Genomic DNA, 281,156 nt, shown 5'->3' on the forward strand with positions numbered 1-281,156 from the left:
ATACTGCATCATGGGTGGCTGCGATCAAAACGAGAGGCAGAATGGTATGAAGCGGCACAGGTTCTTGGGTTTGGGTGTATTCAGGTTTGCAACACAATGCATCGGCTTGTTTGTTGTCCCACTTGGAAATGTAGGTAATGCGGAAGTTGAATCTGGCAAAGAAAAAGGACCCTCGGATTTTTTCTCTGGCTCAGCTTCCTGGCAGTTTGGAGAAATTCCAAGTTTTTCTGGTCAGTTCTGACCTGTAATTGGTGACGGGCTCCTTCCAGGTGATGTCGCCAGGTTTCAAAAGCAGTCTTGATGGCTAAAAGTTATTTTTCCCAAATGTTACAGTTATGTTCTGCAGGTTTTAATTTCCTAGAATAATAGACACAGGGAAATAAAGGTCCACCATCTTGGGGTTGTTGGAAAAGTACAGCTCCTACTCCAACATTGGAGGCGTCGGCTTCGATGATACATGGATGGCGGGGATCAGGGTATTGGAGAATAGGTTCTTGCATGAAAGCTTTTTTGAGGTTGAGAAAAGCTTGTTGTTCTTCGATGCCCCATTGAATTGGAACTTCTTTCTGGAGAAGGCGGGTGAGGGGAGCAGGTAAGGTGGCGAAGTTGGGAATAAAGGTTCAGTAGTAGTTGACAAATTCCAAAAATCGTTGGACATCTTTGGCTCAAGCTGGAGGTTGCCAAGTTTGCAAAGCATCGGGTTTTCCAGTGTCCATGGTGATGCCTTAGGAGGAAATGACATGGCCTAAGAAGTTGATGGAAGTTTGAAAAAATTGGCATTTTTCTAACTTGGCGTAAAGGTGATGTTGTCAGAGGCGCTGGAGTACTTGACATAAGTGGTGTAGGTGGGTTTCTTTAGAAGAAGACTATATCAAAATGTCATCAATGTAGACGACCATGAAGTGGTCAATAAAATCTTTAAAAATCTCATTCATAAAATGTTGGAATACTGCTGATTCATTGATCAGTCCAAAAGATATGATGGTGAATTCAAAGTGGTTGTAGCGGTTGCCGAAGGCGGTCTTCCATTCATCGCCTTGACGAATGCAAATGAGGTTGTAGGCGCCTCGTAAGTCGATTTTGGTGAAAATGGTTGCTGTACAGAGGCGGTCCATGTGTTCAGAGATTAAAGGTAGAAGGTAGCAGTTACGAATAGTAATGGAATTGAGTTTACGATAGTCACAGCAGAATCTAAGGTCTCTGGTTTTCTTTTTGACAAAAAGTACTGGGGCGGAGAGTGGTAAAGAGGAGGTTTGGATGAAACCTCTAGCGAGGTTCTTGTCAATAAAGTATTTTAAGGTGGTTGATTCGGATTTAGACATTGAATAGAGGCATCCAGCAGGAAGTTTGGCATTGGGTAAAAGATCAATGGCACAGTCATAAGGTCGGGGGTGGTGGTAACTGGTCTGCTCCCTGCTGATCGAAAACATCGGCGAAGTCAGAAAGATCTGGTGGTAGGGTGCCGGCAAGTTGGGCAGGAAGTCGAGTAGTAAACGGTGGACGGATGTGGTCGACACATTGTGGACTTGGAAAGGAAATACAGTTTTGGGACCACATTATGTGGGGATTGTGAGTTCTGAGCCATGCTAAGCCAAGGACCATAGGAAATTGGAGGCCTTTAGTGACATAAAATTGAATAGGTTCTTCATGGTATTTGATGGTTAAGGTACAGAAAAGTAAAGGGAATATATATAATGTACATTCTAGCAATTATAATTTACTTATATTGTACGCCTAAGTGGGGAAGGAGAAAAGAAGAAGGGGATTGGGGAAGAAGGGGATTGGGGAAGAAGGGGAAGAGATACGAGAGAAGGAAGGATAGAAAATTAGAGCAAAAAAGAGTAGTAAGAAGAGTGTAGAGGGTCAGCGTTAGAGCTGGGGCTTCAATGCTTTGCAGCCTGTGGTTTAAACATATAGGTGGTGTAGATTTCCCTAAAGTTTTATCCATATGTGTTTGACATTGTTGCTAGTGCCAACACGTATCAGTGGTTTAAGGGTTTGTTCATTCAGTTTTTTGGTAGTTCAAAATTTGTGTCGATCGATGTTTACAGTTTGTCGTTTCAATTTGATATTATGATTCGTGCCATAGATTGCTGTTTTTACACATTGCTTTTGTTGGATATTTTTCTTAGTGAATAATTTTTAAGTAATTTCTTTTTTTTAACCAATGGTACCATTTGTCCCAGGCCTTGTAGAAATCTGTCTCATCCCTATTTTGCAGTTCCATTGTTAACTTGGACATTTCTGCACATTCCATTATTTTAATCAAGAGATAAAACGGTTCGGTTTTTTTCCTGTTTCCAGTATTGTGCATATAGAATCCTCGCAGCTGTAATAATGTGAATTTTAATATATCTGTTTTTTTTACCACCGACCTGGCATTGAGCAGCAGCAACCTGTTTGATATTTGGTTTTTTTGTGGGCCAAAAATGATCTTATCAAAGAGATTGTATTTTTGAAAGCCGAATTTGTTCTTATCTTCATTATATTTTGATTTAATTTGTAGGTAGTGTAGCCAATCCACTTTAATACCTTTTTCCACAAGTTTTTGTTTAGAGATTAGATCATTATTTTCATTTAACAGTTGATCATATGTTATGATTTTGTCAAGGGTTAATGCCTTTGGGTATATAATTGCTTCTGTTGGGGATATCCATTTTGGGATACAGAGATAATGGTTTTTTTTAATGAAGTGCCAGGTGTTTAAGTTTTTCGTATGTAATGTGACCTAAAATATGTTGGCATTTTACTTATGTCTGCCATCAAAAAGGCATGCCACCCGAATTGAAGGTTGTAGCCTTCAATTGTTAATATTCTAGAATTTTTAAATGTTATCCATTCTTTGAGGCATGGTAAAATAATTCCATGTTTGGTAACCCAAATCCACCTCTTGATCTATGGTTTTTGAGTTTTATTCTGGCCTGTCTTTTTTGGTTCATATAAATTTGCGATTTTTTTGGTGAAGGTTATTGAAAAAGGTTCTGTTTAATTTAATGGGTGCCATTTGAAAAAGGTATAGAAATCTGGGAAGTATGTTACTTTTAATTACGGCAATTTTCCCCATTATAGAAAGTGGGAACTTTGACTATCTGGAGAAATCTTTGTCCATTTCGTTAATTAATTTGTCATAGTTGTCTTTCTTAATAGTGCTGCAGTTAGCGGTAATCCATAGTCCTAGGTATTTAACTTTTTTGGCGGTTTTTATTTTAATAGATTCCTCTAGTTTCGATATCTGCTGTTGTGTCATATTTTTTGTTATCATCTTAGTTTTTTCCCTGTTGATTTTTAGTCCAGCAATCTCTCCAAATTTATTTATTTCATTAATCAGAATAGGTGCAGATTCTAAGGGGTCTTGTACAATGAACCATGTCATCAGCAAATGCTTGAAGTTTATAGTGTTCACTTTTAATTTTTACTCCTTGGATTTCCAGTACAAACTATCAAATGCTTTCTGTAAGTCTACGAATAGGAATGCTGTTGGTTTGTCTATGTTTTTATTATAATATTTTAGAGAGTCCAAAATAATCCTTGTATTTGTTGCTATATTTCTTGCTGGAAGGAAACCATTTTGGTCTGTATGTATTCTAACAGTAAGTATTTTTTAAAATCTTTCAGCTATGATTGATGCAAAGATTTTGTAATCTGAATTAAGAAGGGATATTGGGCGATAATTTTGGATGTAGGCTCTATTTTGAGGTCTTTAGGTATTAATGTTATATAGGCCTCATTCCAAGAGGAAGGAAGTTTTGAACCTTCAAAAATTTCATTAAAGAGAGGTAACATTATAGGCTCCAATATTTCTTGAAATTGTAGAATTCAGCGGGTATATCATCTGTGCCCGGGGTTTTATTGTTTTTTTTTTGTTTCATAATTGCATTAATTAATTCTATTGAGGTTATTTTGTCATTTAGCATATCCTGATCTTCCTTTATTTTTTTTGTATTTTCTAAACTCTCGAATAGTTTCTTTATTAATTGTTCATTTACGTCATCTTTTTAATACAATTCCTCAAAGAAGGATTTAATTTTTTTTTATCACTAATTGTTGTTTTTAAGACACCTGTGTGATTATATATTGCCTCTATGGTTTTGTCTGCTTTTTGATGAGCAAGTTTTGAGGCTAACCATCGCCCAGGGTTTGTTTGCAAATTCGAAATGCTTTTGTTTGGCAATCCTTAGTTTGTGTGACAGTTCTTCTTGGGTTTGTAAGTTTATGTAATATTCAGTTCTCCTAAAATTTCAGTGTTGTTTGGTTTGGTTTGTAAGGTTTTTTCAAGGTTCTGAAGTTTTATTTTTACTGTACATAGGCTGTTTTGTTTCTGTTTTTTCTTTTTACTTTGGTATGCAATATAAATTCCTCGCACATATGCTTTCATTGTGTCCCATAAGTTTTGTATAGAAGTATTACCATCATTGTTAATTTGGAGAAATTCACACATCTCTTGTTTTAAAGTTTTTTTGAAAAATTTCTTCTTTAATTTGGTTCATAGTCCATCGCCTTGCATAATTATTGGTTGAATCTCTCCATTTCAACAATATGGGGTTATGGTCTGCCCAGGAATTCAGAAGTATTTGTATGTCTGTTACTTCATTGATAAATTCTAAGTCAGCCCAGGCCATATCAATGCGGGACCATGACTTATGGGAAAAGGAGAAGAAAGTATATTGTCTATTGTTTGGATTGAAGTAACGCCATGTCTTTTAGAGCTAATTCAGTTGCGAGTTGTTCAAAGGTTGTCGGTAGTTGTTTTCTATTTTTCATTTGTTTAGTGCTTTTATGATCCTGGTTGGTTTCTCATGTCTGTTGGCATCTGGAAGGGACGTCTTGGCACAGAGTTCAAACCATTGTTTTGAAATCTTTGGCGTGGAGCTGGCACTGGTCTGGTTCTCTCCCCAAACTGGTTTTTGTATCTGGAGACACGGTTCTGGGCAGATGACAAATTAGTTTCGATGGTCAAACAGGTCTGGTAGAGTTCATTTAACGTGTTGGGGGTTGGATGGCGTGTCATCTCATTCACAATTTTAAGTTTTCATGCCATCGTGGAACAGTTCCATAAGGGCTTACTCATTCCAATTCAGGGGTGTGACTATTTTCCGGAATAGTCTGCCCCGAGTCTACGGAGAGGGGCGGCATACAAAATAAATAAATAAATAAATAAATAAATAAATAAATACTCAGAGATGGTCTTGTTGCCCATGTGCAATTGGCGTAACTGAATAGCGTTTTGTGCGCGCATGTGATCTTGAAATTCTTGTTCAAACCTCTGGCGAAAAGCAGCATAATTTTGCAGGATTGGGTCCTGACATGCTAAAAAAGGCATTGCCCACTCAAATGCAGCTCCTTTACACAGGCTTATAATGAGACTTTCATAGCATCTCTAGCAAAATCCCCTGGAGATGAGTTGAAGAAATTCTGAGATTGTTGAATGAATACATCGAGTTGATCTCTTGCCCCTGTAAAAACGAATGGCTTAGCTAAATAAATATTTGGCCTTGGTTGAACGATGACCTGTGGTTAAACGGGGACTGTGGCTTGATTCTGTAAGGCAATGATCTGTGCCTGCAATGCAGCCACTGTTTGTGTTAAGGCATGCACGTCATTTATTAAATGGGCCATCCTGAGCTGGTGGTTGAATTTCTTTTCTAATTCCTGGGGAGTTTTCAACACTGTTCTGGTTCCTGGTTAATTGGATTAATTGGAAATAAGCCTTGATTAATTGGAAATAAGGCTTACTGAATGCAGAGATTTATAAAGCAAAACACATCATATTTATTCCTTCTCCCTCCTGTTACAAAACTACATCATTTGCAGGCAAACACTTTTATCTCATTCTTTAGTGATAAAAAACCCCCATTCCTCACCTTAATATTTCTTCCCTGATACTTTTCTCTTCGCCTTTGTAATTGTCTGAAATGAGGATTTAACCATCTATTATCTGGAGTCTTGACTCATAGAAATGTCCTGCAGTTGGTCTCCCCCTGGTTCTGCTGCCTATAAATCAGGACCTGTCACTAATTCATACACACTATCTGAATCAGAATCTTCAAAATCCTCAAACTGAACAGGAGTATACACAACAGGGGGAGATTAATTATAAAGAATGTACTAACTCGATACTGTTTTTATCATAATATGAAAATGTTTCCAAATGTTTTGAAGGGGTCTGTATGGAGAAATTTGTTTTTTACTGCCCCACCCAAAAAACCCTATTACTATAAAATGATAAAGTCCATAAAGTCTATTGCTCCCTTTCCTATTCCAATTCCCTATTCCCTATTCCATTCCATTCTTCTAATTATTCTTAATAATTCTCTCCAGCACAGCTAGGAATATTAATAACAGGCCAGCTCCAACCTTCAGAATTAGTCAACCTAGTTTTCGTTATGTAAACATTCCTCCCAAGCCCAACAATTTTTACTTATGACTTGTTTCATTAACTACAGCAGAGTTTGTGGGGGTGGTGGTGGTGGTAGGTACAGCTACTAGAGAACCACTGTGGATTCTCTTGTGCATGTCTTTTAAACTTACAGGAAAGGCCTTCCAGAGAGACTTTTTGTCAACCCTTGCATTCCATGTACTGGTAAAAAACAAGAGATCCCAGCAAACTTTTTTTTAAAAAAACTCCATTTCCTGGGATCAGCAAACTAGAAACAAAGTTATTGAAAGAGTTCCTCATCTGCCACTGCTAATGTGTGCATTGGTCTGACAAAGTTTGACTGTTACACAAACCAGATGCAGATTAACACAGTGGACTTTACTAAAAAACAAAAAGCAGACCTAGAATAGAGGGGGATGGGACTTTTTGCCTCTGGCAGTTGGATGAAGCTCTATCCTCCGCAGCAGCTGATCGGCCGCTGCCTTCAATCCCTCGCCCAAAGGCCCCTAGCTCTTCGCCCAGCCCTTTGGTCACAAAAATCCAAATTCAGCCACAGCCTTTTGGCCACATGGGACACTTTGCCACCATCCAATCAGAACAGTTGTTACAAAATGCTACTTTTGGAAGGAAAGAATGGGACAGTTTGCTCTTTCATACACAAACACACACATTGAATGATAGAGAGGGAAGGGACCTCGGTGGCCATCTAGTCTGACCCCCCTTCTCATCCAGACTTACAGAATGATAGAGGGGGAAAGGAACTTGGTGGCCATCTAGTCTGACCCACCTTCTCATTCAGGAGACTTACAGAATGATAGAGAGGGAAGGGACCTTGGTGGCCATCTAGTCTAACCCCCCTTCTCATTCAGGAGACTTACAGAATGATAGAGAGGGAAGGGAACTCGGTGGCCATCTAGTCCGACTCACCTTCTCATTCAGGAGACTTACAGAATGATAGAGAGGGAAGGGATCTCGGTGGCCATCTAGTTTGATCCCCAGCTCAAGCAGAATGGAGGGGTCCGCAGAGACCATCTAGTCTGACCCCCAGCTCAAGCAGGAGAATGAAACAGAATGAGAGGGAGGAGACCTCAGAGACCATCTAGTCCAACCCTCTTCGCAAGCAGAATTGGTCTTCCGGTCAAATTCTTGGGCTGCTAAATTGGCTGGTGGAACTCCTTGCCTCACAACAAGCTAATCCTTTAAAAGCTAATTTGGGAACCCAATCAGAGCAATCCTCTCAAAAGAGGGTTGGGAGAGACTGCTAGGTAGCAAAGGACAGAAGTGAAGGCTGGTTGCTGTCTGGGGCCCCTTTATGACCTGCTCCTCCTGGTAATCTTTGGAATTTTTACGATGGGTGGAGCATTTATGACAAGAGTCAAGAGAGGCAAAAATTTGCAGGCTCCAGATATGGGGGTAGGGGGCCACCCCCGCCCTCCACCCATACACATTTAACAAGAGTTGGAAGGGACCTTGGTGGTCATCCAGTCCCACCCTCTCCTTCCACCCAGATTTGACAAGTTCTGACCTGCTAAATTGGCCGGGGAACACACTGCAACATGGTCCTCTCTCAAACTCCCTTTGCATTTCTCTCTCTCTCTCTCTCCCTCTCTCCAGGGTCCCTTCCAACACTTGTTAATTTGTTTGGGAATCTGTATATGTCACTGACTTGAGAAGGGGGTTGGACTAGATGACCTCTGTTGTCCCATCTCTCTGATTCTTTAGAAATCTGCTTGAGAAGGGGGTTGGACTAGATGATCTCTATGATTTTAGATGACCTCCTTAAGGTCCCATCCAATTCTTTAAAGGTCAGCGGCTTGAGAAGGGGGTTGGACTAGATGCACTCTAGTTTGTTTTGTCATAATCGCTTGTTCCCTTTGTATCTGCCTCGAGGCATCGCAAAAATTCCACAGATAATCATGACGAGCAGGTCATAAAAGGTCCCCAGACAGCAACCAGCCTTCACTTCTGTCCATTGCTGCTGATAATATGTGTTTGTGTGTGTGTGTGTCTGTGAAAGAGCTCCCAAAGTCCCCACACACTTTGGGGACTCTCCACATGAACGCAGAAGAAGACATGGGATCATCTAGATGCATCCCTGGGTTCATAACATCCTCTGAAAATACCACCACCACCACCACCCCAAAAAAATTTTTAACTTATTTTTAAAGTAACTATAATGGCTGGAGATGAAGTGAAAAACCAGACAGTTGCCATCATTATTCCCTAAAGGCATTGAGAGTTATTCTGAAGGATTCCCCCTTTTTATGCACCCCCAAAAAAGTATTTCTATTGTTCTATCCTAATAAGGAAGTTGCAAGGCAGCAAAGTATGAGCCGGTAGTGCTGCAAAGTTAGGTAACAAGGAAATGAGGTATAAAAATGAGATTGGGTTTACCCATTAGCCAATGGATTGACCTACGTTTCTTTAGCACCAACCTCAAAAATATAATTCCATAGGATTTGGGCAGATTCTGAAGCATTTTGGCAAGTCTAAACCTGGCAAAGCAGAACCTGCTCTGGATTAGGATCAGCTGATGAGCTGAGTTGAGAAAGACACAGAATATAGAATATTATAGAAAAAAAAGTTTATTGCATTTCATGCATTTAAAAAAAAAAACATGCATTGGCTGAATTTTATACCATTACCCAATAAATTGCATTTGCATGTCCAAACCCCCTTAAGTCATTCCAAAATGGTTTGAGGTCAAATTTAATGCCTTTAGAAAATAGGTTCATAAGGGAAAAGCTGTGTTTTTCTTGTTTATTTTCATACTTGCGAGTTGCAGATAGCAGCACCTGGATTTGGGACATTTAAAAAAAGATATTCCTCTGCCCATTCTCTCTTACACACACACATACAGAAAGAGAGAGAGAGAGTGTGTGTGTGTGTATATACACATTAACACATTAACATACTTTCAGATTTAATGATAATGCAATATGCTCAATCAGGGGTGAAACAGAATAAAGATTTTTTGAAATCTTTGAAATTTGAATGTTTGAATTTGTTTGAATGTTTGAATTTTCAAATGTAAAGGACAGGAGAAAAGAAAGGGCAAAGGGCAAAGAAAAGATTACAGACAACGGAGAAATGAGAAAGCCTTGCATTGCCTGCAGAGCCTTCTATAAAATGGTCAAAGTGGAACTACTGAAGAACACAAATTTTGTGTGTGTGTGTGTGTGTATGAAATACATATATTGCATTGTAGTCAGTTCTCATGGCATCCTCTCCTCCCAGTCAACCTAAGCAGTTGATGTAACGCTTGGCATCTTTCTATCAATGAAGACATATGGTGGGGAGGGAATGGACTAGTTAAAGGCTGCTTCTGGACTTGATCAGTGGAAACATCAATCAAGTTGCTATGAATTCTGCCACATCAGGAAAGCTTCTGCCTGGAGCTGATCAGTCTCCTGTGACCTGTGGCGCCTGTCCATCTGTCGTCTGATTAGTGGACTGGATAAACATGGGTTGGGTGATATCTTGACCAGCTGGCATAGTCACTTGTTGGATCTGGTAGAGTTGCTGGGAAGGAAGAAGCAAAGCAAAGCTTATGAAACTGTTTCTGGTGGATTCTTTCAAGGCATGACATGCACTCTACCCTCTTAGAGAGACAGCAGTTCAATTGATTTACACACTGCTAATGATACCTACGAACACCTTCCTTGACTGGGGAAAACTCACAGATCTAATCGGAGTCTCCTGAACAGCGGGGAGCATCTGAAGCATGAAACTCCTAGCTATTTCTCTCTTAAAATAATAATAATTTAAAATATAAAATGCAAAAGAAAACAGGAGATAGGGCAGAAAGGGGAAGAAAAAATTGTAGGAAAAAGGGGAAAAGAAAGAAAAGGCGTTGACTTCCAACTCCCTTCGGTGCATCAAACCTCAAATTGTTATTTTTACATAAACCAGCCATTTGTAAAACAACAAACCTATCTAATCAATAAAACCCCCAATCGAGGTTTCATTTTCCCCCCTCCTCAAGCACAAAGTCCAAAAGCCTTTTCCAAGTAGAAACAAAAGTAATTGTGTTTTTTCTTTAATCAAAGCAATCAGTTTAGCTATCTCTATTCCAAGATAGTTCTCAATTAGCAGAAATAATTAATAGGGTAAATATCATATAATCCGCAGAACAATGTGTCTGGTAGGATCAACAACCCTCCTAAGAAACTGGCTTCCTTCAGGAAAAATTTACCATGCCAAGGTGCTCCGGAAACCACCCCTTTACCCAGCCCCAAATGTGATATACCTGTCCATCGGTAAACTGGCTGAACTGTTGCTGCCCCTGTTGAACGTCTGTCTGCGCAATCTGTAAAAGACATGCATGGATGACATTTGCAATTCTCTGATCAAGAGGGAATTAGTGTTTGAAATAAATGCAAAAGAGGAACTGCAAAACATAAGGAACCCCTTGAACCTCTGGCCTGCTCAAGACCCTGTCAAAAGAAATATTCTCCACATAATTGAAGACAAAAGGATACAAAGTGTGTGTGTGTGTGTGTACCACTAGTGTTCTTTTTCCTGGTGCAATTGGACACAATACACAAGCCATTTGGACAGTCTGTTGAGCAACAAGCCTATTTGCAGATATAGCTGTGACCTTATCCTAATAAATGGTGTTCAATAAATCTAAAATTCCATGACTGTAGAAACTAGGTATCCGGGACAGAGAGATAATTGAAAGCACACGCTTTTTGAGAAAAGAGATTGTAAGTACAGGGGGGGGGGAGAGTATTTAGTCAGCCACCAATTGTGCAAGTTCTCTCATTTAAAAAGATGAGAGGCCTGTAATTGACATCATAGGTAGACCCCAACTATGAGAGTCAAAATGAGAAAACAAATCCAGAAAATCACATTGTCTGATTTGGAAAGAATTTATTTGCAAATTATGGCGGAATTTGGTCACCTACAAACAAGCAAGATTTCTGACTCTCAAAAACCTGTAACTTCTTCTTTAAGGGGCTCGTTTGTAGACCACTCATTACCTGTAGTAATGGCGCCTGTTTGAACTTGTTATCAGTATAAAAGACACCTGTCCACAACCTCAAACAGTCATACTCTAAACTCCACTATGGTGAAGACCAAAGAGCTGTTGAAGGACACCAGAAACAGAATTGTAGCCCTACACCAGGCTGGGAAGACTGAATCTGCAATAGACAAGCAGCTTGATGTGAAGAAATCAACTCTGGGAGCAATAATTAGAAAATAAAAGACATACAAAACCTCTGATAATCTCCCTCAATCTGGTGCTCCATGCAAAATCTCATCCCGTGGGGTCAAAATGATCACAAGAACGGTGAGGAAAAATCTCAGAACCATACTGGGGAACCTAGTGAATGACCTGCAGAGAGCTGGGACCAACATAACAAAGGCTACCATCAGTAACACACTCCGCTGCCAGGGACTCAGATCCTGCAGTGCCAGATGTGTCCCCCTGCTTAAGCCAGTATATGTCTGGACCTGTCTGAAGTTTGCTAGAGAGCATTTGGATGATCCAGAAGAGTACTGGGAGAATGTCATATGGTCAGATGAAACCAAAGTAGAACTGTTTGGTAGAAACACAACTCGTCATATTTGGAGGAGAAAGAATGCTGAGTTACATCCACAAATCATACCTACTGTGAAGCATGGGGGGTGGTGACATCATGCTTTGGGGCTGTTTCTCTGCAAAGGGACCAGGACGACTGATCCATGTACATGAAAGAATGAATGGGGCCATATATCGTGAGATTTTGAGTGCAAACCTCCTTCCATCAGCAAGGGCACTGAAGATGAAACGTGGCTCGGTCTTTCAGCATGATGATCCCAAGCACACTGCCAGGGCAATGAAGGAATGGCTTTGTAAGAAGCATGTCAAGGTCCTGGAGTGGCCTAGCCAGTCTCCAGATCTCCACCCTATAGAAAAGCTTTGGTGGGAATTGAAAGTCCATGTTGCCCAGTGACAGCCCGAAAACAACACTGCTCGAGAGGAGATATGCATGGAGGAATGGGCCAACATACCAGCAACAGTGTGGGCCAACCTTGTGAAGACTTAATAGAAAACGTTTTTACCTCTATCATTGCCAACAAAGGATATATAACAAAGTATTGAGATGAACTTTTGTTATTGACCAAATACTTATTTTCCACCATAATTTGCAAATAAATTCTTTTCAAATCAGACAATATGATTGTCTGGATTTGTTTTCTCATTTTGTCTCTCATGGTTGAGGTCTACCTATGATATCAATTACAGGCCTCTCTCATCTTTTTAAGAGGGAGAATAGAAAGAAAGACAGCAGACATCTTTACGGGAGAATAAATGCTGAATAATTCGTGAGACGTGAGGAAACTCGACCCTTTTATTTCTTCTTTTTATTTCTATAAAATTATTTATTTATTTATTTATTAGATTTGTATGCCGCCCCTTTCCGTAGACTCGAATCCAAGATACTTTGATATCCATTCAATATCATTGACATTACTGCATATTTAAGACCATTATAAATTGCTATAAAACTTAAGTGACTGTAAAGAGGACATTTGACATATGTTAGATTTAAAAAAAAAAACCCAAATGTAAGGAACTCCAGTCCACCTGCTGATCTAACTGTTACTTTATAACTGATTGCCTATTTACAGATACCTAGATATTTGCTATAGTACATTGTAACCACAATATTATCTTAACTTAATATTGATTTAGCATTGATTTTATATACTCATATATATCTTTTCCTTGAGTTTCTTTCTCTTTGCTTTTTCCTATACACATTCTCTATTTACTCTATAAATTTATCTTATATTCTTCTTTTTCTTCTTTCCTCTCCCCATATCTTCTATTTTAAGCTTAATATTCTGTTATATTATTTACTGAATACTTACTGAATATATTTACTGTGTGTAATTTAAATATATAGTTTATATATATATACTTTATATAGTTCAAGAATATTGTTTATAGTTTATTATTAGATATTTAGATATATTTAACAGATTTAATAGAATAGAGTTGATATATTTATAAAGGTGTTTAACTTTAAGAATTTATAAGAATTTATAACCTACAATCTAAATTCTATTCTCTAAATTTCTAACCTTCCAACTGAGTATATACCTACAGATATAATTATATGCTTATTATACGCTTATTAGTTATTAGATTGAAGCAAGTATTACTGCTTATAGAATATTAATAGAATAAAAATAAGAATAAGTAAGAATCATTATTATAAATTGTTCGGTTAAGTATCGACAGATTTTAGTATATAAAGTTACTGATTGTAATAACCCTAGAAAAATAATAGAATATTGAAATAGAAAGATTACTTTAAAAAAACTGTGAATGGTGATTTGGGACAGAATTTTCGATATATTGGAAAAAAAAGTAAGACATTAAAAGAAATATCGAATACCAGTACAACCACAATGACCATAAAGGGAGGTAAAAAACAACATGTAACGGGGGCAACTGGGGGTGCTTCCCCAGCAAGCCAACGATCTATTGAAGATCTATTTACATTAGAGAAAGCAGGGAAATCAGAGAATACAACATTGTTACAAACTATGAAATTAACATTAAATACGGTTCAAGAAACGATGGTCAAATTACCGGAAATGATGATGCAGAATCATGCTGAGTAAAGTCTAACATTTTAAAATTAAATAATAGTATGGAGTTGATGAGAGGAGATATCAAGAAACATGAAGAACAAATTAAAACAGTAGAATATAAGACAACGCAATGAGAGAAAAATAGAAAAAGTAGAACAAAAGACTGACAAATCCCATAAAGAACTCGAACACCAATTAATAAATTTGGAAATGGACAGGACACCTTATTTCTTAAGGTTTCAAAATATTGTAGAAATGAAAGAGGAAGATATAGAAGATAGAATGGCGGAGCTGATAGGAGAAGTACTCCAAAAAGATAAAAACGAAATTAAAAGTGAAATTGATGAAGCATACCTTTCTCCTTTTCTCCGGGGTATTTAATCCTTTAATATTTATCGAAATTAATTTAATTTCTTTATTCATTCATTTGATTTGTTGTTTCTTTTACTTGTTTCCCTTCTTTGTCTTTTAAAAGATTGATAGATCCTCCCTTCCCCAGAATTTGCGAATCTGGAGACTTAGGCTCGAAAGGTGGTGGCTCCAATGATGCTCTACTTTCTTATTAGTAAAAGACCAGATTAAAAGGTATAACCATAGTTATAAGAAAGTTAGGGAGGGAGGTGACTGCTGTACCTGCTCAGTGTATGAGAAGTGATGTTCAGGTAAGTGATCAATGCCTATTATCCGTACTGAAAGAGTGGGACATACCCAATAGATGTGTCCCTAGGGAGGGATTAGTTTGCTATCATGAGAGATAGCGTATTGGAGGACTCTTCTGCCAAAGGCAGCATCCGCCGAAGCGTAAGAGTCAATTTTGTAGTGCCTTATAAAAAAATTTGGAGAGGCCCAAGTGGCTGCTTTGCAGACTTCTTCCAATGGAGCTTGAGTCGCCCATGCGGCTGATGTGGCTGCGCTTCTTGTGGAATGCACTGTGATACCTCTTGGTATGCTGAGGGAAGCTGACTCGTATGCCTTTGAGGCTTCGGACCTGCGGAAAGGTCTCATTCGTTGGATGTAGATCCACAGGGCTCTGGTGAGATCCAGTGTGTGCCATCTGATGGATAGATGATGGTTCTGATTGGAGCAGAATGAAGGCAGCATAATGTCCTGGGATCTGTGAAACATGGAGCTGACTTTTGGAAGAAAGGTAGGGTCTAGACGGAGGACTACTTTGTCCATATGAAACTGGCACAGGTACTCTGAAATGCATTACGCCGGCGTAATTGCCACCAAGGTTACCTTATAGGATAGGTACCTGAAATATGATGACATTAAAGGTTCGTATGGCACTTGAGTGAGAGAGTGCAGCACTTGAGGTAATGGATATCTCTGAACAGTGTGAGGCCTGATGTTTGAGATGCCTCTTAGTAATTTTTGTATCTCAGGAAAGGACTGCGTGGTCCTGCCAGGACTGAAGATAAAGCCTCTGGATGCCGACAAATGGTGCTGGTTGAAAGCCTTTCATGAGGAAGGAGACGATTCTGTGAATGGGGATACACAGAGGTGAGAGACCTTCCTATGTACACTATTGGTGAAATTTGGACCAGGTATGGTCATAGATCCTGTTGGTAGAGTTCCTTCTGGATTTGAGGATCACTTCCAAGGCGTCCGGGTCGTAACCTTGAAGGTCTAGGTCGCGCCGGATAACAGCCAAGCGGTGAGGTGGAACCACTCGGGGTCTGGATGGTGAGAGACCCCCTGCTGCAACATATCCTCCGAAATGGGGAGTCGCCAGGGTTCCTGGACGGATAGCTGCTGCAGGTCTGCGAACCAGGGACGGCGAGGCCAGTGAGGGGCTATCAGAATTACCTGGGCCCCCTCTAGGATAATCTTGTGGATTACGTCTGGAAGAATTGGTATTGGGGGAAATGCGTAAAGCAGACCCCGAGGCCAAGGAGTTCTGAGTGCATTTGTTGCCTCCACTCCTTGGGATGGGAATCTGGAATAGAATCGAGGGAGCTGAGCATTGGTCGTGGTCGCAAATAGGTCTAGCGATGGGTGACTGAATCCAAGGCAGATCTGATGGAATAGATCCGGATGGAGGCTCCATTCTCCTGGGTCCAGCGTTGACCAGGAGAGCCAGTCTACCTGCACGTTGAGGACCCCCGAAATGTGGTCGGCCAGTAGGGACTGTAGATGTTTCTCTGCCAAGACACCCAGCTTCAGGGCTTCCTGCATCAGAGCCCTGGACCGGGTGTCCCCTTGCCTGCAGATATGGATCTTTGAAGCCATATTGTCCGTGAGAATCAGTACATGTTGATTGATGATTTGTGGTTTGAATTGTTTGAAGGCTAACGACACTGCTCTCAATTCCAGCCAATTGATGGGTCTGGATGACTCCTCCGCTGACCACGTGTCTTGAGCTATCAGACCCAGAACATGGGTCCCCCAGCCCGTCAGACTGGCGTCCGTGGTGATGGTAAACTGGTCTGGAATCCTGAAGGAGGTCCACCAAGAGAGTGATCCCAATATGGTGGCTGGTATGGAGATGAGACGTGCCGAGTTGCTGTTCCCCAATCTCTGGAACGGCAACAGAAGCCATTGGAGATCCCTGGCGTGGAGATGAGCCCATGGGATAATGCCAATGCAGGACACCATCTTTCCCAGTAGGGAGGAAAAGGTGACGATGGTGGTCCTTCTTTGAGATTTAATCTGAGAGATAAGGTCTTTGATACTGATCTTCCTCTCAGTAGAAAGGAAGACGTGGGAGCGGGCAGAATCTATGATTGCTCCCAGATGTTGAATAGTAGTGGAAGGCTGAAGCTGACTTTTGTTAAAGTTGATTGAGAAACCATGATCCTGTAGGATAGACATGGAAATCCGGAGATCTGAATGGGTGCCCTCTTTAGAGGGGCCGTGAATGAATATGTCATCCAAATAGCACAAAAAAGTGGATGGGGGTGGGCCGAATATGGGTGCCCAAGAGCTTAGTAAAGACTTGAGGACAGGCGAAAGGGCATGGCTCTATACTGATAATGCTTGCCCTGGAAGGCGAAGAGAAGAAATTGTCTGTGGCCTTTTACGATAGGAATGTGAAGATTAGCATCTGTAAGATCCAAGGAAGACATGAAGTCTCCAGGATGAATGGAGGCTAGGATGGATGGCAAAGAATGCATCTTAAATTTTCTATATTGATTTAATTTCTTAAGGTCTAAAAAGGCCCAGATGTCTTAGGGACCATGAAGAGGATGGAGTAGAAGCCAACGCCTCTTTGGGAAGAAGGAACAGGTTGAATAGCCCTAATGGCTAACAGGTGCTGAATTGCTTCTTGCATCCTAAGACGAGAAGAAAGAGTTCTAGGGGATGGTTAGGATATGAAGTGTTTAGGAGGCATGGAGATGAACTCTAACTGAAGTCCCTATTCCACTGTGGAGATAACCCAGGGGTCCTTACAGGAACGGCGCCAGCTGGAAGCAAACCAGGCCAGATGCCCCCCAATGGGAATAAGATGGGAATTACCATCTGGACTTTCTAGAGGCTCTGGAAGAGGAGGAGCCTCTCTGAAAGCGAGATTCTCTACCCCTGGTGTTCCTGTCTGCTTGGGAGCGAAAACGGGAGGAATACTGACCTGAATTCCTCTGGAACGCGAACCCTTGATCTTGTTGACGATTGGGACATCGAAAAGGTTGCTGTGTCTTGAGGGCCTTCTTGGTAGTGGGCCCCAGAACCTTCTTTTTATCAGCAGTCTCTGTAAGTAGGGGATCCAAGAGGTCACCGAATAAAAGATCACTCTTCAACAGGCCCATGGCTCACTCCCGCCTGCCAGGGACGAAGCCATGAGTCTTCTGGCAGTTGTTGAGGCAGCCACTGACTTTGCTGCAAAACTTGATGATTGCAAGGTGGCGTCTGCTACATATTGGTCCGCTGCAAATACCTTATTGAAGTCCTGTTGGCCCCATAGGTCGTCAGGAGGTATGTGCTGTTGAAGCTGTTGGAGCCACAAAAGAATGGCTCTGGAAAAGAATGATGCTGCTGCTGCTCTTCTAGTAGCGAAGAAACTTCCCTTGAGCATTTGCTCTAAGCGTTTATCTTCGGGTTTTAACACTTCCTCTGCTTCACCAGGCACAGCCGCAGCACAGTGCAGAATCTTTACTGGTTCATCCGCCTTGGGACAGACAGGAAGGTCCTCATAAGATGGAGAAAGCTTATATAATTTCTTGTCTTTAGAAGAGGGGTTAAATCCGTAAGATGGATGGTCCCACTGTTTGAGCAGAACATCCTTGAACAGTTTAGGCATGGGAATGACCTCAGTATTTTCTTGCTCCTCCATGAAATATGGAAGGTTCTCCTCTGGTTTCAATTTCAACACCAGTAGGCCTACTATCCATGGGACCCTTAGAAGAGGTGCCTCTCTTGGGAAAGGAAGTCATGGCCTGAACAAATTACAGATACAAGACTTGAGCCAAGAAGGTGGGAGAAGCTATAATTAGTCAAAAAAATTCTCAAGAGGAAGAGGGCCCAAGCTCCTAGGCCCAGGAGCGTCTGCAGTTCAAAGGCAATCTGGACGAAACCAGAGTTCGTGCCAATGAGTACAGAAGGGGCCAGGCCTCACTATTTAAAATTTAATAAACCAAGTCACATTGGTTTTGAGGCCTAGCCAGGGAGAAATAGCCTGAGGGTCTCACAGCCTACTCCAGGCCACAAGGTGGACTTAATGGCGTTAAGCGTCTTGAGCGTGGGTGAGCTGCAAGTGCCGAAAGATCCGTTGTACATACCTGAACGGTCTTCTCGATGCACTGGAAGGAGAGTCCAACATGGGTAATTTACCAATCCTATTGGTAGAGACTGAGTTAGAAATTTAAATATTAAATAGGCACCGCCCCCTTGCTGCTCCCATGAGCCCAGTTTTAAAAACGAAGACAATGTAAGAGGATAACCAAATTTTATTGATACAACCTATAACTAAAGAAACTCCCCATCTCCGGCGTCCCTGGACTTCAACATGCCGGGTGGGTTTGGGCTCTCCTTCCAGTGCATCGAGAAGACCGTTCAGGTATGTACAACGGGTCTTCTCCACTGCATCTGGAAGTAGAGTCCAACGTGGGATATACCAAAGATTTAAGGCCCATGGAAGGGAGAAGGTCTTGTTAGGGACGTTGGAGATGAACATACTTTCTGTAGAACACGTCTACCAAATGCAGCCTCCGCTGAAGCGAAGGAATCTAACTTGTAATGCTTAATAAATGTCGAAGGTGCTGCCCAGGTGGCAGCTCTGCAAATATCTTCTATAGATGCTTGTGTTGCCCAAGCAGCTGACGTGGCCGCACTCCTGGTTGAGTGAGCAGTTAAGCCTATCGGTGGGGTATTCCTCCTGCTCTATAGGCTTCAGTAATACAGTCCTTCAGCCAACGACTGATAGACTTAGAAGATAATCCAAGTCCCATTTTGTGTTGTGAAAAAGAAATAAGTTCTCAGACTTCCGGAATGTTTTAGTCCTTCTGATATAAATCTTCAGAGCGCGTCTGACATCGATCTTATGCCATCTTAGCTCCGATGGATGGTTACCATGTGTGCAGAAATCAGGTAGTATTAGTTCCTGTTTCCTATGGAAATGCGTATTCACCTTTGGTGTGAAGGTGGGGTCTAAACGGAGTACCACTCTATCCGGATAGAAGATACAAAGGTCTGGTCTCACGGAGAGGGCTGATAGTTCCGACAATCTGTGGGCAGAAGTGATTGCCACCAAGAAGGCTGTCTTCAGGGAAAGCAGTCTAAGCGAAATCGATCTTAGAGGCTCAAAAGGCGGTTTTGTCAATGCCTTAAGAACTATCATAAGATCCCACGACGGAAACCTTCGGACTGGTGGGGAATGTTTGTTCGAGGCTCCTCATATGAAGTCTCTTACCCAAGGATGTTGGGCTAACGAACGAGTCTCTGATGTCTGTATCATGGTAGAAAGGGCCGCCACCTGTCTTCTTAGGGTATTAGGGGCCAAACCCCGTTCTATCCCTATTTGTAAAAACTCTAACATGGTAATCACCGATGCATCCCTAGGATTTTTGCTATCCTTGTCACAAAATTTACAAAAGGCTGCCCATGTGGCCTGGTATATTCTAGAGGTTGAAGGACATCGTGCGGCCTGCATTGTAACAATGACCTTCTCCGGTAGTTCTAGGTGTCTTAATCTGTGCCTCTCAAGTGCCATACGGTCAGTTGTAGCCATTGGGGATCCAGGTGTTGCGGGTTCCCCTGGCTGAGAGAAATGACTTGGTCTGGAATTCTCCACGGAGGGGATACCGATAGTGCCATCAGATCGGCGAACCACGGACGGCGTGGCCAGTGTGGTGCCACCATCAGTACCTCCGCTTTCTCCCAAAGGATCTTCTCCACAACCCTTGGTATGAGGTTCACTAGAGGGAATGCATACAGTAGTCTGGGGGGCCAAGTTGACAGTAGGGCATTGACCCCCTCTGCTCCTGGTTCTGGGAAGCATGAGTAGAACCTCGGGGTCTGAGCATTCTGATGATTTGCGAATAGATCTACTGAAGGGGTCCTGAATTTGTGGGACATTTGTTGGAACAATGCTGGATCTAGCATCCACTCTGACGGATCTAGTGTCGTCCTGCTGAGCCAATCTGCCTGGGTGTTGTTGGTTCCGGCAATATGCTCCGCAGACAATGATGCTAGATGGAGTTCAGCCCAATCGAATAGACTGGCTGTCTCCTCCATAAGGCGTTGCGACCTTGTACCCCCTTGATGGTTTAAGTGAGCTCTGGTCGCCACATTGTCCATCAACAGCAGGACATGTCTGTTCTGTACAATTGGAAAGAAAATCTGTAGAGCTAGGAAAACCGCTCTGAGTTCGAGGAAATTTATGTTTATTGGTGTTAGGTCTTTTGCAGACCGTATGCCCTGTGCCATGTGGTGGCCAATGTGGGCTCCCCAACCATAGAGACTGGCATCTGTGGTAAGGATGATCCTGTCTTGTATTTGGAAGGGAGAGCCCTTGTGTATTGCCTGAGATGTCCACCACCTCAAGGACTCTCTGACCTTCCTTGGTATCTGGACCCGCCGGTAGGAGTGGCTTACCTTGGATCTTTGCGCTGGGAGCAAGAACCACTGCAGGGTCCGGATGTGGTGTCTGGCCCAGGGTATGATACCTATAGCCGAAACCAGAGTTCCCAGTATCTTTGATAGTAGCGACAGCGGTGTTTGTCTGTGTTGGTTGAGGCTGGCTATTAAACGGTGAATATTTTCTTGTCTCTCTGGGGAGAGTGATACTGTGCTTGACAAAGTGTCTATAATGGCCCCCAGGTGTAGAAGCCTGGTCCTGGGGGACAACTGGTTTTTCTCTACATTGATGGTGAAGCCATGAGCTTCTAATGTTCGTATAGTCTGGTTTAAATTGTGCCTTGCTTGTGTTGGAGACCTGGACAGTATAATTATGTCGTCCAGGTATGCCATCAGCCTGATGGATTGAGAGTGCAGGTAGGCCGTCAAGGCATCCAGAAGCTTTGTAAAGGTTCGTGGAGCTGAGGAAAGGCCAAATGGCATGGCTCTGTATTGGTAATGTGTTCCCTCGGAGCAAAAGCGGAGGTATTTCCGATGTGATGGGTGTATGGGAACGTGTAAGTATGCTTCCTTTAAGTCGATGGAGGTTAACAGATCTCGAGACCAGATTGAAGCTAGAATAGTTTGTAGGGACTGCATGCGGAATCTTCTGTATTTTATGAAGATGTTTAGCTGCTTTAGGTTGAGTATTAACCTGCAGCCTCCTGAGGCCTTGGGAACAATGAAGATCATCGAATAAAACCTCTTGCCCTCCTCCTGTGGTGGGACTGGTTCTATGGCCTGGATTTCTATTAAATGCATAATTTCTCTGTGTAATTGTTGCTTCTTTTGGGGGGGGGTCTCGGACTATTGGACATTGTACGAACCGATGGGGGGGTGACCTACAAACTCCAGGCGGAGCCCTCTCGACACCGTAGCTAGGACCCACTTGTCGGAGGATGTGGATTGTCAGGAGGTGCTGAAGTGTTGAAGCTTCCCTCCAATCAGCTGTAGGTTGGCCGAGTCACTTGGTGCGACAAAATCCTCTTTGGTTGTTCCCCCGAAAGGGCCTCCTCGATTGTTGGTAGCCCCTTGGTCTGTCCTGGAACGACCCTCTATCGCTTCTGAAGGGTTGTTGAGTGAATTGGCCTTGCGTGAATGGTCTTTGGTTCTGACCCATTCCTGCGGAGGTTGCCCAGCGAGAAGGTTGTCGTCTCGTGTATGGAGTTGATCTTCGGTCTTGGCGTCTACCGGCCTTGGGAAGCACTTTTCTTTTGTCCTAGTCCTCTATGAGGACCTTATCTAGTATGTCTCCAAAAAGCATAGAGCCCTGGAATGGAGCCGATGCCAGCCGCCACTTAGATTTCAAGTCTGCTGGCCAGTTTCTTAACCACAGGAGATGGCATGCGGATAATGTGGTTGCCATACTCCTGCTTGAAAATTTCGCCGCGTGTAGGGTGGCGTCTGCGGAAAATTCCGCTGCTGCCAGCAGCTTGCTTAGGTCTTGACGCAACCTGCCATCCTCTGGTCCCAGTCGGGATTGCATCTCCTGCAGCCACAATATAGAGGGTCTGTTAAGGAATGATGCCGCAGCTGCTGCCCTGAATCCCCAGCTTGACATCTGGTGCGCCTTCCTCAGGAGCGTCTCCACTTTCCTATCTTCCGGTTTCAGGCTTTCCCCTGTTTCCGAAGGTACCAGGGTGCTGGAGACTAGTGTCACAACTGGTTGGTCTATGGGCGGAAACTCGAAGAGTTTTTCCAACTCCTCATCGAACGTGTAAAATTTCCTTTCCAGGTTTGACGGGCCTTGCGCCGCTGCCGGGTGTTGCCAAGGCCGCTTGACCCCTTCCACGAATATTTCAGATGATGGAATATGGTCGGACTCGGGTTGGGGTTCCTTGAGCAGGGTAGCCGATGTTTTGCCGGTATCATCGACCGTCTTAGTTGTTCCAGGTAGGTTCATTACCTGTTTCGCCTTAAAAAGCAAAGTCCTGAACAGTATTGGCTTAAACAGGCCTACAGCTGGCGGTTGTTCTGGAGTTGTCTCGTCCTCTGATAGGTCATACTCTCTATCGCTGTCCTCTCCTGGAATTGGTTCCTCTGATAGGGACCCCAAACCCGAGGGGGGCGGTACCGACCAAAGGTTCCTTGCTGGTGCTTGCGGGGGCTGTTGAGCATACCGGTGCATCCCGGCCGCCATGACTTGTGAGTAAGTGTTTGCAATAATGTCCTGTAAGTCAGGTGGCATGTTTTGCCATGTGTTCGCCTGTGCCCTTAGCCCTGCCGCTGTGGGGGTGAATGTGGCTGAAGGGCCCTGGGAACTTCGTCTGGGAGGGCCTGCTGATCCAGGCCTGGTGCAAGATGTGCCTGGCGAAGGCATGACCTGAGGCAATGCCGGAAATTGTCTGTCCGGTGACCAGTCCCCTTCATTAATAGCCCCAGATAGTCCAAAAAGAGATTGTGGGGTCATCAGTTCGGGGGTTGATGCTTGCCTCTGTGTTAGCGGTACTGCTGAGGGGGAAGCATGTAGAGCTGCCTCCAGCCTCTTTTCCAGGGCCTTAATGCGTTTCTCGGCCTCCTTAAGGGAGGAGGCCGAAGCAGGGAATTGTGAGGCCCTTGATTTCTCTTTGGCTTTCCCCTTGGGCTTGTCTTTAGGCATGGCAGGGGAGGCCGCTTTTTCATTTCCCTGGTGCTCCTCCATCATTACTCACTCTTTAGAATCTCTGGTGATCTAGAGGAATCCCTGGCAATAAGGCACCTTGATTAGCCTTGTCAACCCCACAAAAATGGCGCACGGTCTCGGTGTGCCGTTGGGCCTGTGCACTAAGGCTTGTTGGCCCCTTCGCGCCTACCAGCTGCAGGAAGTACATCCGTTTGGCGCCTTCGGGTATCGTGAAGACAGCAACCCAAAATGGTGTCGCCCATGCCGTTCGCGGCTTTTATTGGTCTCCCTGCTGTTTCCCGCCGATTCCTGCCCGCTGGTAGTCTCCTGCCACTTCCTCACCAATGTGCCTGCGGCCCCTGTAACTTGCCGAGTTGTTGGTGTTTTCAGCGGCGGCAGCGGCGTGTCCGGCGGCCGCCAAACAGCTGAGAGGCACTGCTCCATTTCCTTCCCGGAGCCTTGGGCGATAGCGCCTTCGAGCCTCCCAGTGGGGGGGGGGGTGTGGAACCCCCCACATTCGGTTGGCAGCCCTAGTTTGGCCACGGAGGCCAGGGACTGCGGGCTGAGGTGCTCCTTTTCGGGGAAGTTCCCTCGGAGGGAAGCGAACCCCTGAGAAGCGTCGGGGGTGGTGTCCGCGGAGGACAGAGACCCCATCGTCCTCTTCAGTAACCTGTAGGGAGACAAAAAGTAAAAACATTAAACAGGTACTTTTACTCATATATTTTACTTAGAGTAAAACTCAGTATGTCTCTACACTGGGACTGAGTTTTTAAAACTGGGCTCATGGGAGCAGCAAGGGGGCGGTGCCTAATTAATATTTAAATTTCTAACTCAGTCTCTACTAATAGGATTGGTAAATTACCCATGTTGGACTCTCCTTCCAGATGCAGTGGAGAATAGCTGGGCGCTGAGGGCCTTCGCGCCAAGAATAAACACCGATCCAGGAGATGAACAAGAGAGCTTGCTAAAGTGTCCCACACCGCTGGAGGAAAAAGCCATTTTTCTCTTATTTAACTTGCCAGTAAAACCTCCGAGCCGATTAGATTTCCAAGGAAATACAATCTGGCAGCGGCGCAAGCAGGGCGCTTGTGGAAATTGCGGTAGTAGCCGCACCGCGGCTTCTCCCCTTGGCGCCAAGCCCAGTAAAGCTGGCGCGAAAAGGCAAGCTTCTAAATAAAGGCAATTGAAAAATTTACTTATCTGCTGATTGAAGAAGAACAAGGAGGGAAGGTATTATCGAGAGGAGCGAGCCACCACATGTCCCGCCGGATGAAGGACCGAGCGAATTCTGGGGAAGGGCAGATCCAGCAATCTTTTAAAAGACAAGGCTCGGTCCTATGCGGATTGAACAGTGAGCAACTCATGTGACTGCTGGACCCGCTCTTTCAGTATGGAGAAAGAAGGGAAACAAGTAAAAGAAACAACAAATCAAACAAATGAATAAAGAAATTAAATTAATTTCGATAAATATTAAAGGATTAAATACCCTGGAGAAAAGGAAAAAGGTATATACAAAACTAATTAAAGAAAAAGCAGATATCATATGTCTCCAGGAGACACATATAAAAGAAACAGAAAAGAAATATTTAGAAAATCCAAAATTAGGGATATTATATACATCATTAGGAAAGAAAAAAAAGGAGTAGCAACGTATATCAAAAAGGAAATAACGGCAAAAGAAACTTACTCAGATTCGAAAGGAAGATTCTTGATTACAAAAATTAAGTTAAATGGAAAAAAAATAAATCCAGTAAATGTATACGCCCCAAACAAAAAGAATTCTATAAGAAATTACATGATAAAATTAACATTGGAAAACAAAAATATTTGTATTATAGGAGATTACAATGGAATTATAGATAAAGGATTACATTACAGGTAAAAACAAAAACACCAATACAACTATACTACCAAATACATTTAAAGATATGGTTGAAGAACTAAATTTGGCAGACCTATGGAGACTAACCCCCCCCCCCCAAAAAAAAGCAATATACATTCTACTCAGCACCACATGGATCTTATTCAAGGATAGAGATGGTCTGCGCAAGTAGTGAAACGTTACAAGATATTGAAACAGTTGAAATAGATATGAATATCTGGGCAGCCCATAATCCATTAGTGGTGATCTGGAAAAGGATTAAAAATACTAATAAATGATGGAAATTAAACCCACACATACTATTAGAAGAAGAATATACTACAAGAATGACAAGAGATTAAATACTTTTTGGAAGAAAACCAGAAACAACCGACAACTATTCAAAATTTGTGGGACACTCTCAAAGCCTACATAAGAGTTATAACCATAGCATATAATATAGGGAGGAATAAAAAGCGAAGACAGAAACATAACACATTAACAGAGAATATCAAAAAATTAGAAAAACAGCATCAGGAATTACCAGAAAAAAGGGAAATATATGAATCTCTAATGGGTTATAAACATGAGCTAAACTTACTAGATCAACAAGAGTAAAGCCAGAATATCAATCTTGCTAGGCAAACATTCTTCAAGAACGCAAATAAACTGGGCAGATGGCTGGCATACAAAATTAAAAAGGAAAAGGAAAACAGAATGATACATCAACTAATCGATACAGAAGGAAAATTACAACATGATGAACGAAAATTAAAAGAAATTATTTCAGAATACTATGAAAAATTATATGCACAAGAGGAAATTGATACAACTAAAATAGATAAATACATCTTACAGAAAAATGTGATGGAAATAAAGGAAGAAAATAGGGAAATGTTAAATAGAGAAATCACTATAATAGAACTTCAAAATGCAATTAAATGACAAAAAAATAATAAAGCGCCAGGTCCAGATGGTTACCCGGGGGAATATTATAAATGTTTTGGAGAATCCCTAGAACAATTACAACTAGAAATTTACAATGAAGCATTATTGAATGCTAAAATACCTGAAACATGGAAAGAGACATATATCATTATGATTCCAAAAGAAGGTGCCAATACAAACCAAGTCAACGATTATAGACCAATTGCTCTCCTAAATACAGACTACAAAAATTTTATTTCAATAATAGCGGAAAGGCTAAAAAAATACTAAATAAAATTATACATATTGATCAGAATGGTTTTCTACTGACAAAATCAGGAATAGCACAAGAATTGTTCTGGATATCATTGAGTATTACGAAGCACACCCTGAAAAACAAATAGCATTGATTTTTTTGGGCCCACAGAAAGCCTTCGATAACGTGAATTGGCAATATATGAGGAAACTAATAAAACAAATGAGATTTGGCCCCAAAATTTGAACAAGTAATAGATAGTATATATACCACCCCAAAAGCCCAAGTAATTGTCAACAATGAAACGACTAAAGCATTCCAAATAAACAAAGGAGTTAGACAAGGATGCCCGCTATCCCTTTGCTCTTCATATTAGTACTAGAAACTTCGTTAAATGAAATTCGCAAAGATAGTAATATTAAGGGAACAAAAGTTAAAAAGGAGGACTACAAATTACAAGCTTTTGCAGACAATCTAGTATTTTTTTTGGAAGAACCGTTAGACACAGGACAATATCTAATAGGAAAAATAGAAGAATATGGGGAGGTAGCAGGCCCAAAAATTAACAAACAGAAAACAAAATTTATGACTAAAATATGACGAATAAACAAAATAAGGAATTGGAAATTAATCTAGGATTTACTAACACAAAGAAAATTAAATACTTAGGAATAAACTTAACTAACAGATGCTCATCAATAAAAGAAGACAACTACACAAAATTAGTAAAACTAAAGAAAAATTAGAAAAATGGGGGAAATTACAGCTATCATCGATGGGAAGAATTGGATCTATTAAAATGAGTATAATTCCTGTTCTGCTGGCTCTTGGCACGAGCCTCTAATTAAATGCAAAAGTAGCCAAAACAGACACACACACGGGAAAAGTCAACATTATTTTCTTTATCCACAGAAAAATAGAAGCAAAACCCTCTTTTTGTAGTCAAAGGGCTCATGTGTAAAACAAACATACTTGAAGACAGTGAAATAACAAAAAACAAACAAACTCAAAGCAATTAACAAGTAGCTGTGAAGTCGTCACAGCTATACTCCTTCAGACTTTGTTTAACTCACACAGTTAACTATGATTTACATTCAGAGTCCAGATATCAAAGCACAGGGTCCTTGGAGAATCCAAAGAGTCAAGGAAAATCCACAATCACGAACAGATAATCTTCCACACTAATTAGGGCTGCCCATTTAACAGCAGCCTTAATTAGTTGGACCACACCCAACCACAGGTGAACTCTCTTATCTTTTTTAATACTTACGTAGCTGTTCTTTCCTATTCAAGGCTCTTCGTCTACGTACGTCAATAAATGTTTCTTCATCAGAGTCCAGTGAAGATAAAGAGGATGATGCATTGCTTCCTAATGGGCTGCCTGCCAGGTCCCCCTCTGAGGGTCCCATTTCACAGTCACTTCCTGTTTCCGACGATACTTCGCTGCCCGAAGCAGTTGGCAGTAAAACAGGTCTCTGACACTGGGAGGATTCACCCACATCCACCCCCACAGTCCTTGGGGCAGGAGCTCGCCCAGAGCCAACCACAACACCTTCCTAAATTTTTATATCTATTCCAAACCATTCCAATAAAACTGAACTCCAAATTTTTTGCTGATTTAAACAAAATAATATCCAAATTTATATGGCAAGGCAAAAAGCCAAGAATAAAGATAATAGACTTACAAGATATTAAAAGTAGAGGAGAATTTGGAATGCCAGATTGGAGAATGTATTATAAAGCAGCTTCATTTATGTGGATAAAAGAATGGATTAATCTAGACAATAAATGAATTTTACAATTTGAAGGCCATGATTTAGAGAAAGGCTAGCACGCCTATCTGTGGGACACAGGAGATAAAATATTAAAATATTTTAATAGACATTTAATTAGACAATTTCTATTGAAAACATGGAAAGAAATTAGACAAAAACATTACACTAAAATACCAAATTGGATATTCACAATGGAAACCCTTATATATCCAAACACAATAGAAATGACAAAAAAAAATCAAGTATAAAGAAATATTAGACGCAACTGGTAAACTAAAAAGCAGAGAAGAACTAATCACACAAAATATAAATATGGGTTGGTGGATTTATCTTCAAATCCAATCAAGATATAAAAAAGACATGGAACAATCAGGTATAGAAAAAGCCATCCAACCACTAGATAAGTTATTGACAGGCCCGGAAGAAAAAGCAATATCCAAGATCTATAAATACTTAATGGAATATGAGAGACCAGAGGAGATAGTTAAAGGAACTATGATAGCCTGGATGAAAAATTTTGGCCATAATATAAAACTAGAGGAATGGGAACAAATATGGAAAAGAAATATTAAATTGACTAAATCCATAAATTATAAAGAAAATCAATATAAAATGTTATATCAATGGCACTTACCACCCAAAAGATTAGCCAAAATTTATAAAAATAACATCTCAATGTGTTGGAAATGCAAACAAACACAAGGCACCTTCTTTCATTTATGGTGGCTATGTCCAGAGACAAAAAAATACTTGAAAAAAGTAAGCAATTGGTTACAGCAAATAACAAAGTACAAAAATAGAATACACACCAGAACTTTTTAAATTGGGTATTATGAGAAGGTCTTACAATAAAAATGTTAAATACTTCACATATTAACGGCGGCAAGGATCGTATTCGCACAAAATTGGAAAAAGCCACAACTACCTGAAGATAAAGAGATTATCAGCAAAATTTATGAATGCACAGAGATGGACAAATTGACTATGGAATTAAATAATCAGAAAGATACGGACTATTATGAAATCTGGACAAAATGGTACACATGGACTAAGAAAAGAAGCTCAAAAAAACACCAAAACAAAACAGCAAGATGTTCAAAGACAACTAAAAGAAAATGTAGATAAAAATGTAGATAAAAATATAAGATATGGATTCACCTGTAAATATGTATTGTATTGTTTTCTTTTTTTTTAATTGAAAAACTCAATAAAATTATTTTAAAAAAAGAGGGAGAACTTGCACAATTGATGGCTGACTAAATACTCCTCCCCCACCACCCACTGTATCTGTTAGGAAAGGGAAAAGAGGCAGAAAAAAGCAATCCCATTTGATACTAATCAAGGCACATCCCAGGTTGCAGACAATGAAGCATCCAGATCCAAAAGAGGTGAAGGCATAGGCAAGACCTAAACAAAAGTACTGCTTTTAATGAATGCATTTAGCAGTTACTAAAAAAGGTTTTGTAAAGCAGGGGAAATTAGACACGGCGCCTGAACACAAAGAATGGCAACATGAAGGCTGGCAGGTGGCTCAAACAGAAAAGCTGACCGATAACAAAGGCCTGTGTGGGGGCAAAAAAAGAACAGAGTTTAACTAAATTTGCTGAAAGCTTCATAAAGTTTTGAAGTAGGAAAAAAAATTTGGATTTCAGCTTCCAAACACCAGGCCTTTTAGCATACTACATTATTATTTCATTTTTAACCTACTTGAAGCATTTGTTGAGAATAGTGATGTGCAAGCAGAGATGGGGTGTTGAAAGAGTCAAGATGTAGTTCAACCACCTTCTTTGACAACCCATAATAGATGCCCCTGAAACAGGATGTTTACCAAACAAAACATGATTTATATCTTTCACAGCTAAGCAAACAGAAAAAAACCTTGTGTCTGGGCAGATTTATGACAATAGCTCTGAGCCATAGATTTTGTCCTATTCCATATGCAAAAGAGCGGGGTTAGTACAACTTCTCCAAATGGTTGAGGTTTTCTTTTTAAAAAAGCAATAGGGGGGGGGGGGAGGGAAGATGGCAGTATTCGGCAGAAATTGAAGATCAGAACTCCTCTCACGACCCCTGGTTCCGGTGGTCGTATCTGGAGAAATCAATTCCTTTCTCAAAGGGTCAGGCTATTTTAACATATCTTCTTAAGCAACCCAGGAGGGGGGGGGGTCAGCTGATACCTGCTGCGTGTTGGCTGCAAGCGTCTGGATCTGACCCTGGACCACCTGAGTTCCAGACACAGGCTGAGCTAAGCGGATATACTGCAGCTGGCCGGCATTAAGTTGGACCTAAAAACAGCAGGAGGGAGAAAGAGGACACAGAATTGGTCATCTGAAAACAGAACTAGCCTCTAGTTTCCCAGAGATGCCTGATGAGATTATACAGGAAGATGACATAAGACCAAAGATGAAACTATAAACACATGTGCTTGGGCTAGAAAAGTGGCTTCTTTGCTATCTTAATTTCCTATTTTTCTTTACAGCAGCTATAAGCAAAAAATCTAAATTCACCTAATGTTCTACAATCACAACTTTTGTTTTTATTTATTTCTATGGTCTTCTGTACATTTTTTCGGTTCATCAACACCATAAATCAACAAAGACTTTGAGATGAAATTAAATGGAAACTTGAAAGACAAACCATCTTTGGTGCAGATAGCTATACTTCTTTTTCAAACCTGAAAGAACCCAAATTGATTACTAATTTTCTGATTAATGCAGACCCTGCCCCACTGTGACACTCCCCCAAAATTGTGCCACCAAAATATGGTATCTAATCATTGATTTTCAGCAGCATGATATTTTTTTAAAAAAATGAAACAATGGCATTTTAAAAAGTGAAGATGAACGCATTAAATCAGGTGTATGTTTAATGCAATGATTTTGATGCCAGGAATCTCAATCTATCCTCTCTGGTGATGTCCTAGTGTCACTGCTGGATTTCTCAGATTCTTCCTTTTGTGTTTTAAAAAGTGCAGCATCAAAAATGAAACAAAACAAATCTTGCTCAGCTGTGTTTTAGAACAACCTCACTACATTTAGAAATAGTTAACCTCCTGCCCACCCTGCTGTATATGTACAAAACACAATTACATTGTGCTCAGGGCAGCATCTTTTAATCAAGGAACAGGTGGAGAATATCTTTAGACAATCTGTCATTGATGCTCCAAATCTCCTCGAGCAGAAATTAACAGCGCTTGGACCTTGTCCCTCTACTGACTTCTCTAACATCTGGGATTTTTCTTCTCCCCAAATAACCAGTCCCTAAAGGCAAAGGGCAGCTCCCCTATTACAAATGCATATTTTCTGCAAGCAAAGGCTTCTTTACAGCTCTTCCTTCTGAAGGCACTGAAATATGCCTGCAGGGAAGCTGTTTGCAAGCAGAGGCCCTGGTTAGACTTTAACTAGAATAACTAACTTAAAATGGACAATGCAGACCTTAAGGGCTTTGACTTACTGCTCTGGTGCACATCACTATGGAGCTTCTGTCTGGGAAACCACTTGTTAAAGATAAGAGTGGAAGAGCTGGAACAGGCAGTTTAGAGAAACCAGTCTGATTATGAAATTAAGCATGGAATGTTTTGCAAATGTCGTGTGTGGCTCTGGTGATTGTATGACTTTTAAATATTAACTCAGAATATAATGTAAAACTGTTTCATAAGATGAGAATGAAGGAAGGGGAGAAAGAAAGTAAGTCAAGAAGCTGAGCTAATGAGTGTGGAGGGGAGAAGTGGCTTCAGCAAAGGTTTGAATGAGCTGCTTTTTAGAATGAGCTGTCTCTCTAGAAAGGAGGTGTCCAACCTTGGCAACTTTAGGACCTGTAGCCTTCAACTCTTCAGAATAGGCTAGCTGGGGAATTCTGGGAATTGAAGTCCACAAGTCTTAAAGTTGCCAAGGCTAGACACCCCTGCTCTAGAACTTTGCAGTCAAGATGCAGATCCCACACATGCAGTTGAATCTGAACCCAGTTCAGCCAGCAAAAAAGGACTAGTGTTGGTCATCCAGGGTTTCTGCACGAGAGGATACCACTATACTTTTGCCATTCCCTTGAAATGCAAATCAAGTCCAGGTTTTCTGTAACTTTTAGACCCATTTTGACTCTGACCGGTATCTGTTGGATTTCGCCCGTGTTGGTGATGATTTGCTGCATGACCTGCATAGTTGGCCCGGTCCCACTTTGCGCCGGCTGAGTTTGCCCCTGTGGCTGGGCCTGAACAATCTGCACCTGTTGCCCTTCTCCCACCTGCATGGTCACAGGAGTGGTCTGAAAGAAGAGAGGCACACAAGAGAAGATGGAGGACATCTCAGATATATTGATCAGCTACACTTGTGTGTTGCAACATGGGACTAGACAACCAATCTCGAGACAGCCAGCAAGTGGAAATGCTCCCTCTTTTCAGTGTCACAATCTTTGAGACATAAAAGGTCAAAGATAGCAGAAAGGGCATTTATCAAAAAAAACCCAGATGTTAATACTTCAAAAGCAAAAGATTGTCTATATTTCATTCTTTTAAAATTCAAACTACATCCTGTCCTTCCGTCAGTGTTTCAAGGTGGCATCCAAGATACTGCTCCAATTTTTCCTCTTAAAAACAACCTTGGCAAACAATAATTTATTTATTTTTTCATTGGCTTTATATGCCGCCCTTCTCCGGGGACTCAGGGTGGTTTACAACATATAAAAAAACAATAATAACAATAATAAAAATAATAAGTGGCCAAACATCATCTACGGAACTTCCACAGCCAAAGATGGACTTGAATGAAATGAAAATTAAGCTCCAGTCTGACCTGGACCTGACCAGGAGCAGTAGCAGCCAGGATTGTCCCTTCCAAAATGACTGTCAGCATTAATGAAGAGAGCACTGGTTTCTCCTCACTGGGTATACGATAGGTACATCCTATGAATCTACTCCAATAACTAAACTACAGGAGACATGGACAACATACTGCCAGACAGATGTTGCTGGAACTCTAATTCTATGTAGTCCCAGCCAATATGACCAGGGAAGGAGACAGGGTCTGCAGCAAATGCAGACTTCTTTCTTTGCTTCTCACTTAGGAAGGCGGTGAGAAACCTGGTCATACTTCCATTCCAGCCCCACTCACATTGGGTAGTTTTTCCACCTGCAAGTCTAAGCAGTTGACCAAAGACTTGCAGTTTTGACAACATCATCAGATTGGTCCTTATAACACACCAAGGGCTAGCCTAAAACAAGGCTGGGTATTTTGCGATTCAGCACATTGTAGGAATGCAACCACAGCAATGTTGGAAGAACCTGGTCTATATTTTAAGCTTGGGGAGTTTTTTGTTTGTTTAAATGTTGCAAGATATCCCAATGTAGCATACTGCATTTTATTAACTTTAACATGCTGCCTTGATCTTGTCTCTTTCACAAACCAGAGGGCACCCGATAATACCATTTTCCACCTGCTCTCCAAATTCAGTGTGCAAGAGCCATGAAAGGCCTGCATACCAACCTGCCCTTGCTGAGGCTGAGCGATGATAATCTGCCCTGGCTGGATTGTAGTGGTGGACGTGGTTGTCTGCTGGCCCGTCTGCTGGCCCTGGACCTGGACAGCTGCTGGCTGCTGGGCCAGAGTGAAGTAATACTGGACGGGTTCTGCAGGAGTCACAGCCTGGCGGACCTCCTCCTATCCCAATAGAGAATAAGGTGTTCAGTTACAGTAAACAAAGCCTGGAACACAGGATTCCAGCAGAAATGTAAACAGGTAAGGAAAAATTCATATTGGAGATATACAAATGTTAAGATTTGCTTCCTCTATGATTAGTACTTTTCTCTGGACACTGTACATCAACCCTCTGCCCCGCTCTGTTCTGCCTGTTTTACTTTCTCCCATTTTGAGAAAATCTTCGAGTCTGGTGGCTGAATTTCCATTTCTTCCTTGAAAGACAAGCAGCATTCAAAAATGAACAGACCTACCACTTTGCAGGAAAAGCTTTGCAGATCGATGAAAGGAAAGGGGTATTATTAGCAGTGAGGCCAACAAGCTGATGAAGAATGCCATTTGCTTATTTAAGTGAGATTTGAAATTACAGGTAGTACTCAATTTACACCCATTCATTTAGTGTCTGTTTCAATAACGGCACTGGAAAAAGTGATTTCTGAGGAGTTTTTGTATTTACAACTATTCCCCACAATCACAATGATCAAAATTCGGACACTTGGCAACCAGCATTTATTTATGATGGCTATAGCATCCCAGGGGCATACCATCACCATTGGTGGCCTTCCCAGCCAGTTCCTCATAAGCAAAGTCAATGGGGGAAGCTGATTTGTTTAATGACCATATGATTCATTTAACAACTGCAGTGATTCATTAACAGCAAATATAAAGGTTGCAAGATCAATTGTGACTGACTTAACAACTGCCTTGCTTTGCAGTGGAAATTCTGGTCCCAATTATCATAAAGTCAAGGACTTCCTGTATTTGGGGTTCTTGGAGCAGGTTATGAACATAAACAATAAAATGTACTCATAGCGCAGAAACAGGAAAGAATAAGACCTTAGTACAATGACTACTGCAGCACAACTGGAGCACTTTATATCTTAAGTGAATGCCCGACATGTGGCTGCCCAAACTCTCCCATCAAGACCTCTCCCCATCTACCTTTCCTGGGTCTCTGCCACCCTCCAAACAATGAGCTGGTTAACAGAGTTGTGAGAGGATAAGCTTGGAATCATGCGCAGTCAAAATGAGGAGTTACAATTTCTGAGAGGACCAGTCCATGCCAGCAGGCGTAAACAACCTTCTCCCAGCCACCACAAAATCACAGCTGAGAGTGTAGGATGTTTACACACACTGCCACATAGCTAGGGTTAAATTGGCAAAACATACATGCATGCTACTGGCTAGTTAACTTCCACCACCTTCTATGCAAAATGGCTGAGGCAAAGAAAAAGCGGGTGGGTGGGTTACCAAGGATGCTCACCTCAACTGAGGCTCAATTAAATCCAAGTGACTCATTGTTCAAAGGTGATGCTAAGATCTACTTAAAAAAATATTTCTCATCTTCTAAGATTTTAAATAGCAAATCCAGTCGGCTATTTTCTTCTTGAATTTTTTGAAAGAAGAGGCATGATTTTTAGCATGTCCCTAAACTCAAGTACAATTCTTAACAATTTTAAAATCATAACAGCAGAGGTGGCACAGCAGGTAGAGTGCAGTACTGCAGGCCACTAAAGCTGACTGTAGATCTGCAGATCCAACAGTTCAAATCTCATCACCAACTCAAGGTTGACTCAGCTTTCCATCCTTCCGAGGGGGGTAAAATGAGGACCCAGATTGTGGGGGCAATATACTGGTTCTGTTAAAAAGTGCTATTGCTAACATGTTGTAAGCCTGAGTCTAAGGAGAAGGGCAGCATTAAAAAAAAATCAAATAATCAAATAAATAATCAAATAAATAAATAAATATTTTTAAAAATGGCATTTGATGGAATTCATTGACTACCAAGTTTGAATGAATCACAAGTTCAAAATCACTACACAACTGTTGTCTGGCCCACTTGCCACCAATGATGTCAGTGGGCACAGCCAACAGATGCTGCTGCCAAGAATGAATTCCATCAATAACACATAAGGACCTCTTGTGCAAAGTCACTGGCCTGCGTCAAAGCAGCTGACCCTTGACCTAACAGGGTGGGAGAAAAATCTTTCTGGGAAAGAAAATCCCTTGCTGACTTCAGAAGAGTTGGAAGCCGTTGTCCAGACAGAATGGAAGCTGACGAGCTTCGCTCTTCTTCCCTTTTATCTAAAATCAGATTCATGTCACTACAAGACATGAGTACTGGACAAATTCCTGTTTGGTCAGTGAACTGGAAAAGAGAGAAGCCGACATAATTGGCTTACTGCATTTTTCAGCGCACCTTTAGACATGGGGGTTAGGGCTCTGTTCACTCTGAAAGAGGCAACTATGATGGGAAAGATCTAGCAGGAAAAACATCAGGGCTCTCAGATTTTTAAGGTCACTGCATGCAAATATGGGTGGTTGTGTTTCACAAATCATTGCATTTAGCATAATATGGAAAATATAGCTCGACGCCACCTGGAGGACACCAAGCTGAAGGAAGATTCTTTACATAATGACTGAAAGGGGGTTATTTAGAAAAAAAATATCTCCAAAATACAGGAAAAGCGATCCCACCAATCTTGACTGCTCCCTTCAAGCAATCCCAGTGCTCTTTTCATCCCCCCAATTTCTCTTGCAATAATGCAAGATTGGTCTCAACATCTTTAAAAAATCACAGATCCATGAGAAACTGGTTTTAACTTTTCCCCAAGCTTCCACTGTGGATATCTGATATGTTTTTGCACAATAAGGAGCCAACTGGTATGTGGAAGCTCCTTATTTTAATTTTAAGCAGCTCTATTTTGTTTCCAAATTAAAACTTTACTAGCGGAGTGCCTATTAAAGGAATGACTGGCTGAAAACAAGAAGCAGCAGAAGCAGCCCAGGGCTGCCAAAATGGGAATCCAAACGCAAATATCTGATTGGAATATGATTTTTAACCAGAATTCTGCAATGTATGACTCAGGAACCTGATAAGGAATTGCCATAATGGTCCAATATATTTGTAGAACTCAGTGCAATAAAAAGAAAAGAAGCAAGGCATCCACAGGCATCCAAAGTTGGCCTCATTAAATCTGTTTTTTCAATCTAACCAATTGCAGAGATACAAAACTCTTCATTACTCTCTTTATGCAGCTTTAATTGTGATTGCTGGATTCTCCAAATGGCTACAAAGGATTGTCTCAAAAACACAGAATAATAACAAAACATAAAGATTAACTTAAAAGTGTTACTATGGGCCAACTTAGTGGTCTGTGGTAGTTTAATAAGGTGTATAAACATCCACAAAGAAAAAGGAACATGGATACCTAAAGCTTCCTGGAAGATTTGGGAATAAGGACGTGCCTTTCTGTTCCTCTTATCAAGGTCTCAAGTCAGCCTGCATGCAGACCTAAAGTTAATGAATATCTACTCCTTTTTTCTTTCATTTTATACGTTCATTTTATATTTCATCTTTCTCCTTTTGTTAATGCCATATGGATACCTTATTTTCTTTCATTTTATACGTTCATTTTATATTTCATCTTTCTCCTTTTGTTAATGCCATATGGATACCTTATTTAATACTGTGCCGTAAGGACTCATATTTGTTGTATCAATAATGATGCATGGTATTTTTTAAAAAATGAGCAAAGAATGTCATCTATTTCAAAGCCAGAGAGAATTACTTGAATCTATTCATGAAATCTGGAGTCTGGTAACCCTTGAAACTGAAGTCATTCCCACATATGGCCTCAAGGGACAACAGGAGGAGGACAGATATAAAACAGCACCTTGCTTGTTCTACATTTGTCATCAAGGCTTCTCTGAAACCAAAGCAAGCCTATCTGGGCATTTACCAAGGAGAGAAAGTGGAACAGACGTCAGAGCCCCGCTATTCATCCCACTGCTGGGAACGTTCATGCAGGGTACCGTATATACTCGAGTATAAGCCGAGTTTTTTAGCCCCAAAAATGGGCTGAAAAACACAGCCTCGGCTTATACTCGCGTCATTGACAAAGTCACCACACGAGGGCGCCATTGCTTGAGCCAGAGCGAGGAGGCACCAGCTTTTGTCCCCTCTGGCACGCCGTAGTTCCTCTCCCTAGCTCAAGCAAAGAAGGCAGCCATTTGCAATGGTGAGTCGGATTAAAAAGGCCCCCTGCTGTCAGATTCTCCTCCCCCTCCTTTGAAAGGATTTAAACTGTTTAAAAAATGGTATTTTGTGGTAGTTGCTGTCCTTGCTTGGATAGGATCTAATAATGTGTTATGAGGCAGAGCTAGACAGGAATTCTTTTTCTATCTGTCTATCTTTCTATCTATCTATTTTTCTATCTATCTATTTTTCTATCTATCTATTTTTCTATCTATCTATCTATCTATCTATCTGTATCTATTTCTTTCTATCTATCTATCTATCTATTTTTCTATCTCTGTCTATCTTTATATCTATCTGTCTATCTATCTATCTATCTATCTATCTATCTATCTATCATCTATCTATCTATCTGTATCTATTTCTATCTATCTATTTTTCTATCTAACTATTTTTCTTTCTATCTATCTATCTATCTATCTATCTATCTGTATCTATTTCTATCTATCTATCTATCTATCTATCTATCTATCTATTTTTCTATCTGTCTGTCTGTCTGTCTATCTATCTATCTTTCTATCTATATCTATCTATCTATCTATTTTTCTATCTGTCTGTCTGTCTGTCTATCTATCTTTCTATCTATATCTATCTATCTATCTATCTATCTATCTATTTTTCTATCTGTCTGTCTGTCTGTCTATCTTTCTATCTATATCTATCTATCTTTCTATCTATATCTATCTATCTATCTATCTGTCTGTCTGTCTGTCTGTCTGTCTGTCTGTCTATCTATCTATCTTTCTATCTATATCTATCTATCTATTTCTATCTATCTATCTATCTATCTATCTATCTATCTATCTATCTATCTATCTATTTTTCTGTCTGTCTGTCTGTCTGTCTGTCTATCTTTCTATCTATCTATATCTATCTATCTATCTATCTATCTATCTATCTATTTCTATCTATCTATCTATCTATCTATCTATCTATCTATTTTTCTGTCTGTCTGTCTGTCTATCTTTCTATCTATATCTATCTATCTATCTATCTATCTATCTATCTATCTATCTATCTATCTATCTATCTATCTATCTATCTATTTGGTTTTCTATGCTGATAACCTCACAGCAGCTAATGCTGAAGCTCTTCTTTGGATACACTTATTTGTTTGTTTGTTTGTTTGTTTATTTATTTATTTGGATTTGTATGCAATCCCTCTCCAAGGACTCAGGGTGGCTCACAGCATATATAAAAACAGAACAATAATGTAAATCCAATTAATGATGAGAAGGAATCCAGTTTTGAAGGATTTTAACTCTTAGGTTTTAGCTTTGTTCCTGATCGAGCTACTTTTTTTACTTTTTAATTTATTGTTAATATTGTTAATTTGTTTACCCTCTTTTAAATTTACAGAGCTAGTTTACTGGTTTTCTTTAAAATAAATATTCTAAAACATGTCTCAATTAATGTAATTTTATTGTTTTCCATTTTTATAAGTTACCAGTAGCCACTGCATTTTCTAACCTCGGCTTATACTCGGGTCAATACGTTTTCCCAGTTTTTGTGGCAAAAAATTGGTGCCTCGGCTTATACTCGGGTCGGCTTATACTCGAGTATATACGGTAGTTTTGAAGAAATTTGCTCCCCACCCTCTTTGTTGCATACCTGGCAAACACGATGCCACTGAGCTTGCCAAGGAGACAGAAGCCTTAATCTATATTACCTGTACAGCACTGTTATTCTGCTATGGCATAAGGAGATTTGCAATGTTTTTGATGTACAGGTAGTCCTCAATGTACAACCACAGCTGAGCACAAAATTTATGTTAAGTAAGAAATTTGTTAAGTGAGTCTTGCCCCATTTTATAATTTTACTTGCCCCATATGTTAAATGAATCCCTGCAGTTGTTAAATTAGTAACACAGATGTTAAGTGACTCTTGTCTCCTAATTGACTTTGCTTTTCAGAAGGTTGCAGGACACTGGGCACTGAAACCATCATAAATGAGGATCAGTTGTCAAGCATCCAAATCTAAATTGTGTGACCATGGGGATGCTGCAATGGTCATAAGTGTGCAAAATGGTCATGTCACTTTTTTCAGTGCCATTATAACTTTGAATAGACACTAAGTGAACTGCTGTAAGTCGAGGACTACCTGTATACTGTTGTCAATGTTCAGAAATGAGGGCTTGCATGCAGCCCTTTTCATTACAGGGTGCTTTAAAACATCAGTGTGACTCCTGATTTTATTTTTATGGAAGGAACAGTATAATCCGCAGACTGCATTGGTCGCCGATTGGTTTCCGGACACAATTCAAAGTGTGGGTAATGACCTATAAAGCTCTACATGGCATGAACCCAGATTACTTGCATGACTGCCTTCTGCCGTATGAGTCCCAGCGACCAATTAGGTCCACAGAGTCGGCCTTCTCCAGGTCCTGTCAGCCAGACAATGTCGCTTGGCGGGCCTAGGGGAAGAGCTGGCCCTCTGGAATCAGCTCCCCCTGGACATTCACACTGTCTGCACTCTCCTTGCCTTTTCTAAGAGTCTTAAGACTCACCTATGTGTCCAGGCTTGGGGCAATTAGGTCTTGGCCCCCTGGCCAGCAAAATGAGATATATGTTGTATGATTGAACTGGTATGATTGTTTTTAAATATTGGATTTTTAGATTGTAATTTTAAATTTAATTAGAATTTGCTGTTGTACTGTATTGTTATATTATATTCAAATGTATTTGTTATGTAGGTATTTCTGCAAAGCCATATATCTCTTCTATACTACTCCAACTGGAAAAGAGATTTAAAACCATGGAGAAGGAGAGTGGGGTGGGGTCAAATGGCTGTGGCAGCACGGAACCTCCTCAGTGCCTTGGGGGGGCTCCAAATCCCCATTGTCCGGGGGTTCTTGTTCTTCTGAACATGACCTCATCCTCCCTGGAGGGGAGGTGAAGCAGGGGACGCCACCAGGGGTCTGGTTAGGGATCGGCAAACCCCACCAGACAAACTGGCCTAGTCTCATGCCGGTGGTGGTGCAAAGCCGGCCAGGCAGCCATGCCTAAGTCAGCACCAGCCACAGAGACAACACAATGCAGGGATGGAAGGCAAGCAGTAACACCTGGAAAGAGGATGATTCAAAGCACTGGCAAGGTGAAGAAATGATCGAACGATATGCTGGTGAGTGAGGACAGCCGAAGGGATTCCAAATTTATTTTTTTTCTGATTTTTATTTTATTTTATTTATTTATTTATTCAATTTTTATGCCGCCCTTCTCCTTAGACTCAGTGTGGCTTACAACATGTTAGCAATAGCACTTTTTTAACAATCCGGGTCCTCATTTTACCCACCTCGGAAGGATGGAAGGCTGAGTCAGCCTTGAGCTGGTGATGAAATTTGAACCGCTGACCTTCAGATCTACAAGTCAGCTTCATTGGCCTGCAGTACAGCACTCTACCTGCTGCGTCACCCCGGCTCATTTTCAACGGAACTAAAGCTGCCAGAAATGAAAGCGGAAGCAGCTGTTTGGCGATGGGGCGAAGAGCGAGAAGCTTCTGAGCTCAGCAAATTGCCCAAAACTGGATTACTAAGAGGCTTAATGATTTTGAATCTGGACTGTCAAATTGGAGACTAAAATTATTTTCTTTTTCTTTTTATTATATTTTTATGTTTATGGAAGCTATTTTTTTCTTTCTTTTTTACATTAAATGAGGAGGAATATTTTACAATGGAAGATATGAAAGACTGCCATCCTTTGGTTGGAGGAGTCATTGCAAGGAGTTATTGTAAGGGTGTTTTAACAGCTGCTCGCCTTGGTGGAGGAGTATCTTATTTTTTTGGCTATCAAGATGGAATGTTCATGTTACATATTTACTTTTGAGAAGAAAGGATGTTATCAGCTTTGGCTTGGAAGGAAATAATTTTTGAGAGATGAGATAATTGAACTGACTGAGGACATATTGGATAATATTACTGGAAAAGAGGTCTAAGATACTATAGATTAAGGAATATGGATATGGAAAATACAGATGGCAGCAGTACTGTTAAAAAGAAGAAGACTGAGTCTTACCATAAACGTTTAAATCTACAAAAGAATTAGACTGCAAAATGATGAATTGGAATTATGGGAACTAAATGATGAATTTTAAATTTAATTGGAATTTATTACATACATGGGGAAAAATAAGCGAATATAGAATTGGTGATAGTATTGGGAAATTTTGAGGGAAATTACTGAGTAAGAACTATGTGTTATATTTAACAATGTCCAATTAAGATGTGGTTTTTTTAAAAAAAATATTTTAAAATTATTTTTAAGGGTAAACAATGTAAAAATGGAATGGTAGAATAAGGAAGTGAAAATTGAAAATGGCCATGATTATTCTTATTATTTTTAATATTAGCAGGAGAAAGGTGAAAAATTTTGAGAAGGAATTTCATATATGAGACGGTTTAACTATAAGATAACATAGCTGATAAGATAGGTAAAGTTTATAAGAATAATGTATTTGGATGAATTATGATATAATGGGATAATAAGCTTTTCCTCTAAGAAAGTTTATTAATACAAAATTTGGTTTAGGTTTAATGATAAGATAAGCAATTTTCATGAGAATTGTGTACATGGATGAATTACAGTGGTACCTCGGTTCTTGACCACAATTCGTTCCAGAAGTGTGGTCGAGAACCGATTTGGTCGAGTACCGAATTAATTTATCCCATAGGAAATAATGGAAATGGATTTAATTAGTTCCCAGCCCCTGTTGACTCGCTGGGAACCAATTAAATCTACTTTCTTTATTTCCTGTGGAATAAAAAATGTGAGGAGCTCTATAGTCTAAGCGCTCCAAGCTGCAGGAAGGGTAGCAACAGCGCCGGGAACGTCACATAATGAAGGGAAGCTGCTGGAGCGGCAGTAACTGCTGAGATGACTCCGGCGGCTTCCCTTCATCACGTGATGTTCCCGGTGCTGTTGCTTCTCGAAGGGAAGCCACCGTCATTGCCGCTACCGGGAAGGAGAAAGTTGGTGCAGCTGCCTACAGGTAACAAAACGAAGCATTGAGGAAAGGAACCCCCCGAAGCTGCCGGGATTTCAGCCGCCCCCAGTGGTAACATTTCTGATAATTAACAAAATTTTCTGTGGCTGTTCAGTATCTAAATTTTTGTTCGGATACCGAAGGAAATTTTTGCTGAAAATTTTGTTCGGTATCCAAAATGTGCGACAATCAAGGCATTCGAGAACCGAGATACCACTGTATAACATAATGGAATAATAGAATTATGAAAGTAAGAAATAATGATAATCGTAATGGATGATTTTTATCTTTTTTCCCTTTTGTTAAGAAAGTTTATTAATGATATGTAATATTGATTCTAGAAATTTTACAACTACAAAATTTAAGTAAGATTTTCAATCTTGGATTATAATGTGTAGTTTATGGCTTTCTGTAAATGTGCGCAAAGCTATAAATTATGCTGATATAAAATAGAGTGGGCATGATGTCTTAACTAGAGCTACAGTGATTTCTTTTGGATTAGGATATGAGGTTTTTACTGGGTTTACTGTCCCATAAAATAGACTAGGTTTTATTGATGATTCCACTGGGTTTACAGTGAATTTTTTGTTTTAGAAAAGGGCACTAGGATTTCACTGGGTTTACAGTGATACATTAGATTAGGGTATGAGGATTTCACTGGATTTATTTACAGTGATGTAATTAGAGTAGGACACAAGGATTCCGCTGGGTTTGCAATGATAAATGGGGTATGAGTGTTTGGGTTTTATAAGGGATACATTAAAGAAAAAGGAAAAAGGTTCACAATGACTTTTTTCTAGAACAGGGCATGATGATTCCACTGGGTTTACAGTGATACAGAGTAGGGTATGATGATTCCACTGGGCTTACAGTGATTTTTTTCTCTTAGAATAAGGCACAAAGATTTCACTGGGTTTGCAGTGATATAAATAAGAGTAGGGTTTGATGATTCCACTGAGCTTACAGTGATATATGGGATATGAAGATTTGGGTACTATATGGGATAGATGGAAGATTTCCCCTGTTCTTTCATTTTTTTGTTTTTCTTCCTTTTTTAAAAAACCTTTTTCTCTTTTTTTCCTATTTTTTCATTTTAAACTTTTTATTTTCTATTTTATCTTTTAAAAGGAATTATTAATTGGACTAAATTGGGATAAATTTTTGGACCTTTCTTTTTCCCCCTGGAATTAATATATTCTTGATCCATGTAAGATAGCTATTAGGATTTAGCTATCATTATGGGGAATATTTGTTTCTTTTTAAAGGGCAATTATTATAAAAGTAATGGTAATAAATATTATGAAATTGTTGTTAAGGATACATGGAGAAGATTGAACCCTACCACCTAACTGATTAGATTTAGATTTACAGTTTAAAAATTGTATTAGTTAATAGCATTTAAAAATACACATAAGAAATTTGAGTAATTATTCTTGTCCAGATGTCAATTGTATTGGAGGCAGCATTGGATGGATCATGAATACCAAAGTTAAAAGAAATAATTATTGTAATGTATTTCAAGATTGATGGTATGTTAATTTGCATATGTGATTGGAGTGAAAAACAAAAAAAAATCTTCCCTGAAAAAAAAAACCATTGAGAACAAATACTATAGTAGGATCTGTGTTCTTTTTACATCCTCCCTACAAAATTTCCAGGATTATAGAGTGGTACCTATACTTAAGAACTTTTCTAGATAAGAACCGTGTGTTCAAGATTTTTTTTTGCCTCTTCTTAAGAAATAAAAAAAAGAACTCAAGCCCGGGAGCCACATCGGGAGGCTGGTGACAGAGCTCTGTCCCTGGACTTCCGTTTTTGCCCTGGTGGTTGCGCTTTAGTGATCCGATTGGACCTGGAGAGTCCGATCCGAGAACAGGGGGTTTCCTGGCACCCGGGGGGTATTTCGCTGCTACCCCGAAGGGAAAGGATTGCCCCGCAGCATTAGGAGCAAAGATCCGGGTCCTGGCGATGTCTGATGCCCGGCCATAGCAGCACGTCCACAAAGAAGGGAGGAAAAACATCAAAAAGAAGTCGACCAGAGTAAATAGGTCATCGGAGAAGAAAGGAGGTAAAGAGATTAAGATATTCCTACAAGTTCAACTAATATGAGAAATATATAACTGAATTAAGGCGAAGAAGAAAGTTATAAGCAATTTGCCAGTGTGAGTGGATCTTAATAAGCTGGAACAGCCTTAGCTCACATGATTACCAAGACCATATTAGAAGAATAAGATCTAATTTGCCTTAAAACAATTAGTTGTGTGACTTTATTCCTGGAAGGTTTTATCAAATATATCAGAACCGAGGGGATAAGGATTGAACTGAACTTTATTTCTATATCTAAAGAGAAGTAAAGCAAATTTAAAATTACTGGCTTCCTTCTTTTTTTGGGGGGGGGGGAATTTACGTGGTGATTGTACTTAAAGTAACAACATAAAAATATTTTACAAGATGGAGGATTAATGCTTAATGAAGACAAAGGACTAGGCAAGACACTGTAGTACAGAAGTTTTTGCCCTGATACAAAGAATTGAGTGGTTAAGCTTTGAGAATTCATCTGGACATTACATTACAATACATTACATTACATCATATTTGGATTTACTAAAGAAAACAGGAGATTGTGATTGAAGTATTTTAAATTAGGTTTATCATGAACTGAGCTATATATACACTTGAAGAAATCCTTGATCCTGAACAGAACATTATTTGGACATTATCTGGACTTTACTTTTGGATTATAATTTGGATTATTTGGACTACAATTAATTGGATTACATTGTCCTACTTAATTGGACATTACAGGACTAATTAATTATTGCAACATTGATTTATTTCTGAACAACAACAGGACTGAATAGGTTTACTTTTAACTATTTTTAACTACTAGAAGAAGACAGGATCGCTCTGGACTTTACAAAAAAATTGACTTAAGTATTTTTAATCATTGTGGTAGAATTTTTTTTTTAATCAAATCAATTTAAAGCACTGAATGAATTGCTAGATTTTTCTTCCTCCCTCCCATTCTGGTATGCCCCTACTCCTCATTGCATTTAGGTTGTCATATTGTTTTTCTTTTATAATTTAGTATTATATAAATATTTGTCTAATTATTTCCTCTGGCTTTGTTTCACCCCTTTCCCTCACTTCCTTTTCTTTCTCTTTCTTTTAATTTTTCTCTCTGCCTTTCCCCCCCCTTGAACATATACTTGAGCAGATAAGTTTGATTGATTGTATAATATTTGATTAATTATATTGGATTAATACCAATTACATAAATAGTTTTAATATAGTAATTTTTATATTGAATAATAAGATGTATATTTTAAAAAAAGATTCTCATATATATAAGCTATTTTAAGGGTTTTTGTTATATTTTCTGCTTTCTTCTTGACTACACTTTCTCCAGGATGGGCTTCTAGCTAGGGACGGGTTACACCTCACTAAGACCGGGAAGAATGTCCTTGGAAACCATCTAGCCCAACTCATCAGAATGGCTTTAAACTAACAGTGTGTGGGGTGGGCATTCATATTCCAGAACCTAACGCCAATCAGGGCCCCTCAGCAAGCAGGGTCAACAACAAACCAAAAAGGGAAGGGAAGGGAGACACTCACAAACACCAACCAGAAATCACCCAGGGCCCTCCCAAAAACAGACACAAAGAACTCAAATGCCTCTATAACAATGCACAAAGCTTAGGGAACAAACAGGGTGAACTAGAAATACTAATCCACGAAGGCAAATATGACATAGTTGGAATCACCGAAACCTGGTGGGACGATACACACAACTGGAATATACAGATCAAAGGATACAAACTATTAAAAAAAACCAGATCACACAAAAAAGGAGGTGGAGTAGCACTGTACATAAAAGACCACTACAATGTCACTGAAATACAAACTACAAAAGAAGAAAACCTTCTAGAAAGCTTATGGGTCAACATCAAAGAAGAAAAAAAGTGCAACACAACAATTGGTGTGTACTACAGACCACCAAACCAAACAGAAACAATGGACAGCCTTTTCAACAACCAACTGACACACATATGCAAGAAAAACAACACAGTAATAATAGGAAACTTTAAATACCTGGACATAAATTGGAAAAATAATTCCGCAGCAAGCGAAAAATCAAACAAATTTCTGACATGCCTAGCAATCACCTTCATAGTCCAAAAAGTAGAGGAAGGAACTAGAGGGGCAGCCACACTGGACCTAATTCTCAGAAACAGAGAAGAAGTGATCGCTGGGGTCGAAACAGATGAAGAGCTGGGTGAAAGTGACCACAACATTCTCAAATTCAATATAATATCAACACAATCAACTAGACCCAACAACATCAAAATCCCAGATTTTAAAAAAGCAGACTTCAATAAACTAAGAGAAAACTTGAGAGTGATCCCTTGGACAACAGTCCTAAAAGGCAAAACCACCCAAGAAGCTTGGGAAATCTTAAAAACCACGATCACAAAAGCCCAAAGCAATGCTATCCCGATGAAAAAGAAACACCCAAAATCCAAAAGGAAACCGGCTTGGCTACACAAGGACCTAACAAACAAACTGAATGAAAAAAAGACAAATACAAAAAATGGAAAGAAGGGCACATAACCAAGGCAGAATACCAACAAACGGCCAGAATCTGCAAAGAAAAAATCAGGACAGCAAAAGCCCAGTATGAACTAAGCCTAGCAACAAAGGTCCAAGACAATAAAAAAAGCTTCTTCCAACACATAAACACCCCCCCAAAAATCAAGGAAGCAGTCGGTCCGCTAGAAAGAGGAGACAGCACAGGAGTAACGGACAATAAAGAGAAAGCAGAACTGCTCAACACCTTTTTTGCATCTGTTTTCACGCAAAGAAACAACAAAACAACGAGCTTGTATCACAGCTGCAGGTTCGCCTGGTGTGCCAGTTGCGGCCCTATCTGGACCGGGAGTCATTGCTCACAGTCACTCATGCCCTCATCACCTCGAGGCTCGACTACTGTAACGCTCTCTACATGGGGCTACCTTTGAAAAGTGTTCGGAAACTTCAGATCGTGCAGAATGCAGCTGCGAGAGCAATTATGGGCTTCTCCAAGTATGCCCATATCACTCCAACACTCCGCAGTCTGCATTGGCTGCCGATCAGTTTCCGGTCACAATTCAAAGTGTTGGTTATGACCTATAAAGCCCTTCATGGCACCGGACCAGAATATCTTCGGGACCGCCTCCTGCCGCACGAATCCCAGCGACCGGTTAGGTCCCACAGAGTTGGCCTTCTCCGGGTCCCGTCGACTAAACAATGTCGTCTGGCGGGACCCAGGGGAAGAGCCTTCTCTGTGGGGGCCCCGACCCTCTGGAACCAGCTCCCCCCTGAGATTAGGATTGCCCCCACCCTCCCTGCCTTTCGTAAACTCCTTAAGACCCACCTTTGCCGTCAGGCATGGGGGAACTAAAACACCTCCCCCTTGCCCATGTTGTTTTGTTGATTGATTGACTGTGTGCCTGTTTTTTGTTTTTTGTTTTTTTTATATATATACTGTTTTTATGAGATTATTAATTTAAATTGTAACTGGATGGGTGGGCATTGGATTTGGTATTGTGTACTGTACTGTTTTTTATTATTGTTGTGAGCCGCCCCGAGTTTGCGGAGGGGGGCGGCATATAAATCCAATAAACCTAACCTAACCTAAACCTAACCTAATACATTAAGAGACCACCTATTGGAACTGAATGAGTACAAATCACCAGGACCAGATGGCCTGCACCCCAGAGTCCTAAAGGAGCTAGCCGATGTCATCACTGAACCTCTATACCACATCTTTCAAAAATCCTGGACCCCAGGAGACCTACCAGATGATTGGAAATGAGCCGACATGGTCCCTATTTACAAAAAAGGCAAAAAAACAGACCCAGGAAACTATAGACTGATCAGCCTAACGTCTATTCCCGGGAAAATATTGGAAAAGATAATCAAGAAACAGATCTGCCACCACCTTGAATCGAACAACGTAATAACCACCAGCCAACACGGATTCGTCAGAAACAAATCATGCCAAACCAACCTCATTTCATTTTTCGACACTGTGACCAAATCAATTGACCAGAGAAATGCAGTGGACATAATATACTTAGACTTTAACAAAGCATTTGACAAGGTGGACCACAACCTTCTACTCTGCAAAGTAAAGAAGAGTGGAATCGACAGTAACACAACAAGATGGATTGAAAACTGGCTGACCAATCGCACCCAACGAGTAGCCCTCAATGGGACTAAATCCACATGGAAAGAGGTAGGCAGAGGGGTACCACAGGGTTCAGTTCTCGGCCCAGTACTCTTCAACATATTTATCAATGACCTAGATGAGGGAATAGAGGGGGAATTAATTAAATTCGCAGATGACATCAAGCTGGCAGGAGTGGCCAACACCCCAGAGGATAGACACAGAATTCAAAAAGATCTAGACAGACTTGTACAGTGGGCCGAAACGAACAAAATGAAGTTCAATGTAGAGAAGAGTAAAATCCTGCACCTAGGCAAAAAAACCCCAAAACATGCATACAAATTAGGCGAAACCACACTCCCCATGAATGACTGTGAAAGGGATCTTGGAGTCTTACTGGATAACCAGCTAAACATGGGCCAGCAATGTGCAGCAGCGGCTAAAAAAGCCAACGCAATTCTAAGCTGCATGAACAGGGGGATACACTCCAAGACCAGAGAGGTAATAATACCACTCTATAAGACCCTGGTCAGACCGCACCTGGAGTATTGCATCCAGTTATGGTCACCACACTTCAAAAAAGATATAGACTCTAGAGAGGGTGCAGAAAAGAGCAACTAAAATGACTTGTAAGAGCTCATATTAAGACTTACAAAGTGGCGCTCAAGGTGGCAAGATGCGCGTATCATGCTGCCTTGATTGCATCAGCGGAATCCCGCCCGGCCGCTCTGTTTATGGTGACCCGCTCCCTTCTTAACTAGGGGGAGTTGGGGAGCCCATGCAGAGTAGTGCCAAGGATTTTAACATGTTTTTCGCTGATAAAATTGCTCGGATCCGGGTGGACCTTGACTCCAATTGGGAAACAGAGTCGACTGACAATGAGTCAGTTGAGGTGACTGGGGCCCGTCCTTGTCCATCTGTCTGGGAAGAGTTTGATCTGGTGACACCTGATGAAGTGGACAAGGCCATTGGAGCTGTGAGTTCCGCCACCTGCTCACTGAATCCGTGTCCCTCCTGGCTGGTCTCGGCCAGCAGGGAGGTGACATGGAGCTGGGTCCAGGAGATTGTCAACGCTTCTTTGGGGACGGGGTCCTTCCCGGATCCCTACAAGGAGGCGCTTGTGCGCCCCCTCCTCAAGAAGCCTTCCCTGGACCCAGCCATTCTTAACAACTATCGCCCAGTCTCCAACCTTCCCTTCATGGGGAAGGTTGTTGAGAAGGTGGTGGCGCTCCAGCGGTCCTTGGAAGAAGCCGATTATCTAGGTCCTCAGCAGTCAGGATTCAGGCCCAGCTACAGCACGGAAACTGCTTTGGTCGCTCTGATGGATGATCTCTGGCGGACTTGGGACAGGGGTTTATCCTCTGTCCTGGTGCTTCTTGACCTCTCAGCGGCTTTCGATACCATTGACCATGGTATCCTTCAGCGCCGGCTGGAGAGGTTGGGAGTGGGAGGCACTGTTCTTCAGTGGTTCTCCTCCTACCTCTCCGGTCGGTCGCAGTCGGTGTTAGTAGGGGGCCAGATTTAGAGTGCATTTCAAAATTTATTGCCATAGTTTTCTCCTTATTACTTAACCCTAATCCTTTTTTATTCCTTTATCTTTATTCCTTTCTCTCTTTTTTTACATTTCTTTATTCTCTATTATTCTTAACATTCTCTACTGGATTGTTTTGTTGTTTGATTGCCAAATCCTCTTTTTTAAAATATTGCATAATTATTAAGTTTGATTATCAATAGTAAAAAGAAGTTAAATTAAAGTATTGTATAATATATAGCAAACTTCTGAGACATGAAAGGTTCTTTTAGAGCTCAAAGTGTCACTTCTGTAACAACAACAACCCGAAAACAAACATCCACTCCAACTCCAACTCCAAAGGTATCCCCTACATCATCTCCGTTACAACAAAGAACAATAACAACAATTTTATCAAGGAAAAAGAAAAAGAAAAGATGTCAACAGAATCAAATCTTCAGACCATTCAAGACACCTTAGTGACCCTCCAAGATTTTATGCAGAAAACACAAACACAAATACAAACTCAAATGGATACAAATAAAGAAGTGAAAAAAATATTTTGAAATGAAAGAAGTGAAAAATTAAATGGGAGCTCTGAAACCTGAGCTTAAGACAGAGATAGGTGATCTTAAAGCTGAAATCGGTGAAGTTAAAGGGAGCATGAAGGAGGTGGATGGAAATATGAAAGTTATACAACAGAATTTACAAGAAAACAAAAAAAAAATAGGACAAAAGGTGGAAGAATATGAAGAACATACTTATGCAATCAACAGAGGCTTCGACGAAGCAATAATCAACCTCGAACTCCAATCCGCATTACAAGGTTTGAGATTTCAAAACATAAATGAAGAGAAAGATGAAGATCTATCTGCAAAGATTGCAGAGATAATAGGAGAAATTTTACAAATGGACCCACAAGGGCTGATAAAAGAGATAGATGAAATTTATAGAGTACAAACTGGATATGCACGGCGAAATAATCTACCAAGAGAAGTCCACATCAAGTTCTCAAGAACAGTAATTAAAGATCTTAAAACAGGCGAGAAATCAGACCTGGAAACATAAAGGAAAAGATATTACAATTTTGAAACAAGTCCCAAAGAGGGTAAGAGAAAGTAGAAGAGAATATTATTTTCTCACAAGCGTTTTAATTAAAAAGAACATAATTTTTCGATGGTTAGTACCAGAAGGAATCTCTCTGACTTGGCAAGCAATGAAAATTAAGATAGAGAATGTGGATGAGGCAAGAGCTTTGTGGATTGAACAAAACAGACCAACCACAGAAAGTACTCAAAGATAAAGAAGAAGAAAAGGGGGCCGCCGGTAAAGAGAGGGGAGAAATGCAAGATGTTAAAAAGAAACAACCACAAACACAACAAGAATTGGTGTTAGACAGCATACTGCGTGAACCAAAAGAAATAAAAAAATATTATAAATAGAAATGTCACTTGACTTGAAATTTTTTTCAGTCAACGTTAATGGTCTGAACAACCACAGGAAAAGAAATCAAATATTGACTAAACTCAAGAAACAAAAAGCACAAATAAATATTCTACAGGAAGTTCATATTAAGAAATCACAGAGAAATTTACTCAATAAAGCAAAATTAAGGAAACTTTATACTAGCTTAGCAAATAAAAAATAAAGAGGCATAGCAATGTATATTGACGAAACAATAGAGGCAAAACAAATATAGTGATAGCGAAGGTAAAATTTTAATTGTACAATTAGATCTAGAAATAAAACCTCTCGTTATTATATCAATATAGGCACCAAACGATAAGCAAAAACAATTTTATAAAGAATTACATAATAAAATAATTGAGCTAGCAATAGAAAACATGATAATAATAGGTGATTTTAATGAGATCTCAGATAGTCAAATGGATTATACAGAGAAAAAGGAAAAAAAGGAAAAAAAGGTAATTTTACCTACAACATTTTGGAAAATGAGCACAGAATTATTATTAAAAGATATATGGCGCGAATGCTACACACAAAATAAACAATATACCTTTTATTCCAATCCTCATAAAATTTGGACTAGGATAGATATGGCTTGGGCACCAGCACACACGATGGAAAAGATCAGAGATATTGAGATAGAAACTAATAGCTGGGCAGACCACAACCCATTAGTTATATATTGAAAAGGTGAGAAAAATTTAATAATTGGTCTATGAACAGAAATATATTACGTCAGGGGTCGACAAAGTTGTTCAGAATCTAGGAGCCAGCCAAAAAATTTAGGAGCCAGAATTTTTTTTAAGCAAACTTGGTTTTTTGCCGAGTCTCCACCTGACATCGCTTTCACCCCCTCCCCCCCGGCGCAGGCCTGGCTCCGCCGAGCCGGCTCTGCTGTACTCCCGTCGGGATCCGAGGGGAGACCGTTAGTCAGAAACCAAAACAGAGAAGAAGGAAAGGGAGACCGGGCCGGGGACGCGGGTGAGGGGGGGAGGGGGGAGGAGGGGTTACTGGTCGGAAGTCACCGCGCACGCGGCCGGAGGAGGAATGAACAAAACCTCACGCCGGGAGGGGAGGGGCTTCCGCTTCTCTCCGAAGGCGGGTGAGCGGCCAAGATCGGAGCGTCTGTGTGCGGTGGGGGGGAGTGAAGGGGTTCGAGTAGGAGGCGGAATGGAGGCAAGGGGGGGAGGGAGAGACGCACGCAAGCGCAGGGGACGCTGGGAAAGCAGCTCGCTCTGAGGTTGATGGGCGGAGCTACGGAAGCCAAGATGTACCATTTCTGGGCGTAAACACAAGGCGGGAAAAATATACTGTATACCAGTGATTTTCAACCTTTTTTGAGCCGCGGCACATTTTTTACATTTACAAAATCCTGGGGCACACCACCAACCAAAATGACACAAATCTAATAAATAAATAAATAAATAAATAAATACATACATACATACATACATACATACATACATACATACATACATAAATAACCCCCTCATATATACAATCCCATGTAACATCCCCTTATAAATACAGTCAATCATCAATCATCCCTCCTGAAATTTATACCACTGTCTCATTTCTGGGTACTTCTCCTGTCTTTCCCCCTTTTCTCTCTCGTGTTTCTCATTTCTCTCTCTTCCTCCCTTTTTCCCTCATTCCTTCTCCCTCTCACTTCTCCTCTTTTTCCATCCCTGTCTCTCTCCCCCCCTTATGTGTGTGTATGTATACACACTCCAACCATTTCCAAAACCAGTTGAGGGCTGGGGTTTTTTTCTCTTTTATCCTTTTCAAAAACAGGTGTGGGCTGGGGGGGGTTTCTTATTATTTGGGTGCTTTTTACCATATGCTTCAAGAATCACCTCTCTCTCTCTTTTGTTTCACTCTCCTCTCATTCTCTGCCTCAATCATTTTCTCATTTCTCCTTTTTTCTCCCCTTTTTGTTCTCATTTCTCTCACTCTCCTTTCCTCTCCCTATCTGTCTTGCTTTCTCTCTCTCTTGCTATCTTTTTCTCTCTCTTGTTCTCTTATTTTCTCTCTCTCTCTTGTTCTTTCTCTCTCTCATGCTTTCTCTCTCTTGTTCTTTCTCTCTCTGTTGCTCTCTCTCTTATTTTCTCTCTCTCTCTCTCTTTCCTTTCTCTCATTCCCTCTTTCTCTCTATCCTTTCTATCTCTCACTCTTTCCTTCTCTCCCTCCCTTTCTCTCTCTTTCCATTCCCTCTTTCTCTCTATCCTTTCTATCTCTCACTCTTTCCTTCTCCCCCTCTCTTTCTCTCTCTTTCCTTTCTCTCATTCCCTTTCTCTCTATCCTTTCTATCTCTCACTTTTTCTTTCTCTCCCTCCCTTTCTCTCTCTTTCCTTTCTCTCATTCCATCTTTGTCTCCTGGGGCTGACTGCGCCTGCCCTGCACCCCCCACCGCGGAGGGAAAGCATTTGGCATCGGCACCGCCAACCCCCCCCCTGCACAAGCAGCAAAAGCCTCTGCGACTGAGCCGGAAGGCAAACGGCGCACCCCACCGCTTAGGCTTTTGCTGCTCCTAGGGGGGGGAGGATTTTCTCCTCCCCGCCCCCCCGGCAGCCAAACGTCGCTGGTGCAGGAAAGCAGCGTGTTAAAAGGCGCGCTGCTTTCACGGAAAACAAACCCGGCTTTCCTGGCAACGGAGGATGACAAGCAGGATGAAGCGGGGTGGAGCAACGCGAGGCTCAAGCAGGCAGCTTCCGCGCGTTTCTTTCAGCGGAAGAGGAGAGGGAGCGGATCGGGCGGGCGCTGCGCCTTCTACTGCCGGCGCCTCCCCGCCCCCGCCCCCCCCCCAGGCAGGCAGGGGAATGGGGACTGCGCGCCCATGGAAAAGGGCACACAGGGGGGGTATTTTGGGGTGCGCGGGTAGCGGCGGCGGCGGGCAATAGCCGGGGGGCGGCTTCTGCAAGTGGGAGCTCCAGGGCTGAAGCCTCAGCCCTGGAGCTCCCACTTGCAGGAGCCACCTCGCGGCACACCTGGCCATGTCTCGCGGCACACTGGTGTGCCGCGGCACACCGGTTGAAAAACACTGCTGTATACATACAGTACAGCAGGCAACATTTTCTAGGCGCCAGACAACATTTTCTAGGCGCCACTGGCGACCAGGCGCCTGGGTTTGTCGATCCTTGTATTACGTGACCCTGAATATAAAGAATGGATAGGGAAAGAATTGGAGTTTTTCTTTAAAATAAATAAAAACAATGATACAACCCCACAAAATCTTTGGGACACAACAAAGGCATATATACGTGGGTTAACAGTTTCTTACATGGCAAAAAAGAATAAAGAAAAGAAGTTGCAATATCAAGGGCTAGAGGATGAATTTTAAAAATTAGAATTAGAAATGCAACAAAATGAATATGATGATAAAGTTAAAAATCAGAGAGATGTATTAAAGCATAAAATAAGGTTGATACAACAAGAATCAATGGTAGTACAAATAAAAAGAGCAAAACAAGAATATTTCGAGCATGCAAATAAACCAGGAAGATGGCTGGCATATAAACTCAGGAAAGAAAGAGAAAATAAAATTATTAAAAAACTAATAGACAGTAAAGGCGTAACAAGACATAGAATAGATGAAAAGAAGGAAATAGCATTAGAATTTTACAGGAAATTATATGAAAAAGAAGAAATAAAAGATTTAATTTTTGATTATTTAAGCTCTATAGATTTACCTGTATTAACTGAAGATCAACAACAAAAATTAAACAAACCCTTTACAGGAATGGAATTACAGCAATCCATTAAGAACCAGAAAAACAACAAAGCCATTGGTCCAGACACGATACCAACAGAATATTATAAGTTAGATATTGAAATACTTTCTTCAAATATGTTAGAGATATTCAACCAAATAATAGTAGATGGCAAATTACCAAAAACATGGACAGAAAACTTAATAACATTAATACATAAACCCGGAACTGAGAAGGAAAACATTGAAAATTACAGATCAATTTCACTATTAAATGTAGACTATAAAATTTTTATATCAATATTTGCCACTAGGTTTAAAAACATTATAAATGGAATAATACATGAAGACCAGAATGGATTCTTACCTGGTAGACAAATTAAAAATAATCTAAGAACAATCATAAACACCCTAGAATATTATGAACAACATCCCGAAAAACAAATGTCACTTATATTCTTAGATGTCAAAAAAGCATTTGATAATGTAGATTGGACTTTTATGAAAAAACAATTAAGTAAGATGAATGTGGGAACTAAATTTTTCAATATAATTGATGCCATTTATTCTAATCAATCAGCAAAAATTATAATAAATAAAGAACAAACAGGAAAATTAGAAATACAAAGAGGAGTGAGACAAGGTTGCTCAATATCACCATTACTATTTATTTTAACATTAGAAGCTTTATTAATAAAAATAAGAGCAGAAAATGAAATAAAAGGGTTGAAGATTAAAAAAGAAACATATAAAGTTCAAGCTTTTGCTGATGACGTAGTTTTTATAATAGAGGATCCCCATCAATTCTAAAGTTAATAGACTTAATAGAAGAATATGGGAAAGTTGCGGGTTTGAAAATTAACAAGGAAAAGACACAAATACTTACAAAAAATATGACAGATTTACAGACAAAACATCTTGACAATTCAACAAAGATAAAAATAATAAAAAAGGTTAAATACTTAGGTATATGGATTACCTCCAAAGCTATATCTTTAAAAAATGATAATTATACAACAATAGGACAAATTAAAAATGATCTGGAAATATGGAGTAATTTACAGTTATCCTTAGTTGGAAGAATCTCCACAATTAAAATGAATATTCTCCCTAAAGTATTATTTTTATTCCAAGTTATCCCAATCAACCCTGGACTAAATTTCTTTAAAGAATTAAACAGAATTACCAAAAAATTTATATGGCAGGGTAAGAAACCAAGAATAAAACAAAGTTCGTTAGAAGACCGGAAAGAGAGAGGAGGGCTTGCCCTCCCTAATTGGAAGTTATATTACCAAGCGACAGCGCTAACATGTATAAAAGAATGGCTAACCCTGGAAAATCTAAGATTACTAAATCTAGAAGGTCATGACCTAATGCTAGGCTGGCATGCCTTCGTATGGCATGAAAAGTTTAAAACTCATTCATACTTTAAAACTAATATTATTAGGAAAGCACTAATAGATGTTTGGAACAAGATAAGGAAAAATCATTTTTTAGTAATGCCAGAATGGATTTCACCCATAGAAGCTATTTCACACCCAAATTTGTTAAAAGATAGTAAAATATGGAAATATAGAGACCTATTGGATAATCAATTAAAATTGAAAACAAAACAAGAACTACAGGAGATAGGCGTCAACATTGATTGGTGGCAGTATGCCCAGATTAATTCTAGATACCAAAAAGATGTCAGAACTTTTATTTTTTTAAAAGATAATATACTTGGGAAATTATTAATTCAAAATCAAGGGAAATTAATTGGGAAGTTATACAAATATTTAATAAACTATAAAATGATAGGTTGGATACTGAAGGACAACATGATTAGTTGGTGTAAAAATTTTGGAAAAGAAATAAATTTAGATACATGGGAAAGGGTATGGGTCTACAATTGGAAAATAACTAAATCAATTCCTTTCAAAGAAAACCAAATTAAGATGTTTTATAGATGACACCTTCCACCATATAGGATTTCAAAGATGTTCCCAAATACCTCTCCTATTTGTTGGAAATGTAAAAAAGAAATTGGTACATATTTTCATACATGGTGGACCTGCCCCAAAGCCAAGATCTATTGGAATAAGGTAGAAAAATGTTTAAAGGAAATAACAAATAAGGAGATTAAAAAGACCCCGGAATTCTTCCTACTAGGTATCACTGATATCAAATACAAAAAAGAAATATATTATTTAATAATTCATATATTAGTAGCAACAAGAATTACATTTGCACAAAAATGGAACGAAAAGGAAATTCCAAAAGACGAAGATGTTTTTAAGAAAATTATGGAATGTGCAGAATTAGATATGATGATGAGACGGTTAAATAATCAAATGGAAACATATTATAAAACTTGGGAGAAAGTATATAATTGGTGGAATGTAAAAAAGGATTATTAACAATATACAAACAAATCCTAGAATTGAAATCTTATGGATAGGTCTTTAGTTCTATAAATTGATTATAATTATCTTAACCACAATGTTATAATGGAAATGTTGAAGTAGATCTTATATTATAACAGTATATTAAGAAACTATATGGATAAGTTTTTAGTTTTATTAATTGATTCTAATCATCTTAACTACAACGTCAAAATGGAAATACTGAAGTAGATGTTATATTATACAGTGGAACCCCGACATAAGAGCTGCTCTACTTAAGAGCAACTCGAGATAAGAGCTGGGAGGGGAGAGATATTTTTGTTCTACTTACAAGCCCAAATTCGAGATACAAGCGCCAAGGAGCTGTCTCCTGAAGCCAAACGCTAACTTCCGCGTTCGGCTTCAGGAGACAGCTGCGAAGCGGCGCGCGTGTTTTAAAAGGTTGCAGCCGGCCTGGGGGGCTCGGGGGGGTGCTTGCAGCTTTCTTTCTTGCTCTTTTTCTTTCTCTCTTTTACCTTCCCTTCCTCTATTTCTTCTTTTCTTTCTCCTTCCCACCTTCTTCCCTCCCTCCCTCCCTTCACTCATTCCTCTCTTACTCTCCCCTTTCATAAGTTTCCTTGCTTCCTTCCTCTGTTCCTGTCCCTTCCCCCTTTCTTTCTTTCTTTCTTGCTCTTTTTCTTTCTCTCTTTTACCTTCCCTTCCTCTATTTCTTCTTTTCTTTCTCCTTCCCACCTTCTTCCCCCCCTCCCTCCCTTCACTCATTCCTCTCTTACTCTCCCCTTTCATAAGTTTCCTTGCTTCCTTCCTCTGTTCCTGTCCCTTCCCTCTTTCCTTCCTTCCTTCCCACCCTCCGTCCATTCATTCACCCATTCCTCTCTTGATCGCTTAAAGCCGGTCCCTGGTGCAAAAAGGGTTGGGGACCTCTGTCCTACAGGATTGGGTGGCAGAGAAGTTGAACATATGTAAATTTAAAAGTTTAAGAAAGTTTACAAGTTAAGTGAAAGAAACTTCATTATTCATTTATATGTACATGTACATTTCTTCATTAAAAACATGTCTTTCTGCATAATTTAGACTAACTTTGTGAGTTTTTTGAGTGCTGGAACCAATTAAAATTATTTACATTAATTCCTATGGGGAAAAGTCGTTCGAGATAAGAGCTGCTCGACTTAAGAGCCCAGGTCCGGAACGAATTAAACTCGTATCTCGAGTTACCACTGTAGTAGTATATTAAGAATTATGTTTAAAAAAACTTTTTTGATATATCTTTCTGTACTGATCTAGACTATACTTAGTCTTCTTTTTTTGTATTAGCAAGACGTCTATGCTTAGTGGAGCAATGGTAGCTCCTTTAAATGTTGTTTGTCTTGTTTGTCTTAAAGAAAAACCAATAAAAATATATTTTTTAAAAATAACAAGTATGTTGGGCAAAGAGAAAGAAAAGGAAAAGGAGGAAACTTTGACACAACCAACTCTTCAGACTATTGAAGATTCTTTAGCTGTCATCCAAGATTTTATGCAGAAAACTCAGATCTTAATTGATACAAATAGAGAAGAAGCGCGAGAAGAAGCTAAAAAGCATTATGAAGATATAAAAGCAGAAATGGGAGATATGAAAGTTGAAATGAGAGACGTGAAAGGAAGCGTGAAAGCAATGGATGGGAAAATAGAAGTTGTACAACAAACCTTAAAAGAAAATGAAAAAAGGATTAAAATGGTGGAAGACAAAATAGAGAAAGCAGAGCAGAAAATGGAAGAATTTGAAGATCATAGTAGCATAATTAATAGAGGGTTTGACGAACCAATTACACATTTAGAATTACAACATGCTTCTTACGGATTGAGATTTCAAAACATGATAGAAGAAAAAGATGAAGATCTTTATTTAAAAATGGCAGAGATAATAGGAGAGATCCTACAGACAGATCCAAAAGAATTAATAAAAGAAATTGATGAAATCTATAGAGTACAGACCAGTTTTGCCAGGAAACATAATCTACCGAGAGGTCCACATTAAATTCATTAGGAAGAGTATAAGAGATGATATTTTGAAATGGAGAAGAAATCAAAATTTGAACTCCAAAGGAAAAGACATCATAATATTAAAACAAGTTCCAAAAAGCGTACGGGAAAGCCGGGAGGAATATTATTTTTTAACCAGAATTTTAATTAGAGAAAATATAACCTTCCATTGGCTTATCCCAGAAGGTATCTCCTTATACTGGCAAGGATCCAGAATAAAATTGGAGAATGTGGATGAAGCTAGGGCCTTTTTTGAAGACACTGGTCTGAATAGGTCAGAACAACCTCACAAAGAAATTAAAGGAAGAGAAGAGGAACAGGGGGCTGCCTGTAAAGAGAGGGGGGAGGCCCAAGGTGCTAAGAAAAAACAACCTCAAATACAACAACTTTTCCGGTTCCGACGTGGGTACAAGGAGGGTGGAAGTTGCAGCTCCGCTGGACTATGGTTGAACATCTGGAATATGGAGGTGTTTAGTTCAAGTTGATAAAATTGTGTTAGTTGTTCAGGGAGGTGAACTGTTCCTGCTTCTAATTTCCCCCCCCCCGTTTCAGCAGCTTTTCGCAGTGGATAGAACTGTGCTAGCCACTTGATCTGTAGTCAGCTGTGATGCGGAAAATGGCACCTGCCATTTGGCGCTCACTCATGCTGATGGAAGGAAGGACTGGGAAACCCAGCCAAAGTGGCAATCTGAGGCGGGATGAGAGCAAACAAGCTGAGCGGATTGAATTGCATGGGCCTGAAGGAAAGGGGTGAAAGGAGATCGCCGCCAAAATATTCTGGCCCACCGAATGGACCCAGGATGCTGAAAAGCTTCATGGTGGGCGTGCTCGGTGTTGGAAGGTCTTGCGGATGGAGGAAGGGGGATCCTCGCAGAAAGGACGGACCGACGAACGTTGCAGTGAGGGGAGGAGGCCGAGAGAAACATAAAAAGATTTGCAGACTACAGTCTGACGGTATGAAACTCTTGTGGTGGTTGTGTGCGATTATTGGGGCCTGGAGAACCGGAGATGCCCCCTAATATCAACGGAGACACCGGAAGGCAACCAGGGTGATTGATGAGAGCCAGGGGATGCTGTGGTGGTGGGGGAGCAGAGAATATCGTTTGAGGCAGAGGGAAAGAGCTGGCCGAAGACGGAGGTCGGCACTAAAGAGCCTGGGAGGACAGAGTTAATTATGCCCAGGACTTAGACTGTCTCTTTCACCAACAAACTGGCTGCCTCCTTTGCTTACAGGCTTTTCCCCTTCTTGCGCACAAACCAAGGAGCCAGCCAACAACTCCAACACCGCGCGAGAGGGAAAAAAAGCCGGTGAGGTGGGTGGGGGTGTCTAGAAGACCAAAGCAAGAATCCACATACACACCCCACCTCACCAGCTTTTTTCCCCTCTAGCGCGGCATTGGAGTTGTTGGCTGGCTCCTTTGCTTGCGCGCGAGAGGAGAAAAAAGCCGGTGAGGTGGGGTGTGTATGTGGATTCTTGCTTCGGTCTTCTAGACACCCACCCCCACCTCACCAGCTTCCCCCCCCTTCTAGCGCTGTGTTGGAATTGTTGGCTGGCTCCTTTGCTTGCGTGCGAGGAGAAAAAAGTTGGTGAAGTGGGGGGGGGTGTCTAGAAGACAGAAGCAAGAATCCACACACACCCAGCTCACCAGCTTTTTTCCCCTCTAGTGCGGCATTGGAGCTGTTGGCTGGCTCCTTTGCTTGAGCGCGAGAGGAGAAAAAATCCGGTGAGGTGGGGTGGGGGGTGGATTCTTGCTTGTTTTCTCAACACCCCCACCCCACCGGCTCCCCCACCTCTAGTGTGGCGTTGGAGTCATTGGCTGCCTTCTTTGCTTACAGGCTTTTCCCCCTCTTGCGCGCAAGCCAAGGAGCCAGCCAACAACCCCAACGCCGCGCGAGAGGAGAAAAAAGCCGGTGAGGTGGGGAGATGTATAGAAGCAAGAATCCACACACACACCCCACCTCACCAGCTTTTTCCCCCTCTAGCGCAGCGTTGGAGTTGTTGGCTGGCTTCTTTGCTTGCGCGTGAGAGGAGAAAAAAGCCGGTGGGGTTGTGGTGGATTCTTGCTTCTGTCTTCTTGACACCCCCCCCACCCCACCGGCTTTCCCCCCCTCTAGCGCGGCGTTGGAGTTGTTGGCTGCCTCCTTTGCTTACAGGCTTTTTCCCCTCTCGCGCGCAAGCAAAGGAGCCAGCCAACAACTCCAACGCCGCGAGAGAGAAAAAAGCCGGTGAGGTGGGGGTGGTGTCTAGAAGACAAAAGCAAGAATCCACACACATACCCCACCTCACCAGCTTTTCCCCCCTCTAGTGTGGCGTTGGAGTCGTTGGCTGCCTCCTTTGCTTGAGCGCGAGAGAAAAAATCCAGTGAGGTGGGGTGGGGGTGTATTCTTGCTTGTCTTCTCAACAACCCCCCCACCCCACCTCACCGGCTTTCCCCCCCTCTAGTGCAGCGTTGGAGTTGTTGGCTGGCTCCTTTGCTTACGCATGAGAGGAGAAAAAAGCTGGTGAGGTGGGGGGGGTCTAGAAGACCGAAGCAAGAATCCACCCCCCCACCTCACCAGCTTTTTCCCCCTCTAGCGTGGCGTTGGAGTTGTTGGCTGCCTCCTTTTCTTGCACGCGAGAGGGGAAAAAAACTGTAAGCAAAGGAGGCAGCCAAGAACTCCAACGCCGCGCTAGAGGGGGAAAAGCTGGTGAGGTGAGGTGGGGGGGGGTGTCAAGAAGACAGAAGCAAGAATCCAGCACCCCCACTTCACCGGCTTTTCCCCCCTCTCGTGCAGAAGCTACCTCACCCGGGAAGAGACGATAGCGCCTTCACCGCCGAAGCCAGCAATGCCTGCCAGGCTCTCATGGCCGCCCTCTTGTGGTGACTTTTCAGTCACCCGAGTATAACCAGAGGTCGGGTTTTTAGCCCATTTTTTGGGCTGAAAAACTCAACTTATATCCGAGTATATACGGTATATGGCAAGGTAAAAAACCTAGAATAAAATAATGTGCATTAGAACAGTGTTTCCCAACCTTTTTTGAGCCGCGGCACATTATTCATATTTTCAAAATTCTGGGGAACACTGAAGCGGGGGCGGGCTAAACAAAAGTTTGGACCAAAAAAAATCTCTTCCTCCATTTCACTCTATTTCTCCCTCCCTCTTTCTCTCTCTTCCTTCCTTTCTTTCTCTCCATCCCTCTTTCTTTCTTTCCTCTCTTTTTTGCTCTCTTTCTCTCTCCCTCCTTCCTTCCCTCTATGTCTTTCCCTCTCTCTCCTTCCCCCCTCTCTTTCTCTCTCTCTCTTGCTTTCTTTCCCTCTCTTTCTCTTTCTTTCTTTCTCTTATTCTCTCTCCCCTCCTTTTTCTCTCTCTCTCTTTCTCTCTTGTTCACTACGCCGGCAACAGAGAGAAAAAGAAAGAGAGAGAGAGAGCCGGAGCCCCTCGCCCTCCCAGACCTCCCCAGCGCCTGGCCACGCGCCGCCTCCCGTTAGCCCGCCCCGGCCGACTTTTCCCTGCTGCCGTTTTCTCTTCATGGCGCAAAGCCACACAGTCCCGGACTCCCGGATAGCTCGCTTCTCCGGCCAGCAAGTCGGCTGCCCGGAAAAGCATCGCGCTTTTTCAATGCATGGCGCTTTCTTGGGCAGATGGCTTTGCTGACCGGAGAAGCGAGCGATCTGGGAGTCTGGGACTGTGTGGCTTTGCGCCATGAAGAGAAAACGGCAGCAGGGAAAAGTCAGCCGTTTTCTCTTCATGGCGCAAAGCCACACAGTCCCGGACTCCCGGATTGCTCACCCCAAGGCAGGAGGCAGCGGCGGAGGAGAGGGGGCAGATTGCGCCCAAAGACAGGAGGCGACGGCGGCGGAGGAGAGTGGGCGGATCGGGCGGGCAATGGGGCAGGGCGGAGAAGCCAGGGGCGCATTTGGCCGGAGGCACCGTGGGGAGGCAGGGGCGGCCGCGGCTCCCTTTACTCCTACTGCCGCACCTCCCCGCCCCTGCCTCCTTTTCCTCGCCTTCTTTCTTTGGGGCCCAGCAGGAAAACACCGGATACGGCGGTCCGGCACCGGCAGCGCCCCGCCCAGCTGGAGCTTCTCTAGGTTCTAGCTTAGCGGCACACCTGACAGTGTCTCGCGGCACACTAGTGTGCCGCGGCACACCAGTTGGGAAACGCTGCATTAGAAGACATGAAGGAGAGAGGTGGCCTCGCTTTTCCAAATTGGAAATCATATTATCAAGCAGCAGCTTTATCTTGGATCAAAGAATGGCTTACTTTGGAAAATAGATGGTTATTAAATTTGGAAGGCCATGACTTAATGCCAGGCTGGCATGCTTTTATATGGTATGAGAAGTATAAAACGCATTACGAAAGGCTTTACTGGAGGTTTGGAATGACATTAAAAAAGACCACTTTTTAGTAATGTCAGAATGGATATCCCTGATTGAAGCTATATGTCCCCCTAATTTATTACAAGAAGGTAAAATATGGAAATACATAAGGATGTATTAAATAAACAATGGAATCTGAAAACAAGACAAGAATTACTGGAAACAGATATAGTAATAGATTGGTGGCAATACACACAGATTAAGTCCAGATTCCATAAAGGTGCAAGAACATATATATTTAGAAAAGATAACAACATTTTAGGGAAATTATTAATTACAAATCAAGGGAAATTAATTGGGAAAGTATATAAATATCTAATTAGTTGTAAGACTGTAGGTTGGATATTAAAAGATAATATGATTAGTTGGTGTAGAAACTTAGGTAAATAAATAGATTTAAATACATGGGGAAAGGTCTGGACATACAATTGGAAAATAACTAAATCAGCTTCTTTTAAAGAAAATCAAATTAAGATGTTTTATAGATGGCATTTGCCACCTAATAGAAAATCAAAAATGTTCCCAAGCAAATCACCTAATTGTTGGGAGTGTAAAGCAGAAATAGGTATTTATTATCATTCATGGTGGACTTGCTCAAAAGCAAAGAGCTATTGGAATGTGGTGAAAAGATGGTTAAGAGAAATTACGCAGCAAGAAATCAAGAAGACTCCAGAATTTTTTTTATTAGGTATCTCAAATAATAAATACAAAAAAGAAATATATTACTTAATAATTCATACATTAGTAGTAGCTAGGATTGTATTTGCACAAAGATGGAAAGAAATGGAAACACCGAAAGAAGAAGCACTTAGAAAAATTATAGAATGTGCAGAGCTAGATATGATGACGAGGCGGTTAAATAACCAAGAAGAATCTGAATTCTATAATATTTGGCAGATGGTATATGTCTGGCGGGATTTAAAAAAATGTATAAGGATGTTGAAATATAAAGTCAGAGTTAAACTTATTAGAAAGAACAAGCTATGTAGTGATGTTTTACATTAGAATTTATTTCTCTGATTTGAGCTAATTTATAATTAGTTTTTCCTTTTTGTATAAAGAAGATTTCTACTTTTGAGCGGAGCAACTATAGCTCTTTTTCATGTTATTTGTCTTGTTTTGTTTTTTAATGTTTGTTTGTAATGTCTTGTTTTCACAAAATAATAAAAATATTTTTTTTAAAAAAAGAACCCGAGCCCTGAAAAATTTCCCAGGAAATTTGAGAGCGGCACGAAGGCCCGGCCAGTTTCCTGCCATTTCCCCTTTAATCCCAGCCCTCTTGGACTTTTCTGGGCTGCCAGAGGAGCCTTTTGGTGGTGCTTAAAGAGGCTTTGGCAGTCCAGAGCGAACAAAGCATTTTCCTTTCTCTCTTGGAGAGGGAATAAACCACTGTCAGGGGCCACAGACAACAAACGCTCCCTTCGTTCTTGGCAGCCGACGAGTCACCACAGCGAAGGAAAGGCGCTGGCTGCAAAATGAAGGAGTGGAGAGGGGAGCCCTTCAACATGGGAAGAAGAGGCAGCAGGAAGAGCAGCAGCAGCCAGTGTATGGGAGGCAGCCTCGCGCCGGGTGTATTGGAGGCGCGTACTCCTCCACGCTGCCTAAGAGTCCCTTTTTTTTAAGCCTTAAAGTTTTGGATTTTTGTTATTCCCCTCCCCTCCCCTTCTTCCTTCAGCAGCGACTCTCCTTCTCCTCTTCCTCCTTCTCTTCTCACCTAAATTCTGAGCTTTTATTTCTTTCCTAACGGGTTTGCACACATTATTTGCTTTTACATTGATTCCTATGGGAAAAATTGCTTCTGCTTAAGAACGTTTCTACTTAAGAACCTGGTCACGGAACAAATTAAGTTCTTAAATAGAGGTACCACTGTACTTGCTATACCAGCAGGAATAACATTCGGGCAAGGCTTCTCTGTAGTCAATGAATGTCCCAAGTGGAAGCTGATGTAGAGACATGGGACTGTATGTCAATGGAAGTAAGCTCTTCTCCCTGCAATCCTGAAAAGTCAACTTCTACAACACAAGGGAAGGGGCTTCACCATGGAATGTCTTAGATCAGGGATGTGTGGCCTGCAGGCTGGATGCATCACCTGCTGACCCCACCCAGTTTAGCAAAGGGGGGAAATGTTGTAATACGTCATGTGACGCCACTGTGATGATGCAAGTTTGACATTCCTGTCTTAGATAACGATCAGGGGCAAACTTCAGGCTTAAAAGATCTTCCTGGTTTGCTGTATGAGCATCAAGACCCAGAATATAAAATAATGGCTGAAGAGCCAGACATATGATTAGGATTCCAGAACTGGGTATTTTCCAAGTACATTTAGCAGTGCAATAATTTGTTTTCAGTACAACAGTAAAGCTCACACGTTCCTTCCTCCCCCAACCTTCCCCCAACGCTCCCCCAACCACAACCCCACTCCTAGTTCCCCAATTTTCCCAGGCATTTTTTGTACATCAGTGACCTAATATAGGAAGAAGGTGTTTTATCTGTTGTTCTTGTGAATCAGAGTTCCTAGCCAAACTGCTCTCTGGAGGTCTTCCAAACATATCACCATTGCCATAAGAAAGCATGTTTTACTAAGAGGCTAAAGCAAGGGACCACATACATTATCTTGAGGTCTCTGGAGGTAGATTACAAGAGAACTAAATGTTATGACCATTACAGTTAAAAGAACATTTGCAGAGGTATTAACAGTCCAATATTCTTCTGTATTCTAAGTCTGGTTTAGCAGAAAGCAGCCACTGACTAGATTCCAAGTTCTCTATCCAGGTGTCAGCCAAGGGCAGCTTTTCAATTCAAACCCATTCTGTTTCAGGAAGATTGTGGCAGCCTGCCGCTGTAAACATCCGACTGAAAGCCTCTTTGAGCCTGCACAGCTTCCAGTCAAGGATGTTTACAGGGGCAATAACTGTCTGGTTAGATTCACAATGGGGCTCTCCCAGGATGATGGATTCCTTGGTACAAGAAAATCATGGCATTCGCACATGTTGGCTGATTCCATATCAAATGTGCTGGAAGACCTGGAGTTCTAAGGAAGACAGTGGCTCCCCATCAGCATAATTCTCAGTTTAAGCAGGCACGGTCTAAGTTACCTTTATAATTCTTTGTCTACCATCTGTCCAGTGAACTGGGCAAGGTTTTTTAATCAGGCACACTACAAAGGTTCCAAATGGCCAACTGGAAAATGTGTTCCGTTTCTATGCACAAGGCAGAAACCTATGACATCACGCACAGGTTATTACTTATGTAACGGAAACCTGCTTATTAGGCAATTAAGGACCTACCCAGTTGTGAGCCTAAGGCAGGCTCCAGCTGATAAATGCTTTACACGATTCCTAAAACATTCAATTATCTGAGTCAAAAGAAGCAGCAATACCACATTACATTAAGATGACAGCAAAATAAATAAATAAATGAAGGTTTCAGGAGAAGAAACTATATCAAATTCAAATGGCAGACTAAACATAATCATGCTTGCTATAAACAAACATCTGAAAAGAAGAGGATTGCCAAAGCTGGAGGAATAAGCTATTCCATTCCCAAGGCCGAATGTAAAATTTGGCAGGCATTTGGGCCAGTTGAAGTTCAAACTGTATTCAACAACTGAAGCCCAACTGAATCGTGCATTTAAATCTGGGCATTGTACAATCCTGACTAATGCTAGTAACACATTTGGCAGCTCCACAAGTGACTAGCCAAGTGCCCTCTAGACTCTACAAACCCTCACGGGGAATTAAGACTTTCATACAACAATGTTACAAGGAGCTTCCCATATACCCAGAAGCCTGCTTCACTAGTTTGCTGGAGCTGAACCCTAATCTAGTCTATCAGACTACAAAGCAACAGAGAAGGAACACAAGACTGCCTTCCTTCATACCTTCAGGGGAGCCTGGTTCAGTGGCTTTCAGAAGATGTATAACTGAAGAACAAGCAGGTTTATATCCCTGTGCAGCTGATGGCCCCAACATTTGGAGTTCTTCCTTTGTTTGAACTGCTTCCACTTCAGTTGGCCAGAAGACAATGGTCTATGGCCATCAATGTTAGTTTCACTACAAGGATCTTCTATTCGTAGTCACATCTTTTATCTCTTGTATGCTATCTTTTTAGATTGCAAATCTAAGACAAATCTAAGATTGATTGGATCTATGATTTGCTCCACTGGGCTTTTGTCTGGGGAATAACCGTTGGACCTAACTGAACGGTCTTTTCGATGCACTGGAAGGAGAGTCCAACATGGTAATTCTCAAGTCCTATTGGTAGAGACTGAGTTTAAATTAGTATATCAACAAGGTACCGCCCCCTACCTGCCCCCATGAGCTGTTTTAAAAAACGAAGACAATATAAGGATAACCTTATACAGTGGTACCTCATGATACGAACTTAATTGGTTCCAGGAGGAGGTTCGTAAGGTGAAAAGTTCGTAAGATGAAACAATGTTTCCCATAGGAATCAATGTAAAAGCCAATAATGCGTGCAAATCCTTCAGGAAAATCCCAAACTTTAGAAGGGAGGCGAACAGAGGGCAGGGAGGAGCAGCTAAAGGGGGCGGGTGGAAGAAGCAAGGCTAGGCTAAAGGGTGAGTGGAAAGGAAGAAAGGCAAGGGGGGCACCCCTCCCTTTTCTTTCTTAAAAAGACACTCCCCTCAGTGCTTGCAAAAACGCCGAGTCTTTTCCTTCCTTCAAGCCACCCCTCCCTTTTCTTTCTTAAAAAGACACTCCCCTCAGTGCTTGCAAAAACGCCGAGTCTTTTCCTCCCTTCAAGCCACCCCTCCCTTTTCTTTCTTAAAAAGACACCCCCCTCAGTGCTTGCAAAAACGCCGAGTCTTTTCCTCCCTTCAAGCCACCCCTCCCTTTTCTTTCTTAAAAAGACACCCCCCTCAGTGCTTGCAAAAACGCCGAGTCTTTTCCTCCCTCTAAGCCACCCCTCCCTTTTCTTTCTTCAAAAAAGTGGAAAAAAAGAAACCCCTTCATCTTAGCAGCAGCGGCTTGGGTTCGTAAGGTGAAAATAGTTCGGAAGAAGAGGCAAAAAAATCTTAAACACCGGGTTCGTATCTTGAAATGTTCGTAAGACGAGGGGTTCGTATCTTGAGGTATCACTGTATAAGGACAGTATAAGAATTTATTTCAGAACTGCAACAAAAACATCCAACACTAAGTGAACCCAAATACTCTGGCGTCCCTAGGCCAGAAACAATGCCGGGTGGATTTGGACTCTCCTTCCAGTGCATCAAGAACACTGCTCAGGTAGGTCCAATGGTTTTTCTCCACTGCACTAGGAAGGAGAGTCCACATGGGATATGCCCAAGTTCCATGGGGGGGGGGGAGAAGGCTGGATCAGGGGCGCTGGAGAAGACCATACTCTTTGCAAAACTCGCCTCCCGAATGACGTCTCTGCCGAGGTGAACATGGACGGGGCCGACCAGGTCGCTGCTCAGCAAATGTCCTCAATGGACACCTATGTTGTCCACGCCGCTGATGTGGCCGCACTTCATGTAGAGTGGGCTGTAATCCCTGCTGGAGGGGACCGAGAACTTGCTTTGTAAGCCTCAGTAATACAGTCCCGGAGCCAATGGCTGATGGACTGTGACGATACCTTGAGCCTGAGTACCGTATCTATAATGGAGCCCAGATGCAAAAGACTGGTTGGGGGAGACAGTTGGCTTTTTGGTAGATTGATGGTAAAACCATGTGTTTTCAGTGTCTGTACTGTGATGGCCAGGTCCTCCTTCGCTTTTGACGGGGACTTGGACAAAATAATTATATTGTCCAAGTAGGATAATCAAGCAAATGGACTAGGTTGGCTATCAGGACATCTAATAGCTTTGTGAAGGTCTGTGGGGCCGACGAAAGACCAAATGGCATCGCCCTGTATTGATAGTGCAATCCTTCTAGGCAGAAGTGAAGGAACCTTTGATGTGCCGGGTAGATCGGGACATGGAGGTAAGCCTCCTTCAAGTCTATGGATGTAAGAAAGTCCCGAGGGTGAATTGATGCCAGAATCGTCTGGAGGGAATGCATCCTGAACCTTCTGTAACGAATGAACATATTCAATTGTTTCAGACTGAGGATTAGTCTGCAGCCTCACAAAGCTTTGGGGATGATAAAGACTACCGAGTAGAACCCCGTGTCCTCCACATGGTGGGGTACCTTCTCTATAGCCTGGATGTCCAAGAGATGAGCAATTTCTTGAAGCAATTGTGCACTTTTCTGCAGGTTCCAGGGAACTGGGCAATGTAGGAAGCAGTTGGCTGGGGGCTGGACAAATTCCAACTGCAGCCCCTGGGACACCGTGGGCAATGCCAATTTGTCGGAGGATGTGAAGGTACTGAAGGTACTGAAGGTACCAATTTGTCGGAGGATGTGAAGGTACTGAAGGTACTGAAATGTTGAAGCTTGCCTCCCATGGGTTGTAGCCTGGCCAAATCACTTGGGGCGTTTGAAGCCCTTCTGATTGGTACCTCTGAATGGGCGTCTTGGTTCCTGGTAACCCCTTGATCTGTCCTGGAACGGTGCTCGGTCACTTCTGAACGAGGGCTGGTTGTATTGGCTCTGCAAGTACAACCTCGGAGGCTGGCCGGTGCCCGAGGAAGGTTCCCAACGAAATGGCTGCCTTCGGGCATAAGAAGTAGGCCAGTGATCCTGTCATTTGTAGGCCTTGGGGAGGACTTTCCTTTTGTCCTTGTCCTCTATGAGGACTGATTCCAATGCCTCCCCGAAAAGTTTAGAGCCCTGGAACGGAGATGAGGCAAGGCGCCACTTAGATTTAGAGTCTGCTGCAAATTCCGCAGCCACAGGAGGCAGCGCAAAGATAGTGTAGTCGCCATACCTCTTGCCGAAAATTTTGCCGCATGTAGGGTGGCATCGGCAGAGAACTCCGCTGTGGCCATCAATTTATTCAGGTCTTGTTGCAGGTGACCCTCGTCAGGACCAAATCTAGATTGCATCTCCTGTATCCATATTATTGATGCCCTATTGAAGAAGGATGCTGCTGCCGCTGCTCAAAAACCCCAACTGGACATCTGATGCGTCTTCTGCAGCAGTGTTTCCGCCTTCCTGTCCTCTGGTTTGAAACTGTCACTAGTCTCAGAGGGAACCAAGGCATTGGATACAAGAGTCAACATGCTCAAAACCCCCAACTGGACATCTGATGCGTCTTCCGCAGCAGTGTTTCCGCCTTTCTGTCCTCTGGTTTGAGACTGTCACCAGTCTCAAGGAACCAAGGAATTGGATACAAGAGTCACGACCGGTTGGTCAATAGGTGGAAACTGAAGCGGTGTCTCGATTTCATCATCGAAAGTATAAAATTTTCTCTCGATGGCAGAGGGACGTTGAGCCGCTGCTGCATGTTGCCACGGGCGTTTTACACTCTCCAGGAAGATCTCCAAGGATGAAATATGGTCTGGTTTGGGTTGAGGCTCCTTAAACAGGGAAGTCGATGGCCTAGCTGCTTCTGTAGAATCAGATGGTTTAGCGGGACTTGGCAAGTCCACAACCTGCTTCACCTTATGGAACAGAATTCTGAATAATGATGGCTTGAATAGCCTAGCAGCGGATGTTTGCTCAGGAGTTGTCTCGTCCTCCGACAAGTCGTACTCCCTGTTGCTGTCATCTACTAGGGCAGGATCTTCTGTTAAGGACCCCAAACCTGAAGGGGGCGGTGCTGGTGCAGACCAGAGATTCCTAGGTTGAGTTGGGTGGGGGATGTTGTTGGATGTATTGTTGCACCCCCGGCGCCATGCCCTGAGAATAGGTGCTCATTATGATGTCATGAAGTGCCGGGGGCATGCCTTGCCATGCGTCAGGCTGAGCCCGGAGTCCTGTGGCTATAGGTGTAAACGTAGCCAAAGGGACCTGCGTGCTCTGCATTGAGGAGGCAGAAAAAGGCATGGCATGGCTCACAGAACCTGGCCTATCCAATCTAGGTCCAGGTGATGGCATTACATGTGGCAAGGACAGTAGTTGTCGTTCTGGGGACCAATCCCTTTCTGTAGCTAGCCCTACAGGCCCAATTGTGGACTGTTGGAAAGATGGGCCCAGAGCCTGAAGCAGTTGTAATGGGACTGTAAGGGATGCTGCGTGAAGGGCCGATTCTAGCTTTTGTTCTAAGGCCTTTATATGTCTCTCTGCCTCATTGAGAGATGATGACGATGATGATGAGGCCTTGGCCCTGGATTTGCTCTATTGGGCCTTATCTTTGGGTTTGGGGGCAGCAGAAGGAGAGATCGCCATATCCCCCATGATAATTTGCTCTTCCATCGTACTCCCAGCTAACAAGTTGAGAGAGAGACAACTGTTTATGATGCAGACTCCACAAAAGGACTGCGTCAATCTTTGCTCTCGAATAAAATGGCGACTAGGCTCTCTATGGGAACTGCGCAGGCGCCCCAATGTCTCCTGACCCCTTTCGTGTCAGCCAGCTGGGCGAGGGGCAGGGTTCCCATCATCCGCCTTAAAATGGCAGGTGCGGCGTCTATTGGCCTCTTGCAGCGTTCTCCTCATTTCCACCAAGCAGATGAGCACCAGTCAGCTAGGAAACGGCACCGCCGCTTCCCAAGTCTTTGGAGCCATGTTATTGGCTCCCGATCTCGTTCAGTGGTCGGCGCTGGCGGCCATCAGCTGTGAGGCGCTGGCAGCCGCTTGCTTATGAATTCGTTGGGGAATTCCTGGCATTCCCTAAGCCTCCCAATGGGCGGAGTGGATCCCCCCAACTTCGCCTTGCAGCCGAGTTTGACCTCGGAGGCCAGTGACTCCAGGCTGGGAAGCTCCTCTGCCGGGCAGTTCCCTCTGAGGAAAGAGGCCTCATGAGGCGGAACGAAGGGGATGGTGTCCGTGGAGGGCAGAGACCACATCCAGGCATTTCCTTCAGGATCTGAAAAAGAAGAAAAAGGTTAATAAGGAATTAAAAGGATTAAAACAGTATTAAAAATTACACATTTATTATAGAGGGAAAACTCAATGGTCTCTACACAGGGACTGAGTGTTTTAAAACTAAGCTCATGGGGGCAGCTAGGGGGCGGGCCTTGTTGATATGCTAATTTAAACTCAGTCTCTACCAATAGGACTTGAGAATTACCATGCTGGACTCTACTTCCCAGTGCACTGGAGAATAAGATATAAATCCACTTAATGTCCCATAATATGGTGCTGAAATAAAATGGAACCTGTACTATCAGACAGGAATTTAGCTTAGTTTACTATCTATCTTATCTATCTATCCATCTATCCATCTATCTATCTATTTATTAGATTGGGATGCCGCCCCTCTCCATAGACTCGGGGCGGCTCACAACAGCAATAGAACAATTCATAACAAATCTAATAATTTAAAAACATTTAAAAAAACCCATTATTAATCAGACATACATACAAACATACCATACATAAATTGTATAGGCCCGGGGGAGATATCTCAATTCCCCCATGCCTGGCGGCAAAGGTCGGTTTTAAGGAGTTTACGTAAGGCAAGGAGGGTGGGGGCAGTTCTAATCTCCGGGGGAAGCTGGTTCCAGAGAGTCAGGACCGCCACAGAGAAGGCTCCTCCCCTGGGACCCGCCAAACGACATTGTTTAGTCGACGGGACCCGGAGAAGGCCAACTCTGTGGGACCTAACCAGTCGCTGGGATTCGTGCGGCAGAAGGCGGTCTCGGAGATATTCTGGTCCGATGCCATGAAGGGCTTTATAGGTCATAACCAACAATTTGAATTGTGACCGGAAATTGATCAGCAACCAATGCAGACTACGGAGTGTTGGTGTGACATGGGCATACCTGGGGAGGCCCATGATTGCTCTCGCAACTGCATTCTGCATGATCTGAAATTTCCGAATATTTTTCAAAGGTAGCCCCATGTAGAGAGTGTTTCAGTAATCGAATCTTGAGGTGATGAGGGCATGAGTGACTGTGAGCAGTGAATCCCGGTCCAGGTAGGGCCGCAACAGGTGCACCAGGCGAACCTGGGCAAATGTCCCCCTCACCACAGCTGAAAGATGGTTCTCTAATGTGAGCAGTGGATCGAAGAGGACGCCCAAGTTGCGGACCCTCTCTGAGGGGGTCAATAATTCCCCCCCCCCAGGGTTATGGACAGACAGATGGGATTGTCCTTGGGAGGCAGAACCCACAGCCACTCCATCTTATCCGGGTTGAGTTTGAGTTTGTTGTCACCCATTCAGACCCCAACAGCCTCCAGGCACCGGCACATCACTTCCACTGCTTCGTTGACTGGACATGGGGTGGAGGTGTACAGCTGGGTATCATCTGCATATTGATGATACCTCACCCCATGCCCTTGGATGATCTCACCCAGCGGTTTCATGTAGATATTGAATAGCAGGGTGGAGAGGACCAACCCCTGAGGCACCCCACAAGGGAGTGACCTTGAGGTCGATCTCTGACCCCCCACTAACACTGACTGCGACCGACCGGAGAGGTAGGAGGAGAACCACTGAAGAACAGTGCCTCCCACTCCCAACCCCTCCAGCCGGCGCAGAAGGATACCATGGTCGATGATATCGAAAGCCGCTGAGAGGTCAAGAAGCACCAGGACAGAGGACAAGCCCCTGTCCCGGGCCTGCCAGAGATCATCCATCAGAGCGACCAAAGCAGTTTCTGTGCTGTAGCTGGGCCTGAATCCTGACTGTTGGGGGCCTAGATAATCGGCTTCTTCCAAGGACCTTTGGAATTGGAGCGCCACCACCTTGTCAACAACCTTCCCCATAAAGGGAAGGTTGGAGACTGGCCGATAGTTATTAAGAATGGCTGGGTCCAGGGAAGGCTTCTTGAGGAGGGGGCGCACAAATGCCTCCTTGTAGGGATCCGGGAAGGACCCCCTCCCCAAAGAAGCATTGACAATCTCCTGGACCCAGCTCCGTGTCACCTCCCTGCTGGCCGAGACCAGCCAGGAGGGACACAGATTCAGTGGGCAGGTGGCGGAACTCACAGCCCCAATGGCCTTGTCCACTTCATCAGGTGTCACCGGATCAAACTCTTCCCAGACTGGTGAACAAGTACGAGCCCCAGTCACCTCGACTGACTCGTTGTCAGTCGACTCTGTTGTCCAATTGGAGTCGAGGTCCACCCGGATCCGAGCGACTTTATCAGCGAAAAACGTGTTAAAATCCTCGGCACTACTCTGCAAGGGCTCCTCAACTCCCCCTGGTTAAGAAGGCAGCGGGTCACCCTAAACAGAGCGGCCAGGCGGGATTCCGCTGATGCAATCAAGGCGGCATGATACGCCCATCTTGCCACCTTGAGCGCCACTTTATAAGTCTTAATAAAAGCTCTTACAAGTGTCCGATCGCATTCAGACTTATACTTCCTCCATCGCTTCTCTAGACGTCTCTTTTGGCGTTTCAACTCCCGGAGCTCCTCGTTGAACCATGGAGCTCAACAGGGTCTAGTGCCGCGGAGAGGTCGCAACGGCGCAATTCGGTCAAGAGCCTCTGCTGCAGCCTTGTTCCAGGCCTCAGCAAGAGACTCCGCCAAACTGTGGAGTGTCTCTGGAATAACCCCAAGCGCCCTCTGAAAGCCCTCTGGGTCCATCAGGCGTCTGGGGCAGAAGTGCTTAATCGGTTCCGCCTCCCTGCGGGGAAGGATTGGAGCCAGGAAATCAAGCTGCAGTAGAAAATGGTCTGACCATGACAAAGGCAACACTTCTAAGCCCCTTAATGTCAGACCATTACTCAATTGCTCAGAGAGGAATACCATGTCGGGTGCGTGCCCCCCCCCCTCGTGAGTCAGACCCTGTACTACTTGGGTCAGGTCCATGGCTGTCATGGTGGCCATGAACTACTGTGCTAATCCAGAGGTTTCGCCAAGTGACGGTAGGTTAAAATCCCCCAAGACAATGAGTCTGGGGAATCCCACCGCCAAACCGGCCACCTCCTCGAGCAGCAGAGGCAGGGCTGTTGACACGCAGCTGGGAGGAAAGTACGTGAGCAACAAGCCCACCTGAACCCCTAAGTCTAACTTCACTAGGAGGGACTCACAACAAGCAATCTCTGGAGCAATGAGTCTACGTAGGCAAAGGCTCTCCCTGGCTATAGCCACTATTCCCCCCCGTTCCTGAGGTCGAGGCTGGTGTCATATCTGAAACCCGGCTGGGCAAATTTCAGAGAGGAACTCCTCCCCCCGGGCCCAGCCAGATTTCAGTCACACATGCCAGGTCAGCCTCCTCATCCAGGATCAAATCCTGGATGAGGAGAGCTTTATTTACCACTGACCTGGCATTGAGCAGCAGCAGCCTGAGCCCAGGGCCAGAGATACATTCATCACTAGTACCTTGAGTAGAGCTCACAAATCCGGAACAAGGGATCGTTATTAAGCAACGATCTCTCATTCCCCTGGAACGGCTAGTTCTGTGGCTCCCGCCATATCTGCCTCTCCCCAGCAACACAGGAATATTCCGACCCTCTGCCACCCCAGAGATCGGTGCCTCCTCCCCTTCTGCCTCTCTCTCATCAGGTTGGCCATTTAAGTAATTCATATCATTCCCATTTACCCCATCCATACCATAATCCCACACACCCCACCCATCCCATTCATACCATTCACTCATTCCATACATATAATTAAACCCACCCCAATTATCCATAATTTAAAAATTAAAAATTAATTAATTAATTACTACTAATATTAATATTAATAATATTAATAATATTTACACATCTTGGGAGATCTTGTGAGGAGAAAGAATTTTCCGACAGCATAGAACAATCCCCACGTTCTTTTCCATTGATAAAATCACATTAAGGTCTGTGCTGATCCATTATCTCAAGTTTTAATCAAGAAGAAAATCTTTGTTTTCTCTCTCATTAATTTCCACTGACCACAATAACATCACAAAGTTACAGTTAATCTGATTTGGGCATGTTACATCAAGATGAAAGGCAAACAAATACATTCCTTCAGGGCTAATCAGGCCCAGGTTGCAGATATATAAAGAGAACACACATGCACGGATTCTCATTAGCCCTCACCTGCCGCTTTGGAGGTTTAAGTTCATCCCTTGGAACAATGTCAATGAGAAAGTCGAACTGATCAAACTTTGTGATGGCCATAGCAATATCATTTCTCTGTAATGAAAAAAGGAAGCGCAAGTAACATCTGGTTTCTGTAACTCTAGCTGAACAAATACTTTTGACACTGGCCTTAATCAACTTAACAGGAAAGGTAGAGAGAACAATAGGTAATGAAGAGGATGACATAAAATCTTAACAACCTGAAGATACACTAAAACATTGGACAGGAAAATTTTCCAGCTCCCTAATGCTTTTTATGTATTGCTCTACAAGATCAATCAATACAAATGCTTTGCATTATGCAAAGCTACTTAATCCCAAATATATGAAACGTTTTCAGTTGCATTCAGTACAAGTAGTCTTCAACTTACCACCAGTTGTTTAACCATTAAAATCATGACAGACCTCCCTCCCCAGAGGTATATAAAACAGAGTTCTGAAGGCTGCTCCCCCATGATCATGTGACCACATTTTGGGCACTTGACTCACATTTAAAGCTGTTTGCAGGGTCCCATTGTCCCATGACTGCTTTTTACAATGTTTCTGCTGAAAATTGACACTGACTTGCAGTTTTTGGCAAAATCAGCCATAGAGAAAAATCAGTTTATTTAACAACTGTAGTATTCTGTTAACTATTGCAACTATTGCCATCATAACCTACAGCTGTAATGGGCAGGGTTCATTACAGCTGTTGAGTCGAGGACTACTTGTTTCACATAGTTGTTGTTTGTTTCTTTGAAAAACCTATAGGCTGCCTACTTTACCTCAAAATGACTCTGGGTAATTTAAAAAACACCATCTCTTTTCAACAGCATGCTGGACCATACTACACTTGATTTAGAACTAGAGGGGTGAAGGCTCTCCCATGGCAAAGGGGAGATCAACCTGCCTTTAGGTCTCTGGAGATTCTCAGTCATCCAGGTTATAGTTGTCTTAAAGGTGCTCTTTCAAGAGGCAATTAGATTTTCTGGAAAGTCCAGTTGGCTTTTGAAAAAGCTTCTTTGAGACAACCTATCCTCATCCCACTAGCCAGAGCAGGAAATAACTACAGTTTGTAGAAAGTTGGCTTTAACCTTTCTAGTCAGAAACAACAACTATTTCAAAATTAAACAGGCTGACCATGTAATGGCCAGAGAAGGCATTTCTGTTCCAAAACTGCCTCTGTGTTGTGGCTGTTAGATTGTAATTCTTCCTGCTGCCTCTGCGTTGTGACTGTTAAGACTATGAGACTACAGCAGAGACTGTATTATTTTTTATAATCTGCATGACGTTTATTAAGCAGTTAAGGGTTTAGCAATAACATCACTAATAATTCCAAAATGAATGAATGCTGTAAAATACCTACTAAAGAAAAATGGCCATTATAGTTATTTCTCAGCTACTTTTAATTAAAGTTCTGAATGCTTCATTTTCCTTTATATGAAACATGGAGTTCAAGAAATTGAGTTTTCATTTTTCCCTTTATACGAGGAATTGGTGATGTTAGGGTGGCTAGCTAATATTTTGCAAGATGGCACGGACCACTTCAAGCATTGGAATTCTTTGCTCTCAAACTGTAATCAATTCATCTTCAAGCCTGTTAATACAATTTCTACGCAGTTCTCATTTCAAGCATGATAAACTATGCTGTCAATCTTCAACAAACAGCCTATTTTGCCACAAAAGGGGACCTAAGCTAGCCCACCCTTATTCTATTAAAAATACCAACATTATACAGTGGTACCTCGGTACTCGAACGCTTTGGTTCTCGTACATTTCGGATAACGAACAAAATTTTCGGCAAAAATTTGCTTCGGTATCTGATCAAAAATTCGGATACCGAACAGCCACAGAAAATTTTGTTCATTATCCGAAATGTTACCGCCAGGGGCTGCTGCAATCCCAGCAGCTTCAGGGGGCTGAGGAGCTCTATAAGAGCTCCAAGCTGCAGGAAGGGTGGGGGCGGCTGCAATCCCGGCAGCTTCAGGGGGCTCCTTTCCTCATTGCTTCCTCTTATTACCTGTAAGCAGCTGCAAAAACTTTCTCCTTCCCGGTGGCGGCAATGGCAGCGGCTTCCCTTCGAGTAGCAACAGCGCCGGGAATGTCACATGATGAAGGGAAGCCGCCGGAGCCATCTCAGCAGTTGCCGCCGCTCCAGCAGCTTCCCTTCATTACGTGACGTTCCCGGCGCTGTTGCTCCTCGAAGGGAAGCCGCCGCCGTTGCTGCCACCGGGAAGGAGAAAGTTTTTGCAGCTGCTTACAGGTAATAATACGAAGCATTGAGGAAAGGAGCCCCCCAAAGCTGCCGGGATTGCAGCCGCCCCCACCCTTCCTGCAGCTTGGAGTACCGAATTTATTTATCCCATAGGAAATAAAGAAAATAGATTTAATTGGTTCCCAGTGAGTTAACAGGGGCTGGGAACCAATTAAATCCATTTCCATTATTTCCTATGGGATAAATAAATTCGGTACTCGACCAAATCGGTTCTTGACCATACTTCTGGAACGAATTGTGGTCGAGTACCGAGATACCACTGTAGTTGCAAACACCTCTTGGGAAAAGCAAAAGATGGGAACAAGTGACATTTCAAATACCTGCTGCTGATGCCCATGGTCATGATAAAATATGAATCTTGCCCACTTTAGTGGCAGGGGAAAGCAAAGTCTTCCTAAATTTGTGGCATAGAACAGACCAGTATTCTTTAAATGTTTAAGAAATGTGAACTTCAACTCCCAGAATTTCCCATCCAGCATGCTGGGGAATTCTGGGAGTTGAAATTCACACAGCTTGAATTTGCCAAGGTTGAAAACCACTGTATTGAACACCACCCTATTCTGCAACGTGTTTCACAATTTAGCTCAAGAGAAGCTAATTTGAGTATGCTGGTTAAAAGAAAAAAGGGAGGAATGTCAACTTGCTGGCTTGCAAGATTTGCTGAGCTAAAATAGTACTAAAATAGGACTGCTGGAATGGTGACATATTGGAATGTAGACTTTTTCCTCTCCTCCTGTAATTGTTTACTGACTTGCAAAGGGCTACAAGTTTTTGTGGTAGGGGAGTGCTTCAGTGCTCCACTATCAATTAGATAAGACAAAAGAGGCACAGGCTAAGTGGAGAACATGTTTGGCAAGCACAAGGGGTGAGGAGAAAAAGTGGGAAGAGATACATTCATGAGGTGAGCAAGTGAATCAGTGTATAATGCAGCAAAATTTAACATGTATAAAAATCAGAAGACAGGAGGATGGACGAGTTTTCTAATAAAAACAAGAGGAGGGAGGGAGGAAGGAAGGAAGAAATCCTCCTTTTGGTACAAAAATGACATGGACATCTCTTCTAGAGCAATTCAGTGTTTGTTTCAAAAATGCCCCAAAATGAATATTGAAGCCAATGAGCAAAAAAGACATAGCTGGTCACCACTGCTTCACCTTTCCGCACAATGGAACATGTGTCTGCAGAAATATAGAAATAGAAACTGAAAGAAGAGTTAAGCTTCTGTTAGATGCTTCTTACTGTCAACTGGCTTTGGGAGATGCTATCATCAGGCATTTACATACCACGACTGACTAATAAAGATCTTGCTCCCACCTCTAAAGCAGGAATAGGCAAAAAAGGGAACAGCATAAAGTCAGGATGATAAGCAGTCCTTTACCTGCAAAGTTCTGCGTTTGTTGTCTTCTGTATGTATCCAAGCTCGTAGTGTCAACTCCGTGATGAATATTTGAGCAGCCTTTGCGAAAAGAACAGGAGCTTCTGCACTGATCATCTACAGAAATGAAAGTGCAGGTAACCTAATGACTGTATTAAAACAAACAATTACAGGGCCCTGTAATACCCCCACCCTACACTACTCCCAAAAAAGCAAAGTTTTCCTTGAGGTGAGTGAGAGCTATTACAACTTACTTATCTTGGAAAAGAGAAGTATAAATTATAAATGTATCTCCCAAGATCGGAATGATGCATATGGAAGTTATCCCTTTCGTCCTCACAGCAACCCCAAAATGTCGGATACACAGTTTGAGGCTATTTGCTGAGTATTTTGGATTAATTGAACGTTTTATTTGGAAATTCCCCGGGTTTTGCCATCTTGTCAAAGGTTGGCTTCCAGATAGGTTAGGGTTGAAATACGCCATTTTCCAGCAAGAGAATTCAAGATTTTCTTTCTTTCTTTACTTTGAAAGAAAATCTTGAATTCTCTTGCTGGAAAATGGCGTATTTCAACCCTAACCTCACAAAAATAATATGGGAACTAAGGAAGAAAGGGATACAGAGAACAGAACAGTTATATGAAAGGGACGGAAGAATTAATAGAAATGAAATAGAGAGGTGCCTGGGACAACAAAACTGGTTACAAACCAATGCGATAAGTACATATTTAAGTAAAAGGGAAAACAAAGAAATATTTATGAGACAAGAAACAAATTTAGAAAAGATACTAAGGGATAAGTGCAAGAATATAAAAGCACAAACAGGTAATATATAGAGAGAATTATTACAAGTGGAAGAACAAGTAGTAAAAGGATTGATGAGATATTGGCAGGACGAATTAGAAATTGATGAATGGGATATGGAGGGTATAATTGAAAATATTAAAAAAATTAAAAACACAAGAATAAGAGAGATGAGAAGAAAAATATTACATAAATGGTATTATACACCAGTACAATTAGCATGTTTTCAAACAACAAAGAAAGGAAATTGTTGGCATGGATGTAAGGAAAAAGGAGTATTTATGCATATGTTTTGGGAATGTAATAAAGTTCAAAAATTTTGGAACCAAATACAAATGGAAGTGAACAAAATTACGAATGGTAATTGGAAAATAACTAAGGAAGCAGCATTATTGATAAAAAATAGTGAGGTAAAAGAATATGAAGAAATCAAAATTGCAGCGATAGAAAGTGCCCAGGAAACTATAGTGCTTGGGTGGAAAGATTACAATAAATGGACGATAAAAAATTGGTGCAAATATATGGCGGATCACATTCACTATGAAATTATGGAAATTAGACTACATAATTATAATGAAGGGAAATTAGCAGCAACAATGAGGCGGTGGGAGATGGTTAAAAATTATATATTAACAACATCAGTAAGCGATGCAAATGCAAGAAATAAAATTCAATCACTCTATAAAGAATGAACAATGTAACCTAGAGACAAAGCAAATGAAGGACACAAAATTGATTCTTCCCTGGTGAAGGGTTTTTTTCTGTATGGTGATGGTACACATATGTTTTCTGTTTTGTTTTTTGTAAAATTCTTTAAAAATCAATAAAAAATTATATATATATATATATTTTTTTTTAAAAAAGAGAATTCAAGATTTTGAACTTCAAGGGATACAAATATGAAAGGGCTTCACCTCTGAAGCCTCACTCACCTTAATCCCAAGAAAATGAAAGAGAAGAACCGTTGTACCTACCTGAACGGTCTTCTCGATGCACTGGAAGGAGAGTCCAACATGGGTAATTCTCTAATCCTATTGGTAGAGACTGAGTTTAAATTAACATATTAGTTAGGCACCGCCCCTTGCCTGCCCCCATGAGCTCAGTTTTAAAAATGAAGGCAGTATATTCCAACACAATTTTATTAAACCAACACATAACTTATAGTAACTAGACTTTCAAACCCAGCGTCCCTGAATCAAATGAATGCTGGGTGGGTTTGGACTCTCCTTCCAGTGCATCGAGAAGACCGTTCAGGTAGGTACAACGGTTCTTCTCCACTGCATCTGGAAGGAGAGTCCAACATGGGATATACCCAAGTTCCATGGGTGGGAGAGTGCAGATTCAGGGTTAGACTGGAGAGGAACACACTCTCTGCAAAACATGTCTCCCAAATGATGCTTCAGGCGAAGCGTACGAGTCCAGTCTATAGTGTCGGATAAAGGTAGATGGTGCGGCCCAAGTCGCTGCTCGACATATATCGTCAATGGAAGCTTGTGTTATCCAAGCCGCTGATGTGGCTGCGCTGCGGGTAGAATGCACAGTGATCCCTTGGGGAGGAGTCTGAGCTTTTGCCCTGTAGGCCTCAGAGATACACTCCCGGATCCAGCGGCCGATGGACCTAGGGGATACTCCAAGTCCCAATTTTGGTTGTGAAAAAGAGATCAATAGTGTCTCTGACTTCCTGAACGCATCTATCCTTCTAATGTATATCTTTACAGCTCGCCTGATGTCCAGTTTGTGCCACCTGAGTTCCGCCGGGTTGTTTCCGTGAGAGCAAAAGTCAGGTAACACAAGTTCCTGTTTCCTATGGAAGAGTGAATTGACCTTGAGCATAAAGGTTGGGTCTAAACGTAGAACGAGTCTGTCCGGGTGAAAGATGCAAAGGTCTGGATGGATAGACAATGCTGATAAGTCTGAAACTTATCGAGCCGATGTTATCACGACAAGAAAGGCCATCTTGATGGAAAGAAATCTAACTGGGATCGTCATCAGGGGTTCAAATGGAGGACCCGTTAGCGCCTTTAGTACAAGCAATAGGTCCCAAGTCGGGAACCTATGAAGTGACGGAGAATGCTTATTCAAAGCACCCTTGAGGAAATCTCTTATTCAAGGATGAAAGGTTAAGGATCGATATTCCTCCAATCGAATGAGGGTCGCAAGCGCCGCCACCTGTCTCTTAAGGGTGTTCAGGGCTAGGCCCCGCTCAAGGCCAGCTTGTAGAAATTCAAGCACCGGAATCACCGAAGCTGTTTCTGTACTTATCTTTTTGTCCTTGCAGAATTTGCAGAAAGCTGGCCACGTCGCCTGATATATCCTTGACGTGGATGGACGACGAGCTGCTTGTATCGTGGAAATGATCTTGTCAGGCAACTGATGTTCCTTCAATCTGTTCCGTTCAAATGCCAAACGGCTAATTGAAACCACTGAGGGTCCGGGTGATTGATCAACCCTTGGCTGAGGGATATGTCCTTGTCTGGAATCCTCCATGGGGGAGAGATTGATAGTGCCACTAGGTCTGAGAACCACGGGCGACGTGGCCAGTGTGGTGCCACCAGTAGTACTTCCGCCTTCTCCTGTAGAATTTTGTTGATTACCTTCTGTAGAAGGTTCGTTGGTAGGAAGGCGTAAAGGAGGCTGCGAGGCCAGCTTGAGAGCAGGGCATTGATTTTCTCTGCTTTGGGCGACAGAAAGCGGGAGTAGAATCTGGGGAGCTGCGCATTGATGTGGGTTGCGAACAGGTCCACCAGTGGTGTGCCGAAATGTTGTGTAATCTCCTGGAACAGGTGCAGGTCCAACCTCCACTCTGTCGGATCCAAGGTGGTTCTGCTTAGCCAATCAGCTTGGATGTTGTTGACACCGGCGATTTTATTTATTTATTTATTTATTTTATTTATTACTTAGATTTGTATGCCGCCCCTCTCCGAAGACTCGATGTGTTCCGCAGACAAGGAGGCCAAGTTGTTCTCGGCCCAGTTGAAAAGAGCCATGGTCTCCTGCATGAGATGCCATGACCTCATGCCCCCTTGATGATTGAGATAGGCCTTGGTTGCAACATTGTCCGTTAGGACCAATACATGTTTGCCCTGAATGAATGTCACAAAATGCTGAAGTGCCAGGAACAACGACATCCCAAGGACAACTCCATCTGTCCATCCATTACCCTGGGGGGACAATCACTGGCCCCCTCAGAGAAGGTTCACAACTTGGGCGTCCTCCTCGATCCACAGCTGACATTAGAGAAACATCTTTCAGCTGTGGCGAGGGGGACGTTTGCCCAGGTTCGCCTTGTGCACCAGTTGCGACCCTACTTGGACCGGGAGTCACTGCTCACAGTCACTCATGCCCTCATCACCTCGAGGTTTGACTACTGTAACGCTCTCTACATGGGGCTACCTTTGAAAAATGTTCGGAAACTTCAGATCGTGCAGAATGCAGCTGCGAGAGCAATCATGGGCTTTCCCAAATATGCCCATGTTACACCAACACTCCGCAGTCTGCATTGGTTGCCGATCAGTTTCCGGTCACAATTCAAAGTGTTGGTTATGACCTATAAAGCCCTTCATGGCACCGGACCAGATTACCTCAGGGACCGCCTTCTGCTGCATGAATCCCAGCGACCAGTTAGGTCCCACAGAGTGGATCTTCTCCGGGTCCTGTCAACTAAGCAATGTCGCCTGGCGGGACCCAGGGGAAGAGCCTTCTCTGTGGCGGCCCCAGCCCTCTGGAACCAACTCCCCCCAGAGATTAGAACTGCCCCCACCCTCCTTGCCTTTCGTAAACAACTTAAAACCCACCTCTGCTGCCAGGCATGGGGGAATTGAGATCCTCTTTCCCCCTAGGCCTTTACAATTCTATGCATGGTATGTATGTATGTATGTTTGGTTTTTATATTAATTGATTTTTAATCATCAATACCAAATTACTATTGTACACTGTTTTATTGTCGCTGTTAGCCACCCCGAGTCTCTGGAGAGGGGCGGCATACAAATCCAATAAATAAATAAATAAATAAATAAACACCGCTCTGAGCTCTAGGAAATTGATGTTTACTGGATTGAGGTCCTCCTTGGACCAGAGGCCTTGTGCGACCTGAAGGCCAATATGCGCACCCCAACCCGACAGGCTGGCGTCTGTAGTCAGAGAGACATGGTCGTGAGCCCGAAACGACGACCCTCGTAGCAAGGCTGGGGACATCCAGCAGGCTAGGGAATCCTTGACCTCCCATGGCAAACACACTTGTTTGTTTGTTTGAGTGACTTACTTTTGCCCTCTGGACAGGGAGTAGGAACCACTGAAGAGTCCGAATGTGGTGCCTGGCCCACGGTACAATCCCTATGCAGGAAACTAAGGTCTCTAGGACCTTGGATAACAAGGCCAGGGGAACCCGCTGTCATCGTCGAAGAGAAGATATGAGGGATAAGATGTTGCTTTGTCTTTCTGATGAGAGAGACACTATACTTGATGTCGTGTTTATGACAGAACCCATGTGTAGAAGTGTTTTGGAAGGAGTCAGTTGACTCTTGGGCACGTTGATAGTAAAACCGTGTTCTTCCAGGGTTTTCATTGTCAGAGCGAGATCCTCCCACGCCTGTGTCTGAGATTTGGACAAAATTATTATATCGTCCAAGTAAGCCATCAGGGGGATCAACTGTGTGCAAAGACTCGCTGTAAGTACATCTAAAAGTTTTGTGAAGGTTCAAGGGGCCGACGAAAGGCCGAACGGCACTGCCCTGTACTGATAGTGTGCTCCTTCTATGCAGAATCGTAGGCACCTTCGATGTGGAGGATAGATTGGTACATGGAGGTAGGCCTCCTTCAAGTCCAGAGAGGTCAGGAAATCCTGGGACCGTATTGCCGTCAAGATTGTCTGCAGGGAATGCATCCTGAACCTTCTGTAGAGGATATACAGATTCAACTGTTTTAGGTTCAGGATCAACCTGCATCCTCCCGATGTCTTTGGAACGATGAAAACCATAGAATAAAACCCCGTTCCCTCGGATTCTGGGTTTTCGGGCATTGAAGGAAGTGGTTGGGTGGGGGCTGGATGAACTCCAACCGCAGCCCTTGGGCCACCGTGACTACCACCCATCTGTATAATGATTTGAGACACCAGGAGATACTGTAAAGGTGGAGCTTCCCTCCTGTAGGCTGTTCGGTAGTTGAGTCATTTGGGGCATTTGAAGCCCTTCTGGTTAGTGCCTCTGAATGGGCGTCTAGCTTGTTGGTAGCCCCTTGCCCTGTCCTGGAATGGCATACGGTCATTCCTGAATGACGAATTTTGATTGAAGCAGCCTTGTGAATACGACCTCGGGGGTTGGCCTGTCCCTGAGGAAGAATCCCACCGCGCTGCTGAGCCGTCTGCTGAGCAATTTGGCGCCGGCGGCAGCGGCTACATGGTTCCGCTGCTAATATGCGGCCGCCGAGCATATGGGAGGCGATTCCTTGCCATGCTGCTAAGATGGCTTCCGGGAAATTCAGCGGTAGTGGCGACGGTAGCGTGGTTCTGCCGCTAATACACGGCCGCCGAACATATGGGTGGCGCGGTTCCCCTTCCTACTGTTGGAATGGCCGTTGCCAGGTCCGGCTGCAGCCTCCATTGAGCCCGACAGACACCTTATCCTTCATGGTTTGTCTGTTTCGCCGCCTCCTGTAGCGCTCAGCTCTTCGGGTGGTTGAATTCCCCAAGCCTCCCAGTGGGAGGAGGCCAGTGACCCTAGGCTGTCTCCCCTTAATGAGACTGTACCCTCTGAGGGAAGAAGCCTCACAGGGGAAAAACGAGGGGAGAGTGCCCGCGGAGGGCAGAGACCCCTTCTTGACTGCAGCAGCATCTGAAAAACAAGAAAAAAGGAGAAACAGAAACATTAGTCAATAATTGCAATTATTTATTTTACTAGATTAAACTCATGAGTCTCTCTTCAAGGACTGAGTTTTTAAAACTGAGCTCATGGGGGCAGGCAAGGGGCAGTGCCTAACTAATATGTTAATTTAAACTCAGTCTCTACCAATAGGATTAGAGAATTACCCATGTTGGACTCTCCTTCCAGATGCAGTGGAGAATAGGCATTGGACACTTATCTGAACGCCTCTTTTTATACACAAGCAGGGACAGTAATCACATGAGGTATGCTCGCTGTCCTAATCAATCAGGACTGAGCCTTCAGTCTTTTAAAAGAGTGCTGAATCCGCCCCTTCCCCAGAATTTGCAAATCTGTAGACTTGGCTCGATAGTGGTGGCTCACGATAAAATCAACTCTTGGCCTGAGCGTAAGAATAGTCGCTGCTCTGCATATGAGAAGAAGCATTCAGGTAAGTGTCCAATGCCTATTCTCCATACTGTGAGCAGAGCCAGTAGTCACATGGGACATACCCAAGAGATGTTTCCCAATAGGGAGGGAGAAAGGTCATCATCATGAGAAATAACACTGGAGAACTCTCCGGCCAAAGGCCACATCAGCAGAGGCGTAGGAGTCTATCTTGTAGCGACAGATGAATGAACTGGGAGAGGACCAGGTGGCTATTTTACAGACTTCCTCCACTGGGGCTTGAGTAGCCCATGCTGCTGAAGTTGCTACACTTCAGGTTGAATGAGTGGTGATGCCTCTGGGAATTGGTATGGCAGCCTTAGCAATGGTACTTCGTATCCATCTACAATGGTAGAGGAAACCTTGGTGTCTAACGACCTGGGATGGTAGGCAACGAATATAGCCTCCGATTTGCGGAAGGCTTGGTGTGGGGGATGTAGATACCCAGGGCTCTGGTGACGTCTAGAGTGTGCCATCTAATGCTAAGGTGCTGATTTGGTTTTGCACAGAAGGATGGCGGTGCGATGTCCTGGGTTCTGTGATACATGGAACTCACCTCTGGGAGGAAGGTTGGATCTAGTCTGAGGACTACCTTGTCCTGATGAAAGAGACATAATAAGTCCTGGCAGATGGAGAGGGCTGCCAATTCTGATATCTGTCGGGCAGAAGTGAGTGCAACCAGAAAGGCCACTTTGCATGATAGGTGATGGAGGGGGGGCTGTATTGAAAGGTTCGTAGGGAGCACCGATGACAGAACTCAGGGTAAGTCTCAGGTGGGATATCTGTGGATGACTGGAGGTCTAAGGTTGGATATCCTTTTGAGTAATTCTTGAATTTCTGGAAGGCTGCAAAGAGGTTCTCTTCTAGGACCAGCAAGAACCGAGGACAAGGCAACGAAGAGTGCTGAGAGGTCTTGGTGAAATCCCTTCATGAGGAAGATGATCCTTGGGATAGGGATATAAATTGAAGAGGTGTCTTCCTGAAGGCACCATTCACAGAATTTGGTCCAGGTATGATTATATATATGATTAGTGAATGGTCTCTTGGAGGTTTGCATGATCTCTATGGCATCAGGGTCGTAACCCTGAAACGCTAGGTCTTGCCGGATAATTGCCAAATGGTCAGATGGAACCATTCTGGATCTATATGATAGGATGCGCCTTGCTGTAGCATATCCTCCGAAGTGGGAGCCGCCATGGGGACTCAATGGAGAGGGCTTGGAAGTCTATGAACCAGGTGAGTCTTGGCCAGTGAGGCACCATTACGATCACCTGGGCTTTCTCTGATAAAATCTTGTGGATGAAGTCTGAGATGATCCAGATTGGAGGAAAGGCAGTCCCTGAGGCCAAGGGATATCAAGGCGTTGACTGCTTCCGCCCCCAGGGAGTAGAATCCAGAGAAAAAAACAGGTTGTGTGTTATCGGCAGTCGCAAAGAGGTTGACCGATGGGAGACCGAATTTGAGACATATCTGGTGAAATAGAGATGGGAGAAGCATCCATTCTCCTGAGTCTAGGACTCTGTGGGATAGCCAATCCGTTTGAGATCTCCCGAGTTGTGATCTGCTGATAGAGATTAAAGGTGTCCCTCTGCCCAGAGACCGCGCTTCATGGGTTCCTGCATTAGGGCTCTGGAGCGAGTGCCCCCTTGACAACAGATGTGGCTCTTGGTAGCCATGTTGTCCATGAGGATTAGGACATGATGGTGTCTGATGTGGTGCAGGAACTGTTTGAGGGCTAAGAAGACTGCTCTCAGTTCCAGCCAGTTGATTGGGCGTCGGGATTCTTCCAGGAACCACCTGCCCTGGGCTATCATACCTGTTGAGTGAGCTCCCCTTCCCGAGAGGCTGGCGTCTGTTGTGATGACGGTCTGCGTCGGGATCCTGAAGAAGGTGTCCTTGGCCAGAGCTGAGGAGAGCCACCATGAGAGAGACCGTATGGCTGGGGGAATCGAAATGGTGCGGTGAGAGTTGCTGTGCCTGGATCTCTGAAATGGTAACAGGAGCCATTGAAGGCCCCTAGCATCTAGCCCTGGGGGTGATGCCTATGCAGGAGACCATTCATTCATTCATTCATTCATTCATTCATTCATTCATTCATTCAGCGAGCTAGCTTACAACATATTATTATTATTATTATTATTATTATTATTATTATTATTATTATTATTATTATTATTATTATTTATTAGATTTGTATGCCGCCCCTCTCCATAGACTTGTAGACTCCATAGACCATATTAGCAATAGCACTTTTTAACAGAGACAGCATATTGCCCCCACAATCTGGGTCATTTTACCCACCTCAGAAAGATGGAAGGCTGAGTCAACCTTGAGCCAGTGATGAGATTTGAACCGCTGACCTACAGATCTACAGTCAGCTTCAGCACTCTACCTGCTGTGCCACCCTGGTTTTTCCCTAAGAGGGAGGAGGATGGGAGGGCAATAGAAACCCTCTTCTTCTGTTTAACTTGGGGGGCTAATTCCAGAATGCTAGACTGCCTTTCTGTAGACAGGGTAACTGTGGTTTGGACAGAATCTATTAGAGCTCTCAGGCGTTGGATAATGGTAGAGGGTACAACCTGGCTTGTGGTTAAGTTGATTGAGAAGTCATGGCTTTGTAACAAGACCATGGTAGAGTGGAGATCTGAAAGGGTAGCCTCCTTTGAAGGAGTGTAGATTAGAATGTCATCAAGGTAACATTGAATGAGGATGGGAACTGAGCAGATGTGAGCGGCTAAGGTGCCTAATAGCACCTTAGTAAAAACCCTGGGAGCTGATGAGAGGCCAAAGGGCATGCCCTGTATTGGAAACGATGTGAGAGCCAATGAGGCCATGAAGTCCCCAGGATGCAGGGAGACCAGGATCTAGGAGAGGGAGTGCATTTTAAATTTCCTGTATTTGATAAACTGGTTTAGCCTTTTGAGGTCTAGGATAAACCTCCATCCCCCGATGCTTTAGTTTAGTTTAGTTTAGTTTAGTTTAACTGGACTTTAGGATGGAGTAAAACCCTAGGTCCCTCTGGGAAGAGGGAACTGGTTGGATAGCCCTGATAGATAATAGGTGATGAATGGCATCCTCCATTAGGAGTTTGGATTCTGGGGTTCTAGGAGTTGGACAGGAAATAAACTGTTTTAGAGGAAGGGAAAGAAATTCCAGTTGGAGCCCCCACTGGATGGTAGATAAAACCCAAGGGTCCTTAGAGGACTGGTGCCAGGCTGAAGAGAACCAGGCCATGTGCCCCCCCCCCCTATGGGAATGTGAAGGAAATTACCACCTGGACCTCTTGGAGGAGCTGCCACTCTGTCCTCGGGTGGATCTGCCTCTGGAGGCTCTATCTGGCTGGTTCCGGGATTGATGAGTGTACTGACCTGGAGATAGCTGAGAGGAGAAGCCGGGGTCTGTTTGATGAAAGGAGCACGAAAAGGAAGGTTGAAATTTGGTCATTTTCTTGATGGCTGGCCCTAGGATTTTTCTCTTGTCCGCAGTCTCCTTGAGAAGAGGTTCAAGAAGGTCCCCAAAAAGGTTTTTGTGTTTGAGCAGTCCAATGACTAGTTACCCCTTTGGCCTGACTCCAGCCTGCCATGGGCAAAGCCAAAGAAGTCTCCTAGCCACTGTGGAGGCTGCTATGGATTTTGTTGAAAATCTGGAGGTTTGGAGGGTGGCGTCCGCCACATATTGAGCAGAAGCGAAGATTTTATTGAGGTCTTGTTGGCCTCGAAGGTCATCTGGGAGAATGTGGTGTTGGATTTGCTGAAAACACGTAACATAGTTCTGGCAAAAAAAGACGTCGAAGCTGCAGTCTTGGTGGCCCAGCTGTCAGACAGGAAGCTTTTCTTTAGTATCTGTTCAACGTGGCGATCTTCAGGTTTCATAACCTCTTCAGCTTCCCCTGGCATAGCTGCTGCCGAGTGGAAAGACTTGATAGGCTCATCCACTTTGAGGAAGAGCAATTCTTTGTAGGAAGGAGTGACTTTGTAGAATTTGTTGTCTCTGGATGATGGATTTCGCCCCACTGCTGTGGAGGTCCAATGTTTCAGTAGAGCTGCTTTGAATAGTTTAGGCATTGGGATAACATCAGTATCCTCCCGTTCCTCTGTAAAGAAGGGACAGGTTTCCTATTGAGTGGTCAACGTGGATAGCATGGGTTGATCCTGGGAATCAAGGCCTGTGACCACTCAAGCTTTATGTAGAAGTAACTTGAATAAGTGAGGAGGAAAAATAGTGGAGGAGACAGGGGCCTTTGCTTGTGTCTCTTCTTCATCAGATAATCCCTGAAAAGGGTCATCTCTGGGGCCATCTTAGTCATCCTCCTCCTCATTGTCTTCCAAGGAGGAAAAATCAGGAGCAGCAGGAATTGGCCTTCTGCTGGGGACAGAGGACCCAGGAAGTCTTTGTTTGATAGAGGGAGAAGAAGTAGAGGGCGCATTGAGAGCCAGGATTCTGGAGTCAATGGCATAGCTTGAAAATCAAGAGGAATGTTTGCGAGAGACTGAAAGGTTAGAGGTTCTGCCCCAGTGCCTGTCTGGGCCTGGCTAGAGGGGAGAGCCTGGAGAGTCTCTATGTCATCTACACCTAAACCGCAGAGGTCAGGTTGGAATCTGTTTAGGTTGGGCTCATCTAAGGCTGAGCTGGAATCATCATAGATCTGGAGGATCTGATGGAACAGGGGCACTGACATGAACCTGGGTTTGCACCCCTGAGATACTTTGCAACTTGCTCATGTAAAGTCTGCAAAGCCTTGTCCCTGCGCTTTTATTTATTGGATTTGGATTTGTATGCCGCCCCTCTCCGTAGACTCGGGGCGGCTAACAACAATGATAAAAAACAACATGTAACAATCCCATTAATAAAACAACTAAAAACCCTTATTATAAACCAGACATACACACAAACATACCATACATAACTTGTAATGGCCTAGGGGGAAGGAATATCTTAATTCCCCCATGCCTGGCGGCATAAGTGAGTCTTGAGTAGTTTACAAAAGACAGGGAGGGTGGGGGCAGTTCTAATCTCCGGGGGGAGTTGGTTCCAGAGGGCCAGGGCCGCCACAGAGAAGGCTCTTTCCCTGGGGCCCGCCAAACGACATTGTTTAGTTGACGGGACCCGGAGAAGGCCAACTCTGAACTCTGTGGGACCTTATCAGTCGCTGGGATTCGTGCGGTAGCAGGCGGTTCCGGAGGTAATCTGGTCCAATGCCATGTAGGGCTTTAAAGGTCATGACCAACACTTTGAATTGTGACCGGAAACTGATCGGCAGCCAATGCAAGCCATGGAGTGTTGAAGAAACGTGGGTGAATCTTGGAAGCCCCACGATGGCTCTCACAGCTGCGTTCTGCACAATCTGATGTTTCCGAACACTTTTCAAAGGGAGCCCCATGTAGAGAGCATTGCAGTAATCGAACCTCGAAGTGATGAGGGCATGAGTGACTGTGAGCAATGACTCCCTGTCCAAATAGGACCGCAACTGGTGCACCAGGCGATCCTGGGCAAACACCCTCTTCTCCACAGCCGAAAGATGATGTTCCAATGTCAGCTGTGGATCGAGGAGGACGCCCAAGTTGCGAACCCTCTCTGAGGGGGTCAGTAGTTCCCTCCCCAGGGTAATGAACGGACAGATGGAATTGTCCTTGGGAGGCAAGACCCACAGCCACTCCGTCTTGTCTGGGTTGAGTTTGAGTCTGTTGACATCCATCCAGGCCCCAACAGCCTCCAGGCACTGGCACATCACTTCCACTGCTTCGTTAAAGGAAGGGAAAAATCAGATAAATTAGTTACAAATGGCGAGTGGCAATGGGCCTATGAGTCGAGAGGGACGGCAAAATCCAGAGGAGTCGCCATCTTGATTAATCAAAGAATATTATTTCAATTAATTAATATTAAAAGAGACAAAGACGGTAGAATGATATTTATCAAGGGGAAAATAAATAATAAGCTAGTAACCTTAGCAGTAATCTATGCCCCCAATCTAAATGCAAAACAATTCATAATGAATGTAAAGCGTAAATTAGATAATTTTGTGGAAGGCACAGTGATTTTAGCAGGCGATTTCAGCTTGGAATTAACAGCAGGGAGGGGAGAAAAGAAAAAGTTACATTTAAATAAAATTAATATGATGGACCTACATGAAAATATAGTAAACAGGGATACATTTTATTCAGCAAGACACAATAAATTTAGTTGCATTGATTATATATTAATTAATAAAACAGCCGAGGTACAGCTCAAGAAAGTAGAAGTTAAAAGCATTTGGTTATCAGACCATGCCCCACTGTTAGCAGTTATTGAGATAGACGTTGGTAGGCAACAAAGGATTTGGAGATATAACCCTGTGGTTTCAGCTAGTGAGAAAAATAGACTCAAATTACAAAAGGAATTGAATGAATTTTTTAGTATTAACGCAACAGGCGAAATTAAGCAAACAATAGTTTGGGATACACACAAGGCTGTCATGAGGGGTAATTGTATTAGCACTGAAGCTTTCATTAGGAAATCCTGGGAAGTTGAAAGAGAAAGTTAGATGTGTACAAAGCCTTTGATAAAGTTAACCATGTATCTTTAGGTATTAAAGTTATGTAGGCCTCGTTCCAGGAGGAAGGAAGTTTTGAACCCTCGAGAATTTCATTAACAAGGGGTAACATTATAGGCTCCAGAATTTCTTGAAATTGTTTATAGAATTCGGCAGGTATACCGTCTGTGCCCGGGGTTTTATTATTTTTTTGTTTTGTAATTGCACTAGTTAGTTCCATTGATGTTATTTTGTCATTTAGCATATCCTGATCTTCCTTATTTATTTTTTCTGTATTTTCTAAGTTCTTGAATAGATTATTTATTAATTGTTCATTTACGTCATCTTTTTTATATAATTCCTCAAAGAAAGATTTAATTATTTGTTTTTTATCGCTGAGTGTTGTTTTTAAAGCGTCTGTATGATCATATAATGCCTCTATAATTTTATCTGCTTTTTGGTGAGCGAGTTTTGAGGCGAACCATCGCCCAGGTTTGTTTGCAAATTCAAAGTGCTTTTGTTTGGCAATCCTTAGTTTATGTGAGAGTTCTTCTTGAGTTTGCAGGTTTATGTAATGTTTTGTAATATTCAATTCTCCTAAAATTTCGGCGTTGTCTGGTTTCATTTGTAGGGTTTTTTCAAGGTTCTGAAGTTTTATTTTTAGTGTGGATAGGCTGTTTTGTTTCTGTTTTTTCTTTTTATTTTGGTATGCAATATAGGTTCCTCGCACATAGGCTTTCATTGTGTCCCATAGGTTTTGTGTGGGAGTGTTACCATCATTGTTAATTTGGAGAAACTCACCCAATTGTTGTTTTAACATTTTTTGAAAGTTCTTCTTTAAATATTGTTTGGTTCATCGTCCATCGTCTTGAATGGTTATTAGTTGAATCTCTCCATTTCAACAATATGGGGTTATGATCTGCCCAGGAGTTTGGAAGTATTTGTATGTCTGTTACTTCATTGATAAATTCTAAATCAGCCCAGGCCATATCTATGCGGGACCATGACTTGTGAGGAAAAGAGAAAAAAGTATATTGTCTATTGTTTGGATTAAAGTGACGCCATATGTCTTTTAGTGCTAATTCAGTTGTAAGTTGTTCAAAAGTTGTCGGTAGTTGTTTTCTCTTTTTCATTTGCTTAGTGCTTTTATGATCCTTTTTCCTGTCTAATATTGCATTGAAGTCGCCTGTTATTATTATATTTGTTAAGTTTAATTCCGTGATTTTTTGATGTAGCTTTGCATAAAAAGTGGATTGATTTATTGTGGGAGCATAGATTGCGATTATATGTTTTCGCTTCTCTATCCCCCCCTCCTTCTTCTCCCTATCCTCCTTCCTTCTATAACTACTTCCCTCCCTTCACAACCCCCTTCTCCCACTCCCTAATTACTACATGAGTGTAAAAAATGTACAATATGCATATCTCTTTTGTCTTTCTGTATTTGGTTTTTATTGTATATATTTAATAAATTTATTTTCAACGATAAAGTTAACCATGATTACCTGTTTCAATTATGTAAAGATTTAAATATGGGAGATTCATTTTGTAGAATTATAGAAACAATTTATAAGGATAATATAGCCCATATTAGAGTAAATGGCAATAGAACAGAGACGATTAAAATTCAGAATGGAACTAAGCAAGGTTGTCCACTATCCCCAATGTTATTCGTACTGGCAATTGAGATGTTAGCAAATAAAATTAGAAATGATAAGGAATGGAGAGGTTATCAAATAGGAAAATTTGAATTGAAATTAAATTTGTTTGCAGATGATGCTATAGTGATGTCCGAAACCCCAATCGAAATGATGAAAAGAATAATGATATTGCTCCAGGAATTTAAAGACCAATCGGGACTTATGGTTAATATAGAGAAATCGGAGATAATTTGTTTAAATACAGGCCCTAAAGAGCAAATTGAGATACAAAAAATATCAGGATTGAAACTAGGATGTAAAAAAATGAAATATTTAGGAATTTGGTTGTTTAAGAATCCAATAAAAATTGTGACAGCCAACTATAATTTAATATGGAAAAAAATTCAGAAGCAGATAAAAAATTGGAGGGGGAAAAGGTTGGGAAGAATTGCCAAGATCAGAGCCCTTAAAATGATGATAATACCAAAAATGATGTATTTATTTCAGATTTTACCAGGTACCTTCCCCGGGGCAAAACTGAGAGAATGGAATAGTAAATTAAATTTTTGGATTGAAGGAAACAAAAGGCCCAGAATAAGAAAAAAATGGCAGTTTGCCCAAGAGAAAGAGGGGGGGTGGGGGAGCCCATGCTTAGAGAAGCATTTCAAATAGAAAGATTAATGGAATTATAGTTATGGGGGGGAAAGAAGTGGGTGAATTTAGAAAAGGAAATTAATAATATAAATAATAAAGAGCTATTATTTAAAAATTGGAGTAGAATAGAAATCAGTAATTTAATCGACCCTCTGAAAGCATGTTTAGAAATATGGTCTAAATGGCAGGGAAAATGTGGAACTAGAAATTCCAAGCTATCAACGTTACACGTATTGAATACAGGTGATGATGTTAACTTAAGCAGAATTATTAAAGTATTAAACAGCAAAGGGATAATGAGAATTGAACAATTATATGAGAAGGATGGAAGAGTTAGCAGAACTCGATTGGAATGGTGGATTGGTCAACAGAAATGGCTGCAGATTAATGCAATAAGTAAATATTTAAATAAAAGTGAGAATAAAGAAGCTTTCTTACGAGAAGAAAATTGTTTAGAAAAAATAATAAAAGAAAAGATTAATGAGATAAAAGCCCAAGCCGGTAATATATATAGAATGTTATTGCAGGTGGAAGAGGAAGTAACAAAAAGTTTGACAAGATGCTGGCAAAATGATTTACAAATAGATGAAAGTGAAATGAAAGAAATAGTAGAAAATATACATAAGATTAAAAATACAAGAGTTAAAGAGATGAGAAGGAAAATTTTACATAAATGGTACTATACACCGGCACAACTTGCACACTTCCAGGGGAAAGAGAAGGGTAGTTGTTGGCATGGTTGCCAAAAAAAGGGAATTTTTATGCATATGTTCTGGGAGTGTGCAGAAATTCAGACATTCTGGAAGGAAGTACAGAACGAAATTAACAAAATGTTAAATATTAACTGGATAATTACAAAAGAAATAGCGATTTTAATTAAACAAAGAAAATTAGGAGAATTCAAGGAAATAAAATCTGCAGCATTGGAAAGTGCTCAGGCAGTAGTGGTATTGGGTTGGAAAGACTCTACAAAATGGACAATACAGAATTGGTACTGGTACATGGTGGACCACACACATTTTGAAATTATAGAAATAAGATTAAACAATTTTGATGAAAACAAATTGGAGAAGCTGATGGTACGATGGAATAAGGTGAAAGATTATATGTTGAGTAGAATCTGTGATGTAAATGTGAAAAATAAACTGCAATCACTCTTTTAGTAATATCTAATGCAAGATAGAGCCAAGGAAATACAGATAAACAAAATCAAAAACTTTTGAATCCCCTTGTATGGGTGGTGGTGGTGAAGGGGGGTGTTTTGTTTGTTAGGTGATGGGCACACGCACTGTGCACTGTTACATGTTTGTTTTATGTAATCATTTTATAAAATCAATAAAAATTTATTTAAAAAAAACACAAAACCTTCCACTGCTTCGTTGACTGGACGTGGGGTGGAGATATATAACTGGGTATCATTGGCGTATTGATGATACCTCACCCCATGCCCTTGGATGATCTCGCCCAGCGGTTTCATGTAGATATTAAATAGCAGGAGGGAGAGGACCGACCCTTGAGGCACCCCACAAGGGAGAGACCTAGAGGTCGACCTCTAACCTCCCACTAACACTGACTGCGACTGACCGGAGAGGTAGGAGGAGAACCACTGAAGAACAGTTTCTCCCACTCCCAACCCCTCCAGCCGGCGCAGGATACCATGGTCGATGGTATCGAAAGCCGCTGAGAGGTCAAGAAGCACCAGGACAGAGGAAAAGCCCCTGTCCCAGGCCCGCAAGAGATCATCCATCAACATGACCAAAGCAGTTTCCGTGCTGTAGCCGGGCCTGAATCCAGACTGCTGAGGACCTAGATAATCGCTTTTCTGCTATAGTGGGTTTGGAAGCTGTAGTTTCCTTGGCTAGAGAGGTTGAGATTGAGGAATGGGTTCAATTTCATCCCCTGATGGCCTATTGCCTTTTTGGGTGCCTTTATTACTTGTGGGATTCCTTTTGGGGTTTTTGGCAGCCTTGGGGCTAGCTGGAGAAACCCAATGAGGCAGAACCAAAGAATAAAACCACAAGTCACTGAAGATTGCCCCAGCCTCTGGTCCTGGGGCTTCAACGACTCTCAGTTCCTCCGGAGGTACTCCAGAAGGATTGGTTGAGAGAGTACATGGATTAGGCCCTTGTGGAGATTAGGCAAAATTTATTTCTCTGTGTGATTGGAATCCCGGCAAGAGGGCCTAGGAGATAGAGTGTAACGTTGGAAGTGGAAGGCAACTAGCTCAGGGCCTGCGGCAGGGCTTTTGGCACCAATGGCTTTTGCGTGGGCGGGCAGATGGTGTGCAAATTGGACCGGTTAGTACTGAGAGAAATGCCTTAAGTAAAAATCAGTACAGAACAAAGTGACTTTGAACCAGTTGTCCCACGCCACACTCAAATAAACCAGGGAGTTTTGGAAACCAGAAAAAGCGGCCGGTAGCAGCAAGGCAGAGCTGGCTGCAATTAAAGGGGCCTTGCCGCAAAAAAAGCTTTCCCCCCCCCTTATCCAAGCCTGGGATTAAGGCTCTGTGATTTCAATGCCCTCAAAGGGGGGGGGGAGAGGAAAGGCTTGAAGGACTTATCTTGCAATTTAGCTTCTATTGTAGATCGGAAAAGGAGAGGAGCCACCTGGTGGAAGTTTGAAGAAGGAAATGGGAAGGATTACAAAGCCTGAAGAGAGTTGAGCCACCATACGTCCTGCTTTGCAGAGGACTGAGCAAATTCTGGGGAAGGGGCAGATACAGCACTCGGTCCTGATTGGTTAAGACAGTGAGCATCCCCGTGTGACTACTGGCAACTGACAACTGAAAACAAATGTCCATGACTTGCCATTTAAGAATAAGCATGCAGCATTATGTTAAGTCTAAATAAGAAAGAAAGAGACAACAGAGAGGGAGAGGGAAGGGAGGGAGGGAGAGAGGGAGGGAGGAAGGAGGGAGGGAGGGAGGGAAGAAAGAAAGACAGAAAGAAAGAAAGAAAGAAAGACGAAGAAAGAAAGAAAGAAAGAAAGAAAGAAAGAAAGAAAGAAAGAAAGAAAGAAAGAACAGGGCAGAGTTTTCCTGACAAATCTCTGGCCTTACCAAACTAGATAATATCTTCATAGGGTTTTGACCAGTGTCTTCTTTGTTTATATAGGTCCTGAGCACTGGCCCCGCTAAGGTGCGCGGCAGTGTGGCCACGCACACGATAATCAGCTGCTGCGCAGCATTTTCAACTGCAGTGCAGACACCCGACAGAGAAACTGCGGGAGCCCAAGGCTCGGTGGAGAGGACTCCACTCCGGCTTCTGACAGAGACAGGTGAGCCTGAATTCATGTTACCGGTCCTCCCACTGAGCAAATAACTCCAGGGGTCTGAGTGCCTTTTATCCTGGGGACATTTCCAGATTGCTGCTGCTACTCACTCACCTCTTCTTTCCCTAACACAAACCCCGCCTCTAACACTGAGATACTCTTTATCCCATTAATTCAGAGGGGCATGGAAGCTCTGCCCATATGATCACTTTTGGACTCCATATGGTCAACCTGCTCTGCCACTTAACTTTGGTCTCTCCTGAGTGCTTTCATTGGAGGATTATGAGAGAGAAAGTGGCCCCAGATTGGCAGTCAGACAGAGAAGGGGATGTTTGAATGAAGAGTTACGATTTATTATTAAAGTGACAAGAGACTCCTTAGACCAGGAGTTTAGTTTCACTTTCAACCCAGAAACAGAGTTTTTTATCATCTACTATATAACTTTACTCCTTGCAGTTAGACATTACTTAGACAGGCTCAAATTAAATATTTTTAACACAGTATGAGGGGGGAAAACAGGATGATTAGCAGCCAAATGGATGGACTCAGTTGCAGCAATGAAAGGTAAGTTGTTTGAAAATCTAAAGGAATAGGTTGAGAACATCATCCAGGAGAAAACATGTAGTCACTCCAATAAGAGACTTTCCTTTTCTTCATTTATTTCTTTTCTTACTTTTTACCCAATTGTAAAATTTTTCCCAATTTTTGTAAAATTTCGAATCTTCTTTATTTTTGAGTTTTTGCGTAAGCCTATCCATTTCTGCACAGTCATAGATTTTTTTGATGATTTCTCTTTCAGTTGGTATAGTATCTCTTTTCCAGTTTTGTGCTATTGTTATTCTAGTAGCTGTAATTATATGGTGTATCAGGTACGTGTCTTCTTTCTTGTTTTTCAAATCAATTATGCTCAAGAGGAATATTTCTGGTGTGAGTTTTAAGGAAACTGTTGTGATTTGTTGTATCCATGTTTGGATTTTTTTCCATAGCTTTTTGATAAGGGGGCAAGTCCACCATAAATGAAAAAATGTTCCAATTTTGCTATTGCACCTCCAACAATTTGGTTTTATGGTGGGATAGATCTTGGCCAGTCTCGTTGGTGATAGATGCCATCTATAAAACATCTTTTGTAGGTTCTCTTTGTATGGAATTGATTTAGTAATTTTCAGGTTTCTCCACATTTGTTCCCATTGTTCAATGTAAATGGCATGCCCTATGTTTTTAGCCCAGGTAATCATATTCTCTTTTACTAATTCAGTTTCCATAGAGTACCCCATTATATAATTATACATTTTGGTTATAAATTTTTTCGGATATCCTAATAGTATTTTATCAATTATGCTTTCTTTTTCTTGGATCCCTTCTTTTTTTTTGTCTCTATTCCATTTCGTCAAAATTTGAGCGTAGGACCACCAGTCAATATCGATATTTTGGTTTCTTAGTTGCTGTCTGGATTTTATATCTCCTTTCTCATCTAATATGTGGTTGTAGTTCAATATTTTTGGTGATTGAAATAAATTTGGGTGTCTGAGCGCTTCGAGACTGGAGTACCATTTTGGAATTTTGTAGTAGTGTTCTTTTTTAGTTTTTAACCACACATTTATTAAGGAGTCCCTGATCATGTGACATCTAAAGTATACTGGCGTTTTCCCTTTTTCGCTCCATAGGAAACTGTGCCATCCTTGGAGGATGTTATGGCCCTCCAAGGCCAAAAGTCTTTGATCTTGGAGAGTTATCCACTCTTTAAGCCATAGAAGGACCGATGCTTCGTAATAGGCTTGGAAGTTTGGTAATCCAAATCCGCCTTGTGTTACTCTGTCTTGTAAGGCTTTAAATCTCACCCTTGGTTTTTTCCCCGCCCAGATAAATTTTGAAATGGTTGTATTTATTTTGCTGAAAAATTTTTGGTTTAATTTTATTGGGATCGTCTGGAATAAATATAAAAATTTCGGTAGTATAGACATTTTAATTGTGGCTATCCTCCCTGATAATGAGATATGAATTTTGTTCCACCTAATTAACTGTTGTTCTGTTTTTTTAATGAGGGATTCGTAATTATCTTTTTGTATTGTACCACATCTGTTCGTTAGTGTTATGCCCAGGTATTTAACTTTTTTAACAGTTTGGATTCCTAATAATGTCTCTAATTCATGTTCTTGTTTAGTGTCCATATTTTTAGTTATAATTTTAGTTTTTTGTTTATTGATTTTTAAGCCGGCCACTTCTCCATACCGTTGTATCTCTCTCAGCAGGTGTTCCCCTGTTTCTATTGGATCCTCCAAGATGAATGCTAGGTCATCTGCATAAGCCTGAACTTTAAATTCGTGTTTTTTTGTTCTAAGACCTATAATTTCCATGTTGGATCTTATTTGATTAAGAAGTGTTTCTACTGCCAGGATGTATAGAAGTGGGGATAGAGGACATCCTTGTCTAACACCTTTTGCAATTTGAAAAGATCTTGTTAATTCCCCATTAAATATAATTTGAGCCGATTGCGTATTGTATATAGATTGGAACATGTTTACTATTTTTGGGCCAAATTGCATTTTTTTAATTACTTCAAGAATAAACTCCCACCTTAAATTGTCGAAAGCTTTTTGGGCGTCCAAGAATATTAATGCTAATTGTTTTCCGGAGTGTGTCTCATAGTATTCTAGAGTGTTAAGAATTATTCTTGTATTATTCCTTATGTATCTGCCTGGGAGAAAACCATTTTGATCTTCCTTTATTGTTTTGTTTAAAATTGGTTTAAATCTTTCCGCTATTATTGTCATGAATATTTTATAATCAACATTGAGGAGGGATATGGGCCGATAGTTTTGTATATGTTTTTTTTTTTCCGGGTCTTTCGGGATTAGACTTATCAAGGCTTGTGTCCAGGATATTGGTAGCAAGCCTTTTTCCAATACTTCATTAAATATTATTACTAGGATTTCTAATAAATAGTCTTTTAGTTCTTTGTAGAATTCGGCCGGTATCCCGTCTGTACCTGGGGTTTTACTGTTCTTTTGTTTGGTTATTGCGTATTCCACTTCTAGTTTGGTTATTTCTTTGTTTAGTATGATTTCATCTGATTCTGATATCTTTTGTATTTCCGCTTCCTCAAGATATTTATTTAATTGGGATTGGTTTGTTTCTTCCTTTTGGTATAAATGAGCATAATATTCAGTTGCTATATTCTTTTTTTCCCCCAGTGTATGTTGTAATTCCCCGTTCTTATCTTCTAATGTTTGTATGTATCGTTCTTCTTCTTGCTTTTTTAATTTATAAGCAAGCCATCTACCTATTTTATTCGCATTTTCAAATTGATATTGATTGGTCTTCCTTAGTTTTGTGACAATTTCATCTTGTATCATTAAATTGATATTGTGCTTTATTACATCTATCTCTTCTCTTATTTTTCCGTTTTGGAGATCTTTTTGGGCTTCTAATTCTGCGTGTTTTAATTTGGTCTTGAGTTCGTTTAGTTTCCTATCTTTCTGTTTCTTTTTTTTTGCTAAATAAGCTATTGTTATGCCTCTCATAAATGCTTTTGTTGTGTCCCAAATATTCTGAATAGTGGTATCAGTATTCCAATTATCTCTTAAAAATAATTTTAATTCTTGTTTGATATGTTTGATATAATCCTGATCTTGAAATAACAGTTGATTTATGGACCACCGGTGTTGACCTGGGGTCGGTATTTTAATTTTCATCAATATTGGTTGGTGGTCTGCCCAAATATTTGGACCTATTTCAATTTCATAGATTAACTTCCCAAAATTTTGGTCTGCCCAAATCATATCAATTCGTGACCATGACTTTTGCGGTGATGAGTAGAAGGTGTATTCCCGTGCAGATGGGTGCCTTTCTCTCCAGATATCTGCCAGTCTATATTCCCTTGCTATTTCCTGGAATTCTGATGGTAATATTTTCCTGTCTTTTAGTTTTTTCTTTACAGATTTAAAATCTTTTTTGGGATCGCTCACTGCATTATAGTCTCCAATAATACAGATGTCCCCTTTTTGTACCTGTGCTAATTGTTCAGCTAGTTTTTGATAGAATTGTTTCTGTTTTGTGTTTGTGGCATAGATCGCCACTATCGCTATTTCTCTATAACCTATTTTAATTTTTACAATTAGAATTCTGCCATCTTCATCTGAGTAAATTTTTTCCGGTTGGTAAAAGTCCTTAATGTACAAAGCAATCCCTCTCTTTTTTGAGTCTGATAGGGCTGTAAATAATTTACCTAATTTTTTATTTTCTAAAAGTTTACAATCTTGCTTCCTAATATGTACTTCCTGAAGACATGATATATCTGAATTTTGTTTTAATAATTTTGTCATTATCTGTTTTCTTTTTATCGGAGAATTCAATCCGTTGATGTTTACAGAGATCAACTCAAGTATCTTTCGCGTCATTTTCCTCCCTCTCCTCTCCGGTTACCTTCTCTTCCTTTATTGACGTTTAGCCGCCGCTCTTGTTGTTACCCTTTGTTCTTTTTGTTGTCTTTCCTCACCTTGTTCTTCCTCTCCTCTATCCTCCCTCCGTCTCTCCTCCTGTGATAGTTCCTCTATGGTCTGGCGAATCTCTGTGTCTTGCTCTAAATTGTTTTGAATAAAATAATCCGCTTTCTCGAACGAGTCTATTTTAATTTTTTTTCCATTCCATGTTACTAGAAGACCGTCCGGAATTAGCCATCGATATGGGATTCCCCTTCTCAGTAGTTTTGCCGTAAGAAAGTGGAATTCTCTTCTTTTCTCCCTTATTCTTTTCGGAATTTGTTTGAGTATTATAATTTCTTTTTCTTGGTACATAATTTTCCCGCTTCTTGTTGATTTATATATTTCATCCCTGATGGACTTTTTCGTAAATTTTACGTGGACCTCTCTGGGTAATCTATGGTTCTTGGCATAGTTTGTTTGTATTCTGTAGATTTCGTCAATGTGGTCCTTGACCTCCTCTAGTTCGATCTGTGTGTTGTCAGTAATCAGCTGGGCTAATTTGTTAAATAGATCTTCGTCTGTATTTTCCGGAATGTTTTGGAAGCGAAGAAAATAAGCTGCTTTTTCCATCTCCAGGATTGCTATTGAATTTCCGAGCTCATTATTGGCCGCAATTAATCTTCTTTCTGATTCAATTCTTCTTTCATCGATTCTTTTGGTGTCTGTTTCAATATTTTGTATCCTCTGCTCATGGATAGTTATGATTTCTTGTATACCTTCGAGTTGATTTTCCAGGCCTTCCATCTTTCCAGACATCTTTTCAAAGTTTTGTTTTGTTTCCTCGTGGTTTTGCCTAATGGTTTCTTGGGTAACTGTAGCTACCTCTTGGCTGCGGACCATAAACTCTTGAATCAAACTTAGTGAAGCCTGAATTGATTGCAGAGAAGTTTTGTCGGTGGTTGCCATTTCTGTGTTTGGTTTTACAGTTTGCATCGTCGGAGTTCCTGGTGTAGCTTTTTTTTGGTATTTAGAGAAATTAGTTGTCATACTCCCTAACCAGACGAGGATAGTTGACAGATTGTCCAAATTATCCCAAAGTAGTGACCTTTCCACGTGTTCAATTGAGTCGTAAAGGTAGGGATGTTATTTAAGTCACAGTTCAAGAATAGTTTTGTTTGGGAGGTTGAAATAGTTAGGCTCGTTCTAACACAGCTGAATTCTCCACTATTAGTAGAAAGAGGTTAAATACAGAGTGCAAAATTTCTGATTTCTACTTTCTAATTAATTATATCTATGTCTATCACTTAATTGTTCACTTATTGGCAGTTAGTCAATTACAACAGTGTTCAATCAGAATATGAGTAGAATTTAGATAGAAATAAGGTTTAAATACAGTTTAAGATAAATAGTTAATCCTTCATAAAAACTATACTCTAATATTAATGTTGATAGTAATCAAGATTGTATAAATTGATTTAGTAATAAAAGATAATAAATAGTATAGATATTATAAATATAAATATTATAAATATTATAAATAGTATAGGTGTACCTTAAGTTAATTCAAGCTTAGTCTTAAAAAACCTTACAACGTTCTATAAATACTGTTATAAACACTATATATAATAATTATTAATTAATCCTTCGTAGTATTGTTTAATATCAACTATCAAGTATCAATTAATTTAAGGTTCTTGGTATAACCCCTAAGCCAATAATCAGTTAATCACAATTAATCACAGTTAATCATTTTGGACTGTTAAACCGAGGGAAATCAAGACAGAGATAAAATTTCTTAATCTTAGTTAGAGGAGGAGGAGGGGAGGAGGGGGAGAGATTAAATTAGGGAAAGCACGTGGGCATAAGGAAAGACAAGAAAAGAAATGTAAAAAGAGAGGGAAGACAGGCAAAAATGAATCAGCAAAAAGGAAGAAGAAAAAAAAAACGAAAGAAAGAAAGAGTGGGAAAAGAAAACAACACAAAACTAACAGTTACAATGGTCAATATTGATAATAGTAAGAGTGGTAGTAATAATGTTAATAAAATATACTAATGTATTAAGAAAATAAGTGACTAATATAAGTAGCTAACATAAGTAACATAAGTGATTATAAATACGACACGTTTCACTCGGCTCCAAATTTGCAGCGTTGGTTTCAATTAGGCGTCAGCAGTTCAGTCAGTAACTTTCACCAGCGCACGATGTCGACAACGATTTCAATTCTCCCACTAGGCATACAGAAGAGAGGGACGTCTTCTCTTCTCTCTGTTCTTCTCCTTCTTTCAGACAGCTTGAATTTTACAACCCCCCACAGACCATACCGAAGCAACAAGCTTTTAGCTTTTAGCCCTCCTTCACCCTCTTCCGCCTCTTCTCTGTCGCCTCCCAGCCGAGTTTCTTTAATGGTGGTTGATTCTCTGGACTCGCTGGAGGGAGGAGGGGCAAATGGCGCAAACGGCGGTTGTCTCAGCTCTCAAACCTCTTGCAACTCACGCAACTCCTCTCGCCGTTCTTGCTTGTCTCTTGCTTGTTTCCTTCGGGGTGATAGATGGCTGTGGAGGAGTCTTCTTAATCCAGCAGCACAGCGTCCCCAACACTCCAAGTCTCCCTTCTCGTTCTCAGTCCAACTCGTTGCAGCGCTCCCGTCTCGCCGGCCTTACAGCTCCGGTCCTTCTAGGCTCTCCGTCCCGTTCTCCGCTCCCGGGCCTTCAATATAAGCTCCAGCCAGCTGCAACCACTTCCGCCCACCATCAACGACTTACTTTTCCCTCAAACAATAACGCGCTCCACTCTCTTCAATCGCCGCTTCTTGATTATAGGAGGCTATATCGTTGTTTTCCACCTCTGAATCTTCCTGGGTAGGTATTATTAATGTTGTTGTAGATATATATAAAAAGATTTTTTTTTTTTCTTCAAACCGCTGGTGCCGCCGCCGCTCAGTTTTTTTTGCTTCCTGATGACAGTTTAGCAAGCCAGGCCTTCGGGCTGGGGACAAAACCCCGGCTTTTTTCCCCGCCAAAACACGGGGGTTTTCCACCCGCTGGGGGGGGAGTTGCGGACCCCCCAATAGCTGGATGCTTCCCCTCACTGTAACTCTTCCCACCAAGAAGAATTAACACCACTAATTGGTTTTTTAACGGGAAATCTCGAGTACAAACCAGGAGCTTCTGACTTGCACGTCGCTTCAGCCTGGCTCCACCCCGGAAAATATAACGAAATACTACAAAAAGTAGATATATTAAAATGCTAAAATATTAAAATATAAGTGGAAAGTGTAGAAATGACTGTAGAAAAACTCTAGAATTCTGAAGGATAATATCGGACTACTAAGAATATTTTGATCAATCCAACACGATTCCTCCTCAAATGTAAATACATATTGATATAAATACTACACTAACGAAACCGCGGCTTCCATATGCCGCCCAAATAAACAACCTAGACCTTTTAGAACTATTACAGTTCAATGGGGGGGAGGGGTTGGGAGGAAGATCCAAAGACCCAAAAGATAACGAACTATAGAGAGATATTATGTTAACCACAATAAGTTATGATATGTAAATAATTGAATGGAGTGATTATGGCATAACTGCAAGTATGTTAGGTTATCACAATGTTAATCGATGTATCTTTCTCCCTTTGTACATAATTTCTTTTGTAAATCAATAAAAATTATTTTTCAAAAAAAAAAAAAAAAGAGACTTTCCTATTGATTGCTCTTTCTTCTGCCTCTTCTAAATAAGTAATTGTATTTTACCAGTTAGCTCTATAAGAGAGATTTGTTTAAAAGGAAAAATTATGTTTGAAATAAGCAAATATATTCTATATGCTATTTAATAGATTTAATAATGATACAATGGTTATAACATGATAACAGTATGAATTTTGATGCTAATGATCTGATTTATTTAATTAATATGGATATTTTTTGAGAGAGATTGGTTCTTTTGTGTACAAAGTGAATATTATTTTATAGAGGAAAGATTACATGATTAAGGATGGAGTAATTCCTGATTTGATATTTATTGAGTTAGTAATGATCCTAATTTATGAAATAATGTTTAAATGGAAAATGTGAAGATTTACCATATGAAAGTCTGAATTAATAAATTGGTTTGGAATGATGATTTTAATCTATGAGATAATCTTTAAATGGAAAATGTGAAGATTTATTATATGAAAGTTTGAACTAATTAATTGTTTTGGAATAATACATAAACACCTGATTATTAAGAAAATCTGATATTTATAATGAAAATTAATACAATGTAATATGCTTGACTATATATCTAAAGGCTGAGTAGAGATTTTTGGTTATGATAAATGAAGGAATCAGAAAAATAGACATTGAAATGATTGGGGGTGAGGGGGGAGCAGCAGGCCTAAAAGAGAAATAAACAACTCTTTTGGAATGATAAACTATAGTGATTAACCGTAGGAATTATTGCTGGATTAATTTGACAGTGAATCCAGAAGACAAAACTAGATATTTTTAACTGAATGTAGCTTTTTCTTGGTCATTATATACCTAGTATAATAGATTTATTTTAAGTTTTATGATTGAAATGTTATAAACAACAAGAATTCTCTTTTGGGGGGGGGAGTTAGGGATATTCCTTAAATTTGATTATGTAACACTAGTCTGTAAATATAAGATGGGAGACATTCCGGAAAGGTTAAAAGTAGTGGAAGAGGAAGTAGAAATGAAGGAAGAGAAGAAGAGAGAGGTAGAGGGGAAGTGAAAAAGTAGGTAGGAGGAGGAGATGAAGAAAGGAGGAGGGGAGTCTGAGAAAGAATGAAAGGAGCAGATTAGGTATAGATTGCTTACCTGAACGCCTCTTCTCGTACGCTGGGTGGGTACAGCAGTCACGTGGGTTGCTCGCTGTCCAATCCGCATAGGACCGAGCCTAGTCTTTTAAAAGATTGCTGGATCCGCCCCTTCCCCAGAATTTGTGAATCCGTAGATTTAGGCTGAAAGGTGGTGGCTCAAATAATGCTCTACTCTCTTAATAGGAAGAAACAGGTTAAACGGTATAACCATGGTTAGAAGGAAAATAGGGTGGGAAGTGACTGCTGTACCTGCTCAGCGTACAAGAAGAGGCATTCAGGTAAGCAATCAATGCCTATTCTCCGTACAGAAAGAGCGGGTCCAGCAGTCACGTGGGACATACCCAATAGATGAGTCCCTAGGGAGGGATTAGTTGGCTATCATGAGAGATAACGGATTGGAGGACTCTTCTGCCAAAGCCAGCATCTGCTGCAGTGTAAGAGTCAATTCTGTAGTGCCTTATTAAAGAATTCGGAGAGGCCCAAGTGGCTGCTTTGCAGACTTCCTCCAATGGAGCTTGAGTTGCCCATGCAGCAGATGTGGCTGCATTTCTTGTGGAATATGCCGTGATACCTCTTGGTACGCTGAGGGAAGCTGACTCATATGCCTTTGAGATTGTCCCTCGGATCCAACAACCTAATATGGTTGAGGATGCCCTGGATCCCAGGGATCTGAGATAGTAGGCTATCAATAAGGCTTCAGACCTCCGAACAGGTCTTGTTCGTTGGATATAGATTCGTAGAGCTCTGGTGAGGTCTAGGGTGTGCCATCTGACCACAAAACGATGGTTCTGATTGGAACAGAATGAAGGCAACACAATGTCCTGGCATCTGTGAAACGTGGAACTGACCTTTGGTAGAAAGGTGGGGTCCAGGCGGAGGACTACTTTGTCCGTATGGAATTGGCATAGATCCTGCCGGATGGAGAGGGCCGCCAGCTCTGAAATGCGTTGGGTAGATGTTATTGCCACCAGAAAGGCAACCTTGTAAGACAGGTACCTGAAGGATGCTGACCTTAGGGGTTCGTATGGCGCCTGAGTGAGGGAGTGCAGAACCCGTGGTAAGTCCCAGGATGGATATCTGTGAACAGTGGGAGGCCTGAAGTTTGAGATGCCTCTTAGAAATTCTTGAATTTCCAGGAAGGAACGGAGTGGTTGTCTGCGAGGCCCTGCCAGGACCGAAGATAAGGCCGCTAGATGACGACGAATGGTGCTTGTTGAAAGGCCCTGATGAAAACCTTTCATGAGGAAGGATACAATTCTGTGAATGGGAATACACAGAGGTGATAGATCTCCCTGTGTGCACCACTGGTGAAACCTGGACCAGGTATGGTAGATCCTGTTGGAAGAAACTCTTCTGGATTTGAGGATTACTTCTACCGCGTCTGGGTCGTAACCCCGAAGGTCTAGGTCACGCTGGATAACAGCCAAGCGGTGAGGTGGAACCACTCCAGGTCTGGATGGTGAGAGACCCCCTGCTGCAACATATCCTCTGAAATGGGGAGTCACCAGAGGTCCTGGACGGACAAACGTTGCAGGTTTGCGAACCAGGGCCGGCGAGACCAGTGAGGGGCTATCAGAATCACCTGGGCCTTCTCGAGGATGATCTTGTGGATTACATGTGGGAGAATTGATATTGGAGGAAAAGTGTAAAGCAGCACTCGAGGCCAAGGAGTCCTGAGTGCATTTGTTGGCTCTGCTCCCGGGGATGGAAACCTGGAATAGAACCAAGGGAGTTGAGTGTTGGTCGCGGTCAGAAATAGGTCTAGCGATGGGTGACCGAATCTGAGGCAGATCTGTTGGAATAGGACCGGATGGAGGCTCCACTCTCCTGGATCCAGAGTTGGCCGGGAGAGCCAATGTGCCTGCATATTGAGAACTCCCGAGATGTGGTTGGCCAATAAGGACTGAAGATGTCTCTCTGCCCAGAGACCCAGTTTCAGGGCTTCCTGCATCAGAGCCTTGGACCGGGTGCCCCCTTGTCTGCAGATATGGCTCTTTGAGGCCATATTGTCAGTGAGAATCAGAACATATTGATTGATGATTTGTGGTTTGAATTGTTTGAAGGCTAACGACACTGCTCTCAATTTCAGCCAATTGATGGGTCTGGATGACTCCTCCGCTGACCACGTGCCTTGGGCTATCAGACCTTGAGCATGGGACCCCCAGCCTATCAGGCTGGCATCCGTGGTGATGGTGAACTGTTCTGGACTCCTGAAGGGGCATCCCTTGTCCAGGGTGGAGGAAGTCCACCAAGTGAGGGACCTTAATACGGTAGTTGGGACAGTGATGAAATTTGCCGAGTTGCTGTTCCCCGATCTCTGGAACGGTAACAGAAGCCATTGGAGATCCCTGGCATGGAGGCGAGCCTATGGGATAATGCCAATGCAGGACACCATCTTTCTCAGTAGGGAAGACACGGTGACGATGGTGGTCCTTCTTTCAGACTTTAACTGAGAGATAAGCTCTTTGATACTGATTTTCCTTTCAGTAGAAAGGAAGACCTTGGAGAGATCTGAATTTATAATTGCTCCCAGGTGCTGAATAGAGGTGGAAGGATGGAGTTGACTTTTCTTGAAATTAATAGAAAAACCATGATCCTGTAGGGTAGACATGGTAATTTTGAGGTCTCAACAGCTGCATTCTTTAGAGGGAACGTGAATTAATATATCATCCAAATAGCACAAAATATGGATGGGCGTGGCCCAGATGTGGGCCGCCAAGGCGCCTAGGAGCTTAGTAAAGACATAGCCCTATACTGATAATGCTTGCCCTGGAAGGCAAAGCGAAGGAATTGCCTGTGGCCCTTATCAATAGGGATGTGGAGGTAGGCTTCCATAAGATCCAGGGAAACCATGAAATCTCCAGGATGAATAAAGGCTAGGATGGATGACAAGGAATGCATCTTAAATTTTCTATATTTAATGAATCTCTTAAGGCCTAGAATGGCCCTCCATTCTCTGGAGGTCTTAGGAACCATGAAGAGGATGGAGTAGAAGCCGAGACCTCTTTGGGAAGAGGGAACTGGTTGGATAGCCCTGATGGACAACAGGTGTTCAAATGCTTCCTCCATTCGAAGACGATAAGGAGTTCTAGGGGATGGGTAGGATATGAAATGCTTAGGGGGCATGGAGATAAACTCTAACTGGAGCCCCCATTCCACAGTAGAGATAACCCAGGGGTCCTTACAGGAACAGCCCCAGCTGGAAGCGAACCAAGCAAGACGCCCCCCAATGGGAGTAGAATGGAGATTGCCATCTGGGCTTTCTAGAAGCTCTGGAATTGCCATCTGGGCTTTCTAGAAGCCCCTGGTGTTCCTGTCTGCTTGGGAGCAAAAACAAGAGGTATACTGACCTGAGTTCCTCTGGAAAGCGAACTCCTGATCTTGTTGACGATTGGGGCATCGAAAAGGCTGAATTTTGATGTCCTTCTTGTTGGTGGGCCCTAAAACTTTCTTTTTGTCAGCAGTCTCTGTGAGAAAGGGGTCCAAGAGGTCGCCAAATAAGAGGTCGCACTTCAAAGGACCCATGGCAAGTTGCCATTTCTGCCTCAGTCTCACCTGCCAGGGGTGAAGCCATAGAAGTCTTGTGGCTGTTGTTGAGGCCGCTACCGACTTTGCTGCAAATCTTCATGATTGCAAGGTAGCGTCTGCTACATATTGGGCCAATGCAAATACCTTATTGAAGTCCTGTTGACCCCGTAGGTCATCAGGGGGAATATGCTGCTGGAGCTGTTGAAGCCACAAGAGAATGGCTCTGGAAAAGAATGATGCTGATGCTGCACTTTTAATAGCCCAGGTATCAGCGAAGAAACACTTTTTGAGCATTTGCTCTAAAAGTTTATCTTCGGGCTTTAACACTTCTTCTGCTTCACCAGGCATAGCTGCCGCAGAGTGTAGAATCTTTACTGGTTCATCAGCTTTGGGAGAGACAAGAAGGTCTTCATAAGATGGAGAAAGCTTATATAACTTCTTGTCTTTAGAGGTGGAATTAAAACCATAAGATGGATGGTCCCACTGCTTGAGCAGAGCATCTTTGAACAATTTGGGCATGGTGATGACTTCATTGTCTTCTTGTTCCTCCATAAAATATGGCAGGTTCTCCTCAGGTGGAGCTGTTGAAGGATCAGATGGTTTATCCTGACCAGCTAAGCCTGTGGCAACTCTTGCCTTGAATAAAAGAGATTTGAACAGTTGAAAAGGAAAGATTGCAGCAGGGGATGGAATCTTGATCTGTGATTCCTCATCCTCTGACAGGCATTGGAAAGGGTCATCCTTGTTTTCTACGTCCACATCATCATTCTCATCCTGTGAGGAATCCAAGTCTTCTTGAACTGTAATTCTGTAGGTTGAGAAGGAACTCATGGGCCTAGGGGCGCATGAAGGGGGACGAGAGTGAGAAGGCACATTGTTAGCCGAGAGCTTGGCATCAATGGCTTGAGATAAAGCAGAATACATAGACCCAGCAATCTTTTAAAATCTTTTAAAAGACTAGCCTCGGTCCTATGCGGATTGGACAGCGAACAACCCACATGACTGCTGGACCCACTCTTTCAGTACGGAGAATGGGGTAGGTTATGAAAAGAGTAGATGAAGATGGGGATTCCTGAATAATGGATAATAATGTGTATCTATATATGTTTTTTGTAACACTGGAAGGTATATACATGTAATTTATTTTGTGAGTGGAGAAAAATGAAAAAAACTTTTGCTAAAAATAAAATACAAAATCATCACCATCACAGTTAGACATATACTTATAAAACAATTTTAAAATGAACAGCTTTCAAATGGTAATCAACTGGGAAAATGACGTTCCAAAGGGTGGGTATAATGATAGAAAAGGCTTTTGTCTCAAATCCCATCATGTTGTCATTTCATCCAAAATTAAATTTATTTATTTATTTATTTGTCAAGTATATATTGGTAGTATAAAAAGATATAACAATGTTTATATACATGATATTGGTATTAATAATAGAGAAACATTAGGACAGGGACGGACCGGACCATAGGCATGTGGTGCACTTATGCACGCCCCTTATCATGATCATTGTGATCATCAGGATGACGGTCATCACAATGAAAACCTATTTCGTTGTTGTCCTAGGTAACATCTGTGGAAAAAAATCAGGTGCTCAGGCATGAAAATGTGCCGCTCAATCACTATACTTTTAAACACACACTGTAACTAAACATCCAAGAGCCAAGCAGCGAGCTAAGAGGATAAACGTCTGCCTACATCTACAACCCGAGCTACAAATTTTCTCCACAATTTCCAAATAAGAACAAGCTTTGTCTATTCCAAGCCTTTGGCAAAGGCTAGCCAGCTTCTTCCTAACATACACAGGAAATGTCACTGTTAATTTTGATTGTACTGCTGGCCTCAGTGAACTTCTTCTCAGGCTACAATCCCAAGTAGAGTCCAAATAACAATTAATGCTGTCATATAAAAGCATCTTGATCCTGGAATTTTAATCAGTGAAATATACTTATGAAGTAATGCCACCATTCTGCAGTATAAAGCATGTTGAACCTGGTTTTCAGACGCTTTTCAGAAGAAGCATTTTCTCTAATGAGTAAAGTTTCTTCAAAGGTTGTTCTAAGCTTCTAAGTTTTATGTATTCCCATTTTTAAAAAGTCTGCTGTCCATTATTTTTAAGTGGTCACAGAACCTTTTAAACAAAATATTTTAATGAAATAATGGACTAAATGTTGATCCCTTAGGTTTTAAGATGGAAGTGAAAATGATTTCATCTGGTATTTTAAGAAACCTGTTTTCAGAAACCTCTTTGAAGAATTCTAGTTTTGCTCTGACTGGTAGACATTAAACATGTGCAGCCTTTGAAATCAACATTGACTCAATCTATAATTCCTTAGAAATAGGACAATATTTCATACACAGCTTACTTCCCAGACAGCTATGTTTATATATATACAAATCCTGGCCAATTCTCATAGGACAACCATCACTTGGTTTCCCAGCATTAGCCTGTTGAGGAAGAGAAGCTACAGCTTCTACTGCAAGGCTGAACAATGGTCCATGCAACCAGATTCAAGATCTACATAAAAGGTACAAATTGTTTCAATGAATCATAGATCATCTGAGAAGAAAGTTAAGAGGGGCACAGAGACCAAGATTTGGTTGTTTTTTTAATCACTATCAAATGTGCCTGTCAGGTGAATCTGTTTTTATCAACTGGAACAATTTGAAAAGTGCTCTGCTCCAATCCAATGAGGATTTTCACCTTTGCCAATAGTATCAGTTTCAGTGACCCTATTCCCATTCTGCGAGAACTACAGTCAACCTTGAGGAACCTAATCCTGATACTAAGAACAGCGGGGTGGGGTGGGGGAGAAAGGGAGAAAGAGCAAGAGAAGGAAGGGAAATGGGACTAAGTTTGCTATAAAGCGTAAGATCAAGTAAAGAATGGCTTTTACAAAGTGAGATGGACAATTAGAAGGTTTTAAAGAAATTTACCTATATTCAGAAATGAATATCAAGGGCAGTCTACAATTAGAAACTTGTTTACTATGAAATTTATTTATTTTATTATTTATTAATTAGATTTCTATGCCACCCTTCTCCTCAGACCCAGGGTGGCTCACAACAGCAATAAATACAAAAACATGTAGAAATCTAAATCTAAGATACACTCTAAAATTCCGATATCTTCCAACAAATCACTCACATTCACCCTATTGTGCATAGTTTCATTCATCGCCCAGGGCTATACGTCAATGGCCCCAATCTCAGTAAAGATGGGTCTTTAAGGCTTTGCGGAAGGCAGGGAGGATGGGGACGGTACAAATCTCTGCAGGGATTTGATTCCAAAGGAGCAGGGCCGCCACAGAATATAGGCGTTGGACACTTACCTGAACACCTCTTCTCATACGCAGAGTGGGAACAGCGGTCACGTGGGTATGCTCGCTGTCCTATCCAATCAGGACTGAGCCTTCTATCTTTTAAAAAAACCTGCTGGATCCACCCCTTCTCCAGAATTCACAAATCCATAGACTGGCTCCATGGTGGTGGCTCATAAGGTTCTCAACTCTCGGCTTAAGGTAAGGAGGAGGAAAAAGAAGAAGTTATAGGGAGGGAGGTGACTTCTGTCCCCACTCTGCATATGAGAAGAGGCGTTTAGGTAAGTGTGCAACGCCTATTCTCCATACTGAGGAGTGGGGCCAGCAGTCACGTGGGACATACCCAAAAGATGTATCCCCTATAGTGGGAGAAGATCAAAGGTCATGAGAGATAACACTTTAGAAGACTCTCCGGCCAAACTCTGCGTCTGCAGAGGTGTAGGAGTCTATTCTGTAGTGGCAAATGAGTGAATTTGGTGTGGACTGCTTTGCAGACCTCTTCCAGTGGGGCTTGGGTTGCCCAAGCTGCTGATGTTGCCATGCTTCTAGTTGAATGAGAAGTGATGCCCCTAGGGATGGGCATAGATGCTGATTCGTACGCCTTCGCAATAATGCTCCTTATCCATTAGCTGAGGATGGTTGATGAGACCTTGGAGCCAAGTGACCTGGGATGATAGGCCACAAATAATGTTTCCGATTTGTGAAAGGCATTGGAGCGCTTGATGTATATATGCAGTGCCCTGGTGACATCCAGAGTATGCCATCTGATGCTCAGGTGGTGATCTGGGTTGGCGCAGAAGAAAGGTAAGGTGATGTCCTGTGTTCTATGGAACATGGAATTGATTTTTGGAAGGAATGTGGGATCTAACCTGAGGACCACTTTATCTGGGTGGAGTTGACATGTCCTGACGGATGGAGAGAGCTGCAAGCTCTGAAATTCTTCTGTCTGAGGCGATTCCTATGAGGAAGGCCACCTTGCATGACATGAGTGTGTATGAGTGATGACAAAACCCGAGGAAGGTCCCAGGTGGGATATCTGTGGATGGCGGGGGGTCTGAGGTTAGATATTCCTTTTAATAACTCTTGTATTTCAGGAATGTTGCAGAGCAGCTCTCATCTGGGCTCTGCGAGGACCGAAGATAAGGCTGCCACCTGTCTGCAAATGGTATTTACTGAGAGGCCTTGGTGGAAACGCTTCATGAGAAAGGCAACAATTCTGTGGAGGCACCAGTCATGGAACTTGGTCCAGGTATAGTCGTATGTGGATGATCTTTTGGATGTTAGGATGACTTTTATAGCGTCCAGATCATAGCCTCGAATTTCTAGGTCATGCCGGATAACTACGATACGGTTAGGTGGAACCATTCCGGGTCCAGAACCCAAACCTAAAAAGGCAGCTCCAAAGGTAAGTTTAATGCTGTATGCCATTTGAATTGAAAATATTTTGCTTTTGTAAAGTGAATTAATATTAACTCTTAGCCCTGCTGAAGTATATCCCCCAAAACAGGGAATTGCCAGAGGGCCTCGATGGAGATTGTAGGTCCACAAACCAGGTGCGGCACGGCAAATGTGGAGCCACTACGATTATTTGAGCCTGTTCGAGAATAATCTTGTGGATCAAGTCCAGAATGATTGGGATCGGAGAGAAAGCATATAACAGATCCCGAGGCCAGGGACTCCTCAGGACATTGGTTGCTTTCACTCCCGGGGAGGGAAACTGGGAGAAAAAGCAGGGAAGCTGTGCGTTGTCGACCGTCACGAACAGATTTTGCAATGGGAGACTGAACTTGAGGCAAATTTGGTGGAAAAGGCATGGGAGAAGCATCCACTCTCCTGGATCCAATGCTCTGCGGGAGAGCCAATCAGCTTGGAGATTGAGGTCTCCCGAGATATGGCCCGCTGACAGGGACTGGAGGTGTCTCTCTGCTAATTTTCTAATTTCATCGCCTCCTGCATTAGAGCTCTGGAGCAGGTGCCCCCCTGGTGGCAGATGTGGCTCTTTGTAGCCATATTGTCCATCAGGATCAGAATATGTTGATGGTTGATGTGGTGTCTGAAGTATTTGAGGGCTAGGAAGACCACTCTCAACTCCAGCCAGTTGATCAGTCGGCCGGCCTTCTCCAGTGACCACGTGCCCGGTGCAATCATACCTCTGGAGTGGGCTCCCCAGTCCGACAGGCTGGCATCTGTTGTGATGACGAGTTGCCTTGGAATCTGTTCTGTCTGGGTGCCCCCAGACTTCAACACCAACTGGAAAAAACAGCCAGACACGCTGGTAAAAGCAAAGGCACTTTATAGTTTGAAAAATAAACACAGAGAAAAACCTGTTCTTCCCAACAGGCAGGCTATGAGGCTTCACAGCAGAGTCCTGACGGCCAGACAATACAGAGACTTCTTGCTGGCACACACCACTGTAGAGAATAAGACCCACGCCTTTCCCCCCAAGGTTTCAGCCTTCAAGGCCACAAGCCAGAATCAGAGATGCCAAAGATCACAGCCAGGTCCCAGGACTCCCAAAGATAATACTCCACAATACAGGAAGGGTGGCTCTGCCTTTTCAGCCTTTCTGGGGAGAACCACACCCAAACCCAGCTGTTGCCTATTTAGGGCTGGAAATACCTGGCTAATTGTCCCCTTTGTTGTGCTGCTCTTCTCTGCCTGAGATCGATGATGGCTTGTGCATTTTCATCTAAGGACTCCAGGCTGCTTGCTGGGGAGAGCTCCACCCCGGGGGACTCAGGCTGTTCTCCCTCTCCCTCGGCCTGATAGTCCTCCTCCCCGTCTGCCTGGGCCTCCTCCTCCTCCTCCTGTTCCTCATCCTCCCCCTCTGAGCATGGAGCTGGCAGAGGTTCAGCCGTTCCCTGAGGAGCCTCAGACGGAATCACAACAGAATCCAGAAGAGAGATCCCTTGTCCAGAACAGATGAGGTCCAAGATAGAAGAAGGAACCTGGATAATGTGAGAAGAATTGCTGTCTCCGGACCTCTGAAAGGGTAATAGGAGCCATTAAAGGTCTCTAGCATGAAACCTGACCCAGGTGGTAATGCCTATGCATGAGACCATTTTCCCTAACAGAGAAGACAAGAGAGCAATAGGTGCTCTCTTTTTCTGTCTGATCTGGGAGGCTAAATTCCAAATGCTGGACTGTCTATCTGCAGACAGGGTGACCATGGAATTGGACAGAATCTATCAGCTCTCCTAAGTGTTGTATTAGACATAGAGGGAACCAGTTGGCTTTTGGCCAGATTGATTGAAAACCCATGGTTTAGTAATATTGACATAGAAGAGTGAGAGCTGTAAGAGAGGCCTCTTTAGAGGGTGCATGAATAAGGATATCATCCAAGTAGCATTGGATGTGGATAGGAAAGATTGAATGTGGGCTGCTAGTGCCCCTAAGAGTTTGGTGAAGACCCTGGGGGGTGAAGACAACCTGAACAGCATGGCCCTATACTGGAAATGTCTACCCTGAGAGGCAAATCTAAGGAATTGGCAGTGTCCTTTCAGGATGGGGATATAGAGATAGGCTTCAGTGAGTCCCAGAGAAACCATGAAATCTCCTGAGTGGAGAGAGGCCAGGATGGATGAAAGAGAGTGCATTTTAAATTTCATGTACCTGATGTAGGTACTTAACCACTTCAGATCCAGAATGGCTCTACATCCTCCTGATGTCTTAGGGACTACGAAGAGGATGGAGTAAAATCCCAGTCCCCTTTGAGAAGAGGGGACTGGTTGAATGGCTCTGATATTAAGAAGATGGAGAATGGCTTCCTCCATCAGGCTGGAAGCCTGAGAGGACCTGGGAAATCGGTAGGAGATGAAATGTTTCGAGGGAATAGAGAGAAATTCCAATTGCAATCCCCAGTGGATGGTTGATAAGACCCAGGGGTCCTTAGAGGACTGGCACCAGGCTGAGGAGAACCAAGCCAGGCGCCCCCCAATGGAGATGTGGGCATTACCATCTGGTCCTCTTGGAGGACTTGGGGGCAGAGGATCCTCTATGGCAGGGGTTCCCAAATCTTTTACACAGGGGGCCAGTTCACTGTCCCTCAGACTGTTGGAGGGTCGGACTATTAAAAAAACATATGAACAAATCCCTATGCACACTGCAAATACCTTATTTAAACTAAAAAACAAAATGGGAACAAATACAATATTTAAAATAAAGAAGTAATTAAGTAATTAAGTAATTTACACTTCTTTATTAACAAGTAAATTTAAACTTAAATCAACAAACTCGCTCCATTTCTCCTTTCTCCATCATTTTCACATTTTTATCTTTCTCTTTCTTTCTCTCTCTCTCTCTCTCACTCTCTTTCCATCTCTCCCTCTTCCTTTCTCTCTCTCTCTGTCTCTCTTACTCTCTCTCTCTTGCTTTCTTTCTCTCTCTTCTCTTTCTCTCACTCACTCTCTATCTCTCCCTCTTTGTATCTCTCCCTCTCTCTTTATCTCTCCTTCTTTCTTTCTCTTTCTCTCTCTCCTCTTCCTTTCTCTCTCCTCTTCCTTTCTCTCTCCCTTCTATCTCTCTCTTTCTTTCTTTCTTTCTCTCTCTCTCTTTCCTTCTGTCCCTCTCTCTTTCTTTCTCTTGCTTTCTCTTCTCTCTCTTTCTCTCACTCACTCTCTTTCTCCCTCTTTGTATCTCTCCCTCTTTCTCTCTCTCTATCTATCTCCCTTTCTTTCTTTCTCTCTCCCTTTCTATGTCTCTCACTTTTTCTCCTCCCTTTCTCTCTCTTCATTCCTTCCCTCCCTCCCTCCCTTATAAATAAATATATTTTAAATTCATGATTTTATTTTCTTTCTTTCTTTCTTACTCCCATTCTTTTTCTTTCCTTCCTATCTTTTTCTTTTCCTTCCTTTTTTGTTTCTCTCTCTTCCTCCCTCCCTCTTTCCCCCTCTATTCTTTCTCCTTCCCTCCCTCCTTCCCTCTAACTCTTTCCCTCTCTTTCTCTTCCCCTTTTCCTTTCTATTTCTCTCTCTCTCTCTCTTTCTTTCTCTCTTCCTCTATTTTTTCTCTCTTTCTTTTTTTTCCTGCCCTGCAACACCACTACTCACATCCACAAATATGTTTTGTGCGCTGCGGGGTGGTCGGCTGCAAGCAGGAGCTCCAAGACAGAGGCACTGACGACGGCGGCGCAAGGACACGGGGCTGGCACTGGCCTGCTGGCTGGGGCAAGACGGAGATGCCAGCCCCATGCCCCAGCGCAGCGCCTGCAACACATCCGGCCGTCGCCGTCGGTGCCTCACAGCCAACCGCCTCACCGCCCCCCCAACAGCTACTGCTCAGTGCCACTGCTGCCGGTGCCCTCCCGCTCGACCCATGCTTGGCGGATCCACCTTTGCTGCTTGCCCTGCTGCCCCGCGCCCGCCAGAGCTGCCCGGTGCGGCCGAAGCACAGGGCGGAGTAGGTGGCAGTGAGGGAGCGAGTACCTGAGCTACTCACGGCATGCTCAGGACCTGCGGCAGGCTTTTTAGCACCAAATAGCTCACGTGGGCAGGCCGCAGGTGCAGTTTCAATTAGGAGCGCTGGACCTTTATTTTATTTTATTTATTAGTTGGACTTGTATGCCGCCCCTCTCCGAAGACTCGGGGCGGCTCACAACAAGTAAAAACAGTCACAACCTTGCACTGGATGCCTTAAAATAATACAAGTGCTAAGCCCCAGGGGCAAAAACAAATGACTTGTTCTGAGAGACCCACTCCGCAATAGAAGAAAATCGGGCAGTTTCAGCAAAGGTGGAAAACGGCTGGCGGCAGCGTGAGGGAAGCGGCCAGCGACAGGCTGCGTTTAAACCATGCCACGAGTTCTCTGCTAAATTTTGTCGGTCTCACGGGTCGGCTCTAATAAGCTGCGATCTCCCCTGGAGTACAGGGAGGGGAGGTAACAATGTAAGGAAACTTATCTGACTGTTGTTTTGTTTATCTATAGGAGAAACGGTGGAGAATTGGAAGGACTGATAAGCCAACGAGAGGAGAGAGCCACCACGCGTCCTGCTAGATGGAGGATCGAGCGAATTCTGGGGAAGGGGCAGATCAAACAGGCTTTTTTAAGACCGAAGGCTCGGTCCTGATTGGATAGGAAAGCAAGCGTACCCATGTGACTGCTGGCCCCGCTCCTCAGTATGAAGAAGGCTCTTCTCCTAGGCCCCGCTAGGCGACATTGTCAGGATGGGACCTAGAAAAGGCTAACTCTGTGGGACCGCTGAGATACATGAGGTAGAAGACGGTCCTGTAAGTAATCTGGTCCCACGCCATGTAGGACTTTATAGGTCATAGCCAATACTTTGAAATGCGTTTGGAGACCAATTGGTAGCCAATGCAGCTTGCAGCATGCTGGAGAAACATGAGCATTTCTTGGAAGGCCCATGACTGCTTGCATGGCTCCATTTTGCACCACCTGAAGTCTCCGAACGGTCTTCAAAAGTAGCCCCATGTAGAGAAAATTGCAGTAGTTGAACCTCGAGGTGGTAAGGGCATGAGCTACTGTGAGAAGAGACATGTGCACCAGGAAAACGTCCACTTCACCACAACTGAGAGATGGTGTTCTAAGTTCAACTGCAGATCGAGGAAGACGCCCTGTTGAGGGTCAAGATAATCGGTTTCATCCAAGGACCACTGGAACTAGAGCTCCACTACCTTCAACAGCCTTCCTTAAAAAGGGGAAGTTGGAGACAGGACGATAGTTATTTAAAACAGCTGGGTCCAGGGAAGGCTTCTTGAGGAGGGGGCACACAACTGCCTCGTTTAAGGGAGCTGAAAAGGACCCTCCTTCAGAGAAACATTGACAACCTCCTGGACCCAACTCTGTGTCACCTCCCTGCCATCCACAAGGGGCACGGGTCCAATAAGCAGGTGGCGGAGCTCCCATGACCATGTCCATTTCATCAGGTGTCACCAGGTCAAACTCTCCACAGAATAGGATTAAAATGAGCCCATCACCTCGACTGACTCATTGTCAGCCAACACTGCATACCTGTTGGGAGTCAAATCCGTCAGGATCTGAGAAACTTTATCTGCGAAAAACTTGTTAAAATCCTTAGCACTACCCTGCAAAGGTTTGTCACCCCCACCCCAAGTTAAGGAGGGAGCGAGTCACCCTAAACAGGGCGACTGGGTGGGATTCCGCTGATGCAATCAAGGCAGAATGATACGAGCATCTTGCCACTTTGAGTGCCACCTGATAAGCCTTAATATAAAACTGAATGGTATTCGGTCAGATCCAGAATTACTTTCCCTCCAATGCTTATCTAGAGGTCTCTTCTGGCGTCTCATCCCCCTGAGTTCCTCAATAAATCAAGGAGATCTTTTAGGTCTACTAACACAGAGAGGTCGCAAAGGTGCAATCTGGTCTAGAGACCCCGCAGCGGCTGGGTTCCAAGCCCTCTGAAAGCTGTGTTCCAGGCCCTTTGAAAGCCCTCCAGGTCCATCAGGTGCCTGGGACAGAACCATCCAATCAGTTCCGCCTCCCTGCAGGGGAGGACTGGAGTCTTAAAATCAAGCCCTAGCAGAAAATGATCCGACCATGACAAAGGCAAGATGTCTGGGCCCCTTAAATTTAGATAATTGTTCAACTGCTCTGATAGGAATACCATATCCGGAGTGTCCCCACCTTGTAAGTCGGACCCTGAATTACTTGAGTCAGTTGCCATGGAAGCAATGAACTCCTGCGCCAACCCAGAGGATTTGCCAAGTGACTGCACATTAAAGTCCTCCAAGACAAAAGGTCTGGGGAACTCAAATGCCAACCCTGCTACTTCCACGGGTAGCGCAGGCAGGGCTGTTGACATGCAGCTGGGAGGCAGGTACATGAGCAACAAGCCCTCCTGAACTCCTAGGTCCAACTTCACAAAGAGTGACTCACAACTCGCTATTTCAGGAGCAGAGAGCCTGTGTAGGCCGAAGGTCTTCCTGGCTATAATAAGCACTCCTTCCCTTCCCTGGGATCACGGCTGGTGCCACACCTAAAACCCTTCTGGACACATCTCAGAAAGAGGAACTCCTCCCTCTGGACCCAGCTAGGTCTCAGGCACACGTGCCAGGTTGGCCTCCTCATCCAGGAGTAAGTCCTGGATGAGGGGAGCTTTATTGACAACCAACCTGGCATTGAGCAGCAACAGCTTGAGTCCATGGCCCGGAATTCGCCTATCACCATTACTACGGGTTGAGCACACAGAGCCGGAGCAAGGGATTACTTTTAGGCAGCGAGCTTCTGATCCCTGAGCAGCCTATCCTGTGGCTCTCCCCAATGTCAGTTGCTGGGAACAGCACCAACCAAAGAATGCACTTCTTAGGGCTGTGATAGCGAACCTATGGCACACGTGCCACAGGTGTCACACGGAGCCATATCAGAGGGCATGCCACACTTTGATAACTTCCCAGTTGATTTTCAGCCAAGAGAAGGGCCGTTTACTCCTCTAGACGCGTCAGGGAAGCTTCCCTGAAGCCCAGGAGACAAAAAATCCCCTATCAGACAAACCGGAAGTTCGGGAAAATGCACTTTTGGTTTCCCGTTTTGTTGGTTTTTTGCACTACGGAGAGTTCAGGGAAACTTCCTGAAGTCCTGTAGTGCAAAAAACTTCTTCTGCAATCTTACAAATAGATTATAACTGTCCAGCCCTATATATAGCCAGTAGGAAATAGCATTCAATGGGCAAAAGCAGAACCTCCCACCGCCCCTTCAGCTTTGCTGTCACCACCGCCTGCAGCAGAAAGAGCAGCTCACAGCCAGCGGGACTAGTTTGTTAGCTCCTCTGGGCTCTGCCTCCAGCAATTTAAAAGGCACTTTTGCCCGTGAAGAAGAGAAGGCAAGCATCAGACAGCCCAGATAAACTGAGCCAGTCCTGCAACTAGCCACCTCTCGATAACTGACACCACACCTCAAACACAGCATCTCTCTCTCTCTCTTTATCCCTCCCCCATGTCTTTGTAATCAAACTCTTAAGGGGGGAAAAGGAAGGAGCACACACGTGGGGGGGGCAGGTAAAAAAGCAGGGGGGGAAAGCAGATGAGTCTCAGCCCTCTTTCAAAGACGTTTAAAACTCGGCTGACCCGCCATTGCACGGAACGGCAAACAGCTCACAAAATGTTCCTCCAAGCACGTGTCTATGGGTCGTAGGAGGGAGAGAAGGAATAGGTGTACACACATGGTGGTGGGGGGGGGAGGAAAAGACAAAGAAAGGACGTGCTTGGAGACAACCAGTCAAAATGAGCCTGCCTTGCCCACTGGGAATGTGCTCTGTTAGAAGCAGAAACCCCAGCCATCGGGACTCTCAAAGAGGGGAAAGTCCCCAGCAGCAAGATGTGCTTGGAGGAAGGGAGGGATGTTGCGTCCAGGATTTGGCCCTTCTCTATCCTCCCCCTCCTGCTGTCCCTTAGCTCTCCTTGTCTTTGCAGGTGGGGAGGGGGGTGCCATAAGAGAAATGAGACTGGAGGAAAGAAGTTCATTAGCAAACCGGGCACCCCACCTCACCCCTTTCCGGACCCCTTTGTGTGCTTTAAAAGCTGAGTTTTAAACGGCTTTGAAAGAGGGCTGAGCCTCATCTGTTTCTCCCTCCTTTCTTTGACTTTTCTTCCCTCCATGTGTGTGTGCTCCTTCCTTCTTTCCATCCCTTGACCCATAAAGACGTGCTTGGAGGAAGGAAAGGGGGGAGGGAGGTAGCAGGAAAGCCTAAAAATCAAACTAAAATCAAAGTAAAGCCCTTGGTGCTGGACTGCATTGCCACTTTTTTGAACAATAGCGGGTCCCATGGATAGCAGTGAGACTCGTTTCCAAGCCAGCGGGGAGACCGTTTTTTATATTTCTAGTAACACTGATAGGGCGAGGCTCGCTCCTGAAAATGCGATGCAAAATTGGAGAAAGAAAGTCTCTCTCAAAGTGAGCCTACCTGCCTTCTCCGAGTCTTCGGAGAGGGGCGGCATACAAATCTAATAAATTATTATTATTATTATTATTATTATTATTATTATTATTATTATTATTATTATTCTCTCGCCAACTTTGCTCCGCTGCTACCTCCCTCCCTCCTTCCCTCCCTCAAAACACTTGCCTGCTGGGGACTTTCCCCCCACTTTTCTTTTGAGAGTCACGATGGCTGGGGTATCTGCTTCTAACGGAGCACAAGCTTGCGTAGCTAAGTGCTGCCTTCACAAAAGCTGCCGACTGCAATCGGGACAGGCAGAAGCTACCAGGTAAAGAGTGCTCCTTGGGTTGCGGCAGATTTTGTGAAGGCAGCGCTAAGCTAGGCAAAACTTGTCGGAGCCAACAAGGCAGCTTCACACTTTTGTATCCTTTCTTTGCATTCCACGGCAGTTCCGGAATAGGGGAAGCCAGAGTCCCTTTGTGGACTCACCCCTGGTCTGCTGTCACTTGGCTTCAATATTGGAAAGAGAGAAGATGGCGTGGAGGGGGGGTGGAGACCGAAAAGAAAAGTTCGGCAGGGGAGTGGAATGACCGTGAAAGTGTGAAGCTGCCTTGCTGGCTCCGACAAGTTTTGCCTAGCTGCCTTCACAAAAGCTGCCAATTGCAACCCGGGGAGCACTCTTTAACTGGTAGCTTCTGCCTGTTCCGATTGCAATCGGCAGCTTTTGCAAAAACAGCACTAAGCTAGGCAAAACTAGTCAGAGCCAACAGGGCAGATTCACACTTTTGCTGTCGCCCCCACTCACCTACTGAAACTTTCCTTTTGGTCTCCCCACCCCACCCCACCTCCACTCTGTCTTCTCTCCCAACAATACTGAAGCCAAGTGACAGCATACCCGGGGTGAGTCCACAAAGGGACTCTGGCTTCCCATATTCCACAGCTACCACGCCTGCCTCTTTTCTTTTTTCACTGATTGTGCATATGGCTGGGAAGGCCATGAGATGGGCAGGATAGCACCATCATGTTTCTCAGCCTTGTGTCCAGGGAAGGAAACTCGTAGTACCAGCAAAAGAGAACTTCTCATGAGTTCGAGAAATTTGATTGAACTTGTGCGTTTTCTTTTGCCAGTACAATATGTTTTCTTCTCTGGAGGAAGGAAGGAACACTGAGGAACACAATGGAGCTACAAGTCCAAGGTAGGATACGCATCTTGCAGCTCTCCTCACCATGAGATGCCCGTCCTAGATGCTAGTCCAAAGCGGCTGCTGCCCTGGTTGGGTTTAGAAGAGCCGAGGTTTGAGGGAAAGAAAAAAAGACTTCTGCTGCTTTCCTTCCACACAGCCAAAAGCAAAAGCTTTTTTCCCCCAACTCCTGCTCTTCGGCTTTTGCGGGAGAGGATTCCCTCAATTCTAGTTCCTCTTTGCCCAGCAGCTTCTGCCTGTCCCGATTCTCTCCTTTGTTCTTTTTCAGCCTTGTGTCCAGGGAAGGAAACTTTGTTCCAGAGTGGGGGGGAAATCACAACAGCAAACCGGAAGTGCGTTATTCTGAATTTCTGGTTTGTCATCGGTCATTTACTTACCTATCAACTTCAGCCTGTGTGCATGCATGGGGGCAGTGCGGGGGGGATTACACATGTGCATGGGGAGGGAAGGGGTGTGGGCATCTCACATATGCTAGCACCCCCCCTGTTGTGTATACTCCCTTGCAGCTTGAGAAATATTCAGATTTGGAGGATGAGTGGGATTTAGAGATTAATTAATTAATTAATTAATTAATTAATTAATTATTTGATTTGATTTGTATGCCGCCCCTCTCCGCAGACTCGGGGTGGCTAACAACAGTGACAAAAACAGAATGTAAAAATCCAATACTAAAAACAGCTAAATACCCATTGTTATAAAACGAAATCATACATACAAATATACCATGCATAAATTGTTGAAGCCTAGGGGGAAAGATTATCTTAGTTCCCCCATGCCTGACGGCAGAGGTGGGTTTTGAGAAGCTAACAGAAGGCAAGGAGGGTGGGGGCTATTCTAATCTCTGGGGGGAGTTGGTTCCAGAGGGCCGGGGCCGCCACAGAGAACACTCTTCCCCTGGGCCCCGCCAACTGACATTGTTTAGTTGACGGGGCCCGAAGAAGGCCCACTCTGTGGGACCTAACTGGTCACTGGGATTTGTGCGGCAGAAGGCGGTCCCTGAGATAATCTGGCCCGGTGCCATGAAGGGCTTTATAGGTCATAACCAACACTTTGAATTGTGACTGGAAACTGATCAGCAACCAATGCAGACTGCGGAGTGTTGGTGTGACATGCGCATATTTAGGGAAGCCCATGATTGCTCTCGCAGCTGCATTCTGCACGATCTGAAATTTCCGAACACTTTTCAAAGGTAGCCCCATGTAGAGAGCGTTACAGTAGTCGAGCCTCGAGGTGATGAGGTCATGAGTGACTGTGAGCAGTGACTCCCGATCCAAATAGGGCTGCAACTGGTGCATCAGGCGAACCTGGGCAAACGCCCCCCTCGCCACAGCTGAAAGATGTTCCTCTAATGTGAGCTGTGGATCGAGGAGGACGCCGAAGTTGCGGACCCTCTCTGAGGGGGTCAATAACTCCCCCCCCAGGGTAATGGATGGACAGATGGAATTGTCCTTGGGAGGCAAAACCCACAGCCACTCCGTCTTATCAGGGTTGACTTTGAGTCTGTTGACACCCATCCAGACTCCAACAGCCTCCAGGCACCGGCACATCACTTCCACTGCTTCACTGACTGGACACAGGGTGGAGATGTAAAGCTGGGTATCATCTGCATATTGATGATACCTCACCCCATGCCCTTGGATGATCTCATCCAGCGGTTTCATGTAGATATTAAATAGTAGGGGGGAGAGGACGGATCCCTGAGGCACCCCACAAGGGAGTAACCTGGAAGTCGACCTCTAGCCCCCCACTAACACCGACTGCGACCGACTGGAGAGGTAGGAGGAGAACCACTGAAGAACAGTGCCTCCCACTCCCAACCCCTCCAGCCGGCGCAGAAGGATACCATGGTCGATGGTATCAAAAGCCGCTGAGAGGTCAAGAAGCACCAGGACAGAGGATAAACCCCTGTCCCGGGCCCGCCAGAGATCATCCATCAGAGCGACCAAAGCAGTTTCCGTGCTGTAGCCGGGCCTGAATCCTGACTGCTGAGGACCTAGATAATTGGCTTCTTCCAAGGACCGCTGGAGCTGGGGCACCACCACCTTCTCAACAACTTAGACTGGGCGATAGTTGTTAAGAATGGCTGGGTCCAGGGAAGGCTTCTTGAGGAGGGGGCGCACAAGTGCCTCCTTGTAGGGAGCCAGGAAGAACCCCCTCCCCAGAGAAGCGTTGACAATCTCCTGGACCCAGCTCCGTGTCACCTTTCTGCTGGCCAAAACCAGCCAAGAGGGACACGGATCCAGCAAACAGGTGGCGGAACTCACAGCTCCAATGGCCTTGTCCACTTCATCAGGGGTCACCAGATCAAACTCTTCCCAGACAGATGGACAAGTACGGGCTCCAGTCACCTCGACTGACTCATTGTCAGTCCTAAACAGAGCGGCCGGGCGGGATTCCGCTGATGCAATCAAGGCGGCATGATACACGCATCTTGCCACCTTGAGCGCCACTTTTTAAGTCTTAATATGACCTCTTACAAGTATTTGATCGGATTCGGACTTACTCTTCCTCCATCGCTTCTCTAGATGTCTCTTCTTGCGTTTCAACTCCTGGAGCTCCTGGAGCTCCTCGTTGAACCATGAAGCTCTACGGGGTCTAGTGCCATGGAGAGGTCGCAACGGCGCAATTCAGTCAAGAGCCTCTGCAGCAGCCTTGTTCCAGGCTTCATCCAGAGACTGCGCCGAACTTTGGATGAGTGTATCTGGAATAACCCCAAGCTCCTTCTGAAAACCCTCTGGATCCATCCGACGTCTGGGGCGGAACAACCTAATCGGTTCCGCCTCCCTGGGGGGAAGGATTGGAGCCAGGAAGTCAAGCCACAGTAGGAAATGGTCTGACCATGACAAAGGCAACACTTCTAAGCCCCTTAGTCTCAGACCATTACTCAATTGCCCAGAGAGGAATACCATGTTGGGCGCATGCCCTCCCTCATGAGTCGGACCCTGTACTACTTGGGTCAGGTCAATGGCTGTCATGGTGGCCATGAACTCCTGTGCCAGTCCAGAGGTTTCGCCGAGTGACGGCAGGTTAAAGTCCCCCAAGACAGTAAGTCTGGGGAACCCCACCGCCAACCCGGCTACCTCTTCGAGCAGCACAGGCAGGGCTTGTGACACGCAGCTGGGAGGCAGGTACGTGAGAAACAAGCCCACCTGAACCCCTAAGTCCAACTTCACTAGGAGGGACTCGCAACCCGCAATCTCCGGAGCAATGAGTCTACGAAGGCAAAGGCTCTCCCTGGCTATAATAGCCACTCCTCCCCGCCTTCCCTGGGGTCGCGGCTGATGCCATATCTGAAACCTGGCTGGGCAAATTTCAGAGAGAGGAACTCCTCCCTCCGGGCCCAGCCAGGTTTCAGTTACACATGCCAGGTCGGCCTCCTCATCCAGGATCAAATCCCGGATGAGGAGAGCTTTATTTACCACCGACCTGGCATTGAGTAGCAGCAGCTTGAGCCCCGGGCCAGAATTACACTCATCACCAGTATACAGGGTTGAGCTCACAGAGCCAGAACAAGGGATCATTATTAAGCAGCGATCCCTCATTCCCCTGGAACAGCTAACTCTGTGGCTCCCGCCATATCTGCCTCTCCCCAGCAACACTGTAATATTCCGACCCTCTGCCACCCCAGAGATCGGTGCCCCCTCCACTCCTGTCTCTCCAACGTCAGGTAGGCTAATTAAATCATTCACACCATTTCCATTCATTTCATCCATACCGAAATCCCACCCTACCCAATCACTCATGTCATACATATTATCACATCCACCCCAATTATCCATCAAAGTTAAATCCCCCGAATAAATTAATTAAAAATAATTACTAAAAACTCCATATGAAATCCTATTAATAATTAATATTAAACATCAAATTACTCTAATACCAATTACTCTAGGTTATTCTTAAAATCTTAATATAATATATTAATGATTAAAAATTGTTAACTTATAAATTATAAAGTGCTAAAAATTTTAAAGTGCTAAAATATAGGAAATAAATAGGTCAATTGTCATCAAGTCAGTAATACAACACCAGTTCCAATAGGTGTGTTCTGGAAAAGAGATTCGATGTTCAGAAAGAAGTCCTGGCATATTGTTCTTTGGTGCCGGCCACTGCCACTGGCCAGCACTCTCAGGTCTTTTCTCTGGGTCCACATTCCCTGTTCTACCAACAATTAGCAATGTTACTGAAGACTACGGAGCTAATGACATACACATGAGTTTGGATGACTCCAATGGGGAAGATAATAGATGGAGGGATGCTCGTTTCAGAAGCTTTCAGAGACGTTTGGAAGAAAGAGGGAGGAGATATTAGAGAGTAATTAATTAATCAATTACCTCACATCCGGGTGTAAAACGGAAGAGAAGCTGAATTCGTTCAATCTTGCAATCTAAAGATGGTTGCGTCCAGGACTTGATCCAGAGCATAAGCTATCAGGTGTGATTTATTACTTGCTTTTTAATGACTCCTGGCTAGCCCTGATTAGCCCATAAATTTTAGAGTAACTTATGGAATATTTTTATATTCCTGCCAAGCTTATCTACTTAATTGCTGAGATAGAGATGAGGAGAGAAAAAAACTGTGTGCAAAGTTGATGCATTGAGAAATAATTTATTCCAAGTACTATCTGTATGAGCCTGAATTCAGAACACCCTCAATCCACCCTTTTGGCATGCTAACCAAAAAAAGTTCACCATCACTGTCTTAGGAGATCTCACCAGGACTGGCACTTGTAATGAATAGTGGCACTTCTGCTCAAGCAGAAGTGCCAGCAATTCCTCAGATTCACCACAAATTACGGTTTAAACCAGGGGTCTCCCACCCTAACCACTTTGCTGGCTAAGGAACTCTGGGAGTTGAAGTCCACAAATCTTAAAGTGGCTAAGTTGGGAGAGTCCTGGTTTAAACAATGTCCATAGTTCTAATTTTAATAGCATATAACAATAGCATATCTACTTAGCATGCCACATTGCTTTTCAATTATATGGTAGCACAGTATTTAGAATACAATACTGCAGGTTACTGCTGCTGACAGCCAGAAGTTCGAGTCTAACTGGCTGAAGAATCTGGCTCGACTCAGCCTTTCATCCTATGTTTAGTCTATGTTTAGTTTCTAATTTGAAAATAAAAAGACACCCTCCAAGGAAGCATGCAAAAAAGCCCAAATTTAGAACAAATTTTAGGGGTTTACATTAGAAAAAAACTGCCAGAAATTTTACCTTCACATCTTCATCTAGTTTCATGATTTTCTTAATGCGTGCCAAAGGGAGCTCCTGAACTCTGAAGTCTTTCTGCAGAGAGTAACATAAGAGAAACCTGACATTATTCTCCAAAACCTACAATCAGTAAAGGATAAGACAGCTATCCAACTCTTATGGTTTGGGATATTGCACAAACCTTCCCTAAATATGGTGAAGTACACTTTTTCATTAGTGACCCACTGTTACAATTAGGCAAGTGGACCTCAGGAGTGTAAAGAACAACGGAATGATTTGCTGCAACACAATCAAACTTTCCAGCTATGCTTGGGTAAATATACAACCAGATAGATTGGTAATGGTTTTCATAGATGTTCAACCCAAAGTCTGTTTTACATTGAAAACTGTATTACTGTATATAAACACTGTTTAGAAAACCTCCAGTTAAGCAAGTGCTAGGACATCATTGTCAGCAAACAATTTCAATTTATACTCTTGTGAAGCTATTTTTATTCTTAAGATTCTATTTTCTTGACACATTTGGACTGCCAACAATTCCTATGCTAATAAAAATAAAGGACATCCTGCTTTTCCCACTGCCAGTGTGATGCCTATGCACGAATCTGTGCAAGTCAAGCAAACTCATACAGGAGGATCCTGATGCGATTTCTACCATTTGTGAGCTTAAGGACTCTTCTTCCCAGCCATCCAAATTAGAGAAGCATAGGGATCGCACCCTCCAGAGGATCCACGAAAGGGCGGCCAGAGCATTATCCCCTTCTCCGGGCCTTCATACTGAGTGGGCCTCAACCGCTTCTACTACCACTGGCACGAATCCACCCTGGCTGCCAGCATCTGGGGATCATCCGGGTTGCCCAACCAAAATCTGGGCATCAGTGCTCCCAGACACCTAGGCCCTCTATCTCCCACAATCCTAATCGCTCCACCAGCCGTGTCTGTCTCCACAACAGCTTCTACGCAGCAGACCAATCAACCAGCTCTCGCTGCAGAGGCTCCTCTTCTTTTTCACCCCAATTTTGACCTATCAATCATCCAAAGATGGATCGAGTCAGCGGTTCAGCGCAGCATCGCCTCCAACTTCAGCTCCCTGACAACGGCTGCACCCGCCAGGTCTTCCCAGGTACCCCTGTCGCCCTTTCCCCTTATCTTCATCCAATTCCAGGTCCTTCCGGAAGAACTGGTCTGAATCCATGGATGAGGAGTCCGATTCTTCAGACAAGGAGGCACCGGAAGAGGGCCATACTGGCCTTTCAGAAGACGAAGGAACAACTCCTGCCTCCTCAATATTAGCGGCTTTGTTCCCAGCTGAGCTCTTCTCTACCATTTTATTCAAGGCTTGCACAGTGGCAGGCCTCCCGGCTCCTCCCGGTTAGGTTCAACCTTCAGCTACACAAGTAGAAACACTGTTTCAGCCCTTCACAGAAGAGCAAGATGTGGTACCGGCTACTCCCCTGTTCGTCAAAACAGTGACTAAAGAGTGCCTGAACCCTTCCCCAGGCCCTGATCCATCTAACTTAGAGGAGAAATTCTTCAATGTGGCATTGGAGCTCTCGACCTTCCTCGAGCCCCCTGAAGTGGGACATTCCGGTCCTAGCATTGCACTCTTCAGAGAACCTTCCAGGTCAGGCAGATGAACTCCTGAAAGTAGAGGACCGGAAGATTAACCAGGTCCTGCAGAAGAATCACCAATCCGCCGCCTGGGCAATTAAAGGAGCCTCCACCTCCTCATTCTTTGCGAGAACCATGCTCATCTATATCAGGCAACTTCAGGAACACGTCCCAGCCTCTGACATCACAGCTCAACAAACTTTGAACAAGCTCTTTGCCACTTTCCAGCTGCTCGCTGACACTACCTTATAAACCTCTAAATTCGCAGCAAAGACCTTGGCTTCCTCGGTGGCAGCCAGAAGAATAACCTGGCTCAAGAAATGGCCGGTAGACATCAAGCACAAGTGGCGCTTCGCCTCGGGGAAGTACAAGGGGAAGAGCCTTTTCAGTGAAGTCCTGGATCCGTTCCTTATCGATTCCAAGGACAAGAAGAAAATCTTGCCCTCAAGCCAAAAGAAAGCCGGCCAACGCCCGTCCCCTTATTTTCGTCGGCATTTTTGCCAGTCAGACCAGACCTTTTCCTATTACAAAGTGCCCAACCAATTGACCTACAAACCACGCAACACACAAGACAAGAGCTCTAGAGGCAGAGGGAACAAGTGACCATTTCGGGGGCCACTGGAGGCCGCCAGGGCCGCAAATGTAGGTGGTAGCTCCCCTCCTCCAGAACCACTCTCACTCCCAATCGGAGGTCAGCTGGCCAAATTTGCTTCCCACTGGGCTACCGTGTTTCCCCGATAGTAAGACACCCCCGATTGTAAGACATATCGGGGGTTTCAGGGGGGTCGGCTAATATAAGCCGTACCCCGAAAGTAAGACATATGTCTTACTGTCGGGTAAACACGGGGGTATTGCCCCCTCCCTCTCATCTAGCTGGACCTGGAGAGCGAGAAGGCGCCGGCGGTGGCGAGGAAGGTGCTTGGGAGCGGCACAGCGGGTAAAGCAGCGGTGGCGGGGGCCGCCTCCCTCCCTCCTTCCTTCCCAGCTGGCAGCACACTCTGGGCCCCGCCGGCCGGCCGGCTCCCTCCCCATCTGTCTACGTCTTTTTCTGACTCCAGTGCTACCTTCCTGCTCAACGAGGTAACTTAACGGGCACCACGCAGCTGCCGCCGTTGCCATCGCCCCTCATCTAGCTGGACCTGGAGAGTGAGAAGGCGGTGGCGGCGAAGTGAAGGAAGGCGCTTGGGAGCTGTGTGGAGGGGAAAGCAGCGGGGGCGGGGGCCGCCTCCCTCCCTCCTTCCTTCCTTCGCAGCTTGCAGCGCACTCCGTGCCTCGCCGGCCGGCTCCCTCCCCGTCTGTCTATGTCTTTTTCTGACTCCAGCGCTACCTTCCTGCTCAACGAGGTAACTTAACGGGCACCGTTTTTCCAATATAAGACATACCACGAAAGTAAGACATAGTGGGGCTTTTGGGGATAAAAAGAAAGTAAGACACTGTCTTACTTTCGGGGAAACACGGTAGCTCAACCTCAGACCCCTGGGTCCTCAATACCATTAGGCATGGATTACACCTAGAATTTCTCTCCACCCCCATTCTTTTTTCATTTCCTCTTCAGTGTCTGGGAACCCCTCTAAAAGGGCTCTCATGGAACAGGCCATTCAACACCTGCTGGACATAAGGGCCATCCAGACGGTCCCCACGGAGTTCCTAGGACAGGGTTTTTACTCCATCCTTTTCATCGTCCCGAAATCCTCTGGGGGGGGGGGTGGAGAGCTATCCTAGACCTTAAACGACTTAACCTTTTTCTAAAATATCATAAATTCAAAATGCATACCCTTAAGACCATTTTAGCGTGCATCAGAAGAGAAGACTTCATGTCTTCTCTAGACCTAACGGAAGCCTACCTCCATATTCCCATTGCTAGGGAACACCATAGGTTCCGCCGCTTCTCCTATGCTGGAAGACACTATCAATACCGGGCTCTCCCATTCGGCCTCTCCTCAGGCCCCAGGGTCTTCACCAAAGTGCCATCCGTGATAGTAGCCCACCTTAGGTCCTATCCCATATGAGTTCAATTTTATCTAGACGATATTCTCGTCTTAGTCAATTCCCTTTCCCAAGCCCACTCTCATCTGAGAACCACGATTGACGTGTTTTCTGCCCACGGGTTCTCAATCAACTTCCAAAAAGGTCAATTAGTTCCATCCACTTCCATTCTCCATTTAGGCACGGTTATTAACTCCTCAGAAGGTTTAGTCAGCCTCTCTCCAGAAAGGATCTGCAGCATCAGGGGCCTGGTCTCCCAAACCCAGGGGAATCCCCTCCCTTCCCTTTCTGACCTCTCTTCCTTACTAGGGAAGATGGTCTCCAGTTTCTCCATAGTTCCATGGGCTAGACTACATTCCTGAGATCTCCAATGGTTTCTCCTCCCCTTCCAAAAACTGGGCCAGGCCCACCTGACAAGACGAACTAACCTTCCTCCACAGATCAGAAGATCTCCAACGTGGTGAAAATCTGGTGCCATTGAAGAGGGAACCCTCTACAGATCCTCCCCGACCGTAACAATCACCACTGATGCCAGTCTGTCGGGATGGGCACCCACTGCGGCTCTCAACAAGCCCAGGGCATCTGGACCTCGGACCAAGCATCTTGCCCCATCAATTGGCTCGAGCTACACTCTGTATTCCTAGCCCTCAAGTTTCCACAGCCTCATAGCCGGACAGGACGTTCTAATTCAGACAGACAATAGCACAATCAAGGCACATATCAACTGTCAAGGGGGCACCCGCTCCAAGTCCCTCATGTCAGAGGCCATGAAGATCGGCCTCTGGGCAGAGAGGCACTTGGCTTCTCTCCAATCAGAGCACATTTCGGGAATAGACAATGTCAAGGCGGATGCCCTAAGCAGGACAACAGTGAATCAGGCCGAGTGGAGGTTAGATCCATCCATATTCAGACAGATCTAGAACAGGTTTGGCCATCCAATGGTAGACCTGTTTGCCTCCCATCACAACAGCCAACTAACCCCCTTCTTCTCCCGTTTCCCCTCCCTGGGAGCGGAGAACCACAATGCCTTCCACTGCCCCTGGCCGAGGGGTCTACTCTATGCCTTTCCCCCCTCTACCAATCCTACCCCAGGTCATCCACAGAATCAAGGAGTAAGCGGAGGTCACCCTGATAGCTCCTTTCTCGTCCAGGCAACCCTGGTTTGCAGACTTAAGAATCTTGTCGGCAGCAGAACCATGGCAGTTGCCAGTTTTTCTTCATCTCTAGTCTCAGGGCCCTATACTTCATCCGGATCCATGCTGGTGCTGCTTGACCGCCTGGCGTTTCAGCAGAACGTCTTGAGGAATCAAGATTTCAACAACGACGTCATTGACTACATCCATAAAGCGTGCAAAGCATCCACCGAACAGATCTATTCCTCAATATGGCGAACCTTCTGCACCTGGTGCAATTCTCAGGACCTTTCTCCCATTCACATCCCTCTTTCTAGAGTACTCAGATTCCTGAAACAGGGTTTGGACAAGAGATTCTCCCCTAACACCATTCAATGACAAACCGCGGCTCTTTCTTCCATCATAGCCTGCGACAATTGGGCCTCTTTAGCTCAGATTCCCTTAGTGTCCTCAGAGGTTTCACCAACGCTCATCCTCCTGTCATACACCGTTTTCCTACATGGGATCTCCCAAGAGTGCTCCATTCTCTAACAGAACCTCCCTATGAACCTCTTCGAGAGGCCTCACTCCGATACCTCACTCTCAAGGTAGCATTCCTCATTGCCCTAACCAGAGCCAAACAAATCTCCGAATTGGCAGCTCTCTCAGTCAGAGAGGACCGCTGTACCTTCCATCAAGATAAGGTGATCCTATGTCTCGACCCGACCTTTATCCCTAAGGTCAATTTGGCCTTCCATAGGGGACAGGACATCATTCTACCAACCTTCTGCACCCGACCATCTCATTCCTTGGAACACAGATGGCACACGCTTGACATTAAAAGAGCCCTTCAGATCTATCTGAAGCGAACTCAAACCATCAGACGAGCCAAGGCCCTATTCACTTACTTTTCGCCTAGTAAACTAGGCCTCAAAGCTTCCTCTTCTTCCATCGGCCGATGGATCCTGGGAGACGTAGCCAAGGCTTATGGCATGAAAGGTATCCAAAGACCCTTGGGGATCACTGCCCATTCAACCATGAAACATAGAAACATAGAAGAACGCGGCCACTCAGTGGCATGGTCCACCCAGTGCCCCTTGGAGGAATTATGCAGAGCGGCCACCTGGACTTCCCTGTTACCTTTCATTTGCCACTACCAAATCAACAAATTTGCTTCTGCCCAAGCAGCCTTCAGCCGTTGAGTCCTACAAAGGGTAGTGTACTAAACCCTGCCTCGGGACAATAACTTTGACATGTCCCATCCTGACTGGTGACTCCTCCTCTCCATGGAAAATGAGCATTGACTCACCTGATACGCTCCTTCTCATGGTCGAGGACTCATCAGTCAAGTCCCTCCCTGCTCTTCTACCTGTTCTCTTCTTGCATTCAATTTCTATGAGGGGTATTAGTTCTAGAATTTCTTAGGTTATTTTTATGTATAAAAACTTAGGAGTCTAGGGTTGTGCTTTCCACTCTGAGTCAATGTTTTCATATATGTCATCAAAACTGGGGTCAATGGGCGGTTCTAGTAATTTTATACTTCTCGGACTCAGACACGCCTCTGATGAGCAAGTACAACCCATCCTGACTGGTGACTCCTCAACCATGAGAAGGAGCGTGTCAGGTGAGTCAACGCTCAATTTCAATGATTTCTTTGACTATGTCACAAAGGTATTGGATGAAGGTGGTGCCGTGGATATTGCCTATCTGGACTTCAGCAAAGTCTTTGATACAGTTCCACATAAAGAGCTGATAGATAAGTTAGTGAAGATTGGACTTACCGTATATACACGAGTATAAGCCGAGTTTTTCAGAATCAAAAATGTGCTGAAAAATCCGACCTCAGCTTATACTCAAGTCACTGACGGCGCTTGGGCGATGCAATCACCCGAGCGTTGGCAGCAGAGATAGATTGGACCCACCAGGGCAGGGAACCATTCCGCCACTGGAAATGAAGCTGTGCACAGCTTCAGCTGAACAGTGGCAGTCACTTCTGGGATTACCAGTCTTGGCTCTCCTTTTTTCCCCTGCTGGTGCTGCATCTGCACTCCTCATTTTTCCTGTTTCCTCCTTCCTGGCCTTGGAGAGTTTCCCTCTCTCCTGCCCGGCTCCCCTGCAGCCACACACGGCCACCTTCCGAGGCCAGGAAGGAGGAGAGAGGAAAATAGCGAGGAGCACGCAGACAGCAGCAGCAGCAGGGGGAAAAGGAGAGCCCAGCCGTGCCGCGCCAAAGCGGTCTATTTCCCCCTCACGAAACCCTCACTCTGCCTGCAGCTCAGATGAAAAGGCTTTGGCATGGTGCAGCTCTCTTTTTTTGCTAGGCTCCCCCACCCCATCCTTGGGGGCTTGGGTGGGAGCGAAGCCAAAGGGGTGCGTGTGACCATGAAGCCCCCCCCCCAGCTCCAGTAATTTTTTTGTGAAGGATTCCTTGCTGCAAGAAAATTACCGGACCTGGCAGTGGTAGTGGTGGGGCTCCAAACAGGCGGTGATCACGAAGGAAGGCAACTGTGTCCATGGAGGCACCTCCTCCGCCCACTGTGGGATTCCTTGCTGTAATCCCAGACGCTCAGGTTTTGAAAAACCTGAGCGGCTGCCAGGACCGGGTGATTGTGGGGGGCTCCAAGCAGGCAGCGATCACAAAGAAAGGCGACGGTGTCCATGGGGGCAACTCCCCTGTCCGCTCTGAGATTCCTTGCTGCAATCCTAGCCGCTCAGCTTTTTAAAAACCTGAGCAGCTGCTGGAGCGGGTGGGGTCACCATTCCCTGTAAGGTGCGCTGGAGCGCAGGCAATAAGAAATCTCCGCGCAGTACCTTTCAAGTGCCACACAGAGTGGTGCAGCCATGGGGAACATGCCCACCTTCCCCCCAGGAGATTCCCATCCTTCTCAGCCGCCTCCCCTCTTCCAAGAATCTCCAAGTTTGCCCTTCCACTGCTGCTGTTGCTCTTCGCCTCTCCTGCTCACTTCGCGGGAGCTGTTCTTCCCCACACCCAACTTTTTGGACGGAGAGAAATCCTCCTCCATTCCTCCAAAACCCGGCTTTCCCCTCTGCAGCCCTCGCCTGCCTGCCTGCAGCTTCTCCTGCTCTCAGTTCCTTCCAGCTTCCATAGACTGGCTTTCTCCATCTGTACTCTCCCCTGTGGCTCCTCCGGCTGCTCTCTGCAGCCTCTGGGACCCCAACATGTCCCAGGAGATAACAGGGAAGAGGCGCAGGGAGCCCCGGCCAGCCATCCCTGCAGCCCCCCTCCCCTCCATTCCTCTCTGCTCAGCCAGTCCCAAAGTGGGGGGAGAAAAGGCAACGGGTGGGAGGGGGCTCAGACAGACGCCAGCCAGTGCTGGCCCTGCCTGACCTGGCAGGGAGGCAGCAGGGCAGGGTTGAATGACAGTTGAATGAGGGGGGGAGGGCAGCAGGGAGGCGCAGCTGCAGAAGAAGCCTTTTGTCTGGGGGGGCAAGGAATGCTTGGGGAGGGAATCAATGCCTGGGGTCTGGGAATCAAAGCCCTTAAATCACTGAAGATGTAATGCCACCGTCAGATAAAAGCCAAATGGGCGACTTGGAGCCAATCAGGGGACTTGACTTCTAGTCCTGCCTTAGCCATGAAAAATGGGCGACTGGGCCAATCATCAGCAGAGTTCCAGTGCCACCTTAATTCTTATTGGAGGGGGATGTGAAAATGGAAAAAAAAATCTCGCATTAATTTGGGATACCAGAAGGATACTTATTGAGGAAAGAAAAAAACAGTGGAAATTTCTTTATACTTTTCACTTTTAAAGGACCCCTGGAGAGACCAATTAAAAAAAAGAAGCTGTATGTTCCTTCCCTTATTTGGGTATACCAGGTTGATTCAACAGAAAAAAACATATGGCTCTTCCCTGCAACAAGCTGAATGAATGAGATCCTGTGGTCTAGAGGTTAAAGCTACCGCTTTGTAAACCAAACTTCACAGGTTCAAGTAATGGTGAGATAGCTGCAGAGAGCAAAAAAGCTGGAACTAGACTATAGTAATCTCCCATTTTTTTTTACCATCAGCAAAAATATTTTTTATTTATTTGTTTGTTTAGATGTGAAGTACTGTACACACCAAAATAAAAACAATCTCAAACTGAATTCCCATAGATCTGTTCTGCTGAATGCATTCTGCAAAGGAGGTTTTGCAAAATCAATCGCTAATTTTGTTGTTGTCTTGGGTGACATCTGTAAAAAAATTCAGGTGCTCAGGCATGAAAATGTCCTGCTCAGACACTGTACTTTTCCGCACACACCAAAAAAAAATTAGAGGGAACATGGGTGGGGGCTCCAAACAGGCAGCGATCGCGAAGGAAGGTGACTGTGTCCGTGGAGGCACCTCTCCCGCCCACTCTGGGATTCCTTGCTGCAATCCCAACCACTAAGCATTTTAAAAAACTGAGCGGCTGGGATTACAGCAAGGAATTTTTTGAAAAGAAAATTACTGATGCGGGTCTCCACTTTATGCTGTGGGGCAAAGGAAAGCGAGAGAGGCAGCGGTGGCAGCAACTGCATTCCGGCTGCGTCATGAGCCTCCCAGGAACGCAGTCTCCGGGCTAGTGAGAGCCTTGGCGCAGGGCAGGCAGAACATGGACACCCAGTGGATGGGTGGCTGGCCAGGCCCCGCGCTCCTATCTGCCCCTTGCTCAGGCCATTTCGTGGAAAGTTCATGGGAAACGGCAGTTGGTGAAGCTGGGTAGGTTGGAGCCGCTGGTGCAGAAGCATCCAGCGAGGAAGGCTGGATGGTGAGGCACGGCCGATTGTCTTGTGGCTCCCTGTTGGAAGAAGCGTGGCTGAGTGGAAACAGCAGGGGCAAGGGGTGGATTGGAGCGCGTGGGCCTCGCCAGCCACCCATCTGCCGGGACTTCACTTTCTGCCTGCCCCGCACCAAGGCTCCTGACAGGTGAAAAATCTTTTGCCAGATAAGCTATGGATCCCACAAGAAATTTTAAGAGAATACTAAAAATGATTCTTCATTTCATTTGTAACCTTAACAAAAACCGGTACAGTATTGACTGTGTAATTTACCCGAGGGGGTGGGGGGGAATAGGCATTGATCACTTACCTGAACGCCTCTTCTCGTACACTGAGCAGGTACAGCAGTCACGTCGGTTGCTCGCTGTCCAATCCGCATAGGGCCGAGCCTGTCTTTTAAACGATTGCTGGATCCGCCCCTTCCCCAGAATTCGCAAATCCGTAGACTTAGGCTCAAAAGGTGGTGGCTCGAATGATGCTCTACTCTCTTATTAGGAAAAAACAGGTTAAAAGGTATACCCATAGTTAGAAAAAAGTTAGGGAGGGGAGGTGACTGCTGTACCCGCTCAGCGTACAAGAAGAGGCATTCAGATAAGTGATCAACGCCTATTCTCCGTACTGAAAGAGCAGTCACATGGGACATACCCAATAGATGTGTCCCTAGGAAGGAATTAGTTTGCTATCATGAGAGGTAACGGATTGGAGGACTCTTCTGCCAAAGGCAGCATCCGCTGAAGCGCAAGAGTCAATTTTGTAGTGCCTTATAAAAGAATTTGGAGAGGCCCAAGTGGCTGCTTTGCAGATTTCCTCCAACGGAGCTTGAGTTGCCCATGCGGCTGATGTGGCTGCACTTAGAAACATAGAAGTCTGACGGCAGAAAAAGACCTCCTGGTCCATCTAGTCTGCCCTTACACTTCTTGTGGAATGTGCCGTGATACCTCTTGGTACACTGAGGGAAGCTGACTTGTATGCCTTCAAGATTGTCCCTCGAATCCAACGGCCTAATACGGTTGAGGATGCCCTGGATCCCAGGGATCTGGGATGGTAGGCTACGAATAAGGCTTCGGACCTGTGAAAAGGTCTCGTTCATTGGATGTAGATCCGCAGGGCTCTGGTGAGATCCAGTGTGTGCCATCTGATGGAGAGATGATGGTTCTGATTGGAGCAGAATGAAGGCAGCACAATGTCCTGGGATCTGTGAAACATGGAGCTGACCTTTGGAAGAAAGGTAGGGTCCAGACGGATGGATAGGGCTGCCAACTCTGATATGCGTTGCGCCGAGGTAATTGCCACCAGAAAGGCTACCTTATATGATAGCTACCTGAAAGATGATGACATTAAGGGTCCTTATGGTGGTTGAGTGAGAGAATGCAGAACCTGAGGTAAGTCCCAGGATGGATAGCTATGGACAGTAAGAGGCCTGAAGTTTGAGATGTCTCTTAGTAATTCTTGAATCTCAGGGAAGGACCAAAGTGGATGTCAGCGTGGCCCTGTCAGGACTGAAGATAAAGCCGCTAGATGATGGCAAATGGTGCTGGTTGAAAAACCTTGATGAAAACCTTTCATGAGGAAGGATACAATTCTGTGAATGGGAATACACAGAGGTGAGAGACCTTCCTGTGTACACCACTGGTGAAATTTGGACCAGATATGGTAGATCCTGTTGGACAAAATCCTTCTGGATTTGAGGATCACTTCTATGGCGTCCGGGTCGTAACCCCAAAGGTCTAGATCACGCCGGATAACAGCCAAGCGGTGAGGTGGAACCACTCCGGGTCTGGATGGTGAGAGACCCCCTGCTGCAACATATCCTCCGAAACAGGGAGTCACCATGGATCCTGGACGGATAGCTGCTGCAGGTCTGCGAACCAGGGATGGCAAGGCCAGTGAGGGGCTATCAGAATCACCTGGGCCCCCTCTAGGATAACCTTGTGAATTACATCTGGAAGAATTGGTATTGAGGGAAATGCGTAAAGCAAGCCCCGAGGCCAAGGATTTCTGAGTGCGTTTGTTGCCTCCGCTTCCGGGGATGGGAATCTGGAGTAAAATCGAGGGAGCTGAGCATTGGTCGCAGTCGCAAATAGATCTAGCCATGGGTGACAGAATCTGAAGCAGATCTGATGGAATAGATCCGGATGGAGGCTCCACTCTCCTGGATCCAGAGTTGACCGGGAGAGCCAGTCTGCCTGCACGTTGAGGACCCCCAAAATGTGGTCGGCCAATAGGGACTGTAGATGTTTCTCTGCCAAGACACCCAGCTTCAGGGCTTCCTGCATCAGAGCCTTGGCCTGGGTGCCCCCTTGTCTGCAGATATGGCTCTTTGAGGCCATATTGTCCGTGAGAATCAGTACATGCTGATTTATGATGTGTGGTTTGAACTGTTTGAGGGCTAACGACACTGCTCTCAATTCCAGCCAATTGATGGGTCTGGATGACTCCTCCACTGACCACGTGCCTTGGGCTATCAGACCCAGAGCATGGGCCTCCCAGCCCATTAGACTGCCGTCCGTGGTGATGGTAAACTGGTCTGGAATCCTGAAGGGAGATCCTTTGTCCAGGGCAGAGGAGGTCCACCGAGAGGAATCTCCATACGGTGGCCAGTATGGAGATGAGACGTGCAGAGTTGCTCTTCCCTGATCTTTGGAACGGCAACAGAGGCCATTGGAGATCCCTGGCATGGATATGAGCTCATGGGATAATGCCAATGCAGTACACCATCTTTCCCAGTAGGGAAGACAGGGTGGCGATGGTGGTCCTTCTTTGAGATTTAACCTGAGAGATAAGGTCTTTGATACTGATCTTCCTCTCAGTAGAAAGGAAGACCTGGGAGAGGGCAGAATCTATGATTGCTCCCAGGTGTTGAATACTAGTGGAAGGATGGAGCTGACTTTTCTTAAAGTTGATTGAGAAACCATGATCCTGTAGGATAGACTTTGAAATCTGGAGATCTGAACGGGTGCCCTCTTTAGAGGGATCGTGAATTAATATGTCATCCAAATAGCACAAAATGTGGATGGGAGTGGCCCGGATATGGGCCGCCAGAGCACCCAAGAGCTTAGTAAAGACTCAAGGAGCCAAGGACAGGCCAAAAGGCATGGCCCTATACTGATAATGCTTGCCATGGAAGGCGAAGCGAAGAAATTGCCTGTGGCTTTTTACAATAGGAATGTGAAGATAAGCTTCCGTAAGATCCAAGGAAGACATGAAGTCTCCAGGGTGAATGGAGGCTAGGATGGATGACAAAGAATGCATCTTAAAATTTCTATATTTTATATACTGATTTAATTTCTTAAAGTCTAAAATGGCCCTCCATCCTCCAGAGGTCTTAGGGACCATGAAGAGGATGGAGTAGAAGCCAACGCCTCTTTGGGAAGAAGGAACAGGTTGAATAGCCCTAATGGCTAACAGGTGCTGAATTGCTTCTTGCATCCTAAGACGAGAAGAAAGAGTTCTAGGGGATGGGTAGGATATGTAGTGTTTAGGGGGCATGGAGATGAACTCTAACTGAAGTCCCCATTCCACTGTGGAGATAACCCAGGGGTCCTTACAGAAAAGGCGCCAGCTGGAAGCAAACCAGGCCAGACGCCCCCCAATGGGAATAAGATGGGAGTTACCATCTGGACTTTCTAGAGGCTCTGGAAGAGGAGGAGCCTCTCTGAAAGTGAGATCCTCTGTCCCTGGTGTTCCTGTCTGCTTGGGAGCGAAAATGAGAGGAATACTGACCTGAATTCCTCTGGAACGCGAACCCTTGAACTTGTTGACGATTGGGACATTGAAAAGGCTGCTATGTCTCGATGGTCTTCTTGGTAGTGGGCCCAAAAACCTTCATTTTATCAGCAGTCTCTGTATGTAGGGGGTCCAAGAGGTCACCGAATAAAAGATTGCGCTTCAATGGACCCATGGCAAGCTGCCACTTCTGCCTCACTCCTGCCTGCCAGGGGCGAAGCCATTAAAGTCTTTTGGCGGTTGTTGAGGCAGCCACTGACTTTGCTGCAAATCTTGATGATTGCAAGGTGGTGTCTGCTACATATTTGGCCGCTGCAAATACCTTAGTGAAGTCCTGTTGGCCCCGTAGGTCGTCAGGAGGAATGTTCTGTTGAAGCAGTTGGAGCTACAAAACAATGGCTTTGGAAAAGAATGATGCTGCTGCTGTGCTTTTAATAGCCCAGGTATCAGCGAAGAAACTCCTCTTGAGCATTTGCTCTAAGCGTTTATCTTCGGGTTTAAACACTTCTTCTGCTTCGCCAGGCATAGCTGCCGCAGAGTGTAGAAACTTTACTGGGTCATCCGCTTTGGGACAGACAAGAAGGTCTTCATAAGATGGTGAAAGCTTATATAATTTCTTGTCTTTAGAAGTGGGGTTAAATCCGTAAGATGGATGGTCCCACTGTTTGAGCAGAACATCCTTGAACAGTTTAGGCATGGGAATGACTTCAGTATCTTCCTGCTCCTCCATGAAATATGGAAGGTTCTCCTCTGGTGGAGCTGATGAAGGGTCAGCAGGTTTGTCCTGACCAGCTAGGTCTGTGGCTGCTCTTGCCTTGAATAAAAGGGATTTGAACAGTTGAAATGGAAAGATGGCAGCAGGAGAAGGAATCTTGATTTGGGATTCCTCATCCTCTGACAGGTGTTGGAAAGGGTCATCCCTGTCCTCTGTGTCCTCATCTTCATTCTCATCCTGTGAGGAATCCGAGTCTGGGTCTTGGACTGGAATTCTGTAGGTTGAGAAGGAATTCCCTGACCTGGGGGCGCGTGGAGGGGGATGAGAGTGAGAGGGCGCATTGATAGCCGAGAGTTTGGCATCAATGGCTTGAGATAAAGCAGAATATATAGTTTGGAGTTCTGGAGGAAGGTTAGTAATAGGAGCAGGTAGCAAAGGAGATACCCTGAAGGCGTGAGTTGGGTTTGGCTCGAGGGGATCTTCCACCATAATATCTGGCTCCTCTGGACCTAAGCCCCATAGATTAGGTTGGGGTCTGTTTAGGTTTGGCTCATCCAGGGAAAGCACAGGGACACCTGAGGGAGGCAAGTTAGAAGCCTCTGGAGGGTCAGAAGGGCTAACGTGCACTTGGGCCTGCACTCTTAAACGTTTAGCCGACCTCTCGTGAATTTTTTGGAGGGGTTGGTCCCGCCTCTTCTCCGCCCTAGTGGCCCTAGCTATTGGGGGAGGGTACCGATGAAGAGGAGGAAGAGGCCTGGGGGATGGTTTCAATTTCATCACCAGTAGGCCTACCATCCATGGGACCCTTGGAAGAAGTGCCTCTCTTGGGAAAGGAAGTTATGGCCTGAACAAATTACAGGTACAAGACTTGAGCCAAAGGAGTGGGAGAAGCTATGATTAGGCAAAAATTCCCAAGAGGAATGGGGCCCAAGCTCCTAGGCCCAGGAGCGTCTGCAGTTCAAAGGCAATCTGGACGAAACCAGAGTTCGTGCCAATGAATACAGAAGGGCCAGGCCTCACTATTTAAATTTAATAAACCAAGGCACACTGGTTTTGAGGCCTAGCCAGGGAGAAAAAGCCTGAGGGTCTCAAAGCCTACTCCGGTCCACGCGGTTGACTTAATGGCGTCAAGCGTCTCGTGCGTGGGTGAGCTGCAAGTGCTGCAATTACTGGGCGCTGAGGTCCTTCGCACCAAGAATAAAATCCTCCACCGATCTTACGTAAAGGAGTTGAGACTAAAGTCCAGGAGACGAACAAGAGAGCTTGTTTAAGTGCCCCACACCGCCAGAGGAAAAATAGCCCTTTTTCTCTTATTTAACTTACCAGTAAAAACCTCTGAGCCGATTAGATTTCCAAGGAAATACAATCCGGCAGCGGCGCAAGCTGGGCGCTTGTGAAAATCACGGCAGTAGCTGCGCCGCAGCTTCTCCCCTTGGCGCCGAGCCCAGTAAAGCTGGCACGAAAAGGCAAGCTTCTAAATAAAGGCAATTGAAATACTTACTTATCTGCAGTGTGAAGAAAAGCGAAGAGAGAAGGTGTTATTGAGAGGAGCAAGCCACCCCATGTCCTGCCGGATGGAGGACCGAGCAAATTCTGGGGAAGAGGCGGATCCAGCAATCTTTTAAAAGGCAGGCTTGGTCCTATGCCGATTGGACAGCGAGCAACCCACGTGACTGCTGGACCCGCAGAAAGACAGACAGAAAGACAGACAGAAAAGAAAGATAGGCAGACAGACAGGAAAAGAAGGAAGGAAGGAAGGAAGGAAGGAAGGAAGGAAGGAAGGAAGGAAGGAAGGAAGCAAGGAAGCAAGGAAGATGGCAGGAAGGCAGGCAGGCAGAAAAAGATGGTAGGGAGGAAGAGAGACAGACAAAGAAAGATGGTAGGTAGGTAGGAAGGAAGACAGACACAAAAGGAAAGGATGGAGGGAAGGGATGGAAGAAGGAAAGAAAAAGAAAGGAAGACAAGCAGACAGACAGAAAAAGAAAGGAGGGAGGGAAGAAGGGAAGAAGGAAGGAGAGAGAGAGAGAGAGAGAAAGAAAGAAAGAAAGAAAGAAAGAAAGAAAGAAAGAAAGAAAGAAAGGACCTATGACCACAATTGAGCCCAAAATTTTGGTCGTTAAGCAAAAGCGTTGTTAAGTGAGAATCATCATATTTTACTTACGGTAATCCATGACATTTCCTAGCTCTAAGAGTTATGGTTAAATGTTTCACAGAAAGTGGACTCTGGGTTTGTTTTTCCTATCACAGTAAGTGAGGTTGAATGTATATAATTTTACAAGAGCTCTGTTTGTGTGTGTGTGTGTGTGTGTGTGTGTGTGTGTGTGTGTGTGTGTGTGTATACATACAGTTTATATAGTAGATAATGTATATTTTTGTGTGCCTGCGTGTAATATGTATGTTCACATATGCAGGTATGGGCAGCTGGGGGGATGGGGCGGAATGCTCTTCCCCCAGCAAAAATGGAATTGCACGTGCAACTCCATTACCGCCCTGCATGCATGCGCAGTGCACATGCTGGGCATGTGCTGGAATTAGCAATTTTTGCTGAAATCCCGAGGCGCGAAGGACGTTCGTGCGAGATTCGGCTTCTGCGCATGGGCATCAGCCGAATCTCGCCGCCTCAGCCAGCAGCAACATCGCCCCCTCCACTCTGGCTGCACAGTTTGCTGTGCTCTCTCAGAGCGGCAATGGAGGCTGCTCTGGGCGACTTGAGTCCCGGTCGCACGCTGCTCTCCGCCGAGCCCAGACCTGGACAAATTGGCTGCTGCTCAGAAGGCGAGGCGAGCAAGATCTTCCTTCCTCCTCACCCACTTCTGCACAGGTAAGACATAGCGGTCCGGAATGGAATGAGGGTGGTGGTAAGCGGAGGTGGTCTTACTTGTGCAGAAGTATCAGAGAGAAGATATTGCTCAGCGGAGAGGCGGTTTGTCTGTTCCCCTTGCCCTCCGCTATTGCAGCAGATTCATCTGGGTTTGGGCTTGTGGAGAGCAGCACACCGCGGCCCCGGGCCTACATCGCTGTGTTTTGGGTCATGGCTCACTTGGCTGCCCCATCACCGCGTCCAGATTCATGCTGAAGCATGGGAGAGGTCTGTAGGGTGCTAACAGCCTGATGCAGGTTGACACGCAGGCGGCAGGGTGGGCCCAGTCTGGCACCTTCCCTTACAGGCAGGCAGGCAGGCAGGCCCGCCCTCCTTCCCATACCCCACCCCCACTGCTCTGTGGCGGGGAAGGTGGAGGAGGGAGCCCAGGGACCATGCGAGCCAACGGCCGCTGGCACTTCTGCTTGGCCTGGCTCTGGGCCCCCTCCAGGGACCCCAGCGGTGCTGTCCATGGCTCTGCCCAGGTGCCAAGGAAGACGCTGAGCTTGGCCGGTCAAGACACAGGAAAGCCAGATGGCTGCTGGAAGGGCGGAGCGGGACCTGGGCAGGGGCCAAGACAGCAGCACACGAGCTCTGAGCCATCTGAGCACGTCTCTTTTCTGCCCCACGCTTGGAAAGGACGAGCACCATGGGAGTCCCCGGGGTTGGTGCCAGGGAGGGCCAAAGCCTGGAAACGGAGGTGCTCCAAGAACAAGGAGAAGCCTGGCCAGCAGTACCTCCGAGGGAAGGGCAAACCAAAGAGAGCCGTAACAGAGCCCAGCATCAGCAGCCAAGCGGCTGATTTGTGTGGAGGGAAACTGGGATCCCGGCTACAAATGCTGCAAGGGAAAGAAACGCGGGCTGGAGCCATGTCCTTCCAGTGGGGGTGGCGGATCTGGTTGAAGGAGATGGTGGGTAGGCCTTCCAGTCAGTTGCGGCACTGGGCTGAGCATTTCTGAAGCAGTCAACCGTCTTTTTCTCCATTGGGAAAGAGATGCGTGCTGCAGTGGAGGAGAGTAGAGCCACGCGTCTGGAGCTCAGGCCAGCTGCCGCTGTTGCTGTAGCAGCGCTCAGCATTTTGTTGCTTCCATGGTGTGTCCGGAACTCGGGTCAGCTGCCACTACAGTAGAACCCCGACTTACGAGACTAATTGGTTCCGGAAGGAGGCTCGTAAGTTGGAACGCTCGTATGATGAAACATTGTTTCCCATAGGAAACAATGTAAAGTCAATTAATCCGTGCAACAACAAAAAAAAAACGCTGCCGCCGAACGCGGAAGTTAGCGTTCAGAGACAGCTGCGAAGCGGCGCGCGTGTTTTAAAACGTGGCAGCTGGCCTGGGGGGCTCGGGGGGAAGCCCCCGAGCCCCCCAGGCCGGCTGTGACGTTTTAAAACACGCGCGCCGCTTTGCAGCTGTCTCCTGAAGCCGAACGCGGAAGTTAGCGTCCAGCTTCAGGAGACAGCTGCAAAGCGGCGCGCGTGTTTTAAAACGTCACAGCCGGCCTGGGGGGCTCGGGGGGAAGCCCCCGAGCCCCCCAGGCCGGCTGCCACGTTTTAAAACACGCGCGCCGCTTTGCAGCTGTCTCCTGAAGCCGAACGCGGAAGTTAGCGTTCCGGCTTCAGGAGACAGCTGCAAAGCGGCGCGCATGTTTTAAAACGTCACAGCCGGCCTGGGGGGCTCGGGGGCTTCCCCCCGAGCCCCCCAGGCCGGCTGCCACGTTTTAAAACACGCGCGCCGCTTTGCAGCTGTCTCCTGAAGCCGAACACGGAAGTTAGCGTTCCGGCTTCAGGAGACAGCTGCGAAGCAGCGCACGTGTTTTAAAAGGTTGCAGCCGGCCTGGGGGGCTTGCCAGCACCCCCCCCCCGAGCCCCCCAGGCCGGCTGCAACCTTTTAAAACACGCGGGATACGAGCGCCAAGGAGCTGTCTCCTGAAGCCGAACGCGGAAGTTAGCTTTCGCCTTCAGGAGACAGCTCCTTGGCGCTCGTATCCCGAATGTGAGCTCGGGAGGCGAACAAAAATGTCGCTCCCCTCCCAGCTCTTATCTCGAGTAGCTCGTAAGTAGAGCTGCTCGTATATCGAGGTTCCACTGTATTGTTGTAGCAGCACTCAGCATTTTGTTGCTTCCATGGCGGAAGCAACGAAATGCCGAGCGCTGCTACAGCACCAGCAGAGGTGGCCTGAGCTCCAGACGCGCGGTTCTACCCTCCTGTGCTGCAGCATGCATCTCTTTCCCAATGGGCCTGCAGGAGGGTCAGCATTTTCATTTTCCAAAGACGGTTGCCTGCTTCTTGGGGCGGCAATGGGACGACTCATATTTCCTTGCTTCCGCACATGTGCGGAAGCAAGGAAATACCAGGATTGTCAAAATGGTACGCGCACACGCTTCAGCCACCAACTGTTCCAGTAAGGCCCCAAATGGCTGCTCTTTACCGCACATATAAATAGTATATAATATACTATACAATAGCATATACTATAGTATGTACAAAATAGTATAAACCTAAACCTAACCCAAACCAGTTAGAGCAGCGGAGGATTGAGATAAGTACCATGTTTTTCGGTGCATAAGATGCTCTGGTGTATAAGTCACACTAGATTTTAGAGGAGGAAAACAAGGAAAAAAGTATGCTGAACCAAATGGTATAATATTATATTGTTTAATAAAATACCAGTGTAGCAGAATATTTTTACCATGTATACTTTTTAAAAGCATGTACACTTTTAAAAACCATGTACACTTTTTACAAACTTCAAACTTGACAGCTTCAAGACTTGTGGACTCCAATTCCTAGAATTCCTCCACCAGTCATGCTAGCTTAGAAATGGGAGTTGAAGTCCACAAACCTTAAACTTGCCAGGTTTGAAAACCCTTGCACCCCTAACCCCTGGTCTTCAAACTTGACAGCTTTAAGACTTCAACTCCCAGAATTCCCACACTGCGGGGATCCACCTGGGAACCCTTTGGCAACTGCCACCCCGCTTCTCTTCTCCCTGCGCCCCAGCAAGGTATCCGCTCCTGCTCCAGCCCATTCCGCCAGCAACAAAGATCGGTAGCCCTTCACAAAAGGCAACTGCTTTAACCCTTCTTGCCCTGGCGCCTGATACAAGACAATGCAGCCTTACTCGCCTCGCAAGAATGCTCGGGTGCAAATCCAAGACGCCCTGCGCCCTCTCAGACCCGTTCTTTTGTTCCGTTGGACCGGGAGTCCGCCCGACGGAACAAAAACGGCCCTGGCTGCAATGGCTGCTCCGCCTCTCGTGCTCCTAAGTTTTGGTCTGTCGGTCGGCCCACCCAGCTGCTGTTTACAAAGTGTCCCACAACTCTGGACGTATCAATCCCGGCCGGCCACTCCCCCCTGACTTTTTTTTTAACCCCCGTCCTCCAGGCATTCTCGACTCCTCGGTGTGCGTCGTTAGCCTCCAAGAGAGAGCAGCCTTTGGGCGGGAAGAAGTGGTGCCCGGCTCCTGCACAGCACTCAAAAATTCTGCACAGCAGGCCATTGGTGAGTGCGTCAGCGCGCATCTGCACATCTTAGGGGGAACAGTGGCCTTGGCTTATAATCAGGTTGACTTATACTCAAATATATATGGTAATCCCTGGATAGTTCAGTGAATTTGCAGCTGGCTGAAGCGTAGATATCAGATGGTTGCTGTTAATGGCGAGTATTCTGAGCAGAGCCTAGTTACAAGCGGTGTGCCGCAAGGGTCTGTTCTGGGTCCTATTCTTTTTAATATCTTTGTGAGTGACATAGGGGAAAGTTTAATAGGAAAGGTTTGCCTATTGGCGGGACTGTGTGGGAGGGCCTTCTCTGTGGTGGTTCCAGCTCTCTGAAACCAGCTGCCACCAAAGATCTGCACTGATCCCATCCTTCTGGCCTTCTGGAAAACTTTAAAGATCTGGCTCTGCTGGCAGGCCTGGGGCCATTGAAGAATAGCACCTAGCTCCAGCCCAAAAGTATGAATACCTTTATTATAGGGTTTTAAACAGTTTTTATACTGTTTTTAGCTGTTGTATTCCACTCAGAGTCCGAAAGGAGTTGTGTGGCTCACAAATCTAATAAATTATATTAAATTAAATTGTAAGAGCTCTATAAACAATTTCTCTGTGGAATGGTGTGAAAAGAAATCTTACCACTGTTAGGTTTCGTATCTCATCCATGACTCGAGGCCAGAAAGATTGAAGACACTGCTGTGCATCACTGTTTCCTCCCGCAAAACCCCCATCTGTGGACATTATGGCAACTGGAAAGAAACCAAGTAATATATTAAATGTAAAAGCAGTGTGGATAAGGTATATTTTTAAAGATATATAGTATATGTTGAATCGTAAAGTAAAATAATGATGTTCCATAAAGTTTCAAAGCAAGAACCTAGAGAGGATCTTCCTCAAATCCCTTTCAACAACAGATTTTATACCATCAAACCTTGGAACAAAGCAATTTTGTTAGTAAAGCATTTTTGTAAAGTCTGATTCTATTCCTATTCCCTATTATGCCTGGTACACTTCAAGGCATATTAGAGAAAATACACTTTGAAGTGTACCAAGCAGAATAGGGAATAGGAATAGAATCACTGATCAATCCAAGGAGGATCTTTTCTCTCAGAATTAATTTTTTATGATTTATAGATATACTTCCTGATGTCGCTTTTTCTTGCACAAGGCCATGAGGTTCCTTCTCTACCAAGCATTTGTCTTTACCATAATCTGTCAAGGAACTTCCTATCTTTTCTACTGATTTAATTCAGATACTTTTATTAGTCTTAAACCAGGGGTAAGGAACAATGGCCCCCTTATGACTTGTGGACTTCACCTCCCAGAATTCCTGAGGAGTTGAAGCCCATAAGTCATAAAGGGCCCATCGTTCCTCACCCCAATCTAAGACAAGGATAAACTTATTCAAGATGAAGATCTAATTAGTATTACAGAAACCTGGTGGGACGAAACACACGACTGGAACACGCAGATAAAGGGTTACAACCTCTTCAAGAAAAACAGGTCAAATAAGGAGGTGGAGTTGCACTATACGTAAAAGACCACTATACTGCCACAGAGCTATACCAATCCAAAGAAGATAGCCCCCTAGAAATCATACGGGTTAGTATAAAAGAAGAGAAGTGCAACACTACAATTGGAACATACTACAGACCACCAAACCAATCAGATACAATGGATAACCTCTTTACAAGCCAACTAACAGAAATATGCAACAAGCACAGCACAACAATAATGGAGACTTTAACTACCCCAACATTAACTGGAAAACAAACTCAGCACCAAGTGGAAAGTCTGATAGATTTCTCACCAGTCTCGCTGATAACTTTCTAACCCAAAAAGTGGAAACAGGAACCAGAGGGACTGCAATACTCGACCTAATATTAAAAAACGGAAGAAATGATAGAGAGAATTGAAGAAGAAGGGACACTGGGTGAGAGTGACCATGCCATCCTCAAATTCAACATATTACAATCACCAACTGCTGTACCCAACACCACTAGAGTCCCAGACTTCAGAAAAGCAGACTTTAACAAGCTCAGAGCAAACCTGGAAAAAAAAACCTGGAAGGAACTTCTAAAGGGTAAAACCACACAGGAAGCCTGGGAGGCCCTAAAAAACAGTATCATAGATGCCCAAAACAATACAATCCCCATGAAAAAGAAAAACAGGAAAACCAAAATGAAACCAGCTTGGCTAAACAAAGAACTCGCAGACAACATAAAAGAAAAAAAAGCCAAATACAAAAAATGGAAAGAAGGACTCATAACCAAAGCGGAATATCAGCAAACAGCCAAAACCTGCAAACAAAAAATAAAAACAGCAAAGGCCCAACACAAACAATACCTTGCAACGAAAGTCAAAGACAACAAAAAAAGTTTCTTCCAGCACATAAACAACAAGAAGAAAATCAAGGAAACAGTCACTACACTAAAAAACAAAGACGGTAATGAAATCACAGACAACAGAGACAAAGCACAGCTGCTCAACACCTACTTTGCATCAGTCTTCACACAAAATGGAACCACCTACCAACAGTGTTCCCTCTAATTTTTTTTCGGTGTGAGCAGAAAAGTATAATGTCTGAGCGGCACATTTCCATGCCTGGGCGTGGATCGGTTACAAACAAAAGGGGGTCACGTGACCTCAGGACACATAGCAATGGTCATAAAAATGAAACGGCAGCAAAGTTTTGATCCTCTGATCATCGGGCTGCTGCGAAGGTGCTAAGTGTTAAAAAGGGCCATAAGTCACTTTATTCAGGGCCGTTAGGACTTTGAACCATCAGTAAATGAACCAATGAGGCCAATGTTTCTATCTCCTGAGTAAGACGGTTATTAAGTGAGTTCTGCCTCACTTTACCACCTTTCTTGCCATAGTCGTTAAGTTAATCCTTGCAGCTGCTTGAACATCCCAAAAGATGTTCACATAACACTGGGACATGGCCACCATCATAACTAACTTGTCAAGTGTCCAAAGTTTGATCCAATAACCCCTTTATTTTTCTAACAAAATCCTTTCTTCCTAGAAGGAAGAATAGAAAGAATAAAATGGAAAAGGGGATTAAAAGGGGATACAAAAAATTTAAAAAAGGGTTTGGTTCAAAGTTCTGCTCAGATTGAAGAAATTGGAGTTTGAGAAGGGTTGATTAAGCTTAGAGTATTGTTTTGTTTGCTCTTTTTTAACTTCTATTTTATTTATTTATTTATTTATTTATTTTATTATTTAGATTTGTATGCCGCCCCTCTCCGCAGACTCGGGGCGGCAAACAACAGAATGCAACAATTCATGACAAATCTAAATTATAGTTTAAAATATTTTAAAAAACCCATTTACTAAGCAAACATACACACAAACATACCATGCATAAATTGTATATGCCCGGGGGAGATGTCTCACTTCCCCCATGCCTGACGACAAAGGTGGGTTTTAAGGAGCTTATGAAAGGCAAGGAGAGTAGGGGCAGTTCTAATCTCTGGGGGGAGTTGGTTCCAGAGAGTCGGGGCCGCCACAGAGAAGGCTCTTCCCCTGGGGCCCGCCAACCGACATTGTTTAGTTGACGGGACCCGGAGAAGGCCCACTCTGTGGGACCCAATCGGTCGCTGGGATTCGTGCGGCAGAAGGCGGTCTCTGAGATATTCTGGTCCAGTGCCATGAAGGGCTTTAAAGGTCATAACACTTTGAATTGTGACCGGAAATTGATCGGCAACCAATGCAGACTGCGGAGTGTTGGTGAAACATGGGCATACCTAGGTAAGCCCATGACTGCTCTCGCAGCTGCATTCTGCACGATCTGAAGTTTCCGAACACTTTTCAAAGGTAGCCCCATGTAGAGAGAATTACAGTAGTCGAACCTCGAGGTGATGAGGGCATGAGTGACTGTGAGCAGTGAGTCCCGGTCCAGATAGGGCCGCAACTGGTGCACCAGGCGAACCTGGGCAAACGCCCCGCTCGCCACAGCTGAAAGATGGTTCTCTAATGTGAGCTGTGGATCGAGGAGGACGCCCAAGTTGCGGACCCTCTCTGAGGGGGGTCAATAATTCCCCCCCACAGGGTTATGGACGGACAGATGGGATTGTCCTTGGGAGGCAAAACCCACAGCCACTCCGGCTTATCCGGGTTGAGTTTGAGTCTGTTGACACCCATCCAGGCCCCAACAGCCTCCAGACACCGGCACATCACTTCCACTGCTTCGTTGACTGGACATGGGGTGGAGATGTAAAGCTGGGTATCATCAGTGTACTGATGATACCTCACCCCATGCCCTTGGATGATCTCACCCAGCGGTTTCATGTAGATATTAAATAGCAGGAGGGAGAGGACCGACCCCTGAGGCACCCCACAAGGGAGAGACCTCGGGATCGACCTCTGACCCCCCACTAACACCGACTGCGACCGACCGGAGAGGTAGGAGGGGAACCACTGGAGAACAGTGTCTCCTATCCCCAACCCCTCCAGCCGGTGCAGAAGGATACCATGGTCGATGGTATCGAAAGCTGTCCCAGGCCCGCCAGAGATCATCCATCAACGCGACCAAAGCACTTTCCGTGCTGTAACCGGGCCTGAAACCCGACTGCTGGGGACCTAGATAATCAGCTTCTTCCAAGGACCATTGGAGCTGGAGTGCCACCACCTTCTCAACAACCTTCCCCATAAAGGGAAGGTTGGAGACTGGACGATAGTTATTAAGTACGGCTGGGTCCAGGGACGGCTTCTTGAGGAGGGGGCGCACGAGCGCCTATTTATAGGGTGTTGGAAAGAATCCCCTCCCCAAGGAAGCGTTGACAATCTCCTGGACCCAGCTCCATGTCACCTCCCTGCTGGCCGAGACCAGCCAGGAGGGACACGGATCCAGTAAACAGGTGGCGGAACTCACAGCTCCAATGGCCTTGTCCACTTCATCAGGTGTCACCAGATCAAACTCTTCCCAGACAGGTGGACAAGTACGGGCCCCAGTCACCTCGACTGACTCGTTGTCAGTCGACTCTTTTTTCCAACTGGAGTCGAGGTCAGCATGGATCTGAGCGATTTTATCAGCGAAAAACGTGTTAAAATCCTCGGCACTGCTCTGCAAGAGCTCCCCAACTCCCCCCTGATTAAGAAGGGAGCGGGTCAACCTAAACAGAGTGGCCGGGCGGGATTCCGCTGATGCAATCAAGGCGGCATGATACACGCATCTTGCCGCCTTGAGCGCCACTTTGTAAGTCTTAATAAAAGCTCTTACAAGTGTTCGATCAGATTCAGACCTTCTCTTCCTCCATCGCTTCTCTAGACGTTTCTTCTGGGGTTTCAACTCCCGGAGCTCCTCGTTGAACCATGGAGCTCTACGGGATCTGGCGCCATGGAGAGGTCGCAAAGGCGCAATCCGGTCAAGAGCCTCTGCTGCAGCCTTGTTCCAGGCCTCCGCAAGAGACTCCGCCGAACTGTGGACGAGTGCATCTGGAATAACCCCAAGCGCCGTCTGAAAGCCCTCTGGGTCCATCAGGCGTCTGGGGCGGAACATCTTAATCGGTTCCGCCTCCCTGCGGGGAAGGATTGGAGCCAGGAAGTCAAGCCGTAGTAGAAAATGGTCTGACCATGACAAAGGCAATGCTTCTAAGCCCCTTAGTCTCAGACCATTACTCAATTGCTCGGAGAGGAATACCATGTCGGGTGCGTGTCCTCCCTCGTGAGTCGGATCCTGTATTACTTGAGTCAGGTCCATGGCTGTCATGGTGGCCATGAACTCCTGTGCCAGTCCAGAGTCTTCGCCGAGTGACGGCAGGTTGAAGTCCCCCAAGACAATAAGTCCAGGGAACTCCACCGCCAACCCGGCTACCTCCTCGAGCAGCACAGGCAGGGCTTTTGACACGCAGCTGGGAGGCAGGTACGTGAGAAACAAGCCCACCTGAACCCCTAAGTCCAACTTCATCAAGAGAGACTCGCAACCCGCAATCTCTGGAGCAATGAGTCTACGTAGGCAAAGGCACTCCCTGGCTATAATAGCCACTCCTCCCCCCTTTCCCTGCGGTCGAGATTGATGCCATATCTGAAACCTGGCTGGGCAAATTTCAGAGAGAGGAACTCCTCCCTCTGGGCCCAGCCAGGTTTCAGTAATACATGCCAGGTCGGCCTCCCCATCCAGGATTAAATCCCGGATGAGGAGAGCTTTATTTACCACCGACCTGGCATTGAGCAGCAGCAACCTGAGCCCAGGGCCAGAATTACACTCATCACCAGTACCCAAGATTGAGCTCACGGAGCCAGAACAAGGGATTGTTATTAAGCAATGATCCCTCATTCCCCTGGAACGGCTAACTCCATGGCCCCCGCCATATCTGCCTCTCCCCAGCAACACCGGGATATTCCGACCCTCTTCCACCCCAGAGATAGATGCCCCCTCCCCTCCTGCCTCTCCAGCATCAGGTAGGCCAACTATATCAGTCATATGATTTCCATTCACCTCATCCATGCAATATTCCCCCCCAGCCCATCCATCCCATCCATCCCAGTCATTCATTCCATATATGTTCCCAAACTCACCCCAATTATTCGTTAATTAACCCCCCCCAATAATTTAATTACAATATAGATTGAATTGATTATTAAAACACAAAATAGAAAAAAACCATAAATAACTAAAAACTCTATATAAAATCTTATTAATAATTAATATAAACATCAAATTAGCTTAAAGCTAGAATACCAAATTACACTAAATTATTCTTAAGGTCTTAAAAGAATAACATTATCAAAAATTAATGAATTTATAAAGTGCAGGATTATAAAGTGCTGAAAATATAGGAAATAATTAAAATCAATTGTCCATCAAGTCAGTAATACAGCACCAGATCTAAAAGGTGAGTTCTGGGAAAAAGGGATCAATGTTCAGGGAGAAGTCCTAGCATATTGGTCTTCAGGGTCTTTAGTGCCAGCCCCTGCCACTGGCTGGCACTCTCAGGTCTTTCTATTTAGATATATGAATTTAAGAATTGCTGATCTGTTTTAATAAAGTTAGAAGTATTGATCAGTGATCCCCCGCTCGTTGCGAGGGTTCCGTTCCAGGACCCCCCGCAACGAGCGGGTTTTCGCGAAGTAGCACTGCGGAAGTAAAAACACCATCTGCGTATGCGCGCCCTTTTTTCATGGTCGCGCATGTGCAGATGGTGTTTTTTACTTCCGCACCTGGGAAGACCCCCGCCCAACAGCTGAGGAGCCGCCTACCCGCCCGCCTGCCCTCCGCTTGTCCGGCCGCCACTGGTGCCGCCGCCGCTTGTCCGGCCACCGCTCGTGCGGCCGCCGCTCGTGCGGCCGCTGCTGGTGCGGCCGCCGCTCATCCGGCCACCGCTGGTGCGGCCGCCGCTCGTGCCGCCGCCGCTGGTGCGGCCGCCGCTTCTCCGGCCGCCGCTTGTCCGGCCGCCGCTCGTGCAGCCGCTGCTGGTGCGGCCGCCGCTCGTGCCGCCGCCGCTCGTGCCGCTCGTCCGGCCGCCGCTCGTGCCGCCGCCGCTCGTGCCACCGCCGCTGGTGCGGCCGCCACTCGTCCGGCCGCCGCTCGTGCCGCCGTTGCTGGTGCGGCCGCCGCTCGTGCCGCCGCCGCTCGTGCCGCCGCTGCTGGTGCGGCCGCCGCTCGTGCCGCCGCTGCTGGTGCGGCCGCCGCTCGTCCAGCCGCCGCTCGTCCAGCCGCTGCTCGTGCTTTCGGAGCTCCTCCGGCGTCACCCGGCTTCTGGTAGAAGCCTTCTCTCTTTCTTTTCTTGCGGCGAGCCCGAGCCGTTCCTCTCTCGACCGCTTTTGCTCGCCAAGCGCACGAAAAAAAAGAGAGAAGGCTTCTGCCAGAAGCCGGGTGACGGCGGAGGAGCTCCGAAAGCCGGAGAAGAAGAGTCTCGCAGGCGGGGAGGAGGCGACGGGGCCAAAGGGGGCCGAGGGAAGCTCGGCTGCAGTCGAGAGAGGAACGGCTCGGGCTCGCCGCAAGAAAAAAAAGAGAGAAGGCTTCTACCAGAAGCCGGGTGACGCCGGAGGAGCTCGTCCTCCCTCTACCAAACCCCCACCCATCTCTCCGAAGTTTTACAACTCCTCCCATTGTCTCATCACTCACAATGATCATCTCTCATCTCTTTTGACTGCTGGATTCTCCCTTTCAAAATGCAGGGGGGGGGCAATCTTCCAGGCCCTGCTTTAAACCCTCTGAGGAGGCTTTTGAGACTCCTTCCCAGCAATCGGGTGGTTGCTGTCAGCAGCTTTGCTGGCCGTCGCAGGTCTTGATGTCAGGCTGCCTGACCGGCTCTGTCGTTGCGTGCTGCTTCCCCGGGCGTCCTTGAGGTCAGCGGGCCCCTGTGCCGCACGGGGGGGGAGCCTGCAAGCCTCTTACCTCCACCGCCTCCTTTTCCACCGCCCTGCTGCCTGAACCTGTTTACAAGGGGCTGATGGAAGACTCGATGTTGCTTTTGCTAAAGGTAGGGGGGGAAAAGAGTAACAGCGACATCGGATCTTCCACGCCCCCCCCCCCGCAGCACAGGGGCGCTGACCTCAAGGACGCCTGGGGAAGCAGCACGCAACAACAGAACCGGAGAAGCCAGGCGAGGCTTAGAGCCCAAGGGGCACCGGCTCAATTGCGCTGGTGTGGAAAACTCTGGGCTGAGCTTGGTTTTCCCCTGCGCCCCAGCGCGCTTAACGCATTACAGGGAACATAGCCTACCAACCAACCTGCAAGTCTGCAACAAATAGCCTCGGAACCAAACTCAATATAGACAAAAACACAATAAGGGACTACTTGTGGGAGCTCAATGAGTACAAATCACCAGGGCCAGACGGACTTCACTCCAGAGTCTTAAAAGAACTGGCAGACACCATTGCGGAACCACTTCTCCTCATCTACCAAAAATCCTGGACCACTGGAGACCTTCCGGAAGACTGGAAACGAGCTGACGTAGTCCCCATCCACAAAAAAGGTAAAAAGACTGAGCCAGGTAACTACAGACCAATCAGTCTGACTTCTATACCTGGAAAAATACTGGAGAAAATAATTAAAAAACAACTTTGCCACTACCTAGAAACAAACAACATTATATCCAACAGCCAGCACAGGTTTGTCAGAAACAAATCATGCCAAACCAACCTCATATCATTTTTCATAACCAAATCAGTGGACCAACACAACGTAATAGACCTCATATACTTGGATTTCAGTAAAGCTTTTGATAAAGTTGACCACAACCTCCTAATCCGCAAACTAGAAAAAAACAGAGTAGGTTACAACACATGCAGAGGGATAAACAGTTGGCTGTCCAACCACACGCAACAAGTTGTCCTGAGCCCCCTTGTCTGCAAATATGACTCTTTGTGGCTATATTGTCCATAAGAATCAGAACATATTGATTGATGATGTGTGGTTTGAATTGTTTGAGGGCCAGAGACATTGCTCTCAATTCCAGCCAATTGATGGGTCTGGAAGTCTTCTCCGCTGACCTTGGGCTATTAGGCCCTGGGCATGGGCTCCCCAGCCCGATAAGCTGGCATCCGTGGTGATGGTGAATTGGTCTGGACATCTGAAGGGTGATCCCTTGTCCAGAGCGAGGGAGGTCCACCACGTAAGAGATCTTAAAACAGTGGATGGAACGGTGATGAGGCGTGTCGAGTTGCTGTTCCCCGATCTCTGGAACGGTAATAGAAGCCATTGGAGATCCCTGGCATGAAGACGGGCCCAGGGGATAATGCCAATGCAGGATACCAGTAGAGAAGACAGGGTAACAATGGAAGTCCTTCTCTGAGATTGCATCTGAGAAATAAGCTCCTTAATGCTAACTTTTCTCTCAGTAGAGAGAAAAACCTGAGAGATATCTGAGTTAATGATGGCTCCCAGGTGTTGAATAGAAGTAGACGGATGGAGCTGACTTTTTTTGAGATTAATGGAGAAACCATGATCCTGTAGGATAGACATGGTAATGCTGAGGTCTGAACAGGTGCCCTCTTCAGAGGCCCCGTGAATTAATATATCATCCAAATAGCATAAAATGTGGATGGACTTCCGGGGTGGGGCCAAGCTGAAGCGACGTGTAGGCTAGTAGCTCCTGGTTTACACTTGTGATTTTTTGCCAAAAACCCATATAATTGGAGACAATTCTTCCTGGAGAGGAGAGTTAGGGGAAGGGGAAGTGTCCGACAGTGGGTGAGGTGCAATCCCCCACTGCGGGTGGCGAAATCCCTGTGTTTGGGCGGAAAAAAAGTTGAAGTTTTAACTCCAGGCCAGAGGCTTGGCGCACTGAGCAGACATCAGGGAAGCAAAAGGAGGAGCAGCAGCGGTAGCAGCGGTTCTTATTAAACTACTATAATCTACTTACCCGTGAGAAAACCAAAGGGGAAAAGAGGTTAGAAGAAGAAAATAGGCAGTCTCCCTATTCTGAAATATCGGCGATCAAAGAGAGCGGAGCATTCCGAAGTGCAGAGAAGTAAAAGGAAGTTGTTGATGGTGGGCGGAAGTGACTGGTGGTCAAAGGAAGGTTGGTGAAGATGGATCCCATGGAGGCAATAGCTGAGGCCGATTCTTTCTCATGGTGATCGGAGAACAGTTTGGCAGTCGGTTTGGGGATTGATGACGTGAGATCGACTAAGATTGAAGATCAAGACGGGAAGTTGGAGATTGGAGATTGGAGATCGAGATCAGAGATTGGAGGAAAGATTGAGGAGAACCAACAGCAAAGGAGTGAGGAGAGAAGGGGAACCGGCGGGGAAGGAACCGAGACCCCTGATACATCTGCTGAGCTTGCTGAGTTGCCTGTGTGGGACGTGAGAGATCCAGAATTAGTGGGCAGAACGCAGGAAATCATGAAAGCTTGAAGGTTTGGTTTGGTAAATTGAGAAAGTTTGGGAGAGGAGAGTGTAAACTTGTGTGCACGTGACTGAAAGACTGGAGACGCCACTCTTTTCCACAGGAGAGATCATTAGAGATTGAAACTGACACTTATAGTAATCCAGAGATCTTACCACTGCTGTATAGAGACATAGACTGAACTGCTAAACACCAGAAACCAGCTGATAAGAACCCAGAAGTGCTACAAACTTATAATTTACAAGTTATAATTAATGTCAATAATTTTAACTTTAAAAGTATCTGGATAATTTAAGTACTTACGTAGTTTAATAATCTAATTCTGATTACTGCTGTTTAATTGTGAATCTCTGCTCTTTCCCCCCCTGTTCTTCTCCCCCCCTTTCCTCCTCCTTTCTCTGGTTTTCATTTTTTACTTTCTTTCACTTATTCTTCCTCTTTACTCTTCCCTTCTCTTACTCACCCTATTTGTAGCTGTTCTTTCCTATTTTTATATCTACTTCTGTTTAATCATAATCTGATTTCCTCCCCCTCCTGAGAGTTGAACTTGGGGGAAATTAATTGTTTAAGATAGTAAAATAGTAAGGTAGTAACTGATCAATTATATAGTGATTATAGTGAAAATAATACAAATGTTAAACTAATTTCAATTTATATAGCATATAATATATATTAATTTAGTTATATTAAGAAAAATTAATTTTGAAGTAAATTATTTATTGTCATTAATTATTATTGATTATATTTACTGATATATTTACTGATTAAGATTGAAAGATATAGATATATAATTAGAAATTTTAAATATAGTATTTATTATAAATTTATTTATTAATTATTAATTATTGATAAGTTTAGAAGTGTGATAAGTGTGACAAACATGACAAGTCTGATTGATTGATCCCCAAAACAAGATTATTATTCCTTCTGCCAAATAGTATCACTGATTATATTATTTATAGACTAATTTTAAGATAAATATATGGAAAATTTTGAGAACTTCTAGAGAGAACTCTGAGTATGTCAATGAACTTTTCCAAATACCAGAAGAAATCTACACCTGGAACCCCTCCTATAGCTAATACAAAACCAAGTATAGAAATGGCGACGGTGGAAAAAACATCTCTCCAATCAATACAGACGTCATTAAATCTAATCCAGGAATTCATGGTACGGAGCCAGGAATCTGCTTCAGCAACCCAAGAAACAATAAAACAGAACCAGGAAGAAACAAATAAGAACTTTGAAAAAATGTCAGACAAAATTGAAGGTCTAGAGATGCGAATGGAGAATATACAAGAAATTATTATTAACCATGAACAAAGAATCAAAAAATTAGAAACAGATACAATAAAAACAGAAGACAAAAATAGGAGAAGCAGAGGGAAGATTAAGAGCTGCCAATAAAGAGCTGGAGAGCTCGATTGTAATACTGGAGATGGAGAAGTCTGCACAATTCCTGCGCTTCCAAAACATTCCGGAGAATGCAGATGAAGACTTATTTAATAAAATAGCAGAACCAATAAGTGAAAATACACAAATTGAAATAGATGAGGTGAAAAACCATACTGATGAGACATACAGGATTCAGACAAACTATGCTAAAAACCACAGACTACTGAGAGAAGTTCATGTACGATTTATTAAAAAATCTATAAGAGATGAAATATATAAAACAACAAGAAATGGGAAAATAATGTACCAGGAGAAAGAAATAATTGTTCTCAAACAGATACCCAAAAGGATAAGAGAAAAAAGGAGAGACTATCATTATTTAACGGCTAAGCTTATGAGAAGGGAAATACCATTTCGATGGTTAATCCCGGAAGGACTTTTAATAACTTGGAACGGGAGGAAAATCAAAATCGGTTCATTTGAAAAAGCCGATTATTTTATCAGACAACACCTAGAAAAAGAAGGAGACAACAATTCAGATACAGAACACCAGATCCTGCAAGAAGGAATAGAGGAAAAAAGAACAGAAAGAGAACAGGAAAGGGGGGAAATACAAAATGAGGAAAGAATCATAACAAGAGCAGCGGCAAAGCGATAGTAGAAGAGGGAGGGGAAGAGAGAAGAAGGAGGGAAGATAAAAATATGGCAAAAACACTTAATCTATTTTCAGTAAATATTAATGGATTGAACTCACCTATAAAAAGAAAACAGACAATGACCAAATTATTAAAACAAAACATAGATATATTATGCCTATAAGAAGTTCATGTAAGAAATCAAGACCGTAAATTGTTAGAAAATAAAAAAATAGGCAAATTATTTACAGCATTAACAGATTAAAAAAAAGGGGGCATAGCCGTATATATTAGGGAAAAACTTCAACCTGAAAAAATCTACGCAGACAATGAGGGAAGAATATTAAGTGTAAAGATCAGAATAGGAACCAAAGAAATAGTCTTAATAGTAATTTATGCTACAAACTCAAATCAGAAAGAATTTTATAAAAAATTAGAACATGTAAGACAGATAGAAGGGGAAAATATATGTATTATTGAAGATTATAATGTGGTACATAACATCCAAAAAGATGGCAAAACAATTGAAAAAACTAAAGAGAGGAAAATCTTACCAGCTGAATTTCTTGAGATGGTGAGAGAATATAGACTTTCAGATATATGGAGGGAGAGACACCCCCAGGATTTAGAATACACCTTTTACTCACCACCTCAGAAGTCCTGGTCAAGGATAGATATGATTTGGGCAGACAAAGAAATTGGGAAACTTATTGAAGAAATCAAAATGGGACCAAATTTTTGGACAGATCATCATCCAATATCAATAAAAATTAAAGAACCAAGGAAAGAACACCACAGATGGTCCATAAACCAAGTATTGATAAAAGAACAAAATTATATTAATTACATTAAAGAACTTAAACTATTTTTTCAGGACAATTGGAACAATGACACTTACAATTCAGAACATCTGGGATACCACGAAAGCATATATAAGAGAGCTAACAATAGCATATTCAGCCAAAACCCCAAAATCTAAAGATAAAAAATTGAATGAATACAAAAATAAATTAAAATACCTAGAAATAGAAATGCAAAAAGACTTACAAAAAGAGAAATTAAGAGAAGGGATAAAATAAAACACAATATCAATTTACTAATACAAGATGAAATCGCTGTTAAACTTAAGATAGCCAAACAACATAAATTTGAAAACACAAATAAAACAGGTAGATGGCTTGCATACAAATTAAAAAAAGAACGATACTGTATATACAAAGATTAGAAGATGAAAATGGAGATAGCCAATATACAATGGAAAAGGAAAAGAATATTGCAGTTAAATATTATACAGAATTATACCAAAAAGAAGAGATAAAAGAAGAATAACTAAACACGTACTTAGGAAATGCAAAATTAGAAGAGATATCACAATCAGATAGAACAATAGTAAACACGGAAATAACGTTAATAGAATTGGAAAATGCAATATTGAAACAAAAAACAATAGAACACCAGGCCCAGATGGTATACCAGGGGAATTCTATAAAGAACTAAAACAAACAATAGGGGAAATATTATTAATTATATTTAATGAAGTCCTAGAACAGGGAATAATACCGACAACGTGGACACAGGCGTTAGTAAGTTTAATACCAAAGGATATTTCAAAAAAACAAAACATACAAAATTACAGGCCAATATTGCTCCTTAGTGTAGACTATAAGATTTTTATGTCAATTATGGCAGATAGAATGAAACCCATTATGAATAAATGGATAAATATTAATCAAAATGTATTTCTGCCAGGAAGACATATAAGAAACAATATCAGAATGATATTGGATGTACTAGAATTCTATGAGATACATTCCGAAAGACAACTAGCTCTTATGTTCTTAGACGCCCAGAAAGCATTCGACAATTTGAGATGGGAATTTATATTTGAATTAATACAAAAAATGAAATTTGGCCCCAAATTTACCCGAATGATACAAACAATATACCATACCCAATCTGCAAAAATTATAATTAATGGTGAACTAACAGAACCATTTCAAATTTGGAGAGGGGTATGTCAAGGTTGTCCGCTATCTCCACTTTTATATATATTATCCGTCGAAACAATGTTAAACCAAATAAGAACAAACTCAAAGATTACAGGTTTGAAGGTTAGAAAACAAGAATTTAAAGTACAGGCCTATGCGGACGATTTAGTATTCATAATAGATGATCTAATAGAAGCAGGCAAACATCTAATGAGAGAAATAAAACAATACGGAGAGGTGGCAGGTTTAAAAATTAATAAACAAAAAACTAAAATCATAACCAAAAACATGAAACCAGAACAAGACCAAGAATTAAAAAGAAACTTAGGAATTCAAACTATAAAGAAAGTAAAATATTTAGGCATAACACTAACCAAAAGATGCAGCACAATTAAAAGACAATTATGACACACTAATAAAAAAAACCGAAGAACAATTGATCAGATGGAATAAACTACACATTTCACTTACAGGGAGAATTTCCACAATCAAAATGACGATCCTACCAAAATTTATTTATTTATTCCAAACGATCCCAGTAAAATTAAATAAAAACTTTTTTATAAAATTAAACAGCACAATCTCCAAATTTGTATGGGAAGGGAAAAAACTGAGAGCAAGACTTAAATATTTACAAGATAAAATCAAACAAGGTGGATTCGGACTTCCAGATTTTGAAAGTTACTATCAAACATCAACATTACTTTGGATAAAAGATTGGATAGAGTTTAAAAACCAAAGATTATTAGCTTTAGAGGGACATGATATTTTACAAGGGTGGCATGGATTCCTATGGAATGAAAAAAACAAAGTCCCAACATATTTTAAAAATCATATAATTAGAGATTCCTTAATGGCAACAAGGATAAAGATTAAAAGAGAACACTATATTAAAATTCCAAGATGGTATTCCAGCATGGAAGCACTTACACATCCAAACATTCTCCAAATCAAAAAAATAGTGAATTATAATCATATATTAGATGAGAAAGGTAATATCAAAACAAGACAACAATTGGAAAAACAAAATATTATTATTGATTGGTGACCATGCACACAAATTCAAGTAAAATGGCAAAAAGATAAAAAGAATAACGGAATTCAGGAAAAGGATAGTATATTACATAAATTAATATTAGGTCAAGAAAAAAAATTATAACTAGGCGGTGTTGTGGTTCAGTCTGGGACCCCTCCGGGAATGGCTGACCTTCTGTCGGTTTCCAGCTCAGAGGGAGAGGCTGAGGAACAGGAGGTGCAGACTGACGAGGAAGAGGAATCCCAGGCTGAAGAAGAAGGACAGCCAGAGTCCCACCAGGGGGAGCTCTCCCCAGCAAGCAGCCTGGATTCCTTAGGGGAAAATGCTCAAGACATCATAGATATGCGACAAAGGAGAGCTAATCAGAGACGGACTCAATTGGCTAAGTATTTCCAGCATTAGAGGTCACAGCTGGGTTTGGGTGTGGTGCTCTTGGGAAAGGATAAAAGGCGGACCCACCCTTCCTGGCTTGTGGAGTTTTATCTTGGAGATTCGTGAGACCTGTCTGTGAACTTTGGTGGCTTACAATCCTGGTTTGTGCCTTGGACTATTGAAACCTTGGGGGGGGGGGTGCCAGCAAGAAGCTTGGGGTATTGACTGGACATCAGGATCCTGCTGTAACGTATTGTAGCCTGTCTGTTGTGAAGACAGGTTTTCCTTTGTGCTTATTTTTTTTCAGCTATAAAATACTTTTGGCTTTTACCAGAGTGTCTGGCTGTTTTTTCAGTTGGTGTTGAGGTCTGGGAAAACCCAGACAGAACAGGCTATATAACTTTTTAATTGATTATAAAATGGAAACAAAAAAATAGTTAAAGGAAATATGATTAGTTGGGCTAAAAATGTAGGACATAACATATATTTAGAACAATGGGAATTAATGTGGAAAAATTATAAAATAACGAAATCTGTTCCATATAAAGAAAATATCCAAAAAATGTTCTATAGATGGCATCTAGCACCAGCTAGACTAGCCAAAATATATCCAAACCTGAAAGCAAATTGTTGGAGGTGTAAAAATAAAAATGGGACCTTTTTTCATCTATGGTGGACATGCCCCAAAATAAAAATGATATGGAAAAAAGTTAAAATGTGGATCTTCGAAATTACTACAATTAAACTGATATTAAAGCCAGAGACCTTTCTTCTAGGCATAATAAAAACTTAAAAAAGACTACTATTATTTAATATAACACATGATTACTGCAATTAGAATTACAATAGCGCAAAATTGGAAAAAAGAAGAAACACCATCAGAAAGAGAAATGATAAAAAAAATATACGACTGTGAAGAAATGGACAGATTAACCCAAAAACTTAAAAATAAAGAAGAATCAAAATACTATGAAATTTGGAAGAAATTTTATGACTGGGTCGAGACAAGAAAAAATAATGGTAGTAAATAAACTAGATGTTCCTAAAATCAATCCGAGACACAAAATTAAGATCAAATCAATCTGACTTTAGATTAATTGAATGATAGAACAAATGTTCGATAACCGCTGATGCCATAAGCTGTATATTGATATATTTTAAAAAAAGAACTGTGTGGCTAACAGTTCAACGGGGAGGGAGGGGGAATTAGGGTCAGCTCTGCATAATATATTTTAGAATCTAAGTACAACTATACAAATAATAATTATATTGCGGAATGATACAATATGTACAACGCCATATGCCTGCTCTTTTTAATCTTTGTATTATAATAAAAATTTATTTTATATAAAAAAAATGTGGATGGGCGTGGCTCGGATATGAACTGCCAGGATTCCTAGGAGCTTAGTAAAGACTCTAGGAGCTGAGGAGAGCCCGAAGGGCATTGCCCTGTACTGGTAGTGCTTGCCCTGGAAGGCAAAACGAAGAAATTTCCTGTGGCCTTTGGCAATGGGAATATGAAGATAGGCTTCCGTGAGATCCAAGTAGACCATAAAGTCCCCAGGATGGATAGCGGCTAAGATGGATGACAAAGAATGCATCTTGAACTTCCTATACTTAATAAACTGGTTCAAATTTTTAAGGTCCAAGATGGCTCTCCATCCTCCAGATGTCTTAGGGACCATGAAGAGGATGGAGTAGAAGCCCAGACCTCTCTGGGAAAAGGTAAAGGTTGGATAGCCTTGATAGATAACAGATGAAGAATAGCTTCCTCCATTCGAATACGAGATGAGGAAGATCTGGGGAATGGGCATGAGATAAAACATTTAGGGAGAATGGAAATAAACTCTAAACGGAGACCCCATTCCACAGTGTCAATAACCCAGGGGTCCTTACAGGAATGGCGCCATCTGGAGAAGAACCAAGCCAGGCGCCCCCCTATGGGAATGGAATGAAGCTCAACATCTGAGCTTTCTAGAAGCTCTGGTCGAGGAGGACCCTCTTTGGTAGCGGGATCCTCTACCCCTCGGGAGAGAAAACGAGGGGAATACTGACCTGAGTTTCTTTGAAAGGCGAACCCTTGATCCTGTTGACGATTTGGGCGTCGAAAGGGTTGAGTTTTGGTGGCCTTTTTGGTGGTGGGCCCCAAAACCTTCTTTTTGTCAGCAGTATCTGTGAGAAGGGGGTCCAAGAGGTCTCCAAATAGGAGGTCGCATTTCAAGGGACCCATGGCCAGCTGCCACTTTTGCCTCACCCCCGCCTGCCAAGAGCGCAGCCATAGGAGCCTCCTGGCCGCTGTTGATGCCGCTACTGACCTGGCTGCAAATCTTGATGATTGCAGGGTAGCAACATATTGGGCTGCTGCAAAAATCTTGTTGAAGTCCTGTTGGCCCCGTAGATCATCAGGGGGAATGTGCTGCTAGAGCTGTTGAAGCCATAAAAGCATAGCTCTAGAAAAGAAAGATGCTGCTGCAGTACTCTTGATAGCCCAGGTATCCGCGAAGAAACATCTCTTGAGCATCTGCTCTAGGCGTTTGTCTTCAGGCCATGGAACCTCCTCTGCTTCACCCGGCATAGCCGCCGCAGAATGTATAGTCTTAACAGGTTCATCAGGTTTAGGACAGACAAGAAGATCTTCATAAGAAGGGGAAAGCTTATATAACTTCATGTCTTTGGTTGGGGGTTAAAGCCAGAGGCTGGATGGTCCCACTGCTTAAGCAAAGCATCTTTAAACAATTTGGGCATTGGAATTACCTCTTTGTCTTCCTGCTCCTCCATGGTAAATTCTCCTCAGGAGGATCTGGAAGGAGTAGACTGTTTTTCTTGCCTGGCTAAGCCTGTAGAAACTCTTGCCTTGAAAAGAAGAGATTTGAAGAGTTGGAATGGAAAAATGGCAGCCGGGGCTGGAATCTTAATTTGAGATTCCTCATCTTCCGACAGGCGCTGAAATGGGTCATCATCATCCTCTACGTCCACGTCCTCATTCTCATCCTGGGAAGAATCCAAATCCTATTAATTGGAATTATGTAGGATGAGAGGGAACTCACGGGCCAGGGGGCACGTGGAAGGGGACGAGAGTGAGAAGGCACATTGATAACCAAGAGCTTGGCATCAATGGCTTTAGACAGTACAGAAAAAATAGACTGAAACTCCAGAGGCAGATTAGAAATATTATCAGGTAAAGCTGGAGATTCCCTGAAGGCCTGGTATGGTTCTGGCTGGGAGGGATCTTCCATAATGTCTGGCTCCTCTGGACCTAAGCCCCATAAGTTAAGTTGGTGTCTGTTTAGGTTTGGCTCATCCAGAGAGAGCACAGGGACCCCAGAGGGAAGCAGGTTAGAAGCCTCTGGGGGGTCAGGGCTAATGTGCACTTGGGCCTGCACTTTTAAACGTTTGGCAGAGTTTTCATGGATTCTCTGCAAGGCTAGGTTCCTTCTCTTCTCAGCCCTGGTGGGTCTAGCCATTGTATGGGCTCCCGAAGAAGAGGAGGAAGAAGCCTGGGGGATACTATCAATTTCATCACCAGTAGGCCTAACCTCTCTGGGACCTTTAGTTGTGCCTCTCTTGGGAAACGAAGTCATGGCCTGAACAAATTACAGGGACAAGACTTGAGCCAAAAATCTGATGGGAGAAGCTATAAGGGCAGCGTTCCCAAGAAGGGGGCCCTGCTCCTAGGCCCAGGAGCGTCTGCGAACTCAAAGTCAATCTGGACGGTACCAGAGTTCATGCCAGAGTGCAGAAGGGCAGGCCTCGCCAACCTTAATCCAAAAGTAAACCAAGGCACGCTGGTTTGGAGGCCTAACCAGGGAGAAAAGGCCTGAGGAACTCAAAGCTTACTCCAGGGCCAAGCGGCAGACTTACTGGCGCCAGACGGGAAGCGTGTGGGCGATCCGCAAGGGCCTGCAATTACTGGACGCTGAGGGCCTTCGCGTCAAATAAACCGCTCCGAAAATTTAAATACAGAGGGGAGACTAAAGTCCGGGGGACAATCAAGGGAAACTTGCTAAAAGTCCCACACCGCAGGAGGTGAGAAAAAAAAGCCCTTTGTTGCCTTTTTAAAAAACAATCCTTAGCTTGCCTGAAACCTCCTAGCTGAGTAGATTTACTTGTAAATACAATCCGGCAGCAGCATGAGCAAAGCGTTTTGCAATAAAAGCCGCAGGGAGCCACGCCGCGGCTTCTCCCTCGGCACCGAGCCCTGCAATTAAGGCAAGCTCTAAGTAAAAGACAGAAAAGGATTTTTACTTATCTGGTAGAAAGAAGACGAAGGGAAGGTGTTTTGTGAGAGGAACGAGCCACCACGAGACCCGCTGGACTGCAGGACCGAGCGAATTCTGGGGAAGGGGTGGATCTAGTAGGCTTTTTAAATACTAGGCTCAGTCCCCAACGGATTGGACAGCAAGAAACCCACGTGACTGCTGGACCCACTCTCTCAGTACGGAGAACAGGCAAAAAAATCCTGAACGCCCGGTTCGTATATCGAAAAGTTTGTATGTAGAGGCGTTCGTAAGTAGAGGTACCACTGTATTATTTATATAGGTGCGGTAAGGAAGGATTGTAAAATAATATCCTATGATTATCAAGTATGCTCATGTAAGAAGCAATGTTTAAGAAATAGTTTATTTCTACATTCGTCATTAATCTTTTATCCAAGGAATAGGGCAGCTAAAGGCTACACTTCTTAGTACACATGCCTTAAAACAATTCAATTCAATTCAGTTTATTAGATCTGTATGCCGCCCCTCTCCGAAGACTCGGGGCAGCTCACAACAGTAATAAAAACAACAGTAATAAAAACAGTAATAAAAACAACAGTAATAAAAACAAATCTAATATTACAGGGCAATGTCCTTCGGGCTCTCCTCAGCTCCTAGAGTCTTTACTAAGCTCCTAGGAACCCTGGCGGTTCATATCCGAGCCACGCCCATCCACATACATGCCAAACATAAAATATATAAAGCCTGGGGGAAAGGTGTCTCAACTCCCCCAAGTTCTTAAGCAGTTAGAATCAGAAAAAAATATACTAGTACAGTGATCCCCCGAGTTTCGCGATCCCGATCATCGCGAATCGCTATATTGCGATTTTTCAGCAAATGATGCCATCTCGATCTTCGTGAAACGCTATATCGCGAATTTTAAAAAAAATTACTTAAAAATACGTGCGCGGTTTTTCCCACCCGAAATGACCAAACTGACGTGTACCATTGCTGGTTGGCCGAAATCTCGGCCAATCAGCTTTGCCATTGTAATAGGTTTGCCCGGCAATGGTGATACAGCAAGATTTCAGCCAATCAGCGTTGTCATTGCAAACATTTCGCCCGACAATGCTGATTGACAGAAATCTCAGCCAATCAGTGTTGTTTGCTCAGCGTGCTTTGCTTTGAAACTTTTGGAACTTTTTGAGCTGTTGGTCGGGGCTGTTGGTCGGAGCTGTTGGTCGGAGCTGTTTCTTGCATCTGTTACTTGGATCTGTTACTTGGATCTGTTACTTGGATCTGTTACTTGGATCTCTTTCTTGGATCTGTTTCTTCGATCTCTTGCTTGGAGCTGTTTGTGAAGACTTCTTGTAAGATGGCACCTAAACGTGGCATGCAGAGTGGAGTCGGCGACGCTAAAAAGAGTAGGAAGATGCTGACAATCAAGGAGAAAATTGAACTTTTGGACATGCTGAAAGCGGGACGTTCTAATGTAGATGTTGGTCGGCATTATGGGATCAACGAATCGACTGTGCGATACATCCGGAAAGACGAAAAGAAGATAAGGCAAACTTCTCAGATAACATTCAACAATGCTGCAAAAAGAATGGTGACGCCTAGAAACAAACGCCTTATGAAGATGGAAGCTGCTTTGTCTGTGTGGGTACAAGACTGCCGCAAAAAGAGCATTGCTTTGGATACGAACACTATACGAACCAAGGCGCAGCAATTGTACAACCGTCTTGAAGACACAGAAGGAGGCGATGCAGATGAGGGAAACCCAGGTGAGGGCTGGGGTTTTTTATTCTGTATTTAAGTGTTTTTTAAGGAAGGGGGGAGGGATGGAAGGAAGGAAGGAGGGAGGGAGGGATGGAAGGAGTGATGGAAGGAAGGAAGGAGTGATGGAAGGAAGGAAGGAAGGAGGGAGGAATGGAAGGAGGGAGGGATGGAAGGAAGGAAGGAGGGAGGGAAGGAAGGAAGGAGGGATGGAAGGAGTGATGGAAGGAGGGAGGGAGGGATGGAAGGAGGGAGGGATGGATGGAAGGAAGGAGGGAGGGAGGGATGGAAGGAGTGATGGAAGGAGGGAGGGAGGGATGGAAGGAGGGAGGGATGGAAGGAAGGAGGGAGGGATGGAAGGAAGGAGGGAGGGATGGAAGGAAGGAGGGATGGAAGGAGGGAGGGATGGAAGGAGGGAGGGATGGAAGGAAGGAGGGAGGGATGGAAGGAAGGAGGGATGGAAGGAAGGAGGGATGGAAGGAGGGAGGGAGGGATGGAAGGAGGGAGGGATGGAAGGAAGGAGGGATGGAAGGAGGGAGGGAGGGAGGGATGGAAGGAAGGAAGGAGGGAGGGATGGAAGGAGGAATGGAAGGAGGGAGGGATGGAAGGAGGGAGGGATGGAAGGAGGGAGGGAGAGGAGGGAAGGAGGGAGGGATGGAAGGAGGGAGGGATGGAAGGAGGGAGGGAGAGGAGGGAAGGAAGGAAGGAGGGAGGGAGGGATGGAAGGAGGGAGGGATGGAAGGAGGGAGGGAAGGACTGTATGCTTTCATTCAAGTCACTTCTCTCTCCCTTTCCTGTCATTCTCTGTAGATGAAAGGGCTGGTGACTCTGAAGACCCCCAGCCATCAACATCTTCTGCTTCTTCAGCCCCAGCCACATTCACATCAAGCAAAGGGTGGTTTTACAAATTTCAACGGCGCTATGGCCTGAAGAGTGTGTCATTGCATGGAGAAGCTGCCTCAGCAGATACAGGTGCAGCCGAAAACTTTGTCCAGCGCACGTTTAAAGATCTAATTGCAGAAGGGGACTACCTTCCAGAACAGGTGTTCAACATGGACGAAACAGGCCTGTTCTGGAAGAGGATGCCTTCCAGACTTTCTTGATGCAAGATGAAGCCAAAGCCCCTGGCTTTAAGGCCATGAAAGATAGAGTGACTTTGATCATGTGTGGGAATGCAGCAGGCTTTTTGCTGAAGCCAGGGCTAATTTATAAGTCACTAAATCCAAGAGCCCTCAAGAACAGAAATAAGAATGCATTGCCAGTGTACTGGATGCATAATCCTAAAGCATGGATTACAAAACCCCTCACGCGGGACTGGTTTCATCAGTGCTTCATCCCACAGGTGCAGGTTTATTTGGCTGCCAAAGGACTCGATTTCAAAGTGCTTCTCCTAATGGACAATGCTGGAGGCCATGATGACCTGGCACATGAACATGATGGGGTGGAAGTTGAATTCTTGCCACCAAACACCACATCGCTTATCCAGCCGATGGATCAAGGTGTTATCCGCGCATTTAAGGCACTGTACACGCGCAATTCTCTTGGAAGCATCGTGGAAGCAATGGATGCTGATGAAAACTTCACATTGAAGGCCTACTGGTGTCAGTACACAATTGCATCTTGTCTGAAGAACATTCAGAGTGCCTTAATGGATATGAAGTCACAGACAATGAATGCCTGCTGGAGGAAATTGTGGCCAGAAGTGGTGCATGATTACAGGGGATTTGCTCCCAAAGAAATTCAAGATGCTGCAGTCCAGAACTCTGTGAAGCTGGCACAGGCACTGGGTGGAGAAGGCTTCGTTGACATGACACCAGAGGAAGTCAATGGTTTGCTTGATGAGCATGGCCTACCGCTGACAGACAGAGATCTGGAGGAGCTGACCAAGTCAGCGAGTGAAGAAGAGGAGGAAGTGGAAGCTGAAGAAGCTGAGGAAGAAGAAGATGTTGGCCTAACGCTTGAGCGGCTTGCAGAAGTGAACAGAACTGCTGCACATCTCCAACGCATGGTGGAACTTTGGGGTCCCAACATGACTCGCTCTATACACTTTAAGGCCTCCCTTGACAACACCATTGCACCATACAGAGCCATGTTAGCCAAGCAAAATAAAACGCGCCAACAACTGCCCATAACTATGTTTGTCACGAAAACCAAGAGGTCTGCCACACCATCACCTGCAGCGTCCATTGTAGACATGGTGATAGAAGAAGATCCCGATTTATCCTAGTTATGCTAACCCCCCCAAAAAAATGTAAAAATGTAAATAAATATTGTTATTGTTTCTATCAGGATGACTAAGTGTGTTATTCAATGTGTACAGTACAGGTACTGTACAGGTAGAGGTACAGTACAGTACATTAAGGGGATGGGAAATGGTAATTTGCGGGTTGAAAGTGTTGGGACTGAGTGGCATAGAGAAGAATGAATGAATGACTGAGTGAATGAAATTCAAACACAGGTGAGGGCTGGGGGGTTTTATTCTGTCATTGTTTAAGTGCTTTTTACGAAGGGAAGGGAGGAGGGAGGGAGGGATGGAAGGAGGGTGGGATGGAAGGAGGACATGAGGGCAAAAAAACCAGGTTCAAATTGGACTTGAAAATCAGAAGTGTGGAAAGTGTTCTCACTGAGAGCTAGCAACTTGAGAGGGCAAAAAAAACAGGTTCAAATTGGACTTGAAAATCAGAAGTGTGGAAAGTGTTTTTACTGAGAGCTAGCAACTTGAGAGGGCAAAAAAACAGGTTCAAATTGGACTTGAAAATCAGAAGTGTGGAAAGTGTTCTCACTGAGAGCTAGCAACTTGAGAGGGCAAAAAAACCAGGTTCAAATTGGACTTGAAAGTCAGAAGTGTGGAAAGTGTTCTCACTGAGAGCTAGCAACTTGAGAGGGTAAAAAAACCAGGTTCAAATTGGACTTGAAAATCTGAAGTGACAGAAGTGTTCTCACTGAGAGCTAGCAACTTGAGGGCAAAAAAACCAGGTTCAAATTGGACTTGAAAATCAGAAGTGACAGAAGTGTTCTCACTGAGAGCTAGCAACTTGAGGGCAAAAAAACCAGGTTCAAATTGGACTTGAAAATCAGAAGTGTGGAAAGTGTTCTCACTGAGAGCTAGCAACATGAGAGGGCAAAAAAACCAGGTTCAAATTGGACTTGAAAATCAGAAGTGACAGAAGTGTTCTCACTGAGAGCTAGCAACTTGAGGGCAAAAAAACCAGGTTCAAATTGGACTTGAAAATCAGAAGTGTGGAAAGTGTTCTCACTGAGAGCTAGCAACTTGAGAGGGCAAAAAACCCAGGTTCAAATTGGACTTGAAAATCAGAAGTGTGGAAAGTGTTCTCACTGAGAGCTAGCAACTTGAGAGGGCAAAAAAACCAGGTTCAAATTGGACTTGAAAATCAGAAGTGACAGAAGTGTTCTCACTGAGAGCTAGCAACTTGAGGGCAAAAAAACCAGGTTCAAATTGGACTTGAAAATCAGAAGTGTGGAAAGTGTTCTCACTGAGAGCTAGCAACTTGAGAGGGCAAAAAAACCCAGGTTCAAATTGGACTTGAAAATCAGAAGTGTGGAAAGTGTTCTCACTGAGAGCTAGCAACTTGAGAGGGCAAAAAAACCAGGTTCAAATTGGACTTGAAAATCAGAAGTGTGGAAAGTGTTCTCACTGAGAGCTAGCAACTTGAGAGGGCAAAAAAACCAGGTTCAAATTGGACTTGAAAATCTGAAGTGACAGAAGTGTTCTCACTGAGAGCTAGCAACATGAGAGGGCAAAAAAACCAGGTTCAAATTGGACTTGAAAATCAGAAGTGACAGAAGTGTTCTCACTGAGAGCTAGCAACTTGAGGGCAAAAAAACCAGGTTCAAATTGGACTTGAAAATCAGAAGTGTGGAAAGTGTTCTCACTGAGAGCTAGCAACTTGAGAGGGCAAAAAAACCAGGTTCAAATTGGACTTGAAAATCAGAAGTGTGGAAAGTGTTCTCACTGAGAGCTAGCAACTTGAGGGCAAAAAAACCAGGTTCAAATTGGACTTGAAAATCAGAAGTGACAGAAGGACTCGTGCCCCAAGAAAGCCAGTGACAGGGGCGAATCGGGCGGGCGGGGGTAGCGGCGAGGAGCCCAGAGGCGCTGGGGGGGGGTGGCCGGCATGAAAAATAACCATTGCCAGCCTCCGAACTGCCGTCGCCACACCATCTGCGCATGCGCAGCCATGGAAAACAGGACGCGCATGCGCAGATGGTGTTTTTACTTCCGTGCCGCTACATCGCGAGTTATCGATTATCGCGAGGGGTCTTGGAACGGAACCCTCACGATAATCGGGGGATCACTGTAGTTGACTTACAACCACAAGTGAGTCCAAATTTCAATTGCTAAGCAAGACCATTGAGAGTTTTGCCCCATTTTACAACATGTTTTGCCACAGTTGTTAAGGGAATCACTGCATTTGTTAAGTTATTCACACAACTATTAAATGAATCTGGCTTCTCTGTTGACTTTGCTTGTCACAAGGTCACAAAAGGTGATCATGTGACCCAGAACACTGCAACCATCATTAACACAAGTTGGCTGCAAAAATCCAATTTTTTGTAATATGTGCATGGGGATGCTGCAACCCTTTTTTTCAGAGCCATTTTAACTTTGAATAGTCACTATATCAATGGCTGAAGTTAAGGACTACTGTACAGCCTTTTGAACCCTTGAGTTTTGAAAGTCTCACTCATGCTCTGATTTTTCATTGATCTAGAATTGCATCATATCTCTCTGAAGAACTGTAATATTTTTTCTCTGTACAATGTAAAAGAAATACCATTTATAGAACAATAGTATTGAAATAGGATATTGTTACTAAGAAAACTATTAGGATAATTGGAGAGAAAATAATATGATAATTCACCCAAATTCATATAGTGTTGCCATAGCTATCTTCACGGACAAACCTTGCCTAAAATGCTCAGGTGACAACTCTACAAAATCAGACAATATTTGTAATCTTTCAAAAAAATCTTCCATTTTGTCTCTGACGCAGCTCAAAGTTAAACAGCAGTACTTGATTTAAAATGCCCCCCTTAAAAAACTGCAGATATAAAGGGAAATATTTAAGATATCTAACTGAATTTGAGACTCTCATACCATAACATGAAATTTGAAGCATTTGTTGGGCCTTATCTACAAACTATTGCTATAATGTGACTCAAAAATAGAAGAAATTGAAGATTGTGCAATTAAATAGATGCAGAATGTAGGTGTAATAATTAATACTTAAGATGATGGTTTTGAATGTAAGAAGAGCATCAGATAGCCTGGCACAACATATACAGAAAATCTTTTAACTTATTTTCCAGGATGAAATACACTGTGTTATATTGTGGACCTTCTAAGTAAAAACCATCTGATTATGGAATATTTTCTCAAAACTGAAGCTAGACTACTTCCTACAATACCTTCTTTCAGAAAACAACTGAAATTCCTGTTCGCTCAGGCATTCATGGAATAACTATAATTATCTGACCAAATTGCCTTTATGTTTGCATCTTATTCAGTTTTTCTATTTTTAAAAAAGTAAGCATTTTTGTCATTTAAAAAAATATCTGTTGGTTTATTGGCATGACTTTAATACTCCCCAATTTATCTTGTAAAAAAACTGAGGGGGGGGGGCTATGGAAATAAAGCAAAATAAAATACAGTAGTACCTCTAGATACGAGCTGCTCCACATGCGAGTATTTCAAGTTACGAGCTGAGATGCGAGTAAAATTTCTGTTCGACACCCGAGCTCAAATTCGGGATACGAGCCGAGCGTCCACTAGGTCAGAGGTCCCCAACCGCCGGTCCGCGGACCGGGACCGGGCCGTTGGGGTTTTCCAGCCGGTCCGCGGCGCCGCTGCCCTCCCGGCAGAGGACATTATGCAGGACAGGGTGGGGCGTCGGGCAGGGCGGGGAGAATCAGGAGGCTCCTTTGGCGGCTGGGGGCTGCCTGGCTTTGTGATTTTGGCTGGGGGGGAGTTAGGAAGGTCCTACTTCTCCCCCCCCCCAGCCAAAAACTCAAAGCCTATCTGCTGGATACGGGCGATGAGCGGGATGAGCGGCGCCGAAGCCGGTGGCTGTGGCAGCTGCTGCAAGAGGCTTCCGCGCCGCTCTGTCCCACTCATCGCCCGTATCCAGCAGATAGGCTTTGAGTTTTTGGCTGGGGGGGGGGAGAAGTAGGACCTTCCTAAGTCCCCCCCCATGCAAAAAATTCAAAGCCTATCTGCTGGATACGGGCGATGAGTGGGACAGAGCGGCGCGGAAGCCTCTTGCAGCAGCTGCCACAGCCACCGGCTTCGGCGCCGCTCATCCCGCTCATTCCCCGTGTCTGGCAGAAGCTGCTTCCCGAGTGCTCTTGGCTGGCGGGATTCAAAGTGCTGGGGTGGGGGGTGTCCTGACAGCCCCCCCACCCCAGTGCTTCGCCTCCCGCTGGGACACCCCCCACCCCAGCACTTTGAATCCCGCCGGCCAAGAGCACTCGGGCAGCAGCTTCTGCCAGACACGGACAATTAGCGGGACGAGCGGCGCCGAAGCCGGTGGCTGTGGCAGCTGCTGCAAGAGGCTTCCGCGCCGCTCGTCCCACCCATTGCCCGTATTCAGCAAAAGCTGCTGCCCGAGTGCTCTTGGCCGGTGGGATTCAAAGTGCTGGGGTGGGGGGTGTCCCAGCAGGAGGCGAAGCACTGGGGTGGGGGGGCTGTCGGGACACCCCCCACCCCAGCACTTTGAATCCCGCCGGCCAAGAGCACTCAGGCAGCAGCTTCTGCTGGATACGGGCGATGGGTGGGACGAGCGGCGCGGAAGCCGGTGGCTGTAGCAGCTGCTGCAAGAGGCTTCCGCGCCGCTCTGTCCCACTCATCGCCCGTATCCAGCAGATAGGCTTTGAATTTTTGGCTGGGGGGTGGAGAAGTAGGACCTTCCTAACTCCCCCCCCCCAGCCAAAATCACAAAGCCAGGCAGCCCCCAGCCGCCAAAGGAGCCTCCTGATTCTCCCCGTCCTGTGGAGAATAGGCGTTGATTGCTTACCTGAACGCCTCTTCTCGTACGGTGAGCGGGTACAGCAGTCACATGGGTTGCTCATGTCCAATCCGGTGGAACTGAGCCTAGTATTAAAAAAGCTTGCCGGATCCGCCCCTTCCCCAGAATTCGCGAATCCATAGACTAGGCTCAGTTGTGAAGCTCTGTAGTGTTCAACTCTCATTGTTAGAGGAAGAAAGAGATAGAAAGGTAAAGAAGACACATACAAGGGCGGGAAGTGACTGCTGTACCCGCTCACCGTACGAGAAGAGGCGTTCAGGTAAGCAATCAACGCCTATTCTCCGTACTGAAGGAGCGGGTCCAGCAGTCACATGGGACATACCCAATAGATGGTCCCTAGGGTGGGATTAGCTTGCTATCGTGTGAGATAACGGATTGGAGTACCCTTCTGCCGAAGGCAGCGTCCGCTGAAGCGTAAGAATCAATTTTGTAGTGCCTGATGAAGGAATTTGGCGAGGCCCAAGTGGCTGCTTTGCAGACCTCCTCCAACGGGGCTTGAGTCGCCCAAGCGGCCGAGGTGGCTGCGCTCCTGGTGGAATGCGCAGTGATGTTCCTTGGAACTGAGAGGGAGGCCGACTCATAGGCCTTAGATATAGTCCCTCTGATCCAACGGCCTATTACTGTTGAAGACACTTTGGCCCCCATGACTCTGGGATGATAGGCTACAAAAAGTGCTTCTGACCTCCGAAAGGGTCCTGTGCGTTGGATATATATTCTCAGCGCTCTGGTGAGATCCAGGGTGTGCCATCTAATTGCCAAGGGATGGTCTCGTTGGAGGCAGAAGGAAGGTAGGACAATATCCTGAGATCTGTGGAACATGGAACTGACCTTGGGTAAGAAGGTGGGGTCCAGTCGCAAGACTACCTTGTCCTGATGGAATTGACAAAGGTCCTGCCTGATTGAGAGGGCAGCCAGCTCCGAAATGCGTCGGGCAGAGGTAATAGCCACCAGGAAGGCTACCTTAAAGGATAGGTACCTGAGGGACGCCGATTTTAGGGGTTCGTATGGTGCCTGCGTGAGGGAGTGGAGAACCCGTGGCAAATCCCAGGATGGATACCTGTGGACCTTGGAAGGTCTGAGGTTGGCTATGCCCTTGAGGAATTCCTGAACTTCAGGGAAGGATCGGAGAGGCTGTCTGCGGGGGCCCCCTAGGACAGATGAAATGGCTGCCAGATGACGCCGGAGGGTGCTGGTGGAGAGTCCTTTATGGAAACCTTGCATAAGGAAGGAAATAATTCTGTGTATGGGGATGCACAGAGGGGAGAGACCTTCCTGAAGACACCACTGGTGAAACTTGGACCACGTGTGGTCGTAGATTCGATTGGTCGAGCCCCTTCTGGCCTTTAGAATGACCTCCACTGAATCGGGGTCATGCCCACGCAGTTCTAAATCTCTCCTGATAACAGCCAGGCGGTGAGGTGGAACCACTCCGGGTCTGGATGGAAAGAGGCCCCCTGCCGCAGCATATCCCCCGAAACGGGGAGTCGCCAAGGGTCCTGGACGGACAGCTGTTGGAGATCTGCGAACCAGGGCCGGCGGGGCCAATGAGGGGCGATTAAGATTACTCGGGCCCTCTCGGTGAGGACCTTGTGAATCACGTCCGGGAGGATTGGAATTGGAGGAAATGCATAGAGTAGGCCTGGAGGCCATGGACTCCGGAGGGCATTGATCGCTTCCGCTCCCGGGGATGGAAATCTGGAATAGAAGCGAGGGAGTTGGGCGTTCGCATTGGTCGCGAAGAGATCCAGGACTGGTAGGCCGAATCTGAGGGTGATTTGATGGAACAGGTCTTGATGGAGGTTCCACTCTCCTGGGTCTATCGTTGCTCGGGATAGCCAATCCGCCTGGATGTTGAGACTCCCCGAGATGTGATCGGCTAGGAGCGACTGGAGATGTTTTTCCGCCCAAAGGCCCAGCTTGAGGGCCTCCCTCATGAGAGCCTTGGATCTCGTGCCCCCTTGCCTGCAGATATGGCTTTTTGTGGCAATGTTGTCGGTGAGAATGAGAACGTGCCGGTTGGGGATGCGAGGAGAGAAATGCTTCAGAGCCAGGGATACGGCTCTTAACTCTAGCCAATTTATTGGCCTGGAAGCTTCCTCCGGGGACCACGTGCCCTGGGCTATCATCCCCTGGGCGTGGGCGCCCCATCCCGATAGACTGGCATCTGTGGTGATGACAAATTGATCCGGGCACCTGAACGGGGATCCTCTGTCCATGGCCGGAGACTTCCACCACTTGAAGGATCTGCGAACACTCAGTGGAATGACGATGCGTCGATTTGAGTTGCTGTGCCCCGATCTCTGAAAAGGCAACAGAAGCCACTGGAGTTCCCTAGCATGAAGGCGAGCCCAGGGAATGATGCCTATGCATGACACCATCTTCCCCAAAAGGGAAGATAGAGTAACTATGGATACTGAAGGATTAGATAAAATGTTAGAAATTAACTCCACAATACTGAGTTTTCTCTCGGGAGAGAGAAAAACCTGGGAAGATTTTGAATCAATAATGGCTCCCAGGTGAGGAATGGAAGTGGAAGGTTGGAGGTGACTTTTTTCAAAGTTGATGGAAAACCCATGGTCCTGAAGGACTGACATGGTGACAGAAAGGTCTGATTTCACTCTCTCTAGGGAGTTCCCATGAATTAAAATATCATCAAGATAACATAAAATGTGGATGGGAGACGCCCGGATATAGGCCGCCAGGGACCCCAAGAGCTTTGTGAAGACCCGAGGGGCCGAGGAAAGGCCAAATGGCATCGCCCTATACTGGAAATGCCTGCCTTGAAAGGAAAAACGTAAAAATTTTCTGTGGCATTTGGCTATAGGAATGTGAAGGTAGGCCTCAGTGAGGTCTAAGGAGACCATGAAATCTCCCGAGTGAATGGCGGCCAAAATAGAAGACAAGGAGTGCATTTTAAACTTCCTATATTTGATGAATAGGTTTAGTTTCTTTAAATCCAAAATGGCTCTCCAACCTCCGGAGGACTTTGGAACCATAAATAGGATGGAGTAAAAACCTAGGCCCTTCTGACCGGAAGGGACCGGCTGAATGGCTCTAATGGACAATAGATGAGAAATGGCCTCCTCCATACGGTTACAATCTGAGGATGACCTGGGCGAAGGGCAGGAAATAAAACGTTTAGGGGGAGGAGAAATAAATTCTAAAAGAAGGCCTGTTTGAACAGTGTCAATGACCCAAGGGTCCTTGGAGGTGAGACGCCAAATTGCAGCGAAATGAGCTAGGCGACCCCCTATGGGAATGGAGGAAAGGTTACCATCTAGGTTTTTTTGAAGCCCTGTTAGAGGCAGCTCCCCTTTGGAAACGAAAACCCCTACCCCTGGAGTTCCTACCTTGGGAACGAAAGCGGGGGGAATACTGACCTGGAGATCTCTGATAGGAAGCCGCTTGATCTTGCTGGCGCCCTGGGCGACGAAAGGACTGCGTTTTAGTAACCTTTTTTGTGGTTGGACCCAAAACCTTCTTCTTGTCTGTGGTCTCCGTGAGGAGAGGATCCAGAAGATCACCGAAGAGAAGGTCGCGCTTTAAGGGGCCCTGGGATAACTGCCACTTTTGGCGAACTCCCGCTTGCCAAGGGCGAATCCATAGGAGTCTTCTTGCCGTTGTAGAGGCTGCAATAGACTTAGCCGAAAATCTAGTAGATTGTAAGGTGGCATCAGCCACGTACTGGGCAGCTGCAAAGACCTTGTTGAAGTCTTGTTGACCTCTCAAGTCATCTGGAGGAATGTGCTGTTGAAGTTGGCGAAGCCACAGCAGCATGGCTCTGGAGAAGAAGGAGGCTGCTGCAGAACTTTTAATGGCCCAGGAATCAGCGGAGAATCCTCTTTTGAGCATTTGCTCGATGCGCTTGTCCTCTGGACGGAGGACTTCCTCCGCCTCGCCTGGCACAGCCGCTGCCGAGTGAAGAATTTTGACAGGTTCATCTGGTTTGGGAAAAGATAGAAGCTCTTCATAGGAAGAGGAGAGTTTATACAACTTTCTATCCTTGGTAGAGGGATTAAGGCCAGAGGCTGGAAAATCCCACTGTTTAAGTAAGGCATCTTTAAATAATTTAGGCATAGGGATTACCTCGTTATCCTCCTGTTCCTCTGTGAAGTAAGGTAAATTCTCCTCCGGGGGATCAGTGGAAGTGGAGGCTTGTTTCTCCTGGGCCGCTAATCCCGTAGAAATTCTAGCTTTGAGGAGGAGAGATTTGAATAGTTGAGAAGGGAAAATAGTAATAGGAGGAGGGACCTTTATTTGGGATTCCTCATCCTCTGATAAGCCCTGGAAAGGGTCTTCATCCTCCTCTACATCCTCATATTCATCTTGGGAGGACTCTGAGTCATCCTGAATAGGAGCTCTGACCGCTGGGGAAGAACCCAAGGGGCGGGAGGAACGAGAAGGAGGAAGAGGTAAAGGAAGCTCATTGATGGAGGAGAGTTTGGCATCAATGGCTTTGGACAACACAGCAAAAATAGATTGGAACTCAGGAGGTAAACTGGAAATATCAGCAGAAATGGCAGAAGAATCCCTAAAGGCCTGGGAGGATCCTGGCTGGGGGGAATCTTCCATAATATCTGGTTCCTCTGGACCTATGCCCCATAGGTTAGGTTGGGGTCTGTCTAGGTTTGGCTCATCCAGAGATAACACAGGGACCCCAGAAGGAGGCAGACTAGAGGCCTCTGGTGGGTCTTGACTACTGATTACTTGGGCCTGCACTTTCAAACGTTTTGCTGATTTATCATGAATCTTTTGTAGGGCTAGGTCCCTTCTCTTCTCGGCCCTGGTGACCTTGGTCGAGGGGCGGGCCCCTGGAGAAGAGGAGGAAGAGGCCTGGGGGATACTAGTAATCTCATCGCCTGTAGGCCTGGCCTCTCTGGGACCTTTAGTTGTGCCTCTCTTGGGAAAGGTAGCCATAGTCTGACAATTAACAGAAGACAAGGCTGAGCCAATAACTAAATTATAAGGAGAAGATTTCAAGGACTTCCCAAGAGGAATGGATCCTGCTTCGAGGCCTCGAAGCTGCTGAAACGTGAGGACAATCTGGGCAAACCCAGAGTTCGTGCCCCCAAATCCAGCGGGGCCAGCCTCCCTAAACTTTGCAATTAAGTAAAACCAAGGCACTCTGGTTGGAGGCTAGGCCGGTGGAGAATTTAGCCTGGGACCCCCAAGGCCCGCTCCCGGATCCACGCGGTGGACTGAGGCCTACGCGGCTGGCAGAAGGCCAACACGAGAGGCCTAGATATTTTAAGAAAGGGCGCGAAGGCCTTCGCGCCAAAAAATCGCTTCGTAGAATTTCTTAAGGGAAAAGCGATCGACTAAGTCCAGGAGACTAGAGGCGTCCCACTCCGCAGGAGGTATTTTATAAGCCCTTAAATATATTTTTATACAATAAATAAGCAATAATCCAATGATAAATACTTGCACCAGGACCTCCAGGCCAAGGGATTAGAAGAATCCACAAGCGGCCGCAGGAATCGTAACCGGCAAAACCGCCGGGGGAAAACGAAACCGCAACTTCTCCCAAGTAAAAAAGCCTAGCCGCCTTTTACTTTTTTTCCTTTTTAAAACGGCTGGCGCAAATAGTGCAAGTAATAAAATAAAGACAATAAATCTTACTACTTTTTTGAAGGAAAGATCGAAGGGAAGGTGTTAGAATGTTGAACGAGCTATCACATACAACCGCAGGATATGCGAACTGAGCGAATTCTGGGGAAGGGGCGGATCCGGCAAGCTTTTTTAATACTAGGCTCAGTTCCACCGGATTGGACATGAGCAACCCATGTGACTGCTGGACCCGCTCCTTCAGTACGGAGAAGTGTGGAGGGCTGCGTCACTAAGCTCCACCCCTCCATAACCCCACCCCCATATGACCAAAGCCCCGCCCCCCGGGCCGTGGAAAATTGGTCTAGCTTAAAGCCGGTCCCTGGTGCAAAAAAGGTTGGGGACCTCTGCACTAGGTGGTGCAGGAATTCCATTTTTTCCAGTTATCTCGGCGCGAAAAGCCAAATCTAAATGCATTCGTTCGAGATACGAATTGATCGACATACGAGGTCGGCTCTGGCACGAATTAAACTCGTATGTCGAGGTACCACTGTATCTTCCAAAACAATATTGAAACAGAAAGCTGTATATTTTCAGCAGAAGTTATTTCCAAAATATGTTATTTCATGTCTGCTTTTCTTAGCTCAGCTTCAATCAATAATTCTCCAATTGATGGGGAGGGGAGGGATGAGAAATAATTCAAGATAATGTCTGAACATATATAAACCCCAAGGATTGATTTTCTTCAAGATTTATTTGATTCCATCATTCTAATATTATCTTCCCTTTTTAAACCGCAATTCATTAAGAAATAGAACTATAGAATTATTAACTGCTGGTAATCAATTACATGGCATGTGAGCCTATAAAAAGGACATTGTCGAAGAAACTAACAAACATTGTCGAAGAAACACATATAATATATTATATGTGCTAAATATAATAGCCATAAAAATAACTCATATCAGGTTTCTTTTCCTTACCCGAGAAAAGTACAAGAGTTCCTCATTCAGAGAAGCGCTACAATTGGTCACCTGACAGTCGGCCAGTAAATTACTATCAGTTTTTTAAAATATCATTTACATATACCGGTATATATAAAACTCGAATTGGCAAGCATACCGAATTTTCCCCACAGCAACAACTTGTGATTGGAATGAATGTGTGTGTCTGGATTAAAGTTACACAACTGGTTTTCATGTCTAAGGAAATATATTTATGTACTTATCAGTCTGGTCATAAACCTCTTCACTTTAACCAATGTTTATACCACAATATGGCACAAGATTGGCTACTGACATAAGTATATGGCTTCGTCCTTGTTTACTACCTACAATTGGGATTGGCAACGCTACTAATTGAAACCATGACTATGCTTACTTCACCTTTTACTTTGCTTTACAGACTTATAAAGGACTGGTCATTATTTTTTCATTTGCATCATTAATGGTGAATGGTTTATGAAGCAGTTGCTAAATGAGGACTACCTGTAATTGAAAGACCATCCACAGCCTTATCTGTCACTTTACATATAATCAGATGTTTTCCTCCACAAAACTTTGTTTCTGGGCAACAAGAAGATTAAATTATCTCACTTCTTATGGTTATATAGAGAAGTTGGAGAACCTTCTTAGGGAGAATCTATGTTAGGAACAAGAGGCAGAATAAACTCTGATAGGCACAATCTATTAATGAAGCAGATCAAGAAAGTGGGTATCTTATGAATAGGTCTACAAATTGACTTTTTTCTCGGTACATCTATCCTTAATCTCAAAAACTTTACTACTTTTTTTGTGGAGTTTAGCAAAAATAATATCCATTGCTGATTCAGATTATCTCAGTCAAACCCTACCCCCATATGTTTGTGGGAAAATATATGATAGGTATGTACCTTCCAGCATTTGATTAGAATTATCCTTTCTCCCAGTTTTCAGATCAGCATCAGAATTATTAAATAATATTGAATAAATAAATATGCGGTGTGAGAAAGTCTCTTTTTTGCCAGCTTATTCTAACTAAGAGTTCACAATAATGTATATGTATTTTAATTAAGGCAGAATGAGCACAATGGATTTACTGTATATCATATCACACATAATTAAACAAAATTTTACACTGCATAAATCGTTGCTGCACAAAATTTAATATCAGAGCAGTACATAACACTTTCCCAATACAATTTTTTTTTCAGGGTACAACTGAAAAATAAAGCTGTACTCCAGACAGGACCAGCAAGCAACCATTTTCCAGAAGAAAAGTGGTTAGCTGCATGCTAAAGAAGAAATGACCTTTCCTTCATGGCCCACCTAAATCGCTAGCCATTTAGAAAATGCTTCACTTGCTACTTTTAAAAAGTAATGTATTAAGAGAGGGGTAAGACATATTGGCATTGCTATTTCCATCAATTATTATGCTTGTCTTTAAACCAAGCAGTTCAACAGCATGTTTAAAAATGGTACTTTAAAAGTTAAACATTTACTTTGACTGATTTTGTTAAAGCTGTCACTATGTTACATTAACTTTTCCTACTTTACAAGTTTTCCTTGATGATTAAAGCACTTTCTGAGTGCAGAATCAGTGCAAAAGAAGTAAATGTCACCACTCTACTTCAGAGCCATTACAGGTAGTCCTTGCCTTATGACCACAGTTGAGCCCAAAATTTCTGTTATTGAGACATTTGTTAAGTTAATTTTGCCCCATTTTACAATCTTTGCCACAGTTGTGAATCACTGCAGTTGATAAGTTATTAACTTCAGCTGTTAATTGAATCTGGCTTCCCCATTGACTCTGCGTCTCAGACGATTGCAAAAGGTGATCACATGATGCTTGGACACAACAATGGTCATAAATATGAACCAGTTGCCAAGCATTTGAATTTTGATATGATCACGGGGATCCTGCAGAGGTTGTAAATGTGAAAAGGGTTCATAAATCACATTTTTTCAGTGCATTGTAATTTGAATGGTCACTAAAAGAACTGTAAATCAAGGACTACCTGTATTAAAGACAGGTTCAAGAAGACAGAGGCACGTAACACATTACACTTTTTCAGATTCTATTATGAAGGCTCTGACCTTTTTATTATCCCACTTTTGTTGTTTTTATTAAAAACACAAGGAAACAAGCATAATACTCCTTCCTTATTTTCTCAACAATCATCTTATGAGGTGAGCTGGGTTGAGAATGAGTGACTGGCCCAAAGTCACCCAGCCAATAATTATATTATCCATTAGTGATATAATTCTGACACACTGTAAACTTCTCTCTCCAGAAACTATTCCTAGTTCAATCTTTATCTGCTTCTAGCCATGCAACCTTTTATGGTACTAAAGGGTATTTAGTTTTGAATATCATACAAAACCTTTAAAACCAGTTTGCAGGAGGATATAATATATACTTTTAGAATTGTAAAATTTACAATGAATAATGGCCCATTTTCCAAATAAGAGACAAGTCACAAGCCTGTAGCACAGCATGGAAGAATGAGATAGAAATCCTCATCATTTCGTAAGTTTGAGAAACAATATCATAAAAATGATCCATTATGAAACACTGCCAGTCTTTTGGGAAATGTGCAGATAGGGAATGTTCTAATTTTTCCCTTAGTCTAAATTACAATTGTGAGGGATCCTCGGAGTGGGAGGCACATTTTATAAATATCATGTCTTAATGTATAATTCAAATTCATAAGATTGTGACTGAAGAGAGAATAAAGACTCTTCATATCTACCTTTCCAAACTGAACATCATAAAAAAAAATTTTAAAAAAAATTTTAAAAATGCACTGCCAGGCTATCATAATTCTACATGCCAGTCAACACTATTTAGCTGACGTACCAACCCTCTGGGATCTTATTAGTCACTGGGAGTTGTGTGGCAGAAGGTGGTCTCAAAGATAACCTAGCCCTAAGCCATGTAGGGCTTTAAAGGTAATGATCAACACCTTGAATTGTGCCCAGAGACCAATAGGGAGCTAGTTCAGCTTGCGGAGAATTGGTATAATATATGTGTGTGCCTAGGTGTACCCATAACACCTCACGCAGCTGCATTTTGGACCAGTTGTAGTCTCCACGCACTTTTCGATGGTAGCCCCAGGTAGAGTAATACAATAATCTATTTGTGAGGTGACAAGGGCATGATTGACTGTGAGGAATGACACCACTTCCTCAAAAAGCTTCCCAATAAAGGGTAGGTTGGAGACTGGACAAAAGTTCTTTAATTCAGCTGGATCCAGGGAAGGCTTCTTAAGGAGTCACACAACTGCTTCCTTTAACGGCTATGGAAAGGAACCCTCACTCAAGGACATTAACTAAAGCCTGGAGCCAGCCTTGTGTCACCCCACTTGCTGGTTGAAACCAGCCAGGAAAGGCATGGGCCCAACAGACAAGTGGAGGAATTCATTGCTCCTATTGCCTTGTCCACTTCCTCAGGAACTGTTCCCTCTAAACTGTGCGGCCACTCAGGGATGCGAACTCAGGATGCGAACCCTTGCTTGCTCACTTCTCTGGTAAGATTCCGCCACTCACTTATTAACAGCGTGTGCATGCCCGGAAGTCTTTACGCATGCCCCACAAGATTATAAAGGCATCTTGCTACATGGTTCTTTTTCCTTGCCGCTTCCCCCCCAAAGGCTATCACTGCTGAAAAGGAAGTTTGGCCCCACGCAAATACCATCCTGGACAAGATGGCAGCACCCATCAGGCACTTCCACTCTTCTTCCCCGGAGTGACAGATTCCCTCTTTCGGCTGGCTTTGCAGAGTCCAGGTGACAAGCATGTCAGCAAGCAGGGGTGGGGGGACGGGTGTTGCTGTTACTGATAAATGGCGGAAGAAGCCAGCCAGCTGAGAGTGGCTCCTGCCCTTTCGGTTTAATATTAACCTCACTACCACAGAGAGAAAAAAAGAAAGAGGAAGGAAGAAAGAAAGAGAGAGAGAGGAAGGGAGAGAGAGAGAAAGGGAGGGAGGAAAGGAGGAAGAGAGAGAAAGAGAGAGAGATCAATGGAAGGAGGGAGAGGGAGAAAGGAAGAGAGAGAGGAAAGAGAAGAAAGAAGAGAGTGAGTGAAAGAAAGAGGAAGAGCGTGAGAGAAAGAGACAAAGAGAGAGGAAGGAAGAGAGGAAGAGAAAAAAGGAGAAAGAGGGAGGGAGGAAGAGAGAAAGAGAGGAGAGGGAGGGAAGGAGGGAGAGAAAGGGAGGAAGGGAGAGAGAGAAAGAGAGGAAGAGAGAGAGAGAGAAAGAAAGAGCGAGGAAGAGAAAGAGAGGAAAAAGAGAGGAAGAGAGAAAAAGCAAGCGGGAGAGAGAGAGAGAGAAAGAGAGAGAAAGAGGAAGGAAGGAAGGAAGGAAGGAAGGAAGGAAGGAAGGAAGGAAGGAAGGAAGGAAGGAAAGAAGGAAGGGAGAGAGAATCAAAATCTAGTTTGAAACTAGTTCAACTATTTAAGTGGTATTTTGATACTTAGCAGAGTTGTCATCTGCTATCCAGGCTTTTCGTGAAGGATTTATAAGTGGTTTATGTAACCAAAAGCAAATTGGTCATGTATTGCAAATGAATTGTACAGATATCATATTTTCAGTTTAAAAATATTCAGCAACTTATTTCTGTACAAATGTTTAAAAGTATTGCTTTTTCTAATTAGATATTGTATTCTTTTTAAGTCTCATTGCTTTTCATTGCTGCTAAATGATGTTGCTTTTGCTTTTGCAAAAAACAAACAAAACAAAAAATCAAAACACGATATAGAACTGACTAGATTCGCCTGGAACCTTTTTCCAGCCTTTGTTTTGAGATGCCGCACTGGCGTGCATTCACATACTTTGTCCAATCGTGTTGGAAGTAATATCCCTTTAGTCATTATACAAGGTGCATTCCAAAAGTAATGCAATTGAATTTCCCATGCTGCTCCTATTGGTCGGAGTAAGACCAAAGCACTTGGAGAGGTGGGAGGGATGCTAAGCTTTGCCATGAAACCGGTCTCAGTGCTCTCCAAGCTGTGGAAGTGGCAAGGCGTCAGTTATTGTAAATTCTGTGCGCCAACCACGATCCCTTCTGTGCGCCAACCACGATCGTTGCCCCAGAGATTGCGGGTTGTGAGTCACTCCCTGTGAAGTTGGATTCAGGGCTTCAGGTGGGCTTGTTACTCACGTACCTGCCTCCCAGCTGCGTGTCAACAGCCCTGCCTTTTTTTTATTTTATTTTTTAATAATAAATTTTATTGATTTTATAAGTTTACAAAAAACAAACGTATAACAGTGCACAGTGCATGTGCCCATCACCAAACAACACACACACCCCATCACCCCCACCACCCCTATAGAGGGATTCAAAGACTTTTGAATTATTTGTCTATCTATTAATCCTTGGCTCTATCTTGAACGCTTTTTTTACTAAAAGAGTGATTGTAGTTTATTTTTCGTATTTACATCACAGATTCTACTTAACATATAATCTTTTACCTTGTTCCATCGCACCATCAGCTTCTCTAGTTTATTCTCATCAAAATTATTTAATCTTATTTCCATAATTTCAAAGTGTATGTAATCCACCATGTACCAATACCAATTCTGTAGTGTCCATTTTGTAGAGTCTTTCCATCCTAATACTATCACCGCTTGAGCACTTTCCAATGCTACAGTTTTAATTTCTTTAGATTCTCCTAGTTCCCTATATTTAATTAAGATTGCTGTTTCTTTTGTAATTATCCAATTAATATTTAACATTTTATTAATTTCATTCTGGATTAGCTTCCAGAATTTCTGTATTTCTATACATTCCCAGATCATGTGCATAAAAATTCCTTTTTTCTGGCATCCATGCCAACATTTACCTTTCTCTTTCCCCTGGTAATGTGCAAGTTGAGCAGGTGTATAATACCACTTATGTAAGATTTTTCTTCTCATCTCTTTAACTCTCGTATTTTTAATCTTATATATATTTACTATTATTTCTTCCATTTCTCTTTCGTCTATTTTTAAGTCATCCTGCCAACATCTTGTTAGACTTTTAACTACCTCTTCTTGCCTCTGCAATAGCAATCTATATATGTTACTGGCTTGTCCTTTACTTTCATTTATCTTTACCCTTATTATTTTTTCCAAGTTATTTTCTTCTCGTAAGAAGGTTTCTTTATTCTCCCTTTTATTTAAACATGTATATATTGCATTAATCTGCAACCATTGCTGTTTACCGATCAGCCATTCCAATCTAGTTCTACTAACTCTTCCATCTTTCTCATATAGCTGTTCCATTCTCATTACCCCTTTACTATTTAATATTTTAATGATTCTAATTAAATTAGCCTCATCCCCTATATTCAGTGCATGCAACGTTGATAGCTTGGATAACTTTATTCCACTTGTCCTCTGCCATTTAAGCCATATTTCTAAACATGCTTTAAAAGAATCACTTAGGGTACTGATTTCAATTCTATTCCAATTTTTAAATAATAATTCTTTATTATTTATATTATTAATTTCTCTTTCTAATTCTACCCATTTCTTTTCCCCCCATAGCTGTAGCTCGATTAACCTTTCAATTTGAAATGCATTTCTATATATTACTAGAGATGGGCTTCCCCAACCTCCTTCTTTTTCTTGTGCATACTGCCAATGCTTCCTTATTCTAGATTTTTTCTCTCCTTCAATCCAAAAGTTTAGTCTATTATCCCATTCTCTTAATTTTGCCTCAGGAAAGCTGCCCGGTAAAACTTGAAACAAATACATCATCTTTGGTATTATCATCATCTTAAGGGCCCTTATCTTAGCCATTCTTCCTAAATTTTTCCCCTTCCAATTTTTGATCTGCTTCTGGATTTTTTTCCATCTTAAGTTATAATTGGCCATTGTTATTTTGGATGGATTTTTAAATAACCAAATTCCCAAATATTTCATTTTTTTACAACCTAGTTTCAATCCTGAAATTTTTTGAATTTCAATTTGCTCTTTGGGGCCAGTATTTAAGCATATTATCTCTGACTTTTCTATATTAACCTTGAGCCCAGATTGATCTTTAAATTCTTGAAGTAATATCATTATTTTTTTCATCATTTCAATTGGGGTTTGAGACATTACTATAGCATCATCTGCAAATAAGTTTAATTTCAATTCAAGTTCCCCTATTTGATAACCTCTCCATTCCTTATCATTTCTAATTTTATTTGCTAAGGTCTCAATTGCTAATGCAAATAGCATTGGGGATAATGGGCATCCCTGTTTAGTTCCATTTTGAATTTTAATCATTTCTGTTCTATTGCCATTTACTCTAATTTGAGCTACATTATCCTTATATATTGTTTCTATAACTTTACAAAATTTATTTCCCATATTTAAATCTTTACATAGTTGAAATAGGTATTCATGATTAACTTTATCAAAGGCCTTATAAACATCTAATTTTAAAATGCTTAATTTCCTTTTGGTACTGGTAGCATGATGTAGAACATTAATCACGTTTCTTATTGGTTCAAAGATTTTCCTTCCTTTCACAAATCCATATTGATCTTCTCCAATTATTTTTGGTAATATATTCTCCACCCTATTTGCCAATATTTTCATAAATATTTTATAATCCTGATTTAACAAGCTAATAGGGCGATAGGAACTAGGATCCATTAAATCACGATCTGGTTTTGGGACTGTTATAATTTCTGACATTTTCCACGTTTGTGGAGTTTCAAAAGTTTCCATTACATTATTGAACAATTTCTCCATATACGGTAATAATTCGTTCATATACACTTTATAATATTCAGCTGTAAAACCATCTGGACCGGGAGCTTTAGCAGGTTTCAATCCCTTAATAACTCTAGATATCTCCTCACTTGTAATTTTTGCATTTAACATTTGACTGTCCTCTTTCTTTAATTGCTTTTTAACCTCTGAAGTTTGTGAAACAACATACTCTTTTTTATATAATTCCCCATAAAAGTCTCTCATTATTTTTTCCATTTCTACAGTATTACGCTTTATTAGACCATCCTTATCTTTTAAAGCAGAGATAACAGATTTCTCTTTTCTTTTTTTTAAATAATTTACCATTTGCTTCATGGATTTCTTATTCCAGCTACTAATTCTATGTTTCATAATCATCTTCATTTTATTCCAATTTTCCTCATCAAGTAATTGCAATTGCTTTTTCTTAAATGATAGTAATAAATTCCATTCTCTGTTTCTTGTAATTTTTAAAGTTTCTTGGATTAATTCTATCTCTTTTAATAGATTATTCCTCTTAACATTCCAGGATTTCCTAAGGAAAGCTTCCGTACTAATGCAATTACCTCTCATCACTGCTTTATGTGTATCCCAAACTATTGTTTCTTTAACCTCGCCTGTTGCATTAATACTAAAAAATCCATTGAGTTCCTTTTGTAATTTAGTTCTGCTCTCCTCATTTGCAGAGACAATGGGGTTATACCTCCAAATTCTTTGTTTGTTAGAAATCCCTATTTCTAACACAACTAACATAGGAGCGTGATCTGATAGCCATATGGCTTTCACTTCCGCTTTCTTCAACTTAACCTTATCTGTTTTATTAATTAACATATAACAAAACAAAAAACAAAAAATCAAAACACGATATAGAACTGACTAGATTCGCCTGGAACCTTTTTCCAGCCTTTGTTTTGAGATGCCGCACTGGCGTGCATTCACATACTTTGTCCAATCGTGTTGGAAGTAATATCCCTTTAGTCATTATACAAGGTGCATTCCAAAAGTAATGCAATTGAATTTCCCATGCTGCTCCTATTGGTCGGAGTAAGACCAAAGCACTTGGAGAGGTGGGAGGGATGCTAAGCTTTGCCATGAAACCGGTCTCAGTGCTCTCCAAGCTGTGGAAGTGGCAAGGCGTCAGTTATTGTAAATTCTGTGCGCCAACCACGATCCCTTCTGTGCGCCAACCACGATCGTTGCCCCAGAGATTGCGGGTTGTGAGTCACTCCCTGTGAAGTTGGATTCAGGGCTTCAGGTGGGCTTGTTACTCACGTACCTGCCTCCCAGCTGCGTGTCAACAGCCCTGCCTGTGCTGCTCGAGGAGGTGGCCGGGTTGGCGGTGGAGTTCCCCGGACTCATTGTCCTGGGGGACTTCAATCTGCCGTCACTCGGCGGTTCCTCTGGATTAGATCAGAAGTTCATGGCCACCATGACAGCCATGGACCTGACTCAAGTAGTTCAGGGTCCGACTCACGAGGGTGGACACACACCCGACATGATATTCCTCTCGGAGCAATTGAATAATGGTCTGAGACTAAGGGGCTTAGAAGCATTGCCTTTGTCATGGTCAGATCATTTTCTACTGTGGCTTGATTTCCTGGCTCCAATCCTCCCCCGCAGGGAGGCGGAACCGATTAGTAGGTTCCGCCCCAGATGCCTGATGGACCCTGAGGGCTTTCAGAGGGCTAGGTTAGGTTAGGTTTATTGGATTTATATGCTGACCCTCTCCGCAAACTCGGGGCGGCACTTGGGGTTTTCCCAGATTCACTCATCCACAGCTCGGCAGAGTCCCTTGCTGAGGCCTGGAACAAGGCTGCAGCGGAGGCTCTTGACCGAATTGCGCCATTGCGACCTCTCTGTGGCACTAGACCCCGTAGAGCTCCATGGTTCAACGAGGAGCTCCGGGAGTTGAAACACCAGAAGAGACGTCTAAAGAAGCGATAGAGGAAGAGTAAGTCTGAATCCGACCAAACACTTGTAAGAGCTTTTATTAAGACCTACAAAGTGGCGCTCAAGGTGGCAAGATGCGCATACCATGCCGCCTTGATTGCATCAGCAGAATCCCGCCCGGCTGCTGTTTAGGGTGACCCGCTCCCTTCTAAATAAGGGGGGAGTTGGGGAGCCCTTGCAGGGTAGTGCCAAGGAATTTAACTCGTTTTTCGCTGATAAAGTCGCTCGGATCCGGGCTAATCTCGACTCAAATTGCATAGCAGTATCAGCTGACAATGAGTCAGTCGAGGTGACTGGGGCTAAACGCCTTTGTCCATCAGTCTGGGAGGAGTTTGACTTGGTGACACCTGATAAAGTGGACAAGGCCATTGGAGCTGTGAGTTCCGTCACCTGTCTACTGGATCTGTGTCCCTCTTGGTTGGTTTCGGCCGGCCGAGAGGTGACAGGGAGCTGGGCCCAGGAGATTGTCAACGCCTCCTTGGGGAGGGGGTCCTTTCCGGCCCTTTATAAGGAGGCACTTGTGCGCCCCCTCCTCAAGAAGCCTTCCTTGGACCCAGCCATGTTTAATAACTACCGTCCAGTCTCCAACCTTCCCTTTATGGGGAAGGTTGTTGAGAAGGTGGTGGCTTTCCAACTCCAGCGGTCCTTGGAAGAAGCCGATTATCTAGGTCCTCAGCAGTCTGGATTCAGCACGGAAACTGCTTTGGTCGCTCTGATGGATGATCTCTGGCGAGCCCGGGACAGGGGCTTGTCCTCTGTCCTGGTGCTTCTTGACCTCTCAGTGGCTTTCGATACCATTGACCATGGTATCCTTCTGCACCGGCTGGAGGGGTTGGGAGTGGGAGGCACTGTTCTTCAGTGGTTCTCCTCCTATCTCTCCGGTCGGTCACAGACGGTGTTAGTGGGGGGTCAGAGGTCAACCTCTAGGTCTCTCCCTTGTCTGCATGATGATCTCCCACTGGGTGAGATCATCCAAGGGTATGGGGTGAGGTATCATCAATACACCGATGATACCCAGCTATACATCTCCACCCCATGTCCAGTCAACGAAGCAGTGGAAGTGATGTGCCGGTGCCTGGAGGTTTGGATGGGTGTCAACAAACTCAAACTCAACCCAGACAAGACGGAGTGGCTGTGGGTCTTGCCTCCCAAGGACAATTCCATCTGTCCGTCCATTACCCTGGGGAGGAACTACTGACCCACCTCAGAGAGGGTTCGCAACTTGGGCGTCCTCCTCAATCCACAGCTGACATTGGAACATCATCTTTCGGCTGTGGCGAGGAGGGCGTTTGCCCAGGTTCGCCTGGTGTACCAGTTGCGGCCCTATTTGGACAGGGAGTCACTGCTCACAGTCACTCATGCCCTCATCACCTCGAGGTTCGATTACTGCAACGCTCTCTACCTGGGGCTACCTTCGAAAAGTGTTCGGAAACTTCAGATGGTGCAGAACGCAGCCGCGAGAGCCATAGTGGGGCTTCCAAGATTGGCCCATGTTTCCTCAACACTCCGTGGCTTGCATTGGCTGCCGATCAGTTTCCGGTCACAATTCAAAGTGTTGGTCATGACCTTTAAAGCCCTACATGGCTTTGGACAAGACTACCTCCGGAACTGCCTGCTACCGCACTCATCCCAGCGACCGATAAGGTCCCACAGAGTTAGCCTTCTCCGGGTATCGTCGACTAAACAATGTCGTTTGGCGGGCCCCAGGGGAAGAGCCTTCTCTGTGGCGGCCCCAGCCCTCTGGAACCAACTCCCCCCGGTGATTACAATTGCCTCCCTGTCTTTCGTAAACTACTCAAGACTCATTTATACCGCCAGGCATGGGGGAGTTGAGATATTCCTTCCCCCTAGGCCATTACAAGTTATGCATGATATGTCTGTATGTATGTTTGGTTTTATAATAAGGGTTTTTAGTTGTTTTATTATTGGATTGTCACATGCTGTTTTTATCATTGTTGTTAGCCGCCCCGAGTCTACGGAGAGGGGCGGAATACAAATCCAATAAATTATTATTATTATTATTATTATTATTAATAGTATCATATGCAGATGCCACAGATTTCAATTCCAGGCTCAAAACAGTAGGAAACGTCCCCCCCCCCCCATCAACTATCGTTGGGAAATGATGGAAGCTGTTACAAAAAGATATACTGAGATAGTCGCTTTGGTAATACAGTGATCCCTCGAGTTTCGCGATCTCGATGTTCGCTAAACGCTATATCGCGAGTTTTCAACCCGGAAGTAAACAACACCATCTGCGCATGCGTGCCCTTTTTTTTCTATGGCCACGCATGCGTAGATGGTGGAGTTTCCCCACCGGGCTGAGCGGCTTCCCCTGGGTCTTCCCCCTCTTGCCCCGGTAAGTGGCGCCGTTGCGCGCACGGGGCCCGCTTCCCAGCTGGGAAGCAACAACAGCAACCGGGTGGGTGGGGGAAGCCCCGGCGCGCGCGCGCGAGGTCCGCTTCCCAGCTGGGAAGCAACAACAGCAACCGGGTGGGTGGGGGAAGCCCCGGCGGCGCGCGCGCGAGGTCCGCTTCCCAGCTGGGAAGCAACAACAGCAACCGGGTGGGTGGGGGAAGCCCCGGCGGCGCGCGCGCGAGGTCCGCTTCCCAGCTGGGAAGCAACAACAGCAACCGGGTGGGTGGGGGAAGCCCCGGCGGCGCGCGCGCGAGGTCCGCTTCCCAGCTGGGAAGCAACAACAGCAACCGGGTGGGTGGGGGAAGCCCCGGCGGCGCGCGCGCGAGGTCCGCTTCCCAGCTGGGAAGCAACAACAGCAACCGGGTGGGTGGGGGAAGCCCCGGCGGCGCGCGCGCGAGGTCCGCTTCCCAGCTGGGAAGCAACAACAGCAACCGGGTGGGTGGGGGAAGCCCCGGCGGCGCGCGCGCGAGGTCCGCTTCCCAGCTGGGAAGCAACAACAGCAACCGGGTGGGTGGGGGAAGCCCCGGCGGCGCGCGCGCGAGGCCCGCTTCCCAGCTGGGAAGCAACAACAGCAACCGGGTGGGTGGGGGAAGCCCCGGCGGCGCGCGCGCGAGGCCCGCTTCCCAGCTGGGAAGCAACAACACTAACCGGGTGGGTGGGGGAAGCCCCGGCGGCGCGCACGCGGATAAGCAGCAGCAGCGAGGCGGCGGGGAAACCCCAATCTTCGGCTCCTCGCTGCTGCGGTGGAAGTAAAAACACCATCTGCGCATGCGCAGATGGTGTTTTTACTTCCGCACCGCTACTTCGCGAAAAATCGATCATCGCGAGGGGTCCTGGAACGGAACCCTCGCGATGATCGAGGGACCACTGTAATTGTTGGGCTTAGTCAGATTTACTGATATTGCTTTTGAACAGTTTTCAGACAGTTCTCTTAAAACAGAGCTCTTATAAAATCGAACATTAAGTAATATGCTAATTCACATTTCCAAACTTTGAACTGGAGTAATCAGCAAATGTATGATACTTTAGTGATTAGACTAATATTGAGCAAGATATTTAGTATATTCCACTGCTAGTTGGCATTTATAGCCAAAGAAACAATTGTAGCATTCTGTTAAAATGAAGCCTTCTGTGAACATAATATACTACTCGGGAGCAAATATATCTTTTAAATCTATTATTTCCACTCATAAATTAGTTTGGTTAATAAATAAGATATAAACAAGCTTAACATGATTTCTTCCCTTTGGCAAGAAGGGTTGAAATTTGAGGAGGGATTATTGATTATTAAATATGGATTGACTATGGAATGATGGTAAAAGATATATTTAAGTGTTGTTTAATATTAGGACGTATTAATTCACAAAATTGGATTAGAATTATAGAACTATATAATTACATAGGTAAAATTAATGGAAGATATACATGATAAATAAGAGGTTTATGATATGTACTGTATGATTTTATGACTTTGCATTATGAATTTAAAATATACTTGGAAATGTAGAAGATTGATGAAAGTTAACAATAGTAAATGCTAAGTGCCTGAAAATTTATTGAGCTTGGAAATATTGAATGAAATTATAGAAAAATAGATATGGAAATACAGTGGTACCTCATCTTACGAACGTAATTCGTTCCATGACGAAGTTCGTAAGTAGAATAGAATAGAATAGAATTTTATTGGCCAAGTGTGATTGGACACACAAGGAATTTGTCTTGGTGCATATACTCTCAGAGTACATAAAAGAAAAAGATACAGTAGATAAGATGAAACAATGCTTCCCATAGGAATCAATGTAAAAGCAAATAATGCGTGCAAACCCATTAGAAAAATCCAAACTTTAAGGCTTAAAAAAAAAGCAGCAGGCGGACAAAGTAAAGGCTAATGGAGTGGAGACAGACAGCGAGGAGAAACGAGAAATGGAGGTCCTAATTGCTCCCAAAATCACTCCTCCAGACACTTCCTACGGCACCCCAAATCTCTCCCAAAATTTCCCCTCCAAAAGCTTCTTACCCCACCCCAAATTGCTCCCAAAATCACCCCTCCAAAAGCTTCCTGCATTGCCCCCAATTGCTCCTAAAATCACCCCTCCAAAAGCTTCCTATGTTGCCCCAAATCGCTCCAAAAATCACCCTTCCAAAAGCTTCCCACATTGCCCCAAATCGCCCCTTCAAAACCTTCATATGTTGCCCCAAATCACTCCAAAAATCACCCCTTCAAAAGCTTCCTAGGTTTCCCCAAATTGCTCCTAAAATCCCCCCTCCAAAACCTTTCTACGTTGCCCCATATCACTCTAAAAATCACCCCTCCAAAACCTTCATACATTGCCCCCAATCGCTCCTAAAATCGCCCCTCCAAAAGCTTCTACGTTGTCCCAAATCGCTCCTAAAATCACCCCTCCAGCCACTTCCTAAGCCACCCCAAATTAAGGTCCTAACAAAGGCAAATGGAGTGAAAGGCAGCAAGGAGAAACAGGGCATTTTGAAAGGAGAGGTGATTTTGGAAGACTTTGGAAGTGATTTGGGGTGGCATAGGAAGCTTTTGGGGGAATTATTTTGGAGGCAATTTGGAACGGTGTAGGAAGCTTTTGGGGGAACGATTTTGGAAGTGATTTGGGGCGGTGTAGGAAACTTGGAGGGGTGATTTTGGGAGCAATTTGAAGCGGTGTAGGAAGTTTTTTGGGGAGCACTTTTGGAGGCAATTTGGGTCAGTGTAGGAAGCTTTTGGAGGGGTGATTTTGGGAGCAATTTGGAGGCAATTTGGGTCAGATGCAACGAATCAGCGGATGCAAAAAGTGCAGAAAAATGGGAGCATTTTTCCGCCTGTATCACCACTAAATAAGTTCTAATAAAGGCTCTCAGAAGTGTTCTGTCAGATTCGGAGTATTGCTCTAGACGTTTCTTCTGGCACTTCATCTCCCAGAGCTCGTCGGTAAACTAGGGCGTTCTTTTGGATCCACCATCACAGATAGATCACAAAGGTGCAATTTAGTCCAGTGCCCGAGATGCCGACCTATTCCAAGCAGCCATTAGGGACTCAGCCAGGTTGTGGACAAGGAGGTCAGGTATATCCACAAGCTCCTCCTGGAATCCTTCAGGGTCCATTAGGTGTCTGGAGCGGAACCACTTAATCGGTTGCACCTCCCTGTGGTGGGGGAGTGGTGCCTTAAAGTCTAACCTCAGCAGGAAATGATCTGATCACCACAAGGAAGATCTGCTCAAGATCCCCATGGACAAATGGTGGGCCACTGTGTGACACAGAATGCTGGACTCGATGGGTTTTGGCCTGATTCAGCATGGCTCTTCTTATGTTCTTATGTTCTAAGGAAGAAACAACTATAGCTCTTAATTCCAGATCATATTTCCACTGCCCCAAGAGGAACACCAGGTCAACTGTGTCCTCCTCCTATGAGTCGGACCCTGAACTACTTGGGTCAGGTCCACGGTTGTTATGGAAGCCATGAACTCCTGAGTCACATCTGAGGATTCGCCAAGGGATGGCAGGTTAAAGTCCCCCAGTACCATAAGCCTGGGGAACTCTACTGCCAATCCGGCCACCACCTCCAGCAACACAGGCAGAGCCATTGTAATGTAGCTGGGAGGCAGGTACATCAGCAGTAAACCCAATGGAAACTCTGAGTCCAAATTCAAGAGGAGAGACTCACACCCAACAATATCTGTGGCAGGGATCATTAGAGGAAGAAGACTCTTGTGGGCAATAATTGCCACTCCTCCATTCCTTCCCTGGGGTTGCGGCTGATGCAGTACTTGAAACCCGTATGGACACATCTCTGAGGGGGGACACCGCCCCCCTCCTGTCCCAGTCAGGTCTCAGTTATACATGCCAGATCAGCTCCCTCCTGTAAGATTAAGTCTCAAACGAGGGGAGCCTTGTTAACAAAAGACTTGGCATTAAACAGCAGGAGCTTGAGCCCAGGACCCTGACATCCTGAGTCACCATGTATATGATATGAGCCCAGTGAACCAGAACCAGAGGGGCCGTAACAAGTAATCTTTTTAAAATAGCAAGTCCTAATTCCCCAGGAATGGCCTATTCCACGGCTTTCGCCATATTTACCTCCCCCAGTTATAACCATAATACCCCGGCTCCCCAACTCCTCAGAGGTCCCCTCCCCCACCCCATTGACCCCCTCTTCCCCTGCAGGCAAAACCTCCCACTCATATCAAGGCGGGGGTCATAAGCAAGCTCCCATCTACTTTTGTTTGCACACTCAGCATTGCATCACACACACTTTGCATTCTCGCAATATAAGAAGCCTTGGGGGAGTTGGTGGTGTAGAAGCTGACGGCAACACACACATACCCTGCCGCCCCTCAACAAAGATGGCACAAATGTCGGTCAGCAACCACCCCAATGTGTTTGCTGGCTCTCATGTCCCACTTTGCAGCCACCAGAACCCCACTAGACCTCTTTGTGGTGCTGGGCTAGTGAGTGGCGTCCAAGGCATGTGGGGAGGATTGAGGCTCCTCCCTGTGGCCCGTGTGACTTCTCCCTGGACCTAGTCCAGCTCCAGCAAAGTTTCCTGCCCTGGACTTGAAGATCAAGTACAGCTTCTTGGAGCAGTATGCCACCCTGAACAACCTGTCTCATGGCATCCTCCACAGCCCACTTTGCCACGTTCTCTACCTTGTGAAGTGGCCGGAGGGACAGTAAGGACAGGGGGCGGTGAGGTCCGCCCTAAACCACGCCCTCTGCTCCCTCCCAGCTGGAGCCGCATGGAGTTGAATTGGCAGCGGGCAGTGATGCAGAGGCCAGGCCCAGCTTCCTCACTGAACTCTTGGAGCTGAACAAGCAGGTGGCGGCTATGGACTCCAAAGCAAGCCTAGCTAGGCTAGAGTGCCTTCGGACACGTCAGTGGGAGCCTCTGAGGCCTCGAGCAATGGGGAGAGGCTCCTCTGAGCTCCCCTGCAAGAGGGCCAAAGACTGCGTGGTTTTCCTCCTCCTCTTCTTCATTTGAATTTTCAGCCGACAGCCGCAGGTGTCGGACTCCTTCGTGCTGCCTCTCATGCCACCCAGCACTGGGTGGCAGAGGCGCTGCCAGAACACAGTGAAGTCGAAGTGAAACAGGGTGCATGTCTGCTGCAAAGAGGAAGCCGAGGCACCTTGCTTGGCAGGTAGGAGGCATGGTGGCCAGGTCCATCTGGAGGCCAGCTCTGAGTTTGCGGCGAGAGGTTGGCAGGGTTCCGGAGGTGGCGAGACGGCGATGGAGCGGGCTGGCTGAGGAAACAGGCAGGTGTGGGCCAGCCAGGTCCCAGTGGAGGGCTGCGGAGGGCTTCCAGCTCAGCTCCGGCATGGTGGGGCAGGAAGAGATGCATGGCCCAAAGGACCCCTCAGTCGGGGCCTCAACTGGGAGGCAGGTAATAATATCGTTATTTTGTTTGTTAATATCTTGATATTGTTGTTTAATATCTTGTTAATCATTTGTATTGTGATCTAATAAGCCATATTCCCTAAAGATAGTGGAAAATATGTATTTGTATTAGTATAAACCAATTTAAAAGCCAATATTTCAATCAGAGTTAATTAAGCTACTATAGGAAAGTTTATGCGTCTTAAGGCATAAATTGTGAGCCGCTCCGAGTCTCCGGAGAGGGGCAGCATACAAATCGAATAAATGAAATGAAATTGCGTTATTCAAACAACTACACCTGGATTCACACACTAAAAGACTTAACAGAACATAGAGTTCCATACATATATGTGTTGAGACAAATCATTTTTGAACCACCCCACGTGTTATATATTCGACTCCTAAATTTTCAAATGGTTAAAATCTTGCTCAAGTGAGAGAACAAGAAAAGTTCAAAACATTAGTAGATTTGTCTCTGGAGATTCTCAGCCATCCAAGTCATGGTTATCTTGTCAACAGTTCCAAGAAGGCTCCACACCAATTTGCACCACTCAAGTGACCCTGATAACACTGATAAATCTTCAGGTGACCTTAATGACATGCTAAAAGAATGCAAATGACCAACTATCTGCAACTGCATAAATCCTTCCATTCCCCACCATCCGGTCAGGACTAAAGAAGCTTCTTGGATGAGAAGTGTAATATTTTCAAAATAAAACCAGAAATTCAATTTGCCATTTGAAAATAACACCTTTGGGACATTGTAGATTTGAATATTCTGATCCTTATGTTACATATTATATAGTATGCAATAGTCAGCTTTCATTTTCAGATCATAAATATGAGCTAGCCATTTTGAGTGTTCATTTATTCTAAAATAAATGCCCCATAAAAAGGTAGAAAAACATTTAAGCTGGAAGTCTACGGAGAGGGGCGGCATACAAATCTAATAAAATACATACATACATACATACATACATACATAAATAAATAAATAAATAAATAAAGCATCTGAGATTCTGAACAACAGTCACTGGTTTTACACAGTACTCTAAACCATGGCTTTATTTGTTTATTAAAACAAATTGCAAGCAGCTGATTTATTTAACACTAACCCATAAACCACAATTTACTAACAAAAGTGATAGTTATGATCATGTATCAAAATGTCAAGAAAAAAAGAGCTTAACATAATTATGTCAAGTCAATATCATGATTTTGTTTACAGATTATACTAAATCATAACCATGGTTAACAAACCACAACATTTAAGTTAGTTACTAATTGAGGGAACCAAATTAAAGCAACCATAATATATGAAAACCTAATATGTACATACTGTTACACAAGGCCTATGCAAATGTGTCAACACACAAGCACCTAGTGATGGACAAAAAATAATTCAGCAAAATTGTATTGCAAGCCAGCTTGTTTGCGTTTACTAAGAATACCCATAATAAGATATCTAAAAGTTGCTAATGAAACCAAACTATTTGACAGAAATGAACATAGATGCGTAGAAATGGCATAAGAGAAAATAAACTACGGTATTTTTAAACTGGAACAAAGGAATGGAAGCAACCAGGTATTAAAAACTGTGGGCACATATTGTACTAGGGCATGATAGTTTTGCACACCACCACATTAGCACATTATATGAAGTCAAGTACTATGGTTGCTAAAGTATGGATCATACACTAGTATACATTAAGTATTTTGTTTGTACATACAAACTTCCTAATAAATCTAGTGGTTTTTCTGCTTACATGAGAAAAAGTATACCTTTTGAGGTACCACGAGATTGTATGAATCCTATCAAAGCTGAAACTACCACTTGCAAAAGAAAAGAAAAAGAAAATAAGCTTCTGGGGTAATCAAAATACAGTGGTACCTCTACTTAAGAATGTATCTACTTAAGAACTTTTCTAGATAAGAATCAGGTGTTCAAGATTTTTTTTTGCCTCTACTTAAGTACTTAAGAACCCGAGCCCAGAAAAAATTCCCAGGAAATTTGAGAACCCGGCCAGTTTCCTGCCATTTCCCAGCCATCTGGGCTGCCAGAGGAGCCTTTTGGTGGCGCTTAAGGAGGCTCTGGCAGTCCAGAGCGAACGAAGCATTTTCTTTTCTCTGGGCGCTTGGACAGGGAATAAACTTCTGCCAGTGCCCAGAGAAAAGAAACATTCCCTTCGCTCTGGGAAGCTGAGGAGTCACCACAGTGAAGGAAAGGTGCCGGCTACAAAGCGAGCGAGCGAGAGGAGAGGGGAGCCCTTCAGCATGGGAAGGGAGAGGCAGCAGGTAGCAGCAGCAGCCAGTGTATGGGAGGCAGCCTCATGCCGGGTTTATTGGAGGCGTATGCTCCTCCTCGCTGCCTCAAAGTCCCTCTTTTTTTTTTTAAGCCTTAAGGTTTTGGATTTTTTTTATTCCCCTCACCTCAACTTCTTCCTTCAGGAGTGACTGTTCTCTTCCTCTTCTTCCTCCTCCTCCTCCCACCCAAATTCCGAGCTTTTATTTCTTTCCTAATGGGTTTGCACACATTATTTGCTTTTACATTGGTTCCTATGGGAAAATTGTTTCTACTTAAGAACCTGGTCACGTAACAAATTAAGTTCTTAAGTAGAGGTACCACTGTATATGAGAAGTAAAATCCAAAAGGAAACATGTAATTCCTAGGGAAATAAACAATGACTTTGTACAGTTTATGTTTATGTTTATTTAGATTTGTATGCCGCCCCTCTCCGTAGACTCGGGGCGGCTCACAACAAAGTGAAAAAACAATTTACAACAAATCTAAATTTCTACTAAAAACATTTAAAAAACCCCATTTTCTAAACACACATACATACACACATACCATTTATAAATTGTATATGCCCGGGGGAGATGTCTTAGTTCCCCCATGCCTGACGACACAGGTGGGTCTTAAGGAGCTTACGAAAGGCAAGTTCCCATTAATTCAAAGACCTACATGGAAAGCATCAGCTGGCTGCGTACTACATTTTTTATATCATAAACAACAATTGATAACTTTGTTTTCCAAAACTTCAATGGCAAATTGGAAACCTGAACATACTGTTACAGTTCTCACAGTAGTTTATTGAAGATGCTATTAGAAGTACCGCATTTGTTTGTAAGGTTGCTTCCAACAATAGTTATTTCCTGAAAATACAAAGGAAAAAAGAAGTGAACAGCAGTCTGTCACAAAGCAGAACAAATGGAAGGGATGGTGAACCTGCTTCCCTCTTCTTTCAGCAAGCCAGGTGAGTGCCAAGGCCACTTCTGAATGACTATGATGTGTAGATTCCTGATTATTAACTGAAACCTTTATATGGTAGTCAGTATTTGGTGAAATGTATTCCCAGGAGATGTTCCTAAATTGTGATGGTGCTTAATAAGTACAGAAAAGATTTTGTATTATTAAACCATCACACATGACATATTTTAAGGAAAAAGAACAGATAACCTATCTGAATTTTCAAAATGTTGTTCAAGGCCAGAACATGAAGGTTATGAATGACAGAAAGGCATGGATTTCTGAAAAGTTAAAATACCCCACCCTCTTGAAACCTTTGAGAATAAGGATAATAGGGCAGAGAAGACATAAGGGAATAAGTAGTTCAAAGCTCTTCATTAAAATGGCTTAAATTTCAGATGCTCATGTTATTCATAGTGACTTTCTCAGATACTAGTAACTCAATTGTTTCTTCCAACTCTGGTTCCTTTCACCAGCTCCAAACAGCATAAACAAACTTCGCCCTTCAACAGTTAAAACCTAGAAAAGCTGTGCTTCAAGGTCACTCTTGCTTGCACAGGCAGGCCTTGCTTCAGCAACTTTTACTGCAACACTATTCCACTCAGATGAAAGGGAAGGGGGAAAATGTAAAGAACTCAGGTGTAACTCTTTACTTAAGGCAAATAGGTAAGCCCTTTGCTATAAAAACATTCCAGAGTACACTTATGCATCTTAATCCATTAAAGGATGAGATATCTCAATATCAGGAACATTCCAGTGACCTTTATCATTGACTTTTTTAAAAAAGACCAAAGTATTCTTATACTAATGAAAAGACATAGCAAGTTAGAAGAGAAGCACACAAACTCTTCTTCAGTTGTTTGTCAGGTTTCCCATTTACTTGAAAGTAGATCTGGGACCAAAGTAAGGGAACAGATGAGTTCTTTCTACTTTCCAAACCCAACATAATGTAACAAAGGTCCAAGGACCATACTGGGAAATTAGCTTTATAATAGGTAATATATTGTTATGACTCATGCTGCTTAAAACATGTGTCATTTAAGAAAGAACCCTTTCAATTCTGCAGTCCCATCAATCAAGCTACCTAATATTGGGATGTGGGTGGAGTACTGTTACAAATAGGTGGCATTTAATTCAGATGTGCAAATATATCAGTCCAAATACTTTATATTGAAATAGAACATCCCAATTTGACACCTCAACCCCCTCCCAAGCTCATTGCCAATGTCCTCTTTCCTAAAATCAAAAGGGAAGCTGAAGAACACACATTTTTTTAGACTTCCACAATAGCTTCTGTACATTTCAAAAAAGACAAATTACTGGAAAGTGGATGGGAGAAGAGTTCTAGCTTTTTTTACCCTGATTTTATGTAAAAAGAAAAAGAAAAGAAAAACCTATGCATCTCTGTACAAAATTATTTTTGTTTTCACAGCTATTAAAATGAGAGAGAGAGATAGGCTGGGCTTAAGCCAACGACAGAAAGGTAAGATAGGTGTTCCCTTAAGCTTGCCAAGCAAGGGGCCATTTTCTGAGACAGTTTCAACTTACCTGTACTTTGGGATTTCATGACTACTCCGAGGATTGCTACATTAGGAAAACAAAACTAATGCAATGCAAAAAAAAAAAAAAACCATAACTTACCAGGGATAGCGTTAATTTTACAGGCAGCTTATTATGTCTCCTCTGACAGAGCTAATTTAGCCATTTTCTAGTCCTTCTCCACACAAAAAGAGGGGGAGAGAACAGCGGAGCAAGAGACAACAAAGGCAGCAGGAGAACTGTCTGGAGTGTCCACTCTGGTGCAAAACTGAGCAGCTGCCCTCCCAAACTCTTCGCCATTTTTCTTTGTCTTTCAACTGACCCCTGCCTGCCTCAGTGCAAAACTCCCAGAGACTCCAGTGAGAAACGGTGCAGCCTCCTTCCACTTTAACGGTGAAAGGCATTCAATCTAGCCTGCTTGTCGGACACGGAGCCGCCCCTCGACCGGCCCCTCGTTGGCTGAGCGTCTTCCTCGCGGAGGTTCTCCGCGCCCAGATTGGCTGCCCCGCTCGTCACTTAAACCCTCCTTTTGTACACTTCCTGTTTTACAAGTTACCTTGAGAAGGCATAACAGGGGTCAGACGCGGAGACTTCAAGCCAGGAGCAACTTATGTAAAAGGCGGATCTCACGAAGGGGAGACGCCGCAGGGGTCACAATGGAGCGCGCGGGGGCGGGGTGTTGTAAAAGGGAAAAAGCAGAAGAAATGGAGTATATTGAATATACATCTTTGGCGTGGCTAACCCTGGGAGTTCGGGGTTCACCCCCCCTTCCTAAAAAACTATTAAGGTTCCGTTTTTGAAGGTGCAAAGAGGGGGTAGGAGCGCTGCGATGGGATCCGGGGATGGTCCGTGAAAAAAAGCGGCTTTTATAACCAGCGAAATGTAGTGCCTTCAAAAAATACTGCTTTCATCATGTGCAAGAAAAGGTTTAATTTTGAGAGCCTCGTTTCGCCAATCCGGGATGAGGAATGTCATGCGGGGGATGTGTGCAAATGCTCAGTTGCTCTCCCCCCCCCACACTTTAAAGTGGTCCTTAGGCGCCCCCCCCCCCCAAGCTATTCTGGTTCTGCATCAAGTTTTCTAACTTTCGAACTCCAGGAGTGTTGAACTACCAGATCAGCAAGAGGTCAGGAAGGTTGTTCTAAATTTAAATCGCTATGCCTATTAGATTTCCCTCAAAAATAAAGTTCTAAGAGCGAAGAAATGGTACTATGCAACTCCTCAAAATATTTTGTAGTTTAGAAGTCAGCTAAATTATAACTAAACCTAAATAGAAGATTGAAAAGGCATCTGTAATGTTCATAAAGAGGGTAGCAAAAGTCATCTTAAACTATGGCGAGGTGCCATAACTGGGAACAAAGAGATAATCCAAGATGCACACAAGGAGAGAAAAACTACTTTCCTGTATTTCAATAGCAAAAGGTTACCGGTACTAGGAAATAAATAATCCCAGGCTTCAAGGAAGGAGAAGTGTGAATATATAAGAAAACAATTCACAAAAGTGAGTGGTGGTGATGAATATCATATCTTTTCATTTGTGTGAATTCGTTCTCAAATTTGACAACTTCAGATGGGTGGACTTCAATTCCCAGAATTCCCCAGCCAACTCTGGAGGTTGCTGAAGAATTCTAGAAGTGGAAATCCACGCATCTGTAAATTTCCAGGTTTGAAAAACACTAATTTGCTGAAAGGTTTGCATCTAATCCAGGGTTGTCAAACTCACAGTCCACAGGCTAGATGTGTCAATCTACCTATGCCCATGCCCAGTTTAGCAAAGTGGGGGAAAAGTCATGATTCATCACATGACACCACTGTGATAACCTGAGTTTCATACTCCTGAAGAGACTTTGTAATATTATAAGTTGACCACATTTCCCTAAAATGTTTTCTAAAACTATAATAATAATAATAATAATAATAATAATAATAATAATAATAATTGGAATTGACAAAATCTCCATCTGTCAATTGCAAAAGGCCGCTTTACTGGGATCGGCAAACATAATTCGCCGCTACATCACGCAGTCCTAGGTGCTTGGGAAGCACCCGACTGGTGATGAAATACGAAATCCAGCATAGTGATCTCGTTTGCTGTGTTGTACTGACATAATAATAATAATAATAATAATAATAATAATAATAATAATAATAATAATAATAATTTATTAGATTTGTATGCTGCCCCTCTCCGCAGACTCAGGGAGGCATACAAATCATTTCAGGTCAGGAGAAAGGTCATTTTCTCCAACCTTTGGATCAAAAGTTTATTGTGGAAATAAACACTACAAAGACACAATACAAACAGTACTAAGAGTGTTGCAGACTTGGAAGAGTTCTGGAAATTCAAGTCTTTCTCCAGCAGTCACCATGGTGACTTCCAGATGATTTGGCTCAGTTGTGGGTATGTGTGTTTAATAATTCTTTAAAGAGAAGTGACAGCATATATTAGCTACTATAAAAAAAGGTTGGGAGGGGGACACAAATATTCCTGGAAGCTAAGCCATAGCAATTAATTTGGAAGAAAGAGGAAAATTAGAGGTGGTAGTCTCAGGTGACAAAAATAGGAGGATGGAGGTAGCATTAGAATAACAATAGATATACCTGGTAGATTGTATTATGCAAAAAGTATAAATAAAGGGAAGGATACAAGTTAAGAAATTGCTTTGAACTTGAAATAAAACTAGAGTTTTTGAATTACTAATCTGCTAACCACAGAATGGATTAAGATTAGATGTATTCAGGGAAGGATAAGAGAAAGAGGAAGTAGAAAGGGAGGGGAGAAGAAGAGAAGGGAAGTAGGAAAGAGATGGAGAGGGAGAAAGGTAAAGGGAGAAGGGGGTAGAGGGAGTGGAGTAGTGTGAAACAGGAAAGCAAACTAGAGCTGGGGAATTCTGGGAGTTGAAGTCCAGATATCTTCAAGTGGCCAAGGTTGGGAAACACTGGACTACAAATACAGTGGTACCTCAAGATACGAACCCCTCGTCTTACGAACAACCCGAGATACGAACCCGGGGTTGAGGAAATTTTTGCCTCTTCTTACGAACTTTTTCCGTCTTACGAACGCCAAACCCGAACTTCCGGGTTCGGCATTCCGGAGGCTACTGGGAAGCCCCGCAGCCCGGCTGTCACCTTTTAAAACAGCTGGGGGGCTTCCCAGCAGCCTTCCGAAGCCGAACCCGGAAGTTCGGGTTTGGCGTTCGACTTCGGGAGGCTGTTTAAAAGGTAACAGCCGGGCGGCGGCAGGTTGGGAGGCCGCTTTGGGTTTTTGGCTGGAGGTCCGGCGCTGGGGGAGGGAGTCAGGAAGGTCCTCCTGCTCCCCCCCTCAGCGAAAAACACAAAGAGGGTCTGCCGCCGCAAGACAGGCAGGGTGGAGCAGCGTGGAGCAGCGGGAGTCTGAAACCGCCAGCGGCTTCAGCTTCTCATTGCTCCGCGGGCGACCGCATTTGTATTTTTGGCTGGGGGGGGGGAAGCAGGAGGCGCAGGATTGGGCCGGCGACGGGCGCGGGGAGAGGCAGCAGGTCTGCATCCTGGGCGGGCGGCGGGCGAGGAGGCGCGACCGAGCGGACCCGGCTCAGGCTCCGGCTAGGACGGGGCGGGCAGCGGCTGGGCGCTGCGGGGAGAGTGCGTCCGACTCGGGGCTGGCGGCGCCCGACGCAGCGGGGAACATCAGCGTGGGAGGCAGGAGAGAACCAGGCAACCGGAGCAGCGTCGCCGCCGCTCCCGGCTTGGCTTCCCTCGCCGCCGCAGGCAATGCGCGCTGTGATCTTCCCGGCCGGCGAGGCTCAGTGACGGAAGGCAGCTGCCGGGCCGGGCTTGATCCGCTGAGGCTGGCTGAGCCGGAAGATCGCTCCCGGCTTGGCTTCCCTCGCCAGCGCAGGCAACGCGCGCTGTGATCTTCCGGCTCAGCCAGCCTCTGCAGACGGGAAGATCTTTGGGGTGGGGGTGGGGCTGTCGGGACACCTCCCACCCCAGCACTTTGAATCCCGCCGGCCAAGAGCACTCGGGCAGAAGCTTCCCCCTCATCGCCCGTGTCTGGCAGAAGCTTCTGCCCGAGTGCTCTTGGCCGGCGGGATTCAAAGTGCTGGGGTGGGAGGTGTCCCGACAGCCCCACCCCCACCCCAGTGCTTCGCCTCCCGATGGGCAAGAGTGCTCGGGTGGCAGGCCGCAGGGGGAGGAGGTGGAGAGACAGGATAACTTTGCACCGCTTCGGAGCCCGTTTCTTTCCTGCTGCCACTATCTCCTTGAAGGTTTTCCCAACGAAGCGCTGCGCTGGGCTCCGAAGTGGCGCAAAGTTCTCCCTGCCTCCTCTGCTGCCACCTTCCCCAAGGAGCCTCCCAACCGCAGAGGAGGCAGGGAGAACTTTGCGCCACTTCAGAGCCCAGCGCAGCGCTTCGTTGGGAAAACCTTCAAGAAGATACAGTAGTGGCAGCAGGAAAGAAACGGGCTCCGAAGCGGCGCAAAGTTATCCTGTCTCTCCACCTCCTCCCCCTGCGGCCGCCTTCCCAAAGGAGCCTTCTGGCTGCCCAGGGGGCGGGGTTAGTTTTGTGCCGGGGGAGCGGGGGCTGCCATCCGGGCGCTCTTGCCCATCGGGAGGCGAAGCACTGGGGTGAGGGTGGGGCTGTCGGGACACCTCCCACCCCAGCACTTTGAATCCCGCCGGCCAAGAGCACTCGGGCAGAAGCTTCTGCCAGACACGGGCGATGAGGGGGAAGCTTCTGCCCGAGTGCTCTTGGCCGGCGGGATTCAAAGTGCTGGGGTGGGGGTGTCCCGACAGCCCCCCACCCCACCCCAGTGCTTCGCCTCCCGCTGGGCAAGAGCGCTCGGGTGGCAGCTTCTGCCAGACACGGGCAATGAGCGGGACGAGCGGCGCGGAAGCCGATGGCTGTGGCAGCTGCTGCAAGAGGCTTCCGCGCCGCTCGTCCCGCTCATTGCCCGTGTCTGGCAGAAGCTTCTGCCTGAGTGCTCTTGGCCGGCGGGATTCAAAGTGCTGGGGTGGGGCTGTCGGGACACCTCCCACCCCAGCACTTTGAATCCCGCCGGCCAAGAGCACTCGGGCAGAAGCTTCTGCCAGACACGGGCGATGAGGGGGAAGCTTCTGCCCGAGTGCTCTTGGCTGGCGGGATTCAAAGTGCTGGGGTGGGGGGTGTCCCGACAGCCCCACCCCACCCCAGTGCTTCGCCTCCCGCTGGGCAAGAGCGCTCGGGTGGCAGCTTCTGCCAGACACGGGCAATGAGCGGGACGAGCGGCGCGGAAGCCGGTGGCCGTGGCAGCTGCTGCAAGCGGCTTCCGCGCCGCTCGTCCCGCTCATTGCCCGTGTCTGGCAGAAGCTTCTGCCCGAGTGCTCTTGGCCGGCGGGATTCAAAGTGCTGGGGTGGGGGGGGAGCTGTCGCGACACCCCCCACCCCAGCACTTTGAATCCCGCCGGCCAAGAGCACTCGGGCAGAAGCTTCTGCCAGACACGGGCGATGAGCAGGACGTCACTTCATTCCTCCACGTCACTTCGCCGCTTCTTGTGGCTGGGGGGGGGGAGTTAGGAAGGTCCTACTTCTCCCCCCCCCAGCCAAAAACTCAAAGCCTATCTCCTGCCGCACGGCTGTTTTAAAAGGTGACAGCCGGGCGGCAGCGTTTTTTTGCGGGGGTTTTTTGTTGTTGCACGGATTGAGTTTACATTGTTTCCTATGGGAAACAATGTTTCATCTTACGAACCTTTCGTCTTACGAACCTCCCCCCGGCACCAATTAAGTTCGTATCTTAAGGTACCACTGTATAAGTATAAAAGGAGCCATTAAAGAGATATGTTTATGATATTTTGGATAGAAATATATTACTATGGATGTTCTGATGATATGGTATATGTATTATTATTATTTATTAGATTTGTATGCCGCCCTTCTCTGGAGACTCAGGGCGGCTCACAAGATACAATATAAATAATGCAACAGCAAATTTAATGAATTAAAAATAAAAACTAAAATCCCAATACCGGTATATTAAAGCCAGTCAGCCAATTCATTCACAACCACACATCACATTTAGTAAAAGGGGGGGGGGGGCTTGATCTAATTGTCCCATGCCTGGCACCATAAGTGAGTCTTAAGACTCTTGCGAAAGGCGAGGAGGATGGGGGCAGTATGAATCTCTGGAGGGAGCTGATTCCACAGGGCTCCCACAGAGAAGGCTCTTTCCCTAGGCCCCGCCAGACGACATTGTCTGGCCGACGGGATCCGCAGAAGGCCAACTCTGTGGGACCTAACCGATCATTTGGGATTCATGCGGCATAAGGCGGTCCCGTAAGTAATCTGGTCTGATACCATGCAGTGCTTTATAGGTCATCACCAACACTTTGAATTTTCTCCGGAAACCAATCGGCAACCAATACAGTCCACGGAGTGTTGGAGAAACATGGGTGTATCTGGGAAGACCCATGACTGCTCGAGTGGCTGCATTCTGCATGATTTGAAGTTTCCGAGCACTCTTCAGAGATGTAGAGAGCATTGCAGTACTCGAACCTCAAGGTGAGAAGGGCATCAGTGACCATGAGCAGAGACTCCCTATCCAGATAGGGCCGCAACTGGTGCACCAGTGCCCCCCTCACCACAGCCAAAAGATGGTGTTCTAATGTCAGCTATGGATCAAGGAGGACACCCAAGTTGCGGACCCACTCTGAGGGGGTCAATAATTCCCCCACAGGGTAATGGGCGGACAAATGGGATTGTCCTTGGGATGCAAAACCCACAGCCACTCCGTCTTGTCGGGGTTAGGTTTGAGTCTGTTGGCACCCATCCAGACCCAAACAGCCTCCAGGCACCGGCACATCACTTCCACTGCTTCACCAAGTGGACACGGGGTGGAGATGTACAACTGGGTGTTATCAGCATACTGATGACAACTCATCCCGTGTCCTTGGATGATCTCACCCAGCGGTTTCATGTAGATATTAAATAGCAAGGGGATAGAACCAACCCCTGAGGAACTCCACAAGGGAGGAACCTAGGGATTTATCTCTGCCACCCCACCCACCCCCCGCCACTAACACCGACTGTGACTCCCACTCCCAACTCCTCCAGTCGGCGCAGAAGGATACCATGGTCGATGGTATTGAAAACTGCTGAGAGGTCAAGAAGCACCGGGATAGTGGATAAACCCCTATCCCGGGCCCACCAGAGATCATCCATCAGCACAACCAAAGCAGTTTCCGTGCTGTAGCCAGGCCTGAATCCAGACTTTCAGGGGCCTAGATAATCGGCTTCTTCCAAGGACCACTGGAGCTGGAGCAACACTACCTTCTCGACAACCTTCCCTTTATGGAAAGACCTGCGGCAGTTATTAAGTACAGCTGGGTCCAAGGAAGGCTTCTTGAGGAGGGGGCACACAAGTGCCTCCTTGTAGGGAGCCAGGAAGGACCAACACCACCACCCCCCAGTCAAAGAAGCATTGACAATCTCCTGGACCCAGCTCCGTGTCACTTCCCTGCTAGCCAAGACCATCCAGGAGGGACATGGGTCCAACATACAGGTGGTGGAACTCACAGCTCCAATGGCCTTGTCCACTCCACCAGGTGTCACCACATCAAACTCACCCCACACAGGTGAACTAGGACGGGCCCCTGTCATCTCGACTGACTCATTGTCAGCCGACACTGCATTCCAATCGGAGTCAAGGTCTATCCGAATCTGAGTGATTTTATCAGCGAAAAACTTGTTAAAGTCCTCAGCACTACCCTGCAAAGGTTCATCAACCCACCACGCCACCCCACCCCGGTTTAGGAGGGAGCGAGTCACCTAAATAGGGCAGCCAGGTGGGATTCCGTTAATGCAATCAAAGTGGTATGATACACACATGTTGCCGCCTTGAGCACCACTTTATAAGTCTTAATATGTATGTATAGTTGTGTATGTATAAAATGTTGGGGTGTTGTTACATAGCCCTGACAGTAATTATGAGAGATACTTAAATCATCTAGCACTAGAAGATAAGTCACTGACCTGTGCAGATTGTATAAATATGTTCCTTGTCTTCCTCATGTTAACAGCATCCCCACTTTTCTAGCCAAACAGGTCACCTGGTTTTTTGTTATCTAGTCCCACTTTTAGACTTAGAATAAATATATTGTCACTTTGAAGTACACTAATCAACATACATTAAAATGAAATTTCATTGCATATAGCTCTCAAAGGCTCTCCATCTCCAATATATACTACATAAGTATGAGTAAATAAATACAAAATTATGCATTAGCCCACATATTTTCTGGTCCTATGCTTGTGCCAGAATCAGTATTTAGCTGGAACGTTGTTGGTGCTTAATCATGTTCTAACATATGCTTTCTCCTGAAATTGCTCAAGCTTTTAAAATGAGCTTTGCACTTCCTACTTTTAAAGTCTTCAGATATCGTGATTAATTATATTTTATGTAAAAAGCATTTAAATTTCTCCAACAGCAGAGAGAAAAGAAAAAAGCTGAAATGAGTTTGATGTACAATAGTCAAACATTTGGAAAGTAGTTATAGTTCAATAAAAAGTCCAACTCAGCACTAATTTTCAGTGAACAATGGAGTAAGTGAAGATACACTTATCTATTTTTAAGTGAACTAGTTTTTTAAAAACTTGCAAAAATTACTGACGTAAAACACTATCATTAACAGAAAGAAAATCCTTTTGAAAATATTACTGCAACCCATTACAGTAGCTTATTCTGTAGCTTATTAAGATAACCATAATGCTGACTTCAATATGTAATTGTAATGTTTACATGCATTTCAGGTATTCTGATAATGGTCACAAGGGAAACAATGAATTTTGAAAGGCTAAGGTTTGGTTTAAATCTTGGCAGGTTTAAGATAGGTAGAATTCAGCTCTCAGAATTTCCCAGATATCTGTGATGTGCTAGCTGGAGAATTTAGTCCATCTATTTTAAAAATTGTGATCAGTCAGAAACCCTGCTTGAGGGAGGGAGGGAGGGAGGGAGGGAAGGAAGGAAGGAGAAATGGAGGGAGAGGGGAGGGAGGGAGGGAGGGAGGGAAGGAAGGAAGGAAGGAAGGAAGGAAGGAAGGAAGGAAGGAAGGAAGGAAGGAAGGAAGGAAGGAAGGAAGGAAGGAAGGAAGGAAGGAAGGAAGGAAGGAAGGAAGGAGAAATTCTCTTTCCATGCCCTTTTGCAAAAGTCCAACAAATGCTCATCTTTTAATTGTTCATTGGTTTCATTGGCCTTTCCAAGAAATTTAAAGCAAACATCCCATTTTTTCCCTCTCAAGGGGAAAAAATGGAGGAGGAGGAGGAGGAGGAAGAAGAGGAATCCAAAGCTACTTTCAGCCAAAGCCTGCACTATGTTTTCTCAACTGACAATGTAGGTCAGTTGAAGAGAGGCAGCTGAAAGGAATATTCTGAAAGAGAAGTAAAGAACTGCCCAAAAGCAGAAATAAAAGGCAGACAAAAACAGAGAGACAAGCTCTCTCCATCTGGAGAAGGAAGGAAAGAAGGAGAAATGGAGGGAACAAGGAAGGAAGGAAGGGGTAGGCAATTAATTTATAATTATAATATATAATATAATATATAATTATACAGTGATACCTTGTCTTACGAACCCCTCGTCATACGAACTTTTCGTGATACGAACCCGGAGTTTAAGATTTGTTTGCCTTGTCTTAAGAACCATTTTCACCTTACCAACCCGTGCCAGGAGCGTGGGCTCTCTTACTGTGCATGCGCTCTACCGTGTGCTTTCTTACTGCGGCCTGAATTCCCCTGCCTTGTAACTGTCACTGCCGGAATTTCCTATTTGCTTGCCACCCTGCTGGGATTTCCCGCCTCCTTTTGCTTGCACCAGCAGCCCCAAGGTGGGGAATCCTGGCCGTGGCAAGGACCCGTGCTTCGACTCAGACAAGGGTCCCTGGCTCTCCCCGTCACCCTAAAGCAGCAAAGCCCCCCACTGCCGCTTTTGCCTGTTCCTCCATGGGGGGAGTGCTGTGCCTCAACCTGGAGCCCGCTTGGTCACTTCCTCTCGCTTGTTCCACTGCGGCTCTTCCCTCCCCCCACAGAGGACCAGGCAAAAGTGGGGGGGGGACTTCGCTGCTTTAAGGCAACGGGGCGACCCAGGGAGCTTTGTCTCTTCCACGGCCGGGATTCCCCGCCTCGGGACTGCCGGTGCAAGCAAAAGAAGGTGGGGAATTCCATTTGCCCAGCCAGTATTCCCTTCTCGGAGGTTTTGTTCAGATGAACTTCGTCAAGCACATCTCTCTCTCTCTCTCTCCTTCCCCCCTCCCTCTACTTCCATCCTTCCCTCTCTCCCTCCTTCCTTCGCTCCGCCTCTCCCTTCTCCCTGCCTCCCTCCTCCCTCCCAGCCTCCGGGCCGCATTTGCTTTCCTTCACCGCTACTGGCGCCCAGTGTGTGGAAGAGGTCCACGGGAGAACTGGGGGAAACTGCGGCCACCGCCCCTTGGAAGGGACCCGGCTGTGAAGCTCCCAAGGGTGGTCTTTGCGCACACACCCCCCCAGGAGAGAAAGCAGCAGGCGTGGGCCAGGGTCTTTCCTCTGGGGACAAAGGTGGTGGTCACGGGGTGGCTTTGCTGCAGGCGCAGCTCCCCCCAGTTCTCCCGCAGACCTCTTCCACACACACCGACTCCCCCAGCCTCCGTGCTTTTCTTTCGGATTTTGGATGGATGGGAGGAGCTAAGCGGCCAGAGACCTTCAATGTAAAAGGAATCAATGTAAAAGCGCCGGTGGGCTGGCAACGTTTCCAGCCGCTTAGCTCCTCCTGTCCAGCTCGAAGCCAAAAGAAAAGCATGGAGGCTGGTGGACAAAGGGCAGAACTTTCGGCTTCTGGATGGATGGGAGTAGCTAAAGGGCCGGAGACCTTCAATGCAAAAGGAATCGATGTAAAAGCGCCAGTGGGCTGGCAACGTCTCCAGCCGCTTAGCTCCTCCTGTCCAGCCCGAAGCCGAAAGAAAAGCGCGGAGGCTGGCAGATTAAGTGGAGGCGAACAGAGTGGGGACAAAGGCAAGGTAAGGAAACGGCGGCAAAATTTGTCTGTGGGAGCCCCGGTTATCCATTGCCCACTGCCCTTTCCTGCCAGAAGCCTGCGAGGGGACAAAGCCAGGTCTGGGGAAGGGTGGAACGTCCGGCTTCGGGCTGGACAGGGGAAGCTAAGTGGCCAGAGACGTCGCCAGCCCACCGCGGAGGCTGGGGGAGTCGGGGTGTGTGGAAGAGGTCCATGGGAGACCTGGGGAAGCTGCGGTGTCTAGACACCCGCCTGCAGCAAAGCCACCCCGCAACCACCTTTGCCCCCAGGGGAAAGACCCCGGCCCACGCCTGCTGCTTGCTCTCTCGGGGGGGCACAAAACCCCCCTTTGGGAGCTTCCCAGCCAGGTCCTTTCCACAGGGCGGTAGCCGCGGCTCCCCCCAGTTCTCCCGCGGACCTCTTCCACACACCCGCCGCCCCTAGCCTCCTCGCCGCCGCCCAGCTGTCATCTTGTAAAGAAGCAAGAAGAGGAGGAGGAGCTGGGTGCCGGTGGCGGCAGAGGAAAGCGAATGCGGCCCAGAGGCTGGGAGGGAGGCGGAATACGGGAGGAGGAGAAGGGAGAGGGGGAGGGAGAGAGAGAGGGAAGGATGGAGGGAGGGAGGAGAGAGAAAGGTTTCTGCTTGAAGTTACAAATAGAGGTGGCGGCGCAGCGCAAATCTGGCACGGGCTTCCCCAACCTTTTCCCAACCGCTGCTGGACTCCCGCAAGACCATCCTCGAACCCTAGTGGGGCCTCCCAGACACAAAAAATAGGAGAAGACACACGTACAAACGGCCCGTGCGTTTCCCTCCCTTCCCTTCCAGTCAGAGAGGGGCGGCATACAAATCTGATTAAACTTAAACTTAAACATTGCAGCCGGACAGTAACTGTTGACTTTTCGGTCAATCCACCCATGAGGCTCCCTCCGGGCAGCCTGCGCTGTCTCCCCCCCCCCCCCCGTCTCCCCCTCTCCTCCACCCACCCCCAAACAAGGATCCGAATGCCGGCGGTAATGAGAAAAAAGGGGTGAGTTTTCGGCTTGCACCCATTATTTTTTAGATTAGGGTTACATTAGGGTTTTTAGTTTTTTAATATTAGATTTGTGCCTGTATAATACTGCTTTTATCGTGTTGTGAGCCGCCCCGAGTCTTTGGAGAGGGGCGGCATACAAATCTAATAAATTATTATTATTATTATTACCGTATTTTCCGGCGTATAAGACGACTTTTTAACCCCTGAAAATCTTTTCCAAAGTGGGGGGTCGTCTTATAGGCCGGATACTGCGCCCATTCCACAGCCGCGGGCGGGAGGAGGCCGGGAGCGGGATTGAGGGGGGGGAGCGGACCCGCGCCCGGGGAAAGGAAAAAGCGCTGCTGTTGCTGCTGTCGCTGCCGCCTGAGGCGGCGGCACTCGAATCTGGCGTGGTGGAAAATCTGGAGGCAGGCAAAGATTTTCCACCACGCCAGATTCGAGTGCCGCCGCCTCAGGCGGCAGCGACAGCAGCAACAGCAGCGCGTTGATGAAGCCGGCGAGGGAGCTCCGGAATCGGTTGGCGCTCGCCCGACGCCTTGTTTTTTTATTTCCCCCTTTGGTTTCTCTTCACAGGCGGGAGTTCGGGAGGCAAGGGAGCGCTCGAGGAGACAGCGTCTTGCGGCATCGCTCAGCAACTTCTTTTTCCTTTCGGCGCCATAGCCATCCGCAGTCCCCGGAGCCGAAAGTGAGCGCGGGTCCGCTCCGCCCACCCGGTTTGCAAGCGGCGGAGATCCCGGGCTGCTTGGCCGAGCGGGGCTTCCATTCAGGACGGGGGCAGGAGGGAGGGAGGGAAGGGAAACGCAGCCCTTTGCCTCAACCCGCGGGCTCCGGGGACTGCGGGTGGCTATGGCGCCGAAAGGAAAAAGAAGTTGCTGAGCGTCCCTTCGTCATAAACCCAACGGGAGGCGATGCCGCAAGACGCTGTCTCCTCGAGCGCTCCCTTGCCTCCCGAACTCCCGCCTCTGAAGAGAAACCAAAGGGGGAAATAAAAAAACAAGGCGTCGGGCGAGCGCCAACCGATTCCGGAGCTCCCTCGCCGGCTTCATCGAAGCGCTGCTATTGCTGGACGACGCCACTCCCGCCGCCGGATTTGCTGGGGTGGAGCGCCACTCCCGGCGGCAGGAACTGCGGGGGGTAGCCGGCGTAACGAGCCCTTGCCACAGCTATCCGCCGCTTCTTTGTTCTCCGCCTTGCCTCCGCTACTCCCGCCGCCGCCTTTGCCTCTTGCCCGGCGGGGAGAGCAAAGGCGGCGGCGGGAATAGCGGAGGCGAGGCGGAGAAGAAAGAAGCGGCGGATAGCTGCAGCAAGAGCTTGTTAGCCGGAGCGTACGCCGGCTACCCCCCGCAGTTCCTGCCGCCGGGAAGCAGCCCCTTTACATTAGCGGTGGCTGCAACGGCACTGGCGATGCGGCCGCTAGCCGCTCCGAGCGGTGTGGGAACGCCCACCCCTCTCACAGTCCGGTCCCAGGCTGACAGTAAAGGGGCTGCTTCCCATCCTCCTGCCAGCTTGCTCAGAAGGAAACCTTCTGAGAAGGAGGATGGGAAGCAGCCCCTTTACTGTCATCCCGGGACCGGACTGTGAGAGGGGTGGGCGTTCCCACAGCGCTCGGAGCGGCTAGCGGCCGGATCACCAGCGCCGCTGTAGCCACCGTTGTGGGAGGAGCCTCAGAAAGAAAATAAGAGAGAACAAGAGAGAGAGAGAACAAGAGAGAGGGAGAGAGGTGATTCTTGAAGCTTATGGTAAAAAGCACCCAAATAATAAGAAACACCCCCCCCAGCCCACACCTGTGTTTGAAAAGAATAAAAGAGAAAAAAAAACCCAGCCCTCAACTGGTTTTGGAAATGGTTCGAGTGTGTATACACACACACACACACACACACGTAAGGGGGGGAGAGAGACAGGGATGGAAAAAGAGGAGAAGTGAGAGGGAGAAGGAATGAGGGAAAAAGGGAGGAAGAGAGAGAAATGAGAAACATGAGAGAGAAAAGGGGGAAAGACAGGAGAATAACCCAGAAATGAGACAGTGGTATAAATTTGAGGAGGGATGATTGATGATTGACTGTATTTATAAGGGGATGTTACATGGGATTGTATATATGAGGGGGTTATTTGTGTGTGTGTGTGTGTGTGTGTGTGTGTGTGTGTGTGTGTGTGTATGTATGTATGTATGTATGTATTTATTTATTAGATTTGTGTAATTTTGGTTGGTGGTGTGCCCCAGGATTTTGTAAATGTAAAAAATGTGCTGCGGCTCAAAAAAGGTTGAAAATCACTGCTCTAGCAGGTGGTAAATCAGCACTCCTTTTAACTGACAAGGGAGCCATTTCCCAGACTTTGATGATTTCCCCAGGTATTTTTGTACCTACTTGACCAACATTATTAGTGGTTGCAAAATTGAATGTTAAACTGGATGCATTTATTTCTGCCTGTTTGTATTTGTTCTTATGTTTAACCATTGAAAATGTACTTTTCCTCCAAAAAGAATCATCTTTCCATATTTCTTAGGCAACATTTTAAAATAACTTTAAAAGCTGAGGTCATATTATTCACCCTGCTCTGTATCATAGCACACTGCACAGTACTGAAAATTGGCAGGGTCACTAATTAAACCCGACAAGTTAAAATCTGTTTAAGTGACATTGCAAGAGGATAAAGACAGAAAGTGCGGAAAGAGGAAAAAATGGATGGGCTGTTTGGATTGCCATATCATGATATCACATACAGATTCTCATTCCATAATAGATTCTCACATAGGTGTCAGCATGCTGCATGTTAGACTGAAAGATACCTGCAGAATAGATGGTAGGAGAAAGAAAAATAGCCAGGTTCACCTTTTTGTGTTGACAAATTATGATGAGTTATAATAATAAACTTAATTGTGGTGAGGAGAAATATGAGAGGCAGACAAGACAGATAGACAGAGACATATGGAGAGATAGACAGAAGAGTGCTCCCACTTGGCTCTCTCTCTCTAAATAATTCATTCATAATTTTAACAATAAGATCTTCATCATTAGTAATTAAAATATTGTGTTATCATGTTCAGAAATGATTTTTTTCTCAATGCAAGTACATCATAGACCTAGACTCAGTCAGGTCTATGATGTACAGAAGAGGGGTAGTCTTATACGGCGAGTATATCTCAAATTCTATATTTTAACTGGAAAAGTTAGGGGGTCGTCTTATACGCCCAGTCGTCTTATACGCCGGAAAATACGGTATTATTATTATTATTATTATTATTGGCTTTTCCATTGATTCCTATGGGAAACATTGTTTCATCTTACGAACCTTTCACCTTACAAACCTCATCCCGGAACCAATTAAGTTCATAAGACAAGGTATCACCGTATATATATAATATATACAATATAATATATAATGTAATGTAATAATTTATAATTATAATATAATTAACTCAGTTCTACCCAATACTGTAATATACAGTATTGGGTAGAACTGGGTTAATTATATTAATCCGGCCCTCTAAAACCATCCCAATTTCTCATGTGGCCCCATGGCAAAATTAATTGCCCACTCCTGTTCTAGACAGCACTGTAATAGCTACACTAAACTCTCTCTCCCTTATGACTTGGCTTTTCCTATGATGTTCAATTAAATCAATTCAGAAAAGTTTATTCTTTCTTGTAAGAAACAGCATTTTTTGGACATTGTATCCTACTGGACATGCAACAAATCCAAAAATAGAAAGCAACTTCCCATTAGGAAGCATGTTTGGATATTGTTTAAATGGCACTTTTCTACTATATAGATTTGCTAAACAGTTGGTTTAGACAAGGGACAGAAATCAACAGACCATAATACACTATCAAGATACACAGCTCCGAACAAGACAACAAAACCAATTGATTTCAACAAACATCATAATTAACCCAGCAGAAAAGGACAAACTTTGGGGCTTCAAATATAATTTTAATTCCTTGAGAGGCGCAATTCTTTAAGGTAGAATTCATGGTTCAACAATATTGCCAGTTACATTTGGCATTATAAGAACCTTGGTGGTGCAGTGGTTAGAGTGCAGTACTGCAAGCTACTTCTGCTGATCACCGGCTGCCAGTAGTTTGGCAAATCGAATCTCAGTAGACTCAGCCTTTCATTCTTCCAAAGTAGGTAAAATGAGGATCCAGATTGTTGGGGGCAATATGCTTACTCTCTTAGAGTAAGCCTGCTTAGAGATGGCTGTAAAGCACTATGAAACGGTATATAAGTCTAAATGCTATTGCTATTTTCTGAAATAATTGCTTTTCCAACAGAAAAACGTGATATAAACTACTTCAATAATCAGAATGTTACCACCGAAACTGGAGCAAGGAAACCGAGGTTTAAATATTTTTTTCTTTTTGCATTATATATAACTTTCTTCTAATGTCAATCATAGCCATAGGAAGTAGGAGAAATTGTCAAAAGCCGGTGATCACTACGAGTTTCGATCAACACCACCAGTTCTTGCAATTACAAGAAGGGAAATCCAGACTGCCTCTTTAAAGAGGACACAGGCAATAAGTCTGTACGAAAAGTTTAGATGATTAAATGAATAATGGCTTACTAAATGAAGCACATCACTAGGGCTCAGGCAGTACCCATACAAGCACAGATTAACGGCTCGGGACAACGTCTGAGAACATCCAGAATTCTGGCTTTCTCAGCTGTTTAGAACCCAAGAGAAATTCAGGTTCCTTTCACTGAAGCCACGCCTCCGACTGAGCCTTGCCGGCCTCTCTGCTCTCCTCTATGGAAAGTCACCCATAGCCACAACACCCGCCCTTTCCGATGTCCGCCTCGGGGCTTGGTATAAAGGGGTGGAGGGAAAAGGCTTTCCGTTGCACGCTGTTTTCTCCACGGTCCGCCCGCAATATTTACCCAATGGCCTAGCGACAGTTCCGCCCATTCGTCTACCCCGGCGGCGGCCAATCAGGATGGGGGTCATTCCAACCAATCAGAAGGACGGGCAGGGTGAATGGCGGCGACGGGAGAAGGGGGAAGGGAAAGATAAGTCCAACCGCCACTCCACCGCGGAGCTACCTTCGCCCTACTTTAAACTCACCGTCCAGCTCCGAATCCGTAGGTCCCGTTGCGCTTCGGCTGCAGCGGAGAATGGCAGTGGTTTAGCCGTAGCTCGGACGGGTCCCACTGAAACGAGCGGGAGGGGGCGGGGATGTGAGAGAACGGAGCGAGCGCGAAGTGGCGGTGAAACAAGATGGCGGCGGAGCCGAGACTGAGGAAAACGGCAAACCCCGCCTCCTTCCCTCTGTTCGCGACTTTCAGCTAATGGGCAGGCGCGACGCTACAACTTCGTTTGCGTCTCCATTCTCGGAAGTGTAGGTTACCACGAGAATTCACCAAGAGGGAGTTGGTTGCCCCACGGAATTGTGGGAAGTGTAGTTTGTGGGGCAATATGCTGGCTCTGTTAAAAAGTGCTATTACTAACTTGTTGTAAGCAGCCCTGAGTCTAAGGAGAAGGGTGGCATAAAATTGAATAAATATATAAATAAATAAAGCCAAAGGTTGACAAAATTAGCTCAAAAACCTAGAATTTGCATTTTTCCTTTTGCCTATAGGGCCAGCCATGACCCCTATATGATTCCATAGGAGTCCAGAAGGTATAAAAACCCAGCCACTCTAAACCCCATTTTGTGAGCTGTCCCAGAACTACATGCTGTATGTGTATTGTATTCACCAATAAACAGAATATTTCTTTCCAATCAGTCTCCGTTTATTCCCAGCTTGGACCTAGACCTGGATATTTCTTCCAACAAAGCCAACTGGGAAGGCTGCAAATAGTGTTCCTGTGACCCCAGGATACTGCAATCATTGCAAATCCCTACCGGTTGCTGTGCATCTGAATTTTGTTCTTGTGACTGTGGAGATGCTACAATAACTGTAAATTTAAGGACTGGTTGTAAGTCACTTTTTTAGTGGTCTCGTAACTGAACGGTTCCTAAAGAAACAGCTGTAAATTGAAGGCTACCTGTATTAGCATCAGATTAACAGCCAAAGGACGAAGGAAAGCAGCTGGTCTGTTTCACTGAATTCTTGCGATAGGACACCAATGTAAGGTTCAATTGCCATATTGTGCACTCCACATACCTTATGTCCATCAAGGAACTTCCACCTTTCATGAAGCTGAGGACACTTGCTGTCTGAAATCTAGACAGCCACTAGAAGGAGAGTTAAAAGTATCTTTGGCTTGCAAATGTTTCCAACTCAGGTCTTGCAATTGCAGGGAAGGGAAACGCCCGGCTGTCACCTTTTGAAACAGCCGGGGGGGTTCTCGGCATCCTCCCGAACCCAAACGCCAAACCCGAACTTTGCCAAACTTCCGGGTTCGGCGTTCGGGAGAATGCTGAGAAGCGCCCGGATATTTCAAAAGGTGACAGCCAGGCGGCAGCGGGTTTTTTGCCTTTTTTTTCTTTGACGGATTAATTCATTTTACATTGTTTCCTATGGGAAACAATGTTTCGTCTTACGAACTTTTCGCCTTACGAACCTCCCCCGGGAACCAATTAGGTTCGTAAGACGAGGTATTACAGTATTCTAAAGTATTTATAATTACAGACATATTGTCCTTAATTTGTCTTTTAGGTAAAAATCCATTCTGATCTGAATGTATAAACTTCATTTAAGTATCTTTTAAGTCTATTTGCAATGATTGGTGCAAAAATCTTATAGTCAACATTTAACAAAGATATTGGCCTGTAGTTCTTCACGTTTTGTGTATCAGTCCCTTTTGGTAACAGAGATATATAAGTAAAATCCCAGGACCTGATAGACTACCAGCTGAGGTTTATAAGGTATTTGAAGAGGTATTTGGACCTATCTTTTTGGATTTGATAAATGAAATACTTATACAAGCTAAAATTCCAGATACAGTAATACCTCGTCTTATGAGCCTAATTGGTTCCCGGGGGAGGTTCGTAAGACGAAAAGTTCGTAAGACGAAACATTGTTTCCCATAGGAAACAATGTAAAATCAATTAATCCGTGCAACGGAAAAAAACACCCGCAAAAAACTGCCGCCGTCCGGCTGTCACCTTTTGAAACAGCCGGGGGGCTTCTCGGCGGCCTCCCGAACGCCAAACCCGAACGTCCGGGTTCGGCATTCGGGAGGCCGCCGAGAAGCCCCCCGGCTGTTTTAAAAGGTGACAGCCAAGTGGCGGGGCTTCTCGGCGGCCTCCTGAATGCCGAACCCGGAGGTTCGGCAAAAGTTCAGGTTCAGCAGGCTGCTGAGAAGACCCGCCACCCAGCTGTTGTCTTTTACAACAGCCGGGGGGCTTCTCAGCGTCCTGAACCTGAACGCCAAACCCGAACTTCCGGGTTCGGCATTCGGGAGGCCGCTGAGAAACCACCTCCCCCCCGGCTGTTTTAAAAGGTGACATCCAGGCGGCGGGGCTTCTCGACGGCCTCCCGAACGCCGAACCCGGAAGTTCAGCAAAAGTTCAGGTTCGGGAGGCCACTGAGAAGCCCCGCCACCCGGCTGTCGCCTTTTAAAACAGCTGGGGGGCTTCTCAGCGTCCTCCTGAACCCGAACGCGGAAGTTCGGGTTTGGCGTTCGGGTTCAGGAGGACGCTGAGAAGCCCCCTGGCTGTTTCCTGAATTTCTATATTTTGTGTATCTAATTGTAAAGACTGTTCCAGTTCTCTATGTCTCCTTTCGAGATCATTTTTATATCTAAAAAATTGTCTATTTTGGTTGCTTGTATAAATCGAAACTAAACCTCTAAATAGGCTTTAGCCATGTCCCAAATGATTTGTAAGGTAGTGTCTCCTGTTTTATTCTCTTGAAAGAAAAATGCCATCTCTTTATAAATAATTGGAAGTCTTTTTCTGGTAAATTTATCTCTTTAAAATCCATCTTGGTCTTTTTCTTTTACATTTCATTGTATAGTGATAGGATTATGATCCGCCCACACATTTGTTTCAATATCCACTTTTTCTATCTGTTTTGTTAATTCTAACGTAGTCCATATCAATTCTAGACCAAGATCTCTGTCTAGCCGAAAAAAGGTATATTGTTGTTCTCTCTTATGTCTATCTCTCCAGAGATCAGTCAGGTTCCACTCCTCTACCATATTAAAAAGGTTCTAGGAAGTATCCTTCTTTTTGTTTTATTTTGTTTGTTAGTCTTATAGTCCAATCCAATATTTGACATTGCATCAAAGTCTCCTAATATACAAATATTTTCATACTTTAATTCATTAATCTTTTTATGTAATCTTATGTAGAATATTTCTTGGTTATCATTTGGTGTGTAAATCGCAACCAATAATATATTTTGATTGTTTATCTTTATTTCAATCATTAGAATTCTTCCTTCTTGATCAGAATATATGTCTTTAGATTCTATATTCTTCTTAACATACATTGCCACTCATCTTTTACTCTGATCAATTAATGAAACATACAATTCTCTTAGATTTATTTTCCAAAAACTTTTTATGTTGATTTTTAATATGTACTTCTTGTAAGCAAATTATGCCCATATTTAATTTTTTAAGTTTAGTAAATATTTTATTTCTCTTATTTGGTGCATTAAGTCCATTAACCTTCAATGAAATCAATTTAAACTGTTGATCCATATTTGTTAATTTTTTAAATTTTTCCTATCTTAAGGCTTTTGCCTTTCTGTTGCTGAGCTCGTCATAACTCTTTCTCTCTTTTCCTTAGCCGCTAGTTGTTTTTCAAATTCTTCTGCAATTGCAATATTTTGAAGTGGTAGTGATAGTATTGGTTCCATCCCCTCTGCTGCTATGTCCAATAAATATTCTTCAGTCAGTTCGAATAATCCTCCCTCTGCTAGTGATGATTGGGCTGTTTCTGTTCCCTTTATTTTTACTTGTGGTTCTCTCTCACCTCATCCTGTCTGTACAAAATTTTGTCTGAAGAATATTTCAGCCTTATTAACTGTATCCAATCTGTATCTTTGTCCTTGCCAGAGCACAAAAATACCTTCCGGAACCAACCATCAGAAGTTTACTCCTCTTTCATTAAGTTTTCTTGTCAAAAATTGATATTCTCTTCTTAGATCTCTTACCTTCCTTGGTACTTGTTTCAAAACAATAATTTCTTTTTCTTGGTATTTAAATGTTGTATTTCTCATTTTTTGTAACACTTGAATTCTACGTGCCTTTTTTGTAAATCTTACATGAACTTCTCTCAGTAAGTTATTCTTCATAGCAAATCGAGTATTTACCCTGTAAGCCTCATCAATATCATTGAGTATTTTTTCTTTTTCTACCTCTCAAGTTTCTGATAATACTTCAGCAACTACTTCTTGCAAATCCTCTCCTCTTTCTTCAGGAATATTTTGAAAATGAAGATAAAATTCAGATCGGTCAGTTTGCATAATAATCATCGCCTTTTCCTGGATTTTATCAACTGTAGCCAACTCCTCCAGCTTTGAATCATGCCTTTCTACTTTTTTCTTCAATCTTTTGGAAACACATCATTTTTTTTCCCATCATTTCTTTCATTTCTGTTTCATCTGATTTACATTCTCATTCACTTGACTCAAATTTTCCTTTGTGGAACAAATTCTTCTTTAAGAGATTTAAAACGTTCATTTAAGTTTTGAAACAAATTTTTAATTTCTGCTATATCCAACTTTTCTCCAATACCTAACGAAGATAGTGGTGGTGTACTTGCAGAATGTGAAGGTCTTCTCTTTGCTGCCATCATGCAATTCAATCGATCAAGCAGAGCAGATACAATTCAATCCAAAAGTATAGAAATAATTGTGATCTAATATTTATAATCTAATAAGTAAAGATAGGAATATTGTAATCAAATGGGTAAAAATAGAAATGTTTCTAATCCAATGAGTAGAAATGGGAGTATTTGTAATCCAATAGGTAAAAATAGGAATACAGTATTTGTAATCTAATAGGTAAAAATAGAAATATTTATAATCCAATGGCTAGAAATAGGAATACAGTGGTACCTTGTCATATGAACCCCTCATCATACGAACTTTTTGAGATATGAACCTAGCTTTTGGAATTTTTTTGCCTCTTCTTACAAACTTTTTTCGCTTTACGAACCCGACACCGCCACTGCTGGGAGGCCCTGCCTCTGGAATTCCGTTGCAAGCAAAGCGCCCATTTTTGCGATCCTGGGATTCCCCTGAGGCTCCCCTCCATGGGAAACCCCACCTCCTGACTTCCGCGCTTTTGCAATACTGCAGGGAAATCCCAGCAGGGGGATCCCAGGAGTGCAGAAACGGGCGCTCCGCTGGCAACGGAAGTCCAGAGGTGGGGTTTCCCAGCGAGAGAAGCCTCAGAGAAATCGCATCATTGCAAAAACACAGAAGTCCTCAAAACCCCACCTCTGGACTTCTGTGTTTTTGTGATGATGCGATTTCGCTGAGGCTTCCCTCACTGGGAAACCCCACTTCCGGACTTCCGTTGCCAGCGGAGCGCTCATTTTTGCGATCCTGGGATTCCTCTCCTGGGATTTTCCTACAGCATTGCAAAAACTCAAAAGTCAGGAGGTGGGATTTCCCATGGAGGGGAACCTCAGGGGAATCCCAGGATTGCAAAAATGGGTGCTCCGCTGGACAGAGTGGGGGAGAGAAAAACGGGAGGGAAAGGCTCATGGAACTTGAGAGGAGAAAGGTGTGGGGGAAATGAGCAGAGTGGGGTTGGCAAAAACGGGAGGGAAAGGCTCATGGAACTCGAGAGGAAAAAGTTGTGGGGGAAATGAGCAGAGTGGGGTGGGCAAAAATGGGAGGGAAAAGCTCATGGAGCTCAAGAGAGGAGAAAGGTGTGGGGGAAATGAGCAGAGTGGGGGGGACAAAAACGGGAGGGAAAGACTCATGGAGCTCAATGGAGGAGAAAGGTGTGGGGGAGATGAGCAGAGTGGGGGGACAAAAACGGGAGGCAGGGACTCATGGAGCTCAAGAGAGGCTCTTTTCACCTTGCTTCATTGGGACTCCCTCCCCCCCACTCCGTTTGCCTCACCTTCGTCTGCCCACCGTTTTTTTGTTTAAAAGCCTTAATATTTTGGATTTCCCTAATGGGCTTGCACACATGATTGGCTTTTCTATTGATTCCTATGGGAAACATTGTTTCATCTTACAAACTTTTCACTTTACGAACCTCATCCCGGAACCAATTAAGTTTGTAAGCCAAGGTATTACTATATTTGTAATCCAATAGGTAAAGATAGGAATATTTGTAATCCAATGAATAAGAAACAAAAATATTTGTAATCCAATAGGTAAAAAATAAGAATATTTGTAATCCAATGAGTATAAATAGAAATATTTGTAATCCAATGTGTATAAACAAAAGTATTTATAATCCAATAGGTAAAAATATGAGTATTTGTAATCCAAGAGGTAGGCAAACCCAATGCTCCAAAAAATGCCAACAAAAGTACAGTAATCCAATAGAAGAAAAAGAAAAACATCTCTGTAATCCAAGAAAAAAACCAGAAAAGACCCCCAAAACAAAATGAAAAACAACAACCACAAGCCTCCCGAAATCCAAAAAAAAAAAAAATCCAAAGGGAGAGGAGTCCCTGCAAAAAAAAGTCAAAACACACACACACACACACACACAAACCTCCCCTCAAAAAGGGAGAAGGGAAGTCAAGAAAAAAAACAGTGGGGGGAAAAAAGAAAAGGTGGAATGTATATACATCCAAAGTAAAAATCAAACGGGAGGGAAAAAAGAGTAATAGTGATTTATTTTCTTTCTCTTCTCTCTTTTTTTACGTAAAGATAACATGGAAAAAGGAAGAATAAACAAAGGTCCTTAGAGAAAAAAGTATTTTACACTGTCTTGGACCAAGATTAAAAGAAGTCCCAAACAAGACAAGAAAAAAAAAACCAGCAACCGCAGAATCTTAACTTTCCCACCAGATGATCTTGTTATGGAAAACTGTAGCTGGCAAGGTCATTGATAAGAGAATTTGGAAACTTGGCATTTAAAATGTAGCTTTATCTGCTCGGCACATCCACTAGATGGCAGCATTTAATATTGGACTTATAATATTACATAAAATTTGAACATTGAACATTGATTTATTTTTAACTTACTTTTAATTTGGATTTTGAATCAACCAAGGGAAAAAAATATATAAGACCGAACTACTTCACTCCAACCACAAGAAGAATAACTTAAGAACTCTTTGGATATTATTGGAAATTGTTTAAGTACCTTTTTTCTTTTTTTCTCTCCTTTTTAATCTTTTTTCATTTTAGTCCTTTTTAATTTAACTTAATATAAATAAATTGCTAAATCCTTTTTCTTCCTTCCCTTTGTTTGGTGGGTCCTTGCACTTCTGTATCCCTTTTTTACATACAGTTTGATATTAAGTATTTTTTAACGCTTCAGGATTGTTCAAGATATATAGAAATTGCTCTAAATATATTTTCAGTTTGTTTTTCCTTCTCTGTTTTCCTTTCTCTCTTTTTAAGGCTTCTTTTAAAGTTTTAGAGCATAAATAGATTTGGTGCCAAAGCAGATTTATGAATAATTGTATGAATTTAACCCTTTTTTTCTTTTTCTTTTGATTCTCTTTTTCACCCACCCTTCCTATTTTAATGAATTTCAAATGAGTGCTAAAATATTGATTTTTTTTCCTTTATATCAATCTGTAATTTTATATTGTTTAATTGATAATAATTAATACATCTGAATATTTTAACAATAATAATTATACTAATTGACTTAGTGATTTAGCGATTTGATATTATATTTCTACATTTTTCAATTGAAAATTAAGTTTGCATAGTGTTGGAAGCACCTTTTTATATATACAAGTTACCCAAGTATTGTTGACATATTTTTTCTTTCTTTTCAATTTTTGTCTTTTCTCACTTTTATTAATTATCCATTGTATCCTTTTTAACCCCTTTTATTTTTCATTAATATCACCTTTACAATAATAATATTATTTTTAAAATCTTTTTCTCTTTTTCTTTTTTAGCCTTTCTATTTGACTTCTTCTTCCTTTTTTCCTCTTTTTCTTCTCTCTGAGTTATTAGAAATTGTATGTTTATTAAATTGATGCCATTTTGGAAACAGTTAAAATCTATAGGTTTTAGAAGATCTAGAAAAGCACCCAAGATGTCTACTACATCCACCATTATAAAAACCTCAAAAAAACAAACTCCAACTGCTACACCACAAAGCTCCCCTTCACCATTGCCATCTCCCCTACCACAAAGAACAATAACAAGTATGTTGAGCAAGGAGAAAGAAAAGGAGAAAGAAAAAACTCCGGTACAGCCAACTTTGCAGACCATTCAAGATACATTGGCCTTGCTCCAGATTTCTATGAATGCCAACAGAGAAGATGCATGTGAAGAAGCCCAAAAACATTATGAGGGCATAAAAGCAGAAATGAGTGATCTGAAGGCTGAGATAGGGAACATGAAGGGAAGTGTATAAGCAATGGAAGGGAAAATCGAAGTGATGCAGCAAACTCTAAAGGAAAATGAGCAATGGATGAAAAGGATTGAAGATAAAATGAACAAAGCTGAAAAGAGAATGGATGAACTTGAGGACCACAGTACTGTGGTAAATAGAGGATTTGACAAAGCTATTACCAACTTATGGGTTGAGGTTCCAAAATGTGCATTAAGAAAAAGATGAAAATTTGGGATCAAAAATGGCAGAAATAGTAGGCGAGATCTTACAGATGGACCCGCAGGAAGTAATTAAGGAGATTGATGAAATTTACAGAGTCCAAACTAGCTAACATAACCTACCAAGAGAGATGCACATTAAATTCATCAGAAAAACCATAAGAGACGATATTTTGAATTGGTCAAGAGATGAAAGTTTAAAATATAAAGACAAAGACATTATAATATTAAAACAAGTGCCAAGAAGAGTACGGGAAAGCAGGAGGGAATTCTATTTCTTAACAAGAATTTTAATCAAAGAAAAAATAATTTTCTGATGGCTGATTTCAGAAGGTGTTTCTTTCTATTGGCAAAGATCTAGAATAAAATTAGAGACTGTTGATGAAGCCAGAGCCTTTTATGAACAATCCGGTCTGTTTAGACATGATTTATCACACAGAGAAATTCGGGAGGAGAGGAGTGGGGAGCAACCTCCAAGGGGGAGGAAGGGACTCAAGATGCTAAGAAAAAACAACTACAACCACAACAAGAATTGGTACTAAGCACTAGACTTCGAGAACCTAGAGCAGAGGTCTCCAAACTCGCCCACTTTAAGACTTGGGGACTTCAACTCCCAGAATTCCTCAGCCAGCTTTGCTGCCTGGGGAATTCTGGGAGTTGAAGTCCACAAGTCTTAAAATGGACGAGTTTGGAGACCACTGACCTAGAGAAACAAAAAAATACTATAAATAGAAATGTACTCAGATGTTAAATTTTTTTCTGTAAATGTAAATGGATTGAATCACCCAAGAAAAAGAAAACAGATATTTTCTAAACTTAAAAAACTAAGAGTGCAAATTATGATTTTACAAGAAGTCCATATCAAAAATACAAACAGAAAGTTATTATGTAACCCCAAATTAGGTAATTTGTTTTCTAGTTTAGCGGGGGGGGGGAAGGATAGGGATAGCCATTTATATTGATGAAATGATTGAGGTTAAGCAACTTTATAGTGACAATAAAGGTAGAATTTTAATCTTGCAAATAAATTTAAAAACAGGGCTTCTCGTCATTATATCGATCTATGCCCCAAACGAAACCCCAAAAATATTTTATAAAGAATTACATGAGAAAATACTAGAGTTATCTATTGAAAATATGATTATAATTGGAGATTTTAATGTGATAGCCAACAGCCAAATGGACTATTCAGGTAAAAAGAAAGATAAAAGAAAACAATTCTACCTACAACCTTTTGGAAACTGACTTCAGAATTAACATTGCAAGATATATGGCGAGACTGCCACCCCACAGATAAACAATACACTTTTTATTCAAATCCGCATAAAATTTGGACTAGAATAGATATGGTATGGATTTTAACTCAGATTTCCGAATATGTTTCAAACATTGAAATTGAAACAAATAATTGGGCAGACCACAACCCATTGACAATTACTTGGAAGGGAAATAAAAAACCAAGATATTGGAGAATGAATAGAAACATTCTGCGAGATCCTCAATATAAAGATTGGATTTTTAAAAATTAGTTTTTTTTTAATTTAAATAATAATATAGACACCTCACCACAAAATTTATGGGATACAGTTAAAGCGTATATACGTGGTTTAACAATATCCTACACAGCAAAAAAGAATAAAGAGAAAAAATACCAACTTCAAAAATTGAAGGCAGAATTAAAAGACCTAGAAGTACCATCACAAAGTAGCCAAGGCAAAGATGTGAATAAAAAGAAAAGCGAGTTAGTTAAACACAAAATAAATTTAATAGAACAAGAACAGCTAGCAGAAAAAATTAAACAGGCCAAACAAGAATATTTTGAACATGCTAACAAACCAGGGTGCTGGTTAGCATTTTAATTAAGAAACCAAAAAGAGGCAAGAATAATAAAAAAAATTAGAAGACAGTAAAGGTATACTCAAACATAGAATCGAGGAAAAGAAGGACATAGCATTAGAATTTTATAAAAATTTATACCAAAAAGAAGATATAAATGAAGACAAAGCTTTTGATTTTTTTAAGCTCAATAGATTTACCTATTTTAACAGAAGATCAACAACAGAAACTAATTGCCTTGGACGGGAAATGAACACTCAGACACCAAGCTGGGTAAAATGGGCCACTTTATTAAATATTAACAGAAAGACCTGCAGGGGTCGCTAAATGGGGCGGAGTTTCCCGAACACAAACATGCTTGGGCAACTCAATGGGTGAAACTCCATGCCAGGTCAGGGTGAGGTATGCCCCACCTACACCCAGCCCATAAAGCCACGCCCAGCGTGTAGGAGGGCTCACCCTGCATGACCCGGAACCGGAAATGACCCTGCATGACCCGGAACCGGAAATGACCCTGCATGACCCGGAACCGGAAATGACGTAGGTGAGCCCCAAGGGCACCCCCTTCACACCTCTCCGTCCGTGGAGGAAGCATGAGTTGTGCAACGGGGGTGCCAATCATCTTACCAAAAGATGCCCAAAGGAGAACACACAGTTGCTACTGATACCCTTTCTGCCCCATTTCTGCCACCGCAGGGGGTCAGATCTCTATCTTGGCCCCCTGCTCCCCCCCCTAAGCCTGCCCCAGCTCACGCAGGCACCACTGCAGGTCTGTGTAAAATTGCTAGCCTCTACCTCTGCACTACATTGACCCAGTGAAGGCTAGGGGAGTTTAAACCCATTCCCGGATGTCTGATCACTGTGCCACCCACTGCCATGTTAACTCATATTCTTGTCCTGTCCACCACCGTTGGAGTGACGGCATCTATCCACTCCCTCCATGGGAGGGCACCAAAACCTCACAGTGGTCGTAGGCCCCGTACGACCCGTGGGTTTACCATGACATGACATCCATATGCCAAGTCCTTCACAACCAATTGTATGTTGAGCCATATGCTCTGCAAGCCCCGAGGGTCTGCCATGACATGACATCCATATGCCAAATCCTTCACAACCAATTGTATGTCGAGCCATATGCTCCGCAAGCCCCGAGGGTCTGCCATGACTAGACATCTCTATGCCAAGTCCTTCACAACCACCAGGTCATTGCCACCGATGTGCAACACCATCCATCTGGGTCCGGCCCATCACGGCTCCCAACTTTCCACACTGATGGAGGTCCGTCTCAAATGGAGGCCCCCTTGCAAAAACCCCTTCCACAGGCCCAGCAACACAGCAACATCCTCGTCCCCATGATAATGCTGCAGTCCATCTTCCAGCCATCATGCCACGCTGAGGCCGCCAATCAATACTGTGGGCAAACAGGAGGGGCAGCATCTTCATGCCATGGACATAACAGAGGAGCAGGGCCAGGACCTGGAGAAATGGTAAGAACAGAAAAACAGTGTTAGCCACCTGAACTCAAAATAGCTTATACTCCGGTATTCTGTATCTACTCACTGAAAGCCACCTGACTTCCATTGATCGTTGGCCCAGGGAGCCCTTGAATGATCCAATACCATGCAGTCATATCGGCACCTTGCAGACCCTACCATGCTCCATGGCCATTTCGATGGCTGTTATGTGAAACCACATTGCCTCCTGGGATTAGGAGCTGTGTCTCATCCGATGCCTGCTGCTCCCCAAGACTGGGTAATATATTGTGGTTTACTAAATGTCTCCCCTTATCCAACTTCTTTCATTGGACCATCCCTTGCTTCTCCATAGCATAAATAGCTTGATGCCTCCTGGAAGCTGCGGCTTTTGCCAGGAAAGCTAAACCCGCCATTCGGGTGACTATGGCTGGGCCCCTAGCGCGCCACCCCCTGGTGAATTGAAATGGTGTATTCGAGGTGGCCGGGCCATAGTTTACAGGACGCCAACCCAGTCGAGGTACCAGGATGCTCTTCCTGCAAGGCTTAAGGCCCAAAACTTAATACTGCTTTATAAAGCCATACATAAGGTGGTATAGAATATTTAACTTACTTTACATATTCATTTCATTTAATATATGCAATAGAATAAATTACTTCCAGCAATATTGAGTTACCAATACTTCAAAGGCGCAACCTGATTGTACTCTGTACCACTGGTGGCCTGTAAAGTTTTGATGATGCCTGTAACCTGCCCGCATATTACATACATATGGGCCCGGGTACGCTTGCCGCCCATAGGTGTTGGCTCATAACTGGGTGCTCCTACCGGCTCTCCTCTGCTTGAGCCATGGCCCCTTCCACTACTTCCAGGTACCTTGTGCCCCCAGCCTATGCCATGTGGCTGCATTCCGTCAGCCCATGTACACATACTTCCTGTTAACAGACTGGGCATCCGGATGCTTTATCGCTTCCCTCTGCTGATCGGCAAGTTGCGCACCATAGCTGTTGACCAGTGCTCCTGTCGGGAAATAAGAATACTCCTCTTCCCACATTAAAATCACCGGAAAAATCTGAAAATATGCTCAAGTGGCCTTTGTATGTTCCCTCAGGGAGTGGAATAGAAATAAAATTTATGAAGACAAGTTACGAGTCATGCTGATCCTCTAATGCCAGTGCTTTCCTTAATGTTTGCCAACGGATTAACTTTCCTGCTATGACTTCCTCAATTTAATAATATTAATGATACTATCATTAAACAATCACCTTAATATTAATAACACTAATAATAAAACTAAAGTTATTATTCACTAATAAATAATAGGATGCTTAAATAATACCTGTCATGCTTAAACAGCTCAATGTATTTGATTCGGGTGTCTCCAATGCGTTAGCATCCTTGCAAGTCACCCGTGCAGGTAAACAACTAAATCTGTCAATGCCTCTCTTAGAGATTCTCTAATATACACAATGGCCAATTACATGAGGCCTGACCTTCTAGAAGGCCTTATTCTTATGAATTGGCTATATTGCTGTTTACAAACAATTTTATTTAAGGTGAGATTTATAAATTAAAGGCATATTTGGATACTACGGTCCTTATTTTCAGAATGTATTCATCCCCCCAAAGTAAATAATAATGACATGGATCTTTCCGGAACACTCTAAAGGAGCTGAGATAGAATGGCTTTATTTCTTGCCAGGGCTCAAACCTGCAAAGCCCACCTTTATCTTATCCTGGCGCTCTAATTTCGCTTGTCATACATCTCCAGTTAAACTGGAGATGAATGCCGGGTTATTTCTGTGGAAGTAAAATGCTATCCCATGACCATTGCACTAGCGTGGGCAAGAAAGTCACCCCCCTTTCCGGAGTCCTGAAAGGCTAATTCATAAGAATAAAAGGTAAACATCACAGATGGTACCATGTCTCTGTATCCAGGATTCTACATGTAAGACAGTGAGGAGCAACCAACCGTCATGCCTACAGTGGTAGAGACATACACAGTGTCGGGGGCAATACCCCTGAGACATCCTACTTAGCGACTGTTACCTGCCGGGTGGCTAGCCCTGCCTAAGGAAAGAAATGCTTCTCTGGTGTCATGTCCCTCTTACCAATGTCTGGTTCACCTTATGGTTCTTATCACAAATTGAACCGCCATAGCATACCTCAGGTTCAGAGTGTCATGAATTACTTGCCCCATTGCCTAAATGGCCATTGCAAATTTTAATATCTCCCCATTTAATAAGGCCAACAGGTGCCTCTTATGGACCATGTGCCCTGGCCGAAATTGGCCAATGATAATGATAACAATAACAATAGCCCTCCAATCTGCTAGAGACGTAAGCCTTTACAGTGAAAGATTGTGGCATAGCCTGCTTACTGCCGGGGGGGGGCGGGGTGTTTCAGGCCTTGCCCCAAACAGGGGAAGGGTGGCTCCTGCCATGGGGGTAATCCCCTTCCTCACGATGAGGGCATAGTAATGCTGCTGTCCAGCTCAATTACTGGTATCTAGCTCATAAAACAAGTAAAATTCACATATATATTGTGATTTGACACAAAAATATGTAACCCTTCCCTGGTGCAGAGCTGAAGGGATTGGATACTGCAGCCTAGAGGACAACACACACACCCCCGCCACACAAGGCAAAGGCTGCAGGCCCACGTCCCAGCGGGCATGGCCAGCCGATGAGGCCAAAACAAGGCTGGAACAGATCCATCCCAGTCTCCCTCAATTTTCGAACTCAACAAGAAAAACATGTGACATATATATATATATATATGATCCAACATAAGAAAAACATATAGCCCCTCCCTGGTACAGAGCTGGAAGGGTTCTGATCTGATAGCTCACACTGCTAGTTCTCTGCTTTACAAGACAGAGTTCACCAGATCGAATCCCAGTAAAGGAAAGGGTGTGGCTAGCTGATGAGGCCAGAACAAGGCCGAAATGGGACCATCCTAGTCTCCCTTAATTTTAAAATTCCAGCTAAAAAAACATTTAACACATACAGAATATAGTTGTCGGCTATAAATATATAATAACTGCCTTGAAGTGGTCCTGGGTTGGGCCTAGAGGCAAAAAGGAGCTGTGACGTTCCTTAAATATACCAGGGTGATCCGACATAAGAAAAACATATAGCCCCTCCCTGGTACAGAGCTGGAAGGGTTCTGATCTGATAGCTCACACTGCTAGTTCTCTGCTTTACAAGACAGAGTTCACCAGATCGAATCCCAGTAAAGGAAAGGGTGTGGCTAGCTGATGTCACATGTTTAAGCTGAATTTGAAAATTAAGGGAGACTAGGATAGATCTATTTCGGCCTTATTTTGGCCTCATCAGCTAGCCATACCCACTGGGTTAGGGTTAGGGTTAGGGTTAGGGTTATATATATAAGGATATATATATATATCCTTTATAATAATAATAATCCTAATAATAATTCATTAAATTTGTATGCCGCCCCCCTCCGATGACAATATATATCACTATAGTGTTGATTACCTCTTTCCACATCCAGTAAGCTGAGAAACCACGCATTTGGCCTATACCAGACCGTTAGCTTGCGTACACGGGCCTTGTTTCTCTCATTTTGTGCACACTAACAAATTGTTTGTATTAAATTGTTTCAACTTTAACTTAATTCATTCTAAAATCAGTTGGTTCAGTTAAATGCTATAAATATTATTTGTGATACTAAATGCCTACTTTATTGTATACCTATGTATATAATATTTAAGGAATAGATAAACAAACAAGGCATATCACATTCACCCAGCAGGGAATTCTAAAGCCAATCACTACCCCATAAGATTTAATGGGTAATTAAAGTGTCGATTTAACTATACCCATGCATGGACGTGATACCCCTACACGTGCACCAATGCACGCACATATATGCTTATACATGATATATCCCTTGAAAGTATATAATACTTATTATACTTATAATGAATTGTACCGTTGTATATATATTAAATTGTGCATCAGTGAATCAATAAATACCTACCTATATATATACACATCTATAAACACCATAATATACACACGCCTACATACCTACCTACATATATACTTATATACCCCCATATAGGATGAAATAATAGTAGATTAAATAAAACTTAACCCAGTGGTTCAATTAATCCAACCACTTAATCAGATGAAGCTTCCTAAAAGTTGTGGTAAATAGCTCATCCATCAACCAATGTATTAATTCTGCTAGGTAGTAAGAGCTAAATAATAAAAATCCCTACATCCAGTGTAAGTCCCTTTTGATTCTAATGGATTAAATAATAATTATTACTTTATTTATAATTCATTGTTCAATAAATAAGTCAAAATTAAAATGCATAATACAGTATATAATAACTGGGGTCTTCATATTATCAATATGCCAGAATAGCTCGGAGAATAAATAGATCAATATTGGTACTGTAATCAATACATTACTAATTTGTCATGAAATGTGGGGTGGGGGCAACAAGCCAATTGTAATTTTAAAAGACAAATTAATCAATCCCTTGCCCTCAACCCAGGCTGCCATGACTCTACCAAATTAATCATGCGGGTTTCAGTGGACCAGTCAACTTCCGCCCACAGCTGGAACTATTCTCCCTACAGATCACTATCCTTATGAAATGATTTATATGTACTAAATATATTGACAAGATGCAACCAACATATGAACTTCTGCTCCATAAGGGGAACAGGGCCCCAAGCCAGCGAGGGTGGGGGGAGATGTGTGTCTGCCTGGTTAGTACTAAGGAGGAGGGGCTGCCGTAAGGCAAGAAAACTTGCATCCCCCTCTACAGCGCAGCTTGTTCCCTGATAGGATATTAAATAAAATAAGCTGACCTATCGGCTCAGTGAAGGGGGGGGGGCGGCATGCTCAAGCATCTCCCCCCCCCCACGAAAGAAAAGCTAGGTGCATCTGAAACCAATACAATAGGATGAGTAGGGGGTGGGGGTGAAAGGCTCGCCACGTGGCACAATCCAGGTGGGGTCCGCTCGAGGCCCCTGGATTCTGCGGGAAACACAAACCATGGGGGAAGGGGGAAAGGGGGCCTCCCTACTCTCTCCCCAGTGCTCACCTTGGTTGCCCGGCAATGAAACACTGCAGGCGCGGTGCCAGCTGAGCTGGCAGATCCCTTGTCAATCTGCCTGGGCAGCTCCAGAGACTGGACCCCGGGCCCCGACACCACAAGCCGCTAAAGCCCTTGCGCACCCCACCACCAGCTCCACACGTGGTGGGGGTTGGACCCGCCAGCCCAAGCAAGACATCCGCCCCCCCGCAAACCGAGATGAGGAACGAATCGCCGCAGCTCATAGAAGACTCTTGCTTTCCTGCAGCTTTCGTCCTGGTCGCCCATCCAGGTGGGACTCTCAGCTTCCCTGCTTAGCACCTGAGCCACTCCAGGCAAAGGTGCCGGCCGAGCATTGTATTCTCGCCTTGCGCACTGCCGTCCTGCGCGCTGTCCTTTTTCTGGTGGGCTCAGGGGCAAGGGAAACCAGGGGGCGAGCAAGCCCTGATAAAGGGCACACACCCCGCCCCTGGCTCTCCCAGAATCCCCGAGTGGCCACTGGTTGTGGTCTGGGGCGATCCCGCGTTACCGCAGAGATCGCCCCAGCTGATCGGCAGAGCCGAGTTGGTTCCCGCTGTCATCAATTTTCGGCTGGGCGTTAATTCACCTGGCCTCTCATATGTCCCATTCACTATGACCGAACTACAACAAGAACTTAAAAGTAAAAAAAAACCAACAAGGCCACTGGTCCTGATGCTATTCCCGCGGAATTTTACAAACTAAATAGTAACATACTTATAACAAACATGTTAGAGATTTTCAACTACATCCTCTTTTTTGGGGATATCTTCCCCTTTCCAATTTTGTGCATAAACTATCCTAGCGGCTGTCAAGATATGTACAACCAGAAAAGAAATATCTTTTTTATATTTCTGTTTAGCTATGCCTAGGAGGATTTTTCTATTTCATATAATGTAATCTCTTTTATCATTTTTTCTATCATTCTCCAATATGTCCGGACTTTTTTGCATGTCCACCATTGATGATAATAAGAACCTATTTCATTTTTACATTTCCAACAATTTGGGGAGGTATTTGGGTACATCTTCTATTGGGTACAATTCTATTTGGTGGAAGATGCCACAAAACATCTTAATTTGGTTTTCTTTTAAAGAAATAGAGTTTGTCATCTTCCAATTTGTTATCCAAACTTTCTCCCAAGTCTCTAGATCAAACTCTTTGCCAAAATTTTTACACCATGTAATCATATTGTCTTTGAGAGTTAAGTCTATATTTTTATGTTCTATCATATATTTATATGCTTTCCCAATTAATTTCTTTGAATTTGAAATCAATAAAGTACTCAAGAAGTTTTTACTCTTGTTAAATATATATGCTTTGCTGTCTTTTTGAAACTTCAACTGTATCTGTATATATTGCCACCAATCTAATTTAAATCCTTCCTCTTGAAGTTTATCTCTTGTTTTTAAATTCATTTGTTCATCAAGTAATTGTTTATACTTTGGTATTTTCCTATCCGATATGAGATTAGGGTGGGATATCGCCGCTAGTGGGGATATCCAGTCTGGTACATTTAAGAAGTGATCTTTCTTAATATCTTTCCATACTTCTAATAAATACTTTCTTTTTTCTTTTTTTACTTTCTTAATGTATGTCTTTTAAAATATGAGCGTGTTTTTTCTTTGTCATACCAGAGGAAAGCATGCCATCCAAGCATTAGATCGTGCCCTTCTAGAGTTAATATTCTTCTATTTTCTAAAGTTATCCACTCCTTGATCCAAGTTAATGCAGCTGCTTTATAGTAAAATTTCCAATTAGGTAGAGCAAATCCCCCCCTTTCCTTAATATCTTCTAAGATACTTAACTTTATTCTCGCCTTCTTGCCCTGCCACAATTTTCTTTTAACAATTGTTGTTAAGTCTTTAAAAAATTTCACCCCTGGATTTATAGGTATTACTTGAAACAAAAGCAATACCTTTGGTAGAACATTCATCTTAATAGTTGCTATTCTACCCAGGAAAGATATTTTCAGGTTATTTCTAAATCTTTTTTAATTTCTTCAATTACTTTGATATAATTATCATTTTTTAATGATATCGTTTTGGCTGTGATCCATATTCCTAAATACTTTACTTTTTTAACTATCTTCATATCTGAAATAATTTCTAATCTTCTTTCCTGCTTTTTTGTCATGTTTTTAACTATAAGTTGTGTCTTATTTTTGTTAATTTTTAAACCAGCTACCTTACCATACTCTTCTATTGTAGCTATCAGGATTGGTAATGTCGTCAATGGATTTTCAATTATGAAAGTCATATCATCGGCATATGCTTGTATTTTATATGATTCTTTCCCAATGGTTATTCCTTGTATTTTATTATTTGTCCTAATCTTAATTAGTAATACTTCGAGAGATAAAATAAACAATAAAGGTGAGATCGGACATCCTTGTCTAACTCCTTTAAAGATTTCAAATTTTTCCAATTGTTCATTATTTAGTATAATTTTCGTTGTCTGTTTAGAATATATGGCGTCAATCAAGTTCACAAATTTGGTACCGAATCTCATTTGGTTCAGTTGCATTTTAATAAATATCCAGTCCACGTTGTCAAACACTTTTTTAGCATCTAAAAACATCAGGGACATTTGTTTCTCTGGGTGTTGCTCATAATATTCCAGTGAATTAATAACCACTCTAAGATTATTTTTAATTTGCCTGCCCGGTAAGAAACCATTTTGGTCCTGATGAATTATCTCTTCGAAGATCTTTTTTAATCTTTCTGCATAAATTGAAGTAAATATTTTATAATCTACATTTAATAATGATATGGGTCTATAATTTTGAATTTTATCTTTATCTGTCCCAACCTTATGAATTAACGTTGTTAACGAATCAAACCATGATTTTGGTATTTTACCATCCATAACAATCTCATTAAAAATTTCCAACATATTATTTATTATTACATCACTCTCTATTTTATACCATTCCGCCGGAATAGCGTCCGGCCCTGTAGCTTTATTTTTTTTTTTTTTAATAGTTGTCTGCAGTTCTTGTATTGTAATTAAACTATCTAACCTTTCTTGTTGTCCTTCCGTTAATTGTGGTAAATCTGATGAATCTAAATACCTAAAGATCTCATCTTCTGTAATATCTTCTTTCTTATATAGTTCTTTGTAGAAATCTAACACGATTTTTGCTTTTTCCTCACTTCTATATTTTTTCATACCTTTATCATCTACCAGTTCTTTAATTATTTTTGATTGTCTATACTTTCTTAATTTATATGCGAGCCATCTTCCTGGTTTATTGGCGTGTTCAAAGTACTGCTGTTTGGCCCTTTAAATCTTTTCTGCTATTTGTTTTTGTTCAATAAGTTTTATTTTATGCTTAGTTAGATCCATTTTCCTCTTAATGTCGTAGTCTTTAGTATTATGTTGAAATACTAGCTCAAGTTGTTTCAGCTCACTAGTCAGTTGTTCATATTCTATCCTTTGTTCTTTATTTTTCTTCGCTGTATAAGAGATCGTTAATCCTCTAATATATGCTTTAGCTGTATCCCACAAATTTTGAAAAGAAGTCTCTGAATTTTTATTGCATTTAAAAAGATTTCTAATTCTTTTTCTATCCATTCTTTGTATTGTTTGTCTCTTATAATATTCCTATTCATCTGCCAATTTATCTGTCTCTTTTTCTTCCAATATATCACTATAGGGCTATATCAATCTCAATTTCTCTAATTTGTTCTGCAGTTGTTTTGGAGGCCCAGGCCATATCTATTCTAGTCCAAATTTTATGGGGATTCGAATAGAATGTGTATTGCCTTGTGGAAGGATGTCTTTCCCTCCAAATATCATTTAATAATAGTTCTGATCTCATTTTCTGAAAGGTAGTAGGTAAGATACTTATCTTTTTTCTTCCCTGAATGATCAAATACCCTATCAGGAATGGCATTGAAGTCCCCGATTATTATCATATTTTCAATATTTAATTCATTTATTTTTTAGTGTAATTGTTTGTAAAAATTCATTTGATTTTCATTCGGGGCGTAAATGGAAACAATAACAAGGGGTTTTGCATCAATATTTACCTGTACAATTAAAATTCTTCCCTCCTGGTCTGCATATAATTGTTTGGAGTTTATTGAATTTTCAACGTATATTGCGATACCTCTTTTTTTTTGGTTCGCCAAACTCGTATACGTATTTCCAATTTTAGAATTTAATAATAATTTTCTATTTGTCTTCTTAATATGTACTTCTTGTAAAATCACAATTTGTGCTTTTTGTTTTTTGAGTTTAGAAAATATTTGATTTCTTTTCCTCGGTTCGTTAAGTCCATTTACGTTTACTGAGAAGATTTTCAAATCTCCTGGTACTGTCATTTGTAATGTTGCTTGGGGTCTTTAGATTCACACTCTGGTTGTTTTCTACGTGCTCCTTGCTCTTCCACACACCCCTGGGCGGTGCTGCTCGCTTCCTTCTCTTCATCTCTCCTTATGGTTACTGCTCTACTTGGTTGCTCGAGATTACGAATTCCACTTGTTTCGTAAAATTTTCTAGCTTGTTCGATGTTTTCTATTTTCACTCTTTCCGCCTGCCAATACAGAGAAAGTCCCTCAGGTATAAGCCAACGGAAGGTAATGTTTTCTTCTTTTTTTAAAAAAAAATTTAAATTTTATTTACAAATATACAAAACATAAAAGATTAATCAAAACAGAAAACAGTTAAGTCCTAGCATAGTATAACAATATATGAACATAAAAACTTATAGAGAAAAGGGTGGAAGGGTGAGAAAGAAGGGAATAGAAAAGAAGAGGGAAAAAGGTAGAAAAGACAGAGGAAATAGAAGAGATAGAAAGAATAAAGGGGTTGGCGAATGTCCGGGGGAGCTGTATTGAAAACGAGAACCAATTCCTAATTTATTAGCTCGTTACCATGGTTCAGGTTAGTCATCTGGGTAGGTAAGTGCAAGTGTTGAATTAATCTAATTATAGAGATTGTAGAAAATAGTAGTAAGTATTCTATCTGTAAATATCTAAGGTCTCTTATTACTGTAGAAAAGATACGAGAAAGCTATATACCGGATTTGTATCTGGTCGAGTTTATAATAATCATTTCAATCATGTAGCGTGGTATTCTCTCTTTTTTCTAACCAACTGTAAAAAGGATCCCAACAGTTATTAAATGAGGACATTGTTTCATTTCTAACTAGTATAGTTAGTTTCGTCATCTCCGCACAGTATTTAATTTTTTTAATTATTGCGTCTTCCGGAGGTATATCCTCGTTTTTCCACCACTGCGCGAAGGTTAGTTTGGCTGCTGTAGTTAAATGGACAATTAAGTGTATTTGGGTTTTAGGCAAATTTTGTCTAAGAATGCCCAAAAGGAAACATTCAGGGGTTTTTACTATTTTCAAATTTAGTATTTCATCAATCCAGAGTCTAATTATATTCCAATAATTTTGTGCTTTTGTGCATTGCCACCATAGGTGGAAATAAGTGCCTAGTTCTTGGTGACACTTCCAGCAATATGGTGAAAGTTTATTGTTTAGTTTTGTTAGTTTTATCGGGGTAATGTGCCACCTGTAACACATTTTTACTAAGTTCTCTTTGTAAGACATGGCTATGGTTATTTTATAATTTCTGCTCCAGAGTAATTGCCATTCATCTTTTTTGATCTCTTTTTTAAGGTCCAGATTCCATTGTTTTACGTTAATTTTTGTATTAGTATTATCCAATTCATTATAATTTAAATAGCAATACATTTTTTTAATTAATTGTTCCTAGGGTCCTGTACATAATTTGTCTAATGGAGCATTTTTAACTATTCCTGGTTTACTTTTTATCTTTATTAAATTTGGTTTGTATCTGTAAGTATTCCCACCATTCCGTTTTTTGACCGAGATTTTCTAATTCTATTCTTGATCTGATTTCACCATTGGAATTTATTATGTTCTTGTACCTTATTATATTGTTTTTTTTATGAAAATTAGGATGAACATAGGCTTATAATGGAGCGTACCATAGTGGGATTCCTTTGTAAAGTTTTATCTTAATTTTTTTCCAGGTATGTATTAGAGATTTCCTAATCAGATGGTTGGTAAAATATTTGTGGGTCTTAGGCTTTTCATCCCAGAGATAATAGTGCCATCCTAAATTAAGGTCGTGACCTTCTAGACTAAGTAGTCTGGTATTAAATAAGCTCATCCATTCTCTCATCCATGTTAGGGCTGCGGCGATATAATAATCTTTCCAACTTGGGAGTGCCAGGCCTCCTTCTTCTTTTCTATCTTGTAAATATTTTAAGCGAATTCTCGGGCGCTTGTTCTGCCAAATGAAATTACTGGTAATTTTATTCAGTTTTATAAAAAAATCTTGTTTCAATTGGATTGGAATTGTTTGGAATAGAAATAGTATTTTGGGCAAGATGTTAAGTTTTATAGCCGCTATTCTCCCTAATAATGAGAGTTGTAGTTTCTTCCATTTCGTCAAATCAGATTGTATTTTATCTATTAGTTTATTATAGTTGTTTTCTTTTAGGCTGGACACTTTATTCGTCAAATTAATGCCAAGGTATTTAATTTTTTTAACTATTTGGATGTCTAGCTTGGCCTTTAGGATGCTGCTCGCTTCCTTCTCTTCATCTCTCCTTATGGTTACTGCTCTACTTGGTTGCTTGAGATTACGAATTCCACTTGTTTCGTAAAATTTTCTAGCTTGTTCGATGTTTTCTATTTTCACTCTTTCCGCCTGCCAATACAGAGAAAGTCCCTCAGGTACAAGCCAACGGAAGGTAATGTTTTCTTTAATTAGGATTTTGGTTAGAAAATAATAGTCCCTCCTGCTCTCTCTCACTCTCCTTAGGACTTGCTTCAGTATAGTTATTTCTTTTCCTTTGTCTTGTAGTTTTTCGTTTCTTGTCCATTTCAAAATGTCATCTCTTATGGTCTTCCTCACAAATTTGATATGTACCTCTCTCGGTAGGTTATTCCGTCTGACATAGCTAGTTTGAACTCTGAAAACTTCATCTATCTCTTTTGATAGTTCTGTAGGGTCCATCTGTAGGATACCTCCAATTATTTCAGCCATCTTAGTTTGTAAGTCTTCTTCTTTTTCTTCAGTTACGTTCTGGAATCTCAGACCATAAGAGGCGCGTTCTATTTCTAAATGTGTGATAGATTCATCATATTTTTTTAAAAAAGAGTCTGTTTTGCCTTTATAGGCATCTATTCTTTGTTCAACTTTGTCAATCTTCGCTTCAGCATTCTTAATTCTTTGTTCATTTTCTTTTAATGTCTGTTGTATTTCGTCCATTTTCTCATCTACTTCTTTCATCTTTGCTTTCATCTCACCTGTATCTGCTTTCATCTCCGCAGTGTCTACTTTTAATGCTGCAATTTCAGCCTTTAATTCTTCACAATGTTGATTAGCATCATTTTGAGATTTTAACATAAAGTCCTTCATTGCATTTAACGTTTCTTGGATCATTTGAAGCGATGGTTGTGCTTGTGCTTTCTCTTTTTCTTTGGTAGACATGCTTGCGGTTACACTTTGGTGTACAGGTGATGCTAAGGGGGAGACTTGTGGAGATGTTGATGAAGTTAATGCTTGTTTTTAAATTGTCTTTGTATAAGTGGAAGTACTCGACATCGTATTTTAAAATCTTATCTTAGAAATTTACTGAAATCCAACCAACTCCAAATCAATTAAAAATTTCTTAAATTAGTACTAAATTAATTGCTGATCACCCTAATTTATAATAGTAATAATAAAGAATTTTCAAGACCAATATTTCAGCCAAAGAAAAATCTTAAAATCTAATTTTAAAGTCTATAAGAGCAATATTCAAACCAAACTATTAAAGAAACAGTCAAAGAAGCAAAAATAAAAAAAGAAAAGAAGAGAGAGAGAGAAGGGGAAAGAGGAGAGAAAAGGAGAAGAAAAAAGAAACAGGAGCAACAACTTATTTTATACTTATCAATCAATATACTTATTGCTCACTACACAGTAAAAAGAAAAAAGAGAGAGAAAAAAACCAAATATATCTTAAATGTTCGGTAAAATCTAGGGGAGAGAAAACTGATTGTTCTTTTTAACCCTCCCTTAATTAATTTTCTTTAAATGTATGGCAAAATGCTTATATAATTTTTATAAAAAAAAACAATATAATGAGAGAACAATTAAAAATCAGAAAAGGCACCACAGCAAGGGGAGGGGAAGAAAAGGAAGTTATTAGCAATTCATTATATTAATAATAATACAATAGTAATATCTCCCAATCAGTGTGTTATATAGAGCCAAAGAGAAAAGAGGAAATAAAAAGAAAAAAACCCTCTAATATATCAATTTTATACTTATACCAGAATAATAGAAGTCTCTTGTTAATTACGGATTGCCTGTGAAAATTTTCTTTTAAAGTCCATCGATCTCCAAATAATAATGCTGTAAATTAGTCCCGGTGGAAAAAAAGGGAAAAAAGTACTCCAAATTCCAAAGTAAAAAAAAGAAGAAGAGAGTAAACACAATTAATCTTCAGGTCAAGTGTAATGTTTATTGTTGTGAAATTTGTAGTCCAATCCAATCGAATATTTAGTCTGTGTAAAAGTAGTTACTTGTAATCCGATCTCAAATTGTAATCCAATATATCCGTTTTAAGAAAATAACCCCCCGAGTGACATATATGGTGGGTGAAGGGAAAAGACAAAGAAAAACTTTTCCCTTTTTCTTCTTGCATTCAAACAAAAATACTGGTGCAATCACAAAAATTTCAAATTCATTAAGAGTAGAAGTAAATATACAAGGAGCAGAAAGGTCAAAACGTAGGGAAATTCATTAAATCGCCAGTTTCATTTAATTAATTATTTGATTCACTCCAGAGCGAAAAATAAAGGAAAAAAGCCTTGGTTTGTAATCCTTCTGCTGTAGAAAGAAAAAGAGCCTAAGTTTCCAGCTTCATTTCTTCTTACAGCCTTCCAAAGATTGAAAAACTTAAAATCTTATAGTCTTGAATTCTCACCCCCTCGAAGCCTCTATAGGGGTGGATTTATTCTTTCTGGACTTTAAATCTTGAAAAGTTAATTTTCTTTCAAATAATCAGAGAAACGAAAGTGTAAGGAAACTAGTTCCGGCCACAAAGCCTTGTCAGCGTATGGATATGATTCTTTTCTTTAACAAACTTTCCTTTTCACCTTTTACTTTGCAGTTTTTCTTATTCTCACTTGCACAAACAAAAATTATTGTATAGATGAAATTATACCTTAGGTTCTCCTTTTCTGATGACTCCTTTCTCCTGCAATGGTGAGGTTGAATTTATTCTTCTTCCTTATTCTTCTTGCTTCCCACTGGTGTGGTCAGGCTGCTATGGCCGATACCTCCTTGGAGGCTCGGTTTCCACACTCCAAAGCCGCGGGGTGGTCCTGTCCACTTCGGGACCTCGGCAACGGCCCCTCGAGGACAGGGGAACCCCCTTTTCTAGGATCGGTCCATCCGGGCCCGATCCGATCGCTGGGGGGGACCTTTGGAGGGGTAGAAGGATCTTCGGAGACAGAGCCCTGTCCCGAAGCCTCCACGGCAGCCCCGGTCCAGACCGGAAGATCAGAGGTTTTCAATAATATAATTCTAGATGGTAAAATCCCTAAAACGTGGTCAGAAGCCTTAATAACTTTAATACACAAACCTGATACTGAAAAAGAAAAAATTCAAAACTATAGACCAATTTCATTATTGAACGTGGATTATAAAATCTTCGTTTCAATATATGCTTACAGATTAAAAAAATATTATGACTGGAATAATATACGAAGACCAAAATGGATTTCTACCAGACAGGCAGATTAAAAATAATATGAGGACAATTATAGATACATTAGAATATTATGAACAACATCCAGGAAAGCAAATGGCATTAATATTTTTAGATGCAAAAAAAGCATTTGATAATGTTGATTGGTCCTTTATGAAACTACAACTTAATAAAATGAATTTTGGAAGTAAAATTTTCAATATAATTGATGCTATATATTCCACTCAAACAGCTAAAATTATTCTTAATAATGATGAAACAGAAAAGTTTGTGATACAAAGAGGAGTTAGACAAGGCTGCCCTATTTCCCCACTATTATTTATCTTAACATTAGAAACTTTATTGATAAAGGTAAGGAAAGATAAAAACATAAAAGGTTTACAAATCAAGAAAGAAATATATAAATTACAGTTCTTTGTGGACAATGTTGTTTTTATATTAGAGGACCCAATAATTTCCATTTTAAAGTTAATAGACCTACTAGAAGAATACGGAAGAATGGCCAGCCTAAAAATCAATAAAAATAAGACACAAATATAAACTAAAAACATGACAGATCTTCAGACAAAACAACTAGAAATAAAATCAAACATGAAAATAACCAAAAATTAAAGTACTTAGGTATCTGGATATCAGCAAAGTCTATGACATTAAAAGAAGATAATTATACCAAACTTTTAAAGCAAATTAAAAATGATTTAACAATTTGGAATAATTTGCAATTGTCACTGTTGGGCAGGATTTCCACAATTAAGATGAATATCTTGCCCAAAGTTTTGTTTTTATTCCAAGTAATCCCGATAAACCCAGGAAAAGATTTCTTTAAAGAATTAACTAGAATAACAAAAAAAATTATATGGCAAGACAAAAAACCTAGAATAAAGCAATGTGCATTAGAGGATATAAAAGACAGAGGAGGCCTTGCCTGCCCAAATTGGAAGTTATATTACCAAGCTGCAACTTTAACTTGAACTAAAGAATGGCTTACCTTACAAAATAGAAGATTATTGAATTTAGAAGGATACGACTTAATGCTGGGATGGCATGCCTTTATATGGTACGAAAAGTACAAAACACATTCTTACTTTAAGAGACATATTATCAGAAAGGCACTTATAGATGTTTGGAACGACATAAAGAAAGATCATTTCCTAGTCATGCCCGAATGGATATCTCCGATTGAGGCTATAAGTCCCCCAAGTTTAATACAAAAAGGCAAGATTTGGAAATATAAAGACTTAGTAGATAATCAGGGGAATTTAAAAACAAATCAGGACCTTTTGGAGGCAGGTATTGTTATAGACTGGTGGCAATATACACAGATTAAGTCTAGGTTTTATAAAGATAAAATAACATATACACTTAGAAAGGATAACAATATTTTAGGTAAATTATTAACAACAAATCAAAGAAAATTGATTTGAAAAACATACAAATTCTTAATTAACTGTAAAAGTATAGAATGGATATTAAAGGGCAATATGATCAGTTGGTGCAGAAACTTAAATAAAGAGATAGATTTAAATACTTGGGAAAAGGTACAGACATATAACTGGAAAATAACAAAGTCAACTTCTTTTAAAGAAAATCAGATGTTTTATAGATGGTACCTACCACCAAGTACAATTTCAAAAATGTTTCAAACTAACTCGCCTAACTGTTGGAAATGTAAAACAGAGATAGGTACCTTTTACCACACTTGGAGGATGTACCCAAAAGCAAAAGAATATTGGAACTTAATAGAAAAATGGTTGAGAGAAATAACACAGCAAGAAATTATGAAAACGCCAGATTTTTTTAAACTAGGTATATCAAATAATAAATACAAAAAAGATATATACTATTTAATGGTTCATATATTAGTAGCAGCTAGGATAGTTTTTGCGCAAAAATGGAAAGATACTGAGATTCCAAAAGAAACAGATATTAAGAAAGTTTTACATTGTGCTGAGCTCAACATGATGACGAGATGGTTAAACAACCAAGAAGAATCAGAATTTTATGATACAGTGGTACCTCAAGATGCGAACCCCTCGTCTTATGAACAACTCGAGATACGAACCCGGGGTTCAGAAAAAATGTGCCTCTTCTTACGAACTTTTTTCGTGTTACGAACGCCAAACCCGAACTTCCGGGTTTGGCGTTTGGGAGGCTGCTGGGAAGCCAACCGGCTGTTTTAAAAGGTGACAGCCGGGCAGCGGGGCTTCCCAGCAGCCTCCGAACGCCGAACCCGGAAGTTCAGGTTTGGCGTTCGTAACACGAAAAAAGTTCATAAGAAGAGGCAAATTTTTTCGGAACCGTTCGGAGGCAGCTGGGAAGCCGCGCGGCTGTTTTAAAAGGTGACAGCCGGATTGGGGGACTTCCCAGCAGCCTCCGAACGCCGAACACGGAAGTTCGGGTTTGGCGTTCGGCTTCGGGAGACGGCTGGGAAGCCGCCCGGCTGTTTTAAAAGGTCACAGCCAGGCTGGGGGGCTTCCCAGCAGCCTCCCGAACCCCGAACTTTTGCCGAACTTCCGAGTTCAGGGTTCAGGAGGTTGCTGGGAAGCCCCCCAGCCCGGCTGTCATCTTTTCAAACAGCCACGCGGCTTTCCAGCAGCCTCCGAACGTGGAACGCGGAAGTTTGGGTTTGGCATTCAGCTTCGGGAAGCTGCTGGGAAGCCGCCCGGCTGTTTTAAAAGGTCACAGCCGGGCTGGGGGGCTTCCCAGGAACCTCCCGAACCCCGAACTTTTGCCGAACTTCCGGGTTCGGGGTTCGGGAAGTTGCTGGGAAGCCCCCCAGCCCGGCTGTCACCTTTTAAAACAGCCGCGCGGCTTCCCAGCAGCCTCCGAACGCCGAACGCGGAAGTTCGGGTTTGGCGTTCGGCTTCGGGAGACGTCTGGGAAGCCGTGCGGCTGTTTTAAAAGGTCACAGCCGGGCTGGGGGGCTTCCCAGCAACCTCCCGAACCCTGAACTTTTGCCGAACTTCCGGGTTCGGGGTTCGGGAGGTTGCTGGGAAGCCCCCCAGCCCGGCTGTCACCTTTTAAAACAGCCGCGCGGCTTTCCAGCAGTCTCCGAACGCTGAACGCGGAAGTTCGGGTTTGGCGTTCGGCTTCAGGAAGCTGCTGGGAAGCTGCGTGGCTCTTTTAAAAGGTGACAGCCGGGCTGGGGGGCTTCCCAGCAACCTCCCGAACCCCGAACCCAGAAGTTCGGCAAAAGTTTGGGGTTCGGGAGGTTGCTGGGAAGCCTCCCAGCCCGGCTGTGACCGTTTAAAACATCCGGGCGGCTTCCCAGCAGCCTCCCGAAGCCGAACGCCAAACCCGAACTTCCGTGTTCGGCGTTCGTAGGCTGCTGGAAAGCCCCGCCGCCGGCTGTCACCTTTTAAAACAACCTGGGGGCTTCTCGGCGGCCTCCCGAATGCCGAACCCGGAATTTCGGGTTTGGCGTTCGGCATTCGGGAGGTCGCTGAGAAGCCCCCAGGCTGTTTTAAAAGGTGACAACCGGGCGGCAGTGTTTTTTTTGCAGGTTTTTTTTTTGGTTGCACGGATTAATTGACTTTACATTGTTTCCTATGGGAAACAATGTTTCATCTTACGAACCTTTCGTCTTACAAACCTCCCCCTAGAACCAATTAGGTTCGTAAGACGAGGTATGACTGTATTTGGCAGAACGTATATACTTTGTGGGAAACAAAGAAAAAGAGACAAGTGTGCTGTTATATTACTTTGAATATTTGAATTTAGTAGTAAAACTGTATCGGATGGTAATTATTTACAAATATAAACATAAATTCTTCTTTCTTCTCTTAAATTATATATATATATATATATATATATATATATATTTATAAACTCTTATATAGGTTTAGATTTACTATGTTATAGTATATGTTATAGATGATGTTTTTCTTTTATTATTACGATGATGACTTCCACTTTGAGCGGAGCAACTGTAGCTCCACTAAATGTTGTATGTTATGTCTGTTATGTTTGTTTTTGAAAATTAATAAAATATTATTTTTTTAAAAAGTTACTGGTTGCACCAGGGTTCATGCGCACACTGGCCGCCGGTGCTACTAGTTGTAAGAACCGGTCCAAACTGGCAGCAACCCATCACTGTCACATCCCAATTACACTGACCTGTCTTACCTGCTGAAACAGGAGGGTGTGTTGTGCATCCCATTGGACAAGAAATTTGAATGGTCGCCTCTGCTTTGGAACAACTTACCCCAAGTGGTGAGGTGAGCCCTCTACTATTCTGGTTTTCCAGAAGGATGTAAAGACCTGGCTCTGGCCAACCATGGATATAGCTGGTGGCTTCAGCTGCTCTGTTATCTTTTTTAGCCTTCTGAATTTGATTACCTTTGATTTTTACTTTTAACTTCTAGGTTTTAACTTGTTCTTAACTCTATTTTTAATCTGTGCTTTTATTCAGGTGTGTATATTCTGTGCTGCTGTAAAACACCCACATTCATTTACTGTAGGAAAAATAGATCAGGGTTTCCAACCTTGGCAACTTTAAGACTTACAGACTTCAACTCTCAGAATTCCTCAACCAGCTTTGCTTTGCTGGCTGAAAAATTCTGAGAGTTGAAGTCCACAAGTCTTGGAAATCCCTGAGATAGGTAGTGTAGAAATTTAATAAAATGAGCAGGAAGTTTTTTTCCATAAAAGAATACTCTTAACCCGGTTAATATGATAATGTATTGTTAGAAAGATTGAAAAGAAGATTCACTGAATTTTCAAGAATCGGAAGCCAGGGTAACAATAAAGGAAGGTTATTGCTCCATATCCTGTTAATGACATTTTCGAGAAGCAATTGGAAGATCAGAAAAATACTGTTTTTTTCCTAACAAGGCACCACATTGGCTCTTTTTTCACAACATGCTGAACTGGGTCAATGAGGGATCAAATATGGCTACACACCAAAATGGTTAATTTATCCAACTGACTAAATTTGGCAAGATTCAGTTCAACCCAGAACAAATTCAGTCATTAAAATAACTCCACTTAGCTCTCTTATTCACGTCCTGGGAACACCTAAACTCAGTTGGCCCCATGATTATACCCCCTCTGCCAAGAAAAAGAGTTGATCAACATTTGGAAAAACATTGACCCTCAACCCCTTCAGATCTCCCTGAGAATTCCCCGGTTGCAAGCGAACTGCCTGCTTTGTGCTTTCAAACTCAGTTTCTGCCAGCACTTACAAAACAGCAGACTCCAAATGAAGAGAAATTTCAGTGATGGTTACTTGTGACACAGCTACCAAAAATCCAAAGATAAACAAAGAGGACTCAAAAGAGATTCTGCCCTAGCTTCCCAAGAATGACAACTTCTGTCCTTGGGTCTGTGGAAATCCTGCCAGCTTACTCCAGGATCTTCTAGAAAGATTGGTTCATTCCATAATAACTTATGCCCTCTATTAGGAATCTATTAGGTGAACCCATCGGGATAACAACTCACCATCAAGATTGATTAAGTGCTAATTGAAGTAACTCAGTGGTATACACAATGTTCCCTCTAATTTTTTTGGGGGGTGGGTGGAAAAGTATAGTGTCTGAGCGGCAGTCCCCATGGACTGGGGAACATATAAATGTATAAACAAACAAACAAACAAACAAACAAATAAATAAATCCCTTCTTTTTTATTAAAAGAAATTAATAATAAAACAAAACCAAAATCTATTACTGTACTATTAAAACTGAAACAACCAGCAAAACCAAAAACATAACTATTAATAAAAACAGGTGAGGGCTGGGTTTTTCCCCCTGTTATTATTTAAGTGCTTTTACCATATGCTTTAAATCAAGAGTCACTTCTCTCTCTGTTTCTCTCTCTTTCCTGTCATTCTCTGCCTCAATCATTTTCTCATTTCTCTTTTTTCTCCCTTTTTTCTATCATTTCTCTCTCTCTCTTCCTTCCACTCTTCTCTCTTTCTCTCTTGCTTTCTTCCTCTCTCTCACTCTCTTCCTTCCTCTCTCCTCTCTTTCTTTCTTGCTCTCTCTCACTCACTCTCCCTTCCTTCCTATCTTTTCTCTCTCTCTTTCTCTCTCTCCCCTCTTGCTCTCTCTTTTTCTCACTTTCTGTCTCCCTCTCTCCTTTCTCTCTCTCTCTCTCTCTCTCTCTCTCACTTGTTCTATTTCTGGTTTTCTTTCTCTCTCTCTCTATTGCTTTCTCTCTCTCTCTTTGCTTTCTCTCTCTCTCTTTCTCTCTTGTTTTCTTTCTTTCTCTCTCTCTTGCTTTCTCTCTCACACACGTTTTCTCTCTCCTGTTCTCTTTCTCTCTTACCTCTCTTTCTCCCCCCTCTCTCTCTTTCTCATTTTCTCTCTATCTTGCTCTGTCTGTTGCTCTCTCTCCCACTCTCTCTTCTTCTCTCTTTCTCTCTCTTCCTTTCTTCTCTGCGGAGGCCAGCAAAGGTTTTTCTTAGTTTGAATGTTCCAGGCAGGCTGGCAGGGGGATGGGGAGCATGCGCACACGCGTGCCTGACATTCAAACTAACTTTCGCCGGCCTCTGCTGTGAGAAGAACGCCTGCCCCGCCTCTCCTGCAGTCCCGTTGCTGACAGCCCGGACGAAAGCGCTCTCAGCGAAGGAACTGTGAGAGAGGCAGGGCGGGCATTCCCAAAGCATTTGGAGCGACTAGTGGCCGGATCAGGAGGATGAGAAGCCGCAGCCGCCACCGCCACGGGAGGAGCTGCACCCCAAGGTGGGAAGCGGAGGAGGAGAAAAAGGGGCGGATTGGGCGGGTGGGCAGGCGGGGGGCAGTGGTGAGAAGCCAGGGGTGTGAGGGGGCTGGAGGTACTGGGGGGGGCGGGGGGCGCAGCTCCTTGTGCGGCCTTGGAAAAGGGTGCGCAGGGGGTGTTTTGGGGTGCGCGGGCAGGCCGGCACGCACTTTAGAGGGTACGGTGGGTATACATCTGCTGCTACAATTAGGTCAAAAAATGAAAGCGGAACTATTATTAAGCGATATTTGGAGGGAAAGACACCCTCTCAAAAGGCAATTTACCTTTTATTCCAATCCTCACAAAATTTGGACGAGAATTGACATGTTATGGGCACCAAAAACGGTGGCAGAACAAATAAGAGAAGTTGAGATAGACGTTAATACATGGGCCGATCACAATCCAATAGTGGTCTATATGACGATGAATAATAAACAGAACAATTGGCGGATGAACAGGCATATATTAAACGACAAGAAATATAAGGATTGGATTGAAAAGGAATTAAAAATATTTTTTGAAATTAATAAAACATCAGACACTACTCCACAGAACTTATGGGATACAGTTAAAGCGTACATAAGAGGTTTAACAATATCTTATACAGCAAAATACAATAAGGAAAAGAAATTAGAGTATTTACAATTAACAAACGAACTAAAACAATTAGAATCCTTATCGCAGCAACATACCAAGAATAGAGATCTAAAGACAGAAATAAACGTAATTAAACATAAAATTAGAGTTATAGAACAAAACCAATTAACTGAAAAGATTAAAAGAGCAAAGCAACAATACTTTGAATATGCAAATAAACCTGGCAGATGGCTAGCGTATAAACTCAGAAAACAAAGTCAATCAAAATTAATCCAAAAATTAGAAGATAAAGATGGTAAAATAAAATACGATACAGAAGGTAAGGCAGACATTGTGTATAATTTCTATAAGGAATTATATGCTAAAGATCATGTCATTGAAGATGAAGTTTTTAACTATTTAGAGGCTTCAAATCTACCACAAATAACAGAAGATCAACAGGCTACTATGGACGGACCAATAACAATGGAGGAACTCCTAATAACAATTAAAAAACAGAAAAGCAACAAGGCCACAGGTCCAGATGCCATACCTGCAGAATGGTATAAGATAGATAATGAAACAATAAGAAACCATATGCTAGAAACTTTTAATTCCTGTAGACTTGACGGAAAAATTCCTAAATCTTGGTCAGAATCACTGACAACTTTAATACATAAACAGGGTACAGAACCAGAAAAAATCAAAAATTATAGGCCTATATCACTATTAAATGTAGATTATAAGATCTTTATTGCCATTTATGCAGAAAGACTTAAAGGAGTTATAAATGGAATAATACACCAAGACCAAAATGGGTTTCTTCCAGGGAGACAAATTAAAAATAATATTAGAACTGTAATAAATATACTAGAGTACTATGAACAACACTCAGATAAGATGGCATCTTTAATGTTTTTGGATGCTCAAAAAGCCTTCGACAACGTTAATTGGATATTTATAAAAATGCAATTAAATAAAATGAGATTTGGCCCAAAATTTGTTAATCTAATAGATACTATATATTCAAAACAAACAACGAATATAATATTGAATAACAGCCAATTACCAATACTTGATATAAATAAGGGAGTTCGCCAAGGATGTCCTATATCACCATTGTTATTTATTATGACCCTTGAAACCTTATTAATTAAAATAAGAGCGGACCCCAGAATAAAAGGTTTAACCGTAGGAGATGAAATCTATAAACTCCAGGCCTTTGCAGATGATCTAATGTTTATAATTGAAGAACCGACCACAACAGTTCCTACTTTATTACAAACCATTGAACAATATGGAAATGTAGCAGGTTTAAAGATAAACAAAAACAAAACACATTACTTGACTAAAAACATGAACAAAACACTAGAAACTAAATTAGAAACTATTTCTGGAATAAAGACTGTAAAAAAGGTAAAATATTTAGGAATAAATTTAACAGCGAAAACAATAACATTAAAAAATGATAATTATATGAAATTGTTAGCAGAAATTAAAAAAGACTTAGCAACCTGGAACAATTTGAAAATATCTTTCTTAGGAAGAATTGCAACAATTAAGATGAACATTTTACCCAAGGTCTTATTTCTTTTTCAGACAATACCAATAAACCCAGGGGGTATCTTTTTAAGAACTTTAACAAACCTAGTTAAAAAATTTATATGGCAAGGTAAAAAAGCAAGGATAAAAATGAATTGTTTAGAAGATATCAAAGAAAGAGGAGGATTTGGCCTTCCAAATTGGAAATTATACTATCAGGCCGCTGCACTAACATGGCTTAGAGATTGGATAATTTTAGATAATAAAAGAACACTTGAACTAGAAGGACATGATTTAATGCTTGGATGGCACGCATTTTTATGGTATGATAAGGACAAAAACCATTCATATTTTAAAAGGCATACATTAAGGAAATACTTACTAGAAGTATGGAAAGATATAAAGAAGAATCATTTCTTAAGCATCCCAGATTGGTTAGCTCCCTTAGAAGCAATAACACATCCAAAGTCTATAAAGGACAAGAAAATGACTTATAGATATAAAGAACTATTAAATGATCAGATGAAGCTTAAATCTAGAATTCAACTACAAGAAGAAGGGATAATAATAGATTGGTGGCACTATGCCCAGATCCGCTCTAGATATCAGAAGGATAAAACTCTTTATATTTTTAATAAAAGTAAGAATTCTTTAACTACCTTGATAACCACTAACCCTACAAAAATGATAGGGAAAATATATAAACTACTTATTGCTCATAAAAATATAGAATTGTCTTTAAAAGATACTATGATAAGATGGTGTAGAAATATTGGCAAGGAAATAGATATAGACACATGGGAGAAAGTGTGGATTAATAATTGGAAAATGACTAAATCAGTTTCTTTAAAAGAAAACCAAATCAAAATGTTCTATAGATGGCATCTCCCACCAAATAGGATAGCAAAAATGTTTCCCAAAACATCCCCAATATGTTGGAAATGTAAGAAGGATATAGGAACTTACTATCATCAATGGTGGACATGCAGCAAAGCAAAAATATATTGGAGGATGATTGAAAAAATATTAAAAGAAATAATAAAACAAGATATAGATAATACCCCGGAATTTTATTTATTAGGTGTCACAACCCAGATTTATAAGAAAGAAATTTTTTATTTAATCATACATATATTAACTGCGGCTAGAATAATATATGCGCAAAACTGGAAAGGGGAGGAAATCCCCAAGGAAGAAGAGGTTATAGCTAAGATATTAGATTGCGCTGAAATGGATATGATGACAAGAAGATTAAACGATCAAGAGGATACTAAATTTTACGAAACATGGAACAACGTTTACAAATGGATAGATAAGAAAAAATAAGATATATTGTTAGTGGTTGTTTTTTCTTTTTCTTTATTTTGTATTAGTTTTTATCTAGATGATAATAATAGTAATATTAACTTAAAAGGATTTTTTGATGATTATGATATAGCTATGTATGTATAAGTATAAGCAATATATTAAGATTTTTGAAGTATAATAGTTGAATTTAGTCTTACTGTCTAGATTGAAGGTTTAATACTATTTTATTATAGTAATTAGGATTATATTAAAGGTATCTCTCCTTTTTGGTAACTATGTTATACTAACCTTAATACCCACATTAAGATTTGTAAACTTCAATTCAAATTTATTAATTTTCTCTTTTTTTTATAATAGTTAATACATATGTATTCTTTTTCTATATTTGAATTTATACTTTCATAAGAAGCGGGGGAAATACACCCCCACTTTATGTTTATTGTTTGTTTGTATCTGTTTGTCTTTTTATGAAAAATAATAAAAAAATTGAAAAAAAAAAAAAAAAGGTCTATCCACTTTGCTCCTAGTCACCTTTCCCTTCCTTCTGCATTTCACCAGATATACCTCTCGGAGGCCAATAAGATCACACAGTGTTGGCCTTCTCAAGGTCCTTTCGACTAAACGAGGCAGGTTGACAGAACCATGGGGGAGAGCCTTCTTTGTGGCTGCCCTGTCTCTATGGAATAAATCCCCCCCGCCAATGTCTGTACTGCTCTCACCCTACTGGCCCTCCAAAAGGCGGTGAAGACCTGACTTTGCCAGCAGGCCTGGAGCCCGTGATTACTAATATCTGTCATAGCCAAATTATGATTGATTGGTATGAATGTTTGTTTTGTTTTGATTGATTGCATAGTGGGTTTTATAATGGGTTTTTAAATAGTTTTTAACATTTAATATTTGACTTTTTTTCACTAATGTATTGTATTTTTATATTGTTGTAAGCTGCCTTGAGTCCCACAGGATTGGGCAGCATAGAAGTCAAATTGAATGAAAGATAGATAGATAGATAGATAGATAGATAGATAGACAGACAGACAGACAGACAGACAGACAGACAGACAGACAGATAGATAGTGGCTCCACAAGAACTAAATCTTTGCATATGACAATTTGTAACTTGAGTTAAAATTCTGGTTCAGCTTGTTTTCTTTGATCCGTTTGCTTAACTGGCTATTTTTGGTATTCTTCTGGGACTTCTTGAACATTAAAGTTCAAAAAGATCAATATTTTTGTTACCCAGCTTCTGGATGGCTTCTTCAGAGTTCAACTTTGCTTCCATAGATTGTCAGAGGTAAAAATCAAATACAGTGATATCTCGTCTTATGAACGCCTCTTCATACGAATTTTTCAAGATACGAACTGGGCATTCAAGATTTTTTTGCCTCTTCTCACGAACCATTTTCGTCTTATAAACCCTTGCTTCTCTCTCAGTAGCTGCTGCTGCAAGCAGCAGAAAAAACAAGCACTTTTAAGTTTGCAGGCTCTGATGTTTGCAAGGGAACTGGAGCCAGGCTTTGCTGTATGGGGTCTCCACCCCTTATCCCTTCTGCTACTGTCATGGCAAAGCATGAAGGTGTCGGAGGGGAGAAAGAATGGCGCGTTCAAGGAGCTCTCCACAGCCACCCCATCTCCCAGCCACTTTCCCCTCTTGCCTGTCACTTCCTCCACTTGGAGGCAAGCCAAGGAAGTGGTGGGTGAGAGGGGATTTCCCTCATCTTGCTGCCAAAATGTGTCCATGCAACTGGCCAGTCGCATCCCCTACCCTCTGCCAACAGCGTCTGTCCAACTCACTCCAAGAGCTGCACCGAGGTCACCCGGGAGCCACTGCTGCCAGGATGGGTTCCCCTTGCTGTCTGTGTCCCCACTCCATTAGCCACCACTAAATCTGACACTCAAGGCTTCACCTCCCTGCCCATGTCTCCACTCTGTTAGCCTCCACTAGATCTGCCACTCAAGGCTTCGGTTAATGGTCACTTTGGAGGATCCCTGCCCAGCATGCGCACGCTCTCCCGGCGCAACTTGCCCAGCGGATTTCCCCCCGCCTCTCGCCAATCCCTCCAATGCCCAATCTGAACTTTAGCTTGCTGGAGGAGGGGGGGTTGGCTCCACCAAGGGGAGCCATACAAAGTCGAAATTTTATTTGAAAAGCTCCAGTGAACAAAAAGCGTGGGGAAACCGTGACTTGGTAAGGTGAGGAGGAGGAGGAAGACTTCAGAAGATGAGCTCCACAGCCGGGCCAGGACTTGAGAAGGGCACAGACGTGCTGGGGAGGAGTGGAAGGAAGGCAATATCTGCACATAACTCCCTTTGGGAACGCACAAACCGAGGGTTCTCAACCAAGACTTCTGAAAGAGACCGAGCTTTATGCAATCTCTCTTGGAATTACAGGAGCGGGCGCCCGTTTGTTTGTTTGTTTGTTTGTTTGTTTATTTATTTATTTATTTATTATTTAGATTTGTATTCCGCCCCTCTCTGCAGACTCGGGGCTGCTCACAACAGAATAAAACAATTTATAACAAATCCAAATATAATTTAAGATATTTAAAAAACCCTGGTTTGATTTAAAAAAACCCATTTACTAAACAAACATACATACAAACATACCATGCATAAATTGTATATGCCCGGGGGAGATGTCTCAGTTCCCCCATGCCTGACGACAAAGGTGGGTTTTAAGGAGCTTACGAAAGGCAAGGACAGTAGGGGCAGTTCTAATCTCTGGGGGGAGTTGGTTCCAGAGAGTCGGGGACGCCACAGAGAAGGCTCTTCCCCTGGGGCCTGCCAACCGACATTGTTTAGTTGACAGGACCCGGAGAAGGCCCACTCTGTATGATCTAATCGGTCGCTGGGATTCGTGCGGCAGAAGGCGGTCTCGGAGGTATTCTGGTCCAGTGCCATGAAGGGCTTTAAAGGTCATAACCAACACTGATCGGCAACCAATGCAAACTGTGGAGTGTTGGTGAAACATGGGCATACCTAGGTAAGCCCATGACTGCCCTCGAAGCTGCATTCTGCACGATCTGAAGTTTCCGAACACTTTTCAAAGGTAGCCCCATGTAGAGAGCATTACATTAGTCGAACCTCGAGGTGATGAGGGCATGAGTGACTGTGAGCAGTGAGTCCCGTCCAAATAGGGCCGCAACTGGTGCACCAGGCGAACCTGGACAAATGCCCCCCTCGCCACAGCTGAAAGATGGTTTTCTAATGTGAGCTGTGGATCGAGGAGGACGCCCAAGTTGCGAACCCTCTCCAAGGGGGTCAATAATTCCCCCCCCCAGGGTTATGGACGGACAGATGGGATTGTCCTTGGGAGGCAGAACCCACAGTCACTCCATCTTATCCGGGTTGAGTTTGAGTCTGTTGACACCCATCCAGGCCCCAACAGCCTCCAGACACCGGCACATCACTTCCACTGCTTCGTTGACTGGACCATAGCCCATAGCCAAAAAGAGGCAGAATAACGCCAAACATTTCTCCCAGGGCAAGACCTCTGTTAGGCCGACCCTGAAAGATTCCTTGGGGAAAAAAGGAAGTGCAAGCTTTCCAAGAGTCCACAGAGATTTATAGGCTGCTTCTTCTTTTATAAAAGAATCTCAAAGCAGGGGGGGGGGGGCGGCAATGAAAAGAATCCAGAGCCATGGAATAAAAGTGAAATCAGGATGCTCAGACGCACAAAAGCGCAATTGTGGGGGATTTGGGTATCCAAGCCTTGTCTGTCTGTCTTTCTTTAAAATAAAAGGAGAGGGGGCAGACAGAGGGGGGTATTAAGAGGGGCTGGAGTGAATCGACTGTCGGGGCACTTTCCCCACCCAACTGGAGAATCTCCCTTGTGAGCACTTGGAGACCCCAGGTTCTGCTCACACCCTAATCTAGAGGGGTTAGGGGAAGAGCACAAGGCCAGCCCGTTCTTTGTCTCCCCGCCCCATGTTAATGCGTGGGGGGGGGGGGGGGTTGGGGGCCGCATCTTTCAAGAACTGACCAAAGCATCAGATGCCTTTTCCCTGCGCTGACCTTGCACTCTCTCTTGGGATCCGCATCCTTAACTGGGGATCTCCTCATCTCCCACCCACCCAGGCAGACGAGATAGGGACTCCCGCCAGGGGAGGGGGAGAAAGAGGAGGAGGAGGAGTGGCGGCAGCCACTCGTCTTCAGTGGCTCCCTCATCACCTATTCAGGTTGCAGCCCAGGGGATGCGCAGATATCGGTGCAAAGCAGCAGGGTAAGAGAGGCAGAGCCCCCCGCGTGCACACACCTTGCACACCCGGGATGGGGGAGAAATGGGGGTGCAGGAGGCAGGCAGACACTTCCAATTAAGATAGTTCTGGAGCCTGTGCGGGGAGCGGGGAGTTAAAGCCAGCTGTTTTGTGTGCCTCAAAGGGACTCCCCAAGAAGAAGCGGGTGCCAGGCTCGTAGTGAGAGCCAGGGAGCTTTGTCTGAGGTCGAAGTGCCAGGATCCCCCTTTGCCTGCCGCCACTTCCGAAAACACTTTCAAGGAGGGTGGAAGCCCCATCGGGCAGGCAGCTTCCCCCATGTTTTAATCACCCATGAGGCTCCCTCCGGGCAGCCTCCGCTGTCTTCCCCCCTTCCACCGCCTCCTCCACCACCACCCTGAACAGGGATCAGAATGCCGGCAGTAATAAGGCAAAAAGGGTGAGTTTTGGGATGGGTTTGCATGCATTATTCACTTTTACATTGATTTCTATGGGAAACATTGTTTCATCTTATGAACTTTTCTTCTTACAAACCTCATCATGAAATGAATTCAGTTCGTAAGACAAGGTATCACCGTATTCTAAAGTTTATACAGATTCTCATGTCATAGTTATCATGATTGTCCCAGAGTTGATTTTTCCAAAAGGCAACTGGACTTTTTTGGTTTTTTCTTTGGAAATGTTTCATTTCTCATCCAAGAACCTTCCTGGGTTCTAACTCAGAACTGAAAAAGCTTCATGGATGAGAAGCTGCTGGAATTAATATTCCCATCAGTATGCTTGCCCTGGATGCTGTTGCCGTTGGCACTGGAGATGCAGAAAAATCACTCAAAACTATCCAAATGTCTAGAAAGTCACAGGTTAGGAAAAACAATGATAAATTCAGTAATGGAAGTATTGAAAACTATCAGAAAGGAATAAGACATCACTGAAGGCTTTCAAGAAGAGATTGGATTGCCATTTCTCAGATGGCAGGAGGGTTTCTTGCTTGAGCGGGAGGGGTTCAATTAGACTGTTGAGACTTGTGAGATCCTTTCAGAATTAGAGGGCAAGGAAATTTAAAGATGTGATCAGGGATGCATGTTTGGTGCAGATCCACAATACTTATGCTCTTTCCGTTGTTGAGGAACATTAAGGCACATTTTATTTATTTATTTATTTATTTATTTATTCAATTTTTATGCCGCCCTTCTCCTTAGACTCAGGATGGCTTACAACATGTTAGCAATAGCGCTTCTTAACAGAGCCAGCCTATTGCCCCCACAGTCCGGCTCCTCATTTTACCCACCTCGGAAGGATGGAAGGCTGAGTCAACCTTGAGCCGGTGATGAGATTTGAACTGCTGACTTACAGATCTACAGTCAGCTTCAGTGGCCTGCAGTACAGCACTCTACCTGCTGCGCCACCCTGGCTCATTTACAACTTTTTCTGTGACTGCTGCCAAAAAAGTCTATCAAGTCCGACTTGATAGGCTCATCCCCTCCTACTATCCTCTCTCTCCTCTTCTTTCCCTTTGTGGCAGGCTGAATATCATGGCAGGAGGAAAGCCAAGATCATTTGTTGGTATTTTTATGGTAGGCAAGTGATTCAGCACAAAACCACAAGCTTAAAGGCTTAAGGGGGAAATTCTGGAAGGCTCCTGTATGGTGGTGTGTGTATAGGTTATATATCAGTTATAAAAAGAAATCTCTTAATTGCATTCCTCATGCATTCCTCCCAGCCTCCCCCGTTTACCAAGATTTATGTACTCACAGCATGATTCAAAACCAGCAGAAATGTCTGTAAAATAACACAGAATGAATTCGCTCGCTTGGGAACTGAACGGGAATACCTTTCATTTTAGCACTACAACATTGAAACTCCACCCTTCTTCCCCACTGGCCCCCTGACGTACCAAATACATCAGTATTTAACCCATTCCTCCCCTTAATATCTTCTTCCAAACACCTGTTCCTTACGTTTTTGGACCCTTCTGAATTTAGGATTGACTCAGCGAACATCTGTTGCTTCCTCGCTAGATTCTGGACTCATAGCAACATCCTGTGGCTGGCCTACCACCACCGTTCCCTGTAGGCTGCGCATGCCTGCGCCAGCGCACCCCAAAATACCCGCCCGCGTACCCTTTTCCAGGGGTGCGCAGGGAGCCGCGGCCACCCCCATCCCCCACGCGCCTCCAGCCCCCTAGCGCCCCTGGCTACTCGCCGCTGCCCCGCGCCCGCCCGATTTCCCTCCGCCCAGCTGGGGAGGTGGATTCGCCACCCTCGCCAGCCCGATCTCCCTCCAGTGGCTGTGGACGTGGATCCAACGCCCTCGCCAGCCCGATCTCCCTCCGCCCGGCTGAGGAGGTGGATTCGCCGCCCCCACCAGCCCGATCTCCCTCCAGTGGCTGGGGACGCGGATCCAACGCCCTCGCCAGCCCGATCTCCCTCCGGTGGCTGGGGACGTGGATCCAATGCCCTCGCCAGCCCGATCTCCCTCCGCCCGGCTGAGGAGGTGGATTCGCCGCCCCCACCAGCCCGATCTCCCTCCGGTGGCTGGGGACGCAGATCCACTGCCCTCGCAGCCTGATCTCCCTCCGTGTGTGGGGGGGCAACGAACCAACGATCGGGGGCTGTCCGTCCCTGTTGGGTGGTGCAGGGCAGGCACAGGCAGCCCCAGGGGAGAATGAGGGAGGGAGAGAAAGGAAAGAGAGAGAAAGGGAGGGAGAGAAAATTGAATGAAGGAGGGAGAGAAAGAAAGAGTAAGAGGTAGAAAGGATAGAGAAAAAGGAAGAGAAAGGTAGGGGGAGAAAGGAAAGAGGGAGGAAGGGGGAGAGAAAGAAGATATGAAGTAGGGAGAAAAAGAAAGAGTGAGAGATAGAAAGGATAGAAAGAGGGAGAGAAAGGAAAGAGAGAAAGGGAGGAAGGGAGAGAAAGGGAATGAAGGAGGGAGAAGGGGTGAGAGATAGAAAGGATAGACAGAACGGGAGAGAAAGGAAAGAGAGAAAGGGAGGGAGAGGAAGGAAAGAGAGATGAGAGATTATTTATTTGTTTGTTTGTTTGTTTGTTTGTTTGTTTGTTTATTCATTCATTCATTCATTCATTCATTTATTTAGAGTTCTATGCCGCCCAGTCCTAAAGGGACTACCACTCAGACACTATACTTTTCCGCCCACACCAGAAAAAAATTAGAGGGGACATTGCCTACCACCTGTTCTACTACCTGTACAACAGGAGTGGATTGTGAACACTCTATTTGTAGAAACCAGGAGAGGGGATTGTGTTTTGTTTAAGGAGTTTTAGATTCTGGATAGGAGAACTATGTAACTAGGTCTTCAAATTCAGCAACTTTAAGACTTGTGGATTTCAACCCCCAGAATTCTCCAGCCAGATATGCTGGGTGGAGAATGCTGGGAATTGAAATCCACAAGTCTTAAAATTGCCAAGTTTGGGGATTTATGGTGTAAGCTTCACTTGGCAGCAAGACAATCATAACTCACAGGTTTTCCCTTCCTTATCAGCCATTGAGATAAGGAAGGTGAAGGAAAGATAGGGAAGGACAAGCAAAAAGATAGCTACAGCTAGAATATTAAGATGTGTGTTGTGTGTGTGAGAGAGTATACTGTGCATATTAGCTTTGGTAAATAATATTTTCACTTGTCTATACTACCTCCTACTATTTGTATCTCAGTGGTTAGAATAAATTCTTTCATTTACTTAAGTGCTGTCCGTGTGTATCTGTATCAACACCATTGCTTCTTGGCCTTTCAGTTAAGCTCAAGTGTAGTATCAGCTTCCAGCAATATTGGTTCCAGCAACCCATCCTCAGATATACCTCACAGTTCCTCAGTAGATGTTACCCAGAGACGGATTGCACAAGATCCTTAAGACCCATCTATGTTGCCAGGCATGGGACAGCTGGTACATGCCCCCCCCCCCTTCTGACCATTAAATGTTATGTATGGAGACTTCCGGGGCTGGGCCGGTGCGACGTGCAAACTTGGGGCTCCAGGTTTGTAGTCGAAGTTTTCGCTCATTAGCCGTGATAACGGAGATAGTCTCTCACGGTCGAGGGTGCTAAAGAAAGGGGAAGTCCTAGAGAAGGGGGGTCTCGCAAAACCCCCCTGGAAATAGAGACAAATCCCCGTAAGTGGGCGAAAAAAAAAGTTGTGGTTTACCTCATCCCAAAGGCCGAAAGGCCCGCGGCAGATTACCACCAGGGAGTCGAAACTACAGGCGGTTTATTCAGCGAGAATTTAATTTAATTTCTAATAGTTAAATCAGGTGTTGAGTTTACCTTTGCATCAAGAGCTGTGTGTCTCCTGGAGTGCGGTATAGCGGCAATCGTTGTGTGCGGAGCATAAGTTTAAGAAAGCAAAGTAAGTCGGAGTGTGGGGAAGGAAGTGGATGGCGGAGGAGCGGAAGTGAAGGAAGTGAGGAGGAGTGAGAAGATACGGCCAGACTTGACTTCTGTGCGTTTTGCTGACAACTGAGAACTGATTCAACAAGCCGAAGAGCAGAACGGAGGAGTATTGTTTGCAACGTAGGCTTGGAAGAAAGAGCGGCGAAACAAAGCTACACAGGAGAGGAGAAAGGCGTGGTGGAAGGAGAACAGAAAACGAAAGAAAGAGACATTGCGGTGGAGCGGCGGAGCAGCGGAGCGGCGGAGAGGTGGACGAGTGGCAGCGTGAGACAGCGTGAGACAGAAGGAGAAAGGAGAAAGGAGCGGTGTGGACAAAGCAGAAGAAGATTTGCCGGTTGCCGATTTGCCGATTTACTTGAGATGTCATTCTGCCTCGTTTGAGGCTGGGAGAGCAATCGGGGGGTGGTAAACTTGTTGTGCAGCGAAAGAAGTTAGAAGTGACGCAGAGGGAACGAGAGCCGACACCAGACGCCGAAGAACAAAGCGAGACGACGACACGGAAAAAGGAAGGCTAACACCTTAACGCAACCCGGAAAGTGGACTTTTGTAAACTATTTTAAATTACCTTAGATTACTTTAAGCTAGCTCTTTAGTTTGTAACCTTTACTCCAAACTAGTTTTTTAGTTAGTAACTTTTCTTTTCCTCCTCTCCTATCATCCTTTTTCTCCCTTTTGTTGTTCCTACCCCTTAATTACTATCAAAACCTGCATACAAAAACTTGCTTACTTATTTCATAGTACATTTTAAATAATCTATCTATTTTGCATGTATCTATTTCATAGTTTAAATATATTTCAAATATTGTAGAGTATAAAGCTTCTGAACCTTATCCCCATACCATTAACTGTTATTTAACCGTGATTACTATTAACTATTTAATATTGATTATTAATTATTGGTAGACTAAACAGATTTAAGAGACCTGAGAGACTCAATGAATTGTATTGGTACTTGGTAGAATTTTATGTTTAGCATTTAATGGTTGATATTTAAGAGTTAATATTTAAAACACAGTATTTAATATTTAATATTTAATATTTAATATTTAATATTTATTGAAGATCAATTATATAAGTCTATTAAATATATTAACATAAGTATACTAAATATATTAGCACAAGTAGAATTTCTAACCCTACAAAACTATCTTTAACGTTAAAAAGGGCCATACAAAGTGTTATATAAGTCTTTTACAATCTATAATATTTGGTACTTCAGCTGAAATTTAATTAACTGTTTTTATGTAATTAACCTGTTTATAATATACGTTGTATAACGAAAAGACTTGAAAAGATAGAAGTGACTGGGAATTGTGGTCTAGTGGAAAGCAGAGGAAGACTTATTTATTGATTGAACCAAAACATTTAAACAGTGTTAAGACACACTACACATAAAATCATCCATTTAGTAAATTCAATAAGAAACTGGGGTACCAGATTTAGGTTTTTAGCAGTAAGGTATTTAAACATTTTAGACAATTTACGATGAAATAAAAAAAAGAAAGTTTAGGTAGATGGTCTGAGGGCAAAAGAAGAAGTGGCTTAAATTTGTAAACCCGCTTAAGAGAAAAGAAGCAGACTAACTATCAACTAAACACTGTTAGAAAACGGCATTATTTAACAACAAACCTTGTATTATCAATTTTATAAGCAATTTCCCTCCAAACATGTCAACCACCTTTACCAAAACAGCCAAGAAAACAAACATTACAGGAAGCCCGAACACCCTCAACTTGAAACAGACTACAGAGATGGCCTTGACAGAAAAACAAAATCAATTACTGACATTACAGTCAATCCAAGCCTCTCTGGATTTGATCCAAGAATTTATGGCTAGAAGCCAAGAGACCTCCATTGCAACACAAGAAACGATGGTTAAAAACCAAGAAGAAACCAACAAAAATTTTGAGAAGATGGCTGACAAAATCGAAGGCCTAGAGGCAAAAATGGGATCAATCCAGGAAACGTCAACAACCATGAGTTGAAAATCAGAAACATGGAAGAAAACATAATAAAAACAGACAAAAACATTGTTCTTGTCGAGGGAAGATTAAGGGCGGAAAATAAGGAGCTGGAAGGGGCCGTGGCGGTTCTAGAGATGGAGAAAGCCTCCTATTATCTTCGTTTTCAAAACGTCCCCGAGCAAGCGGACGAAGATCTGACTTCCAAAATGGTAAAAATCCTATCAGAAAATCTGCAGATAGACGAAGAAGAAGTAAAAAATCATATAGACGAGGTCTTCAGGATCCAGACAAACTATGCCAAAAAAAACAAAGTCCCAAGAGAGGTACATATCCGTTTCACAAAAAAACCCGCAAGGGATGCGATCTATAGAAACACAAGAAACGAGCAAATTCTGTTTAACGACAGAGAAATAACTATACTAAAACAGGTACCCAAGAGAATTAGAGAGGGACGAAGGGAGTTTCACTTCTTGACCGCTAAACTGATGAGAAGGGGAATCTCATATAGATGGCTAGTCCCAGAAGGCTTGTTGGTGACTTGGAAAGGAAGAAAATACAAGATCGATTCTTTCGAAAAAGCAGACAATTTTATTATACAAAATCTAGAAGGAGAAAACACACTTGGCCCTGAAGGAGCCCCTCAGACCAGACCAGAAGAAAACGAGCAAGGACAACAAAGTGCAGAAAGCGAGAAGGATCTTAGTTTTAGAGAAGAAAACAGAGTAATAACAAGAGCAACAGCAAAGAGGAAGTAGAAAGGAAAATACACAATATCAACCACAATAGACCATACATTTAGATAAATAACACATAACAGGGGAGTCCCTCGGCGAGCAAGCAAATTTTTTCTACTCCCTCCCTCTTTCTTTTTCTCTCTCTCTCTCACTCCCCGTATCCTTTATAAATAAATATGAAATTATTAAAAATTTTCTCAGTTAATATAAACGGACTAAACTCAAGTATAAAAAGAAAACAAACGATGATTAAATTGAAGAAGGAAGAAGCAGACATAATCTGCTTACAAGAAACGCACATTAGATCGCAAGATCAAAACCTACTTAAGAATAAAAAATTAGGGAAACTGTTTACGGCGCTAGCAGAAACAAAGAAAAGAGGCATAGCAGTGTATGTAAAAGAGAGGCTACAACCAGAGCTAATTTTTGCTGATCCCGACGGAAGAATACTCAACTTGAAAATCAAAATTGGTCAAAGTCTTGTAGTCTTGATGGTGATATATGCCCCAAATTCAAACCAATCAGAATTTTACCAAAAAATAAAGGATCAATTAATACAATTAGAAGCGAAGAATGTGTGTATATTAGGAGACTTCAACGCGATCACTGATAAAAAAAAAGACTATAAAACATCCAAAAAAAAAATTCAGGATAGGAAAATCCTACCTAACAAATTTTTTGAACTAACAAGAGAATTTAATCTTTTGGATCTATGGAGAGAAAGACACCAGGGGAATAGTGAATACACCTTTTTTTCAAACCCACACCAATCCTGGTCAAGAATAGATATGGCCTGGGGTGACCTGAACATGGATAAATATATATAACAAGTGGAGATTGGTCCCAATATTTGGGCAGATCACCACCCAATCACAATCATGATAAAAGAACCAAGGAAAAACTTTCAAAAGTGGTCTTTGAACCAATTATTACTTAAAGAAAAAAATTACACTGACCAGGTTAAAAAAGAACTAATTCTATTTCTTAAAGATAACTGGAATGATGATACTTCTGTACAAAATCTATGGGACACCTTAAAGGCATATCTAAGAGGAATCACTATATCATACTCCTCTAGAGTAAAGAAAATTAAAAATCAAAAGATTAAAGATTATCTAGTTAGAATTAAACAATTAGAAATAGAATTACAACAAGATCTCTCGAATGAGAAACTTACAGAGGAAATGGATAAATTAACCCACCAAATTAATCTAATGGCTCAGGAGGAGTTAGCAGGGAAACTAAAAAGAGCTAAATTAGACTACTTCGAAAATGCAAACAAGCCGGGCAGATGGCTTGCCCACAAACTAAAAAAAGAAGAAAAGGAACGATATATTCATTCGTTAGAAGATAACAGGGGAGAAAGACAATCCACTCTAGAAAGGAAAAAACAAATTGCTACTGATTATTATATAGAATTATACAAAAGGGAAATAAAAACCCCAGAGAAACAAAAGTTGTATATAACAAAATCGGAACCGGGAGAATTGACGGACAACGAAAGGGAAAGATTAAACAAAGAAATTACGATAACTGAATTGGAGGAAACAATTAAAAATCTGAAAAATAATAAAGCCCCAGGCCCAGATGGCATCATCTCTGAATTCTATAAAGAATTCTCCACTGAGTTAGGAGACCTCCTACTAACACTCTATAATGAAGTCCTAGAAAAAGGCCTAATGCCCAACTCATGGATGGAGGCATTCACAAGTCTGATTCCTAAAAATGAAGAAGAGAAGCATAGAATCCAAAATTATAGACCTATCTCCCTGCTAAATGTGGATTATAAAATTTTTATGTGTTTAATGGCAAACAGACTAAAAACAGTTTTAAATAATAAGATACATTCCGACCAAAACGGCTTTCTACCCGGCAGGCATATAAGGAATAATACGAGGATAATATTAGACGTATTAGAATTTTATGAAAAACACTCAGACAAACAATTAGCTCTTATTTTCCTAGACGCTCAGAAGGCTTTCGACAATCTAAATTGGGGATTTATGATAGAAGTAATAAAACATATGAAATTTGGTGACAAATTTATAAGAATGATCGAGACAATTTACCACAAACAACACACAAGAATAGCAATAAACGGAGATTTAACCGATAGAACTCAGATTGAAAAAGGAGTTCGGCAAGGCTGCCCACTTTCCCCATTACTATATATTCTCACTACAGAAACCATGCTAAGACAAATTAGAGCCAACTCTAAAATAAGAGGATTAAAAACTAAAAGACAAGAGTTTAAATTACAGGCATACGCGGATGATTTGGCCCTGATACTAGAAAACCCACTGGAATCGGGGAAATTTATTATGAAAGAGGTGGAGGATTTCGGCGAGGTAGCAGGTTTAAAAATAAATATGCAAAAAACCAAAATTATAACCAAAAATATGACAAAGGAGCAGGAAAATGATCTGGAAGAAATTTTGAAAATTAAAATAGTCAAAATAGTTAAATACTTGGGGATTTTACTTACAAAAAAATGTAGTACTATTAAAGAAGATAACTACGAAAAATTATTAAAGACAACTGAGAAACAATTAAAAGACTGGGACAAGTTGCAAATTTCATTACTAGGTAGAATAGCGACAATCAAAATGTCAGTACTGCCGAAATTCTTGTACCTCTTTCAAACAATCCCAACAAAATTAAACAACGACTTTTTCAACAGATTGAATAAAATCACTTCTAAATTCATATGGAACAATAAAAGACCCAGGATCAGATTAAAATGGCTACAAGATAGAACTAAACAAGGGGGTTTAGGATTACCGGACTTTAAGATTTACCATTTATCTTGTAATTTGCTATGGATAAAAGACTGGATAGAGCTTAAAGCAGAGAGAACATTAGCTCTAGAAGGCCATGACTTACTCTCTGGCTGGCACAATATGCTATGGAATCAGCACCAAAAGATTCCGACTTACTTTAAAAACCACATGATCAGAGATGTTTTAATAACAACATGGCTTAAATTAAAAAAGGACCATTATACAAAAATACCTAGATGGTATTCCAGTCTGGAAGCTCTTACTCACCCGAACACTATTGAATTAAAAAATATGATAACTTATAACCACTTATTAAATACAGAAGGAAATATAAAAATGAAAGAAGAGTTAGCAGAGCAGAACATAACCTTGAACTGGTGGCCATATAGGCTAATATTTTCAAAATGGCAAAAAGACACTAAAGAAGAAGGAATAGCAGCACACAACACTCCCCTGGATAAACTTATATTAGGAAGTGATAAACATTTTATTACAAGAATATATAGTTACTTAATAATGTATGAAATGGAAACGGAAATATCTAAAGACCCAATGACCGGCTGGGCAAAGAATTTTGGCTACAATATCCATATAGAACAATGGGAGACAATCTGGAATAAAAATTACAAAATTACGAAGTCAGTATCATTCAAAGAAAACATCATTAAAATGTTCTATAGGTGGCATATGTCGCCATCAAGACTAGCACAGATCTTTCCCAAAACCAGACCAAATTGCTGGAGGTGTTCAAATCCGTCGGGAACCTTTTTCCATATTTGGTGGAGCTGTCCAAAGATAAAAAAATTATGGTCTAAAATAAAACATTGGATATTCGAAATTACGGGCACAAACCTACCTCTCAAGCCAGAGATCTTCCTATTGGGAATAATAGGCATAAAAATAAGGAAAACAGATTATCATACAATCCAACACATTATAACAGCAAGCAGAATATCAATAGCTCAAAACTGGAAAAGGGAGGAGGTACCATCAGACAGAGAAATAATCAAAAAAATATTTGACTGCGCCGAATATGATTCCCTAACACAAAAACTGAAAGATAATAAAGAAACAGAAAATATAACCACATGGGATAAGTTCTATAACTGGATTGAGGAGAGGGAGAGAGAGACAGAAACGAAAAGAAACTAGAACAAATCACAAAGAGACCAGGAATTAAGAGAAAGGAGGAGAAGAACAAGACAAAACAACTTATTTGATTGCTCGCCGATATTCTATTCTTTTATTTATTTATTCAATATGAAGGAATATACCAGAAACATAACAATTAGAATTTTAAACGCAACACCTAGAAAAGGAAACACTAGACTAATAGATTAAGCAAATTTTAAGAAACAGGATACCACTGAAAGTATAACCGGAAAAATGAAATATAAATATAACTGCAGGTTGGCAGAGGGGGGGGGGGGGGAGGGAAAAGGGGTGTCCTACGTGTTTTTTTTTTTGTTAGTGTTAAATGTGGTTTGTTCGACCTTAATGAAAATAACAATTAGACACATATGATAAGAACACCTTGTCCTGTCCATACTGTTTTGTATTGTCTTTGTATATAGTTTTGTATATATATTCAATAAACACTATTTTTTTTTTAAAAAAAATAAATGTTATGTATGGATATGATTGTGGAATATTGATTAAGATAATGGAATTTTAGTCATAGTTTTATTTATTAGATTTGTACATATATTGTTTTGTATTGTATGTTGTGAGCCGCCCTGGGTCTCTGGGGAGGGGTGGCATACAAGTATAATAGTAATAGTAATAATGATGATGATGATGATAATGATGATAATAATAATAATAATAATAATAATAATAATAATAATAAGCCTTTGACTCATTGCCACAC

General features: G+C 43.5%; 1 protein-coding gene across 4 annotated transcripts; it reads right to left on the minus strand.

Annotated features, from left to right (window-relative positions):
• Positions 1 to 8,945: 8,945 nt before the first annotated feature.
• On the minus strand, positions 8,946 to 228,644 carry LOC139174360 (nuclear transcription factor Y subunit gamma). 4 transcript variants are annotated; one of them, XM_070764663.1, is made up of 10 exons: positions 228,377 to 228,644; positions 153,906 to 154,015; positions 133,006 to 133,077; positions 81,452 to 81,565; positions 77,781 to 77,876; positions 33,918 to 34,091; positions 32,542 to 32,700; positions 30,618 to 30,725; positions 10,626 to 10,685; positions 8,946 to 9,898 (listed from the first exon to the last, which is right to left on the minus strand). In XM_070764663.1, exons 2-10 carry the CDS (start codon positions 154,005 to 154,007, stop codon positions 9,779 to 9,781), a joined length of 1,005 nt encoding a protein of 334 aa, XP_070620764.1. In that variant the 5' UTR covers positions 154,008 to 154,015; positions 228,377 to 228,644; the 3' UTR covers positions 8,946 to 9,778. The 4 variants fall into 4 exon arrangements, with proteins under 4 accessions (XP_070620764.1, XP_070620763.1, XP_070620766.1 ...); XM_070764662.1 differs by lacking the exon at positions 228,377 to 228,644 and adding an exon at positions 211,390 to 211,711; XM_070764665.1 differs by lacking the exons at positions 32,542 to 32,700; positions 228,377 to 228,644 and adding an exon at positions 211,390 to 211,694.
• Between the last annotated feature and the right edge of the window lie 52,512 nt (positions 228,645 to 281,156).

Source organism: Erythrolamprus reginae, chromosome 11 (genome assembly GCF_031021105.1).
Source record: "Erythrolamprus reginae isolate rEryReg1 chromosome 11, rEryReg1.hap1, whole genome shotgun sequence".
In the NCBI taxonomy this organism is placed as follows: domain Eukaryota; kingdom Metazoa; phylum Chordata; class Lepidosauria; order Squamata; family Dipsadidae; genus Erythrolamprus; species Erythrolamprus reginae.

Bases quoted from the DNA above. Each gene is read 5' to 3' on its own strand.
- LOC139174360 (XM_070764663.1), bottom strand. From the start codon at position 154,007: ATGTCCACAGATGGGGGTTTTGCGGGAGGAAACAGTGATGCACAGCAG. The intron at 133,078-153,905 runs GTAAGATTTCTT...TACTCTCTGCAG, and splicing joins AGATACGAAACCTAACAGTG to AAAGACTTCAGAGTTCAGGA. The intron at 34,092-77,780 runs GTGAGGGCTAAT...CTATTGGGATAG, and splicing joins TTAAACCTCCAAAGCGGCAG to GAGGAGGTCCGCCAGGCTGT.